The following is a 288,358-nucleotide window of genomic DNA, read 5'->3' as shown; positions in this document are numbered from 1 at the left end:
GGAGGCAGGAAGGGAAGCAGGAAGACAAAGTGGCTTGGTACAGTCCCCTGTGTGCATGCACAGTGAAGTTGTAAGGTGTTATGTACTGAGCTGAATCCTAGAACAATAGAATCCAGAATGCAGCCGTCTGATTGGTCCACAGGAGCCAACCAATCCAGCTCCAGGTGGAAGTGAATCAGCGACCTGATTGGCCTGCAGGAGCAGCCAATCAGGCTTCTGGAGGAGGTGAATCCACAACCTGATTGCCCTACAGGAGCAGCCTGGAATTAGCCAATCACGCGGGGCCCATTGTGTAAATAATGCATATATAGCTAGACGTTTTGGGGAAAGTTTCATTCATTGCTACTATAAGCTGAATAAAGAGCATGAAATTTACACTTGAGTATATTTCATAAGGCTTAACATGTTCTTTATCTCAACTGGGATCAAAGCTCTTGGGGCCAGGAAATGCATTAAAACGCAGAACTGTGTTTCATAAGAAATGACAGGATGGATGCAGAATAGGTATGGATTGTGACTAATGTTGTGTGTGCATCACTTCCCAAACCAGAAGTGGGAGCGCACTGGATGCAGAGTACATGGGACTGGTATACCACTTGGATCTTTCTGGCCCCTTTGATGCCTTTCCGCTCATGTAATTGCTTCAAAAAAAACCCAAACACCTGGGAATGGATGGAATGTGCTTTCGTTCCATTGCATTTTGGAAACGTATGCATGCCTTCCAATATCCTGCTGATAAAAATTGGGGCATTTGACGCCCAAATTCAGGTCACAGAGGCACTCACAACGCCCCCCACCTTGCCAGCCAGGGGCAAAAGCAGCAGGGGGGCTGGATCGGTGACAGGACAGGTTCCCTCTCCCCCGGGCAAAAGCACCAGCCAGGACTCAGCTCCAGGGAAGCCAACTGACTTGCACAAGAGCATGGAACCACAAAATGAGACATTCCAGGATCCAATCAGAAGCCAAGATGGCTTCTGTAATTCTGGGATGTTCCGGTCAAATCAGGCTGGTTGAGGGATAAGACTACGGTACATTAGGTAGGGAGAAGTATCATTTTTTTCTGTTTCTTTAACTCATATATGTTTGTTTGCTGACTATGTGAAAATGATGGTCTGCTGTATTTATAAAGTATTTCCTTCATTAACTCAAGAAATTGATGGTGAAATGCTGTGGTGCTGTTACAAGATGGGAGTCACGCCAATTTGCACCCTGAAGCCATCTAGGTTTCAGAGCTACAATTTCCAGCGCTCATGTTTCAGAGCTACAATCCATCCCTTTGCAGAGGGAACTTTGGAATGTTCGCTCCATGAGGAGAATAGGAATCTCTGAACACCTCTCAGCACCCTTAACAAACCACATCTGCCAGAGTTTCTTGGGGGAAGCCATGACTGTATAAAGTGCCATCATCACAGACTTTAAAATATATGGTGTGAGTGTGGTCCTGTTGGTACAAGGCAGACTGCTAAATTCAAAGGCTCTGCAGTAGTTAAAATCCAAATTGCTCTTAGGAGTCACATCCTCAGATGTTTAACTTTCCACTCCTTCTGCTCCCCATAAAAGCCCATGGCAAAGCTCTCAAGAGGAGCACATCTGGCTCTCACATTGAAAAAACAACAACAATATTTTGGAAGAATACCACATGAAATCGGAATTCTCCTAACCCTAACATAATAAGTGTGCATAATCTAATTAGGTTTCGAACTGGGATCACAGCAAATGGTCCAAAATAGAAATATCGTAAGATTTCAAAAAAGATAATATGGAAAATGTGTATATCATTGCCAGGCTCTGCCTTCCTTCAAATACATGAGGCATAATTGCCACTGATTCTAGGGGAGGCCTCTAGTCCTTTGAGTTAATCGAAGCTAAATGAGGAATACAGCAAAAGCAAATTGCAAATTATGGAAAAAAATTGTTTATCACCAAGAAAGAACTGTTTGGTGCGCAAAGGACCAATTTGGGAGATGGGAAAAAGCCGAAGCCAAAAATGGGGAACATCCTCAGAAGGTTAAGGTTTAAAAAAGGAAGAAAACGATCAAAGAGCCCAATAGTGGAATTGTTCGTGAGATATGAAGAAAAACAAAGAATTTTGCAATTATGTCAGGAATAAATGTCCTGTGGGACCTTTCTGGGGCAAAATAAAAGTCATCTTAGTCATGGGAGAACAGAGCGCGATGAGAAAGTCATCTGCCCTTTCCTTTCACTGTATGGTTTACAAGTTCAGATACAGTTTGTTTGGAACAATGGCACTGCTGCTGTTTATGTACCAACATGTTACAACAGTGGTCTTCAGGAAAAAAAGGATTTTTTCAGGCAAAGAGAATTTTCCAAGGTTAGCAGATAAAAAAAACAAACTAAAATTGAATAGCTAAAGCTGAAAACGAACCAGAGCGATATAAGATGGTTTTCATTCTTTGCTCTTAAAACACGAAGCAGAAAAGGTTGACCAGAAGCAGCAAAGTTCCCTAACTTCACTGAAGTATAATGTTGGTGTCTGTACTGGAGTTGAAAGTGGTTTGTTTTTTAAATATGTAACTGTTCTGTGTATGCTTTATTGCGGTGTGAAATCATTTTGAGGTCATAAAACCCAATATCCAAATAACTGTATTGTACTAGCCATTGGCCATAACAAATCTGAAGCAAAAATATCTACAAACAAAAGGGGTGTCGTGCCACAAATAATAGTCTCTATTTAGGAGATCATAGAGTTGGAGGGGACCCTGAGGATCATCTAGTCTGTCCACTCACATTGCAGGAATTTGCAGCTTTCCCTAACAGGAATTGAACCTGTGACCTTAGTGTTATTAGCACCATGCTTTAACCATCTGAACTCTGTTCCATAGGAAGCAATTAATAAATGAAGTAAATAATAGCAACAACAGCATCTGGGCTATTTCAGAAGTACCAAGAATTGGAAAAACTCCACATTTAAAGGGGGGAAGGTTCACTTTGAGAGTCATTGTTATCTGCGATTGTTGCTGTCATATTAACATGGAGGAACCGAATGATGTTTACAAATTTATCTGGGCAGCCAATTTTCAGAAGGACAGTCCACAGGGCATTACGATTTACCGTGTCGAAAGACTGTCTCAAGGCAAATCTTTAAAAATGTAGTATAAACACTGACAACTGGGAAATACAGTACTGGCCTGTGAGCGCTCCAGTTGGAGAACAGCCTTTATCAAAGGTGTCATGGACTTTGAAAACACTCGAACTCAGGAAGCAAGGGAGAAATGTGCTAAGAGGAAGGCACGCTTGGCAAATCCACACCGTGATCAATTCCCGCCCGGGAACCAATGTCCCCACTGTGGAAGGACGTGTGGATCCAGAATTGGCCTCCACAGTCACTTACGGACTCATTGTTAAAACCGTGTTTATGGAAGACAATCTTACTTGGCTATGAGTGATCGCCAAAGAAAGATTAATAGAGAGACACATGTGGGCAAGCCCTGGGTCTGTCTTTTCCCCACCCACTACAGGTGTTAACCACATCTCCAGCTTACTATTTCTAAAGTTGCATCCAGCTATAAAAGTCACACATGCAAATCTTGTGCAGATCCGTGATTTGGTGACGCATCACTGGCCGCTCTGCATGACACCCGGAAGACGCCCTGTGTCCTCTGCTGCTGGTTTCTGCTTCAGAACACTCAAAGAGGCTCAGAGAGACAAATAGTTTGCATGCTCATTTGAGCACCATCTCCAGCAGGACACTAATCTTGCTTTGTGATACCTTTTGCCTTTGAAATGCTGTTAAGTTTCCAGCCTGTTGATTTGCAAACCCCCACCCCTCTATTAAGGCCTAGACAGAAGGGTAGTAGGAGAGACTGTGCTCTGCTGGTGAGAAAGGAGGAGGATCAAGAAGAGGGCTAGAGAAGACCAGAGACTGGAGTAGAGAGGTGACTAGGGAGAAACTGAAAAAGAGGCAAGGGCATGGGTGTTAAGTGATGGGGAAGGGAATTCTGCCAAGTCTGGCAGGTTGTGCAGGAGTGAGAAAACAGTACCTGCTGAAATGTCTTCTGCTGTTTTACTAGTAAAGGTGCAGATTCTCTACCACGGCCTTCCTCAACCTGCTGCTCTCCAGGCTGATGGAGCAGGGAGCCAGTCCACTGTCCCTCAGAACTTGTGGGGACTATACTTTGTGTGGGGGGGGGGGAATATGCAAGAGCACCATGAGCCCTGGTGGCTGCTTACCTGTGTCTTGGGAGCGGCCGGGACTGGCGGCAGTGGCAGAGGGATGATGAGCGGCATGCGAAAGGGTTCCGGAGAGGGGCTACTTAAAATGGTGGCTGCTCGAGTGCTGCTGCTGCTGCTGGCACCAACAATGCCCAGCCCCCTTCCTCCTCTAGGCAGGGCAGGGGGAAGCCAGGAGGAGGGAGGGAGGAGGAGGAGGTGGCGCCACCGTGTGTGTGAGTGAGAGGGAGGGAGAGGGAAAGAACGCGCACACTGGCGATCCATGCAGCAATTCCCAGACCATCCACGGGCCGGATCCAGAAGGCAATTGGGCCTGATCCGACCCATGAGCCTTAGTTTGCCTACCCATGCTCTAATGGTACTGTATGCCCATCTTTCTTTACAGTTGGTCACCTTAGAAGAAACCCATCGCACCTTGACTGCAGGCATGCAATGTCTTGTTTAAATCAAGAAGGAAAGCACAGTGCTTTCATGTGAGCAGATATATGAGCTGTTTGCCTCGTGATCCTGCTAGTCCTCCTTATGCATCAACATGATGGATTGTGCTTTGGACCAAGTGAAACGACTCTTGTTTTGCTTCCTTAAGATCCTGGCACAGGTCCAAATAGCCCCGGTGGATTTGCCTAAAGCCAGGTTTCCGACAAGAGAAAGCATTCCCAGATAAGCAGTCTGCCTTTGTTTCATTTTAGTTACAGATGAGGAGGCTCAAACACATTCCCCCTTTGACTTATGGACAGTAGATCCTTGGGACAAAGTTTCAAGCTCTGTGCAGCAACAGTTTAATATGGGTCAAAACAAGGCAACACAAATCTGCCACTAGGTACCTCAAAAACGGGATGCAGATTTAGGAAGCTTAAGTAGAATATGTTAAAATTTATTGCCACTGGGAAAAGTCACTGGACTGTAAGCCACAGAGGATAAAACTCCTCTGTTTAATCAGAGAGCTGCTGCTTTAGCATGGAAAACTGAAATACAAGCTCCTCATAAATGTTACCTTATCAATACTTTGCATCTCTAGAGGCAGAAATATAGCATCCTTAACTTCATTGCTCTTTTTCCATTTCACCTTTGATGCTCTTGATGGAGACTCACAATTGTGCTTACCAGGATTGTGGCAGTAATAAGTAAGTGTAAGAAATTTATTAACTGGGTCCGTCAGAGCTTTGTTGTGTGGAACCTGAGAGCACAAGCCTGCTCAGAAATAAACCCCATTATGCTCAGCATGGCTTACTGTTAGGTAAGGAAGTAGGCATAACATTGTGCCTTTAATCACCCAGTTTCTGAAGGCAGACCATTAAAATGTCCTCTCCATTGTAAATTCCTCTCCATTGTAAAGCAAATGCTGGAGAAGCTGGAACCAGACCAATAATGCAGAGCAGCATTCCCCCAATGTGGTGACTTTCAGGGGTTGTTTTTTTTTGGTGGGACAACTGCCATCACCCCTTGCCATTGGCCATGCTGACTGGGACTGGTGGCAGTTGGAATCCAACATCATCTGCAGGGTACCATATTGGAGAAGGCTGATGAAGAACCCTGGCCATTGGTACAAGTCTTTTCCTTTCTTTTCAGGAGCTGGACCCCAACATTATGTAATTTTATGAGATTTCCAGGAGGCTTTTGATGTCATTGTTAAAGAGGAATACATCATGCCACAAGATCATGCCCGAAGCTGTTAGGGCTTTATGTAATAATATGAACACCTTTAATTTAGCTCAGGAGCAAACTGGCAACCAGTGAAAGTCCCTGAGAAGAGGCTCCTCCACCCAAGTCTTATCAATGGCTGCCGAGTCAACCCCTTCTTCCATGAGCAGGTTGTGGATGAGCATTGGTCATATGATGAACTGACCGGGCATTCAGTAACAGCACCACCAGACTGGAAGTCTCCACAAATAAGCTGCTTGTAGTTAAACTTTCAGTGAGTTAAGGACTGGTCTATCCCCTGCATGAGAAGACAGGCTTTGGTGGGTTGAGTGGATAAGACAAATAGTGGGTCCAGTGGTCAAGAAGGCGATTTCTGCACGTGCTGTAGAGGGAAGTGAGTGGCAGATGGGGATTGTCAAACTGGGAAAGTAGCCCATCTAGGAGAAGGAAAACTCTAATCCTAAACCTCCACTGTTTTGCGGCTATACACATTTGCAAGAAAGGCCTCTGGAGTACACCTTAAGGAACAATCCATACTCACTACTTTGTGGGATATTTTTTGGAAGAAGAAAGGTCTAAGGAGTAAATCCTACACAAATCAGGAGTGGAGTCCCTAAGATGGTTGGATGGTGCCTTGCATGCCTTCTTCCAGCAACTCCTGCAGCCAAACTGGTGCCAAATGTATTGCTTTTCTCTCCTTTGGACCAGGAGGTGGGTCTTGTTGCCTGGGCAGCCCAGGACCTCCATACACACTGCAAAATGCGTAGGCAACCATAATATGGTGTGTGTTTTTAGCCCAGCTACAAATGAAAAGCAGCCTTTAAAAGGTTAGAGCAGTGACACCGTACAGACCATAAAAGAGGAAATGAGAACAGCAGCAGACCATCTGAATGAGAAAGAGATCACTGTACAGAGAGATATCGTACAAAGGTGATGACTGGGGATGGCAATCCAGAAATGTTTCCTCCGCTGGCATTATTAAATGAACTAGTGAAAAGGAGTTGCTGCGGAAAGCAAAGCTCACTTCAGCCAGGGTGATTTAAATAAGACTCCTACTGCATCCTACCACTGCCACCTTGTGGACAGTTTTGATACACTGTAAAAAAATTGTTTTAAATATAAAGGTAAAAGGTAAAGGACTCCTGGGCAGTTACGTCCAGTCAAAGGTGACTATGGGGTGCTCATCTCACTTTCAGGCCAAGGGAGCCAGCATCTGTCCACAGACAGCTTTCCGAGTCCTGTGGCCTGTACAACTAAACCACTTCTGGTGCAACGGGACACCGTGCCGGAAACCAGAGCACACGGAAACGCCATTTACCTTCCTGCTGAAGCGGTACCTATTTATCTGCTTTCACTGGTGTGCTTTTCAAACTGCCAGGTTGGCAGAAGTTGGGGCAGAGCAACAGGAGCTCACTCTGTTGCGGGGATTCAAACTGCCAACCTTCTGATTGGCGAGACGAAGAGGTTCAGTGGTTTAGACCACAGCATCACCCACATCACTTTTTGTTTTAAATATAGTGAAGAGCTTGCTAGCTTTGCAAAGTTGCTGCCTCATGGTCTACAGAAGAGTGTATCAATTCAGCTGTGCTGCCCTCCTGTCCAGTTCCTTATAACCAGAATGCAGTTGTGCTACTGGTCATTTTTAGATTGGCTGTAGGGATCTTCCTTTTCACCAATGGCTGGAACTCAAGCTGGTCTGCAAAGGAAGTAAGGAAAGGATATTTCCTTTGTGTAGTTCTGTCCTTTGAAGTTCGGTCACCAGAAATCATGGTGGTGTCAGGTGACTAACAAGTGGGCAGCCAGATCTTGTTCCCTTACCTGCAACTGATTTGGTGCTCTGTGTCCTCATTGACCACAACCTCCCAGTTTTGAGCTTTCAGTCTCTTCTCTAACAGAAGGAAGCACAAAGCAAGTCTGATTAACATCCACTGCCTGAGGTTTTACTGGCTCTCATTGATCTCTGCATTTTTCAGTACGTGAGCTGTTTGCGCTACCTTTTTGTGTGCCCTTTCCTTCTGCTCTTTTCTATCTGTCCTGAACTGCATCCTACTGCTTCTTTCCTTGTATTTTGCTTGGTTGCTCCAGTTCTGACACTGCAGAAAATTATCATACGATTTTCTGGTCTTCAAAAGCTGTGACAGCAACACAAGCCATTGATTCACCACTTTCAATGGGGAAAACGGTTTTATTTCCTTCTCATTCCTGCATGACAAACCACATCTATAAAAATTCCCTCTCCTGCTCCAGAATTAAATGTACAGAACCTCTACTACCCGACAGATTTATGCCGTTTTAAGCAGACGTAGATATTCCCTTGTTAAGGAGCAATCCATACCCTATTCTTCATTTATATATGAAAACTTTATCTATTGGGGGCTGGACTGAATAACCTCTCGGGTACCTTCCAACTGAATGATTCTATGATTGCAAGGTTGCAGATGAACTCTGCTGCAATTTTATAGGAAAAGCTGGCATCTGAAAGCCAGTTTGGCATGAAGTGGTTAAGAGTCCCGACCAGGGTTCAAATCTTCACTCAGCCACAAAGCTCACAAGGAGCCTTTTGGGCCAGTCACAGTTTCTCAGCCTGGCCTACCTCATAGGGTCATTGTGAGAATAGAACCATGTGCCCCAACTTGGAGGAAAGGTGGTATATAAATGTAATAATAAACAAATAGATAATCGAAGGCTTTAAAAAGTGACTTTGCTCTGAGTGCTTGGCCACCACAAGCCAACGATTTCTATGGTGATTTTTTTCTTTTTTCTTTTCACTACTCCTAGTTAAAACCTAAAAAGTTAGAAAGATCATGAGGCCCCACTTTCACTGCCTGTATTCATAGTAAAAAAAAAATCAAGCTCAAATGAGGTTTCTGCCCTTATCTTTGGGTCCTAGGTGAATTTGAGCAACATAGCAAAAACAGAAGCTGTGCTTTTGGGTCCGCAAAATTCCTTTAAGACATCAAGTGGGTGAGGGCAGGGGAAAGTACTTTTGGTTCAAGGTGTTACTTTCAGTCTGCTCCAAAGTTAAACTGGAACATCAGGGCCAAATGCTCAAATGATCTTACCCAGCACATTTTTCCAGAATCTATTGTACCATCTGCTTCTTTGGCCCTCCCAATTTAATAAACTAGCGAGTAGAATTCTGCTAATACTTCACTGTCAATAAATGAAAACTAGGAGTTTGCTAGCAGTAGAAATACTGGTGGGAACTGTTCTAATTTCCCCCTCCATTCTCTCTTGTATTACTTTAATATTAACCTCAGAGTCAGTTCTGTTTTTGAGGACAACAATTTGTTTTGCTGGAATACTGATGAAGTGTATTTCAAAATCACTTTGAAACAGAAGCAGCATCACTTCAACTTTCTAAGAAACTAATCTTAGAACTAGCATTTAAACTTCTTATATAAAAAGTTTTTCTTTTTAAGGACACAGAGAACTACATTAAATTTATTACAAAGTGAGAGGAGGAAAGACTTAAAGACCCATACTGCTTGACTAAACATGTCAAATGTAATATTACCCTTGAAGAAGATTTACTGTTCAAGCAATGTCTGTTCCTTCTTTGTCCATAGCTAGAACTATCATAAAGCGATAAAGTAGGTCAGACTTGCCTTCAATAAACCCAGTCTCCAAACATTAGAGTCAGATATTTCATGCTGCAAAGGGCTAAAGGTACATGGTCTCTGTGTGTGTTAATTTAACTCTCTACCAGCAAAAAATTTAGAGTATAACCTTGCACCAAGTGCTTCTGAGTCACTTCACTCCTTTGGGCTCATTTTCCTTTCCTTGGACAGAACCATCCAGGCAGAAGTAGACTTGCTTATTACTGAACAACTGGGTAGAATATTGCCTGCCTGATTCCCGAAAGATTCATATAAGTGGGAACAGCAACAAAATGTTGCAGCATGGCATGCTTCTATATAGGTTTCTGGACACTGTAGTTCCCACACCATTTCCCCCATCCCATAGCAACAGTCAATCAGCATGGATGTTCTGGGAGCCTTTTTTGGTACTTCTGCAAACATTCCAGCCTGCTGATACCTTCCTCTTTGGCATGGAAAGTGATGTTTTGGCTATATAAGCACTGCAAACACACACTTCTGAACACTGGAAATAGAGGCAATGGTATCCATGCATCCCACGCATATCTGCAAAAAGAAAGGACATCGAGGCTCTTCTTAATCTTTTTAAAACGAGAGAAAGAAAGGAAGAAAGATTCAAAGAAGGACCCCACCAGATTGTCCTTCCATAAGACCACAGTCCTGTCTTGGAAGCCTTTCTTATGTTGTTCGTGTACACGTGTATGCTAATGCAGGGCAGAAGACAGGAGAGGCATCTTAAAATCAAATGTGTAGTGGGGGGGGGGTTTCCTCTGGGAGAGAATGGTAGCCATTCACTTACAGTATATAGAAAATGAGTGTACTCAAAAACTCTTAAGTTGACCCTTGACCCAGGTTGTTTGGGCTTTGCTCCGTTCTTAATCTGGATCTCACTCCATTTACATTGTTCCCTAGAACATGGATCATGATTGGAATACAGTGGTATCTCGGGTTAAGAACTTAATTCGTTCTGGAGGTCCATTCTTAACATGAAACTCTTCTTAACCTGATGTACCTTTTTAGCTCATGGGGCCTCCTGCTGCCGCCGCGCGATTTCTGTTCTCATCCTGAAGCAAAGTTCTTAACCTGAGGTACTATTTCTAGGTTAGCAGAGTCTGTAACCTGAAGCGTCTGTAACCTGAAGCGTCTGTAACCCAAGGTACCACTGTATCGACAAGTACCCTCATCTGTTATGTTTAATTTCTTGGTCATTCCAGAATGTGGCAGTGACAAACCCAGAAAGCTTGAACTATATGTTACGTATATTGTAATGCACATTCTTTCAGCCATGACGAGATCCTCTGAGGAGCAAAGAATGAGTAGATATAGCTAAACATATAAATATGCAATATAAATAACCCCTGTTTAAGTGCAATATTCATATCACCTTTAACTACAATGCAGAGGTAGACATTACAAAATAGGATGAGCCATTTTATAAAAAAGATTTTTGGGTAGCAGATGGCATTTAAGGGATTTTTTTGTTCGTTCCTTTTAATATGCACAAAATGTTTCTCCTTTCTCAATTAATGTCCTTATCACTTGCTTTCATTACGCTTGCAGAGCCACTCATTTGGATGTTCAAAGAAGGACAGACATGTCAAACATTTTCCTGACTGTGGAAAAAAAAGTACCCTATAAAAACCCACCAAAAGGCAAATAAAGAAGTAAAAATGTTACAATAACTGATAATCCTCTAAACAAAGGGATGTTTGGCGAGGAGTTTTAAAATGTGAACGATTCAACCATTGTTTGGAATTCTGTATTGCAAAGTACCCACTATACATCAAAGACCCCTGTCCAATTTTTATGAAGTCAACAGGGCCCATTGTATGTTTATAGTTAGGCGGGAACATATTTAACACCATGATAAATTGGGTTGCATGAGAAGCATAATGGTAGCCAGGGTGGCTGAAGCAAAGCATCTTCCCACTTGCTCATCGATCCTTTCCTATTTCCTTTTTGGACCCATAAAAAAAAAAAAGATCATTCATAACAGCATGTATTAACTCAGACAACCGTTATCTGCTCCTTATAGCAGCTGTGCAAAGCTGCCACAAACATTTGTTGGATTTGGCAGAAATCTGCTCAGGCTGCCATAATAATGCAATTGAAGTATTTCCCCCGTCAGAACATTACCTTTTATGTATAAGCAGAAATGTCTTGCTCCAATAAAACTGCCCACCCCAACAATCTGTGCAGAGAGGGCTAAACAGAGAAGAATGCCTTGACAGGACTGTAATTTCAAGGACACAGGTGCAAGCAAGGTCAACATTTTGGGGTTTTTTGGGGGGGGAACTTTTTAAGATGAAATAGGCACATTTTGCAAATATCATCTCCCACAAAGTGTTTGACTCAAGTCCTAGCCTTTGTATGGGATGGTGTATTCAGTGATGACCAACCAGTTGACTGCGATCAACAGGTAGATCACCAGTGTGTCCGTGGTAGATCATGGGGGCTCCTGGATGACCGTGGGGAAGCAATATCCCCACCTCCTGCCCGCAATGTCCGTCTGATGCTGTGTGTGATAGGCAGCGCTGAACATATTTTCTGGTTAGGTAAAGGTAAAGGGACCCCTGACCATTAGGTCCAGTCGCAGCTGACTCTGGGGTTGTGGCGCTCATCTCGCTTTAGTGGCCGAGGGAGCCGGCATACAGCTGGTCATGTGGCCAGCATGACTAAGTCGCTTCTGGCGAACCAGAGCAGCACATGGAAACGCTGTTTACCTTCTCGCCGGAGCAGTACCTATTTATCTACTTGCACTTGACGTGCTTTCGAACTGCTAGGTTGGCAGGAGCAGGGACCGAGCAACAGGAGCTGACTCCGTCACGGGGTTTCGAACCGCCAACCTTCTGATCGGCAAGTCCTAGGCTCTGTGGTTTAACCCCTTTTAAAAAAGCTCATCAACTTTGGCCAACCCCCCCCCAAAAAAGCTCTGGTCACTCCCCCATAAAAAACTCATTCTCCTCCTCCCTCCAATGACAATGTGTAGATCACTGCCAGATATTGTATGCTGGGAGTACATCACAGTCTCTTGGGAGTTGGACGTGCCTGATATCTGCATTCACCGCTCTTAGGTACAGGTTCAGCTCAGTGAAGGACTTATGCAGATATTGAGTGGTAACCAATTGTGATATTGACGGAAGTCATCTATCAACGGAAGGCACCCATCAGTGGAATGGGAAGGGAGGCAATTTCCCCTCCCCTACGCAGTCTCCCACTTATTCCTAAATCGGGTCTGGAGGATTGGAACAGAGTTTCAGGGTGCTGTGGCAAAAATGGATGCCCTCCGTTTTCTTGATAGTCTTATGCACAACAGGGGAGATCAGTATTTGCAGTTGCCAAACCACATTGTTGATTGCTGTTGTACATATTAATATTTTGCATTAATTGAATGGTATGATAAGATAAAAGACTTTGGGTACCAAAGGCATTTTGTCACCAAGCAGACTGCACTATCTATTGTAGCAGTTACGTTCCAGGATCCCTTGGGATGTTGCAGAAAAAGCTGGAATAAATATATTCAGGCAGCTTCATTCATACGCCTAAAAAGATTGCTGCCCAGGGATCCCTTTGGTTGCTTTTACAGGTGAGCCTATTGTATTTTCAGCTCAGCCATAAAGTTATCGGATGGACAGAGTTCAAGCCATGAAACATTAGTTCTTTAATGTAAAAATGGAACTGCCCCCTGCAGTCTTTTTAACTTTTGTGATCTATCAGGCACCTTCTGGATGGAACAAAGTAAAACGTTTAAAGTTATTCGCTTGTATTTATATATACAATGTATTTATGGGAAAATACAGATACATTATCAAATAAAAATAATCACGTTTTTCAAACGAACGGGATTCCTTTTAACTGAATACCTAGGAAAGCTTTTGTGAAAAGCAAGCAGGAAATAATTTCCATAATGCCTTTTCATGGCAGAAGAAGATAAAAAGGTGGCAGGGGAGAATTCCCTGATCAGAATCCTCCTTTGGCTGACACTGATTTCTTAATTTTTGGAAATCATCTGACATTTTACCATAATTGTTTCCCATCTGCAAGTCTTGTCTATTTACTTGCCAAAAATATCTGTCTGCAGTTAATATTAACAAATGCTTAAACAATTCCTTTTAGAAGTTGTTAGTTATGTACTGGTAACATTTTGTCTCTGCTAAAACCAACTGTTGAGTTCATATCAATTCTATGGTTTATAGGATTGCATTTGATACTCCCAACTTAAATCCAGGGGGTGAAGTTTTAGCTATAAAAACCTACCAAAATTCTATGCATACTCTTGAGCACCTCTCAGCTTTATATATGTCTGCAAAAAAATAAGCTCTTGCCCCTTGGTAATAATGCTTTTTGTGTTTGTGTGTCTTGCTTGCAATGCTGATTTTAGCATGATCTGCTCTGCAAAGAGGCTATCTTTCTATTTCTGTAACTTTCAAAGAAACACAAATGTGCTCCCTTAGAACAGTTTTCTGGAAGGAAGGAAGGAAGGAAGGAAGGAAGGAAGGAAGGAAGGAAGGAAGGAAGGAAGAAAGAAAGAAAGAAAGAAAGAAAGAAAGAAAGAAAGAAAGAAAGAAAGGCAGGCAATCCTTAGTAGTCCGGTCCTACAAAAATGCTTCAGCTACCATTAGGTACAGGGGAGAGATTTGATTCAGTCCTCATTTAAAGGCAATTCACACTTTCTGAAACAATAAGTGAACCAAAACACAGCCATCTTTCACATTTCACACTTTTTCAGCCATGCATTGTGCACATAAAATGCATATATTATTGAAAATATGAATATTACATAAAATGTGCTTTTACAAAATGTGTATATTAGGCAAAATTGCCTTCGAAAGTAAATTGGGAATAATTCACACTAAAATGCTAATGGCATTTCTGTTAAGTATAATTGTTTAATTGTATATTGAAATGGAAAATAACTGTAATATGTCTGTGTATCATGGCATGGAAACTTGTGCGAGATGGACCGGTGGGCTTACTTGTAGAAAGCAGATTCCTGTGTTCCTATTGCGAGGTCAGAAGGCACCTCAATCCCCTTGCAGAACCTTGCAAGTCCATTATGCCGTAATGCTGTGATGTGCAGGGACGGGATGTGAAACACCAGCACTGGGCCAATGGTGCGTCATTGTTAAAAGAGCCTTTTATACCAGGCTTTACTCAAGAACCTGTGAGTCACTGCCTCACTAGAGTGGTTCATTCTGCAAAAAAATGCAAAAGCCGGCCTCTGCATTCCTGCAGAGTGACCATTCAGTGTAGAGCATCTGTCCAGTAGATGTGTTTCTGTCTCCTAGAAGACATCTGAAGGCAGCCCTGTTTAGGGAAGTTTTAAATGTTTGATCACATTATTATTATTATTATTATTATTATTATTATTATTATTATTCTGTTGGGAACCACCCAGAGTGGCTGGGGAAACCCAGCCAGATGGGCGGGGTATAAATAATAATAATATCTTCTTCTTCTTCTTCTTCTTCTTCTTCTTCTTATTATTATTATTATTATTATTAGAGAGGGTAACTACGCTGAATCTTCTGACCCCTGCATTCTTCAGACAGTTCTGCTGCTGGTTCCGCAACAAGCAGGAGACCTTGGGGTCTCAAATTTCCCGTGTGACACTAAAATTTGGTGTGTGTCCCCTGCACCGCCTCTTTAACTAAATAATAGTTGTGGCGTCCGCTGCCCTTCATGCCCACTGTGACCAAACTGATTGTGATTTCCTAAATCTGCCTCTGGTGGCAAGTGTGTACAGGTACAGACACCTCACTCTGTGGGCCTCTCATTTAGCTATTCTCAACTCAGCAAAATCCCCCTGTGTAAGCAGCTCTGAAAACAAAGTATGTGTCTGCCTTTGGGGGGAAATGAATTGCTATAATGGTTGTCTTAATAGCCCCACGGATCTCTGCATCAGTACAAACTGTTAGTAGAGGCATTTGAACCATCACCACCCTGCTAGAGGCAGATGATAGATAAGTAGCAGGCAAGAAGCAAATACCATTCTGCAGGTTTTCTTGCCCAAAGATTCATATGAGAATAAGGAACTAATGACTTCAAGTCAAAAATTGATATATGGGCATTATTTCACACTATTACAGTTCCATCCAAAAGGAATGAAAACAATATTCTGAGCACCAATATTTATAACGCATTGCAGCGTTTTGCTATTTTAACTGCATCAAAGTGGAACAAAAATTCCAATGTGTTTGTAGAATGTCATCACTTAAGAAATAACCCTATGGTTTAATCATGTTCTTTTGCTTCACCAGATTTAGCAGATTATACGACATTTACAGCTGACAGCTGTACTAAAAAGAACATATTTCTCGACACTTTCCTTGTAAAAATAAACTCCAACCGAAACTTTTCATGCTAAAGCAGCTTCATTAAACCACTGATATTTCTGACTTGTCCTTTGGTGGGAAGTGTAACATTTCAGTGCACAGTAGTCGGTGAAGCATCCTACCCATGTATTACCCCCAATCAGTGGCTCCAATCCAAACAAAATGTTAGATGTGAGCAGAGGCTGCAACAACATAAAGATATATTTTGAAAAGCAAGACGAAAGGACACATTATAACCCCCATTGAAATGAACCGGAGCGTCACAAAAGTACTATTGGACCTATGCATGAAACTTGTGAAGACAATGCCACCTACAAGGTCATTGTAGAAGTTATTTTCATGAAATAAATTCAGTTCATAGTTCGGGGTATTTTGTGGGACTTGCGCAGCCAGCAATTGTCCTTTCCTATAAGTATCACTGTGTTCAAAGGGCCATATTCCCAAGTAAGTATACATAAAATTCACACTCATTAAAATGAAGTAATAGTTTCATGCTTATCTTCACTGATTCACAGAGTTCCAAATCTGCAAAACCTCAGTAAACAGCTGTACAGACACAGGCGCAATCCTTTGTCAAAACAGCCTTTGCCAACATCTGCTAATACAGACTTTGCTCCCTTGGCTCCACTGCAGTAATGAAACTCGATCATTAATTTAATAATCAGCTGGCCCTCTCTTTTTATTAGAGCATTTAGTAAGTCAGAGTGCATACATATACATTTCACATAGGAGGCAGTTTCTCAATAAATTAGATGAATCCGTCTGTGCTCAAGAAAACAAATGAGATTTGTTCATCATTAATATTATTTCGGAACAGTTTGACATGCACAAAATTGGCCGGAGCAGATAAAATGTGTGGCCAGCAGAGCTGTAGAGCAGCAGTGTCCTAAATGATTGGGCTTTGATTGGACTAAACCTCTGGATGAAGCTGTACACAGAAGTGAATAAATACACCAGTACAGTCATAGTGATCGACCAGCAGCAGTTGATTTGGTTCAAATGTAAACCTGGGGATTTGACTGAATCTCTTATTGCTTGGTCAGCTTAAAAGAAGCAGGGAATTTTGCAAAGGGTTGTGGATGTATGAAATATCTGGTGCTTCCATTCCACCTGACATATGAAGAATGATGTTTATGGTAACCAAGCTGTTGATTACAGAAACAGTGATAAGAAGCCAGAGTTGGACTCCAACTTCCTTCAATCCAGCCAGCATGACCAACAGTTAGGGATGGTCAAAGTTACAATCTGGCAACATCTGGAGTAACACAGGTTCCGCATCCCTGGTCTATACAGTGGTACCTCTGGATTCGAACGGGTTCCATTCCAGAGCCCTGTTCGCATCCTGAGCTGAACGCAAGCCATGTCTGCGCGTCTTGCAATTCGCCGCTTCTGCACATGCGCATGACATCATTTTGAGCACCTGCGCAAGCAGCGAAACCCGGAAGTAACCCGTTCCATTACTTCCGGGTTGCCGCGGAACGCAACCTGAAAACGCTCAACCTGTAGCTACTTTAACCCGAGGTATGACTGTACAGTGATATACAGAGCAGGAGAAAAACCTTAACATTGCCTAATGGCAAGAGATCCTAAGCTCTTGACAAATACATTTCAGAGGAACTAAGCCCTGAATATGCCATAAAGGCTGCTAGGCTTCTATGTACTCGGTTGCTATTCAAGATGTGAACAGGTTCATCACTAAGCAAGTCTGCATTCGCAAGAAAGAAATTGTGACGTTCTCTCCAAGATAGTATTTCTCAAATATTTTGTGCTCAGAGTCCCCTTCTAGATTTACTCCATTTCACAGCAGGGTATGCAGAGATGAAGCAGGTCACAGAGGAGATATTTTCATAAATCCAAGTTGGCTCATTACGGTAAATCTCTTCATTCAACCCATCTGTGTCTTGGCTTCTGCTTGTGCTGTTCAGGGGTCTAGCCCAGAGTGGGATCTCAAACCAAAACCTCTAGTAGCTAGCCTTTGGTGCCTTATTTCCTGCGCTGTCTGTGTCTTCAAAAGGCAGACCCAGTTAGGTTCTACTGGGAAAGGGTCCTTCAAACTCCAGTGCTGGTCTGAGATCTATCTCTTGATCCAACAGTTTGAGGATGATCAAATGACCTCCAAAACCAATGGAAGGGCCTCAGGCTCCAAGAAGTCCTTCCTTTAGAGCAGTGTTTCCCAACCTTGGGCCTCCAGCTGTTTTTGGACTACAACTCCCATCATCCCTAGCTAGCAAGACCAGTGGTCAGGGATGATGGGAATTGTAGTTCAAAAACAGCTGGAGGCCCAAGGTTGGGAAACACTGCTTTAGAGCTAGTCTGGCAGCCTGAGCACTTTATCACATCTAGGAACTATGACGGGCATTTCTGGTAGTTGACCTCCAGCCTGCCCATGGCAACATCTTCTGCATCTAGCATTAGGTCTTGCTTTCCTGATACCTAATTTCCAGTCTCTTACTTATAAAATTGATATGCCGGCCCATCAAAAATTATTTTCTTGATGGCCCAGGCCCTGACAGAAAGACGCACCTGACTCAGGATGCTGTCCATCACTGGAACTTCTCTATGTTATGCATGTTCCTTCTAGGTATTTTACACATCCCAAAGGGGATGTGTAAAATCCCATCATTTGTGAACAGCTTCAACAGAACAGCTAGATGAATTCCCAACTCCATTTCATAAAGATCAACTTCCCCTCCATTTATGTAAAATGCTTTGGCTGTGAACAAACCATACATTTAAGGAATTCAAACACCAAAGTATCATGGGAGCTCTAGATTACCCTCACAGAGCTACAGTTCCCAGCACCCTTAACAAAGGGTGAAGTTCCCAGGATTCTGAACCACAAATACAGGGGGAAGGATGAGAAAACAACAGGATAGCTATTCCTCTGCTCTCAAACACAGTACGGTCTCTTGATATATTGGCATTCAATGTAGATGAAAGGAATTAAAACCCTGAAAAGCTATTGCAAATACATTCAAGTGAGCAAACATCTTCAGACAGCCTACCGGTATATGGTAAATGAAGGAAGTTCCAGTGAAATAACCTCCGGCAAACTTAGCATTATATTAAAATTGGTTAGCTCAGCACATTAAATTCTGCAATAGGGCAACACCTAGTCACATAATTTCTTAACATAAAAGCAGATGGGGATTCCAATTGGCCAGATAAAAATGATAATGGTGATAGCAAAGGTAATGATCTTGCTGCTTGTAAAATTACTTGGAAATGTAATTTTACAAACCAGATAATTAGGGCCATTCAGAAAGGTGAATCATGTTAAAAAGAAGAGAGAACACTTTCTCACCTTCCCTTTGTCCTTGCATGACCCACTTTCTAATACTTTTTGCATTGAGTACGAAATCCAGAAATATACCCAGTCTGTGGTGTTAATATTACACACAAACTCACCTGTACACAAAGGTCCTACTGCCCTTTCTTGTGTTTGTTTTAAGAAAAGCTGAAGTATTGATTGTCATAATGATTGTCATAAACCTGGCTGGCTGTAAGATGGCTTTCATAGAGGATAAGATACTGGACAGACCTCTGCCTCAGTTGTTGGAAGTAGTATGCCTGTGAATTTCAGCTGCTAGAGATCACAAGTGGGGATATACTAGATGGGACAGAACTCTCATGTTCCTACTTCAGGAGGGGGATATTACCAACCGTGTTCGTTTCCTCCCCCCTCCCCAATCCAGCAAATACAATCTCGCACCTGAAACTCTACAAGGGAAGATGGGCAAAGCCACGTTGGGGTGGGGAATGCAGAAATGACAACGATCCTAGTTATTTATGTCAAGGTGTAGAAATGATATGCTACAAATGTCCTTTCCCACCACCACTTTCTTTCTTTGACTCCTGCAAGTGAGAAAGGAAGCGGTCACCATCTAGCAGCTTTAAGGGGCTCGTTCCCGTGCAAGCTCCCAGACCCGCTGGAACAAGGAGGAACAGGCAGTGGCTTGGAGGGGAAAGCGTTTCCGTCTGGCTAGCATTTCTAACCGTAGCTGAAAATTGAGGCCATGAATGATACAAAACAAGAACAAAACACCTAAATAAAACTTGGCGGGATGGAAACAGCTACTCCTCCTTCCACTTCGCCCTTCTGACTTGGTGCGGGCCTTCCTGCCCCTCCTCCGGTCCCGCCCCGGGGGCGGCTCTCCCCGCCGGGGCAGATCCCGGCCAGCCGTGCCAAGCGCGCAACGCCAGCAAGCGCCGCTGGGCGCCGGCTCTTGTGCTGGACGTGGCACCGGGTGGAGGCGGGCGCTGCTGCTGCGTGCATGGAGCAGAGGCTGGCCGAGTTCCGGGCTGCCCGCCGCGGCACCCGCCACACCGCTCCCTCGGCAAAGCCCCCAGGAAAGGCGGCGGAGGCGGAGAAGGAGCAGGCCCAAGCCCGGCCCCCGCTAACGAGTGAGGTTGGTTAGCTTCGGCCCGAGGCGGCTCCGCCTCCCGAGGCGCGTTGCGGGGAGGGGAAGGCCGCGTTTTCACCCGCTCGGCCTCCGGTAGGCGCGCGTAGGATCGCGCCGCCGCTCTCCTTGTTCTTCTGCCGCTGCAGCTGCTCTCCAGTCAGAGCTGCCGCGTGCGATATTGCAACTCAAGGCGATGCTTATGCTGCGCGGTACCGCTGCACGAGTGTTGTGTGCTCAGTGCTCCAGCACCAAAAACGCCAGGCGAAAGTTGTTAGCCTGGCCGCCTTTCTGACGTACTGATTTCCTGCGTGTACGGGTTCATTCATTCCTGCAGCGCAGGGGGTTGGACTAGATGACCCTAGGGGTCCCTTCCAGCTCTGCTGTTCTAAGGTTATCTCCTTCCTTGTTGGAGCATTCACAAATGAAGCCCCTGCCTTGAGTACTCCAGGAAGAACTTTTAGCACTTGGCTCTGCTCTTCCTATACTGCTTTATTTATCCTCAGAGAGCCTTCTCTCTCTCCCTGGGCTCTACTATTATCTCATACATTTTAATCACTACAGTTTTCTAACCGAGATCCTCAAGGCTTTCTCATCTCCACACCATCCCTGTGAGGTAGGAATAGGATAGGCCAATGATCTTCATGTTTCTTCTGTAGCTTTGTCCTCCCTGGAGCAATGAATGAGTCAGGGCAAGATGCACAGCCAAGCAAGGATTTGAACCCAAGTGTGCCTGGTGGTGATGCTTTCTGTTTTACAGTGCATAATGATCAAAATGTTCATTATGATTGGGAGTGGGCATGTGTGCTCGTGAAACCTTGTTGGGGCGGCAGTGTAACACCATTTGCACCATACCGTGGAGATGTGGTCCAGCGTCCTTTAGGAATTTAACCATCCATCTTTTATTAGGGATGGAGGAAAAGTTTTGTTCTTATGGCAACAATTGCCTTGAAGTTCATCATTTTATCATCTGGTGAGGTGTTCCAAGGGATTGACAGTAGAGTAGTTGGGAGAAACTACATGTTATATAGAGAGTTAAATTGGTAAACTTTGTTAAGAAAAGGAAACAGGAGTAAGGCTGAAGAGTAAGCATTAGAAATAGGGGTTTAAGACAGCATGCAAACAAGCAAAACACCCAAACCCCCTCATCTGCTGAGATTAGTGAGAACGGTGGTTCTCAAAAGGCTGTGGCGTGCCATGCCGGTGTGGCAGGAGAGGGTGGCATGTGTGGCAGGAAGATTCAAGGACAATCAAAGAAAAAATTCAATGTTTCAGTGTAGTATAGATTGGTATTAAAATATTTATTATTATTTGTAGAGTATGGATACTTATCTTTCCAAAATGAGAACAGGAACACAGGCTTTTCCGCTACAGTTCTCCATGACATATTGTGGTGGACAGGGATTTTCAACTCTGACAAATACGAAAGATCAGAAAAGAGAAGGGCTTCTTTGTGTTGGGTAAGGAGATGAGAGTTTTTCTCAAATTAGACTTAATATAAACGAGATTACCCAGCAAAAGCAATCTCATACCTCTCATTGAGTTTGTATAAATACTTAAAGCACATATGTTGTAAGAGTCACATTTATAATAATATTTTGTGAGTGAGTCATGTTCTTATGCAGCTGTATTGTTTTATACTTTCTAGATGTCCCATGATCGTATTATAAAGTAGTTGTGTTCCATGTTATAAATCAAGCGCTGCTAGTTGTTTCTTTTTGTTTTCCAATTTATTTTTATCAATAAAAAAAATGGGTGTGGCACAAATTTTTATTCTGAAAGTTTGGCCCAGAGAAAAGTTTGAGAACCACTGTTCTAATAGTAGGGCTAGAGGGGATGGGCTGAATGGATATTTTAGCTACAACTTACTGAGAATATAGTTTAATGAGCTTTCTGCTCTGGTCCCAAGTTCTTTTTTCAGAATAATTGAGCATGAGTCTATAGACATACCATTATTCATTAGGAATATGGAATGAGATAGGTTTTAGGTTATGCTATGCTTCTAATAGGTTATGTTATATTCTGGATTATGTTATGTTCTAATAGATTATGTCTGAATAGGATGAGAGTGTTGGAGATACGTGCGAATGTGTATGTGAATCCGGTCTCGGGTGTTTGATTTTCGTTGTTGTGTATACTGTGTATATACGGACAATGACAATAAATTTATCTATCTATCTATCTATCTATCTATTTGCTGTTTTATACTTTATAAAAGCTGAATCCCATCTATTCTGGTGTTGCCCATGGTCTTCCTGTTTAGAGATATTCTGCTGAAATTTCAGTTTTCTTTGCCTACCTCAGTACTGGTAGCTAGTGAGCCATGTCTCTGGATAATGATGATGATGATTTTGGGGGGTGGGAGCTAAAAACAATGGTCATCATTATAGGTGTGAAGGGTTGGGAAAAAACTGAGGGAAAACATTTTTCTCCAAAGCCATCCCCCACCTCCAAATTAATAACCCCAAAGGATTATGAAATACTTTATTTTAGAAATATTAACAGAATGTTTAAAATAAGATGGAGCTAGGATACTTCAGTCAGTAGAGCATGAGATTCTTAATCTCAGGGTCATGGGACATAGTGGATAAAAGATTCCTACATTGGGCTAGATGTCCCTCATGCTCCCTTCCAATTCTATAATTTATGATTTAGCCCCCTAAAATGTTTACTAAAACTGTATCAGGAAGACTTTTATGTAAGACTGTGTACAGATCATTACAATTTCTGCACACTGTGACAATTCCTGAGCTGCGCATTGAGAGTACAAGTTGCAAATGCAAGAGCAAGATGCATTTCTGCTTCTAGGAAGGCACTGCCACTGAAACAAGAGGAGGATTCAGTTCCTGCTATTGTGTCCTTTTGATTGTAGGCATAGTTGGTGGATCTGTTTGTTCTCTTGACTAGGCCTCAAAGGACTGGGAGTGGGAGAAAGTGCAGAACACCATAATTTTGTTGCCACCCAGTTCATGCTGCTGCAAATCTGTCAGATCCAAGATTCAAAGGCAGAAATGTAAGTGGTGATAGCACTTCTTCTGTATTTGAGTGGAATACAAAACAAGCAGCACACGTTGGACATGTTGTTGGAAAGGTATTTTCAAATGCTGCAGAGCACAGAACATCTTCAGGTAATTGCATTCTGCGATTCTACCAAGCATATATTTCCTGCAACATGGTGACATGGCCTTTGCCCAGCACAGCCTGACTCCTCTTGCTTCTTACCTGCTTCAGATTGCTCAATCTTTTGCAGTGTGTGAAAAAACTGGTCTTTTTTGGAAATCAATATTCCATCACAAAACTGATCTTAGAAACAATTGTTGTTCTAGTCTTAATTATTTGTCCATTGCATAAATAACCCAGGTGGCTTTTTATTTTATTTTGCAGGAATCCAGTCAAAGGCCAGAAAGGCCCCAAACTGAAGCTGTTACATGCCCTGCACCATGGTGGACCAGTTGCTTTCTTCTGAATGTCACCTTTCTCAAGTTTCTCATCTGGCTTGTCTTACTGGGACTGTTTGTGGAACTAGAGTTTGGTTTGCCTTATTTTGTCCTGTCTATGTTTTACTGGATCTATGTAGGAACCCGCGGCCCTGGAGAAAGACAGACTGGAGAAAGAAGCGCTTATTCTGTCTTTAACCCAGGATGTGAAGCCATCGATGGAACACTTACAGCAGAACAGTTTGAGAGAGAACTACAGTATCGGCCCTTAGCCCAGAGGTAACTAGTGCCTATACCAGTATCACTAGGTCTATCCTCTCCGCTTGAGCAAAATGGGAACTGTTTCCTGTGAGATTTTTCATCTTTAGAAATGTTTACAATATTGTAATTAAAGAGTTGAGCTGTAGTTACTGTTTCTTATACAATAAACAACTAAACACAGGATATTAAAAATACATATTCAGCCTCCCCCCCCCCCAAAAAAGGCTCCTATTCTAGGCTATATGGTTCTCACCACTGAAGCTGTTATTTTCATAGATAACCCTTTCAAATTAAAGCAAAATATCTTGGCCAGCTTTATATTAAAAGATCCAGGAATGCATGTACAAATATGCATATATTTTTAGACCACTGCCAAACATTAATATATACACCTATTCTTTTCCTTGGGGTTTCTCTCCTCACCTAAGTTGAATTTGGAGACCTCACCCAGAAGCAGCTGGAGGGGCAGGAGGACCTTACCTTTCATTGAGCAATAACCTCCAAGTCTGCTTATAACTTCTTTTTAAAATTTGATCCACTCCAGTGTCAAAAGCAGAAGAGCCACATTTGTGGAAAGGATAATGTGAATGTGACAATATATATACATTAGGTTTGCATTTGTACTGTATGTGTGTTTGATTAATGCTCATTGAACTGAAAATTTGGATCTACACCCCACTTTTAACAAAACTCAGCTTGCACAAAAAGTTGAACTCTACTAACACCACCACATACGAAACAGCTGCACTAAATTGGCAGGGGAAAAACAGCAGATATCATTTGCAGAAGTGGTAGAGCTATGTACCATCAGCATACAGATGACATCTCAGCTCAAACTTCCCCATTCCCAGTGCGGGAATTTAAGGCACTTGCCTGGAAGCAAGTGATATTGAACATTCATAGGATTGTGCTTCAAATCACCTCCTAATAGGTCAATAGTAAGGTGTGATTAATAAACTAACAAAATATGAGAATGTGTTACAAAGGCTTGGGAAAGGCAAACAGATTTTACCGGTGTGTTGTATCGGGTGTTGCTTGCAGAAAGCCACAGATTTTACTTTTTGAAAACAAGCAGGTTGACCAGTCTACCAGCTGAGGTACAGTATGTTTTAAATGAATTTAGTACCTTTTAGCAGACAATGTCTAAACACATAGCATACTGTTAAAATGGAATCCATCAGCATGGTCGGAGTGTTAACTCCTGTCCCTCAGAAGAGTAGCTCCACTACTCTAATTCCCCGGGACCCTGGATGTTGGATATGGATGAAGAGAAAATCCCCAGGCCAGATTACCTGTGTGCAGTTCTGCAGACAGATTCCCCACTCCCATACTTGGGGGCCATAGGATAGTGGTGCCATCTGACTCAGTAGAGACTATTAAAGTCTATTTTCAACTCTCTTATTGAATTCATTACTTTTCACTGTTCAAGTGTGTTTGTGTTTACAGTGTCAGGCACCTGATTTGATTCCATAAAGATCAGCATTATCTTGTATTAAGGATACAAGAGATGCTAGGTATGCACATTTTACTTTTTTCAGTTGCTTACTTTTTGAAGATTTATTCAATTCATTTATTGGTATGTGTGGATTCAAGGCCTGATATTTTAAAAATGCATGAAGGGGGGAAAAACTTGATTGATTCTGCCCAAGTAGATCTAAAGTAAACTGAGATACAAATAAATTTATGTCTGACACATCTTGGAAACTATGAAGAGAGAATTACACAGTTAACATCAATTACATTGCTTTTGCAAGACAAGGATGAATTCGCACGTGCACAAAGGAACATAATTCATAATTTGTTACCCATTTTTGTAACATTTAAAAATAAATACATGCAATTATTATTATTTTTTAAAAAGAATCAAAACAGTAAGGATAGAAATATGACATTCACTCATTTTTAATGCTTAATATATATATTCACCATTTTGGTACATTTGCAATACGTGCCTCCACTTAGGTGCCTCACAAGTTGTATTAATTTAACAAGACTTGTGTGCATAACTGTGGAATGAAACTTAAGTAGAATCACAGTGAGTGAGCAGGTTGCTGGTGCGTCTTGGGTTGCTCAAACTGTTTTTGAGCGCTGTATGAAGAGCAGTCTTAAAGCATGCTATGAATTCCAAAGCAAGGGCAGCTTGAACATTGAGGCTCATGCACATTTCCTCTATTCATCGGTACTAGTTTTATTGGGAACGTTATAAACAGGCTGCTGGCAACGAAAGGGCGTTTCTTGTTTCCCAAGGCTGCTTCCACCAGCCCACAGACATTGCTGAAGAGAGGTCTTGAATGCTCTTTTCTGCATCTGCTATCTTCTCCCAAGACTAAACAAGCTTTTAAAAAAGTTGCATATACTGCATCCATCATCACATTACTAGGAACACATTCCAGAAATGAAAAATAGCTGGCCGAAAGAGGAATAGCAATACAATAGAACAAACAAATTTAACAACACCAACACTACATAATCAATACTAAGAGAGGATTGTGTATGGGTGGTTTTTTTTGGCAGCAATTGTTTATTTGCTTAGAGTAAACTGGAAAACATCTTGCCAGTTGCAAAAGGGCTCTTTGAGATTTGGGTGGGCTCTATCCATCTCCTCCCATGGTCAGAATGCTCCTGTAATTCTGCTCCTTGAAAGCCCCATTGAACCAAGCTCTGCCAGTATGGTTTCCATAACCTGTCAAGATGGGTCTGGGCAAGACCAAAATAAGGTGGGGGCCCATGTTTTTTATTTTATTTTATTTTATTTTATTTTATTTTATTTTATTTTATTTTATTTTATTTTATTTTATTTTATTTTATTTAAAAGGTCTTCAAAAGAGGAGAGGTTAAAAATCAAGGGAAACAAAGTGATTTTAAGAACAAGGGAACAGTTAGTGAAAGTTTTTAAAAACCATGAATTTAAACGGCTGCCTAGCCTAGAATTTTGGTGAAAATGAAAGATAAATAAGAGAAGGTTAAATTTACACAACAAGACAAAATTTACTAAGATTTAGAAAATGTCTCTTGGGACACATAATTCAATAACCATGCCTACTGCCTTTTTTCTTCCTGTTTGGTGAAGCATGTGACGTTTCCCATATGACAAGATCTATTATGCTACAGAAATTCCAATGTTGACAAAAGGGCAAATTAAACATGGTGGAGCATGCCACTCATGTGTCTGCTCTCCTCTGATATAACACTGAGCTTGTCTCCCTTCCACATGCTCCCCCAATCTTTGTGTAAATCGGGTGGGGACCTCAGCCAGTGGGGTGAGATGCAACCTTCCAGGACTCTAGTTGGCCCTGGGAACTCTACAGGCGTGGCTTAGACACTGCTAATCTTCTGAAGTCCCATTTTCAAAACAATCTCTAGTAAGAACTGCACAATAAGCATTCACAGATCTCAACCACGCTTGCCTGTAAATAGGCACAACTACCGGTATTTCCTACCAGTGGGGATTGTGTTGGAGTGAATTGTGAAAAGTATAACAGGGGAATGCTTGCAGTTGTCAGCTTTTAAAACCAGGAAAGTGGCTTGAAGGAGGCCAGTGGAGACAGTCTATATGACCGGCTCTATAGACAATTTTAAATTTGTGGCAGCTACAGTTGCTGTGTCTGATGTGTAGGATTTCTGTCAAAGCCAGCCGATTCAACTCCTTAAAAGGGTTTGGTATTCCAGATCACTGAGCACCCCACATCACTGAATTATGCTAGCATACCTACTTGAGTCCAGTGGATTTTGGTAGCCTCAGGTTCTCAAGAAACTAATACGTTGTAGCTCACATCTGGCATGGACAGAATCCTAATATGCTAGTGTAACAGTATAAAAGCATCACTCCAGCAAAGGCGGCGTGTCCAGCATGGCTTAGAGCAGGGGCAGCCAATGTGCTGCTCTTAGAAGTTGTTGGGCTACAATTGCATCCCCCCCCCAACCATTTGTATGCTGGCTGAGGCTGCCGGAAGGTGCAGTCCGCAACATCTGGAAGCTACCGCATTGACTGCCCTGGATTACCACATTGGTGAAGGTTTCTCTACTGTTAGGTGCACACAGTATATACGGATGCAGCTTGCAAGACCAATTATGGCATTACAGTACACAGCCATAGAGATTTCTATGCATGCTCTTCACAACACAGGGACAGTCTCCTGGGCCCACTGCAGAACCTTTCAGATTCTGGTAAATCCAAGGTCCAGTTCAGAATGGCCACAATAGTATCATGCAATATGTTTTTAGAGGAGAGGACAAGTTTCAAATGTACTTCAACTCGGTGCTGCAGTGTACACTATTACTACCAATAAGGTAATTAATATATGATGATCTCTGAAACCAGAGTTTCTCTGTAAGCAATCAAACGTTCTAGGATTGACTGGCAACTTGAATTGGATTTACTGAAAAGGCAAATTGGATTTATATATTTTTAATTCATTCCTGCTGAGCAGTCTACATAATTTTTAAGATTCTAAAGGCTTATTGACAAGCAAGAAATCCGGCTGGCTGTAGCATAGAAGAGTGAGCTGGCCAAAGTGCTGAAAATATAGCTCCTGAATCAGCTTGTTTTTGTTTTCAACATCTAGCATAAAAGAGCCCTGTAGCTATAAGACACTTGAAAAGGAAAGAAAAAGAGCAAGGCATAGAAAAACCTATGCTAAAGTTCAGGACTCCTGTGAACAAATGATTAAAGTTCTAAAATACTAAATTCTACATTTGTGTCTCCATAGATGTTATAAAGGGTATTATTTTCTCCATTTTCCTGTTTATCTGCTTCTATACCTACAGGGGGCAGAGAATAAAACATTGTTCCCTGTCAAATACTCAATTCCAGAAAGCCACTAATTACTTTGGTTCATAGTAATATTTGTGCAGCCTTCTGAAGCAGTAAAGGGCTATGAGAGTGGTAAGACTGGGCATTTTAAAAAACCCACTAATGACAGCAGAAAGGGTGTGCATTCATCACCTGGAAAAGAACCATCATCTGCACATAGATTTAAGTTTCTCCGAGAGAGAAATTACTCTTTAACATGTTTGAGAGCATGCAACCAAAGGCAACATCAAATATCCAGTATTCATATACTTCAATCATGGACGAACCAGCAAAAATTTATCTGAATGGCACAAGAACAATTCAAGCCTTTTCAAATGATGAAATAGTAGGTGGATCCAGTCACCAGTACTATATGCTGTCCCCAAGCAGTGGATGAGTAGAATAGTCCTGCTGGGGTCAGTAGAGGATTGCTCTGCCACACAGAAATTGCCTGTTTATCAGGTTTACTATGCTGCTGTTTTTTACAAAAATGAGGGACAGAATCCAATGCTGCAGAGAATAAATGTACAGCATTCACTATTTTTTTAAAAAGAGGTATGTGAAATCATAAGGGTGTAAAATGGTTATTTGTTAAATAATCTTTCCCATTTTTAATTGTACACATTACTATAAAACGGAGAACACCTCACGCAACAAAAAGTAAACTACGTCTTACTGTGCCATAGGAGTGAAGAGATGAATAACCGTTCATTGCAAATAACGTCACTGGCACTGGCCATTAGGTGTCCACGACACCACATGTGACATTCAGAACTGCAGCGAATATACTATTCTTGCAGTGTGATTAGAGGGGGACACAAAAGTCCCATTTGTGGAAATGCCTGGAACACCCAAGTCAAATGACTGCATATTGGGTGTTTAAGAAAGCTACCACTTGGAAAGGCTTGAAATGCTTCTAGAGATTATGGTGACTGTTTCTTTGTAACCATGCAAAAGTTTAATCTCCCCTTTTTCCCAATGGGAGTTTTTTTCTTGTTTGTAATGATCAGCTGCATCCTTGTAATTTAATCAGTAAAGCTGTCTACCCAGGCTAATAAATGATTACCTTTACGCTTTGTGACAGCATCAACACAGTGTTTATAGGCTTTGGGCACCTGGAGGCCTCTGATATTGAGAAGAAATGCTTTAAGCTTACTTTAAAGAGCATGCCCTTCCCTCAAATGTATTGATTATATTAGGTGCCCGCTTTATTTTGAAAGCTTGTCCAGCTGCCTGCAGCCATGAACGAGGGAGGTTCAAGTCTTCCAAAGGCCTCATGCAATCTGGCTGGCTGGATATTCAAAGGGATTCGATTGTACCTCCTACAGTTCATGTTAGTTGGTCAGACTCCTCTGCACTAGCCTCCACAGAAATCTTAGCTGAATGTAGCCTGGAAAGTGGCAGCATAGACTGTGCTCCCCAGGGTACCTCCGCTGCTTATACTGTTGGCTGGGTACTTGAGAGGCTTCATGTTGCTGTCTCTGCGGACATAAAAGTGCTCTAGTCGCCAGCGCTCCCAGCTTTTCTGAAATTCTGTCCGAACCTTGCATAAGGAAACAAAAAGGCATGAGAGAGAGAAAGGGGAATAATCCAGTTTTGAGCCACTTCTATTGTAGCACTAAGAAAAGATGAAATATCCCATATAATTAAGCACTGGCAAGGTTCTAAAGCCGCCCTTGTTATTGTTTCAAATAATTTCTGTAATTACTTAATCAGTCCTTCATAGGTAGTTTCATAACCAAAATAATAGCAGCACTCTCTCCTTTGTCTATAAATAGATATATGTCTGTGCAACAGTTGGGAACAGTATGCCTTAACTGAACTCCTAGCAGCAACCTGTTGATCTAAAGTTAAGAGGGCACATGGTTCAAATTAGTCTGAATTTCCTGCTTCAACGCCATTTTGAGAATCCAAGATACTCACTGTGACTGACAACAAGTGTATTTCTGCATATAGATAGAGCTAAAGAGCACAATTTATAGAATGTTAATTCAACAGTTTTAAAATCTTGAATAAGACTGAAATTCTAGGCATGCACAGGCTGCAATCCTATCCCTGTTGAACCACACTGACATACTTCTGAATAGACATGGCTAGGATTGTGCTGTTACTTGGGAGTGCCCTTGAAGTGAGAGGGACTGCTGGGTAAAGATGCATAGGACTGGACTGAGGGGGGAATCACCTGGCAAATGCCGTTATGCTGACTTTGAGATCCACAGCAACAAAAAATTAAAAAGGGAAGGATTGGAGTGCTAAGAATACACACACACACACACACACACACACAAAATGTAAGTGAAAGGAGAGTATTTTAAGTTACTACAGTTGGGTGTGGATACAAATTGGAAAAGCCGCAAAAGTAGGCTCACCCCATCTCGTTTTCTCATTTCCCAAAAAAATTTAATGGGGGAAAGCAGCGTTTAAATCCAGTTGTCTCTGCAAGACCAAGTCTAGTGACATGTGAAAGAAACTTAAGACATAAGCAGGCAGCAAAGTTGGTACAACCTGGTCAAATCTATTAGAGATATGTGTTCTTAGGCTATTGATAAGGGGGAAGTAGCATTTATATAAAGCAAATTATTATTTTTGAAAGCTCTTACTAGAGATCCAGTTCTGTAGCATTCCCCACCCCCACCCCATAATGTGCATAATTTGGTTGTCATGGCCACAAATAAGCCTGTAAGCTTGGACAAGGGTATTTATCATGTACTACTCTGGTTTCTCCCCCAGCCCCCAGGAGCTTCCTTGGATGCCCCATAAGCCACTTTCTCAAGTACCTGTGAACCGAAAAGCTTTGAAACTGTACAGTGGTACCTCGAGTTACATATGCTTCAGGTTACAGACGCTTCAGGTTACAGACTCCGCTAACCCAGAAATAGTACCTCGGGTTAAGAACTTTGCTTCAGGATGAGAACAGAAATCGTGCTCTGGCGGCAACAGGAGGCCCCATTAGTTAAAGTGGTGCTTCAGGTTAAGAACAGTTTCAGGTTAAGAACAGACCTCTGGAACAAATTAAGTACTTAACTCGAGGTACCACTGTACTGATTAAGAACAGCTCACCATTAGGCCTTACAGTACTTATCTTAAACTAGAACATCCAAATGCAATGCAATAGAATTGTAGAGTTGGAAGGGACTATGAGGGTCATCTAATTCAACTTCCTGCAATGCAGGTATTTTTTGCCCAACGTGGTACCCAAACCAATGACCCTGAGGTGAAGAGTCTCATGCTCTACCAACTGAGTAACTTTAGGTTCCATCTTTGAACATGGATCTGCACTAATCATCTGTTAAGCAAAATGTGTGGGGTCCAGTTACAAGAGTAAAAAAGGGGGGAAAGGTGGGAACTGTGGATTTAAATAGTTAATTTTTTATTCAGAGCTGCACAATGTGTTCACTAGGATTTGATCCATCACGGTAGCAGCAAAATTAGAAACCGCAGCAAAAGCCACTTATCACATCAGCTAGAATTAGCTTTTTGCACAAAAATAGAGGATACTTAATAAGGAAATACTATGTCCCTCTTGTAAATGGATAATTGTGCAAGCATAAGCCAGCTAATTCATCTCAGTAGCTCTTGTACTGTAGATACTACTATTAAGGGGGTGGGGAATCCATTATGAGGTCTCTTACTGTTTATGATCTTTTCCAAAGGCTAGTCATATTAGCCTGTTGCAGAAAGCAACAGCAAAGAGTCCTGTGGCACATATTAAAGCACGTGGTTCAGATCTTAATCTCCGCATCCCTGGTGGGCCAAATCTGACAGGTGGCTGGTCCCTGAGTCCCTGAAATGAAGTTTCCGAGACCGCCTTTCTGTAAAAGTTCAGGCACAGGGATCTGGCGCCCACTGCGAAGACATGCAAGTTCTATAACACTGCCTTGAAGATATCTCTCTGTTCTGATCAAAATTTCACACAAAATAGAGAAACCAACCCAGATTATCGCCTACTAGGGCTGGGCAATATGTGCCACAGGATAATATGTGCCACAGGATTCTTTGCTGTTTTCAGCATCGTGATACCAGCTAAACATCGTGATATGCCAATATATCATGATGTCTAAAATAAGGATGGAACTATGTAGATGCAAACCGAGTAATGTCCTGGCAACTGCTATTACTTAGGGGTCTAAAACTGATAAATTTTTACTTATCTTTAACATATTGTTACAACTGTTATTTTATAGTTCAGCTAATTTTTAAATTAGTGTGTTTTCTCTAAAATAGGGAGGGAAACTATATAAGGGGAACCAAACACAAAAACACTAGAAAAAAACCCCTTCCTCTTTTTTCCCACTGGTGAGGGTGGGTGGGAAGGGAACGAAGAAAAAGAAAGCAGCCAGCAACACATAAGGAAGTATAGGGTTGTGGGAAGAAATGTGTGTGATAAAGCAAAGGGGTGAGGGGAGAATTGGTAGGGAATTCAAGGGTGAGGAGGAGAAAATGGGGAACATAATGAGGGGAGAGGAGACAGATCTGCACACACAGAGAGAAGAGAAGGGGGAAGAGGCTTATAAAATGGTGACCAAACTATTCAAGCTTTTAAGCTTTTCAGAGTCCTTGTTTTCATTCAAGTAACGTAATCCTTTTAAATTTTATTCTGGCAGGGTCAACAAAATCCAATTTGGCAACAGGATAATAAGGCTGTACAACAAAAATTCCTCCAATCCCGATACATATTTCAAGTTAACAAGCAAAGGGATGTCATCATACAGGTCTTCAACTACAACCCTCAACATATCAGGGCTTTATTATAACTCACCTCTTTATTTACTCAAAAATTAATACAATGGCCTTCTAATTCTCCATACTGCTACTTTGATATATTCATAGAGAACCGCTATCTGAATGCTTTAGTTTCCTGTCAACTAAATTACTTGAAAAACATTCTTTTCCCCCCCCTCTCTCTTTTTGTATGGATTGTAATACTGCAAAATACATGCGTCTTACCTCACTGTTGTTAAAACAGTAGAGAATTGCAACCAGAAGACCCTGCGGGGAAAAATCAGTACAACAACAAATAAAAGTTAGATAATTCATACTCATTCTTGCATTAAACTTCATTAGCCAAACTAGCTAGGAGAGGAAACTATATCTAATCCTGCTACAAGTACTTCTTGAGAAAAGAATGCAAAAGACTTCATCCCTGTAAACTGAGTAATTCCCTGCTGACTCAGGACTTGAAGAAGCAGCTCCTATAATGTGGCACTTAAATTCAATTTATTTGTGCCTATTTCTCCATAAAAGTGATGGAGGAGTCAGTGTGTTGAAATTGGTTAGTGTTGGACTCTGACCTGGGAGACCTGGGTTCAAATCCCTGCTCAGCCATGATCCTCACTAGATGACCTTAGATTGTTGTGGTGATAACTTGGGATGGGAGAACCTTGTGCTCCACAGAGGAAGAGAAGGATATACATGTAATAATAAATACATAAACAGATGCAACAGGACAGTGACTGTTTCAGCATAAAAAAGCAGCAGATACAACAAATAGATCAGGGATCAGCAAACTTTTTCAGCAGGGGGCCGGTTCACTGTCCCTCAGACCTTGTGGGGGGCCGGACTATTTTTTTTTTAAAATGAACGAATTCCTATGCCCCACAAATAACCCAGAGATGCATTTTAAATAAAAGGACACATTCTACTCATGTAAAAACATGCTGATTCCCGAACCGTCTGCAGGCTGGATTGAGAAGGCGACTGGACCGGATCCGGCCGTCAGGCCTTAGTTTGCCTACCCATGAAATAGATGGGCAATCAGGACTTTCACAATTAAAATCCAGATTTATGAGTGATAGCACCAGTAACACCTCTTATGCAGATGGACATCGTCATGCTGATCACTGCTAGTTCAAATAGATTAGCAGGCTCAGGGCTGATAGTTCATTTACCATATGCAAAACTCAGTTCTAATTTTAAGGAAGACCAAATTAATATAGCCCATGTTTGTATTTGTTTTCTTCAGCAAATACAATTCTTCAGCATGCTGTGGCGTAAATACAATTAAGCCTTACAGGCACTGAGTGCCAATGAAAAATGAACTTATAAAAGCTTTCATTTAAATTTGTGTTGATTATTCATTGGGAAATATTTGGCCATATCCAATTCCAGATGGCAGTTCGGATCTGATGTCCTAGATCTCTTTCCCAGTTATTCTGCTAAGTATTAATTGATGCATCTGCATTGAGATGGGTTCTCAATGCAGGGTGCTCAATTGATTTTTATAATTGTGCATCATTTTATTTTCGAAACTGGTCTGTTTTGCTTGAAGCACTGATGATAAATGTTGTTCTGAACGCACAGTTGCTGGGTACTACCTGAAAGGAAGAGGAGGAGAGTTCAAAAAGGAGCTTCACAAAGCGCAATGTTCCTTGGGCATGCTCATCAGTAATATAAGCAAATACAATCTCGTGGGTCCCCAACAGTGGAATCAGAGTTAGCGTAGATTTGGCCAATCTAGAGAATAGAAAGCATAGGAAACTTTAGCAAAAGGGCAGTATCAGAACAGAGAACGAAGTCTTTGGAAGACCCTTATGAACTGGTCCCAGCTCAAACATGTACTTGTTTGGGTTATCTTAAGCAAATCACACCTTTAATATTCTAATGCTCAAATAATAAATAGATGCAGCTTATATTGACTAATGCATATGTTTGTATACTTTTACTTTCCCAGTGTCCCTTTCAGTTTCATGTGTACCATTTATCACCTTCTTTCAAACCCCCTATATTCCTCTCTTAAGCACCATTATATTTCTTGTTCACAAACTTGGGCATTCTTAAGTGTCAGTTTTCCCCCATTTGTAAATAGTGAGTACTTGCTCACCTGGATTGAACTGTTCCCATTAATTAATTATTGGTACAATAACACAATATTAAAAATGTAGAGGTAGTAGCATAAAAACAATAAATGATAAAGCATAGGGAGCCATACACTGCACCCCAGACTATACCATCTGTACTAGGCTCCAGAATTGCCTCCCCTCTGTGGGATCACCATGTGCTGCACGGCTTTTGGACATCAAATGCACTCTAGCTACTAAAAAATATTCTCACAGAGGCCATCAAGTTCTTGGCAATCATTAGGCAAAAGTCCTGCTGAAGGATTTTTATTAGTATTCTATAATGTGTGACATCTTCAAAGCACCATCAACACACCAAACTAACTTTGAGAAAATGAAGAGAACTACTGTGATGGAGTAAGAATATATATTTACTGGACATATGCTCCAAAACCCACAGAAATGGCTAGTGAAACCTTAGTAGTAGTAGTAGTAGTAGTAGTAGTAGTAGTAGTAGTAGTAGTAATTTATTAGTGTCAATATATTTTACTTTACACTTCCGAGAGACCAACGATTAAAAAGAACTGAATGAAAAGGAAGCAGGAGAAACTAGAATTCTTGATTCTGATGTCAGAAAGCAGGCTCTGCATAAACACAATGTTCAAACCTATATGACGTGGGAAGTCAAGGACAAGCTGATACAGCAGGACAGAGATGTCACTGCAGGACCTGTGCTAGGAAAGGATTTGTAACTGCATTACCATGACCCTGTGTGCTGCTGAGGGATGTGCAAAAGAAATAGAACTAGCTACCTGTTCAAGCATCTGACTCAATGTTTACTGTTAAGTAGGGTTGGGAAACTGCCCCTCTGCATCAATGTCTGTATTTCCTTGAGAGGAAAGTGGTCAGGGCCAAAGCATGCGCACACACACATAATGCCTTGCTCAGGTTCTTAAACACACCGCATTCATTCTGATACATACTTTCAGCTTTTGCAGCTTCTGTGCTGTGCACTGAGGAAGGGGCTCCCTTTTATCACCACACAGCATAGAAACGTAGTCATGTTTTCATCCAACAGCAGCTCAGCAGCAGGACTTAGCCGCAGTCCTTTCCTGCAATAATTGTGGAGAGGCAAGTGGGCCAGAGGTTTCCCAACTCTGTCCTTTGTTATGGGTATCGGCTCACATTGCCAGTTTTTCTCTGCATCATTACTCCCCAAACACTTGTATAATTCTTTGTTTTTGTTATTGAATTGAAAAAAGCTGAAGACTTCCTCTTATTTAAAAACAAATAGAAGCTCCCCATATGCAATCAAACTGTGATAGTTTCTGCTCAGTGCCACCTACTAGCTGCAATCTGAAATGATGTCATTTAATCCGTTCCTGCAAGCACTTTCTCCTAAGATAAGCACTGAATAGGTTTGCTGCCAAGATGACTCACCTGCATTTTATGTCAGTTTTGCGCAACAGGTTGGCTTGCAGCTTAGAAATGATAATGCAAATAACCCTGATAAAGATCAGGAAATTTACCTGGATAAAACAAAAAGTAAAGGATTACACGGTGCATCTTTTAAAGCAAACTTCTATTAATTCTAAGACTCTACAGAGGTATCATCTGCCAGGTAGTTCAGCCCTTTTCAGAGTGCCTCACACTCTGAAAAAGCATAAACCACTGACAGACAATTACTTTTAAATTCAAATACCAAGTGTACATTCATGGGGCAAAGTTTTTTGGAAACTAGAAAGATTATTGTTGAGATATACAGACTGCCCTGCTGATTTCCTTTGCCAGGTTCCATCCATCTCTCTATACTTGAAAACATGGTCCTCTGGAAGAAGTCACCTAACCTGCAAACTGCAGGAGCCAAGTATCTGGCCTATGCTACTCAAACTTGAAGAGTAATACATAAAATGAATATTTGTTCACTAAGTTCAAGAAAGAAGGTTGTGCCCACATGATTTGTGTCCTGGAGTAGCTAGTGATCCACAACTAGAGTTCATCTTGTAAACAAAGTAGACGTTACAAATAATGGTTTCATCTGTCCAGTTTCTCTCCCCAGATGTATAAAATTTATAGATGAATTTGTATGAATTTGTAAATGTATTTGTAGCTCACTGCTACAAATTACAGTTTTGTTGGTGTCTTGTGGGGAGTACACTGTTTTTCAGGTATGTTGTTGAGGGAACCAATTTTTTTTTTAAGGAAATCATCAGGATAATCCATGTACCTTGACAGTAATTATTCTAGAGTCAAGATGTAGACGTGGTGTTGGTTAATTTATTGTTGCTTTTAATGATCCTCTGTTTATGATTGCCTTTCACTGTTTTAATTAATGTGCTTGTAAACCGCCCTGAGAGTTCTGCAATAGGGTGGTATACAGATGTAATAAATAGGTTAATTTACACTTGGCAATGTACATTGAAAGGTTTCTTTTAGACCAGTGGTTCCCAACACAGGGGCAATTTGATTTTTAAGGAGGAAATTCAAGAATGAGTTATTAACAGTTAATGGTCTTTTAGGCTTCCTCCATGTGAATAGGTGTTCACTTTTTGAATAATAAGAATTATATGTCATGGGGAGGGGGATCAGGATTTTAGAGATGCTTAGGTGGCGTATGGCCAAAAAAAGGTTGGGAACCACTGTTTTAGACTGTATAGGTAAGCAGCACTAATTATGTATTTGTTGTCAATGCTACTTCAGAGTGCGAAGCATACTTCTTCTGGAGAGTGGAAATTACTGTATGTCTGGTCTGCTTGCAGACCAGTATGGAAACTGTAAAGAAGGTGCCATTTTAAGCTACAAGTGACTTGTTTATGTGATGGACACCAAGGTCAAGAATAAGTAAAGTGTCCCCACAAACTCATCCTCTACAAACATGATAGTTAAAAATCAAGGGCATTACCTACCACATTCTCTACTTCAGTACAAAATACATTTGTTAGTGGAGGTGCACACCAGTCCAATAATATTTCCATCTCTTTCTTTTGTCTCTGGAACACACTAAAATTTCTGCAAAGATTCCTGATCACTCACCCCTATAGCAACAAGGATGGGCACCCTGATGATCAGCCAGTAGTTCATGTTAAGATTCTTGTTCCAGCAGCTAGAGAAGTAGAACAAGACAGGCAGGGGAAAACTTTAGTACATACATGCAATAATTTCCTCATCATCACACGTCTCGGCAGCGTAGATGGAAAACAACAGCAAGTGCTAGCAAACCAGCACGGTACATTGCACAGATGGATGTAACTGCTTGCTTGCCGAAGAGAAAGCTTTAGGCTAATCTGCAACAATCACTGCTAAACTGGGTGCTCCTAAGTCTCTCTTTCTGCTTTCGTATGACAAATTTCTCTACCACAATTTGTCACGAATTATCAGTAAATGATTATGGAAAATTATTTTATTAGAAGTCAGAATACAAGCCATTGTGAATTTTGTTAGTCAATCTCCTCCCACATACTAGAAAGTCTGAGCTTGAAGCTAGCAATGTTTTAACCTCCATTTTAAAATCCTTCTGCCAACTCTTCTTTCTTCACAGTGTGTCATTTTGGTCAGAATTCTAGGTTTGCCACAATTTTCCTGCTCTCAGTTATCGGTTCAAACACCTAGCTTGTTTGGACTTTCAGTGATTACCTTCTCCATCCCATCTGAATTATTTTATGAAGAGGACAGAAAGGAAACAAGCCTATGGCATCCACCAGTTTATTGGTGTAGGCTCCCTCCTCAAAAATAGTCTATTTTTGTTTAGAAATTCTCTGCAGTTAAGAAAAGCCAAGTATGTTCTCCCAGTAACATGCAGAGTGCCTCCTCTTGTTTGAGAAGAATACTTGATAAATTGATCATTTTGTAACTAAGGCATTCAGCAGTACTGAAGACTAGAAATATATGCATTCTCATGATGTGTGTATCTGTGTGTGTGCCCACAGAGGTGTCTTGTATGTAGCAGGGACCCATGGTATTGTAGTGTGCATCCCTCCCTACCCCCTGCAAAATTCCTGGCAGCGAGGTCAGGCCACCCATTGTTAGGCTGGGGTACATGATTTGCCCTTTACTGCAATGGTGTCCCTGAATGCAATGATTTCCTTTTCCACATAAGTTGTGATCCACCTTATATGGAATGGAGTAAAGATATGAACTGCTCCTCAGCCAATGTCAACAAAGCCTGCCTAGCCCCATCCTGTATGGTTTCTTGTTCCCACAAGAGTGTGACAGAACGTTGGCTAGATGGAGAGGTACCAGGGCTCATGAAAACTGACTGATAAAAGGTTAAACCAGTTGTGAGACGTATGGGTTATGCATCATGAATTATCAACCTCACCATGGGCATTACAAACAAACATATATGCACCACGCTACAACAAATGCACAGGCTATGATGTGGGGATGGGATATTATAGCTCCATTGGTGCATCATTTATGTTACCCACTCTGCAAAATACAGAAAGCCTGCTGACATGCATCCAAACACATGAGCTAACAAGTAAACACTCTCAAAGCATGGAAAAAGATGGAGTGGTAGTTTTAGTTCCAGAATGGTCCCCCGAGTTTCAGGTGGTTTTACCGCTTTCCAGTGGACTTTGCATCACAAATTTATTTTTAAATATCAGTTTTTTCCTAGATAACGTTCAATGACGTTTTAGCCACTGGCCACATTCACATGTACAGACCATGGACTACCATGAACAAGCCGAGGGCTAGTGCACACTGCAGAACTGCTCTCCTTTTGCTCTTTCCTATGCTGAGCTGAGAGCAACAAGGTAAAGGTAAAGGTACCCCTGCCCATATGGGCCAGTCTTGCCAGACTCTGGGGTTGTGCGCCCATCTCACTTAAGAGGCCAGGGGCCAGCGCTGTCCGGAGACACTTCCGGGTCACGTGGCCAGCGTGACATCGCTGCTCTGGCGAGCCAGAGCCGCACACGGAAACACCGTTTACCTTCCCGCTGGTAAGCGGTCCCTATTTATCTACTTGCACCCGGAGGTGCTTTCGAACTGCTAGGTTGGCAGGCGCTGGGACCGAGCAGCGGGAGCGCACCCCGCCGCAGGGATTCGAACCCCCGACCTTTCGATCGGCAAGTCCTAGGCGCTGAGGCTTTAACCCACAGCGCCACCTGCGTCCCATGTTTGGGAGAAATGAACCACAACTGCTCCTTTAGACAACATGGTAAACCAAGGTTTTTGCCCACCACTCAAGAAAGGCAGCATCAAAACAGGAGCAATTTATTCACCTGCATTAGCGTAGTACTAGTTCACAGCAAGCCATGGTTTATGGGCTTCTGTAATGTGTGAAAATGGCTACTAAAGCATAGGAAAAGTGTGTTTATGATATTATTACCAGTAGTTCTCTGAGGAAGGACCTGGTCGCAGGAAAGTCACTTCAAGGATACATGTGACCAAGGAACAGCTTTATGGCATATTATTTGGTCCGACTTAAGAATTATTGCTGGATAATAAGTGTGCTGGGGAAAAGGTTTGCTTTCCTCTGAATAGCGTTAGAACAAATTTAAATGTTTTCTGGTATAATGATATAGGTTGAGTAATGGTGCTGGGCATTAAATTCTGTTAGACTTCCTTGTGCATTAATTGGCTTCTTACAGCACACCACAGCTTTAACTGCTTTTAAATGTATACCAATGTGCAATCAAAACATCATTACAGTAAAATTAAAATGCCAGAAAAACAAAAAGTGGTAGGAAAATGTAAGTAACTTATTTGCACACACTGCCTAGTTCCTTTGTACTTTCCGAAGCCTATGTTATTAAATCCCAAAGCTTAATGCAATCATCAGCATCCATTATAAATGCTTCAGTAAGATCTAAATCTAAGTTGAGGAGTCAAAGACAGCAGAGCACAGTTACCACTTCTCAGAGTAGTATTTAGAATTTCACTAGATCACATTCACTCTGGGAAAGACTCATATGTTCAAGGATGCCAACTCTGTTGTTGTTGTTGTTGTTGTTAGCAGCTGCCCATCTGACTGTGTTGTTCCAGTCACTCTGGGCAGCTTCCAACAAAATATTGAAACACAGAAAACCTCAAACGTTAAAAACCTCCCTGTACAGGGCTGTCTTCTTTATTTATATCTTTGTTTGTCAGAGAGGCCAGATTCTCATTGAGGTGGTAAGCTTTTGTCTGGCCTGTACCACTTCCCTGCGGGTAACAACTAAATCTTACTCCATTCAGAAAATTGCCTCTTCATGGAAAACATCAGGGAAAGGAGTTCTTAGCCTAGTTATGTTTTCTATGTACAGGGAATTTCCTATATAGAGGAACATTCAGTTATGCAAAACTTCCACTTGCAGCCTGAAAGGAGACCCTGCAGACACAGGTTTACCATATAAGTGGAGTCTTTATTGAAGATCAAATTACATTTCTGTGCATGCCATGAGGTATACCTTAAGTGTGTGTGTGTGCTGGGAAATATTTGGGATCAAATACACTCATTCGTCTTTTCTAATCCTCAAGTGCTGCAAATCCACAGCAGATCAGAGTGAAAATAAGAGGCTGAACAAGAGCAGCTAAGTCTGCACTTCCTAAATTCCACACTGGACTCTGCCATCATTCTGAGGACTGCTCACTGTTCAGCACAAGCAGTGCAAACATTCCTGGGCCAGATGGTCCTTAGCAAGCAGAATTTCAAATATATTTCATAACTGCATGCATGAGTAAACAAGGGCTTAAGAATGAAATTGCTACACCAGAATTTGGTGGTTTATGATGTTACACCAGTACTGCAGAAAGCTAAGACAGTACTCACATTCTGAATTGGGTATCTTACATGTTGGCCCAACCACTACATGGAAATGTAGTCTCCCTTTTTTTGTTTTTTGTTTTAAATTCAGGCTATTCTATCCCAAAATGAATCATCATAATGGTTCAATGTGATCAGTACCTAAGCAGCAGCCAAAGGGCACCATACAACAGGAATAAGTTTTGCAAGACTGACTAACAACTGAGGCAAGTGAGCAGCCAACATATTACCACAAGGAGGCAAAAAAACAAACACACAAACAAAAAACGCTGGTCACCAGCCAAAGTAACAAGTGAGCAGAACTGGGAAAGGAAAGGATTCCTTTCCAATTTTATTTACATTTGGCCTTGCTTGGTAAAGGCTCATCCACTGAATTGCAACTAAATAAAAGTTCCACCCTTTCTAACAACCTGTTTTATAAAAGCTAACTTGTACCATTTATGTAAAAGAGCTGCCCACTTATGATGGGGTCCGGTCTTTACTGTTTAAAATTATTGATTTTCAGTACCGTACAGACTTAGAACTGTCAGTTACTTTGAACCACTGTGGTCTGGACATTATTCATTTCTTAATATCCCTCCTAAGCAAGGAGTTATTCCAGACACAAATGCAATTTACAATCTGCTGCACATCTACTGTAGCATCACAGAGACAAAGGGTAACTGTTGAGCCTAAGGCACAGAAACCTTGCACTTTATAGAGAAGAAAAGGCACAAGGTTAGTTATTATACCATTTTAGAAATATTTAAACAAGTTTTAGTTTACCCAAATTGCCCATTAGGGCCTGCTGAATGCATCAGACAGTGGGTTTTGTTTAACAGAAATCATAAGCCAGCTTTGAGTAATACAAAAGGCAATCAATTCAACATGAACCTTTCCTGACACATTTTTACATTGCCAAAAAAACTACCGAGTTTGCAGCATGCTTAGAAGCAGGGATTGGACGATGTCTGGTTTTTTAAGGTACTGTATACTGATCATCAGAACAAAAATGGTCCTAGTCAAGGTCTTAGTTTGATCTGGCTTTAGACAAGAGCTTCAGAAAATGCTAGGAATATATTTGACACACACAAAAGTGTTACATGACTTATGAGCCAGGTGTACAATTCACATCCATAAGAACTCTGAGTAATTAACATCTTGTCTGGTGTGCTTTAAAAGTGGGAGAGTTGGCTGAGAAGAAGGGTACATTCTGTGTTAGTTGAACACACCCTCCCTCAGATGGCATGGCACCCAGCGCGGCTGGTAGCATGACTGTCACACGAACATCCAGTCTATTTATACATTCATTTTTCTGAAATTAATGTATTCAGAGTGGGTTCAAAACAGATACAACATTAACAGGTTCATTACAAAAATGAATTATGTAATCAAAACAATTTTAACAGTCAATACAATTTTCAATGCCTAATACTTCATTATACGTACACTCCACAATGACAGCACATTGTTTTAAGTGGGGACACACTCAGTGCAACACTGGAGCTGGTTCTTAAGAGTCATTTCACACTTTTGCATGCACAGGAGATTGCAGTACCAAACACCGTGGAGATATAATTCCTCAAATACTTAGGACTGCAGGCTGGAAAGCCAGGACTGGTCCTTAGCATGTGCGTTGCCCGCTATGCTCATACACTTTATGCCAACTCTTTACAGGTTAATGTGCGAAGTGCCTGTGCCAAACTGTGAACTGGCTATACATAACTAGTACCCAGCTAAAGAAAAAATAATAACCAGCATAAGACATACATGGCTGCTTCCAGTTGTCATGCCTCACCCACCCTGTGGCTCAAAACTCTATGGGGACTTTTGACCTTTGAGTCTAGGAATAAGAGCTGGAGGAGTTGCTAGTTATTACTGCCATTAGTTTACGGGCTACACTACATTAATTGTCCTGTTGGTAAGGTTTATAAAAGGTAAAGGACCCCTGACATTTAAGTCCAGTCGTGAACGACTCTGGGGTTGCGGCGCTCGTCTCGCTGTACTGGCTGAGGGAGCTGACGTTTGTCCGCAGACAGTTTTTCCGGGTCCTATGGCCAGCATGACTAAGCCGCTTCTGACGAAACCAGAGCAGCTCACGGAAATGCCGTTTACCTTCCCGTTGGAGCGGTACCTATTTATCTACTTGCACTTTTTGGCATGCTTTCAAACTGCTAGGTAGGTAGGAGCAGGGACCGAGCAACGGGAGCTCACCCCGTCGTGGGCATTCAAACCACTGACCTTCTGATCAGCAAGCCCTAGGCTCAGTGGTTTAGACCACAGCACCACCCGCCTCCCTTTGGTTTATGCCCACTTAATTTTCTTTGATATGTCTTTAAAGAATTGCTGTTATTATTGTTTTTAAGATATGTATTATTGTTATTATGTTTAGACTGTTTTTTTTTAAGCACAGCTCTGCAGAAAATGTGGTATGTAAATGGACTGTGAATAAGCGGCAGGCAGCCATGAAAGGGTGATTGTGGCAGGGGATTATGGGAGGAAGTAGCCTAGATCAGCACACTAACAACGATTCCAAGACTGGGGCTGCTCCTTGTGCCAGTACAACATTTTGTACCCAAGTTATGAGCATTAATACATGGCTCCATTTAACAAACTACCCCGGAGGGCAATGTCCCTGCCCTATGACTAGGCAGATTAGATGAAAGGGTTGTAAGCAGCTCAGCAGCCTGTCAGGTGTATATGAGGGCTATATCTATGTGACAACTGGGGAATGCAGTATACGTATTAAGATGCATAGCATAAAGAACCATTACTTCCCCCCACACTTATGATCCCTGAGCACAAGAGGGAAAGAAAGGGAACTGAGGAGGAAGAGGAAATAATGATGGAAGGACAAATAGCTCAAAATGGGAGCACTCAGTAGCTAATTCACACACCCAATGAGTAAATTCTCCTAAAACAGAACTGGGAGCCCAAAACATTGGACCACCACCACCAATTACAGAAGAGAGGAAGTGGTACATTTTTTAAAAATGTTATTTTCACATGTTCAGGCTTTTTCTTGGCACTCTAGAAGAACGTGTCAGGAAGTGGGCATCATGGTGGCAAGCTCTGCCCCCGCCCACGTCACTTCTAGGTAAGCATGTTGCGGGTGTGCAAACAACCACAACCACTTTTATGTTGGTTGGCACAGCCTTCCACTCTTAACATTCACTGAGTGCGGCTGTGACATTTGAAAGAGGATTACAAGTAGTAATACCTGCTGCATTTGTTGTTCCAGCATGATTAGTGGGCTGCTGGTGCTGAATGAAAATACCACCTCACTATCACAAACAGTGTGTTTGCCACTGTGGCAGCAACAATCAGACCAGGCTGCCCTACTGCAATCCCTGTTGCCCAGCTGCATGTGTTTGATGAAGAGGTTTATTAAGGCGTGCATAACCTGATGAGGAACTGAATGCTAAATTATGTTTTTTGAAGCTATGTTATTTTCGCTCAAGTTTGAACAGTAAAAGGTAAAAGAACAAGACGTAGATGGTAATGTCTTTTTATTTCTTTTGTGTGATATAGTTTGATGTAACAAGAGGCCACCCACACAGAAAATAGGGGTGTGTATTTATAAACAAGTCTGAATAACTCAAGTAAAGGCAAATAGGAAATCAGACACATATTGAGAACAACATATTTTCATCAGAGGAATGTTGTTTAGAGACATAACACACACAGTTGGAAATTTTTGCCAGCCTCTGGACAGAATATATTACTGGCAGTATCACTGAACATAAGATAGTAAGTAGAGCCCTGCTGGATCAGACAAATAGAACTATCTAGCCCAGTTTCCTATTTCCCACAGTGGCCAGAAAGCTGCTTATGGGAAAACTGTATAGGCAGGACAGCTGGTATTCAGAAGCACGCTGCCTCTAATCTTGGAGGCAGAATAATAATAATAATAATAATAATAATAATAATAATAATAATAATACATTTTTATTTATATCCCGCCCTCCCCGGCCAGAGCCGGGCTCAGGGCGGCTAACACCAGTAAAATTATAATTTAAAAAAATGGATCATTTTCAAGCATCAGAAGGAAAACACTTTTGTATATGGGCATCATTACCAGCAGCCACTGGTAAAGTCTTATTCTGTATTAGAGTAATCTAAGCAAGTAGGCATCACCACATCTTGTAACAAAAGTGTTTTCCTTCTGGTGCCTGAAAATGATCCATTGGAAATATAAGATCCCCAGCTCATGTAACCTTGAGTAAAAACACAACCTTTCCCTTAACAGCCACACCGTTATAGGACACACACTTTCCCCATCATGGAGATTAACTTCAGAATCAAGATTGGTTAACAGATTATGCTTGTCCATAACGGCCACTACTGGAAATTGAAGTTTCGAGACATTCTGACCAGTGTGGTGAGTTATTAGGGGCAGCGAGACGAAGGGGCCAGGATATAGAATAGAATACCTTTCCAAAGACACACGTATTTAATGATGCTGAAAATGGTTGGCCAGCAAATGCTTGTGCTTATTTATTTTTGCCAAAATGTCATCAGAACTCTTCTTTTTTCTTAATGAGATGCTTCTCTAGCATAAAACATGATCTGCTCTAGCCAGGCTGCAACATGAGCAAATGGATAAGATGTCAGTCAATGGAACAGCCACTGCCAAAGCAATCAAGCCAAAGGAAAATGGGCACCTCTCCCTCCCCACAGCAAACATAACCCTCAAAAGCGATCAGCTATGAATCAGAACTGAACCAACCCCACATCTTCATAAAGGTACTTGACAATTCCCCAGGGGATAACAAACAGCATTGGCACACCTGGAAAAAAGAGGGAACAAGATATGCACAGAAAATGAGAAACAAGAAAAAGGAAACAGGAAGGCGACGCAAAGTTTTTTATATAACGCAGAACAACTTTAGTCAAGAAGAGGCTGCAGACAGTAAGTTGAGCCCATTATACTTAAATGAATTAAACACAAACACCCTTTCCTGAAGAAGTTTTCACATTACAAAATCCATAAGGTGGAAGTACTGAATTTAATCTGAAATTTATTCAATAGAACTATGGAATGCCAATGCTAATATTAATACATCGTGGCAGTTTCATTTGATAGCCTGAAGCCCAGATAAATGGCACAGATTGCTAGAAGCTATCTTCACTTCTGGAGTCATTTTTTAAAAAAAAAATAATTAAAACAAGAACAGTAGTAGATTGGACAAGATGATGAGGGCCAGTGAGACCAGTGAACTGCCATCCTTGAAGTTGTTCAGCAGACACCCAACATCTGTTTACCAAGACAGATGAGGAAGAACAGTCCAGCTGCAATATTGAAGATACTCATTGGGTGTCCCACTACAGATCATTTCCAAACCCAGGTGTTTCCTTTAATCTAATGAAACCTATTTAATTACTTTGAATGTTTAATTTCTTGCAAAGCGAAGAAGGTAAATTGCATTAATAAAAGCCTCAAACCGTAACACTGGTTAGATGAGATATGAATGCTCGAAGAAAACAAGCTTTATTTCTTTAGAGCAATCAAATAGCTGAGCGGAGCAATAGCCCCTGTGATTTGCAGAGGGCCTGGATGCCTCAGAAAGACCGTCATATTTTATTGGGTTACCTGGTTTTTGAAACAAGCGATGTATTTTAATACGTACAAATCAGACAAAAACAGTTGCTGCTGCTAAATTTGAACGATTCTGTTCTTGTCAGTAGTTTAAAACACAACCCTGAGATCTGAAAGCAATTTGCATACCTATGAGCTGACAGCCTGTGCTTTGCACTGATATACTGTACACAAAGTTACCAACATCTAATTAGAAGTTATAAATCTGGTCAGGTGTATGCACGCATGTTTTACTGCCAGTACTAGGCAATAAATCCCTTGGGTATATAAAGGTAGAAAGGATGAGACAAGGTGGTCAGGTTGCGCACTGCAGGTCAGATACAGGGATGTGCTTGCTGACTAGGTGGCTATTTGCTACCAAACTGCCATGTTTGCCATAGCCAGAACTCAGGTGCCTAGCAGTTTTGAAGCGAAGCACTGAAAAACAAAGCAGTGATTTCTATATACTCAGGAGACTCCCTAGGTGCATCCAAGTATATCCACCTGCAAGTTAAAAGCAAGAAGTACAATTGTACCTACCTGAATCATAGTTTTCCATTCCCAATGAAAGAATAGCAGAGGAAAATGAGTGTTTTGAATTCTATACTCCTCTGTCCATATAGCTATAAAATGCTCAGGTTCAAGGATGGCAGCTCTAAGCCTGAGACCTCTAGTACTACATGCAGTTGCCTCATGGTAAGCTATAGTCTATTCATCCAGCTATCCTTCTTGTGAGATGAAGCCTTTGGGGGATCAGTGTCCCAATAATGGAATCCCTTCTCCTCTCAGGTACAGCTAGCACCAAATCTATTGAGTGTTCAGTGCCAGCTGAAGACACTCTTATTCATCTAGGCCTTTACAGAAGTCTGCTGAATTGCTTATCTCATTGATTTATGTACGTTGTTTGGGCATCCTGTTTTAATATGTATTTAGTATTGATTTTAATGTAACCTGCTCTGGCAGTGCCTTGAAAATGAAGTGCAGGTAAGAGATATTATAAATAAACAACATATAACATAAGTCCAGTATTATCTACTCTGGCTGGCAGTAGTACCACATGGAAAAATATGAAGGGGGAAAAAATAATTATAAAGATGTGCCCTCTTCCATCTTTTTTATCTAACCCCCCCCTCCACCTGCATCAGGAGCAACAAGAAGAAGAAGAACAACAACAGAACAAGCAGTTTCCTTCTCCCGGTTAGCTAAAGACCCAAACGTGTGCTCCTCAGAAGGGTTTGTTTCACTTACAATTATGCAAAAGATATCATATGCTTCCACCGCTCTCTTATGCAAAGAAAACTTAAACCTGTAAAATTCCTCCTGGAACTTTTCACAGCTTAGAAATGGGGTAAGTGAAATACTATCCCTGCAAAGAGATGGCAGCTGCATATTCCCAATGCAACTAGAATCTTCTTCATTCAGGACTAAGTTTTTCATAGTATTAAAATGTGGTGCAGGCTCCCCAACAGGAGAACAGGTATGTTTTGTTTTCCCAAACTCCTGCTTCACAATCCAAAATCGACTGCCTCAGGCCGTTTAATCCTTCTAAAACTAATTATATGCAATATGTTCTCAGTGCAATTTGTATTGGCATTTGTGATTTATAGCAAAGTCAAAAAAGTTGTTACCGCTCATGTAATTTGATTTTAAAACTCCCTAAGGCTTCCCTGAAAATAGATTTTGCAGTCAGATTGTCTTGTCTTAGTCTTCGGTTACTGCCTGCTTCAGCCTAGATTGAGCCCTCTGACTGACCTTTGGAAGTTAATGCATATTGAAACTACCACTACTTAATCAGCCATTAAGCAGATTCCAGCATTTCCTGCTACTGCCACCTAGATTCAACAGGAGAAGGTAGTTTTTACATCTTAAATGGGATGGTGTGCACGAGACAGCTCTACAGCAATACCTTCACTATGTCTATTTAGAGTCTGAGAGTAGCTGCTACCATTCTCCTGCCAGCCTGAAATACAGCACTCCAAAGGATAGTTTGCAATGAATTCTGCTGTTAAAGCAGCTGCTAATTTGCACAGCTGCAGTTACAGCTTTAAATTAGTTCTGTTTGAACTAATTATATTATAGAAGGGCAAGAAGTCAACTTAGTGAAGTGAGATATAAAAAGAACTGAAATGGTCCGTTTTCTGTATCAAATTTCCAAAAGAAAGCCTTTCAGAAGCCATTCTCAGAAGAATGCCAGAGATAGGACCACTACTTTAGGAAATGAACACCTGCTTGCTTTGTGTGCACTGATATTAATTTTTCTGTTTTAATTAGATAAACTTTATCACAGATCTCTGACAAGGTACCATAGCCTGCAGCTGCAGAATTCCTTGTTATAACATAATCTGATTAAAGTCCTACTGAATTCAAGTGAGTGTTACAGGTAAGTGGAGCTAAGTATGCAACTTTGATCTACACAAACATCTACTATATTCCAAGCTTTGCAACAGACTAATTAATGAAATCTTAATTTCAAGCCCTTTTGGTCCTTAATATTTTCCTGAAATTTGAATGCTCTGTTTCTGCACAGAGTTTCAGACGGTTGCTAGGCAACAACTACTTTCCGTGCTTTCATAAGCAAACCTATAGGCGTAAAAAGGTTAACAATACTCTGTCAAAACTGGTTGATTGTTTGCTACATTTATGGAACTGAACTCTCAAGTATTTTGTAGGGAGCGGAGAGCAGCACTTGCAGGATAAGCAGCTTCAGAATGGTGATGCTTCAGGCTTAGAGATATGTCAAGTAACAGGGAAAACATCATATTAAGTTAAGTACAGATCTATATTTCCTAGTTTCTCTACAGCTCACACTGAGGCTGCATTCAGACAGCAGTTTATTCCTGTTTCCCAAAATTCCCCTAACTGTTATTTTCTGCATGATGTCTGAGCTTTCACACGACATACAAGTCACTTCCAGAAATATAGTGGAAAACAGCACAATTTTTGTGCTCATTTCCATGTTATTTGTTTCCAGGAAAAGTTTGCAAGTAACACAGAAATGAACCCTAAACTTGTGCTATATTCCACTATCTTTCTAGAAGTTGCTTTTACATCTTGTGGAAGCTCAGATATGACATGGAAATCAACACAGAGAAATGGCGGGGAAATGAAATAAACCACCCTGTGAATGCAGCCCGGCAGTGTTTTAGTCAATCTGTGGAATACATATTGCTAACTTCTGCCCCTATTCATATAGGAGAAAGCCAATGGCAATGAAAACTGGAGCCACAACCGAAGAAAGAATGATTCTTTAGTAGGAAACATAGTAGACTCAAATCCTTTCCAAAACACAGTTTACTTTCTGACATCAGATGGAAAAATAGCCGGAACTATTCTCTAGTAGCCCTTGTAAAAAGGGATAATTCAAAAAGCAGCAAACACATATAAGAAAACTTGGTTCCCTACTAAAGAACTGGTAACTAGTGAAGAACAGTGTAGTATGTCCTAATAAAGATGTTAATATTCTATTTGACAAGTTTCTTATAAGAAGAATAAAGTGATAATAGACTGATAGAAAGAGCCCATCTCCCATAATTCCTCTCCTATGACACAAGGCCCTCTTGGCTCACTCCTAGTCAGATTCTATTGTGGTTGCCAACATGCTATAATAGCTCCTTGTCACGAATAAGGGACAGCAGAGAGAATAAATTTACCTCAAAGAGGGGAAGGAATCTTAATTTTCTCATCCTTTCATTTCATTTCTCCTTTTTGAATGGCATGTTCCTTTCTGCCGCTTTAGCTGGATGTAAAAAATGCTACAGAAGATACTCCATTTTTAAAAAAACCTTTCCCCCACATAGTCCAAAGCTCGCCAACATTTGCTCTTGTAACATCAAACAATAGTTTAGCATTACATCTAAACTAGCTCACTTAAATTACATATATCTTATAACTAACTGCTTGAAGTGGTGTTAATTTTGATTTTTATAATCCTGTTAGTTAAAACAACTGGGATCAGATTCACAGTTACAAGGAGATCTCTGATACATTATAAAAAATGTAATTAATGAAATGAATACAATGAAGCGGATGGGCAGAATTGTGCTACAGTTGATGTTTCTATTCTAGAATTTACCTACAAGTTAAAGCTAGGGAACAGTGAAAAGGTTTTGGATTTCGTATGGCATGAAAAGCAACCAAGGAAAACAAAAACTATTCTTATTAGATTCTCTAAAGCAGAAGGTTTATGTTTCCCTGACACTGTAATATTCCCTTATATTATTTTGCCTGCCAAATACATTTTTTTGAACAATGAGATTCTGGAAGAGATCATATATATTGGAGAAATTGAGAAGTTTATTTCAAAACATATATTCTGAGACAATATGGACCAATGCAATAAATTCAGCATTAAGGTTGAAAATAGTATTGTGACTGAAAGCTTTCCAAGGGTCTGAAAAAAGTGGAAATTAAAACAATTAGGTCCAAACACAGCTGCGTTGTCAGGAGTTATGTTTATGAAAGATCTTAAAGGGACAATTTAATTGGAAATGTTGACAGATCAAAAAAGAGTAGTTCCAATAATCCATATTGATTTGTTGAAAGGTGATAAAGTTAGACAATTTAACAATGGATACATATACTCAGAGAATAACCAGGCAGCTGGTGGCTGTCACAGGCTAGAAAAAAATGTCTGCATTGTTAAAAGTAGACTTGGAAACACAAAATGAATCACAGAGAGACTAAAGGGGTTTAGCACAGTGTTAAAATTGAACGGGGAAAACTGCAGCCCCTTTAATGGATAAAAATCTCTGCTTGTCTACCCCTATCTTAGAAGCACACATACGATAGATTTCCATAATCATAGTAGTATTTTCAACCTTGCTACTAATTCCTAACATTATGTTTGCCTATTTCATTGCAGTGCAGACACACACTGTGCTAATGGTTTCAATGAGGTTTCTACAATAGCCATGGTGCCTTTTTCTCAGTAGTTTCAGGCATTCAGAACACATCAGTGTATGTGTGGCATTGAACGTATTTGCTTTAATGTGTATTAATTTGCACTTATTAACACCAAGTTTCATCTACTGCTCTGTTGCCTGGTGTGAGAGAGATTCTTTGAGAACTCTTTGCAGATGAACTGTTCTATGTTGTGCTACAGTAAAGCGTCACCTGGTTCTCCAAGTCAAGTTTCATTCTGTATGCACAGTCTTTCTTTGCCTACACTTTGCTTAAAGTGATGGCTAGCTGGTAAGGTCAGCTGAGAGGTCTCAGAATCTTATAATGAAAATTATCAGTAGCCAAAGACAGCTTCCTAGTAGCTGCAATTTATATGATACCAATGTAACATTATCTTTAAAGAATGAACCTGAGGGGTGGGAGTGCAGCTAAGAAATTATGGTACTGTAATGGTTATTTTATAATAACCATTCTTAAGGAAATCAGCCCTGAGTGCTCACTGGAAGGACAGATCCTGAAGCTGAGGCTCCAATACTTTGGCCATCTCATGAGAAGAGAAGACTCCCTGGAAAAGACCCTGACGTTGGGAAAGATGGAGGGCACAAGGAGAAGGCGATGGCAGAGGACGAGATTGTTGGACAGTTATCTCAAAGCTACCAGCATGAGTTTGACCAAACTGCGGGAGGCAGTAGAAGACAGGAGTGCCTGGCTGCTCTGGTCCATGGGGTCATGAAGAGTCGGACATGACTGAACGACTAAACAACAACAACAGTTATTTGAAGAAAAGGGAAGAAATAATTATAAAAGCTAAAATAAACTGCAAATAGAAATTAAAAATGAGTATGACATATGAAAAACAGACAACTAAGTACTTAGGGACTCAGCTACACTCATCAATTATATCACTATAACTGCATTATAAACATGCAACAGCAGCTGGAGCTATAGAACTGTGATCCATCGCCAATGGGATTTTCTATTAAGAGCTTTTATAATGTGTTCGCCATGGTGGTTTTTTATGTGTATAGATCCAGCACAAGTAAAGGGACAACACAGATCAGCCAGTGGCACCAAGATAAGTGACCAAGGTAATCAAGGTCAAACATAAGTTTGCAGGAATGAAAGAGTCAAAGGCCAATGGCATTTCCATTGGTGTTCTATATAACTGATCACAGAGATACCATGTGTGCAATCTGAGTTGTATTCATACAAAACTATGAAGTTAGAATTTTTTTTGTAGCCACTGCTTTTATTGTTTTGTATAATATTTTAAAGATTTTATTCTTTTAATTTGTGTGAGTTGCTGAGAGAATGTATGTTTACTGGGTAACCATACAAATGTAATTAAATATATACAGTTCTTCAGCACCACAGTGAAATTCTTGGAGGGCAGTAGTTCCAGAATATGTTTCTTTGTACTCTATATATGACACTGCCTTGATGCTGTCACTATATCTATGAAAACAGGAATAATGGAGTAAAAGAGATAAAAAGAGATTGCTTGTAAAGATACTTCAACCAAATTGTGAGTATTAATTAACAATGAGTTAATATTCATAGTAGTTGTACCTGAATTTGCTTGTTTTCCTCATCCTTCCCTATCCTCATTGCCTTTTGTATTGTGCAGTGCATTTTTGTCCATTTTTAAAAGTGAGCACTGTTTTAGGGAAGAATGGAATAAGAAAACAATCCAGCAAAGGGAGATGCAACAAACAGTTCCCCCACAATTTCCATTCTGCTTAATTCATTACACACCTTTGTTAGCTAGAAAACTCACTAACCCTCTAGCTTTGTGAATGGAAACACGTACCCTTACAATCCAGAAGTGATGTAAAGAATTTTGAAGTATGTTTTTCTTAAAACCCACAGACTTTAATTTATGCTGAAAGCAAAAAAAAGCAAAAAAAAAAGCTCAAATCCAAACTGGCATTTATGCAACATAGCCCAGTAAATATGCACATAAAAGCTAATGCCCATCCACCAACTGTTTATTAACATTTAGCTGAAGTATCTTTAAAAACAGTTTGCTGTTTAGCAGTCCAGGTTTTCACAGGCACCAGAAAAAGGACAGTCACTGAGTATGCCTTTTCTCTCCTTGTGGGAAACTATTTCAAATGTGTTTTGAATCAAAATTAAATTGTAGTCTCTGTTCTGGGCTTAAGATTCCTCTTTTCATCTCATTTCTTTAGACTTCATAGTTGTAGAATACTCACCACTAGTACTTTGCAGGAGAACACTGGGAATAGTGCTCTGTTACATTTACCTCCATAGCTACAGAAGGACAGAGCCTGTGTGTACTCTCGGAAAATATTAATGAAGATGTCTCAGTTAAGTAGCCCTAACCAAAGTCATTATTCAGAAATATGCTATTTCACCAATTTTCCTCAATAGGTCCAAGGGTAGAATCCTAACCTCAAGATGCCAAAAAAATCCAAATTCACCATAAGCAAAATTACACAATGCTATTTGAACTAATAAAAATTAAATCTGATTACATATAGAACTCCAGAACTTTACCTAACATTAGCTGAAATGCTAAATATTTGGAAACCATGATTTATGTTCAAGAGACTTCCTGGCCAAGCCTTACTGAATGGAATCCCTGAGTATAGATGTGTAAGAGTTTGTGTTGTATACCGCCCTAAGCTCTATGGGTATAGAGCAGTATACAAATTTAATAAAGAACAAGAACAGTTGCACCATAATAGATTGCCCATGTAACTTTATCCAGCAATTTTCTCAACCGATTTGTCATTTGTTTGTGCAATAATTCTAGAAGTTACCTGCATAACCCAGTCAGGAATATGTCAATGACTGCCCATGCAGAAACATTCTACTTAAATGACAGAATAGGGCAATAATAGGGAATAGGGAAAGCATGGAGCACTTGGATAATAATAAACACTGAGGAAGTGTCTCTAAGAGGCATAAGAAAAATATTTCATTCAATTCCATCCTACTATACTTTGCATAACCTCGAAGTCGCCTCTATTTAAGAATCTGAGAAATAATGGAAGGTTAAGACAACACAATTTCCTGCCACTCTTATCCCTAAAATTTAATAGGATGGCACATCAGTGCTCTGCATTATCTGGAGAGTGAACAAAAGTGCACAACTTAAGCACAAAGTTATGATCACAAGCCATAATGATTAGGCAATGAGCAATAAAACCTTTCGAAGTGACATATGGATTGCTGCTTGTTTAAGCAATTCATTCAGAAAGTAATTTGCATTAGTTAACAAGCTAGGGGAGATAACAGAAAGGGAGACCTAGGACATAATAAATTACTCAGGTAGTTCTGATTAGCACCAGTAGTCGTGTAAGCCAAACCAGAAGAAATCCACCAACACTGTAGAGGAGCTGCACTTCTAAGATCAACCTGCTGGCTATTGTGCAAGGTGAAGACCCACTGGGGTAGTTGCCATAGCAGCAAAAAAACACTGTCACTTTTCATTTTCCCACATACAAAACTCATTCACAAGAATATCTAAAAAACAACAAAGTAAACATCTTGCTCTTCACCTGGTTATAACTGCCCAAGAATGTTCTTTATCTAGTCACTCACTAAAAACTGAGGGAAGGCATGAAGGTGTAAAAAAAAAATCTGATTTTCTATATTAAAAACTAGCCAAGAGTCACTTTTCACACTATAGTACATTAAGTACTTATTACAGTTTTTGTCTATACCCGCTTGTACAATGCAATGTGTGATGCAACTAAACACATCTTAGTATCTATACACACAGTGCATAAATGTGCTGCAAGACAAGAGAGCCAGAGTGTGTGTTTTTCTGTGCTCTCATATGGATTAAATGCATGTATCCGTGTTCTGGAACACAAGCCAGTATTACTAAATCTGCAATGTGTGAATAAGCCTCATGACACATTCAGGGCATGCCTTCAAAGCTGCCTTATACCACTTTAACAACCATAGCTTTCCCCAAACAATCCTAGGACTGTAGTCCATAAGGGTGCTGAGAATTCTTTTGGGGATGCCATGAGTTTAAAAGTGATATAAGAGTGATTTAAATGTATGGTGTTGAGGTGAGTGTAAGTTTGATCTGGGAGTCAGTGCTAGAACTAAAGAAGAGGAACAAAATCTACTGTTTCGTTGAACCAAGTCACAATTCCTTAATCCCACTGCAGCAAACCTCCAAATCTACAAAATAAGTAGAGATAAGAAAGATGCAATTTTTTAAAAATAGCCAATCAAGTTCAGCTATTAGATTCAGGGAAAGAGAGAGAAATTTTTGTATATGGATGTTTTAGGATGGTCTATATCTGTAATATATCTAATAAAGGTTTGGAGAAAGAAAACATTTTTATAGCACTATCATAGTAAGAAAAATTCACAAGAACTCTACTGCTGAACAGAAAAATATGTAACTGGGCATGATTCAACGTCCCATGAAGACAAGGATAATTTCACATTCTCTCTTTTAAAATCATACACAGACCTCCATTTTAATGTGCTGTTCTCAGCTCTCAGAGGAGAACTAGACTGCATTTGCTCAGAGTGCATATTGGATCCCTTCCCGCATTGCAACCATTGTCTTCAAGTATTGCTAAGTTGAGCCTGAAATCAGAAATATTTCAGGCAGCAAGACAGACAGAGCTCTGCTGTATTCCTCATAATGGATTTTTAGGTCTGTCTAGGTTTGGACAGACTATTAATTCCCCCCATTTCCATTTATTCAGATAAATGTCTAAAGTCAGACAATTTTTTTTATAAAGGGTAAAACATTTTGTCAGCTCTCTGCTTTGTAGGATTTTAAATAATTGTACAATTTGTAGGTTGTAAAGTGCCATTAGAACACCCCCGGCAGAATTGCTTTAGACATTTCTATCTATCTGAGCTCTTTATTATTTATATTTATTTATTGGCTTCAACAGAGCACAATATTTTCATCATCAATATATCACTGTGCATTTGGTAGAGCTAGGTGAATAATTTACAACTGATCATTTGTATGAATTTTGAATTTTGCCAATAAGTTCATTTGCCAGAATGTTCAGACCACAAGGTGAACCAGCAGAAGGGCAAAAACTTGCCAAAGCAATTTAGGCATTAAAAATGCAACATATCTGCGAAATACAATTTCAGTGGTATTGGACACCATGTAGGTTAAGCTGTATTAATCTGCTATTGTTGCAACTCAATGCATGCTGGTTCCCCACCCCCCATATATTCTAGACATCTCAACGATACAAAATGTTTGGACAACTATGCTAACTATTCTCGATTACTGAAATGACAATCTACATGATACCACATGACCTAAAGGTAGCATTGTTTTATTATATTTAAAAATCTGGTTCATGAAACTGATTCAGAGATAGTGGCTAATCTACTCACTGCTGCCAGGTTATGCAGAGAATGTAATTGGGCGGTAGGGCAAGAAGCAATACAGCTCCTTTAATTGGTTATTCATGGATGAACTGTTGCAATTATGATTAAATGACCTGACTATAAAAGGATGCATGCTGGATGTAGACTGGACAAGGTAACTGTTAGGTGGATTTGTGGCTGGTTAACTCAGCAAACCCAAAGAGTGCTCACTAATGGTTGCTCGTCATCCTGGAAAAAAGTGACAAGTGGGGTGAAGTACTGAAGGTTCAAGAAATTTGCAGATGACACCAAACTAACACAGGTATAGTTTCATGATCAAGGAAAGTAATAGTACCACACTATTCTGCCTTGGTCGGACCACAACCGGAGTACTGTGTCCAGTTCTGGGTGCCACAGTTTAAGGATACTGACAAGCTGGAACGCGGGAGGAGGGCAACCCAGATGATCAAGGGTCTGGAAACCAAGCCTTATGAGGAACAGTTGAAAGAACTGACTATGTTTAGCCTGGTACAGAGGAGACAGGGGAGATGTGGCAATCATCCTCATATATATAAAGGGCTGTCACATGGAAGATGGAGCAAGCTGGTTTTCTCCTGTTCTGGAGGCTAGGACCTGAACCAATGGATTAAAGTTACAATAAAAGAGATTCCAACTAAACATCAGAAAGAACTTTCTGACAGTAAGAGCTGTTAGACAGTGGACCACACTCCCACAAGAGGTGGTGGATTCTCCTTCCTTGGAGGTTTTTAAGCAGAGGTTGGATGGCTGTCTGTCATTTAGAAGAATTTGGATTTGATATCCCGCTTTATCACTACCCGAAGGAGTCTCAAAGCGGCTAACATTCTCCTTTCCCTTGCTCCCCCACAACAAACACTCTGTGAGGTGAATGAGGCTGAGAGACTTCAGAGAAGTGTGACTGGCCCAAGGTCACCCAGCAGCTGCATGTGGAGGAGCAGAGACGTGAACCCGGTTCCCCAGATTACGAATCTACCACTCTTTACCACTACACCACACTGGCTCTTTACAGGTATGTTCTAGTTGAGATTCCTGCCTTGCAGAGGATTGGTCTAGATGACTAGAGGGTCCCTTCCAACCCACAATTCTATGAAATACATGTATTGAAAAGTGGGCATTACTCATTATATTCTGGAATAGCAAGTTTCAGGAGGCTCTGCTTATGTATGTTGTCTTGCATGCTGCTAAACTGATTTGTGTTTTTTGTTTTGTATACACTGTGGGTGTAGCAAAATATCTAAACATCATGAAACACACAGTTGGATAAGCCAAAGAACTTTAACAACATCCCGTTATTTATACTTTCAAAACCAAACCAAATGAGAACACAAAGAAAAGGGTGCTCTGTAATAAAAGCACTTATAACTACAAAGTCTAAAATGCAATCTAACCTTCTAAGTCTCCAGCCTCTCAAAGCATTCTAAAAAAAGGACAATAGTAAATATAAACATTTCCTCCACTATAATAGGGTTGCCATATTTTGAAGAGCAAAAAAGAGGACGCTATGACGGTCATTCAAAGCAAATAAATGCAATTATTTCATACATATGATTCAGTCAAATACATTTAAAACATTTAAGTAGCCATGCAGAAAATTGGTGTCACAGTATAAACTAGAATCAACACGGTATAAGCTAGAATGATACAAATAAGGAAAATTAGCAGACACTGTCCTTATTTTTCCTAATTAAATCTAGTAGCAAGCAATTGGGTGCTTTATGAAATTATTGATCAGGTTCAGGATGGGGGGGAGAGATATGAAAGAAGCACAGGAAGTCCTGTTTTTTAAGCACTGCCTTCTGTTTTCAGAGCTCTTAGCAAACATTGCTGGCACAACCACAAATGCTAGGGACATTAAAATAAAGCAGCAAGATCATTACCAAAGTTTTGCATTTGTGACTGAGCTCTGTGCTAAGCATCACTATTATAATAATCACATTTCAAGAATTCCAAAGGTTAATGGATAATTTATCACAGAGACTTCATAATAGTTTGACAAGCAGATATTAAGAATGTGCCTGATATATGTGATACATTTCTTGCCTGGTCAGTCCCAGTTTTGCAATGTATATAACTACCAGGCAGATAGCCTTTTCATGGCAAAAGCCACTTGAACTACAATTGGTTGGCAAAATCATAGTGCGGTTAATAGAGATTTGGTTTGCTGGTCTTCATATACTCCCTTGGAAATGAGTATTGTGAAATGCTCAGCTGAGCACTCTCTTCCACAAAGAATCCTATTATTTTTCTCTTTGAAAGTAAAGGCATAGCTAGAGCATGCCACGTACTCTACAAGAAAGGCTATAATTGTGGCCCACTTGAGAGCAGCTTCATCCATGCCCCTTTGCATGCTTCTTAAAAGAAGACCATCCTCACTACTGATGGGTGGTAGAGTAGCAAGCCTAGCAGAAGAAGATCCTAACACAAGTATAAAAACGATGGCTATGTTGTTGTCTTAAAGATGCATCTGAGTTTAGCAGCAAAAAGAGAAAAGAAAGTAGATCAAATGGTTAGTACTTCTTTTACTGCAAAAGACAATGCTACTCCTGCTCCTGCTTCAATTTCATTTATCCTAGAGCACTCAAGCAGAGAAATGCACTTTTTCATTAAAAACGACGGCGGGTGGGTAGGGAGGAGAGACTCACTTACCCCAGCCAACAAAAAGGTAGAGCCGAAAGATTCTCTGCTCAGAAAAAACAGATAATGCTAGCAGCGTATACAAGTACATTCCCTCAACCAACAGCCAATAGTAGTTGGCAATCACACAATACTGCATCATCACAAAGACCAAGCGACAACTAAGTGACTCCTGAAACAGAAGAACAGAGAAATTAGCGAATACAGGATGCATTGTGAAAAACAAGGAAGCAAAAGCAGGAGTGCATGTGACACGACAAATACCAGATTCCCCCAGCCAGTACTTGGCTAGAAATGGCATTTTAAAAAAACCTTCTGAGAGTGTTAATTGTATTTTGAACAAAAGAGAACAAATTCAACAGGAGCATAGCTTTTCCACTACATTCCCCCAGGTATGTGTGTACATATACCTATCTATCTGTCTATGAAAAGCTTATTCAGAGGGTCAGAGGCCCCTGTTAAACATGGCAGGATGGGCTGGTGAGGAAGTCATCTAAAATTAGACAGAGGCACCTTGTTCAAGTGGAAGCCCACCTGTATAAGGGACCTCTGCTCAGTTTGGGCTATTTCCTCTTTTCTCATTGCATGCCCATCCCACACTATCCAAGAGAGTCTCTCCAACTCTTCAGAGAGGCTTTCAGGGAGTGTAGGAGGCAGGCAAGTCCCCTTTGGCAACCTTCCTACTGTTTGAGTCTCTCAGGATCCAAGCCATTTCTCACAGCTACCAATCAGTGTAAAAGCAGGGATGGTCAGTCCTCACAAAATCAGGGAACAGAGACGACTGAATTCCCACTTTTTTGGTTGACACAGTTCAAATATCAAACCAAAGTGTAATTGTTTACCAAGTATAATAATGTGAGAACTGTTCAGGAATCCCAGACCTTCTGCTTTGGGAAAACTCTGGTATCTTTCCCTATGTAGTCTTTGGTTTTTTGAGGTAATATTTCTAGATGTTTGTTGGGATATTGGAATAGTAACTAAAGAGACATAGTTCAACAGACACTTGTCAGAAAAAGAATTGGTTGCTTCCTTCTCATCTAAGGGAAAGAAAATGACAAATAAAATGGAGCAAAGAGGAAAAGTTTTATACAACAAGAGCACCAAGGGAGACTTCAACTGTATCGGAAAAATCATTCACAACTGAAATTGTGACAGTTGGAAGACTAGCACTGAGAGCAAACCTCTAGAAGCGTGCAAATCTAACAAGACAACCCAGGGCACCTTTTCCTTCAAATGAAGATGGAAAGTTAAATACAAATATATTGAGTCACAGGATCACTGATACTAAAGGTGTTTTGGCCTCATCCCCCTACCTGATAAGAGAATAAACTCTCCCACTGCTGTTCCCGAGGGGCTGTCCTATACATCCAAGTTATCACGGAGTCTTTAATGAAGATGGAAATAGCACGGAGGATAAATGAGGTGAAAAGGTTCAAGTGAATGTAGTTCCTGGTGCAGTGAAGATGCCTGAAAAATAATCATGATGTTTAAGTTACTCAAACGTGTAGGCTGTAACAATTGTCAAGCAGGGCAACAAGGGGACTCCGCTCAAAACTGAAGTGGGCAAATGAGTCACTTGGCATATAATTCAGGAAGAGCTGCAGGGATTTCTTCTTATGTTGAAGGCAAAGGAAAACTTATAATGCTTTCACCCCAAAAAGCTCCAAACCACATTTAGACTAAAAAGATGTGTAGAAGTAGAGAACTATTTTGAATTTTTACTAAAGTGGTCACAGGAGAGGGATTTAAAGAACAGAGTTTTTTATACATCTGCAAATCTCTTTAGATAAAGAAATGCATTTCGTGAGGCATGCCTTAGCGTTCTGTGTACTGGGAAAATCTGCAGGGGGCTGTGGCAGAAGCATCGGCTTCCATCAAAAGAAGTTCTGATATTTACTACCTATTGTTTGAAAAGCAAGATAAGCCTCTATACCGATATGCCACTTAAGAACTATATGGACTGTTGTGGGAGCATGATTTCCCCTCTAGGCTCACAATAAGTAACAATGAACATTCATTATGAATCTCAGTCATGCTCTAGGAGAACAGAAATCACAACCTGTCAAAAAGAAAAAAGTTCAACTCAGTAGCTAGAACCCAGTATCAATGTAACAGCAATCCTTTATTCAAGAATCTCAAACATTTCTTCTCCCTTGCCTTTCTGCCACCTAATAACAAACCCCATCTGAAAAGATATGTGCAGTAGAGCAAGGCAGTTTTGTCCCTCCATCGAAATAAAAATGCTCTGTCTATGGTACAAAGCAAAATGTTCCTCCACAATAGTTCAGCCATATCTGAGTTAATAGTAATTTCAGAGTTTACATCTGTTACTATAGCATCAAACTAATACCTCTTCAGGGGAGGGAGCAGGAGAGTTTATGTCTCTCTATTAAGCACAAATATCAGCTGCTTCCAATGTGCAGCACACCAAGAACAAGTGATAGCCCAGTATGGTTCTGACTGATGAAGGCAAAATATTATCACTATTGGTTATAACACAGTGAACTTGGGGACTCTATTCATGCACTGCAGTTTCCCCACTATATGTATGTAATAGTTTACAACAAACTCTTTAAACTCTTCCACCGTTTATGTGAAGCTCACCTTTATGCTGCCTTTGACTTCCCCTTTTATTGCATTTAAAGGTTTGAGGTTTTTGAAATTTTGCAACAGGCACCATTAGTGCACACAAGTACTAGTCAAATGCTATTTACAATTTGGAGTTCATGCCTCTTTGTAGGCATATCAAGGTTACCTGAACCCCAGGAGGATGCCAGTGGCTATGACAAGGGCCGAGAAGGAAAGAGCATATCCAGTGGTGTAGATGGCAGAAAGGAATAGCATGTGGCCTTCTGGTGAGTCCTAAAAGAAGATAACATAAGAACACAATGGAAGGATATAGTTATTGGACGAACCCAGCTTCCCTAAAAGCTTCTAAGATGAGCAGATGGTCAACACAAGGCATAGTTGAGTGAATAAACAGAACCGCAAAGCCAACAATCTTATACAAAAACATAAGTAGTACAGATCACAAACATCAAGTCCAATATATCAGGAATCCCAAAACCATGGGATTTTTTTTGTTCAGGACGATGTGCCCTGGGAGCATTACTTATCCTGAAAGCTTAAAAACTCATTACATGAAAATAATAAAATGAAACTCAAACCCAAATATGGAAGTCTGTTATTGAGCCTAATTTGGCCCTTATATTTTGTATCTTGATACTGGAGTGGTGTTTTGACCCCTGTACAAACAGAGTGCTGCCTCCTCTCTCACAGGAAAGGGGAAATTCTCCAGGACCACATGAGCTGGCGGTATATGAGATATGCCACCCAAATGTCTTGTGAGTGATTTGGATTGTGTGGAAGGGTGTTGCTGTTTTTAAAGGGAAGATTGGTTTGGAAAATGAAAGAAGAATTTGGAACAGAAGGGAGAGCATTAACTACATGTGTCAGCCAACTTTAAATTAATAACCAATGCATGGAGTTAGTTTGAAATTGCAAAGGGCACAAACTTAAGACAGGAGCAGCAGAACTATAGGTGAAATTCATAAGTCACTGGCAGAACTACCATTTATTTTAATGAGCTCTGCCTGGACCAATTGTTAGTCTGTGACCATTCCTCTGAGCTTCAATCTTTCCAGTTGGATTTCTTGCTCAAGGACAGCTACAGCCAAGCCACATGATGACCTTCACCCTACCCAAATCTAAAGATTGTTCTGAGTTCTATTTTTATCTATGGCTATAAACAGTGTGAGAATAAGCTGGTGGGGTTGTCAAAAATTGAAAATAAAAATCAGTATTTACATTTCAGGACACAACACAGTATTCAGGGTTTCTAAATCATTACCCCCCAAAGCACTCTATTTTATGGAAATGAGACAGGTGCCAAACGACCAAGCACTGTCGTTAAGCATCTGTCTTGTTGGCAGCTTTCTACACAACTGTGAAATAATCTTTTAAACAGCCAATGGAGACAAAAAATGTCCCTGCATGTGGTTTGTATTACAGCAATTCAGCTTCTCCGAACATCATCTTCAGCTATGTCACAGGCATTCAAAAGAATGAGAAAATAGATGGGGAAGCAAGCTTGGGGATTTCCTGCATTTTAATTAACCTCACTTCAAACTTGCAGAATTTCTCTCCTGCCCTGTTCTCTATTTGTATTCTTCCCACTTCTGCTGAATAATCGTAACATGGCAATGTAGACCGCGGTCGGTAACATGTGACCCTTAGAATAATTTCATGCTGGCTGGAAGAGCCCAGAGGGAGAGGTGGACAGGAAGGTAGTGGGGGGGGGGGAGAATGAGAGTTTAAACATTTGGAGGGAGGAGGCGGGACAAAAGCCCTTCAGACCTGCAGTAGAAATGGCTTATCTCTCCCCCAGCAGCCCAATGCATGGGGAGAAAGAGAGAAGGGAATGTCAGAAAGTAAGAAAAGTGACCCTTATAATGTTTGTTTCTGACCTCCAGAAGATTATCCCTGAGAGCATGCACTTCACCCCTACAGTAAACAATTGTAGCCAAAAGCTGACATAGAATGATGTCTAAAATGAGCTTGGAAATCACCACTTTCAATCTCAGTTTTGTCGTGGGGGATCACAAGGTGGTTCGAAGAAGAAGACGAAGAAGAGGAGGAGTTTGGATTTGATATCCCGCCTTTCACTCCCTTTAAGGAGTCTCAAAGCAGCTAACATTCTCCTTTCCCTTCCTCCCCCACAACAAACACTCTGTGAGGTGAGTGGGGCTGAGCGACTTCAAAGAAGTGTGACTGGCCCAAGGTCACCCAGCAGCTGCATGTGGAGGAGCGGCGACGCGAACCCGGTTCCCCAGATTACGAGACCACCGCTCTTAACCACTACACCACACTGGCTCTCACTACATCACACTGGCTCTCTCTAAGCAGCCCTCCATCTCTTAACCTCAGCCCAATATAACCTTACCTCACAGAGTTGTTGTGAAGATTAAAGGTAAAGGGTAAAGGGACCCCTGACCATTAGGTCCAGTCGTGGCAGACTCTGGGGTTGCAGCGCTCATCTCGCTTTATTGGCCAAAGGAGCTGGCGTACAGCTTCCGGGTCATGTGGCCAGCATGACTAAGCCACTTCTGGCGAACTAGAGCAGCACACGGAAATGCCGTTTACTTTCCCGCTGGAGCGGTACCTATTTATCTACTTGCACTTTGACGTGCTTTCGAACTGCTAGGTTGGCAGGAGCAGGGACTGAGTAATGGGAGCTCACCCCGTCGCAGGGATTCGAACTGCTGACCTTCTGATCAGCAAGTCCTAGGCTCTGTGGTTTAACCCACAGCGCCACCCACGTCCCTAGTTGTGAAGATTACTGTGCTGCAAACTCTGAAGTGCGATATTTATGTTCAATAGTAATTATGGTAGTCTGACTTCCACTGGACTGCCCCCAACTAATTTCATGTGATGAGGAACATTTACACAGCTTTGTATTCAGCTTTCTAAAGTCTTAAGTTTCCAACAAATTGCTTGCAAGTACTTTGTCTTGTTGCAAAACTTTGTGGGGCAACACAGACTACTTCAGAAACCTCTGAGCATTGAAATCCTTTGGTTTAAGGCAGGAGTCAGCAAACTTTTTCAGCAGGGGGCCGGTCCATTGTTCCTCACACCTTGTGGGGGGCCACACTATATTTTTGTTGGGGGGTGTGAATGAATTCCTATGCCCCACAAATAACCCAGAGATGCATTTTAAATAAAAGTTCACATTCTACTCATGTAAAAACACACTGATTCCTGGACCATCTACGGGCCGGATTTAAAGGCGATTGGGCCGGAACCGGGCCCTGGGCCTTAGTTTGCCTACCCATGGTTTAAGCTGATGCGTGTTCACATAGTTCCTCCTAAAAAGTCCAGGTGGTTATTATAATAGTCTAAGTCAGTACTGCCCAGATGAAGGCAACGTAAATGAAAATACAAAACTGCTAAAAAGATGAGTTTTGCAACCCCCAACCATTTCCCATTGCCTTTCACAAGTATCTTGTAAAGGGAGAAACCACACAAAATTATACCACATTGTCGGTGTATTTTCTTGCTTTCTCCCCCCTATGGTCACACATGCAAGCAATTTCCTTCAACATTTGCAGCTTCTATACTGGTTGCAATAATTAGTATCAGCCCTGATAAACATTGGGACCAAAGAATGCCATGCCCATGCTACTTGTTTCAATTCCACTGAAGTTTTGAAACAATCTGAATTCGAGCAACCAGCAGTGGGTAGCATGCTTTATTACCTAACAGAATACTTACATCTAAAAAATATCACTACCATTAGTACTGCTGTAACAGTCTCTGGGGACAGAGGATGTGGCATACAGGCTAGTGATTATTTCAGCAAAATCTTAGGAACTTACTTCATCAGTAGCCATACACTCAGATATGTTCCTCCACGGAATGGTGGAATTTTCCTCCAGCAGCCACGTGCCCTCCAGTGTGCAGAAGCGGTAAACTTGCCCTATCCAAGATCAGAAAGCACACAATGATGGAAGATGTCATAAAACAAAAGCAAAATCCAACCCATTATTACTGTCAACCAGCAGAAAGCCCTAGCCTGGTATTTCCCTCTGACAGCTTTCAGTAATGTATATTTAACCATAGTACTAACACAGAAGCAGTTCAAGCTGCTTCTAACACATTTTAGGATTTTCATGTTACATATCTGATTATGTACAGAAATGTAACATGAAAACATGGCTTGTTTAGGTAATCTATGGTTTCTTTTAATGGCTCAGTTTGCACAAACATATATATTGGCTTATCAAGCTGAGATATGAACAAGCCTTGTGTCTGTTGTGCCTCATCTCTCCTCCCTTCTTGGAGATTCAAGTGGACTTATTAAGCTGGGTCCTGAACAGATGGGAAACAAAAGCAGACAAGCACTGGTTGTCTGTTATACATGTAGATGATCAAACAATGATACGGTTCTTAACAATGGTTTGTACAAACCATGGATTTGCTTTACATCTGAACCCAGACTCTGACACTTCGAGTTTAATGAATTTTGACACTGTTTTTCTACTAGAAAAGTGAAGCAAGTTCATTATACGTTTCTCAGCAAAGCAGCAAATGACAACTCCATGGATCTGAACTCTGTAACTTGAGAGTTAACCTATTTCCTGAACCACATGGCTTTTCTCTTAGAATAATTTACATCCCACTCGATAGAAATTAGCATTTGGTTGGCATCCATATCAGCAAATAAGTTACAATCTAAATGTTCTCTATGGACAATGAACAAGGCACTCTCAGAAGCCAAGAGGTAACCAAAAGATACTAATGTTTGTTGCTGCCATAGTAAACACAGAAATAATCTCAGATAATTTATTTAAGAAAACTTAAGAGTTTACTTTTTAAAAGTGGCATTACCAGAATTTGAAGTTCATTTATTTTTATTTATAAAAATATTTATATACTGCTATTCATAAAAAATGTTAATGCTTCTCCCAGTTGAAATCTCCCTTTGGCCAGGAATATGCAAGTTTTGCATTCATACAAGCCCAGACATTCCACAGGAGCTTCAGAAATGTGAATCAGTAAATCAAAATGTTTATCTAGATTGACTGAACCACAAATGAAAGGACTCCTTCCATTCATGGAAGGCACTAAGATCCAGCAATGACTCCTCGCTGGAGGAAGAAGTAATCTTCCCCAATTCCCCTGTGCGATTCCTGTGGCCCCCAACCCCTTGGAGAAAAAAAATCACCTCCTCAGGAACTCTGCTAAGTGCAACTCTGGTTCCAGCCAATAATAATTCATTTGATACTATTTTCTATGCTATGATTACATCTTTTTCTATGCTATTTTCTATGCTATGATTAAATCTTTATTTTAAAATATGCATTTCTTTAGCTTGTATTTAAATACATTTTACCTTGTGCAAAACACCTAAAACAATTGTTTTTTTGCTTTAAAAGGAACGTCCTGAATTTCACCAGTCACCAGGGTGTAGGGAGGGGACAGAAACCTCCAGCCAGAATGCCAAACTCATGCTGAGTTGCTTTTGGCATGTCAAAAGTGGCCAGGATTTAACAAGATGGGAGTTATTTAGAACACAGGAATTCAAAATACATGTCTGAATGCTGTATTAGGTTGCAATGGCAAGGATGTGTTTCATAAGGTGCAACAAAGACAAAAAAAGTCACACTCAGTTCATAGAGTTGTACGAAGTGACACAGTGTATACTTGTCTTTGTGAAAGTGCTTTTAAAGGTGAGACAATGTGCTGCACCAGCTTTGTGCTGCTTTGATCAAAACAGCTTTATGTTAATATCCAACTGCCATCACCTTGCTTCTTCATGTGGGATCTTATTTTTCCATAGAAGTTGCCTTGAACTGGGAGAAATCAATAAGCATTTAAAGCTTACACAAAAGAGACCAATATTCTAAAAATGATGCTGTAAAGCTGCACAATTAGGCCAGGGCTTTGATTTATTTCACATTCTGTGTAAGATGCTTTCACACAAAAAGTTAGTTTCTTAGAAGCGATAGCCTTAATAGAGCCTGTTTGCTTGAATTCCATGTCAATTACACCTTATTAGTATTAAATGTTTAAAGATATGGATTGGTGCCCAGAATCCAAACAGTCCCTGTTTGCTGATAAAAGACTGAAAGGGGAGGCCAATAGTTAGAACTGGAGTTAATGTCATCATTTATCTTGTTCTTGGATGAGCTTGTAAATCAAATCAAATACTACATCTGGCAAAACACTTTTAGATATAGGAAATATGTTATCACATGCCAGGAGGCTCACAAATATTTCATTAGCTAGCTCACTTATGCTGGAAATAAAAAAACAAATTAAATGCTTCCCCCTTTAAAACAACCAACCTGATCTGCATTTTACTACAGCTGTGTGTCAGGAATGGTGGAAGATTAGTCACCCAATTGTCCTTTGGAATAAATTGCCACATAATTTATCTTTGAAACAAATTACATCATGTCCTAGCCTATCACATTTTACCCAGACAGGGAAAGACAAGCTGAGGGAGAGGAGGCAGAGAGTAGAGTTTCCCCTCAGTGCACTCTGCACACGTGTTGAGCATCGTAAGTTGTCCCAAATTTAATAACTCTTCTTAATTCTCGACAGGGGAAATGTTCTGGAAAAGGTAACAGTTTTTTTCCAGAAGGCAGTGGTAGATCTGCTGTTTATGAGTAATAGCCAAATTATTTGCTGTGGTAGATTGACTTGCTGCTCCTTGACAGAGTGGTTTGCCCTTTGATGGCAAAAGATAATATATCCTAGCACAAGACTTTGTTCTTTGAACAGTTCCACTCAACCAGCACAACCTAAATTTATCAATCACACAGGCAGCACATCGGCTTTCAGCAACCTTTGTTTCATGGGCAAAGCAAGTTTCTATTCATAAAAACTTGTAGTCTGTCTCCCCATGGAGAACAACAAAAATAGTCTACAACTACCTTTTACTTCCACCCTTAGTTCCCTTTGCACAACGATGGCAGAATAATTTACAAAAAGTCCTCTAAAAATGATCTTGAAAATAATACGAAGCACTTTAGAACACACCTGTACCAATGTGAAAGAAGCCAGCTTCTATAGGTAAATACTAAGCACAGTAGTGTTCATCTCAAATTTCTTCTATAGGCATGGAAAAAGTATTGAAGCTGAACAGTCATTTCTGAGTTAGGTATAATGCACAATGATAATATTCAACGTGGAACTCAGTATCAAACTTTTATTCAAGTGAATCTGACTCCCGTTGTGACACCAGACCTATGCCATGGCATCTCTGTTAGTGCAATATTTCATGGATACAGTATTTTTTCTATTATGGAAATAAACCATTATTTTGTGTTGCTATACTGCTGTGGAACTTCTGCAAAGGTACCATTATACATGCCCCATATACAAGCAGGAAGACATTTCAGAGGTTTCAGTCTGTACCTTGGATTGGATTCCTTTAAATTACGTCACTGCAAATATATTACATTTTAGTGCTATACATACAGGCTGAGAATAAGATGGGGCATTAGCTCCAAAAGATATTGATTCCCATCAGATTTCTAGGGGAACCCCAGCACTTTAGCATTTGGATCTTCACAGACCGCAAGTCACCAGCACCAGTTGTCTACTGTTCTTTTATACTGCCAGATCTGCACACACAGACATGCATCCTTCAATGATATCACATCCATCCAACCAGGTGAGGGAGGAAGAAATGTATGGCCACTTTTGCTTTACTTATGTTTCCAGCTCTTTGGTTCCAATGTAAACATATTGTCCTAGCCTATATTACAAAAGAGAAGACTTGACCAAGAACTAGTCTGCCCATATTAGCAGTCCTCCCCTTCTCCACATCCCAGTCTTTCATCTCTAGAATCACAGGGTTGAAGAGGATCCCAAGATGACACCCAGCCCAACCCAAATCCCTTAACAGTATCTTCCCTTGGATCTCTCTTCTAAAGCAGGATTCCTCAGGGAGGCTTCAACATATCCGGCAACTCCATCTTCTTAACCACCTGTTCCAAAGCATTCAAGTGATATTTTTATCTCTGGAGATTACTATCCAGTTACTGTTTCTACTTATTTCCCATTTTAAAAAATCCAAATAGGGTGGTTGTTGTTGTTTATTAAATTTGTGTTGTTGTTGTTGTTTAGTTGTTTAGTCATGTCCGACTCTTCATGACCCCATGGACCAGAGCACGCCAGGCACTTCTGTCTTCCACTGCCTCCCACGGTATGGTGAAACTCATGTTATTAGCTTCGAGAACACTGTCCAACCATCTCGTCCTCTGTCATCCCCTTCTCCTTGTGCCCTCCATCTTTCCCAACATCAGGGTCTTTTCCAGGGAGTCCTCTCTTCTCGTGAGGTGGCCAAAGTATTGGAGCCTCATCTTCAACATCTGTCCTTCCAGTGAGAACTCAGGGCTGATTTGCAGTTCACAGCCTAGCGACTCTCACCCACCCAGCACATTGTAGGAGAACGCAAGTTCAAAGAAGGCTCTGCATTTGTATTCATTCAATAGGGACTTTCCCCTTGCTTAATTTGACTCCAGGGATGGTGATAATCAAGCTGCTTTCACATATGCAATGCCAGGTTGTTTCTTGCAAAAGCAATTATGCTGATTGAGCACTTGTTCCTGCTCTTCCCTAACTCACTTCAGGTTACTCCAATTGTCAGGAAGCAAAGTAAATTAGCCCCAGAAGTGTAAAATGACTCTGGAAGTAAGCCAGAATCTGCTGTCATTATCTTCAAGGAAAAGCTATAAAAAGTGGGTTCCCTCATAAACATGACGCCATTAAGGATTTTGCTCTCGCTCAAATAAAATTTAAGGTGATGAATAGAAATTCTAAAAGTCAACATTTGGAACATGTTTGGGGGATAAAACTTTTATCTGCAGCACTTTCAAAATAAGTAGTAGGGACCTGTGCCTCTTGGGGACCATTTGGCCTATAACAGAAAAGCTCCCTGGAGGATCATCGTCAATAAAATGCAGGAATGTGAAAGGGTAACAATGCAAATATGAGTCATTGTGCAAAATTAAACAGCCTGTGTGCTTGATGAGAGGCAAATGACTCCATTTCACAAGCTTAGCACTTTGCAACTTAAGACTATTTTGCAGAAATGAAATTATTAATAATTTATAAAGTATTTACATATTTTATGTTCTTTATCTTCTTTGCAACATTTACCTTCTCAGGCAGACTTATATTAGTACCATTTAAAATATGAGAAACATGCTGAGATACTCATCTATGCTGATAATTCAACTCAAGCGTGCCGGGTGCCCAAGCTCCATGCTTCAAACCAAATCTTTACTTTATTTAACATAACACAGAATAATCTGGTTCACCAAACTAAGCACAGCATGCCAGCTATGCATGGCAGACCACTGGGAGCAAAATAAGTCTTCTCGGTCTCTGTCTAACCAAGTCTGCAAGTGTATCGTGGTGGTGATGTCAAGCACCTTAAATGTAATTACATGGAGTTTGGCTCTCAACTCCATCTCCACACTCAGGACATAACATGCAGGAATGTCTAGCTTGTATTGCTTTTAAATGTTTTTCTGTAGTTGTACACTGCCCTGATGTTTTGCAAAAGGATGGTATATATATATAAATAAACAAACTTAATATTGGGGCTTACATAAAAAGAAAAGGTGATGTAGTTCAGTATTCATCTATCCTGTGCCATATAGTAAAGGCTTAGGCAGTAAGTGGGATCAGGGAACCCAATGGCTGTTTCATTTAATTTATTAAAATATATGAAAACCACTGTTCATCAAATAGGTATCAGGCCAATGTACAAAACAAGACCAAAACTGTCATACAGCTGTAAAACTATCAAATCAACTTTAAAATGCAGTGATGCACAACAGGATGGATTTAAAAAATGGGACAGAAGTCTGGGCAAACAGTTTTTTTTGTTTTTTTAACTTGGAACCAAAAAGCTAACAAAGATGGTTTCCTGTTGGGGCACCATAACAGAGAAAGCTCTCTTCCTTGTTGACACATAACATGCAAAAACATATTGCACTTCAAGCAGCAGATCTTAAGACATGGGCAGGTAGGTATACGGGAGACAAGGTATTTGGGCCTTGAAGTTGTTCAGGACACTAAAAGGTTGAAACCAACATCTTCAATTGGGCCTGGAAGCGAACAGGCAGGCAGCACAGCCTCCTAGGGATCAGTGTAAAAAACATCCTATCCAGCCCCACCAGATGTGGCTGCTGTGTTCTGCACTAACTGAAGCTTCTGAGTTGTCTTCAAGCACAGCTCCATGCACAAGGCATGATTGTAACCCAGTTGGGGGGTCCCAGATCATGGACCACTGTGGCCAGGCTATCCTCAACCAGGAGCCGTCATAGCTGGTGAAGCAGCTGAAGATGGGAAGAGTCACTCCAAGTCAAACAAGCCACCTGGGTCTCAATCAAGCTAACTACCTGCTTTCTCAGGTAGAACTCATTGATAACACCACACTCCAAATCCCTGTATCATCTCACCTAGCAGCTTCAAATGTTCAAAAGCAACCCCATCCACCAAAGCTTTCTTTGGAACTAGATAAGTGTGCAACCAGTATATCACCATGTCTCCTTCCCTCAATCCACAATTAATAAGTCCTGTGGACACAGTTCAGAAAAATAATAATAAATGGGTTAGAATCAAAATTATCTTTGTACTGCAGGAATGCTTCATTAAACACCCAGTTGAAACAACTGTGCTACTTGCATCCTGTACATCTAGTAAAGCCTTGACCTGCCATGCATTTTGTTCAGAAGTAAGGCTATAGTTTGAAGCAACACATTCTTGCCCCTGGCTCTTATGACCAAGCCATATGGACACACCGTATCAGTGCTCCTGAGGCATAACTATGCTGCACAAGTCTGCAACAAAACCCTGTGTACTCCAGAGGGCATAAGAAAAACAAATGTGGTTACTGCACCTATAACTCTTGTTTGGAACTTGCGTCCCTGGAAGATTTTCTATTTAAGAGGATTTAGGGCCATTAGACAATAAATATTAGGACCCTGAAGGAGTCATAAAATGTAAAATGGATTACCTTAGCAACTCCAAGCTTTCTTGGTCTACACAGTGTTATTGGCAGCAGGGCTTAAATTATAAAACGGTAACAAAAATGAGATTACATTCCCAGTGACAGTAACAAGAGATAGATACCCTCTCTAAAGGAGAAAGCTCTATTTTCCTGAGGACACGATATTCTTATGCTCCTTTGCAGTTGCAGTGATTCCAATGAATGCCAGAAATCGCCTCAGCATGGTTGAAAAAGGGAAGGTAAATTTACCACTGCATGATTTACCACTGGGCAAGTTTTTTACATTTAGCTCAGGAAACCTCCCCCCCCTAAAAAGACCTGAAAAAGTGAACCCCTGAGTATTCTTCCTACTCACTCGAGGAAGAGCAGAAATGAAAGTATCCTGGATATTGATAAGTTTGGACGTTATCTCTAAGAAATTAAAAGCTGTTTATAGGCTTCATAGAGATATTCATTTTTTAAAAAAGGAGTGGGAGAGCAAGGCAGCTATTATTTAAGTACAAAAGGGGGTTGTAGGGAGAACAAAAGCCTGTGAAAACCAAGCCCCTGAAGAGATGAAAAAGCAAATGATACTCTCACTTGGCTACAATACGGAAAAATAAATTTTCATCTCACTGTCCTCTTCCTAGAGTCTCTGCCAAGCTTGATGTGTCATCTGCCAGCAAAGCTCATTTTTTCGGGGCGGGAGGGGAGGCAGGAGTGTCCTGTAGTTTCTATCTTGGAGTGTGAAGTACATTGAGGGTGAACAAAATCTGTGATTCAGGAGAAACAACGCGAATGTTCTCGTTCACAGCAAATATGAATATGGGCAGTGCAAATAAGGTAAATGCCCACATCGTAAAACTCTCTAAAGCCAAGCGCCCACCAGTGGGCCATGCAAGACAGGATTCGCTCCTGCTGCTAGATGTCTAGGCCCACTAAATTAACCGCCAGTAATAACTACACAGATTTCTGTTCTTTTTAAAAGCAAGTGATCGTGTTGCATGATTACCAATAGTGATAGCTGTAACTAAACTCTAATCTAAGAGAGCTAGAAGAGAGCTCTTCATCTGCATGGACAATGAAAGCTGATGAATACAACACAAAATTGTTCATGACTTTTACCCCTTAAAGAACTGTGAGACACCTGACTAATTTTGACCACAGCTTCTTTGGCCAAATTGACAGTCTTAGTTGGGCTTCACTTGACAAAGGAAAACTCATGTGCTGGGAGCCAAAGTCGACAAAAGTAGCCAGTCCTAACAAAGTATGCATCATGGTAAATTTATTTTTGAAGCCTTTGTTGCACATAGGCAATTAATGGTTTGTTACACATTTTCCGAGTTCAAGCCTTCCTAGGTCTGCATGCCCTCATAAAATTTAGATGCTAATAATCTTGATACGTACTTGACAGAAGTTCAGCTATGAAGCTTTAGTACATGTATTCATTTTTGGCCAGCTCTAATTGGCGAAAATACTTGAAGAGAAGACTCTACAGTTTTTATCTATAAACTGCCTTGAAACCTTGTCAGGAAAAAAGGCAGGGTATTAATTAATTAATTAATTAAATTTAATTTAATTTTAAGGAGTGGCAGAACCATTAGCTCTCTCTTTGCACTATTATTCTACATAAAGGCAGAAATAAGAGAAGTGGTTGGCTTTAGAATTATGCAGCTGCTGCCATCTTGGGCTACACGAAATGGCCTGACTTTCAAAACATGTATAGGAATCTTGAGTAATATTTGGTACTATAGCCCCCACCAAGCAGTGAAGAGCCCCCACCCAAACATTCCTTTATTTTGCTAACTTCAACCAATTCTTATTTACAACAGTTTTAGTAAGAGTTCTGTCTAAAAGGGAATACATTATGCACCCTCACTTAATGAAAAACCTAACCTAGTTTATCTGGTTACAAAATTTCTGGAAAATGATTTAATGTCCAGATTAGCAAAGGAAACTCAAAAAGATTTTTTCCCATATGCTGATTAGGTTTTAGTACATACCGAAGGCTCAAGGAGGAAGACCACTGACCCCATCACATTGCTGCTGTGGTGAGGTTTTGGGAAGTTAAGTTTATTCATTTTTTTATTTATAACAATATTCATATACTGTTATTTATTTATTTTAAAAATCAGAGCATTTACAGTAATTATACATAAAGCTATACAATAAAACTATATAAAAAGTTAAAATCAGAAATAAATTAACTATTATGGAAAGATATATTCTTAATTGTTTGTATAAGTCTGACGGGATACACAAGTTTTCAGCAGGCCTTGAAAAGTTGGGATAGAAGGTGCCTGCTGAATCCCTTGTTGACATTCGTCTGTCTCAGGGGACAATGGAGTGTGCCTTCAGGGGTGAAGTCATACCGCTGCAATTAGCAGCATCAAAGTGACCTCTCTAGGGTACAAGCCTGGGCAGTGTGTATGGAGATCCTGGGCTGCTCAGATGACAAGACTCTTGGCCTCATTGGCGCGGTCCAAAGGAAAGGAAAGCAATGTGTTGGGCACCAGCTTGGCTGCAGGAGTTGCCGGAAGCAGGCATGCAAGGTGCCATCCAACTGTCTTAGGGAATACACTCTGGATTTGTGCAGGGTTTACTCCTTAACCTTTTCTTTTCCCAAAGCTATTATGCAAGGTAGCATAGGTTTAGGATCAGAGTTTTCCTTCTCCTAGATGGGCTACCTTTCTAGGTTGGTGAGTCCCATCTGCCCCCCACTTCTCTCTTGGGACGGCGGCCAGGTAGGAATTTTTCCATTTGGCAGATTGGCCCGGGCCACTTGGTTTTCACCTACCTCTTAGCGATTGCCACAACTTTGTAAGGTTTGGCGGTTAGGCATTGGCTCATTGATTTGTGGGGGAGGGGAGGTCGGCCATCGCCTGCCCCTCCATTGACCAAGGGTATTCTGCTGAAGGAATCTGGGGCCTGGATCCTGTCCGAAGTCCACTTGAGGGGCTAGGGCCATGCCAGGCCTCTGGGAACACCAAGGTGAGCTACAGGCGGGTTCCCCCGATGTAGCTTCCTCTTTTAGTGGTTTACCATTACTGACTTCCTGCAAAGGGGGCAGGAGTCCAATATAGTCCTTTGCCAATACCTAAGCCAATGCTGTAATCAATAAAGTTGTGGCCTAAATTTTTGCCCATTAACCTTAAACCAAAAATCTGTGTCAGTGTGAATTTTTATTCTAACGGGGGCTGGCTTGGGGGCCTTGACACACAATTGGTCTCGTCCACTCAGTCCACAAGAGCATGTGTTCCCATGCAGGGAAAGTCCCTAACTCACTGAGGATTTGAGACCTATCAGCTAGAATCACCTGGTTTAGCTGGCCAGTTAAAGCTGTTTCCTAGGGGGTGGCCACTGTTGCATGCTGATAGCTTCTAGGAGCCACACGTGGGAGCTGAGTACAGGGTGGAGATCAAAGGTGGACAAGCTACCCCAGAAGGAATGTGACGTTTCTCCCACCAGATGTACTACCCCTCTCCTAATACAGAGCCAGTGACACAAAAGACTTGGGTTCTTGTAGTTATCAAATGAGTCTCGCCAACTTGGGGAATGATCATCAATGCTGCTGCAGATTATCTCAGTGGCTGGGCTGGAATATAAGGGTTCAAGCAGTCCCTGAGGTACCCTCTACCTATGTTGTTCAGGGCTTTGTAAATTAAAACACTTGAACCTGACTTGGTAGTGGATGGGCAGCTGGTGCAGATGTTTCAACAATAGTCTCACGTGTTGTCAGCAAGATGCCCCTGATCAGCATTCTGCACCTGCTGGTGTTTATAAACCCAAGGGCAGCCTCACATAGACTGCATTGTAGTAATCCACTTTAAAGTAAAAGTATGACGAGATTAACAACAACAACAACACACACACACACACACACACAAACACACACACAATACTACACATCCATTTATAATGGAGGAGACCAAGGATTGCCACAGCCCATCATCAAGTCTATTGGGACAACAAAGAAAAATGAGGATATACTATAGCAACAGGAATGAGAGGATTATAAAGCTTAATTTGTTTCCAAAGTGGTTTCCAATCCTTTAATGAAAATTTCTGAAGAGATCCAAATGTTAATGTGTTTTAAGTGAAAATTGTATTCTACCCCAGGATAATTCAGCTTTTGCTTATTTGCAAAAGTACATGAAAGATGCAGCACATTCTGGTAATTTACTGAGGTACAGGATTATGGTAAATCTTGGCTCTCTCCTGCAGTGATGATTTTTAGTGCTGTTAGCAGCCAAATGACTGCCACCGAGTCCTAAGTTGGAAAATAAATAGGTTTGCTGAAGGGAAGGCATTTAATCCTGCATGTAGGTTATTAGATAAAGGGGGGAAAGAATTATTGAAAGGAGTTATAGAATGTTTGATGGGCTCTTATATCAATTAATTGGGAAGTCAACAATTTTGCACATTAATACAAGCAAACTGTAAATAATGTATATGTTTATTAATGAATGAGAAACCAATAAAGAGCTTGTAAATTAAATTTTCAGATGACCCTAAGATAACAGTCGCTAGCAACCAAACATAATACAATATGAATACTCATGCAAGAGAGAAAGAGGTATGTCAGAAAAAAGGACTTCAAGAAAGAAATTTCTTTCCCACCCATACTCAGCATAGCGCCCACCCTGCCCCACCCCCCATTTCTACTGAAAGGATCTTTGGAATTAAAACCAACAGTCCTGAACCAGACCATGCATCAATTACCTCTTTGCTCAAGTAACACCAAGTCCCAACATATTTCCCACCCTACATGACCCAGCACCTAAGTGGTAACTACAAAAAGGAGTTGTTGTGTGTGAGTGTGGGTGTGATTAATTAGGTTCATGCAGACCTGCTCTCATGTTTCTGGCTTGCAAGGCCCTATTGCTTGCCACTTATATTTCCATGATCAAGTTGGCTTTACACTGCACATGCTTTTACTGTTATACCACAGTGATGCTTGCACTCATTGTTCAGAGAGAAGTCAGACATAGCTTCTGGGCACATGCAGAGTTCCAGATGAACTTGAGCTTGCCTTTAGCAAATTTTGCACGTTAGTAGCTAAGAGTGTCGAACCACAACCAAGAAGTGCAATATTCAAGTCTCCCCTTGACCATGAGGCTCAGTGGGTGACCTTGGGCTCTCTCTTGGCCCAACCTACCTGTTTTTGAGGATAAGATGGGAAGTGAGAATCATGTCTTCCACCTTGAGTTCCTTAAAGGAGTGGCAGAATATACACGCAACAAACATATAAATAAAATTAGCAGGCTGGTGGGAGAGAAATTGTGTGTACTGGATGTTCTTCAAAGATAGGAAAACATACTTACCTGGGCTAGGTGATGGAAGATACCAAGGGCAGCTCATGTTCACGTAGGTGCCAGGCAGACCATCAGGCCAGCATGCATATTCATCAAATGTCCTGTTGCAGAACTTGCCTTCTACAGATAGAGAATATTTGGAGAGAAATTGGAAGAAAATGAAGAAGCAGCTTTATGAGGTTGCATTGCAAGAGTCCAGGTTGGGAGGATTTAATATTAGATAGGTACCCCCACCCCCCCAAAAAAAGATCTAAATCCATTATATGTGTCTTACACCAATCATCAGCCGCAATGCTTCTACAGCCCTGTTCAGCAACTAAGACTGAAGAGAAACCCAATCCAGAACCGAGTGTTGTAATAATGACAGCCCGTTCCCTAATAACACCCCACAACACATAGACACAAACATTGGGGGGGAAGGAGGTAGGGAAAATAACCATTCTATCTTTACAATTTACTTCTAGCTGCTAGACAGCTACAACTGTAAGTTAATAGCATGACTCAATACAGACTGCACAAACAATTCACAGCATTTGTTAGTGAAGTTCTTGCCATTCTGTTTATTAATTCAATATACTTCTATCCCCTTTATCTTCTATCTTGAAACTCATGGGGTTCCTAGGTGGTCTCCCATCCAGATACTGACCAGACCCAAATCTACTTAGCTTCAGCAAGGCAGCTGTGTCATGTGTCCTCAGCTCGTTTCTTGGGTCCTTGTCGCTTTCCTCATTGAATCCCTGGCATAAGGTGATTGTACTTCACCATCAGCTCCAATTCTACTTGCTAAATGGCTAAGTATGACCTCAGTGGTTCTTCACCTGTCTCAGCTGACCAGCGACTCGGTCTTGAATTGATAAGATTATCACTGTAGCCTATGGAAGAGGAGCAGCTGCCATTGAAGGTATTATCCTGGTACCAGATATCCTGCTTTGTCTGGTTTGCAACACATGTCTCTGGCATTGCATTTGCTAGTTCAATAACTCAACATACCTTATGTATTTTTCTCAATACAAATGATCTGCTGTCATGCTCTTAATTCCACACTATACACACTGACACATTGCTGAAATACTCACACAAAAGCCCACCAATCAGCATTATAGCTTATTCAACACGCTAAAGGCTCAGTTTCAGATTTATTAAACCATCAGCCTAGGAGTGTAGTGTTGGCTGCCTAGCAGAGCAAAGAGAGATTAATACCTTCTTACTATTATTGCTACCAGCGAGTGTCATTCTCTAATGTTACAGGGCAATTCTAAGAAGAAGCAATGGAAAAATCTAATGCTTTGTTATATATGGGGGGGGGGGGGTACAGATCGAGTCTTATCCATTCCAGTGGGTTGGGGCCAGAACATTTTAATGCTGCAGGCTTTCTTTTTCAAATTACTAGGAACCAAATGACCAGAAACCTGAACTTGTTACAGTAGGTTGTGTTTTCATTCAGTTGGTTGGTACAGGTTTTGATACTGTCATACAGTCAAAACAACCCAACATTTTGTGATATGTAAGTGATAAAGCAAGGGCATGATGAAAATAATTTGTAAAATAAAATTTAAAAAACATACAATCAATCTTGCATAATTTGAATCTTAGGCTGCCTCCTCCTGATATGGGCATACACACATTTAAAACAATCCAATACAGCCTTCTTCCATCTGCCTTATTTCATCAAGGATATTATAGTGGAACAGGTACATATTCAGCAAGAGTGTCCCAATCTGGAACCCTTTTCTGATAGACACCTGCCAAGTCCAGTTTTAGAAAGCCTGTTAATACATATTTGTTTTACCAAGTAATTTTAGCTGACTAAATTACTCCTACCACTATGATGCACTGACACTGTATACTTACAGTAATATATATGTTTAATATTTGAACATTTAAACTTTTAATGTAAGCTATCCTAAATGCCTTTAATTAATACAATACCAATATGTGTGTTTTTTAAAATATATATATATAATGTTGTCTTAAAACACAATAATTTCCCTTCTGAATGCAGATAGCAAAAAAGGGGGGACAGCTTACTGAACATTGTAATGTGAGGTAGGGGAATTCCTCCCTTGTACATGGACCAGCACACCCATAATAATTATGGCACACACTGCACTGGAGCACCAGCAGCAAAAGTTACAAGTACATGCCTAGGTGGAGCCACTCCACAATTAGTCTATCAAATATGGGACGGGGGGGGGGGATGCACTTGATGCCCACTATTGTTTTTGTTTCCGACTCCCTCCCACATCCCACACAATATCCCCTAATTTTAATCAGAGTATTGACCCATGTAGCTCAGTACTGTTCATTTAGACCAACAGTGAGTCTCCAAGGTTTCAGAAAGACATCTGTTCCACCACCAGCTGAAGATAACAGGGATGGAACCTTTTGTATGCAAAGCAAGCTCTACCACTAAGCTACAATCCTTCTCTTCTAGCTGGGTGAGGCTCACACTCTATAACTTAGCAAAATTCATTTCCTTCCATCGTTAGGAACTTGGCCCTTCAGGACACTGCAGACCAGGTTGCAGAAACTAATAGGAAAGGGGAGATGATGGAAAACACGTTATGGCCTATAAGAACTGTAGCAGTATGCAGTTAGGATGCTCTTTGGGAGTGCCATTTGTGCTGAGCAGCCTTACCTGCCATAAGAGGGGGTGTTTCATGGAGATACTCCAAACACTGGAGCCGATATTCTTCCCATTTCTGCTTCAGTGAAGGAAAGGAGAGCTGGGATCTCTGGAAGGAAAGAAAATAGCATCTCAGATATGTTGTTAACCAAATCCAATTATTTAGTGATGGGTTTCCTGGGACGCGGGTGGCGCTGTGGGTTAAACCACACAGTCTAGGACTTGCCAATCAGAAGGTCGGTGGTTAGAATCCCCGCGACGGGGTAAGCTCCCATTGCTCGGTCCTAGCTCCTGCCAACCTAGCAGTTTGAAAGCACGTCAAAGTGCAAGTAGATAAATAGGTACCGCTCCGGCAGAAAGGTAAACGGCGTTTCCATGCACTGCTCTGGTTTGCCAGAAGCGGCTTAGTCATGCTGGCCACATGACCCGGAAGCTGTACGCCGGCTCCCTCGGCCAATAAAGCGAGAAGAGCGCCGCAACCCCAGAGTTGGCCATGACTGGACCTAATGGTCAGGGGTCCCTTTACCTTTTCCTGTGTATTAATACATAGTAAACAACTTTACATCATGGGATCAAACTCCCCAAACGAGCAACAGCTCCCAAGCATTAAGAACTAGCATGTAAGGAGACCAACCAGGTGATAGGTATTCACTGAAATATTTTGCATTTTTGCTGTACAGTAAACTACAAGCCCCCTTTTCCTGCTTTTAGAATCAAGATGACACTGGCAACCACTTTAAGCCAATGCCCATACTGGCCTCCCTCATAACAATCCTCAATGCTTTGTTGCTTGACACATTATTTCTTGTTGACATCTGGCAGGATTTATGAGAATTATACATTGTTTTCATCACATAAGGCCTTCAATCTTCTGTAATAAATGAGCTGTCCTTTCAAAATCACACTCTAGCAAGATATGCTTTTTGTGAACCCACAACAATGCCAATACTAACCTGCCCCTCTGACAATGGCACCAGGGCCCTCATCCAAGTTCACTGGTTATCACTAGCCCCAGACGTTGAAGACAACCCCTTCCCCATTGCCAGGCTCCTGCCTACACAGACAGGCAGATACCCCAACACCCCTCCACGCGAAATTAGTGAAGGTGGAGAGGCCTCTGGCTGAGACACTGTGCAGGAGAAGCAGCTTATGCCTCAATGCTTGGGAATTTATTGGGTTATAACTCCATGAAAGGAGAAGCCTGAGTACAAACAGAAGCAAGCCACTGTGTTCATCCATGTACAGCAGTGGTTCCCAATTAGCTAATTACTAAGGACCCCCTATTTTTCAAAAGCCAAGCCATGGACCCCCTACTTTTGAAAATCTTGCTCACTCTGTGGTATTTACCTATGCAAAGCAATTTTTTGAAGAAAATGTGGGGTAGCCCCTAAAAAGATAATGGTTTTAAGTATACTATAAAAAAGACCATTGTCCATCACCAGACAGTAGGAAAAACTTGTCTCCATTTGCTCCACTACAGCTGAATTTAAAAAGCAATTGTGTCCCTAACTTGCAAGTGTTCTGTATGGAGAAGGCTTTTTACATGAGAGAGTATTCAAACATGCTATTCCTTACTTGTAATCTCAGTGGGTACATCTTAGCAAAACTTTGCAGCATATGGTTCTGCTAACCGGGGGACCTTGCACCTTCAAGACATAGGTGAAGGCTTGGTCAGGGCTTGATGAAGTATTGATGAAGAATGAGTAGAAAACAGCTGGAGTTTTGTAATGTTGATAAGAGGAGGAGGAAGAGGAGGAACCTTGAAGAAACCAATAAAATTCTTATTTGCATTGGCAATGAGGAAGGAGCAGGAAAGGGAGAAGGAGGCTCAAGAGGGACCTATACTATTGAAGGTGTGACTAGCCAGATTTGTGCCTAATCTCTATTTAACAGTCTCTAGTAACCCTGGTAGTAGTAGAGGAAACACAGGGTGACAGAACAAACCTTCTCAGTTAGACATTCCTAACATTAAGACACATTCCATGGACTACAGGTTTTTTTTGTCTTGCTCCTACCTCCCCATCCCCCTTTTTCCTTTTGTGTAATGACTTTTAAACTGTGAGCTTGAAGGCAGGGGTTGTCTTTTTAAATTTTAAATTATTGATATGTAAGCTTTTATATCTGAGGAGCAAGGTAAAGAAAATATAAATGTTTAAATAAGTTTGGTAGGTATGAACACATTTTGGCACATTTTGCTGCCTTCTCTTGTACCATCTAAAACAAACGTCCATAAAACTAAATTATGAACTTAAAAATTTACCATCCTTTAAATAACTAATGGCCCATCCAAACCATCTTCAGTAGTCTAGGCTGGATACTTAAGAAGAAGTCATAAAACCATCAGCAGGAACCTAATTTTGCAAAATCTTCCACAAAGCTGCTGAAATGTCTCTTGACCACAGTTGTTGATACAAGTCTATACCCGCAAGCAGAAGGATTAACAGCCCTTGTAGTTTTGTTTTAGCAGTTTGAATTGAAAGTTTGAGGAATACTCTGTCTGCATATCCATATTTTCCTTTTGGCAGGAAAGAGTGGGGAGGATATTTGGTGGAATAAAAATCTGACATTCTTTGTATATAATTACACACATTTGCGTTTGGTTCCAGACATTTGTATTCATATATAAACGTACACCAGGTCCCAAAATCTCAAAGACCTCCATGAAGGCTCAAGCATAATTCTCTAAATTTCATGCCAAAGTGCGTAACATACGCATTCATCTCTTGCTGCCCTCATTCTCTTCCAATACTGCTGTTCTTACTATCAAAACTTATATCAACCTTGTACTTAACTCTTTGTCTGGTAGCAATACATGAGCAGGGGGTGATCAGGATGGCAATGGAGGCACGGATTGCTCCATTCCTTGTTTGCATGATAGAACGTAATTTATTAGTACCCTTCTACAAGGTAGTACCTTTCCTTGTTGCCAGACTCTTAGCATTCTAGTAAATTATTTTTCAAGCTACTAAGGGAAGCTAGTTACAAGAGATTGTGATGGCCACCAACTTGTATGACTTTAAACAAGGATTAGGCAAGTTCATAGAGCAAAAGGCTATACTGTAAATGGCTACTAGTTATGATGGCTAGGTTCTACCACCACTGTCAAAAGCATTTCCAAGGCATACTGATCCATTTCCAAACCATACTGGTTCTGATCTTTCAAGCACTGAACACCTTGCTATGTGGCTAACTTGAGAACTGCCTCCTCCACTCCAAGCTTAATTATTTGATCTTTTTTGGATTCCCTGTTCTGCATTCACTACCAATATGTTATTATGATTTCTTTTGAGAGCATATTGAAAAGGAGGATGTGAATGTAATAAATAGGGACACGCATAGTTGGAATTTTAGGCATGAAGCCCAATCCTATGCACATTTACTCAAAAGCAAGACCCACCATATTCTACATAGTGGAGTATGCTAATAGAAGAAGAAGAAGAGTTTGGATTTGATATCCCGCCTTTCACTCCCCTTCAGGAGTCTCAAAGCGGCTAACATTCTCCTTTCCCTTCCTCCCCCACAACAAACACTCTGTGAGGTGAGTGGGGCTGAGAGACTTCACAGAAGTGTGACTGGCCCAAGGTCACCCAGCAGCTGCATGTGGAGGAGCGGAGATGCGAACCCGGTTCCCCAGATTAGGAGACTACCGCTCTTAACCACTACACCACACTGGCTCCCATAATAAAATGGAAGAATGCAATGATGCACTCAAGCTAGGACTTAAGGAATTAAGAACCATTAAAGCCAAATAATTTGAACATACTGTACTTTTTTTGCTGCGTGGTGTTATATTTTCCAACGCAAGTCAGAAGCAGAGGGGGAAGTCAGGAGAAAAAGCAGCAGTTATTTGAGACACCTAATGGAGAAAAGATGGGGGGGGGGCTGCCCTTCTGTGACAAACAAGCCAATGGCATTATAAACCATTATGTTCAATCACAAATATGCTCTCTGGGAATCATAAAAGGGAATGCAACCAACTTGCCTGCACACAACACACATGTTTATTAACTGCCTTTATTTGTGCAGTTTTTAATGGTAATTACAGCCTTTATCTTGTCGATGCAAAGCTCCCTGGTCTAAATCTAATCCTTGGCAGAATAGCTCCTGCTGGCACCTGTATTTCACCCACAGATCCAACTCAGGAATTAAAATTCAGTAAGTGTAGATTTATATACAAAATTTGTGTGCAGGCTTAGCTTGTCTAGGAATAAAGCACAGCCCTGCTACTCATTAAAGCACCCTGACATGGATGCAACTGCATGAAATCATTTTAGTGTCGGGATATATTTATTTATTTATTTATTTATTTTAATTTAAATGAATTGGTGAAAGTAGTCTTCTACCCAGGGTAGGTGTTTTTAATACCTACTATGGACTACTTGAATTGTGATACTCGAATTTTTATTTTTAAATCCAAATAATTTTCCCAGACACTTTAAAGTATTTTTTATATGCAGGGAACCACACTCAGAGCACTTTGATGTTACTCAAACATGCAGTACCACCATGAACACCACCTGTGGAAACAATGGCATGCAATCCCCTACTAATGTTTAAAAGTCTACCAGATTTCCATTAACTATTATACGAGCTAAAGCGGAAGTACTCATTTCAAATGTACATTGCAGAATGCAATTTTGAGCAACTATCTGCATAGCACTACTCATGCTAAATGAGTAACTCGTAGTAAGTAACCCGTTCTCCTCCCTTTTTTGCTCTCTCATTGGCATTATTGACATCTCATTAATTGAGACCCATTGCACAAAGTGATAAGCTTTGCTAGTTTTTCTCTTTCAAAATACAGTGCTACCTTTAAGAAATAAAATGAAAGCTTATTATCTCCTTAATTTATAAAAGGCAGTTTTAATTTTTTTGTACATTTTTTTCTTTAAAAATACTCCATACAGCAAGTCTGTCCACTTACTAACCAGAATCAGATACCATATTTGTAGCAGTTTTTATACACTATGACAAGGCGGATTTTGTAAAAGTTATTAGCAAACTGTAATAAGAAAATAATCAGACATGTTCTCTTGTAAGAATGTCTAATTTGTGGGATTTGATTTAAATAAAAACATCCTATTCCAGGAAGCCAGACAAATGAAACCCAAAGGGTCCATAATTTATTGGCTTAACCACATGTGCACTTCATATAATGCTTTCAGACACTATACAGATGTTAAAATCCAATGTTTAAACTTTTATATTGAAATATATAAAAGACAAAACATATAATAGACACTAAGCTCACTGTCAGCAAAACTATGGAAGGCCCTGAAAGATTTCTAATAAAGTGCAAACTATTTGCCTAATTTGCTGGCATTCGTTAAGCAGGTTAGATATTGTTAACTTATTTCAATGTAAATTGGGCTTTGAAAGGGATTATGAGTTTGTAGCCAATTAAGTGTGACTCATGGGTAGAGCCATTGAAATTAATGGGCATGGCTTAAGTCCACTGATTTCAGTGGATCTGTTCCAAGTATAACTTAAGTTGGATATAATTCTGTGTTTTATTCTGGTTTTTACTACTGCATGGTAGCCACCCTGTATCTCTGGAGAAATAAGCAGATTACAAAAAAATACAAATCAATCAAATCATTGCATGGAAGATTTTTTTTAAAAAATCTTGCTGCGCTAAGTACATACAAACATCATATTTTAAATACATTTGGCACTGGCAGAGATGTATAATCTGTTAACTCAACCATCTATGAAAGGCTGCTTCACTGGTTATAAAATTTATACAGGGGTAATACCTTGTAGTTTCCTGTCCTCTTCAAATGCAGTGATGGGATATATGCAACCTCAGCCTTCCGCATGCACTGTGGCTTGAAGATTTTGTATATCACATGGCAGGACAGAATTTCAAACAGAGATGTGCTCTCCCAAGCTCACATTCGCAGCATGTTCACACTCCTGTCTTAGCACTGTCTGCACTGGCTTCGTCATTTCCACAGAATGGAAGATGGCAGGATTCCCAAGGACGTGCTCTAAGGGGAACAGGCTTCCAACATCAGGCTTGTGGGCAGACCAACTGTGCGTTACAAAGATGTCTGCAAGCTGGCAACATCAACCACACTGTGTGGGAATCCCTTGCAGTGCCTGGAGACAGTCAGGTTGTGAATTCATAGCAGTGACCAGAGGAGGAATGACCACTGGGCGGAGTGAAGAGAGAAGAAACGCTATGCTGCAAGCAGCACTACTGGATACCTTCATGTGCAACAAAACATGTCTCTTCCATATTGATCTCTACAACCACAGCAGACACTGCAACCTTCCAACAGCTGGACTTCATCCCCCACCCCAAGTGCACTTCTCCATTGTCTCCCAAGACAGACGAATGCCAACAACAGCTCTCATCTCTGTTTGTTAGCCATGATGGTTGTGGCTAGTTGGAGTGCAACAACATCTGGAGGGGCAGAGGTTCCCCGTCTCTTCCACAGAGCATTGTGTACTTTGCAAACATCTAACAGATTTTAACACTCAGTTTCCTGTCATTCTCAGAGGGCATCTCAGTTTGTAACATTCCCATATAGGAGGGTTTCTTGGTGGATCTTATTCAGCAAGGTTTTCTGGAAGTCTTGAAGTGTTAAAGGCTCAACAGCTGTTGAGAGCCTAAACAAATGTTAGGTTAGAAGTTCTGTCTTCTGTTTATTCAATCCTTTTACTCAAACCAGTTTATGATGCTTTTAAACTGACTCAATTTGTGGATTTCCAAAAGGTTTGATGAGGGCTCAGAATGTGTCCTGACTGAAGGAAAAGTAAATGGGGTGGGTGGGGAATTCTAACCAGCCTGAAATATACAGCATCTGCTCATGTAAGCAGAAATGAGACCCAGTCACACTGGTTTCAGGCATCACAATGCTCCCTCGCGATACTGAATAACAGAAGATGTTTTGAATGTGTATTTCGCAAAGATGAGCAAATACAGCAAAATGAAACTATGCAAGCAAGAATAAAAGACGCTGTGTGAGTAGCAGTGGGATGCCATCACAATGCAATGCCATCAAATAGATGAGACAAGTACAAATTCGTTCAAATTGTGCATGGCACACACAACTAACTCATTTTGACAATATAATTAAGTGCAATTAATCTCTGGATAAATTACCCCACTCAACAAAGATCTGAAGCAAGCATCAAATGTACATTTCTTGACTGTAATAATCATTTGACTTTAGATGGCAGCCTGGGTGACAGCCACATGAAGCACACTTGGCTCATTTAAAAACTTTTTTTAAAAAACACACTGTTCCGTATTGAAGAATGGATTTTAAAATTTATTGATACATTGTATGCAGGGAGGTCCTCACAGATCGTGAAGCTGAGGCTCCAGTACTTTGGCCACCTCATGAGAAGAGAAGACTCCCTGGAAAAGACCCTGATGTTGGGAAAGATTGAGGGCACAAGGAGAAGGGGACGACAGAGGACGAGATGGTTGGACGGTGTTCTCGAAGCTACAAACATGAGTCTGACCAAACTGCGGGAGGCAGTGGAAGACAGGAGCGCCTGGCGTGCTCTGGTCCATGGGGTCACGAAGAGTCGGACACGACTAAACGACTAAACAACAACAACATGCAGGGAGGTCAAAGTAAGTTGCATGATTCTATGAATACCTTACCCATTCCCCAAGAAAGATGGAGAAGGGTTTGTTTCTTTTCCAGAGAGTTGCTTCTCCCCTGCTCCTAACACACGTAGAATCAAAGCAAGCCAGGAGGAAGCCAGAACCTGGTTTATTCTTCATTGCAAACCTGGGCTAATGGTTTGTTTCTCTCCAAACAAATCATGAGTAGAAACTAAAGTTTGTTCTTGGGTTACCATTCATGGTTTGTTTGGAGAAAAAGAACATAGGTTCTTTTAAACTATGTTTTAATACTGCGCACGCACACCAAGCCATAATCAAAGCAAGGTCCACAAATGTTTTGGTTGCTTTCTAAAATAAAGTCATCTCAGTGGAAACACTATGTGCTACTGAGCAAGTCAGACAACCATGTTCCCTAAAAAGCTTAGTGAGCTTTTGCAACCACCAAACAACAACTTTGGTGGTCTTAGGCATTCTGAAAGAATCCTTCATTAGAATACTTCCACAGTTTGGACCACTGAATGTATAAAAATAGTCAATGGAAAATCCATTAAGTGTCCTTATCTGTTTGAAAAACCTAGTTCCTGGAGCTCCATCTTGTGGTAAGAATGCAGAGATCCCTTACTCACACCCTGCAAAACACATAAAGAAAAGAAAGGAGCAGCAGGGAGATTACTTTAAGGCAAACAGAGCTCAGCCGGCAATGATAGAATAAAGAACTTCTTCAAGTTGCCAGTAACGATTTCTCCTAAATTTCAGAATTCAAAATACTGTACTGTCAACTCTTATTCTAATCATTAACTTGTGTAGTTTTTATTTCTGAAAGTGCTTCAAAGTTAGATGAAAACTGCAATCCTGGGGGAAAGTATCTACTTATTGGATGACTGGATTATGACATCATCATTCAGCTACGGGGTGTGTGTGGATATATACATATGTTAAGCTGGGTTTCCACTTCTTTTTTGATAGCTTTGCTACCACCTTACGATGATCAAGTTGCAGTCTTTAAGGTGGGAAGAAGATGGGGGCTCTATTGCTGAACTGGACTCACCCTGCATCTTTCTTGCCTTTATTGCTCAATTTGCTGTCAAGATTCAGGCCACGTAAAATATTGACTGGCCACAGCAGACCTTTTGAGAATGAGACAGTTGCAGGGCGTGTTATGGTTCTTGTTCCTCTAACCAACCCATTATTCAACTGAAAGCAGTTATGGAACCAATATTGAAATCTGAGCATTAAGGTTTCTCTCCATTGGGGTGTAATTTAAATCAAGCTGGTAGTAACTGAAACAAATTCGGGAAGGGCTCTTGCTCTCATGAGGTGACCAAGGAATCAGAAGAGCATCAAGTCATGCCACAAACCTTGACAGTAACCAGAACAGACCTATAAAACTATTAGTTCACAACCATTAACAGAAACACATTTAGCATCATGGAATGAGTCCTTAGTTGCCATTAAACAAGGATTGGAAGATCTCAAATTTCTCTAGCTGCTGCAGTTCAATTGGGAGCCACACAAGTCCAAAATTCAAGGGAAGAAGATCATCACCTTTCTACCCAGATAATGGAAAACAAGACACATTTGCTTCACATTGTAGTTGCTGGCACTCTATTAGATTTCAAAGAAAAGTGTTTTCTCAACCTTTATTTCAGAGTAGTTGGGAGATATTGTGGTGGCTAGACTTGTGGCTTGCAAAATATACTTACAAAAAAAGCATAGCCGCAGTTCCACCAGTCAGAGATGGGACCAGATTGTGGGGAAGGGGGGACAATTGGAAATAAAAGATTAAACTAGGAAAACAGGAAATTAGGAGGCTATACACTAGGGACATTAGCTATGCAAATCTTTCCCCCGTAGATTTAGCAAATTGCATCATATATAGAACACCAAACATAACAGCTAAAGTTGGGTGGATTTACCTTACGATTATTTTTGTTCCCATGCCTCAGCCTAGAGCTATGAGACACTTGGGGGCATTATTTTGCTTGCATCTCGTTTCCCCTCCCCACCTCCAGATTCTTCCAGAATTAGTGTGATTAGTTAATCTGTTGATGCACAGCTGTATTTCATGCCTCGGTTCTGTTTTGGAGTCGTGTTTCTTTTAGGATATTTCCTTTAACTGGATGAACCCAGGCACCAAATTAATATTCCCATACTCCCTTCTAATATTGAGCATTTGGCAGATCTCAGTTTGCGTGCGCATATAAATGTACAGGGAAGATGTGGCGGCGGTGTGATCAGACACCAAGGGGAATCGGGCCTGTGATGATGAGAGAGAATGGCAGTTTACTGACCTGCTCCAGCCAAATGTCCTGCTTCCTCCAAAAGAGGTTTATCATAGATTAACTCAACAGCCAACTCCAATAGAACTTATGTTGCTGTCACCAAAGGCGTTTGTTTCAACTTCAAGCCAGGGAGTGGGGTACGGAAAGAGAATGATGACACGCTTGGGCCAAGTGCTCACCAAGGGCACCAAGACACAACAGCAGAAGCTTCTGCATTGGGGACCTCTCAGTCAATGATGGTGGACCCTGTGGTGGCAGGGGTTACGAGAACCTGAGCTTGACATCTACCCAGGCTGTATTACTCACTATGTCAGGCACTCCGGAGCAAGAAGAGAATTTTAACCCACAAAGTATGAGCCTATTGATAGCTAACTTCTATAGGTTGTGATCAGAGGATAAATCCTGAGAGACTGACACAACATAACTCCAGCACTGTCCTATCTTGGTCGTCTCAGTCACTGAGGCAGCTATAGCAAGTGTCATTGTGCCCAAGTCAAGAGCAGTACTAAATCAGATCGTATGTATTTCTCTCCAAAACAGAGTTCTGAATATGCCTGCTTAGGTGCCCCTTCTCTCAGACTGACTGCATATGCATTCAGTGCAAGCCCATGTTCCTAAACAGATAAGGATTGTACAAGCAGAGAAAAAACTAATGTGATCCTGGAATTTGGCTACCTTTTCCAAGATATGCAATGATATTGCTAGCAAGCCACAGGTGTATCTGTATTTATACCCAGTCAGTACCATCAGCCCATCTAGCTTAGTACAGTCTGCACAGGCCAGCAGTAGCTCTACAGGATTTCAGACAGAGGACATTCCCAGTCTTAACTGGAGCTGTTGGGGATTGAACATGGGACCTTCTGCAATGAGGGAAAATCAAGTTCTGTGCTGTGAATAGTTGCTAGATCATTTCCTGTTATTAAGAAAATATTTTTAGTACATAGGATCAGAGGAGATGCAAAACACCTGAAGAATGCCATCCCCAACTTGCTATGCATGGGGTCATGAAGAGTCGGACACGACTAAACAACTAAACAACAACAACTCTGTGGCAGGAGTAGCTCAAACCTCCCAGGGAGTAGAATGAAGAAGGATCCATATTCCAGTTTCGTCAATAAAGAATTATCCACTTCTCTCCTGCAAAACTGGAGAAAGCAGCCACACATATCATACGCAGTCAGTCTGGACAGGGACTACAGAATTTCTCAGCTTTCTATACCTCTCTGTATATAGTTCAAATGACTGCTTTTTGACAAATAAGCTAGATTTTGAGCAGAAGAACAATGTCTAGCAGAAGTGTAACTTTAATGATCTTGTTCAAATAGTGAGAAATTTAAATAATTTGCCATGCATATGCAAAGGAGCTAGCCAGCTGGTAAACCAAGTTCACATTTAAATATGCATTGCTAACTGCTACATATGGATAATTCTAATTAAACCAAGAAGCACAGTTCTGTTCAGAATTTCTGATTCCCAAGATGAACACTGAAAAGTTGACATTTATTTCAACTATTTATTGCCCACTCTTCGTTCTAACAAGCCCAGAGCAGGGTACATAAAAGGAAGACCCAGTATGCACAACATAACACACATATATATCTTATGTGCAACAGCAAAAAGAACTGGAACAATAATGAGCAAATGGGCTACAGGTTGCTTGTGCTAAAAATAAACATAATTTGTTACGGTATCTATCGATAAATCGATACTATTTTCAGTAACCATTCTTAGCAATTCCAGAAGACTGGGGGTTTTTTGGGTAACTTATACCAGCCTTCATTCACAAGGATTAGGAGGAAAAAATGTTGAATCTTAAAACTAATATTAGAGGTTAGGTGTCAACTAAGGGATTGGCTCCATAAGGGACCTGCAACTAATTAGAAACACTGATTTTCCCCCTTGATATCCAAGAGGAAATGGAAAAATGCCGTATTGTGAACTACTGAAATCTCAAGATCTAGATTTTGTAACAAGAGATGTTTACATTTCCTTGGGCTATATGTATGAAAGTTTATCCCTTTCTACAATTATTGTTGTACAAAGCCTGAACTGAACCCACAACAAATATAGGTTATACTTTGTTAAAGTGTGTCAGTCAAGTGTAGCTGGTAAACTTGCAACCTGGGGATTCATAAGGCTGGCACTATAAATGGATAACCTCTGCAAAATCTAAAATTCCTGGCAGATTATTCCAAACAAATATTTTATTTTGAGAAGGTGACATTTCAGTTGCTCTTGTTCAGTACAGATGTTTTAGCAGCATCTTTTAAAAATGTATTTGCAGACGTATTTCTGGTTATGCTAACCATGCAGCAGGTACCCAGAGAGCTAAACTTCACCCAGGACTTTAAAGGATTCCATAAAAGCAAACTGATAAGAGGTCGCAATGCCACCCACTTCATATTTCCTGCCCACACACCTTCTTTGATCCTTTTTAGCCAGCAGCAACAATAGCTTAGTGCAGTTCAGAGAATGTCATTGTTTCAGTACAATGCCAGAGAGCCCAGAAGATTTGCATGTCTGTTGAAGGAGAAAGTGTACCTTTACATTCCACATGTGGAAAGGATCTTTGAGAAGGAGGGAATATATTGCACACTTTGCTCTGGGCATCCCCCAATAGGTTATCTCCTCTTAGGCTTTGGCAAGTGAGAAACATGTTTAAAAACTGGACAGGCGCCAATTTGGAAGTTCAATACTTCTTTTATTTTTACAGCACCATGAATGTGCAATGAAGAGGAGGACAGAGGAGAGGCCCCTGCCTTGCCGAGCTTACAATGTAAAAAAATGGCACAGAGAAAACAAAGGAAGAGGAGGAACGTGGAGGAAGGGAGAAATGGGAAAATGAGTTATCAGTTATACATGACTCTTTTATATACGCACACACTTAGGGCTTGGTTGCAGAGTTAGTTGCCCTCCAAGTGTCCCTATTTTCCAGGGACAGTCCTGGATTTACAGAAGCCATCCCAGTTTCTGATTTGGAATTTACTGCTTTTCCTTAGAACATTCCTATTTTCACCAGAGAAATGTTGGAGGGTATGGAGTTATGTGGCCCCTGAGCCAAGGAGATAAGTAACTATACAAGTTACAAGTTTCTTTAGAAGACATCTGAAGACAGCCCTGTATAGGGAAGTTTTTAAACGTTTAATGTTTTATTATGTTTTTACATATGTTGGAAGCTGCCCAGAGTGGATGGCAACCCAGTCAATATGAAGAAATGTTGGAGGGTATGGCAATAGCGCCCCTTCATGGATCACTGCCTTGTCATGGTGAAGAGGCTTGAATAACTCAGAGAAGCTATGAGCTATGCCGTGCAGGGCCACCCAAGATGGACAGGTCATAGTGGAGAGTTTTGACCAAACGTGATCCACCTAGAGCAGGAACCGGCAAGCCACTCCAGTATACCTGCCAAGAAAACTCCATGGACAAAGACAACAGGCATATAAAAGTTATGACGCTAGCAAATGAGCCCCTCAGGTCGGAAGGCGTCCAACATGCTACTGAGGAAGAGCGGAGTACAAGTAGATTCAGAGCTGATGAAGCGGCTGGGCCAAAGCTCAGTTGCGGATATGCCTGGAAGCGAAAGGAAAGTCCAATGCTGTAAAGAAAAATATTGCATAGGAACCTGGAATGTAAGAACCATGAACATGGGTAAGTTGGAGGTGGTAAAAAATGAGATGGCAAGAATAAATATTGACATCCTGGTCATCAGTGAACTAAAATGGACGGGAAAGGGCGAATTCAGTTCGGACGACCATCATATCTACTACTGTGGGCAAGAATCCCGTAAAAGAAATGGAGTGGCCCTCATAGTCAACAAAAGAGTGGGAAAAGCTGTACTGGGATGCAATCTCAAAAATGATAGAACGATCTCGATACGAATCCAAGGCAGACCTTTTAACATCACAGTAATCCAAGTTTATGCACCAACCACTGGTGCTGAAGAAACTGAAATTGACCAATTCTATGAAGACTTACAACACCTTATAGAAATGACACCAAGGAAGGATGTTCTTCTCATTATAGGTGATTGGAATGCTAAAGTAGGGATTCAAGAGATAAAAGGAACAACTGGCAAGTTTGGTCTTGGAGTTCAAAACGAAGCAGGGCAAAGGCTAATAGAGTTCTGCCAAGAGAACAAGCCGGTCATCACAAACACTCTTTTCCAACAACACAAGAGACGACTCTACACATGGACATCACCAGATGGGCAGCATCGAAATCAGATTGATTATATTCTCTGCAGCCAAAGATGGAGCAGCTCTATACAGTCAGCAAAAACAAGACCTGGAGCTGACTGTGGCTCAGATCATCAGCTTCTTATAGCAAAATTCAAGCTTAAACTGAAGAAAGTAGGAAAAACCACTGGGCCGGTAAGATACAATCTAAGTCAAATCCCTTATGAATACACAGTGGAAGTGGGGAACAGGTTTAAGGATTTAGATTTGGTGGACAGAGTGCCTGAAGAACTATGGATGGAGGCTCGTAACATTATACAGGAGGCAGCAACTAAACCCATCCTAATGAAAAGGAAATGCAAGAAAGCAAAGTGGTTGTCCAACGAGGCCTTACAAATAGCAGGGGAGAGAAGGCAAGCAAAATGTGAAGGAGGAAGTGAAAGATACAGGAAATTGAATGCAGATTTCCAAAAAATAGCAAGGAGAGACAAGAAGGCCTTCTTAAACGAGCAATGCAAAGAAATAGAGGAAAACAACAGAATGGGAAAAACCAGAGATCTGTTCAAGAAAATTGGAGATATGAAAGGAACATTTCATACAAAGATTACCATAATAAAAGACAAAAGTGGAAAGGACCTAACAGAAGCAGAAGACATCAAGAAGAGGTGGCAAGAATACACAGAGGAACAATACCAGAAAGAAATGGATGTTTCGTATACCCCAGGTAGTGTGGTTGCCGACCTTGAGCCAGACATCCTGGAGAGTGAAGTCAAATGGGCCTTAGAAAGCACTGCTAATAACAAGGCCAGTGGAAGTGATGATATTCCAGCTGAACTATTTAAAATTTTAAAAGATGATGCTGTTAAGGTGCTACACTCAATATGCCAGCAAGTTTGGAAAACTCAGCAGTGGCCAGAGGATTGGAGAAGATCAGTCTACATCCCAATCCCAAAGAAGGGCAGTGCCAAAGAATGATCCAACTACCGCACAATTGCACTCATTTCACATGCTAGCAAGGTTATGCTTAAAATTCTACAAGGCAGGCTTAAGCAGTATGTGGACCGAGAACTCCCAGAAGTGCAAGCTGGATTTCGAAGGGGCAGAGGAACCAGAGACCAAATTGCAAACATGCGCTGGATTATGGAGAAAGCTAGAGAGTTCCAGAAAGACATCTACTTCTGCTTCATTGACTATGCAAAAGCCTTTGACTGTGTCGACCACAGCAAACTATGGCAAGTTCTTAAAGAAATGGGAGTGCCTGATCACCTCCTCTGTCTCCTGAGAAATCTCTATGTGGGACAAGAAGCTACAGTTAGAACTGGATATGGAACAACTGATTGGTTCAAAATTGGGAAAGGAGTACGGCAAGGCTGTATATTGTCTCCCTGCTTATTTAACTTATATGCAGAATTCATCATGCGAAAGGCTGGGCTGAATGAATCCCAAGCCAGAATTAAGATCGCCGAAAGAAATACCAACAACCTCAGATATGCAGATGACACAACCTTGATGGCAGAAAGTGAGGAGGAATTAAAGAACCTTTTAATGAGGGTGAAAGAGGATAGCGCAAAATATGGTCTGAAGCTCAACATCAAAAAAACTAAGATCATGGCCACTGGGCCCATCACCTCCTGGCAAATAGAAGGGGAAGAAATGGAGGTAGTGAGAGATTTTACTTTCTTGGGCTCCATGATCACTGCAGATGGTGACAGCAGCCACGAAATTAAAAGACGCCTGCTCCTTGGGAGAAAGGCAATGGCAAACCTAGACAACATCTTAAAAAGCAGAGACATCACCTTGCCAACATAGGTCCGTATTGTAAAAGCCATGGTTTTCCCAGTAGTGATGTATGGAAGTGAGAGCTGGACCATAAAGAAGGCTGATCGCCGAAGAATTTATGCTTTTGAATTATGGTGCTGGAGGAGACTCTTGAGAGTCCCATGGACTGCAAGAAGATCAAACGTATCCATTCTGAAGGAAAACAACCCTGAGTGCTCACTGGAAGGACAGATCCTGAAGCTGAGACTCCAATACTTTGGCCACCTCATGAGAAGAGACTCCCTGGAAAAGACCCTGATGTTGGGAAAGATGGAGGGCACAAGAAGAAGGGGACGACAGAGGATGAGATGGTTAGACAGTGTTCTCGAAGCTACAAACATGAGTCTGACCAAACTGCGGGAGGCAGTAGAAACCAGAAGTGCCTGGCGTGCTCTGGTCCATGGGGTCACGAAGAGTCGGACACGACTAAATGACAACATGGCAATAGCGGGCAGCAAAGTGGCACAGGCAGAGTGGCCAATCAGTGCTGAGCTCCCTGTTGCTCTCCCTTTTGGTCACTGACATTAACAGTACTAGGAAGCCTGGTGTACACCACTACCTTGTCAACCACTACAGCCCATGGGGAATGGGCACAAGGGGACTGAACCAAATTTTTCAATAAAAAGGATGGAGAGAATTCATTATTGCTGTTTTATTTAAAAGTTCACATTCCAATAAAATAAAGCCCCAAAGGAAAATCTCACCACACAGTAAGTAATTCCTATACGCCTTTTTAGATTATTATTTTTTCCTCCATGCCCACTGAACGACCAAGATCTATGGAGAACCAGAGAAATTGCTTGCCTAGAGATAATTAAAGGAGGCATTTAATTGCAGTCTTCAAATACCTGGAGAGATGTCACACAGAAGGACCAGACTTGTTCTCTACTACTCCAGAACAAAAACCAAGTCAATGGGTGGAAATGGAAGGGAAGAAGACTCTTGCTAAACATTAGGAAAAACTCCCAAAGAAAAGCTGTGCAGAAGTAAAAGCAGTCTGCCATTGGAGGTATGCATTTTTAAGCAGATGCTGGATGGGCTGTTGTTGGGTCTGCTGTCCTTGCACCCTGCACTGAGAAAAGGGTTGGACCAAATGACTTCAGAAGTCCCCTCTACCTCTTAAAATTCTATAATACCCTTTGTATAATGATCTGTGTGAATGTGATCATTTGGGCTCATTATAGGTAGAGTATCTAAGAGAGAAGAGGAATGCACTTTTTGTCCTCACCATCAACTTACCAACCCTTCAGGTTTCAAGTCCTCAAAACGCCTACAACAGGTGTGTGGAGGGGGAGGCAAGCCAATGGATGTAATATCCCTGTTCCCTCCATCATTCATTATTCCCATGCATCATCACGAATTTTCACATGTCCCCACTCACTACAAAGAGATGTTCTACGTCGGATCTCCCATGAAGACAATTGTAAGAAAGCTGCCGTAAATCAAGTAAACAACTTATTTCTATTGCTATGAACCTAGTGAACCTGGTAACAAACGGAGACACACTCCAAAGAGGGAGGGAAGAGACTTGCTGATTTTTACTTAAATGGAAAGATTCCCAGAGCAGGGAAAACAATTCTCAACTCTGTAGCCCCTTGTCAAATGACATTAGATTATCCTGCTTTCACTGTTTACTCATTTCAGCCACACCAATATTAAATTGTTAAAAGACTAAGTTAAACAGAGGACACAAGGCAGTAAAAGAATAATCACAAAGCTATTAAACATAATCTCTAGTATATAATTTCATGGCTCTTGCATCTCCTAATGGTAAGTGATTGTGAGTGAGGAATACGATTATGTCTCAAAAGCTGCAGTTCCAGCCGAAGGAAGCTGCTTATTTTGCTTTTAATTAACTATGGCCCAGGGTAACTCCCTTAGAAGCTCATTGTCACAGTGCTCAAGGTTCACTGCTCATTTATCCACTGTATTGATCAGCTCCTGTTAGCCATCCCTCCCATAATTGTTTTTAAGTATAGTGGTGTTACAAACACTCGAAAATAGCCTGGCAATAGATTTCAAAAAGGGTGCTTCAAGGGATAAAACTGCTCATACTAGTAAGGGTGCTTTGATGCATTAGTATAACAAGATAACATAAGAGCTCATCCCCAATATAACAGATGTGTATACTTTGACTTCCCCTCTGATTGTAGAAGAGCACAGCTGATATTTCAACCAACCACTATATACACAGATCCATCCTTATGCTAAAAACTAGTGATGCATTTCGTTAGCTTGCCTGCCAGGGGAAGACAGCTAATCTTACCATCAATCTTAGAGGCTGTCGTTTCTCTCCACAGAAGCACCTCACTGATAAAAAAATATTAATATTTGGATGTACTTGTCCATTTAAGATATTTTGGTTAGACTCTTGCATGCTGGTCTCGTCAAATGCATGGTACCACATTAACTGCCTAGTATTTTTCAATAAACAAACTTTGTAGTAAATAAAATATTTTGCTTTACTATTCCCCCAGGTACCCCTGGTTTATCTCATGGTCATCTGGGCCTCAACACCCTTGCAAGAAGCCAGCAATGCCATAGGCTTTCTATGGACAAATGAATAATCCCACATAAGCAGGCCCTTTATAGGTGGTGCACTGGGGGGGGGGGGGTAATTGCCCCTTGCATCACACCTGGAAAGAGCCACATCCCTGCTTTGAGAGTTTTTTGGTCAAGCAGTTTGTTATTGCTATATTGTTACCAACTTTTAAAAGCAACAGACGGCAAGGAACTGCTGTTGGCTCCAAACACTACTGCTCTCACCAGCTGGGTTGGGCTCCTCCTCTCCCCTTGCAGAGATCCTGAGCTACAACAGCCCTGTGCGGAACTGGAACAAGACAATCTTTCCTGGGGATGGTAGTTATCAACAGGATCCTGTGAGCCGCCTCCCTACTTGCGACAGTGCGAGTGACAAGAAGCCACCAGATCCCATCTTTCTGGCTACATTACTGTCACTTCTACAAAGGCTCAGTCAACAGGATATGTCTCAGGAGGCACCAAGGCATAAGTTTTGAACTGAAAGCAGTTTGTTTCCATCCAAGCCACTGATAATACACTATATATATATATATATATATATAGAGAGAGAGAGAGAGAGAGAGAGAGAGAGAGAGGGAGAGTATTATGTATTTGATACCTGGATTTACTTCTTTTTTTCCTCCATTCCCATCCATTTTTCCTTTTGCACTGACAGGTTATTCTTATCGGATTTCATGCAGCTCTGGAATTGTGGAACTCTTGCATGATTAATCTCAATAGGTGGTTATATTTGTGTTTAGATTCTATACAACTAGATACTTTTATGTTTCCCTTAGTATGAAAATGTGTCTGAAGAGAAAGGAAGGCAGTTACAAATGCTGGAGTAACCTGGGGAAAAACAGAAGCGTAATAGAAGCCTTACCAAAACAGAAGCCTTATCAAAACATTGATTCTACTTCAACCCAGCTTTTCAACTAAATATGAACATTGATGCTTGTGGCCAAACTTCTCAAGTCTTGCATAGATTTTAATTCAAGAGTTTCAATTAAAACTGAACCCTGAATCATTTCACAGCAACCAGCTGCATTACCTAAAACGGCACACCAGTTGTCAATGATACACGTGCACTGAAGAGTCAACTTATCATCTTTGAAAAATAAAAACTACGGAACTTGAATACAGGGCAACTTGTCAGCATGGAAAGCATGTAATTATCAAGTAACTATGCAAGGTTAAAAATCCAGTTAAGCAGTTTCCGGGGGAGGTGGATGAAGACTGGGTGGAGGAGTACCAATCCACAACCATCACTAATAGCTTTTCTCTCAGCTGCATTTTAAAAGTGATAGTGTACTCACTAGAATTTTAACACATTTTTAGTCTGCAGTGTTGTGGATTGCTACTGGGACACACAAACATTTGAGTGTCTACACAGCAGTAGTTACATGAAGTATAATAGCCAAGAAAGAAAGTCTTCATATACTATATAGGAATCTAACAAGCTTCCTGGAATAAGGACTAGGCATTTTGAAGTAAAAAAAAAGGTGTGAAATGTTCAAGGCAGTGCTTTGTGTTTATTAACACAGTGCACACAAGTCCAGCATTGTTCATTGCTCTTCCTGTGGCCAGACTGGGCTTCTATATTCCATGCATTTCTTTGTCACTGTCATCTCACCATTGCAGTTCTTTTCATCCTTACCCTACCAGTCTTCAAACTAATCTGGAATAAAGGCAGTGCGAACAGAATGGTGGAAGGGGATGGAGGGAAGATTTAAAATCTTAGATTTATATATCAGCTGAGCCATTTGGAGTTTTAACTTACAGAGAATTTCATTTCCCAGCTATTTTCAGAGTACAATTGGGTGGAAGGAAAATACAGTAACAATAATATTCTGAAAATTGAAGTACCCATTCAACAGCTAACACAGCCTTGTGAGGGGGATGGAACTTCATTAACCTTACCCTAGCAGCTTTGCATCTCCCACTTCCTACCTAAAAAGGTAAAGGTAAAGGTACCCCTGCCCGTACGGGCCAGTCTTGACAGACTCTGGGGTTGTGCGCCCATCTCACTCAAGAGGCCAGGGGCCAGCGCTGTCCGGAGACACTTCCGGGTCACGTGGCCAGCGTGACATCGCTGCTCTGGCGAGCCAGAGCCGCACATGGAAACGCCGTTTACCTTCCCGCTGGTAAGCGGTCCCTATTTATCTACTTGCACCCGGAGGTGCTTTCAAACTGCTAGGTTGGCAGGCGCTGGGACCGAGCAGCGGGAGCGCACCCCGCCGCAGGGATTCGAACCGCCGACCTTTCGATCGGCAAGTCCTAGGCGCTGAGGCTTTAACCCACAGCGCCACCTGCGTCCCCTTACTTCCTACCTAGTCTTAAGCAAATAGGAATCCATTCACCTCTGCGGAATATCTAGAAAGAACCATAAACACAAATAAAGTGCCCAACTTTCCTGGAAGAAAACTTCCCCCGAGAAATTAGTTCATAGCCTTCCTAACAATGTAACACCCCAAGTAATTTTTTTAACCCATGGCTCATCTTTTGCTTGTCACAGACGGTTATTAATCCAAATATTAAAACATTAAGTATCTGGAGATATTATAAATGGTGATATAGATTACAGAATTAACCATTTATTCCACTGCATTTGTTCATAGCAGAAATCCTTGTGATTGGCAACAAGACAACAAAGCAGCATCCAATTCAAAGTGGCAAATCATTTAATAGTACAACTCAGTGTTTAAAAATCCAGATAAAAATCAACTTTATAAGGGAAGACAGAATAGAAACCTAACACAAATGTCATCAACACTTCATCCTTTGCTCTTTTTACGAAGATATTACATAATACAGAGTTTCCAGGAGAGAGGTGCCTTTTTTCAGCCCAAAGGTGTTGTTCGCTTGTGGGTAAGCACTCCCCATGCCAGTGGCAGGTGGGATCAGAGACAAAAGTGGGTAGGACCATAGGTGAGACATTTATCTTTGTACAGTAAGCTACATTCCAACCACGCCAAGGTCAGAGGTTTCCACCCACCCACAAACTCACTCTCCATCCAGGCAAGCAATAGGCATCACCTTCATCACACTTCAAGGACACATTCCAATCAGGATAAAGAACTTGAGGGGATGCAGAGCAGGTTCAGGGATGTGGGGGCCACAAACCTGTAAGAGCAAGGGAGCCTGTCTCTCCCATAGTTTTAAAAGCTGTACATTGTAGCAGGCAAGATTAACCTTCTTACTGTTCTAAGTTTGATAGAACAACAAATCTTCTGAAAATGACACTCTATGTTTTAGTAGACTATCCCATTGTCAAAATATTCAAGTGAATTGGCAGCAACATAAGCCGCACACATTTATCCATATGCGTATCTGACCATCTTCCTAGGTTCATATGAAAGTCAGCACAATGCAGATAACACCTCTTTAAATTTAGTGGCCTATGCAAAAGCTATTTTGACAAGAAATATTTATGTATCTAGAGTTTTACGGCAGGTTTCTAAAATTAAACACTTTTTATTGCTGCTATGCATTTAATTATATTTGAGCAATCACCATCCTGTTATTTTATGGGACAATTATATAGTAAATAATCATTACAGCATAAACAGCAGTCAACCACTAGGTAAGTCGGTGGGACACATTAAAAATAAAACGGGCCTATTTCTTCTCAGAATGCCGAGCAGCAAGAGGGATGGGGGGGGTGTGGGGAACAATTAAGAGGCAAGCAGTTCACACAAGCAAACGAACAGGAAAGGGAAGGCAAAGAGAACAGGGAACAAATTCTTCCAGATGTGTGGATGGAACACACCTGAAACTGTTTATTAAAACATTCAGTAGCAAGAAGGCAATGACACTAGATGTTATCAGAAGCTTCTGTCCCCTGTACATGTATTGTACCTTGGAAGGGACAAGTTCTACTCTCAATCACTTGATCAACAGGACGCCTTTTAAGAAAATTAGTAAAACTTATTAGCTAGTCAAATTTTTCTCCCACCATATCCCCTAGCTCGGTGTTAATGACAACGATTCATGATTACACATTAAAGCTGTGCAGATTGTGTGCTAAAGAAGAATTATGCTCCAAGGCAACCCAATCTAGTGCCAAGGAGATTCAGTTCCACGATGGCCACATTAATGATGTAAAATGTCTATTCATTTGCCAATATATTTGGGGTAGATGTCATATAAAGGGGAGAGAGAGGCCGTGAAAATTGTAACAGTTGAAATGAGATTTTATTTAACCCCATTGCCCACATGTGATGTTTCTTTCAAAACTGTCCTCTCAACTCATCTTTACAACCACAAGAACCTGAAAGCTTTTTAAAGAGCCAAAATTTGCAGGATGTGGAGTTTTGCCCGTATCCTAATATTGCATAACCATTCATTCACCTTCAGTTTTGCCACTAATAAAACTCTGCAGTGTTCATTAAAAAATAATAATCCCCGTTAACTGTGATCTCAGAATGATTTTTTGATGACTGTAAAAAGCAATGAAATTGCGATGTCCACATTTTGGTGCAGCCATTCTGGCTGCAAAAGAGCACTCGTTTCATTATATATTGCATAAGTCTTTGTTCCCACTGAAGACCTAAAAAGAACATTTCATGCCAGAATTACCATCTCTTCCATCTATACTTTTCCGCTCATTGCTAGGATAACTAGTTCTAAGGAGTACTTCCCTATACAGCTTAGGTCCAGGTTATCTGAAAGACCACATTCCTTCATACAAATCTGCCCAGGCTCTGCAATCTTCAGGGGAGGCTCTTCTCTCAGTCCCACCACCGTCACAGGGATGCTTGGTAGGGACACGGGAGAGGGCCTTCTCAGTAGCTGCTCCCAGACTTTGGAACTCCCTTTCTAGAGAAATTAGATTGGCTTCCTCCTTGCTGACCTTCTGCCAGCAAGTAAAGGCTTTCTAGTTCCAGCAGACGTTTGGGAATTGGCTGCTGTTTTATTGTAATGACTTGTAAGTTTTAAAGCAGATTTTATATATGCATATAGTTCTAATTCTGTCAATGTTTAACTGTGTTTTAATGATTGGTTTTTCCATGGTTTTAGCATTTCTTGAGCTCATGCAGAATTTGGCAGCCAGGTTGCTCCCGAGGACAAGACAGTTTGATATTACACCGATCCTGGACAGACTGTGCTAGCTGCCAATTAGTTTCAGGGCCCAATACAAGGTGCTAGTTTTTAATCTATAAAGCCTTAAAAGGCTCAGGACCGCAATACCTCAAGGACCACCTCTCTCCATATGAACCTACCCAGACTCTGAGAGCATCCACTGAGGCCCTTCTTCGTGTGCCTTCACAAGAGGTCTAGAGGGTGGCAACACAAGAACAGGAGTTTTCTGCAGTGGCTCCCTGCTTGTGGAATGCTCTCCACTTTGAGGTTTGGCTAATGCCTTCATTATATCCATTTTGGTGCCAGGCGAAAATGTTCCTCTTCAAGTAAGTCTTGGGCTGATAAATATCCTATATCTATTTTAATGTGTTGTGGGAGGGGAGTTATTGGTTTGTTTTTGTTCTTATTTTTATTATGTATTTTGTGGGTTTCTTCTATTCTAATTTTATGTTGTGAACCGCCCTGAGATCTATTGGTATATAGCAGTATACAAATTTAAATTAATAATAATTAATTGTAAACTTGAGTCCCATCAGAAAAAAGGGGGAGCTATAAATAAATATATTAGTATTATTAATATTATTGCTCTGACTCAGCTTCAGCATAGTCTGCCACATTTCTAGCTCTAGAAATTGCGGATATTTTTAAAAACACTTATCACCTTTGTATCCAAGCACCACGCAGTTACATAAAACACATGGCAACACATTCTTATCCTATTCCCCGCTTCCTGTGTTCATTGCTTTGAATCTCTCCTACCACCTATTCATAAATTCGTATTAAGGGGGCATTTAAATTAACCACCAATTTTTCACACACACATGATAATCAACACTTTCATCAATTTCACTTGGGGAGGGTGGCAGTAAGTAGAAGTAACATCATTAAAAATCTGACTGAAGTCGTCTAACATGTGAAGAAGAAAAAACAGCAGTCGCTGAAATATCATTTCCAGCTTTGTTCAGGTAATGCAGGGGTCACTGAACAGAGAGTGACTCATCTGATTCCTTTGTTTTTCACATCCTGGCAGCCTTCTAATCTGCTTTTCAGAGCTCAACAGGAGCCAGAGAGTACGTACATACACTTTCATAGCATCTGAAAGATCGCTATGGCTGCTAGCCTGCCATTCATTTGCTGGTTAATCGACCAGGATGGTGGTTGATGTTTCATCAGTGGGAGCAAATGGGAAGCAAGGGTCTACTGATAGCTAAAAATCACTGAGCATTTGTGGCGAGATACCAATCAAATCATAGAGGAAGTGACACCTGTCTAACTGAGCCCAAAACACTTCAGTTTTGCTATTGGAATGGCCAGGGTAGGGAGAGAGAATGATTGAAGGTAGGAGAGCTCCAAGCTGGAACTGGTGATAAAGCTTTTGGGTTAGAATATGCAAGTTGCTTTCTGGGGATGTTGCATTTGCTTAGTGGTGCCTGTTCCCTTCCACTATGATCTGACTAATTCTCCTATCTTCTCTCTCCTCCAAAGGAAACTAAACCCAGAACCTGGAATTTCTTCTGGTTCAGGAAGCAGAGAGCATTTAATACAAACAAAAGTATGCAGACCCTACATACCATAGGAACCAGCTCTTAAGGGCCATGGGGGCTTCGGCCCCCACAAAGTCAATCGGCAGTCCCATGCAAATGGTGTGTGTGTGTGTGCGCGCGCGCACACTGTGTCATGTGATGGATTATGTGGGGCAGGACTTACCGTATTTTTTGCTCTATAAGACGCTTTTTCCCTCCTAAAAAGTAAGCGGAAATGTGTGTGCGTCTTATGGAGTGAAAGCAGGCTGCACAGCTATTCCAGAAGCCAGAACAGCAAGAGGGATCGCTGCTTTCACTGTGCAGCGATCCCTTTTGCTGTTCTGGCTTCTGAGATTCAGAATATTTTTTTTCTTGTTTTCCTCCTCCAAAAACTAGGTGCGTCTTGTGGTCTGGTGCATCTTATAGAGCGAAAAATACAGTACCTGGACCCCTACAATATTTTATTCAAGTTGGCACCCCTCCTACATACAGAAGTCAATAACATGTATTCAGACCTACACCAAACCTTTGTGGACATGCTGGATAATTTCCCCCTCCATTTCTTACTTCTTAATTGCCTGATCCATTCTTCAGTATGTAAAAACAAACATAAAACCAATACCAAATTCAGTCCCATGGATTTAGTTTAAAATGTTTCTGAAAGGCTCCCAAGCTACAATACAATCACAACAATCCATCAAAAGGGGAAGGTTTGCCAGAAAAGAATTTGATGGTCTTCAGCTGGGGTATTGGGACCTGCTACCAGGTCACAGCCTGATCTATGGTGGGTTGTAGAAGCAGCATGACCCTCATAAAAATGTAAGGTAAAAGAAAAAGAAATTGGTTCCCAAATGGTTTAAAAGGTGCACCCCAGGTGGGAAAATGGTGAAGACTACTTATATAAGTCAAGTTCAGCATGTACATTTTACAGTACTTTTAAAACAAAGGCAAGAATCAATCTGAGATCTAAAACTAAGAGTTTATCGATGTGGAAGGCTAGGTAAGAAATAGCTATAGCTGAAGTACTCCACCCTCTTGGGCAGAGACTGCAGGGAAGTCCTGTCCTTACTGTATCTACTCTGTAGTAAGCCCCCAGTTCAATGGGATGTACTCCAAGGGAAGTGGGCAAAGGATAGCAGCCTAAACAAAACTGCACAACTAAATGAATTGCACCACTACAGAATGAAATGAAAATTTTGAAGGGAAAGTGAAATTGCGGAACAAGAGTCCACGTTAGACAAGCCTTCTGAGGAATGTAAAAGTCAAATCTCCATATATTAAAAAACTTTCAACAGAAAAGAAAAAGTGCTTAATAAAGTAGGAAGCTTTTAATTTTGGAGCAACAGCAAGGCCATGTCTTCTTTGCTCTATTTATAACAATATCATGGCTAATATTGTTGACAGATGTCTCTTCCTTACGGGAATATTCTGCATGTCACACCACATAGTGCATTACACACATTTCTTTTATGAGATGAATGTATTTCAAAACAGTATTTCAACAATTGGCATGCTTCTCTGTTAGGAAAACAACATATATAACAAGCCACAAATCTATCAAAAGTGTATTGCTGTACTTTGGCTGAATGATGCTAACCTTGCTATCATCCCCAGCACCTGCAGTCCAGTTTTATTCAAGCCTCATAATGAAAGAGGCCTGTATTTAGGCAGCACTATCAACTCACTATCAACAACACTATCAACTCTTAAAAAGCAGAGACATCACCTTGCCAACAAAGGTCCGTATAGTTAAAGCTATGGTTTTCCCAGTACAGTGATACCACGGGTTACATAAGCTTCAGGTTACATACGCTTCAGGTCACAGACTCCGCTAACCGAGAAATAGTGCTTCAGGTTAAGAACTTTGCTTCAGGATAAGAACAGAAATCGGGCTCCGGCTGCACAGCAGCAGCAGGAGGCCCCATTAACTAAAGTGGTGCTTCAGGTTAAGAACAGTTTCAGGTTAAGAACAGACCTCAGGAACAAATTAAGTACTTAACCCGAGGTACCACTGTAGTGATATATGGAAGTGAGAGCTGGACCATAAAGAAGGCTGATAGCCAAAGAATTGATGCTTTTGAATTATGGTGCTAGAGGAAACTCTTGAGAGCCCCATGGACTGCAAGAAGATCAAACCTATCCATTCTTAAGGAAATCAGCCCTGAGTGCTCACTGGAAGGACAGATCCTGAAGCTGAGGCTCCAATACTTTGGCCACCTCATGAGAAGAGAAGACTCCCTGGAAAAGACCCTGATGTTGGGAAAGATGGAGGGCATAAGGAGAAGGGGATGACAGAGGACGAAATGTTCTCGAAGCTACCAACATGAGTTTGACCAAACTGTGAGAGGCAGTGGAAGACAGGAGGGCCTGTTGTGCTCTGGTCCATGGAGTCACAAAGAGTCAGACACGACTAAATAACTAAACAACAACAATCAACTCAATGGAATTTTTATTCAGGGGTGGGTGGGTGCGGGTGTCAGAGAGCGAGAGAGAGCATCTACTTCATTTAAATTGAATCATGTACTGATTATTTACCCCCCCCCCTTGAGCAAAACAGGAAGGAGGCTGGGGGACAAAACTAGAATTAGTTGGCTCTGTCTGTCATTGGCTCCAATTCCACCTACAGTTGACCTCCCCTCCTAATGCCCTACCAATCCCCAACTGGCACCAGCCACCACTGGACAACCCTTAAATAATACACACACATACAAACACAAATCCAGGCTTGTTATCTGGTGCAGAACAGCATAAATACCTTCCCCTTCAATAAGACAGCCTAAGCTCGCTTCACAGACCCCCAAGTGCATTTAGAAGTGAAAATAAAATCCATCGTCAGACACAGAGAAGTTCAGTTCTGAGAACAATTGTGGCCTTGTTAGATTCTCTTCCAAGTAGCAAAAACACTCTGTAGCCATTCACACCCCCTTCAGTTCAAGGTTGGACACTGTTTTTCATAAAAGGACAATAAAATAACACATAAGGGAGTGAGAACAATGAAAACATTGGGACTTTATAAGGGATGCACTAGTCTGGGGCAGCCCTAGCACTCCTAATTAGGCTGTAGGGAATTAAAACTCTAAAGTCCCTGCACATCTCTCTTTAGAAAACCATTACATTGCCCAATTTCATTTAAGTTCTGTGCTGCTAACTGTTCAATTTGTTATCCGTTATAGAAAAGGGGAGGAAAAGAGCAAGAGTGGGAGAGTTTCTGACATACACTACAACAAAGTTTGCGAGAAATAAGAGTGGAAAGGGAGCGACAACAAAGTGGAAGCGTTCATGGGGATATACTACAAAACCTCAGAGAAATCAAGACCTAGAAGCAGTAACAAGAGGGGGAAACATAGGCATAGAAGATGAACAAGCAGCAATGAAATTCAATCAGCAGCATTAAAGTGGAAATCTGAACAACGGTTGATTAATGGGCTGTTGTACTAAGAGCAATAGAAGCAAGGATCCCATCAACAATATGTAGCAAGAGCATGTAGGCTCTCTATGCTAACATCAAATGCCATTCTCATCTACATTTGGCATCTTACATGTTGCACAGGCTCACCAGGCCAAGCAATGAAGATGCAAGGACCCAGTGACCTCTAATAGCTGCAGAGACTACAAAAGCCACCAGTCAAGAAATTGTGCCCAGGCTTGGTAGCAAACAGTTGCCCCAAAGCACATGTGCAGTGCCTTTCACTTTCCTCTAAGCAAGTAAAGCCTACTCTGCCTGCCCATACAGAGTGAAGGAGGAGCACTTATGAGACAAGCAGACACTGCTCCTCTGCAAGTCTGACTCCAAGTACATATCTTTAGAAATTGGACACTGCTCACACCTCTCTAGATAGCATTCCATACATTAGCTAGAGATCACAGACCCTGGTTCCTAAAACTCACTCCTAATTTTTCCCAGTTCCCATCCCACAACTCTTCACAATTAAAATGCCACTATCTGTAGATTTCCAACACTGCTGCAATAGGTAGGGTCTTCATTCTGTATATCCAACTCTTCAGAACATATGGCTTTGTTTGTGCCAGAGCGCAGTCTGTGAGAAATCGGTTTTTAGCAGAAGGCTACAAAAAAGTTAGTAACCTTTCCTACCATGGAATAAATTTATTCCAACCCAATTTAGCTGCTGTGATGCAATTTCCCACCTGACCTCTTCTGCAGCTTCTACTAGATAGCCAATTCTATGGTGTGCCTAACCCCATTTCACATGCCAAAGCATACATAGGAATAGGCAGGAAGTTTCACAATGAGTTATATTCTCCTGCCACCCGTAAGCATTCTTATTTTCCTACTTGCCAGGGTACAAAGCATCCATGCCATTGGTGGGCTTGCAAGTGATTTTGTAGAAAGACTGGCAATAGCCTCCTTCCAGCTACCAGCGGTAAGAGTGAGCACCCATCACAGGGGGCATGAGTAAGAGCCAGTCCTCACTCAGTTAGAGACTGAACAGTTCAGACACAGAGATTCAGGATCGGAAGGGAGGACACCAGATAGGAGCATGCCTTGCCAAGACCCCATGAAAGAATCACCTTGGTGCAACAACAGCCACTTAAGACTGGTTAAAGCAGGAACAGATCCCAGCCCCCAACATCCCTGACCTTTTGCCATGCTGGCTAAGGCCAATGTGAATACAACTTCTGAAGGGCTACAAGTTTCCCATATGGGCTGAAGATGGAAAGATATAGCCATTAGAGTTTTGCAGGATGGACGGACACACAGCTGTGAGTTTTTGAAGGGTGAATAAGACTGACCAAGTAGGACACTGGTGAAATCATCTTGGTGGACAGTTGTCCTCTCTGGGAATCTGAGGCAGAAAAAGCAGTTGTGTTATCTGCACTCTGCGTGTGTATTTATAAACAGAAATAAACAATCACTACCAAGTCTCCAGTGCTCACTCTCATCTTGGGATGGAAATCTGTCCAATATGCTTCTCTCAGTTTCTCATTTTTCCAGTTTTGTGTTCTGTTCACTTTTCTGTATCAGTCATCATCTTCTTACTTTAAGTCCTCATGTAAATCCTTAGTTTGTAAGTCCTAATGCAAGCCCTTAGTTTGCATTTCTCTTCATACACATTCTTGTTTACAATCTTATCTGATGTAGACATTTGTGCAAGCTATTTTCCTTAAAGGTATGCATCTTTTTGTTATTCTCCTGAATAAATGCACCTTTACAACACATTTTCACCTAAAACACATTTTGGGGGGCTTCAGAACCAAATTGCACAATTTGAAGAATGCAGATATTGAAGAACAGCTGCACTTTGGCTTGCATACCATTTTGAAAAGTGTTCAGGCAGGTTCATGTTCAAATGCAATTTGAGCTAAATTTATTCTGCATCTAAAAGGAAACTAAACGCTGCAGCATCAACCTCTGAATTTTCACACAGTGAGGAGAGGTTGAAGTTAGCAATGCAGAAGGCCTTCCTATATGCTTCACCAGGCAGATTTTAAAAGCAAGTCATAAGAGCAACTTAAGAAAAAACGAAGCTTAGACGCAAGAAAATAAGTTTTACTTTTGTGAAAGGGGAGTGCTTGGAAAACGAACAACAACTTCAATAAATCATATTTCAGTGGGTACACAGTAGCAGAGATACAGAAAGCTTCTCTATACAGAGCAGATAGTTGCCAATGAAGAAGGCAGCCACCACAGGGAGCCATTTAGAGGGGGCATTGTGCTGCTATTTGTGCAGACATGACCATCCCTGTGTCTGATCCGTCTTGCAGTCAATCATTCTAGCATTCTATACTTTTGCTCTCTGCAAACTCCCAAATCTCTTCATTGTTGGCTTTCACTGTGTAAGAGTGAAATAAGATGTTTCCTTTGCAGAAGCAAAAACCTTACTTTCTGAAAGGCATTAAGCTAGATCTCAATTGTTTGAGGAATTTAAGCTTCTAGTGCTAACGTATTTGGCAATGCTGGTTTAGCATTTTGGTCCATGACATTGCACAACCTTAACTTGTGTTGTGCTTTAAATCGTGCCACTATCAATATGTCTAGGTTAAATCACCTAACATAATTTATACACTTTCTTGAGCTTACAGGAAATGCATTCACGGCCTGGAATCTGATGCAACTAATGGGCTGTTTATTACCGTAATCCACAGCCCACAGCAACAGTAGCAATACCTAAAGTATGAAACCAAATGGCATTGTACACCTTACTACTGCATAATAAGCAAATGCTCTTCACAACTATTACATCTTGCATTTGAGCTGCCACAGATAAATACCAAGTGATATTGCTGGTGGTTCCCTCATTGCCCATTACTGCAGCTCTTGTGTTAAACATGTGAATAAGAATTCAGTCCTCAAAAAAAACCAATGCAATTGTGATGTCCTCATTTTGGTGCAATCATTCTGGCTGCAAACAGCACTCATTTCATTATATATTGTATAAGTCTTTGTTCCCACTGAAGACCTAAAAAGAACATTTCATGCCAGAATTACCATCTCTTCCATCTATACTTTTCCTCTCATTGCTAGGATAACTAGTTCTAAGGAGTACTTCCCTATACAACCTATGTCCAGGCTATCTGAAAGACCACATTCCCTCATACAAATCTGCCCAGGCTCTGCAATCTTCAGGGGAGGCTCTTCTCTCAGTCCCACCACCGTCACAGGGATGCTTGGTAGGGACACGGGAGAGGGTCTTCTCAGTGGCTGCTCCCAGACTTTGGAACTCCCTTCCAAGAGAAATTAGAAAGGCTCCCTTCTTCTTGTCCTTCCGCTGGCAGGACAACAAAAAGCCTGTTCTTATTCCAACAGGCTTTGGGGAACTGATTGTTACTAATGAAATAGTTGGTGCTGTGATGTTTTTATTGTAATGATCATTAGGTTTTAATAGATCTTATATACATAATGCACGCACACACAAACATAGTTTAATTGCTTTTTAATGATTGCTTCCCAGTGTTTCAACAATACAGGTGCAGCAGCACCGAATGTTTTTCTAGGAACATGTCTCAAGACATACAGAAAACATCTGGTACTGTTTGCACCTTTTCCTGGGCGCAACTGCTCATATGAGCTGATAAGGGCTCCACTCACAAGTTTATGCTTGAGAGAGGTCAATACCTTACTAAAGCGGTACTAACTTCCTTTGAACATCTGTCCAGATATTATGCAGAATGCTGCAGAGAGTCAGCTAAATTAGCAGCAGTATATATATATCTACATGGTGTTGCACTCATTACTAATTAGATCAGATTGTCCTGTTAAACTGGCTGTTAGGCTAACTGGCTAAAATAGCTTTCTAACACAAAGGGATTTCGACTAGCAAAACTATTAACTGTAAGAACAGATGAAACAATCTGCTGCCCCAACTTTTTTTTTTTAACATACTTCAGAGAAGGAGAACTATAAGATCACTAAACAAAGGAGAAAGGCTGACATTCAAATATATATATATATGTTTTTGCCAAAATCCAGAAAATTGTGTGTTGAAGTATCCTGCTCACCTCCAACAATTATTTCTAGTTTTATACAAATAAAACTCTTGAGATGTCAGGTCATCTGACAGTTCCAGGTGGGAAGAAACAAGCAAGGAAAGACATAAATCCAACAAGACTTTAGCAAAGTGCCATTAACTTAGTTTCAGTTACAACAGGGAGATCTCATGCAACGGATTCTGGCTGCAGATTTGTGATTGCTTGATGAGCTTCCATTAATTTGTTTTTTATTTAACCTTTCAAAACAAGTAGTTTCTCAAGGCAACTTAACAGTTACTATCTTAGCTGTAAGATATGAAACCAATATCTAAAAATGTACCACTTAAACCAGCATAAACCATTCCTGAGCAGACCAATGAAATCATACTGAAATTTAAAACAGAGCAACAACTGTTTAAAAATCTAACTTGCTTCAACAAGAAGCAAATTAAAACAAATATCTTTAGAAGCAACCAGAGAGAGAGAGAGCAAAACTTTTATATCCTACAGTACTTTTCTTTTTTGAACCCAGAGCAGCCTTGGATTGGGACTCTGAGCTCAACTGGGGGCTTTCCCTCAGTTTATCCTTCCTCCTGTGGCCCCTTTTTCTACTCAAGAGTTGTCCCCTTCCACAAGCTGCTTCTCTTCACAGTGCAAAAGATGCAGCCTCGAGACAGGAGGAACAGGAAATGGTCATGCTTCAAAACTGATCCATTTATTACAGCTTTCACCAACTTGAATCAGGATGATGTATATATTAGCACGCATTTCAGAATACAAGGAAAGCAACCATGCATAACTCTCACTCTTGTCAACAGGAATTAACTAGTTGCTATTCACTGGCAAGAACTGAAGAAACGTATGTCTCCGATGGGAGGCAGCAATTGTACAGGGCCATTTATAAATGCCTCTGAAAGAAAGACACCTCTCCATTATTTGTTAGCAAACATCCATTGCTTTGGCAGAAGGAGCATTTATGTCTTGGTTTCCTTTCCCTAAGAACTGGGAAATTACAAGGAGAATTTCTGCATGTTCGGTTTCCTTGAAGTTGAGTGTTATTATTACTATATTATAATCTGTTTACAAACTTTCCTGCTTAGAAAGAACAAGGAAACTGCAAGTACAACCAACATCCTATGTCTTTCAGTCAATTGCACAGTGGTTGTGAGCACTCCAAATCTGGCAACAAGCAAAGAGATAAAATGACAGCTACCAAACATGCTTACTTTGAGCAAATGTGTGTAGACTAAGGAGTCTCAGCAACCAAAATAAAGGAAAAGAACTGTAACCTTCTGAGCCGAAGTGGACTGTGCATTTATGCAATTTCCCCACTCAAAAGTTTACACTTTTAAACACTTAAATTACACCGGCCTGCCTTATCCGATGAATAAAAAACACAGGGTGGAGACAGTCACAGCTCTTACTTGCTACCTCTCCTTGATATGTGATTGCATTTTAGTGTCTGAAAGAGCCCTGTGATAAACTTTAATTTACCAGTGCACCAGTTTGTGGGGAATACGCCATTTGAAGCTCATGTATACTTTTTTTTTAGCAAAGATGTCATTCTTTCATCTGAAATGGGACTCCTGGAAAAATAAGGATCACAGAGATAACAGCAGTTTGACCTACAATGAAGATGGTATTGATTTTGCCTAAAAGGGGAATACAGTCAACAAATGGTTGGTAAATGACTGACAAAACCTGTTAAAGTGAGAAACAGGGACACAAGTTATAGTCCAAAGATGATAAAAGGGAGAGCAGACAAGTAAAACATGAAACTGTTAAATAAGGAAAATTATGAAAGTATTCAACCACCATAACTGAAGAGACATGCTGTCAAATACCTGAAATTCTTGATATATAACAGGGGGATAAATTAGTAGTATGCCATAAATCTCAATTTCTCTTGGGAGAAGACTAGGCACAATGTAATAAAGGTGTTGTGCCATTTTTGACATTTAGGATTTGACAAGCAAACGACATAGCACCTTCATGTTCAAGAGCAACCAAGCGAGTAAAGCAGTGAATACTTAATTTTCCCTTAGGAGATATTGGCAGTCTTATTCTCTACTTAAAATTTAAGAAAACATTTGCCCAAGCTGAAATTTGCGCAACATTATCATGAGACCACTACTCAATGGTGTGCGTATTTCCATTTGCAGATAAATTTCCACTACTGGTGTTCAAAAGGAGATTTGCATTTAAATACTTTGATGGCAATCTGGAGGGTAAGAGAGAAACCAATGGCTGCCAGTTACAAGAAAGGAGATTCAGACTAAACATCAGAAAGGTCTTTCTAAGAGCTGTTCAACAGTGGAATGGACTCCCTGGGCAGGTGGTAGGCTCTCCTTCATTGGAGATTTTTAAGTGGAGATTGGATAGTCATCTTTCATGGATGCTTTAGTTGAGATCCCTGCATTACATGGGGTTAGACTAGATAACCCTCAGGGTCCCTTCCAGCTCTACAATTCTGTGATACTATAAATGCTTACATGCCACTTAAATCAAATAGCAGTGGGCATGATTACAACTTTACTTAATATAAGAAAGCATAACGGTTTAAAGTGGTACTGACAATATGTGAAACTTCCTGCAGAGTTTTACTCTTTAGTACAGATGTAATTTATTAAAAGTTCAAGCTAAAATTTTTTGAATGACTTCTATCAGACAATGGGAAGAAGCAAGTTATCATGTTAAAACACAAGAGAAAGCGTGCATGAGAGAGAGCTCACCCACTGACTCAAAGCTAAGATCCTTCCTTACTGGTGAAAGATACACGTTTTCTCCTCTCAGCAATTTAAAGAGTTGCCCTAATCTTTTATTTATTTATTTTGTCAACCGATAAAGAGTTGCCCTAATCTATAGAGTGCAGCAAATATATGAATTCTCCACCCTTCTATACTGATTTCTCCACTTTGAAACGACCGCTCCACTTTCACATTCATTCAGAGGACAGCATGAATAAACTGTCCAAAAATGCATATAAAAATATTCACAGTATACAATGGACTACAGCTAGAGAAGGGACTACAGACAGAGATACATTATGTTCCAGGAATACAATGTTCAGTATCAATTTTTGTGTAGCTATTGTGAGGACTTCACAACTGAATGAATCTTGAACAGAATGGATCTTTAAAGTGATATAATTTACATTTATTTTAATTCTTCAATGGCACGATCCAATCAGGAATGAAAAAGAGTTAATAGCATGGTCAAGTCACCTCAACGCATAAAATACAGTTAATACACAAGTTGTCCACGTCAAGAAGTCTAGAGCTTCTCTTCATTTCCTCCCAGTTTATTCAAGATACCTTGCATAACACTGATTGAATGGGTTAATTATTGGAACAGCAGAAATATCTATGAGGAGCTCCCCAGAGACAACAGAGCACAATAAATGCAGTTAAGTGAGAACATTTCAAGTTGAGCAGTACATGAATGCGAATAAAGTACAGCATTAAACCAACAGATGTTTGACGTATATTACTTTGTTAGAAACATTTAAGGAACTTTAAACAGAAATGGAAAAGCAAGCAGCATAGATGGATGGGTTTCTTGAAATTTTCCAATAATTTTGCCAATAAAGCTATAAACCAATGCACACCTACCTGAGAGAAGTCCCACTGAATAACCATGTATAGAATTGAACTTAAACATATGGCTTAGAGAACCAGAAAACCTTGATGTGGGCAACTACCTGATCAACAGCATCTTTTGAGGTATGTATTTTCCGTGGTTAGTTGCTACAGGAATAAGCATGACCTTTATTCAGTCTTGCATGCATTATGGAGTTTTCGAACAAGCTTTCTCTTCATTCTCACAGGGTACCATCCAGCCCAATGTTATCATTTTATAAGTCTTACTAAATTCAACTTTAAATTGCTCGATTTTGCTGGAATTGTGTTAGTGGAGTACAAGTTATCATATTCTTTGCTTTTTAAACCCTATGTTGGGTATCTTTAAAAAATGGAAATAGCGACTTGTGGCAAATATTTAAAGGATATTTTTGTAATAACCTTCCCTTCTTTAATGTGCAGCTCCCTTTTGAAGAATCGTGTTATTAACTCTAACATATTGAAAACTTTTTATTACAACATTAAGAGGCTACTACTATTTGGTAAAACTTTTGTTTAAAAAAAATGTTTGCAGCCCCATTGGGACTGATCCCTCATTTTTGCAGTATAGTAATATACTGCAGGTGACAGAATGAGGGCACATTAATAGAAACCAGAAGACACTGCACAAGTCTAACTCAGGGCAAAGCCACCTGGTCAAGAGAAGAAATGCAGAGAGGCTTGGTTATAAAACTGCACCAAGAGCTCACGTAATTCTAAAGAAGAAAGTGCCTCTTTCAAGTCTGTCTGTTGAGCAGCTCCTTGGGTTGCCTACAGCAAAAACAGTATCTGCCTAAGCCTATCTTCCCTCATCCTCAATGAGGCCTTGTCACAGAAGCTTGCATCTTCAGATTGCTCTCTTAAGCAAATGGGACAAAGATATGAGTTTTTGCTTTTCGTTCTGCATCTTCTCATTCTGTTCAATCCTTACTGTTGAAATGGCCTCATTCTGTCACCTGCACTACTGTGGTGGCGGCAGCCTCCTTCTCCATCCTTTATCTGCTCATTTTGTAATTCTGTTTCGTTCAGTCTTGGACCCATGGAATACTAATGAAGGATCCATTGAAGTATGCAAGAGTGTGTCATTCTTCTTCCACTACCCCAATGACACCATTCCTGCCATATCCCCTCTAATACTCAGAGTCTCACTTCCTCTTCATAAAGCAAACCCATTTCACAGGCAATTATTGTGCTTGGCCTCAAGGGCCAGATACCTCCTGACAAGCAAGGATGGCCTTGGAACTTACTAGGTCAGAAGATATTCCAGAAAGCAGGACAATGACTAACCATTTATTAAATTATACCTTTTATTTGTTTTTAATAAACCTTTGTTGTTTTGCAATGGTTAGACTAGGACCAAGGAGACCAAAGTTAAAACCCCATTCAGCCACGAAACACACTAGATGATCATGGGTTAGTCAGTGTCAGTCAACATTATCTACCTCCATGGTTATGTTGAAGAGAAAATAAAGGGGAGAGGAGCCAACTATGCTGTTGTGAGTTCCTTGGCAGAAAGACAGAATATAAATGTAGTAAATATATAAATGGTACCGCTACATTGAAAGACCCCCAAAAGGTTTTTTTTAAGCCTAAATACTGAAGGTACGGAATCACAAAATAATATTTATCCTATCCCAAGTACTCTTTCTATATTAATGGCAAAACTAATAAAGGAAAATTATGTATTTTGCTGATACTCTCTCCCATTCTTTAAAGTCATGTATTTCAACTAGCAATTCAGTCTTGGCTTCATGCACTGCCTGTTAATGCTTTGAATAAACTCACACTGCAGCATAAACTTAACATTCTATTTACGGGGGACATTATCTTCAGACCAGCTAACTGAACTTCATGATACTTTACTGCCCATACTTTTGAAAAAACAATCCCTCAGGATCTTTTCCAGCACACCTAGTTTGAAAGCTCTTTCTGGATGCTGTGTCAACCAAGAGGATTGGCAATAATTTGCTAACAGCTACAGTATACCCTGTTTTTTGCTCTATAAGACTCACTTTTTGCTCTATAAGACTCACTAAGGGGAAATGTGTGTGCGTCTTACGGAGCAAATGCAGGCTGTGCAGCTATCCCAGAAGGCAGAACAGCAAGAGGGATTGCTGCTTTTGCTGCGCTTTTGCTGTTCTGGCTTCTGGGATTCGGAATATTTTTGTTTTGTTTTCCTTCTCCAAAAATTAGGTGCGTCTTATGGTCTGGTGCATCTTATAGAGCGAAAACTACGGTAACTAAGACAAATAAGGAGGTTTATTCCATTATTGCAAAACTATCTTGTTCTCTTTCCTAGCATTTTCTATGGGATGCATGTTTTTTTTAAAAAAAAAAAAAAGTCTGACCACATAATCTACCATTTCTTTTTGATCAACACTTACAATAGGTGCCAAATTCTACTGGCAAAGAGGCACATGATGCTCATACACAAGTGTCAAAATGTCCAGAATGTCTGTAGTTGAATCAAACCTACTTCTAGGTAAATGAAGGTAAACCATGATTCTTTTAAGAAGTTTAAATTTATGTGAAGTTGCTGAGACCACAAAAGATTCTTGGCCTGTATGCACACTTCCTTGGAGGAGAATCCCATTCCATCTTTCTCATGAGCAAAAACATCCATTAGCTACACAAAGCTTAGCATTTTTAGGTATTTATTTTCAGGTCCGTAAAAATATTTAAAGTCACAAAGGTAAGAAATTTTACCCTTTTAAAGAAAAGAAAAAGCACCCACAAATTCATAAGCATTTTATACAGACTTTGCATGTACTTAAGATATATTCAGCATCACACCTTCCCAGTTCTGAGAATGCTGAAACCCAGCACTGAGACTGGTACGGATAAGGTAACAATGCACAAATAAGGCCATTCAACACCTTTTTGAAAGCCCTATAGTTTATTCTCCACTAGCAAACAACACAGTCCCAAACAATATACATGGGTACTTATCTAAAATCCCTGGTAGAGGACAAGGATCCTTAGATCACATTAAGGGTAGCAAAATTCTGTGCAGTTGCCATAAAACTTAGGAAACAAGCTATGCTATCATAATGATTAAGGCCCTAAATGATAATTTTAGGTTATATGACAGTGACTAAGTTTTAATGTATGTATTTTTAAACTGTTGCTATATCTGTATTGCCCCTGTTATACCTAATTGCAAATTCAAATGTATCCCTATCATGTTTTATGACTTCCTTGATATTGTATGTGGGCTGGAACTGGTCTGTGACCGAAGTAATAAAAATTCATTCAATTCATTCATACAGTATATGGGTACTGTATACCCCAATGCAGATGCTGCTTGAGTAGCCTATATACAAACTGAAGCTGTCTTTGCAAGTTCACTTAATTCCAACCAAGTCCCTGACACAGCCCGATTTATGGCCAGCTAATCTGAGCATCCCACCCTCAATAGTCTTCTCAAAGTAATGCCACACACAACAGCAGACACCAAGAGGCAGAGTTGTGCTTGTAAGGCTGTAGGAAACAGTTCCAGAGTGAACTATAGCAGAAATGCTTCAGCTGGGATCAAGTGGCTTTTGTTTAGGAGCGCCTGACACCCAGAGAAATCAGTCCGCCGGTACTCTAGGAGAAGTCGGGCCCCCTTTTCATCCCTGTGCCAGGCATGGGTCTATTATATTGTCAAGATTTTGAGATGAGCGCGTCTTTGACCAGTGGAACACTCAGTTTCTGAATGCTGCTTTGCGATACCGGTTGCAAACAGCCAATTGGTAAGCAATGATTTAGAAAAAGAAACAAAAAAACTGTGTAGATCGTATAAACTTTTGATGGTGGTTGCAACCTCGCCAGCTTCATAACGGAACTCCCCCAGCAACCCACCTATTGCTCAGATATATGCAGCATAGCCCGGCTGCCCTTGGCCTGCGGAAGGAGGAAAGCGGCGGAAGGGAGAATGGTTAACTGCCAAGAAATCCAACTACGTCGAGCTCCTCTGCCCTCGCAGACCGAACTGCCTGAAGACAAGGGAGTTGTCCGAGAAAGTGGCTCAAAAGATGACGCTTCCTGATTTTGCTAGCTGGGGGTGGGAGCGAGAGGGATCGACGCCGGCAGCCCTAGCGCTGTGTCTCGGGGCAAATGGTGCTTCTCCCCCCCGCCCCCACACACAGACACTTCTTCCTCTCGCACTCGCTCGGGGCCAGTGGCGTAGCGTGGGGGGTGCAGGGGAGGCCAGCCGCACCGGGCGCAACATCTGGGGGTTAGGGGGGCGCAAATCCACGGGTTAGGGGGCGCAAATTACTTGCCTTGCCCCGGGTGCTGACAACCCACGCTACGCCACTGCTCGGGGCAAGACCGCGGAGGGAAAGCCGAGCAAAGACAAGCAAACCCCGTCGAGTAGTAGTAGTAGTAGTAGTAGTAGTAGCAGCCAAGCTGCAACCCGGCCAAGCGCCCTCGGTTATAGCGCTCAGCCCCTCCTCGCCTTCGCCCCGCGCCCTCCTCCCCGACACGACTCACCCGCCTCGAGGGAGTCGCTCCGCCGGTGACTAAGAGCAAAGCCAGAGTGAAGCTTTTCCAGGGAGCAGCCGGCGCCGACGACGGAGGCATGTCTCTGCCGCCGGAGTTGCCCCAAGAAGCGCAAGCCCCGGCAGCCGCCTCGGCCAGAGCAAGCGCAGAGGCAGGCAGGGGCGAGAGGCCACCTCAGGCGCGCGACGAGGAGAGCGCGAGAGCGCCCAGCGGCGGAGTTGGAGTGAAGTTTGGCGCGCGGGCTTGGCGGCATTTGTAAGCTGGGCGAGGGGGCCGCCTCGGCGCGGAGCTCAGCCCCCGCGCGCGCCTCGCCAGCCAATCGCGTCCAGACGCAGGACGCGCCCCCAGCCGGAGTTCGGACGGCCAGGAAATGCGGCACAGCCGCGAGGCGCCCCCTGCGCGGCTGCCCTGGCGGGCAAACGCCTCACAAGCGCGCGTCCCTCGCCGCCACGTGATCGCAGACGCTGCCCCGGGCTTGTTACTTCGCGCTACCCGTCCTTTTCCCGCGGGGTGGATCATCGTGCCATGGCTACCCCTTGGGCACCGAAAACAAGGTGTTTCCCCGCCGCTGGCTTTTCGCCTCGGAAAAAGCTTTCCATCTGCTCGTTGGTTCTCGAGATCGCGGAGACCCGGGAGGAAGTGCGACCTTGGGACCCACGTGCCCCGTTTTGGGTTGTACTTTTAGGCGCGATTGGAAAGAGTGCAGCCTTGCTGGGAAGCAGGGTCCGTTTCTCCTGCTAATCTGACAGTGCCGCTTGGGTCACACGGTCAACCGCTGCCTGCTTCTTCTGAGTAGACCTACAGAGGATTGCCACTACTGTATAAGGGATCTGGAGCAAACGTCTCACAAGCCACAAACAAAAGTTGCTTTCCATATGAGGAATATTTGGGAGTAAGGGGAACATGGTAAAGGTGCGTAAATACGATGCGGAGAAAATAGAGTAACATTTCTCCTTCGTTATGTTAGAGCTTGGGGCCTTCCAGGGGAGCTGGTGAAGTTTCAGGACAGATAGAAATACAGGTTAAGTACTTAATTCGTTCCAGAGGTCTGTACTTAACCTGAAACTTTTCTTAACCTGAATCACCACTTTAGCTAATGGGGCCTTCTGCTGCTGCCACACCGCCGGAGCACAAGTTTTTGTTCTCATCCTGAAGCAAAGTTCTTAACCTGCAGCACTATTTTTGGGTTAGCAGAGTCTGTAACCTGAAGCGTATGTAACCTGAAGCATATGTAACCTGAGGTACCACTGTACTTCTTCACACAGCATTGTTAAAACCGTGGCATTTGCTCCCATAAGATGTTGGCCACCAACTTGGGTGGTTTTCAGAGGGGCTTAGACAGATTCATGGAAGATAGTCACTATAGCTAGCGTAACATGTTCACTGTTGCATGCAAGGCTTTTTTTGGTAGGCTTTCCATAGTCATCTGATCATTAGATCCACGATCCTGGATCAGGATCATTAGATTGGCCTTTGGCTCAATCTAATGGCTCTTATATGTTTATATTGTTCAAAACTCAGGGGTGGAGTTAGGTGCATCAGGAATGGTTTTGAAAAAAGGATATACTGTAAAGGGGTTTCTGGTTTAAAGCAAAAACAGAAAACAAAGTAGAGCCCAAAAGTCTGAAGTCTACCCACCCCATGTCTGCTCTCCTGGATATAGAAATGGTGGGGACTGAAACTCAGTTAGATAATTTTAGATGCTGGACTTAATGTTCTTATGCACACCCATTCCTTTAGGTGGTAATGTGTATTACTTCACTTTAAAATGTGCCTCCTCATTCTGTTCACAGGTCCCAAAGATCGAGGTAAACAGGTGCATGTTGAGTTGATGACTGCATTGTTGCGCAGTTGTCCTAGGCAGGGAGTTCCATAAATGAGCTGTTGCAACAGACAAGGCCCTAAGCAACTCTCATGCATCACCCAAAGGTCCTAAGCAACTCTCATGCATCACCCTAAGCAACTCTCATGCATCACCCACAAAAAACCTCAGCAAATCTCAATGGTTGAACTGCCACACATGAATTATAGCTATGGAATGTCCATTTTTACTTCTTTAAAAAATGGATCCACTCATCAGGATGCTTAGTTTGAACTCATGGAGCTTTTCACCATATAAATCACTGCAGTGTCTGCTATTAAATGGACTTCAGTCATCAAACTATCTTTCAGTGAAAAACAGCAAACACAACATATTAAATATTTTTAAATATAAAATGCTTACATGTGCATTTTTTATCATCCACGTGCATATTATATTATATTTTAATGTAAGTATACTACTTAGGGATTTTTAAGTATTATATGGTTAATCTTTTACATTTTTTTAAGTTTTATGTTATTTATGCACTGTGACTTGCTGCTATTTTTATTGATTTTAGTTAGTAATTACTGTAATCGTTAAGAGTGAAGTCCTGCTTAATTGTTATTTGATGATATTGAGAGTTAATTTTATTGTGTGTTATTATATTCTAATGGGTTATTGAATTTTATTTGACATAAGTTGTCTATTTGAAAGTTATGTTTTTGTTATGACTTTTGTATTGAATCAGATTATTATAAGGTGTGTGATCTTTCAACACCCTAGTGGTCCCAGGCCCTAAAGAAGTTAGATTGGCTTCAACCAGAGCCAGGGCCTTTTCAACTCTGGCTCCGGCCTGGTGGAACGCTCTGCCTCATGAGACCAGGGCCCTGCAGGATCTGATTTCTTTCCGCAGGGCCTGTAAGACAGAGTTGTTCCGCCTGGCCTTTGGCTTGGAGCCAATTTGATTCCCTCCCTCTCTCTCTCTTTCCCCCCCCCCTTTCTTTTCCTTCTCCTCCTGCGATGAGGCTACATTTTAATATTTTAATGTTCCATTATTTTAATGTATTTTATTTTTGTTTTTAAGTTGTAACCATTCATCTTGTTTTTATTATTGCTTGTAAGCCGCTCTGAGCCCGGCCTTGGCTGGGGAGGGCGGGGTATAAATAAAAAATTATTATTATATTATTATTATTATGTATATTTTGTTGTTGTAAACTGCCTTGTGTATAATAATATAGAAAGGCGATATACAAATTAAAAGTGAAATGAAATGAAAAGTTGTTTAGAAATGCTTTTATATAACTATATATGTGCCATATATCTCTGTGGCAAAGAGTGTTTTCTACAGATAACTGCCCCTAGGGAAGCAGGATTAGCTTCTTGCCCCAACCACAGCGACAAATGTCACCATCATACATAATGTGTGAAACAGCTCTCAGCAGAGACTTCCTGACACTTTTTAAGAACAGTCTCCTAAGTCTGCAAAAGTAAAATATCAAGTAATTGTTTGCAGAATGCATTCACCATTAAATATCAACAAAACCTGACTTTTTTTTGCACGGAGAGAAAACAGACAATTATATTGTTTTGTTTGTTGAGATGTGTATCTGAAAGGGATGGAACAAGTTGACATACAATGATGATAATGCAGCCTATCCAGAATATTGCATTGAATCAACTCAATTAAATTAGTTTGACCCTTACATCAGTTCTGATGGGAGTATTCAAATCTAAAGCACAGCATGGAAACATAATATTCGGGTTCTTTACTGCAACCTTGTATGTGTCATTTCAGTTGAAACAAGTGGTGATAAAATTGACATATTTGTTTAACAATGAATATATCAACTTTAGAATAACCATGTTCAGGGTTCACTGGAACCTTGGGGACTGAGAGCTCCAATGGTGTGTCCTGTCTGCAGTTTCCCTAGGTCCCTCAGTACCATTACTGGAGGTTGAATAGGAAGCAAAGGAGTTGGTGTTCTGGTAGCTGTTATGGCACTGAGTGTGGGCAGTTGAGAGTAGAGAAGTAGGGAACATGTTCTCTGTTCCAAATTTTCCCCCCTGCGCTCCCTGGGCTATTTTAAATGTGTGCTTCCTGCTCATTTGGGGATGGAGGGGCATGTCATCTAGAAGTACATCTTAGATCAGGGTTTTCTAACTTGTGGCCCTCCTGATATTGGACTCCCAGCTTCCACCAGCCCCAGCCAAGGGGGCCAATGAGCCTGATTCCAAATCCCAACTTGCCTGCAAACTTCACTTAGTGGTCTTGGGCTGATCACATTCTTGCAGCCTAACATCTCTCACAGGTTGTAGGGAGGAACCAGCTATGCTACTTTGGAGAAGAGGTGGGATATAATATAGTAGATAAACACTACCAGATGATTTCAACTCAGAGGTAAGTCCCATTGAGTTCAACGAGGCTTCCTGCTAGAACTGCTCTGCAGCCTAACAGTCTGCCTACCTGGCTATTACTCATTGGGACCTTAAAACATCTCCATGAGTTGGCAAGGTACAGAGGTTGTCAAAGGTCAGAAATGACACATTCCCCTTTCTAGAGAGAGGTAGGCAGACGCTGTACACCAACAGGCATTATTAAATAATACAAGGTCAGCTTCGGCACATTTTGTAAAGTGATACAGGCTGTGATAGAGAATTAAGTGCATAGCAAGAGTGAAGAATATTGCAAGATGCTTGTCTCCTAAACATGTCGGTATAGTCAGGACTTATTTAAGGAAGTACCAACAATGGTGAAAACTTCAGAAGCAGGGCACATATCAGGAAAAGGCACCACATAAGGTGCACTGTAGAACAATGTGCAACATTTTTAGTGGCAAACGGTTAAAATGTTGACCATCCTGGCTGAGTGCATTTTTAGCACTTCAGGAGGTGCTTTAGATTGGGGAAATAGCAAGGGAAAGGAGGAATTAACCCCCATTTCATGGCCCCAAGACTCCCAATAAAATCCACAGCCCTCCCCAGCTGCATGTCGCTACAAATAAAATTGCTGGGAGATCCGATCATGGACCCGACTGTAAAATGTCTGGTTTAGTCCACACTGTGGCTGCTGCTCTCTTTATCTGAAATGAATATAATGTAATGTGAACTGCTGGTTTTTCCTCCCATGAGCCTCGGTATCTGAAAACTGTTTATGGTACAGAAGTATATTATTATTATTTATTATACATATTCCACTTGTCCTTCAGGAAGTGTGGAGCAAGTGGGACTTCCACACAGGTTAAAGAGCGCTGCTTAGCTTTAACAGAGTAGTAGAATCATGCAATCTTCTGGCTATTCTCTGGGGCAATGTGGTTTAAGTTAATCAAAAGCACATTTAGAAAGATCAAATAGAAATGCTACACTTTAATTATAGCTATCAAATAGCCATTATCTAATAGCAGAAAACAGGCTCAAGTCAGTTATTCTTAATGACCAGAATAACACAGGGCACTTCTCTGTGGATGCAAGGAGAACATCGAGCAATTTAGCAAATTGTGGGAGGCATTGATGAAAGGCATTTCAGCTGTGGTGGGAGTATGTTTTCGGTTTCTCTTAACTTCATCAATTGACCAATGTGTCATTGCTGAAAAGCTTAATTCCGCTTCCCACATCAGAGGCAGTGTAAGGATAAGAACAACTTAACTGCAGAGATTCGGTCAGTGTGCTTATTCTTAAATATATTGCCTTTGATGTAGAAAGTTAACTAAAGAGTGCCCAAGTGCTAACTGAGCACAATCCAGCAGAAGTTAAACATTTTAACCTTCCATTGATTTTTAACTCCCATTGAATCTTAAAAGCATGTGCTTAATTGTCTACTATTTAAGTCAATGGGACTTTGACTGGATGCTGCTCGCTGAAATTCGAAAAAAGAGAGGTGTTCTAGTCCTAATTTATTTTAAGAAGTATTATCCAATATGTTGAGATAGCAGCAATATTTTCCTCCTTGAGCAGATTATTGGATTAATTCAGGATTCCCGTGATTTATGGCAAGAAGAAGCCATTGCTCTGACTATTAACTGACAAGGGAGAAGTTACTTCCTTTCACTGAGAAACAACTGGCAAAGCAGTTTCTAGAAAAAGATGTTTCTGAAACAAAGCAACTAATTTACAGGTTAAATATTCTAAAGTCTAAGATAACTTTGCTTGATAAATAATGCCATATTTAATTCTGATATAGTGGTACCTCAGGTTAAGTATTTAATTCATTCCAAAGATCCGTACTTAACCTGAAACTGTTCTTAACCTGAAGCACCACTTTAGCTAATGGGGCCTCTTGCTGCTGCTGCACCGCCGGAGCACAATTTCTGTTCTCATCCTGAAGCAAAGTTCTTAACCCGAGATACTATTTCTGGGTTAGCGGAGTCTGTAACCTGAAGCGTATGTAACCTGAGGTACCACTGTACTAATTTTGCCATCATAGTGAATCTGATAATCGGGACAACCATTTACTATGTTCAGATATTTATCCAGAGCTTCGTAAATCATGGTTTATGGAACCACAGATGAACTCTCCTCCGATTTTCTCTTTCATCCCCCAATCATTGTACTGGCTTCAGTGTGGCGGCCCTAGCTTGCATGAAACCACAGTTCCCCATGCTGTCCAACTTGGGAAACTCTGTATCAATGTCAGTTAGTAAGACAGGATTAGAAGCCAGGATCAGATCAGAGAGAGACCCAGTCCTGACTAATCTAGTTTGTTAAACAACATTATGGATGTTATGGGGAGCTCTGGTTTGATGTAAGCCGGGATCTGCACACCAAAGCTAGTACATGCTGAAAGGAGGGGAAGAGGTATCTGAGGGAAGAGTGTGCAACCATGGTGCTGGTTTATGCATAAGGGAGTAAAGCAGCCTTATACAGTGGTACCTCGGGTTGCAGACACTTCATGTTACAGACTCCGCTAACCCAGAAATAGTACCTTGGGTTAAGAACTTTGCTTCAGGATGAGAACAGAAATCACGTGGCGGCGGCAGCGGGAGGCCCCGTTAGCTAAAGTGGTACCTCAGGTTAAGAACAGTTTCAGGTTAAGAATGGACCTCTGGAACGAATTAAGTTTTTAACCCGAAGTACCACTGTATTTAACACCTCTTAGTAGCAATAGGCAACTATCTAGTTCAGTGTGTTGTTGTTGTTGTTTAGTCGTTTAGTCGTGTCTGACTCTTCGTGACCCCATGGACCAGAGCACGCCAGGCACTCCTGTCTTCCACTGCCTCCCGCAGTTTGGTCAGACTCATGTTTGTAGCTTCGAGAACACTGTCCAACCATCCCGTCCTCTGTCGTCCCCTTCTCCTTGTGCCCTCAATCTTTCCCAACATCAGGGTCTTTTCCAGGGAGTCTTCTCTTCTCATGAGGTCGTCATAACCTTTATATGCCTGTTGTCTTTGTCCATGGAGTTTTCTTGGCAGCGATACTGGAGTGGCTTGCCAGTTCCTGCTCCAGGTGGATCACATTTGGTCAAAACTCTCCACTATGACCTGTCCATCTTGGGTGGCCCTGCACAGCATAGCTCATAGCTTCTCTGAGTTATTCAAGCCCCTTTGCCACGGCAAGGCAGTGATCCATGAAGGGGCTAGTTCAGTGTAGTCTACATTAACTGGCAGTGGCCATCTAGGTTTTTGGGCAGGGGCTTCCCCCAGCCTTGCCTAGAGATGCAAGGGATTGAATATGGGACCTTCTGTATGCACAGCAGGTGCTCTACCACTGAGCTATGGGCCTCCATAAAATAAGGCCCCAAATTGTTCATTTAAAATAAGGAACTGTCTTATAGCAGTTCAGACTATTTGACCATCTAGCCCAGTATTATTGATGCACACACAGAGACTGGAGATCCCAGGAATTGAAACTAAGACTTGCTACATGGAGGAGGGCTGGATCTCTATCCCTACTTTACCAGTATGCTTGGTTTCTGTGCAGGCTGTGGAGGAAGGGAATCCCATCCCTCACTTCTGTCCCTCCCCTACCAGCATTTTTGCTAAAAGACAATGTTTTCCACTAGCCTTCATAGAGGCCAAGATCCTGCATTTCCATCCTGCTGCAAAAAAAAAAAAAAAAATTCTCCTCTCTGCAGCCAGCATGGAATCACAGGCTCATAAAAAAACACATTTGTAGGCTTATTTACACGGTTGAAGTAAAGCCCTATTTATTTTGCTGTTCCTTTTCCATTTTATTTTACCTGATAATTTTGGAGCTTTGGCATTGCCATTGCTTTTGTCTGCTGTTTCTATTGATTTTGGAATTATTGTGCATAATTTTAAATTAAGCGTTGTGCACCACATTGTTATTTGTGAACCACTTAGAAAAATTCTTGGTGCAATATGGTAAACATACATCCTTTCCCTCATTTTTTTAAATGCAACATTTATGTCAGCCCGTAGTTTTGCAGTCATCCATGTTTCTGGTTAGAGCAGAGTTTAAAAGGGTTGGACCCAGGTATTGCGGCAAAAGCTTTCCAGAAAGTGACGTGACACTTTCTATGTGACCTATCAAATACAAAGAAGTTGCACATTTACCTTGCTTTACTCAAGTAGAAAATGCCATAAATAACTCCTGCATCTGTGACTTGCAGAACCTTGTGAAAACCTCCAAGGAGATTATACCAGATGACTTTTTACTATAGGGAAATCTGTACTCCACTTTTAAGAGCAGCTTTAAATTGAGTTTTGGGAAGGTGTTGCCCAGAACAACATCAGAAAGGACAGCCAAGGGTCTTGATAAATTACAATTCTTTGGGGCTCCAAGGGGTACTTGATTTGCTGTTGATAAGTGGGGGGAAACCTCTTAGGATACTTAAAATCTGACATTTGTAGCAGTAGCAGATAGATGTGTTTAAGTTCATTTCTTACAGAGACAATTGGAAACAGAAACAGAGGAGCCCCCTGAGCTCACTAAATGCTATTGCACCTGGTTTAGAAACCAAGACTTATGAGCCACGGAGCACATTACTTCAAGCTGGGGGCAGGGGGGAACCATTTAGAGATCTGAAATCTGTATATCAGAAATGAAGTCAGAACATTTTTCCTTTATGGCCAGGTGATGTTTGCCTGGCAGCAGTAATAATTCAGTGCTCTACAAAAACAAGTAGAGACTGCAACAAAATGTTCAGGGTTCCAGCCAGCCATGCCCTGTTCCAGGATACTGCATTCCAAGCACACATCTCCCATGCAACAATCTTGCTCGTTCCTCAGTGGGTTGTTTTGGTGGTTCTTTCCTCTCCCCCCCCCTTATTTTTAAAAGTGTGTACTTCAGCGAGCATTGAGGAGTCCCCTAAGCTTGCATATTTCTCCTTGTGTGTAGATGGTGCTGTTTTAGAAATATAATGCTTCACACTCAGGAGAATCCTGTTTGCATGATAATATCTCAGTACTTATCTCAGTAAGAAATATATACTGTTCCCATTTCCTAAAGTCCATAGCAAGTCAGCTCATATTCACTCTCACAAGCTTCTCCTACAACGTACTGAGCAATTCTAACAGGAGGGAGGGGATTCCTTGGGGAAGGACTGGACTCCATTGGTAGAGCATCCCATCTGCCTTGCATGCAGAAGGTCCCTGGTTAAAACCCTTGTGTCTCAAGGTAGGGATGGGGAAGAACCCTGCCTGAAACCCTGGAGAGCCACTGCCAGTCAGTGTGGACAATACTGAGCTGGGTGTTCCAATGATCTGACTCTGTATAAGGCTGTTACCTATCCAGTGCCAGACCCAAAGCCCCAAATGTTCATGGCAGCCTGGCTGGAAGGTAAGAAGAGTCTGTGCTTTTGGAATTTTTTTCGTCTGGGGGTCCCCACCCACCCTCCCATTGATTCCAATGGGTGGGAAATTACCAGGCCACCTCCAGAACTGGCATAGTTTAGGGCCATTTTGGGGCAGCAGGATATCTGAAAAAGGGAAGTCTTAGAAACCTGTGGATTTATGTCCTCTTCTAATATGTTCCTAACATCCATCTAATTCAGTAGTGTCTACATCAACTTGCAGCAGTCCTCCGGGATGTCAGACAAGGGGGCTTTTCTATCTCCCCTACCAGGCACCCATCCTGTGAAGATTCCCTGTATCTTTTCCAGTGTTCAACATTAAAGAGCAGTTTCTTTGCATGACGAGCCTAAACCTCAGAGCATAGTGACACGTTACCTGGTTGGCTGTTTCACAACTTTGCATAACCACATCTGATATAGTTTGGTTAGATTCCAGAGGGGGGTTGGATATTACTTCTGCCTGTCAGGCTGCTTTTATATATTAAAGGTGAACCGCAAGTATATTGAAAGACGTACCAGCTGCAATTGGCTTCCCGTGGAGTAAGCATCCTACTTACTGCTTGTTTCTTTGACTGAAGTGAACAGGTGCTTGAATGCAATGACAATCAGCCACTTGACTTGCAAACCCTGGCGGCATAGTCAATGATTTCTTCTGCCCTAGGACTCTGAGAGGTGAATTCTGAACAAACTCTGCATTAGGATTAATAATAAATGTCTCATCTTACCTGGTCACTTAATGATTATTACAGTATTTAAACTCTGTGTCCTCACAGTGCTGTGAACAAAATCCTTTTTTTTTTCTTTTTTACTAACCAGAAGAGAGAAATCATTATTGATCTCAGAATGAATAAGAACTCTCTCCACACACACCCCAATAAATATGTGACTCTTGGCTTTAGATTAGGCTGTGTTTGGTTCTATATTTACTGGAACTTAAAATACACACACACAGTTTGTATCACCAAACCAACTTCAAAGCAAACTCAAAGGATCCAAATGACAAATGAATAGCATTTACCTACAAGTATTTATAACTGGCAAGCATTCTGGTATCTGAAAGTTCTTCCAGGGTTAGAATGAAATGTTTCTTGTTGACTATCAAAGGTATGCACAATACTTTTGCTGGGCCAAGTACTGTTAGCGTTTGATCTCCAGTAAGCACATCTGAAAGTAGTGGCAGAGAGGGTGGGGGCAGTCCCTGAGAAGGAAATCTCCCCAATCAAATATATTGCAATATCAACCATTATCCTGTTTATGTTGACTGTGATGAATAGCTCACTTAAGCCACCGTTTCTTTAACTTCATTTTATTTAATTCCATTGTCTTTAATGCTGCAAAAATTTGCTTAAAAAGAAGCATGTTGGTGTAAGTGGTTTGTCTTTTTCAGAGAAAAAAAACGATTAACAATTTGTATTATGGGAACGATTTATATCCATTCAACAGTTTCTGATAGGCAGTCTGATTCACAAAAAAGTCAAAATAGGGTACCTGGATTTGTGCCAGTTTAGTTCCACTGATCTTCCCAATGTGTGGGCTCCTAAATCTAAATATAACATAATTCTTTTGTTAACTAGGCTAATATGTTCCACTAACAATAAAAAAGTAAGTGGAAAGCTGGGGAAATCAAAACACAAAACTAGATTTTTCTTTTTGGCAAGAGAAAAATTTAATATAGTTGACAAAAGTCAGAATACCAAAGCATAACTGTACAAGGTAGAATTGTTGGAAATTAACTATTCTGGGGGAAGAGAATAGTTAATAATGGAAAAAAGTCAATTTGTGTGCCCCTTTAATAATAAAGTTTAAATGATTGATATATCTTATTTTGGTGTATTTGTCAAAATTAAAGGATGAAGCTTTATTTGACATCACACAGGAGGGCTACTCCTCTCAGTATCCAGTGATCTGGAGAGACAGTTGTCCTTAGGTAGATTGCAGTAATATAGGTCAAATCGGTTCTCCTTGGCTTCTTGTAGATGGGGCAAACATAGAGTTTAGGGTCTCTTGGGCCAGTTGTATTAATCGCAAATATATGCACAACAGGAAGCACAGTGAAAAGAATCTTCGCCGTTGATTCAGTGAGTTTATTATTACGTCTATCCCATCCAGCTCCATCCAAGTACAATCCATAAATATATACCCCTTCCTGTGTGAAAGGAATTTGATGTTTATTATGCATAGAAAAGTGTCTGCTTTTAAAATTACAACATGACTGTTTGACTTAACCTATTCAATATAAGATGTGGCATAATTAGCAAAGTTTGAAATCATAATAAAAAATTGATCCACAAAGTTCCTGAAATTGCACTAAATGGGAATGAAAAATGTTAAGATATTGAGCTCACCAAAAAGACAAAATAACTAACTGTTTTAAGGCACAACAGCAGGTAGGTCTTATAGCAGGAGTCCTGGACTGCTATGTGGAAGGGCAAACAGCTCCTCACTTTTTTCTTTTTCTTTTTAAACCCTCTATGGTCTTCTGGAAGTCTTATCTGGTGTGGAGGAGGGAATTTTTCCCAACTCCAAATAACAGATTAAATATAGCTACTGTGCCTCCATTGTCTGAAGGCAACATGAGGCCACCACCTTGTTGATGCCAAACAGCTCTGGGTCTGGCTAGTGCCCGAACCACCTGTATGTTGCCTTGGATTCCATGGTGAGGGGAAGACAATATATAATTTTTAAAGAAAATAAATAAATAAAACACTTGAGTGTGATAATTAATATAACAATTATGGAATAATACACCTAGAAAATAAATTGCACTCAGGGCAATGTTTCTTCACCTTTTAACCTATCAGGTGTATCAGGATTCTATAATATGATCAATATCAAAGAGTTATATCAGGTTGGCCAACATGGTGCTCACCAGATGCTTTGGAGTAAAACTTCCATCCATTTCAGCCAATGTAACCAATGGTCTGGGAGTTGTAGTACAAAACATGGTGGCTACCCTTGCTTTTTTTACAGGCACAAGCAATAGTGTAGTAAAATGTAAGGATCACAATGAATAGTTTTACCACTTCATTACCATATAACACAGTTGTGTATTTCATAAGAATAGGTGACCAGGAATTCCACTGTGAGTTCATGAAATTCCATGCAAGTGGGTACAGAATAATCTAACCCCCCATTTCACCAAACCCATTTGGTTTCAGTGCTAGTCAAGGAAGAAGAAAAGTCTATTTCTCCATAACCATTGCAGAAATGCAGCAGGCTGGTTGGTGGAGGGAGGATAAATTACTCTGTTCTTATGTCTGTCTATTTAGCAGATGGCATTTTAAAAACCTAGCCTCTTAAGAGGCTAAAAGTCTAGGTTTCCATGCTTGCTATGGAAAAGGCTGCTTTTAGGCTCTCATCAAGCCAGAAGAGAGAGAGAGAGAGAGAGAGAGAGAGAGAGAGAGAGAGAGAGAGAAATTAGCAATCCTGTTTGTCATCCTGTTTGTGCAGGGACTTCCACTTGCACAGTGCTTCTGGGTTTCCCCAAACCCTTCAGAGCAGACTGTTGAGGAGGAGAGGGAGGGAAGTTCCAGTGCACAAATGGAAGTCCTTGAGCAAGCTGAATTATTTCATTGGATGCAACTCCTATGAGTAAGTTCTGAAATTAATGCCAAAATATAAATACATCACACATACAGGAGGGGCTGTTGTGATTTCTTCTCTAGCTTGTTTCAGCACTTCATTGTGGATAGTTACTGTATCCAAAGCCCATCCTTTATGTGCTCGAGTCACTTCCTGCCTCATAGCTGTTAGGAAACCTTCAAAGTGGATGAAAAAACAAGGCAAGTTAAATACAACATTTTCTGTTATCTGTCTTCAGGCTGCAGTGCTTTATGGTTAAAGCATTCATGGTGTAAAAAAGCACACTAAAACTCTCAGCAGCAAATTACCAACAAAAGATATGGCATAAATACAGTAAGAAGAAATGAGAAAAGCAAGAACAGTGGAACTATAGGCTACAACTATTGTTATTTATTAGTGAATTAATAGTAACAACATCTAGTGGCTACAGCGAATATTAAGGATTTGAAAAACCAGAAACTGTAATCAAAAGAAGCTGCATATTGGCCTTACTGGGACTGGAAAGTATTATGGGCTTTGGAGGCCAAGAAGCACTGCTGCATTTTATATCTAAAGAACCAAAATGCTTTCGAAATTTAAATCATTTGTTGCCAAACAAATATTCTCTGAAGGTTTTATCTGTTCTTTGAAGCTAATCAGTTTTGTTTAGAAATTACACAGTGGCATTCATCAGTCTACCTCGGTACAAGATAGTCATTAAACCACAGAAAATGGCAGATTGTTTTATTTTACTGTTCTTTCTTCACAGTCTTACACCTTTACTTATTTCTTTCGCCCTTACTTTTCTGAAAATGTCTAACAGTTCAATCCTATAAATGTCTGTTAAAAATTTAAGTCCCATTAACTTCCTTCCTGGTAAGTGGCTATAGAATTGTAGTCTAAATGCCCCTTGGTAAATAGAAACTGGTTGCCAAGATAGTATGGGAAAATAAATAGGCATGCAACCAACCATGCAAGCCCATGATGAAATGTTGTCTTGCTAATAGGGTATATGCCAAAAATGGAGAAATACTTGACAAGAATGTATGCATGTTGATTTTCATCCATCTGAGAGACTACATTACTTGCTAGAATGTACAATAAATTCTATTTTGGTTCCAGAAAATTAAATACTACAGTGGAGGTCATACAGGGGAAATGTTTACAATTTGCAATTTTGGAAGAACTTGCATCTATGTCCTATGGGACACCACAGTCTTTTGGATAATATAATAATTGGAAATGCTACTTTTGCATCAATTTGACAGAAGCTATGAGCAGTTATTATACTTTACATACATATTAGAAATGTAAATTTTCTTTGAAGAATTGAAAAAAGCCTCTGAATGTATTTGATCCCTTCCCCCACCCTCTGAGAATCTCACTACAACAGAGTAAATTAAACTGTAGCTAAATGAAGGATAATATACAGTTAATTTTACCCTTCTAATTCTTACCCTGAGGATTAAAGAATCCAGTCATCCAAAATACAGGAGGCCTCCCTTCAAATATCCAGATGCGAAACTGATTGTTTCTCTCTAGAAGTTCAGTAAACCAGAAGCCAAGTGTGGAAGAATCCCAAGATACACGTTTCCAAAGTTTAGGAATCCGAGCATCATACATGTTATCAAGCGCATCTCTTAAATTCTGAAGAAATTAAAAACAAAAAATTAGTGGCCCTGATATGAGATGCATTAGATTTAAAATGAGTAGTCTTACATAATGACGGACTAGGTTACCTCACTCATAATAATAGTTCCTTCTATGGCGAGCTTAAGGTCACTTAGACTGGTTCGAACTATTTTGATAACCTTTTGCATTCGGTCAATTTCTTGACGAAGAAAAATATTCATAGAATTAAGATGTCCCATTTTTATTAAGCGGGCTTTCACCTAAATAGGAAGTTAAGAGAAAGTAATCCAGTCAATAAAGCGTTTAGAGTAACAGTAGGAAAATAATTATATTTTGCACTGTTTCTGTTTATGATTTGTGGGGCTGGGTCTAGGCGAGTGGCCAACATAACCAAGGCATCTTATTCTTCACAAATCATCTCACTCCCATCTGAGACCAACACAGGTTTTGCATTCCCCACAGCTCTCATACGAATGAGAGACCAGTCTCCTGTTACAGTACGGCATCCACAACAAGTGGTGTGAGCTGACACAGCCCCACTGATGGCTTCTGCTTTGATAGTACTTTGATGACTGGGTCCAGCTTCTGGTCCACCATCACCAGCTGGGCATTTCAACAATTACTGAGAAGCAGCAGGATCTCTCCATAGAAAAAAAACCCTGAGACATATCTATTGAGCATAATAGGGAGTGATATCCCACAGAATAAGAAGAAAATAATTTTTTTTATATGCCACAGTTGCCGCCAAAATAGTTCTAGCCAGCAAATGGAAAGACACGACAGTACCCTCTAAACAAGAATGGCTTTATAAACTAAGTGAATACGGAGAGTTGGCAAAAGTAACAGCAATTATAAGATCTCAAACAAATCAAAATTTAAAATCAGAATGGAAATGCTTTGAAGAATACATGGAAAAATGCTGCTCTTAAAAGAGTATGTTAATATGCATAGAATGAATGTGCAAAGTGGATGTGTGAATATAAATATAGAGTTAGCAAGTATAGCTTAAGTATGTAAGTATGTAAAGTAAAGGTGAAAATTAAATCAGAAATTGTTGTAAGAGATGAAGATGAAGATTTTTAGAAATGCAATGAAATAATTACCGGTAAATTAAAAATTAAGGAAGCCGAGCCGTGGTGGAGGTGTTACCATAAAGCAGCAATGCTGCAGCAAGCAAAGGCTCTAGCAGCTCAGTCAGCTGCAGGTGGCTGCAAAGCCAAACAGGATGTTTGTGACTGTTGCCATGGGAACAAAGGGGCAGTCCATTCTGTACTGAGCACCGGATGTTAGCTCAGTGTGTGTGTCATATGACCCGTACTGGAAGTACATGGGAGGAGTTCATTCTTACTGCTGTTGAGTGCAGACATGTTTCTCTGTACTGATGTAAGAGACAGAAATAAAGGATGTAAATAGATTTCTGTCTGCTTCTTTCCCCTCCCTGGGGGACACCAAAGGGGAGAGAGAAGAAACGGTGTGTTCTTCTCACACAAATGGGAAGAATCGCCGAGACCTCGCCTGCTTATCTGCCGAGAGTAGCAGCGGGAAGGTCGACAAGGAATATCTGCCGGTGCCTACGCTGTGGCACATTCCTCTGACCCAGGCAGAATTCCAACAGGAGGGAGGTCACGGGGGTGGGTAAGGTGTCTTGTTTTAGTTTGTATAGGTAGCATATGTGTTTCTATGTGTATTTGTGGTATCTGTATGTCTTTGTTCATGTATTCCCCCCCTCAATAAAATATGAAAAAATAAAATTTAAAAAACAATTATTGAGAAGCATGTTGTGTATGTTACTTGCAGATTAACGTCCACATGGAATGTATGCAGATGCATTTTACTGAGTGGTACCTGTAGTTCACCTCTCCCAGTATGCACTGCCTTGATATGACTCTCCAAGGGCCGAGACAGAGGTCCTCCTAAACTGCTACTTACAGTTTCTTTTACCAAAATGCCAGGGATTGGACCTGGGATCTTCTTCATGCAGAGCATGTGCCCTAACACTGAGCTGTGACCTCTCGCTCTGTACATTACAGAGAGATGCATAAGACTCAAACGTGGCTTAAGCTCACAAAGTTTCCCCTTTGGATGCCACACTGGAAGTGCAAAAAAGGTGCATTATACGAATCCATGGGTAGGCAAACTAAGGCCCACGGGCCGGATCCCGCCCTAGGAGGAGTTCTTGGAAGATGAAAATTAAGGAGGGACGGGGGTGAGAAAAACTAAGAGGGTAGATAGTGAATAAGGGACAGAGACAAAGTGTACAGGAAGAGGAGTGGTCCAGTACAAAGATGTAAAGTAACCATAGGAAAATACCAACTCAGACAGCACACACACAAAAGCAACATACATGTAGTGTAGAGCCAAGTGGGTTGAGGCACCAGCAGCTTTGGGCCCATTGGGTCAAAGCCCCTTAGATCCAACTAGGGACTGACCCCGTGGGGAAAAATACAAGAGGCACACACCCCTGGCACAACCTGTGCCCTGATTGGTGAGCCAACAGGGCGTGTGATGTGGCAGCAGATCTGCCACATGGCACTCTCCCCCACTTACGATTGCTCTACCCCAACATTTTAAAAAAGAGCAATGTTTTGTCACATTAGCTTTGAACTCTCCAGTGTTTATAAGAGACAAAACCTCCTCCTCCGCCCCTCACCATTACCCCATGATGAGTCAAGTTCAGAAAACACTTCTATATAGTCACCATTTACTTCAATGGAGACTGCCCAGGGAGCAGTGCTTCAGGGATTGCACCCTAAATCAGTAGACTTTATGATCATCTGAGCTCTGATATATAAAGGGAATGACTATCTAGTTAGTGGAGAGAATACAATTATTGCATTCTTACATTTTATGTAAGATTCGTAGGCTATTCATTGCGGACAATGAGTATACCCATTAAATTCTGAGAAATAATTACTGTGCCTCTGAAGTTGTGGTATCCCATATACTTAAGAAACAAATCCTTTATGGGTTTTTTAAGGAAGGGGAAATTACAACTTTAATATCATCATTACTCTTTCGTATTTCTTCTGGATTAATCTTGTAACTTGTTTTTTGCATTGCCCTTGAAGAACCCATTGGATTTTTCAATAAGTGGCACAGATGGGCCAATGTTTGCAGCATCTTGACTATAAAAAGAGAAAATTATTCACTAATATGTACAGTTGTTTGAAGTTACTATAATCTGGGGATACACGTGACTTTTGATGTGATATATATAGAATCAAGGGAGCAATTCTCATTGGAAATTGATTAGCTAATAATTTTTCCTTAAGGTACAGCCATTAGATACACATCCAGCCAAATTCCTCTTCTAGCATCATAAAGGGACCTTTATGTTCCCTTTATGTAACCTTAGAGGATTCACAATAACAGAATACCTAGGAGTAAGCTGAAACAGGTATGTGTATTTTACAAACAAACCTCTTACCCCAGTTTTAGTTATTGAACTGGGGGGTGTAAAACAGAAGAAAAGGTTTGTTCAGAGTAAAAGCATTGTCCTCACTCTAATTTGGCTTCATGATATCATCATGCAGCCAAATCTGGCAGGCCATGTGATGACATAACTGTTCCCTTAATGGCTAGACTCACCTTAGAAAGATGCCCCCTTTTTAAAGAAAAATGGCACCCAAACTACAAACTGGGGAATACAGCAACTGAGAGCAGGACAGGTTCCCTTTTACTTCTAGTGTGTAAAAGCTCAGCACAGCTGTAAGAATATTATCACAGCTCTATATATCTTACTTTTTAACAGAAGAGGTCTTTCAGGATCATGGCTGAAGCACAAAATTCATTAGTTGCTTTGACTGAAATCTTTGGGAATCAGCCAGCAGCTGCTGCCTGTTAAAAGAGTAGTCTCTTGGAACTACTGTTCCGCCTAAGATGCTGCAAGATTCAGGAATCTATCATAGTACCTACTCACACTCAAGTCACAAGCAATACTCAAAGCAATTTATTTTAACTTAAATCTTAAGTTCTAATCTAATGGAAACGTTTCAGAACTTCAAAGCTGAGGTTATGAGTGTCTATCCCCTAAACTAGATAGGGGTGTGTGTGGGTGTGGGTGTATGCTCCGATTCAGGATGTAGCTGCCAGAGTGATCACTTCAGCTGGCACTTCAACTGTCAAGAACTCACAAATGCTTCTCTACTGACCAAGAAAAAGAGGAAAAGGCCAGGTCCTGTTGTTTATACCAGGTCCAATAAACTCATAGGTTTAATACATTGCAGGAGTCAATGATGCTCAGCCCTGTCCTCCTCTGAGAGTAGGGCTTCAAGGAAAAACCCACAATCCCAGGCAGCTAATTAGGACGGACCCCAGCCTGGTTCTATCCCTGGAGAACAACACCATGTTTAACTCCAAATCCTTCATCAGGTATCCATTGATTTGTCTGATGAACTGTAGGCAACTATTTGTTGTGGGTGTTTAGCTTAAATATATATTTTGGGATGTTATCAAGTGTTCTAACCATTGGGCACTGGGTCTGCTGAAACATAAACAGATCTAGATCTAATAACCTGATTACTGTGACATTAAACCAGTCTGCCTAGGGACGTGGGTGGCGCTGTGGGTCAAACCACAGAACTTAGGACTTGCTGATCAGAAGGTCGGCGCTTCGAATGCCCCGCGACAGGGTGAACTCCCATTGCTCGGTCCCTGCTCCTGCCCACCTAGCAGTTCGAAAGCACGCAGTGCAAGTAGATAAATAGGTACCGCTCCGGTGGGAAGGTAAACGGAGTTTCCGTGTGCTGCTCTGGTTCACCAGAAGCGGCTTAGTCATGCTGGCCACATGACCTGGAAGCTGTACGCCAGTTCCCTCAGCCAATAAAGCGAGATGAGCGCCGCAACCCCAGAGTCGGCCACGACTGGACCTAATGGTCAGGGGTCCCCTTTACCTTAAACCAGTCTGCCAGCTGGTGTGTAATGGGAAACTATGATTTGTTTAAACTAGGACTAGAAGAGCTTGTGAAGGAGGAGTAGTATGTGGACACTGTTCTCAGCTTACTAAACCCAGCATTATCGCGACAAGATCATTATGTCTAAACTGGGCCATTATGTCTTATTAAAGTACAACCTTTACATGATAGAAAATCCCAGAAAATATCTACTTTTTTTCTTTCTGTCTAGAAAAGGCAGATGTTTTTCCTGGATTTTCTATCATGTAAAGGTTATACTTTAAGAAGTTCCACACTTAGCAGTTTTTCCTAGGTATGGCTTATATCAACTCACAAGCTACCCATTCCACTTAAAAGTCCTTTGTTCCGGTTTGGCAGAGCTCTGCCTTTCCATCATGGCCTTATGCTTGTGGTTTGCAACTTACCTTTCCCTTAGTGTCAACAGCTGCTAGGATGTTTAGTGCACCCACTGCGTGCATGTGTGCTTGGTATTGTTCACAACCACAGATGCCGATTTCTAGACCACCCAGAAGCTGCATCAGTCTCAAGAGCCCTGCCTCAAAGAAATTAGTATTCCCATGTCTGCAATTCTCTTGTAGAATTTAAAATCAGTCACCTCATGTGCTATGTAATCGGGAGGCAGCTTCTCAAGCATATCTTCAGCTAATCGATACACGATAGCTTCTCGGGTTTCCCCTACTCCACCTCCACTTTCCTTTGGCTGAATATTGGTAATGGTGTTCAGGACATCAGATGCTGTGCTACTTTGATACCTAAGAGGAATTTTCAATAATATGCAGCAGAATATTAGTTTCGTTGCTAGGAAATGGACACATGAAATTTGCACTTTGCAGTTCTTTGTTAAGAGTATTTTACTTTTGCAACTATTTTTGATAACAAATTTCTTTTCTCTCAATATCTGCAGTAAGAGAACCTGTTCTTTCTTCTTGCGTAAACTTCCTCAATTTGAGCATAAAAGAAGAGGGAAGGGAAGGCATTGTGACTCCAAAGGCTCATACAACAATGTCTGAGTGCAACTAGGAATAGCTGTTCTCTGGCAATCCACAATACTCTACTCTACTCTACTCTACTCTACTCTACTCTACTCTACTCTACAATGCTAAAAAGACTCAGTTTTATTTACAAGGAAAAGAACCAATGAATTTCATGTACATTTCAGAAAGGCAAAGAAACAATGCCAAGCTGCCTCTTGCAGGGATCTTTCAGGAAATTCATCCCTGAAAGCTTCTGTGCATTCCCAGAGCAGCAACACACCAACTAAAATGCCACTTTGCAGCTTCTTCGGGGAGAAAATGCCAAAACTGTTTGATGGGTAGTTTAAATGAGATGCCAATGGTGAGTGATAATCCCAGCCTATAAAGCAATATACAAACAAATACATCTGCTGCATTGATAGCTTCATTAGCATTTCGAGCGATATAGTGGCACCTCCACATGTTCAGAGCTCAAGAGAACAGTGCTTGACATGCTATTACACAGGCAACTTATACTTCTTAGCCCTGAGTTGTGGGTTCAAGCCCTAGATTGGGCTAAAGATCCCTGCATTGCACGGGTTTGGACTACATGATCCTTGGGCTCCCTTCTAACTCTGATTCTATGATTCAAGCTCTTTTACACCTCAGGGCTGCTTCTCACATTACTTTTGAAAGACATGGATATAATTACAGGAGGCATGCTTACACCTGAATAATAATGAAATGTCAAAACGATAATACGTGTTGTAATATAATACAAAATGTCAAAGCCATAGCTCTTTAGGCATGAATCTTCAGATATGGGCACTCCACCTGAGAATTCACTTCTGCCTTTCTGAGGTAACTTAAGGACTAGACTCTGTCCTCTACAGTAAAACTTTTGAAACCCAAAAGTAAATATCACTTTTAATAACTGAGTGTTCAAAACTTGTTAATAATGCCATTGAAATGTTTGACCAGATTTTAACAATCGCAGAAATGCTAAGTGTGAGCGTATTGGCCAAAAGCATAATTCACGACTGAATCATAGGAATAACAGAAAAAACTAATAAAATATTATGATGACTAATTACATCCTGTAGCAGATGTGCAGTATTTGAAGCAGAAAATAACAAACAACCTGCCAGGTATTTAAGGATGAAAAGTGACTAAATAAAAGATAACATTCAAAATGCAGTTATCAGGTAAGATTGAAATTCCATCATTAAATTCAAAAAACTTCATGAGAACTAACGAAGTAATATCATTTTTTGCAATCTGTTTGATCCAAGTTCATCTTGTGTAATTGTCAACTAAATTATTTAGTACAATTGAGTGGGAACAAGTGTGTTGCTAGAAGTGTTAGAGCATATGGGAAAGCTCTCTGTTCATAGGATAATCACATTTTGAAAATTGTTAAAAGTAACGTTTAACCTGGAAAGTGTTAAGTTGGGGTAATATCCAGTTATGATGTTCCACTTGTACAAATGGGATTTTCCCTTAATTCCCTCCCACAGACCAGCATGATGCTGGATTGTTCCCTTCATCTTGAAAAAATCCAGAAAGGCTCTCTTAAATATTCTGGTATATGTAAATACTGTAGATTTCCAGTATACTTCTTTACTTAGAATATATTTTTTAAAGTGATTAAAGAAAAACTTGAAGAATTTCCATCTTTGCTAAAAACCCACTTACGTAATGTCTGCATTAGGATGAAGACCAAATACTTCTGGGCTGTCCATTGATGGGAGAGTTGAAATATATTCATGATACTGATCCAGAGTTTTGCACACTGGTATTTTATAACCAGTGTAAAAACAGAATGTATTCTCAAACATCTTCTCACTGAACCAGACCTGAACAAAAATTGGGGGGGGGGGTGGAGTTGAAATTTAAGTTTGTTAAGAATTAAGAGCTGGATTGTTGAAAATGGGGTACACAAGGACAGAAAGCAGAAGCCATCAAATGTTGGCAAAGTGCTCCTCTACTGATCCAGAGGAGCTCACAGAGTGAAGAATGTTGGTTGTTGTGTGCCCAGGCGCAGTCCCCCACCTCCTGGGAGCCAGCCCTCAATTAAACAAAACAAAACCCAGACAATATATTTTGGGATAAAAAATTGGCCATAACTTTATTGAATTCCAGGTGTGGGAAACCTTGGCTTAGGTATCCGTCTCCGCCCAATCTTGGGATCTGAGGCATGGCAGGGTCAGTCAGGAATATGGGAACACTACAAAGTGTGTGTTTACACAGCTGGCCCCCTTTCTACATTGCAGAGAGAAGTTCTTAGTGCACTTGTGGACAGAGACTCCCCTCAATACCCCTTTAATGGGGGCCCTGATATTGCTGCCGCAGAAGGGGTGAGTCACCAAGCCACCCCTTTGTTGATTGGTGGACGAAAGGATTCTGCCCAAGGCCTAAAACCACCAAAGTTGTGACAATTGCTACAGGGAAGGCAAAGCCTGCAGAGCAGGGGAAATTATTCCCCAGCTCTGAAAGACAGCAACCATCATCCGACCATAGCAACGCCCATGAACCTGGAAGGAGAAAGCTTAGCCTGTAATGAAGGAAGCAATTAGAGTGAGGGCTGGGCGAGTGATGCTCCAAGGGCCGACTGCATGGCCAGCACCGGCTCCTGCCCCTTTTAAGTAACAGTAGCGAACTAGAGTGAAGCCTTAGCAGGCGCGATCCACTCCCTGAGGCTCCTCCCCCTTGGTTGCTGCCGATTGGCTGGTTTGAACTGGCCCCTTGGGTGGGGAAAAACAGTGTTGCCGTGCCAACCACTGGTGTGGTGTGGCCTGGGGATGATGGCAGGCCCCACACCAGGCTGCAAACCCCACCCACCGCCAGGAACCGGTGAGCAGGCATTTCAGTACCATGGAGAGTCCCAAGTGAGCAATTTGCTCCTACAAGGGTTGGGTTAAAGGGCCTTAAAGGGCCACCCCTTTGGCATCAAATCAGGCACCTCTTCTTTTTTTGGATGGCCTCTTACCTCGTGTTCTCCATACACACTTGTATTGGTGAAGTACTGTGAAAGACACATGGTTCCTCAGGCCCAGAGGGTCATGCACCAGTTGTATGGGTTCTAATGCTGCGGCATCTAGTTTCAACGAGGTCCTGCCTGCCACCCTCAGGTTCAATTGCCCTCTGGTTACCAGCATTAGACTCAAAAAGCCAGGAATCTGCTCTGGCTACTTTGATGGTCACTGCTGGACTCTGAGGTCATGACTGCACAATCCTACTGATGTACACCAACCAGCATCCCAAAACCTACTCATTAAATGCATAGGATATTAGCTTGTTATATGAATAACCAAAAGCCTACTGCTTTAAAAACAAAACATATCAATGGCTTTAATACATTGATTTTATAAGAAATACAAAATCATAGATTTGAAAGGCCTTTCTTTCCAGATGATTGACTATATGCCATGAGGGTCCTATTACATTGTCAGTACATTTTTAACAACATTCTATAGTATATTTCAATTGAAAGTGAATCATTGTTCATTTGGAAGCCTTTTTTGCTTATTGTTAAGAATCTTTCATCACATTTCCTTACCCTTGCAAAGCAATTAAGAAGACGCTTATCATAATCATCGGTGACCCTGCCTCCATACTGTACTTCTCCAATCATGTATCGGACTGTGCTCCAGGATATTCCCTAGAGACAAAAACAAGCAACCTGTAACTCTGACTTTTGACCCAAGGATAACAACTGAGAACCTCAAATATAACTAAGGTTCTGCAGAAAACAAATAAAAATAAAGACCATCTTGCGATTTTGACTTAAGATTGTGAAAATCTGTTTTTAGCTCTGATCATCCCACATAACTGAAAATCAATAGGGAAGAGGCAATTTGCCACATTTCTCATATTCCATTCAAAAGCCTCATTTGTCAACATGGCTGTAAACTATTAACTGCATGCACTACAAATGCATTGTGTCCCACAGTGAATGCATTGCTACCCAAAAGTACAGACTGCAGCCACTTGTTCTTTTATAAGCAATAATAACTGTGGGTATGATCCCATTCCTTTATGGATGCAGCTATGCACACAAAGCAATTGACATTTCCCTCTCTCCCTGGCTGCTGCAGGTATATGACATGTGCACACCACACTGCATGGACCATTACTTCCAACAGAAGGCCCAAGTGTACTTCCCATATAGTCATCTAGCGATCCCTCTCCTCTGCCCGGGGTCTTGGTCTGCAAACTACACTGAGTGTGAGACCCTGGGAAGAGAGGGAGGAATGAATTTCTATATGGGAGCTACACACATGCCTCCTGGTTCTCAGTAATAGTTGCCAAGTTACAATGCATGCTAAGGTACATGTCATTGCAGGTGGGAAAGGGGTTAAAAGAAGGCTCAGCTGAAGGCAGTTCAGTTCATCACCCACAGGAAGATGGATGAAGCCCAATGTTTCAAACTTAGAATGCTGTTCATAACTGAGGAAAATGTAAGCGCACTATTAATTAAAGATCATGTAATGGCTGCTAGTATTAGTAAAGCATGTCCACATTTGTTTGCTGCTTCATAATCTGCTATATGACCAAGGCCGTTCCTCTTCACTTTAAACTTCTGCTAAGAAAGGCTTCACACTTTCAAGAGAAGCTATGTTGCAAATGGTTTGCAGGATCTCTCTGGGCCACACAAGCACTTATTTGAGAGACTAGGGGCTGAGTGAATGGGTAGGTGGGTAATCTGAGTCACTGAAAAAACTGGGGCTCTAATGCTTGTCTCTTTTTTGAGCTTAAGATAAAGTGACCATAATCATCCTCAGCATATACAAAGTAGAAACAACATTGCAGTATAGGGACACTCACTTTTTTAATGTCACATTCGTCCAAATGATTCTGTATAAACTGAACACTGGCTGTGAAGTCTGCTGAGTTGAATTCATAAGGAATATTCCAGCCCAAAGGGCCAAATTTGCGTCTTTCCTGAAATAAGACAATAGAAACCAAGGAGTGTGATTTCAGTATTTATTAATGTTGTTTGTTTCGCTTATTATTGCTTTTCGTTTAACAACTTCTATTGCTGACAATTCAGGGCAATACCATTTTCTGATCAAATATATTAGAATTGACAGAATATTGATCGAAAATGAACAAATGTTTCTCGATATGAATTATGCACCTACTGCAGCTCAAGATACACCAGGAAATCATTGCAAGAATCTCACAATACAATGTACTCTTAACAACCCAGAATGTAATACAGTGACCGTTACCGATCCCATTTAGCCACAGCATGGTCACTTTGAGTCATCTTAATTGGCAATTTCCATTCAAAAAATACAGGAAATACAGGAGATACAGGAAAGCTGCATTATCATATTCTTTAACTAATTTTTGTGCTCAAAGGATAATTCTTCAGGTATTGCCGTGGTTTGTCAAATATATATATATATATATATATATATATATATATATATATATATATATATATTTGCTTTCGTAGATTTTCACGGGTACAGGAATGCAGGTTTTGGTGTCCTCGGGTGTCTTCCCGTGTAAAAGTTGGGGTGTCTAGGCGACGTTTCGACGAGGTCTCACTCGTCATCTTCAGGCTGGTGCTTTCGGCTTCTTGTTACTGGAACAGAGCGGGATCTCAATGTTTGAGTTCCTATAAATACTGTAGAGGGGGTGTGGTGTCTAGCCTCCAATGTTCTGGGCAGAGAGGAAGTTCCCAGGCTAGTGTGCCTTTTCTTCTTTTGTTCCTTAATTACTTGAGAGATACCTTGAGTGATTTCTTGAGTGATATCCTGAGTACCACTTAGGTGGGTCATTAGGTGTGGATTAGTTGCTAAAGTCTTTGTGTCTTGACCTCTTGAACTTTGTGAAGAGTTTTCCTGAGAAGATGGCTGTATTGCACTTAGTTGTGCTTTGGCTTGGCTTCGTGTATAGGGGCGAGCTGTGGTTTTGTGGCTTGTGTCAGCCAGATCTGTGTAGGGATTGCAGGGGGGTGCAGCATCCGGAGGTGCCACCATGGATTGGCTACTGGATGGTGTCAGTAATTCATCTGTGGAGAGGGTCTGGGTTTGGGTCTGGTGTGGTTGATTGGTGTTGGCGTTCTGTGTGCCTCTGGATCTGGTGTCAGTTTTTGTGGGGAGGGCTAATTTCCAGATGTCTGGCAAGCGGGATGTGTCGTCACGCTTGTTCATGTTGTGAGGGTGTTTCTCTATCTCGATGGCTTCCATGATTATTCTCTTGTGGTGATGTTCCGTGTTAAAGAGCAATTTGGAATCTGCAAAATTAATTTCGTGTCCTGTTTCTTTCATGTGTTGGAAAAGAGAGGAAGTTTTTTCTTCTTTTTTGACGGCATTCTTGTGTTCTGCGATACGTGCATTTATTCGTCTGTTTGTTTGTCCAATGTACGTGGCTGGGCAGACTTTGCAGGGTATTTCATAGATCCCTTGGTTTTCCAACTGGATTTTATCCTTGGGGTTTCTGAGGATATTGGCTATTTTTTGGTTGGTGCAAAAGGCTGTTTTGATATTGTGTTTATGGAGGATTTTGCTAATTTTATCTGTAGTGCCCTTGATATAAGGAAGGAGGGCCATGCCATTGTTTTCTTCTGTGTCTTGGTTTTTGGGGGGTGTTTCCTTTTGGATTAGCTTCGTAATCCTGTTTTGCTGGTATCCATTGGCAATTAACACATTTGAGAGATTCTGTAACTCAGTTGTCAAGTGGTCTTTGTCAGCCAGGCGTTTGGTTCTGGAGATGAGAGTCTTGGCTACGGAGTTTATTTGTGCAGGGTGGTGGTGTGATTGTGCATGTAAGTAGCGGTTGGTGTGTGTTTTTTTCTGGTAGATAGTGTGTCCTAGGGAGCCATCAGGTTTTTTGTAGATTAGGACGTCAAGGAAGGGAAGTTGGTTGTTGGCTTCTATTTCCATAGTGAATTGTATTTTGGGGTGTAAGTTGTTGAGATGTGTGAGGAAGCTATCCAGTTTTTCCTTCCCGTGTGGCCAAATTACAATTATATCAAGGGCACTACAGATTACAATTATATCAAGGGCACTACAGATAAAATTAGCAAAATCCTCCATAAACACAATATCAAAACAGCCTTTTGCACCAACCAAAAAATAGCCAATATCCTCAGAAACCCCAAGGATAAAATCCAGTTGGAAAACCAAGGGATCTATGAAATACCCTGCAAAGTCTGCCCAGCCACGTACATTGGACAAACAAACAGACGAATAAATGCACGTATCGCAGAACACAAGAATGCCGTCAAAAAAGAAGAAAAAACTTCCTCTCTTTTCCAACACATGAAAGAAACAGGACACGAAATTAATTTTGCAGATTCCAAATTGCTCTTTAACACGGAACATCACCACAAGAGAATAATCATGGAAGCCATCGAGATAGAGAAACACCCTCACAACATGAACAAGCGTGACGACACATCCCGCTTGCCAGACATCTGGAAATTAGCCCTCCCCACAAAAACTGACACCAGATCCAGAGGCACACAGAACGCCAACACCAATCAACCACACCAGACCCAAACCCAGACCCTCTCCACAGATGAATTACTGACACCATCCAGTAGCCAATCCATGGTGGCACCTCCGGATGCTGCACCCCCCTGCAATCCCTACACAGATCTGGCTGACACAAGCCACAAAACCACAGCTCGCCCCTATACACGAAGCCAAGCCAAAGCACAACTAAGTGCAATACAGCCATCTTCTCAGGAAAACTCTTCACAAAGTTCAAGAGGTCAAGACACAAAGACTTTAGCAACTAATCCACACCTAATGACCCACCTAAGTGGTACTCAGGATATCACTCAAGAAATCACTCAAGGTATCTCTCAAGTAATTAAGGAACAAAAGAAGAAAAGGCACACTAGCCTGGGAACTTCCTCTCTGCCCAGAACATTGGAGGCTAGACACCACACCCCCTCTACAGTATTTATAGGAACTCAAACATTGAGATCCCGCTCTGTTCCAGTAACAAGAAGCCGAAAGCACCAGCCTGAAGATGACGAGTGAGACCTCGTCGAAACGTCGCCTAGACACCCCAACTTTTACACGGGAAGACACCCGAGGACACCAAAACCTATATATATATATATATATATACGAAAGCAAATATATATATATATATATATATATATGCAGGTATTGGTGTCCCCGGGTGTCTTCCCGTGTAAAAGTTGGGGTGTCTAGGCGACGTTTCGACGAGGTCTCACTCGTCATCTTCAGGCTGGTGCTTTCGGCTTCTTGTTACTGGAACAGAGCGGGATCTCAATGTTTGAGTTCCTATAAATACTGTAGAGGGGGTGTGGTGTCTAGCCTCCAATGTTCTGGGCAGAGAGGAAGTTCCCAGGCTAGTGTGCCTTTTCTTCTTTTGTTCCTTAATTACTTGAGAGATACCTTGAGTGATTTCTTGAGTGATATCCTGAGTACCACTTAGGTGGGTCATTAGGTGTGGATTAGTTGCTAAAGTCTTTGTGTCTTGACCTCTTGAACTTTGTGAAGAGTTTTCCTGAGAAGATGGTTGTATTGCACTTAGTTGTGCTTTGGCTTGGCTTCGTGTATAGGGGCGAGCTGTGGTTTTGTGGCTTGTGTCAGCCAGATCTGTGTAGGGATTGCAGGGGGGTGCAGCATCCGGAGGTGCCACCATGGATTGGCTACTGGATGGTGTCAGTAATTCATCTGTGGAGAGGGTCTGGGTTTGGGTCTGGTGTGGTTGATTGGTGTTGGCGTTCTGTGTGCCTCTGGATCTGGTGTCAGTTTTTGTGGGGAGGGCTAATTTCCAGATGTCTGGCAAGCGGGATGTGTCGTCACGCTTGTTCATGTTGTGAGGGTGTTTCTCTATCTCGATGGCTTCCATGATTATTCTCTTGTGGTGATGTTCCGTGTTAAAGAGCAATTTGGAATCTGCAAAATATATATATATATATATATATATATATATATATATATATAGTTACCCTCTGAGGCCAAAAATGAAACATTTGAAGCAGAAGGATGGGTGTGCAGCATCAGGCCTTTATTGTGCATTATAAATATTGAGCTCACATACAGCAATAGGTTATTCTTCAGGCATCCCAGTGGAAAGATCCTGTTAGGCATAAATGAAAAGAAAGTATGTTTGTAATACCTGTACAGTGGAGTGTAGGAAAGCCACGGTGTAAAGAAGGGGTTTCCACATGGGCATGTTGCTGACATCAAGCAAGTCCTGATTTATACCAGAAAATGTTCTTTTCAAACCTGCTCGCATACCTTGTGGTGGTTCATTTGTGAATTTTATAGAAGTCTGACATATATAAAAAGGAAAAAAAAAATTATTTCATTTGACCTCAAAAGCAGCACGCCTAAAAATCACACCGTTTTCAAAGCTAAAGTTCAGACATAAACAAAAGCCAAACACAACTTTGGTTCTAGTGTGTAGTCTTAAAAATGAGAGACATGTGACTGAACAGCTTCCCACTGGATGAAACACACATGCTTCCTGTATCCACACGTTCTTCCTTATTCCATTGTTTATCTGATTCCATTAGGTATGAATTTACAACACCCCCCCAAAAAAACTCTAAGATCCTTGTTACTAGTCCAGTATAACAATGAGCTATAAGCTACTAAAAATGTTTCTAGATTCAGGTAGGTAGCCATGTTGGTCTGACGCAGTCGAAATATATAAAAATAAAAATGTCCAGTAAGAAGAAGTGTGCATGCACACAAAAGCTTATACTAAGGACAAACTTAGTTGGTCTCTAAGGTGTTACTGGATATTTTTTTATTATTCTTATATATTTCTACTAAAAATGTAATACCCTTCAGCAGCCAATGATCAACGATGAGGGCAGTGAGGTGTCTCATTTATGAGTCAGGGAGCAGCAGCTGCCAGTAACAGCATTATGGAACTATGCAGGTGAGGATTTGATTGACATTTTGGATTGGAGAAGATTGGAAGCCCCTTGTAAAATTCATTATAAATAACCCAAATAACTGACATCCACTAGGTAGGATATACATATATAAGTAATTTTAAAATCATTAAAAGAACAAACCATAACACCAAAGACAGTGACAACTGGACAATGGCATGGCAGCCTGGAAAAAACAGCAAGCTGATGGCAGAATAATCTCTGCTTTAGGGCCCTGTTGAGTCTATAAGAGAGGAAACTCTTGAATAGGTAAAGATTCTCTTCTTGCGTCAACCATAACCTAAAGTCTCTCATATGACTGAAAAGTTTTTAACCTTTACCACAGTTTAAAATTCAGTGCAAGCAATATTTCTCCTTCCCACTTTCAGTTTTGCCACATGAATTATCTTAACAGTTCATCTAAATCCCCTTGAATATACTAGGGCTAACCTGAAGCAAAGTAATTGGAAACTTCTCATGTGGTTCAGTGGTTATCCATACTCGGAAGCTATCATCAGGGATATCAGCACTAATCATTGTTTCCAAAAGTTCTTCCATGAACTCCAGACCCAGATGGCAGTTCTGAAGTAACACCCAGCCACCCTGTACCAAACAAACAAACACAATTAAATAATCTGCTAAACATCAAGCCAACTGCAATTTACTAACAACAACAACTACAGATGGAAGGTTTCACTAGCTACTTGTTTTCATTTATATCTCCTTGATATTGAGGTTTGGGGTTTCTGTGTTTTAATAATAATAATAATAATAATAATAATAATAATAATAATAATAATAAAAATATGGATTTGCATTAAAATGAAACAACTACTGTAGGTTCCAATGAGTAAGTAAAGTAGTACTGCCATCTTGTGGTAGTTATAAAAATTATAGCAGGGCAATTTCTGCTGGTTTTGGTGAACAGGAGATACCTTGTAATAATAATAGTCATCAACATTTATTAAAAGAACCCCCCCTGCTTTCCCCTTCAGAATAAGGGTTTTGTTTAGGCTCAGCAAGCTCTAAGATTCCCAAAACTTCTATCAATCACTGAGGGGTTCTGGTGAGCTCTTTGTTTTAGCAGGGTTCAACTTTTTCAGACCCAGAATACACCTTTGATACAAACATGCATTTGGGGACCCATTTCTTACTTTTTAAAAACAATATATATTTGTATGGTGGTAGTGCTGCTATTGTGACCCACTTCAGATCATGTTGCACCATGGAACAGGGTCCCAACCCACCACTGAAGGCCAAAGGGTTTCTGTCAGGGAAAATGATGGGGTATAAACAAACGATGATGATGATTTATTCCTCCAGGAGAGAGTCCAGGGCTTCTCTCATCATAGGACACCAACACTTATTAAGTATGAGGTACATATGCCCCTTTTTAGCCACACTACGCCTCATAATTCTGTTTCTCTATTCAGAGTTCATTTCACCTCTCTTGTTAGTTAAGCACATTTTCCTTTTGCCTTGCAATCAGTGCCCTCTTCAGAGTTGAGTTACGGCTCTGGTGTGCTACAGACTTTAGCCTTCAAGGTCACCTGCACTTAGCTGTGCATTGACTCTGTCTCTCTTGCTCTGTTTCCCTTGGCTAAAATGCCTCCCGCCAATACACACACACATACACCAGTGAGGGAGGACAGAACATGTTCACACCCGCTCTGCTGGCACCCCCCAACACCAGCAAAGAAAAGTTTCGACTCAGATTTAGCAAATATGCCACCTCTTCTTTTTAATCTGAAGTCATACTAACATTCCAGGCCTATAGACATTGCCTTGGAAGCAAGTCTCATTGAAAAGTACAGCAAAAGTTATTTTCCAAAAATACCCATGCTTCACATATTATAATAACTGCAGTTAAGTTCTGTTAAAATCAATGGGGCTTCCAAATAAGTCTGTTAGAAATTTAAGGTAACCAGTTTAATACGGGAATTACAGCTATTCCTCAATACCACACTTGAGTGAATTTAATAGTGACAGACCAGAACAGCCAAAATCCTATCCATCTTTTACAGTGCATTTCTTCACTGACCATGTCCCAGCCAGAATGACAAAACAGTGAGGTAAAGAGCGGGTATGGTAACTAAGCAAAGGGGGTCAGGACAGACTACTCTACCCCTCTTTATATATATAGGCATTGATTATATATATATCTATATATATATATCTATATAAAATCTCAATGGGTAGAGATAGATAGATAGATAGAGATAGACAGATATGCCCAGGCTCCTAAGTAAAGAAGCTCAGTACATAATACTAGCAGGCAGTGCTTTTTTTCTGAGGGGAAGCAGGAGGTTGTGGTTCCCCTCCCCTTTAAGGGTATTCCACTAAAGGAATCTGGAGGTTGTGGTTCCTGTCCGAAGCCTGGGTGGAGATTAGGGCCATGGCACATCAACAGGGCCATGTACATCAACAGGGCTCTCCCTACTGGTGGTTAACCAACCCTTGTGAGACTACCTGCATGGCGGGTAGGAGTCAGATATAGTTGGTTTGGGTCCAATGCCTAAGCCAATGCCACTCACATTCTGTAACCAATAAAGTTGTGGCCTTTATTAGCCCATTAACCTAAAATACTGGTGTCCACATGTTTTATGCATCAAATGGGGGGGGGGGGGCTTGACACTCAGCAGAATGTTGCACTTAGACAGCCCTTTGGTGTGATCCAGCAGGATTCCTTTTCTGTTCTTACTTAGAAATCAGCCCCATTAAGATGGATAAAATGATGCCTAGATAAGTGGGTACAGTGGTACCTCAGGTTACAAATGCTTCAGGTTACAGATGTTTCAAGTTACAGACTCCTCTAACCCGGAAGTAGTACCTCAGGTTAAGAACTTTACTTCAGGATGAGAACAGAAATCATGCAGCAGTAGCAGGAGGCCCCATCAGCTAAAGTGGTACCTCAGGTTAAGAATGGACCTCCAGAACAAATTAAGCTCTTAACCAGAGGTACCACTATATCAGATTGCAACCTCACTCTTTTAAATGCAATTATTTTATTTTATTTTATTTTATTTAAATGCATTTTATTTTATTTTTATTTTAAACAAAGTAATAAATAAATAATAAATAAATAAAAATTAAAATGGGCACTCCACCCTTGAGACCGTTCCGTTATAACTATCCAACCTCCCAAATTTCAACACCTTTTGCAATGGTTTGACCCCTTTCCATTTTAATAGTACAAATTCTACAAATACCTTCTATATCTCCTCAAAATCATTTCTCCTGCATATTCCCCATCTTACCTTAATAGCACATGTTAATTTATCATTAATAGCTATATGCCACACCTCTTTATACAATTTTTTTAATGGAAGTACAAAACCTGAGTCAGGGGGTGGGTGGAATCTTTAAAAAACTCAAGCAAAGGGATGAGATTTTTTAAAAAAATGTTAAGATTGTATACATACCTGTGACATTGATGTCTGAATTAGCTTGCGTGCATGAACTTCTTGTCCTTGTCCCATAGAAATAGCTCTGTTTTCTACAACAAGTGAAATGGTAGAATGATAATAAGATTACATAAATTTTGTACTTTTGGTTGTAGGCAAGTTTTCAAAAAGCGTGGAAGCAATTAAAAAAAAATTTTTTTTTTGCTAATTTGGCTTTTCAATTCCATGCTTTAACTAATTAAAGAATCCTGTGCATATTGTATTTATTTAGCATATATACAGCATTGTATCTTTGTAAGACTTCACTGAATGTTGGCCTTTTATATTATTCATGTTTGTGCTCCCTTCCCTTTGCTACGAATCAATTAACTCAGTTAATTTAGTATATCACTTTGCTGCATGCATGAAGGTCTTTTGATGCCAATGAGAATTAAGTTAAGGAATAAAGGTAAAGGTAAAGGGACCTCTGACAGTTAAGTCCAGTTGCAGACGACTCTGGGGTTGCAGCGCTCACCTCGCTTTACAGGCCACAGACAGTTTTTCCAGGTCATGTGGCCAGCATGACTAATCCACTTCTGGCGAACCAGAGCAGTGCATGGAAACGCCGTTTACCTTCCTGCCAGTACCTATTTATCTACTCACACTTTTGGGCATGTTTTCAAACTGCTAGGTTGACAGGAGCTGGGACCGAGCAACGGGAGCTCACCCGTCATGGGGATTTGAACTGCCGACCTTCTGATCGGCAAGCCCAAGAGGCTCAGTGGTTTAGACCACAGCGCCACCCGCGTCCCTTAAGGAATAAAGCCAGAAGTAATTTCTGACTCTTTCAAGAAGTTATCCTCTGTGGTAATTAGCACTGGTGATAGTTGTGATGGCAGCAAATGTCCACGTGCATAAGCTGTAATAACAGAAAGGCAGCAAACTTTTTATCTGTCAAGAGCTGCATTCCCTTAAGCGTAATGTGTTGAGGGGCTAAATGCTGACAGTGGGTAAAACCATAGCTTGTGGCAGACAGGGTTGCCTCCTTTCCTCGTTTTCTACCACCCCCTTCTCTCCCTTGCTCCCTCTTTCCTCCTACCCAGTGAGCTACTAAATAGAGGAAGGACAGATCACTCTTCCAAGAGGCCTGAACTGGCCACTTACAGCAATATTCTCTCCCCCACCCCACTCTCCATTTCTCTACACATTTTAATTGCCCCCTGCTGTCCTGCCCTCCACTTCTTCTTCCAAGCTCCTCCCATCACATGAAATAAGGCCGAGTTCCACATGAAACTTGGTGGCACATTACCCACCCTATCCTAGATCAAGAAAGAGCCATTTATTACAGAATTAGTGAAAGCTCATCTAACAGTAGCCTCAAGTGCCTGAAAATCTGAAGCTCTTTCTAGCCCTGCCTTCTGTAACAACTGGCTTTTTATTAATGGACACCTCCTGCTTGAACAATTGAATACAACCCTCATCATAAAGTTGCTGAAATTTTTCCAGGATTGTTGATGAGAGGGCCACTGCAAATTCAGTGAATTATTACAAAAACCAAATTTACCAAAGTGTTTTCCCCCCCTAAAAAATCAAATTCTATCTTGAAGAATAAAATATTATATTTATACCCAGTTTAAGTTTCCTGGCCAATGCATCAATCTGGATAGTTGGATCAGATCCCATTGATAAAAAACAGATGAGCGGGGTTCGCTTATCACTTTCCTCCCAAGTTTTCTCTAAGTTTAAAATGACTGGCTCTGTATACTTTTCATTCAATGAATCTGCAATGTACTTCCTGGCTTGAGAAAGTGTGCGATCTGGACACCATGACCTAGGAAAGAACATGTTTGGTGAGGCTCAAATTGAGTGTCAGTTTCATCTATGTATCATTTTTTTCTGAGGGAAATGCAGCAAAGCGATTAACACACAGCATTCTTAGAAGAATACTAGCAAAACAAGCAATGCTGAAATTGCATGATCCTCACCTGATAAGCAAAAGTTTACGAAAAGTATCTAGAGAGTCACTGTATCCATCGGGAATTGTTTCTTCCTCTGGAGCCTCCTTGTCAAACCAATTCTTCCACCCCTTCTCATTACGACAGATCTAATGTACCAAATGCAATAGACAAACATAGTTTTCCCATTAAAGTACACTCATGACAATTTTAGAAAGTTACACTTCAGTCAAAGTCATATTTCATAGAATCATAGAACTGTAGAATTGGAAGGGACTTTTGGGGTCATCTAGTCCAGCCCCCTGCAATGCAGAAATCTCAGCTACAGGATCCATGACAGATGGCCATTCAACCGCTAGTTTAAAAGCTCCAAGGAAGGCGAGTCAACCACTTTCTGAGTAAGTCTGTTCCACTGCCTAACAGCTCTTACTGCCAGAAAGTTCTTCCTGATGTTGAGCCAGACTCTTCTTTCTTCTAACTTGAAGCCATTGGCTCGTGCCTAATCTCTGGAGCAGGAGAAAAAAAGATTGCAGCATCTTCTATGTGACAGCCCTTCATATATTTGAAGAGGGCTATCATATCTCCTCTCAGTCTTCTTTTCCATGCTAAATATACCCAACTCCTTCAACTGTTCCTAATAAGGCTTGGTTTCAAGACCCTTGATAATCTTGGTCAGCCTCCTCTGCACATGTTCCAGCTTGTCAACATGTGGCACCCAGAACTGGACACTGTACTCCAAGAGTGACTGACCAAGGCAGAATTGATCACCGAAGAATTGATGCTTTTGAATTATGGTGCTGGAGGAGACTCTTGAGAGTCCCATGGACTGCAAGAAGATCAAACCTATCCATTCTGAAGGAAAACAACCCTGAGTGCTCACTGGAAGGACAGATCCTGAAGCTGAGGCTCCAATACTTTGGCCGCCTCATGAGAAGAGAAGACTCCCTGGAAAAGACCCTGATGTTGGGAAAGATTGAGGGCACAAGGAGAAGGGGATGACAGAGGATGAGATGGTTGGACAGTGTTCTTGAAGCTAATAACATGAGTTTGACCAAACTGCCGGAGGCAGTGGAAGACGAGTGCCTGGCGTGCTCTGGTTCATGGGGTCACGAAGAGTCGGACACAACTAAAAACTAAACAATAAAGTCACTTCCCTTGATCATGAAACTATACTTGTGTTAGTTTGATGTCATCTGCAAATTTCTTGAACATCCCTTTGGTACCATCATTCAAGTCATTTATAAAGATAAAGAGCACTATACTTCCGTTGATGCTGCCTAAAATAGCATTAGCCTTTTTTGCTGCTGCATCATAGAATTGTTGTTGTTGTTGAAGGAGCAGTGCAGTTCTTACTTAATAAAAATGGTGCAGACAGTCTGAAAAGTTAGTATAACTGCAGAATATGCGCATCATCACCATGGCTGGAAAGTAACTAATGGGATCCTCTAGTTAACCCCTGTGTCCTCAGACCTAACTATCCTGCAACAATGTAGTAAATCAAGGTGGGGACCCAGTCACATGCCAGTTCCGTCTTTTGCTCTCCTGCCATCATTTCCAGCCACCTGCTCACAAGGTACTAGCAGAACTGCCAGTTGCTTTGCCCCAAAAACTCAGCCCCAGCACAGGCTGTTGTCACAGCAGCACACTTCACCTTCCCACTGCATGCAGTGCAACACACATCTAGTCAGGTGCAACACCAATAGGAAAAACATAGAAAAAACGGTGGGTAGAGAGGAGGTGCACAGGACGAGCTTCTACCAAAGTGCAACTAAAGCAATGAAGCCCAGGGACTGCCCTGTGCAGTCCCCTGCCCTCAAGGAAAGGCTCTTTGGTGTAGCTGTGTGCCCCCAGCCTGTTTTCCAGCTGCACCCAGAGCTTGGTGGACCTTTGCTTCAAATCCCACCGTCCCCGTTTCACTGCTTCAGGATTGGAGGGGATGGGGGAGGAAAAAGAAATGAGGGGTGCAGAAGATGAGCCCTGAGATATTTTTCCCCCCTGACATAGGAGGTGAGGGCTTACTGAGCAGCTCTGACTGCTGCTTAGAGAAGGAGGCTTAGCAGACCGACCCAGAAAGCTCAGGTCATGTTAGGTAGAACATGTTATTGAGGGCTGGGATGTGTAAACATATAGGCGCACAGGAAACTGCCTTGTACCAAGTCAGACTATTGGTTCATCAAAGTCAGTATTAGATGGACTATTGGTCCATCTAAGTCAGTATTGCTCACTGGAAGGACAGATCATGAAGCTGAGGCTCCAATATTTTGGCCACCTCATGAGAAGAGAAGACTCCCTGGAAAAGACCCTCATGTTGGGAAAGATGGAGGGCACAAGAAGAAGGGGACGACAGAGGACGAGATGGTTGGACAGTGTTCTCGAAGCTACAAACATGAGTCTGACCAAACTGCGACTAAACGACTAAACAACAACAAGTCAGTATTGCCTACAACTGACTGGCAGTGACACTTCAAGGCAGTGGACATTCCCAGCCCAACCCAGAGATGTCAGAATCTGGGACCTGCTCTGCCACTGAGCCAAGGCTATTCTCTTGAGGGAAAAAGATAGCATGTCATTAGGGTACGAAACTAAGCAATATTGGAATTAATGGCCACGTCTCAATTCTCTAAGGCAAAAGGATACAATGTCTGTGGGAAACAATATACGGAACAGAAAGGAAGACAAGTGAGCCCACCTGGTTCATAATTTCAGAAAATTGCGGTAGTTTACTCAGTTCTACCAGATTCAACCATGTCATATCAAGAATCCAACGGAATGGTTTGGGAGGACAAGCTTTTAGGTCCAGTGCTGCACCCCCTGATTAAAAACAATCATCACCATTATTATTACAGAGTACATACCGGTACATGTTATGCTTAATATTATTAAATTTGAATTTTAGACAATCAGAAAAATGGCAGTCTCTATCCCACCAAATAACAGAGGAAGCAAACACAGTCCACAGGTACGTTTTGCACGAGTTTCTGTAGACAAACTTGTTGTGTAAGCTCTCTGGAGAAATGTGTCTTACTACCAGGGTTGGCCCACCCATGAGGCAAGGTGAAGAAGGATCCACAGGGGCAGCAGATTCAAATGTATATCTTTATTCCTTGCTTGTTCTTGATGTAGATCTTCACTCACTCCTTCCTGGGTGGGGAGGGGGCACCCTTTTGTGGTTCACCTCAGGTAACAAAGTGTATTGGTCTGGCCCTGGTTAGTACCATGCAGCTCTCCTGGATATTTATCTCCATTTGATATGACTGAAAACCCATGAACATATAATCTGGTGAGTAAACCCCATTGACCCCCATGGAATTGACCTCTGAATAAATATGTTTAACAAACACTGCATGGCACAACTGGGATCATGGCACAACTACAGAACTTCATAGGACTTACTTCTGGGTGAGGACAATAGTCTGAGTGATGTTGTGAGGTTGTTCAGACATCAATATGCATGGATTCATACCTTCTAAGCATGAATAATATGAAGGTGTTGTCAGTGTGCAATGCAGCATTTACAAGGATGCTAAAGGATTATCTGGTGATGTAGGTAGTTTCATTTTTTTCACCTGCTGATGTGTTGTTGTGCTATTGACTGAGCATAGGATTGTGAGTATGCTATTATGTCAGTGTTAACCTTGATATAGTGACCACCAGGATCATAAGATCACCCTGCCTGGAAACAGTTTCAAAATGCCTTTCCGGTAAAATATTACAACATTATTTCTCTAAAACCAATGCTTTTTGTATTATATCTAAAAGCATGTAGGATGAATGCCTAAAATATGTCATTATCCTCGTTATTAATAATACAGAATCAGTTTTTTGCAGTTATTATAGCCTCATTGTTTGCTACAAACTTTTAATTGCCCTTATTTCATAGCCTTATACCTGATTAGCATTTTAATTCATTCTCCTTGCATCTATGACATCTATGATGGTAATGTATTATGGGTAATTTTACATTTTTGTATGACACATATACTTTCCTTTATGTGAATAACTTCCTTTTAGAGAGGTTTTTCCATGACTAATACAAAATAAGAGCCAAGACTAATTCGTACAGTGTCACAGACAATACTCCATCAGCAGCATTGCCTTCTTTAATATTTAGAATTCATATAAAGCTTTTATGTTTCAAAAACAGTTGGTGCATTACATGATTAATTGGCCAGAAGTCCTTCTGAAGAGTTCCCATAAGAACAATAGCAGACAGGCCTTCTTTGTGATCAATCAAAGCATGCCCTGACCACATTTTAGTCATCAGAAACTGTAGCTCCCATTCAAAGCCATGGTCTTAATCAGGGACAACCAAAATGGTGCCCTCTGCATGTTGGATTACAACTTGCATTATCCATTGCTAGCCATGCCAGCTGTGGCTGGTGTGTGTTGTAGTCCAAAAACACCTGGAAGCACCATGTTGGCTAACTCTAGTCTAAACAAAGCACAGTTCCCCAAGTTTGGAAGTTACCAGGAACTGTAGTTAGTTTAAAACTAGAAGCTTTCTCATCCTCACAAAGGGCAAAAGAGGAGGGAGACATTTCACAAACCCATGGCTTGCCACAACTTGTATTCATAGCAGGAAACAATTGTTTACAACTACAAATGAACTTGTATACCATGAGCTAAGAGACACATACATTTTAGGCTGCATTTCCGTTTCCGGTTACACACAATTAATGCCCATTTACTACAGTAGAATTAACCGGCACATCAGTCTTTAGGCAGTCTTGCATCCTTAATAAGGTTTAAAAGCCCGCTCTGTCCCCATGAATGTGTTTGAATAAAATTGATGTTCTAAAAAAATTTAATAATCAGTGTGGATATGCATAAGGATGGCTTACGTAAATGATGGATATGCAGGGCAGGAAAGGTACCAACAAGTGCACAAGGTCACCAGCATGGCTAATGAGCATTCTCAAGAAGGCTGTTATTCCAGGACAACGAGCTCCCAATTCCTCTGATGTGGATTGGGGGCTGGGGTGGGGTATGGAAGGTCTGTGCTGCTGCTGAGATCTGTGTGGGCTCACAAGTCACAGCTGTGCTGTAACTGACCCAAGCAAAGCTTTTTACAGAGCACAAAGCAAAGTATCAGAAGTGAATGAAGTGCTTCCTTCAGGCAGTGAGTGAGTGACAGCTCCAGGATGCTGAGTGGAAAGTTCCAGACTAAACAATGCTCCAACTGTGTGCATTTGCCCTCTTCCTACTGTCACTCAGCTTAGCTGGAGGGGAGCACTTCTACCCCCCACCCCGAAGAAATGGAGCCTGGGGGGCTTTGCATAGGCGTCTGGGGGGCCACTGTGAGAACAGAGTATGGGAGTAGATGGGTCTTTGGACTGATCCTGCGGGGCTCTTATATTCTTAAATTCCTGTTTACCCATTCCAATGGCTTTAGGCAGTTGCCCACTCTTGTTTAGTGTTCCATACAGGGTTGCTTTCAGTATAATATGCAAACATGTATCCCATTACAAGCTTTTGTAACAAGGTAGAAATAATTCAGAAGTAGTAATTACCTTTAATTAGTGCTTGGAACTCCTTTGGCTTGATTTGACCCCTCTGCAGATCAATTTTTAATGTCAGAAGCAGCGTAAAGAGAAATTTATGGTTTTCATATAAACCTCTAACAGAGTATGTGAAAGTTTCATATGTCAAAAACTCAATAATATTTGTGATCCTTTTCTGTGGAATAGGGGACTTATCAGATCTAAGGCATAAAAGCAAAGCAACAAAGTAAGCAAACAGATTCACGCCAATAAGCTCAAAGCGGCTCACATCAACTGCACAAAAGTTTACACAATAAAATATAGCAGCATTTCAAGTAAATTCCCTAAAAGAAAAAGTAATATACAAAAGGTACAATATTTAATATACAAAAGAGGGATTCAAATATTAATAGACCAAACATCTCATATTAATAAATATATACAATGAATTGTTTCTGCTTGTGTTTGTGCAAAGACTTCCACTTGTTCAGTATAACATCCCCTCTGCCTCCTCTGCTCATGCACACATACCCAATTGCTCCAAAGGGTTGGAGGAATCCCTAGAACAGACATGGGCAGGAGCACTGGGGGAGGAGAGGAAAATCCATTAAGCAGTCAAAAGCACTTGCCTGAACAAGACAACTACACTGGATGCAATTCTAAGGTGAAAGAATCTACTAATAACTCACATTAAGGCCTAAGAATAGAAATACAAAAATATGTTATGCGTTTTGGGAGGGGTTAGGCTGAATGCACGGACCCTCTTCTAATTCTTGGAATAGCCAAGCTAGCTTCCTGGTGAGATGATGAGGAACAAAGGCTCTGTGAAAATGGCAAATGCTTAGGGCCCCTTTCTCCAACTCACGGCAGAGTTGAAAGAAGAGAGTTTTGAGTGATGTGAGCTAGAAGCAAAGCCAATAGCTGGAGAGTGTCAGAGCAAAGTTTGATTTCTGTTTGAATCCAAGGCTGTAGCTATGGAAGACGTAAGGCCCTCTTGGGGGTGTTAATGCTATGAACCCCTCCATGATGGGCTCAGGTTGTGTGTGTATATTTGTGTAAAAAACCCATACATCTTTAAAACACCTCAGTCTCTACTGTACCTCATTCAAAAGGAAACAGGAACCTAGGGTAAGTGCCTGAAACCCCTGGATTCTTGCAGAGCTTGGATATTGGGGTGACATGCAACATTTATAATCTAAATAGCAGCAAAAAGCAGTACAGCTAAGCAAAATGAAATGTTGCTCTGAGCAACAACCCCAAAGTCATTCAGGACTTGGCCCAACTAGAATTGGGTGAAAATAAGCCTGAAGCAGAGGGGATGGATTGGGAAAAGATACAGGCATCTGCAGAAATAACACGGTATTCTTACCTGGCCATGGACTGATCAAATAGTTTTAAGAACTGAGCTAATGAGGTTTGGTACATTGTATTGACCATGCTCATTTCTGTGATAAGAAAATAAAGAATGCTTCCTCGTGTAGCAGCTGGACGATATTCCTCTTGTGCCGTGTTAATTTTTTTCTCAGTTTCTCCTGCAACTTCCAGCTTTTCAGATACCTCTGTAGCAGTTTGTTTAGTTGTCCTCAAAACACCAATTAAAGATTCGTCATCCACCAAAGACCCTAAAGGGCACCAGAGGAGATGTTTGGTAACGGTGCTTTTTAATTTCCTGTACAGAATTCAGAACTCAATATGGAAATAAAATCAACCAGTTCCTCTATCAGAAAAACATAATTTAATTAGTATAAAGAATGCAGGCCAAGCAGTTAAAGCAAAGTGGTTCTTTGCATTCTAAATGAGCCAAATAAGGGTTGCCCAGGCCTTATGCTGGTTGCTTCTCCTACAGCATGCTATGTATCTTTCTGTAGGCAGCCTAACAACTAATTATGATGAAGGAAGAACACTTCATACCAAAAGCTGGGGTCTCTTTTTATTCCAGTGGAGAGACAGCATGTAAGTGGAGGAAACTAGTAAGAAACAATTAGCATGAACAGCATTACCACAAGGCTTTTTGGGGCAAAGGCTGGAGCCTCAGCAGGGCCTATTATTGCTGATGATGGGGGGCTGCTTTAAAAAAAATCCTGACACTGAGAGGACCACAGGGAAGCAGCTGCTGCTGCTGCTGCTGCCACTTGCAGTGAGCTACCACCTGAATTCCCTCAAAATACTCACTGTCCCTGCATCCAACATACCCCCATTATGGATGGATGCTAGGTTGGAGCCAATTAGGGGTGATTTAAATGGTTGCCTGCTGCAGGCAACAACACCCACCCAATGCTCCTCTCTGTCGCTGGCCCTGTTGCTGCTTCTTCTCTGTCATATGCCCCGTAGAAGGAAAATAGATTGAGGTAGATCTTGCCAATTTCCCTGCCTTTGAACACTACATGGCAGTGTTTCTCATCTGCTGTCCATGGAGAAGGAACATAGGAAGCTGCCTTATACTGAGTAAGACGATTGGTCCATCAAGCCCAGCACTGGCCACACTGACGGGTTCAGACACTCTTCTAGCCCTGCCTGAAAATTCTGGAGATTGACCTTCTACACGCTAAGCAGATGCTCTGTCACGGCGGTCCTTTCCCAAAAGAGAAAGGAGGGTCCATTGCCTCCTCTGTTTTAGCCACAAAGAACCTCAACCACTAATCTGCTTCATCTCAATCAGAGGAGTGTGATCTATCCATTTCAGACAGAAGCTTCTGCTCTGTAGTTGTTTATCTTTTCACCTTGCACATCCAGTACTTCACATTAATATGGTAGGAAGGACATAGGTAAAGGTAAAGGGACCCCTGACCATAAGAAGAAGAGTTTGGATTTGATATCTTGCTTTTTCACTACCTGAAACGAGTCTCAAAGTGGCTAACATTCTCCTTTCCCTTCCTCCCCTACAACAAACACTCTGTGAGGTGACTGGGGCTGAGAGACTTCAGAGAAGTGTGACTAGCCCAAGGTCACCTAGCAGCTGCATATGGAGGAGCGGGGAAGCGAACCCAGTTCACCAGATTACAAGTCCACCGCTCTTAAGCACTACACCACACTGGCTCTCACACATAAGGTCCAGTGGCGGGAGACTCTGGAGTTGTGGCGCTCATCTTGCTTTACTGGCTGAGGGAGCTGGCGTTTGTCCGCAGACAGCTTCCGGGTCATGTGGCCAGCATGACTAAGCTACTTCCGGTGAACCAGAGGAGCACATGGAAATGCCCTTTACCTTTCCGACACAGCGGTACCTATTTATCTACTTGCACTTCATGCTTTTGAACTGCTAGGTGGGCAGGAGCTGGGACCGAACAATGGGAGTTCACCCCGTCGCAGGGATTCAAACCGCTGACTTTCTGATCGGCAAGCCGTAGAAGAAGAAGAAGAAGAAGAAGAGTTTGGATTTGATATCCCGCCTTTCACTCCCCTTCAGGAGTCTCAAAGCGGCTAACAACCTCCTTTCCCTTCCTCCCTCACAACAAACACTCTGTGAGGTGAGTGGGGCTGAGAGACTTCACAGAAGTGTGACTGGCCCAAGGTCACCCAGCAGCTGCATGTGGAGGAGCGGAGACACGAACCCGGTTCCCCAGATTATGTGACTGCCGCTCTTAACCACTACACCACACTGGCTCTGTGTTTAACTGTGGTTTAACCTACAGCGCCACCCGCATCCCAGGAAGGACATACTCGAATGCATAAGGATGTCTGAGAGGTTTGTCTAATGAATTAGGTGTAGTACTCGCAAAGAGCACACAGCATTGCAGAAGTAAACCTATTTCTCTGGACTGGACTGGACTGGACTGGACTGGACTGGACTAGACTGGAGCGGCTCAAATGATTGGATGCTCCTCTGTACAAATAAATAAACAAATAAACCTCTGCAGATAGAAATGAGATGCCAAGACATCCTATATGCAGGGGTTATTTATTTATTTATTGTATGAAGGATTCAAGTATGCCCCCTATCTGCAGGCTGAAGTAGTGCAGTCCAGGTACAAACTTTCAACTGCATTTACTTCAGGTAGAATTAGACCTTTTAATATGGTAAACCAGAGACGCGTGTCCCTATCCTTAATGGAAGCAGACCAATGCCAACCTTAATAAATACGAAATGAATATAAGTTGATACACTACCTTTAGTTGCAGTTAATTTATAAAGCAGGTTGTCTTCAAGTTCTTTCATCTTCCGTTTATTGTATGTTACATCTTCCATGAGTTTAATTCTCTCTGCTTCCAGTTCCTTTGTTAAATATCAAGACAAACTGTCTAAACATTTTTAGCATTGTGTTATGATGCAATTGCCCCAATCATAATCTGTTAGCGCTTGCACATTTATGTTTTTTATAATTTAAAAGAGACTGCTGTATTATTATATTTACACTAAGGATAAGGAATTTGTTCAGTTGATTTTTCTTCTCCCAAGTTTCCTTCTTTCCAAAATTCATCCCCATCCACTCCAGCCACCACCTCAAATCACCATGACTTGCTAGCGGGGTTTAGACCAGCATTTCAGAATTAGAAGATCAAGCATCAGTAAAGCATTATAGTTTCATTGTTTTGTTAGTGCATGAGGTCATTGTTGGTGATCTTACCTGTTTCTCTGTAAGAATTACTCTCTTCAATAACTGATTTTCAAGCCCTTTCATTGTAACAGTAAAATCGATTACTGATGATTTGGCATTAATCTCAGGAGTGAAGGCAGGATTAGGCAACTTTGTAGTGATATAAAGTTTAAATGTATTCATGACATCTACTTCCTTATCTCCAACTTTCACCTAAACAACAATTCAATATAACAATAACAGATATTGCATTCTAATCTCACATATAATTATTGAGAAAGATCATTCAGGAGGATGTGCACACATCACAATTGTTCATTTACAATTAAATTTGCTTAATCTGCATCTGTGCTACAAATAATTATTAATATTCTATGTGGCTGTAAAATCTGGTTTCTGTCCTTTTCCTCAGTTTTTCATTACATCATAATGTGGGTCCCCACCCCTAATTTATCATCACAGAGTCCTGCAGCAATTACACAAATCAAGAAAAACAATGGTATTAGAATGGTAATATGACTGTTTATGGTGCATTTTAAATTTCTTCTCATAATCTTCAGGTTGAACTCTTCCAGTACCCATAAAGTGGGAAGCAGAGATGAGGAAGGAGCTTCTGGTATGAAGATGAAACTTGGCTGCAGCTGCAATTTTGTACCTATCACTGGTGATCAGAAAACTGGTAGGCACCATCATAGATTTGTTCAGGCCAAATCAAGCCACTAGACTATATAAAAATGAATCAAGTTGTCTCAGTGTTGAATTTAGGGTGGTGTCAGAGGTTCCCCCACACAAGGTACCAAGCTGAGGGAGCACAAAGTTGAGAAGATCCATAACTGAGAAGATTCATTTTGGGGTGCCTAGCATTTCTAAGACCCTCCCTGTTTGAACTACTACTTAGGGTGAAAGAGAAGGGGCTCCATGACTACCCTTAAAAAAATATGCTCCAGCCTTAGCTGAGAATATACGCACCCAAAAATATTGTTAAGCAGGCAGAGTGAGAAGGCCATTTGCAGTCTTTCAGGGACCACTGCCCAGTTTTACTCCTTTTACTGCCCCAGTTTTACTCAGCCATCTTGATTTTGATGACATTCACAAGTGCAAATATGTAGTGGGAATGTGTGTTTTAGTTATTTAGTTATTTATTAGATTTATACTTTGTACTAAGCATTGATCTCATGCGGTGTTAATGAAGTGTTATGGGGGGTGCTACCTGCTAAGCACCTGAGAGGCAGGTAGGGGAGAATAAGAACTTTGCCCCCATAGACTGACAAAAACACAACAAAACCGCTTGTCAAGCAGACCTCTGACCAATCTACCCCTAAGATTCTGAGTTAGAGAAGAAACTGGTCACATGATCAAGAGGGTTTCCCCCTATTTGGCCACAGGATTTATTTCATTTGTTTGCTCAGAACAGATGCGATTAAACATTTATCACACTTTTAAATAAAATTTATTACAGTCACAGCTCTTTTATAAAGGTAACTAACCTTGAAAGAGGTTCCTGATTTAATGAAGTTCTTTTCTAATATATTATCAAGTGCAGGATCTAATTCTTCACTTATATCCTCAATTAAAAGTGGTCTCCCCAGAGAGAGGGCGTCCTCTAGGTGGGTGCGGAAATATTTATGATTCAGAGTGGTCACCTTAGAAATGGAAACAGTTTATTCTTACAAGAAAGATACTTGGCAAGGCACCTTCTTGTTACAGTATTATTCTTAGAACACCTTAACCTCTCTGCAATCCTATTCCTACTTACCTGAGCCTAAGTCTCATTGTACTCCGTGGGGTTTACATCTGAGTAGACATGATCAATGGGACTTTGATGTCCCATTCCACTAGCAGACCTCATTCCACATGCTCAGAAAGTTAAGTGCCTCCCATAGTGTGCAAATTATTTTAGAAGTTTACTATGCTTTCTATGGCAGGCCACTGAGGAAGAGAGATTTCAGCCTATAAAACCGTGACTGGGATAGGATTTGAATGCAGCAGCTTCTTTTCCTGAGGTTTTGGCTGAGTGACTTGCACTTCAGACACTTCAAACCACTGAAAGAACTGATAAATATATGTGAAAAGGGGAGGGGAGTGCCCTGGAAGGGTATGAATACAATTGCTTTTCTTATATACAGTGGTACCTCAGGTTAAGAACTTAATTCGTTCCGGAGGTCCATTCTTAACTTGAAACTGTTCCTAACCTGAAGCAGCACTTTAGCTAATAGGGCCTCCCCCTGCCGCCGCGCCACCGGAGCACAATTTCTGTTCTCATCCTGAAGCAAAGTTCTTAACCTGAGGTACTATTTCTGGGTTAGCGAAGCCTGTAACCTGAAGCGTCTGTAACCTGAGGTAGCACTGTACAGCACTTTTTAAAAAAGAAACGGAAAAAGGTGCAGGTACTTACCATGAAGCTGTAGCAGTAAGTGCCACATTTTAAACATTGGGGGCGGTACTGCATACCCTTGAGTACCCCCCCCCAAAGCACTGCTTAAATATGATATGAGTGAGAATGTCTAGAAGACACTAAAGAAGTGGTGCATAAGAGTTCCAGGCAAACTCATGACCACCAAATAACGTGCGGGTGCCTCAGTTGATAAACTGAAAGGGTGCAGAGCAGTATACTCTGTTCAAGAGTTTATATTATGGATGCCGGATTTGTGCGAAGATTTAAACACTACGGTATTCATAATTACTGAAAATATGTTTCCAGGAAGGGGGGGGAAGACACCCTTTCCTTTAAAACTTTGCAACACTTACTTGTAAGTCATTTTCCTTTTCTTTATGTTTAATCCATGTTTTCCCTTGCGTCTGCGGGTCTATCAAGAGTGGGTATCTTGTTGCTTTAGTGACAATTATGCCATTTTGAACTGAGAGCTCATCTCCTGGAAGGCCTTGTAGGTTCCATTCGCTAATCTGGGCAACAAGAAAAAAGTCACCACTTCCATAACCAATAATGAATTGACGTTGTTCAGAGATATATTGAATCCTGTGCATGTGCACTCAAAAGTAAGTTCCCTTGAGTTCAAGTGAGACATCCTCTCAGGTTAGTGGGTACAGAATTGTAGATATAATTTATTAATTTAAAAAACGGTTCTACTGTGCGATGCAGCTATAGTCATATTGGTCACATCATATAAGCAAAGTATATAAGGTTGGTTGGTTGGTTTATCTCCCGCCCTACACCATAAGGTCCCAGGGTGAGTTACAACATTAAAAACAATTTAAAACAACCAAGTTTGGTCAGCTTTAATCTTAACAACTTATAAGATAATGGTCTATACTGAGTTCTGCTTCAAGTCCAAAAATATTCTGTTAAGCAATGCTGGATGCTACAGGTTCCTGGAGGTTTTGAACACTGCCCCTATTGCTTCCATCTCTGAAACAACTTTTTTATTTGTATTAATATCCCTCCTTTGTAGGCGAAGAAATTTCACTCAAGGTACCCTACCATATCCTCAAATAAAACTAAATGAAGCAAAATCTAAAGTAGGGTTGCCATATTTCAAAAAGTGAGATTTTATTTGTGGCAAAATGTTGCCAAAATTCCGCCAGACATATGGCAGCCCTGTCTAAAGGAATAATAATATAACGGTAAGACTAATGAGTTCTAGTTGCTGAAGTTCTGGAACACTACCTACCCAACTATGCACATTTGAGGCTTTTTACTTAAGGTGGGGAAGTGAATAAAGGGGGGGGGGAGAAACACGATAGAAGCATTATGAAATTATGCATGATGTGGAAAAGGTGGGTAGGGGGCTGTTTTTCTCCCTCACTCGTAACACTAGTACACATGGACATCCAGTGATGCTGACCATTTGGAGATTCAGGACAGACAAAGGAAAGTATGTATTCACGCAGCACATCGTTAAATTATGGAATTTGGTCCCTCAAGAAGAAGCAGTGACAGTAGTGATACTAAAGCTTATGCCAAAAGCTCCTGCCTTTAAGATGCTACAGTAGCTTGTGTTCTTTTATCTATTCAAGCTGTTGGTGCACGTGCGTTTACTTATTTTTTTGAAGATTAAATTTATAGTATATCATAACTGGCGATGTACTGAGTAAATTATATGTTGCAAGGCCAGAGATGTTTTATTACGCAAAGACATCCTCTGCCATATCCATGATTGCAGCAGGTAAAAGAACAAAACCAAAAAAACCAACAACCACACCTGCAATATTGGAATGGCCTCTATGTACCCACATTTTCCCATTTCAGACAAAAATCTATCAATGAGGTAGTGTACACAAGTATCCAGTCACATGAAACCACCCAATTTTTTCAATATCTTAACTGTTCCGAGGTCCACGATGGAATAAAATAAAATAAAATAAAATAAAAACCCTTTGTATAGCTTATGTGACACACCGAACACTTTCCTTTTATAACAGAGACAAAAGTAACAGGAGTTAATTGAATCTTTATTTTATGTAAAGAAATCACTTCTCCACTTAAAAATTTTTAGTTGGATCTCTGTGAAAGAGGTCATATGTGTCCCTTTATGTGTATGTTGTCTCATAACTTTTCTAATAGTTACTATAAAAACATAATTATATTATTTCAGTAATATCAACAGATAGTACTTAACGCAATGGAACTCTTACAATAACTGAATTAAAAATGGTTCCTGCTCCAAGGTTTGCCCCGCCTAAAGTTGCTGTTTGCTAGAACTGTTTCCCCCTTGGTTCCTGCTGCCATTATAGTACAGCATAGCACACAAATTTTCTAGAACATGATGAATGAAAAAGCATTGTTCAGACTAGCTAAAAATGCAAATGGTTTGATTCTACCTCATAAACAGTAAATAGGGATAAATGTAGAGCTACAAACATTTACAGAATGCAAGACCTACCGTAGGAGGATCCACCAACATTGAAATGAGGTTCAAATTTTCAGTAAAAGGGATTTTCCTGACTTTCATTTCTGTCTCCCATAAATCTTTAAGCAAAAGATTCCTGAATATCTGGTTGAAAGGGCCACAATAGGAAAGAAAACCTGTGCAGAGTAAAACATCTCCCACAAGTCTAGAAAAATACAGAATCTCCATTAGTATTCTTTCAGATTTCATTTTTTAAAAAACAACATGGTACAGGCTTCTTAGAAAAATAAATAAAACAAGAACACCATTAGACACCATTTAAATAATTATAGCAGGATTGAAGGGGGGAATAAAGTGAGTTTGATGTCTATTTTATGTTTAAGTATTAAACTGGGAAGTAGATGGATATTTCAAAACCCTCACAACTGGCTATTTAACTGGATGAGGATTCCACTAGCACTCAGTACAGTGGTATCGCTAGTTACGAACTTAATTTGTTCCGGAGGTCCATTCTTAACCCGAAACTGTTCTTAACTAGGAGGCGTGTTTTCGCTAATGGGTCCTCTTGCTGCCGCTGCGCTGCAGACACACAATTTCCGTTCTCATCCTGGGGCAAAGTTCGCAGCTCGAGGTAACTCTTCCAGGTTAGCGGAGTCTGTAACCTGAAACGTTTGTAACCTGAGGCATTTTTGACTCAAGGTACCACTGTACTTGCTTCAGTGAACTAATTCACTGGACACTGGAACAGCACTATTCCTTATACAACTATAGGGATCAGCGGCACTGATATGTTGAGTAAGAAGCGAAGCTAAACGACTGTAAGGGAGACAATTGTGCAAGGTCTAATCTGCTTATGTATCCAGTCACCCCACCCCACCCCCACTAAAAAGGAAGAGGGAAAGAAGAAAATCATATCTAGTCTAGATATTAAATATTGATCAATTCAGTTCACTTGAAGTTGAAATTAGCGCTTTTAGATTAATTGTGGAATAACATTAAGTCCCACAGATTTCACTGGGGTGTGATACAACTGGCTGCCTACTGATATGTGCCCAGTAGTATTTTTCAATGAATTTCGATCCTTTATTTGTCCTACACAATACCTGTTTATCTGGGCTCGGAACTCTTTACTTTGCTGGGTCCATCTAATTTTCTCTCCACTCAAGCCATCTATAAGCGCAGAAGCTGCCTGCATCTTTCTCCTACACATTTCTGCATCATTCAAGAGGTCCTAAAATTAGGAAATGTTGTGTCACATTATACTTTTCAAAATGACCGTCATGATAGCTATGCTGCTCTAGGACAAATTATGAACATATATCTTGAAAATAGATGACATGGTGTTATCAAGGTCATTTATGGCATAATAGCTGCTAGGTTTTGATGGGAGATAGAATAAAATTGCAGCATTTGTAAGGGAGTCGCTGAAAAGAAACCATAGCAACTACTGTTTTCCGCAGGCAGCAATAAGCTCAGGAACCTCAGCGAGCAGGGACACCAGGCCCCATCAGGTGGTGGATTTTCCCATTTCTTTTAGGTCAAAATAATTGCCAGTAATCATCCCCGCAATGTCAGTCTCAACCGGTTAATCCAACCCTGGTGCAACTGAGTAACACAATAGCACAGTCAGATGAAAAGAGGAAACAGAGTCTGGTGTACTCTTGTCGCTTTACACCTTTAAGTTTCAGATACACATTAAACAGGAGGAAAGCCAAGCTCCCTTGAGTCCCATCAGGGAAAGGTTGGGGTATAAATAAATATCTAATAAGAAGTATAATATCATAAGCCATTGTATATTTTTATCCATGAGAATTGCATTCAAGAACCATCTTGTAAACACATATAGAGTGTGCGCCACCCCCCAATCTCTGCCAAGTGGGGCACAAAATTCCAGGGGGTTCTGGGTGATCATCCAGGGTCGTGTTTCTGTTTACAATCAACATGTGACAGAGGCTGTAGTGCCTTTGAGAAATATGGTTTAAATACACATATATACACCTGAGTTTAGATGAAGGGGGTGCAGATCTTGCAGCACTGTCACCTCAAGAGCATCTTGTTCTTCATAGCAGCCCAGCCATCCTAAGCACCATCCCTTTGTTCCTGCTTCCCAGCCAGCTCTAATGATTGTTGTCCTTCATCACCCAGCAAGTGTTCTCCCTACTTCCTTCCTTGTTCCCAGGAAACTCCTGCTCCAAATAACTCCATCCACCTGATACCCAGCAGTGGAGGGAGGGGGAGGCGGAAGGAGTGGGGCGCACCAGGTGGCACTTACCTTCGGGATGGCATGCTGGACCCCAAGGTGCAGCACCCTCCAGCCCCATGTCAGATGCCTCCCCCTCAGCCACCCTCCAGCAGTAGGGCGCCTGGGGGGAATATGGCCGCTTGGCCCCACACTGCGCCCTGCCCCTGGATGCCCCACCTTATGGGGAGGCACCCACACAGCTGCAGGTGTCCCTGGGCTCCTGATGCCACTGCTGCTACCTCAATACTAGTTTTTTAAAAGGCCCATTTTCCCCAGTGAGCATAGCCTGCCCCCTGTAATCTTGGCAGCCTCCTGCTTTCTTGCCTAATGCGGAATGTCTCACCTTTTGTCAGGCTAATGACTCTGCTATACCTGGTCTTTGTTCTTGCATGGCAGCTACCTAAGCCCAGCTCCTGAGGAAGCTGGCTTGACTTCAAAACCCACATTTACGCTGTGATTATGTAAGTGAAATAATTGTAAGATACAAGTTACCTGTGCAACTAAGCAGCGTAATACAACCTTTCACAACCCGGAGAACATCCAGATGCTTTGGACTACAACTCCCATCAGCCCCCATCAACCCCAGCTACTGAGGCATAGGAGTTGTAGTCCAAAACATCAGGATAGTACCAAGCTGGGAAAGGCTGGTGTAATATCTATCTATCTATCTATCTATCTAGCTATCTATCTATCTATCTGTCTATCTATCAACTGCATTTCTGCCTATTAGGGTCAAAAACTGTAGTCTCTCCTGCATACTATTAAATAGGCCCACAAGCAACATTTCAGTACCACACCCATGTCAGAAAGAAGTTCAAGATAAGGCAGTGGCCAGCTAGGAAATCAGCATCATAAATTATCTTGTTGGTGAAGCAGCATTTTCTCTTGTTTTACCATCTTTTCCTTCATAGCTGCATCAAACTTTGCTTGCACTTTATCCAGTTCTGCTTGCTTCTCATCTAATAATTGTTGAGCCATTGCTAATTCGGCATTTGCTACTTTCAAACGCCCTTCTTGTTTTGCCAGGTTCGCCTGAAAATGAAAAATGAACGAAGCGGCAATGTTTCCAGAAATTCTTTTTGTCTTCTATAACTACATCTAAGGTTTTTGTTGCTGTTTTTTTAGCTATGAAAAACAGACAGACAAAACACTAAGACTAACTAGATGAAGCAGCTGTCTAAAGGAAAATTGTCCAAAGAGGGATTCAGTCTGAAGAAATACTCGTCTGAATTGTCTGTCCCTGGCATAGAGGAACTAATATGAACTCATTGCGACAGGAAAAGATCTATAACCAGATATTCTGCTTTTTGCTTTGTTTGAATAGTAAATGGCTGTATTTGCTGGTCTGAATATTTTTTTGAGTATTTCCTCACAGGACCTTGTGGCTATTATTATTATTATTATTATTATTATTATTATTATTATTATTCACCTTCCCTATAGATTTCTCAAGTTGATGTACAAAATATAATAAAAACAGCCAAAAAAAACCAGCTCAGAAGAACAGCAAATGAATTAAATCATATACACGCTACATAGTAGACAATCATGGCAGAAACCTATTCATTCAGCTGGGAAGGCTTGTCAGAACAAAAATGTCTTATTTATTTCATTTCATAAAATTTATATACCGCTTAATTGTAAAAACCCTCAGAGATGGTTACTAAAAAACAATAAAACAATAAAATGATCAATAAAAAAGTTAACAACAATAATTTAAACCATTAAAAAAATAAGATCAACAATAAAATAATTGTTGCAGATACATCAACATTCTAAATATCTGGGTAGGCTTGTCTAAATTTAGCAGGCACCAAAAAGAATACAGTGAAGGGCTTACGTTTTCCCCAGAAAGTACAGTTAGTGGTTTTGCATCTCGTATCTCAACAGGAATGCTGTTCCACAAAACAGAGACAGCCACAGTAAAAACCCTGCTTTGAGTTACAGAAGCAATCCACTCTTGTGGGCAGGTGAAAAGCACTGCATGATACTGTCAATCAAATCTGGATTGTTTTCAGTGTGTGATGTTGCATTGTGTTTTTACTACTTTTTGTTTGGAGCCGCCCAAAGTGGCACGGGCAACCCAGTCAGATGGGTGGCATATACTGGTAAATATATTTGTATTAGTATTAGTATTATTGCTGTATCATCTTCAGAAAGATGTTTTAATTGTGTTCCTTGCAATATTGTATAGTTCAAGGCTTCAAACTGTAAAATGTAACTATTGTTCAATTTTTAAAAATAATTTGTCAACAAATTCAACTAAAACAAAATTAAAGGTAGATTTGGAGTTTCCCAAACAAACGCAACATCTGCCAGAATTTCAAGGGAAGTTTAAACATGATTTAAAGATTATGAAGAGGAGGGAGGGACATGTTTCTAGTCCCATTACACCCAACACTGCAGAAATAGACAAAAGAGACTCTGCATGGTTTCTTTCGCGTCTCAATAAATGGAAACGCACTTCAAATCAAATCCTGCCATTTACCTTAAGAGGCAGTACTTCTCTGTTTATGCCATAAAATGTTGCCATGGCCTGTGTCCAAGAAAGCAGCCCTGCCACATTACCACAGACTTTTTTACCATTCTCAAAAGTATAATCTTCCATTTGAAAATACGGCTGTAGCAATTCTACTGTCTCTTCATTAATAGAATCTTTAGCAAACTGCTGGAGACTCTGCAGAAATGGTCCACTCATTAGCTGAAAATAAACAAACAACACCTGTAAAGCACTTTCTGCTATCACTGTCCCAATTGTAATTATCCCTTGTATATTTGTATTTCTTCTTTAATTTCCTAGTTTCTAAATTCTACCAAAGTGGCAGAATGAAGCTAATGACCGGTTGTTTACTGTAACTGTTTTAGGTTTGGAGAGTCTGTGACCCTCCAGATTTTGGGCAGCAGCTTCCATCCTTCTAAGCCATTGGTCATACTGACTGGGGCTGATGGGAGTTAAGAGTTCCAACAGCACGTGGAGGGCCAAATGTTATCCATCTTTGTCTTAAGAGTTGTGTTTATTGGACAACTTTTATGCAGTGGTCAGAAACTCTGATGAATTTAACAAATGGATGGGACATTTCTAATAGATATTTCCTGGCCACCTCAGATAACCTGCTTAATCAACTTCAGGTCCTTTATTGTATGTTGCTCTATATGAGATTCTGGAGAACAGCATAACGCTCTTATGTTCATAAAAATATAAGAACATAAGAACAAACCTGTGGATCATGCCAATGGCTCATTCTAGTCCGTCATCCTTTTCTCCTAGTGCCCAAGCAGCTCATTAGGAGAAGCCCACAAGCAAGAGAACTGACCGCCCCCTTGCAGTTTCCAAGCAAGATCAGACTATCACCAAACGTCTCCTTTTAATAACTGTTGTTGTTGTCAATATAATTTATAAGCTGTAATCGATTTCAAGAAGAAATACCAAGGTGGAATTGCATGTAATGCTCCTTTCAGGTGGTAGGCAGAGGTGATGTCATGTCTAAGCGCAGCACATCTTACACTCATAGGAGAATTGGGAGCTCCCTTTTGTGGAAATAGAAATGCCTTCGGCTTAAATCAGGGTGCCACTAGATCCAAGCCGTTGATTCTCCCACCCCCAGTATTGAAAGCATTTGGGAATGGGATTTACTTTCAGTGACTCGCTCCAAGATGGTTTCAAACAAGGCCTTTCTGGATCCATGGTAACTGAATCTATTTTCTTTTGGAATAGCAACAGACAGCAATCCATGATTCTCATGATAAGATGAGGTGGCTTGGCAAGCTTTCGAACCGTTGCGATATCTGCCGGTTTGATAGTCTGCAAAGGGAAAATTAAATTCATTTATTGTTTGGGCCAAATTTTATAAGGACCCAGGGGAAACATAGTACCCTGAATTTAACATCACATTTCTCTAAGCAATAGACAAAATGAGGAATAATGGGACACTCAGCTTCCAAAAGGGACATCGGAAATTTAACTGAAGCACAGTTTTACCAGACTGGAGAAAGCCATAGTCAGCACAGACTTACAAACTACAGTATATTTTCTAAAACTGCCATAGATGGTGCATAGAGCATCTGAGATAAGGCAAGGTATTCAGCAATGAAAGAAATAATAATTAGGAAACAATGTAGAACAACCCAAATAGCACAAATAAAAGACTACTTCAAGCCCTGTTAATGTTTAACAACTTTTCTAGCTTTGCACCTCCACTTTCAAAGATAGGTACTTTGCAGCACAGGCAGGCAGACAATGGTACATTATCTATATTGCACAATTCATGTATGATTGGTTTCTTCATTTATAGTGGCTTCAAGAGAACTGTGAATATTCTATTACAATGTCACTCACATTCAAAGCAGCTTCAGCTTCTTCTAATGCTGGTCTAGCTGCCTCCAGCTTTGCCTCTGCTATTACTTTCTCTGAATCAATTTCATCTACAATCTTCTGTGCTTTGTCTTTTACACCTTGAACTTCATTTTTCACTTTAGCTGATGCCTCAGCACTTACTGTCACTTCTGCTAGCACCTATTATAAAATTTAAAAACATGCAGCAGGGTCATCCAGTTTGGAAGTTTGCAGTGGAAGAGAGCTAGCAATGGTGAACTAAAGGTTTTACTTCCCCAAGCTCTTCATGAGCCACATTCACATGATCCAGCTCATAAGGGGCCTATCCCCACCTAGCCTCCCAGGGTTGGGTGGGTGGATCTGGCCCTTACACATTTAATTAATGTGTTGACATCTATGATGCCAAGCATTGGTAGCTTAGAATAAGGGCAATTATTCCTGTATTGCATATGGGCGATCCTAGCCAATCAGGAATCATGCAGCAAGTACAATATCAGTGAGGGCAAACAAAACTTATTAAAAGCATTTTCCCTACATAGTTGGTGAGCTGTAAGGGAAAGGTGAGGAGGTGACTTTGGTGAGTGGTAGGGTGATGGTAGCTATGGTTTTCCCAGTAGTGATGTATGGAAGTGAGAGCTGGACCATAAAGAAGGCTGATCGCCGAAGAATTGATGCTTTTGAATTATGGTGTTGGAGGAGACTCTTGAGAGTCCCATGGACTGCAAGAAGATCAAACCTATCCATTCTTAAGGAATTCAGCCCTGAGCGCTCACTGGAAGGACGGATCCTGAAGCTGAGGCTTCAATACTTTGGCCACCTCATGAGAAGAGAAGACTCCCTGGAAAAGACCCTGATGTTGGGGAAGATGGAGGGCACAAGGAGAAGGGGATGACAGAGGACAAGATGGTTGGACAGTGTTCTTGAAGCTACTAACATGAGTTTGACCAAACTGTGGGAGGCAGTGGAAGACAGGAGTGCCTGCCGTGCTCTGGTCCATGGGGTCACGAAGAGTCGGACATGACTAAATGACTAAACAACAACAACAGGGTGGTGTGGGTAATGGGGTCGGAAAGCAAAGCAAGCAGGGGCAACATATAATTAACTCAGCACTCCAGCAATGGGACAAGGATAGTGTTGCTATATACAAGATAGATTTCTCCTTTTCAAAACATTGATGGGGGGGGGAGGGGGACAAAATCAGTGAACTCAGTCACTTTCCTTTATAAAATACTGTATTCTGGTATAAAACTTACTTTATCTGCTTTTACAGATGCCAGAGCCAGTTCCTTCTCTTTCACTGCCAACTCCTGAGAGAGTTTAGCAACAGATTCACTAGCTTCCATCAGCTTAGAAAGACCTACAAAAGGCATCAAAATTCAGAATAATTAAAAGTTATTTAAGATGAGCAATAGTCAATGTTAATAGAGTCATTGAAATCAATGAATTTACTCTGAGTATGAGTTAGTTGGCTAGCACCCACATTATATGCAATGTTAATTTCACCTGTCCTTATAGACAAATTGGCATTTCTATACAAAAAAGAAAAAAAGCTATGTCCTGGCAAAATCTGGTTCTAAGTTTGGTTTGTCAAAGAGAAAATAGTTTCTAGATTGAGAGGACTGAGAGAGAAGAGATGGTTGGCAGGGGCAATGAGCTGGAGTAATCTTATCTTACCTATGTGCATCCGCTCAGCTTGTTCATTAATGTTGGCTAGCTTTTCAGCATAAACATCTTTGTAGCCATTAATGAAAGAGAGGTAAGACTTGGGAGTGACATGAGCTCTTCTTCGGTATCTGGAACACGCAATGGGGATTGGATCAAATACTCATGTTATCATCAGATACCATCCTAAACCCATGTTCATCTTCACTAGTACAATTATGTCAATGACAAAAGCCACAGATTTCACTTTCAGCTGTAATCGTAATGCATGTTAATGAGCTGCAGTTGTGAAAATTGATTTCAAGATATAACGACTTTGAAATAAATAACTGCTCATCTCCCTGAAACCCAAGCAACCATTTTAGATATAATCTCCTGTTATATCTAGGTATAGGGGCAATTCGATTCTAAGCTTATCTGTTTTCTCAAACAAGTGTTAAATATTTATTAAGAGGAATCCAAAGTTTAATGTAATTGAAAATGGGGGGGGGGGGGAGTTACTTAAATTTTCATATAAAAGTACAAAATATTGCATCTTTCATACAACAGTTATAACTGAGCAACCGAATTCATAGCTGGTTTAACTAATTTTGTTTTTTTGTTTTTTAAAAAATACATTAGATGTATATAAAATAATCTATAAAAATACATATTCCAGTGCCAAATGTTATCATTAAATAATTACTGCATATGTTTCAAACGCTACCTTTGGAAATAATTATCGCAGCTTTCTGAAACTAGATCATGAAAGATGCCCATAGTTTCCACAACTTGGGCTTTAACTTCAGGAGAACAGACAATGTTAAACTCTGACAGGAAATAATGTGACACAGCAACAAGGGCTTCCTTAGGCCACTGAGTAAACCAGTCCATGGTGCAGCCAGATATAAGGCCAGGAAATTTCAAAGAACGCGCACGGAACTTTTCACCAACCTACCAAGAATAACAAAAAATATATATTATTGTAATAATTAATTTTATCAGTCATATGCACAACTAAATGCAGAGGCTGAGATCTGGAATTTTAAAAGTATTTCCGCATCTGGGGAGGGGGGAGTAAATATATACGAAAAATACTCATATGTTCTTTTATAAGTTTGATATTATTATTCTAATACATTTCTGTGTTTTTTCCTTTTTTCTTTTCTTTGCATCACTTTATTTCTTTATAATTGAAACTTTTCAATAAAAAAAGGGGGGGGACCATTTTTGCATCTAAGGTCTCATATCTTTGTTATTCTAAAGCACCAAAGCTGCAGCAAGCAAAGGCTCTAGCAGCTCAGTCAGCTGCTTGTGGCTGCAAAGCCAAACAGGATGTTTGTGACTGTTGCCATGGAAACAAAGGGGCAGTCCATTCTCCTTATTGAGCACAGGATGTGAGCTCAGTGTGTGTCATATGACCTGTACAGGATGTACATGGGTGGAGTTGGAGTTTCTCTCTGTTTGTTGAAGAGAGCAGACATCTTTTACTGTATGACTGCTAAAGACAGGAATAAAAGCATGTAGTTACATTTCTGTCTGTGTCTGATTCCCCTCCCTGGGGATATGCAGGGAGGAGGAGAAGCAGGAGATGCAGTGGTGTGTTTTTCTCACAGCCTGAGGAAAATCGCCAGAACGGACCTCGTGTGTTTTTCCTGCCGGGAGTCACCGGAGGGAGGTCAAAGGAATTCAGCCGGTGCCTGGACAGATAGGCACATACCTCTGACCGGGCCAGAATTCCAACAGTGGTAGCAGATGCCGGTTGCTGGTTTCTTCGATCCATGGGAGTCTGCATCAAGGAGTAGCAGAGCTACTGTATTCATCGCTCCATGGAGGCCTGAAGTGAGAGGCTAATCCTTCTGCAGCTAGAAGCTGACCAGACGAAGCCAAAAAGCCAAGCTACGGAGCCCAGGTATGAGGTTTTCGGGCTTAGAAGAGTGAATGCAGATTGATTCATTCTCTGCTTCAAGGGAGCAGCGTTTTTGAAAAACAGCTCCGAGAGAGAAGAAGCCTGCATTCCAGACATTCTTGTGGTTTTTCCTGTCCAAGGAAAGGAATGCAGATGCTTAGCAACGCAGGCCAGTTTCAAGATAAGGGCTGTACAGTCAGGCTGTGCCTCAGAGAGGCAAAAACAAGTTTGTTATGACTTAGGCCCAAACGAACTGTTGGAAGGGACTTTCCAAGTGGCCAGTGTTATAGCTGCCAGGTGCACAAGAGTGTAAACAAGCCAGCTATTGGATTTTAGAGGCTTGTGTTTGAGAGTTAATGCAAGGACTCAAAATGGATGCCAAGAAGGGGGGAGGCCTGCCTTCTCCAACCCTCCTGACCAGTGACAATTATGCATCTTGGTCTATTAAGATGAAGGCCTTGATGCAGAATCAGAGACTGTTTGGGGTGAGAACCCCATCCCTGCAGCACCAACGCGTGCTTGGGAGTCACAGGATGTGAAGGCCAGAACTGCTATAATTCTGTGCGTGTCAGACTCGCAGCTTATCCATATACAAGATTTACAGCACGCGAAAGATGTTTGGGACACGCTGAGAAGGACACATCAGAGAGATGCAGGTTCTTCAGCGTTGCTGTATTTTGAGAAGCTGACCAACCTGAGGCTTGCGCCTGATGGAGATGTTCAAGCGCACCTGACAGAAATGAAATTTCTGCGTCAACAGATGGTGGAACGCAATTTCCGTCTGGATAAGGAAGTGTTTTGCTTCATGGTGATCAATAGCCTGAATCGGACTTACAAAACAGTTGCCAGTCAGATGGGGTCCCTCCCAGCGCAAGATCTAACGTCGGACAGGGTCTTTGCCGTGGTTCTGAACGAACAGGACAGACTTGCTGCCCTGGAAGTCAAGGACAGGGGGAGACAAGAACGGAGTTCTGACACCCCCACTGCTGTAGCTACTGGAGGAGACGCCGTAGCTTTGAACGTTGTCCGATGTTACAATTGTGGGCAAACTGGGCATCTTCAGCGGTACTGCAAGAAGCCACGTCAGAACAAAGGAGCCAAAGGAAGCTCCACAAAGTCTGAGGCGTCAGGCAGAGGTCATGCCAAGTCACAGGCGAAGCCTGCAAAGGCTTTGATGTCGAAAGGAACCAAGCCAGAGGTGGAGAACGCTTTTGTCATTGATACGGGGTGCACATTTCACATGACACCACGTAGGGATTTGTTTTCGTCGTTTAAGAAGCAAAGCTTCGTTGTACAACAAGCCAACGGTCAAGAGCTAGAAGCCACCGGAATTGGAACTGTGTATCTTGAAAGTCTGAACTTGACTATAAACAATGTTTATTTGGTTCCAGATTTGAAGTACAATCTGCTCAGCGTTTCGCAGATTGCCAAGAAGGGACTAAAACTGTCCTATGATGATCAGAACTGCGAGATCTACAAAGATGGAGAGTTGTATCTTTCTGCCAAAGAGAAAGATGGACTATATTTGTTGACTTTTGATCAAAGTGATTACATGGAATGTAATTCTTGTGATTCTAACATGATCTCTTTTGCAGGTGTAGCCAAGAAGGACGTCAAGCAGGTCACCTCGAGGGTTGACAGGGCATTTCAGCGGGTGTATGCTGATGTGATTGGTCCTTTAGCACCATCTAGAGGCAATGCAAAGTATTACCTAATTTGTGTTGATTCTTTCACAGGTTTTGTCTGGATTTATCTTTTGGAGAGACCGAAAGAAGCCTTAGAAAGGTTTAAAGAGTTTTGTGACAAGGTTAAAAATGTGCATGATGCTGACATAGATTGTCTTTGCACAGATGAGAAGCCAATTTTTCTTTTACAGGATTTCCAGAGGTTCCTGAAGAAGAAAGAGATAAGACACAAAATTGCAGCTTCCGAAGAAGCTTGGAAGAGATGTGTCTGTGTTAGGGTGAACAAAGAATTGCAAAAGGGAATGGAAGTGCAATTGCTTAGTTCACATCTGCCACATGAGTACTGGGCTGAGTCGCTAACGTCATTTTGTTATACGTGGTTGAGAAAGTTTTCAAAAGAGTTGGGAAGTTCTCCTTTTGAGAAACTGTTCCATAGAAAACCTTCTGTTGCCCATTTCAAGGTTTTTGGGTCTCATGTGAGGACAGAAGCTCCGGGTGGAGTAAAGAATGCCAGAGGCATTTTTGTGGGTTATGAAAAGGGTCTCTACAGAGTAATTTTGTCTGCATCTGGTCAGGTGATTCTCACAAAATTCCTAGAGAGTGCTCCTGAACAGGAGCGAGTGATTGTTCACACATTTCCCACAGGTGATGATGATTCTGATGATGATGATGATGATGAAGTTGATTTTATTGAGTTCAGTAGTACTGATGATGACAGCGATAGCTCAGACAGCTCAGTTGTCACAGTCATTGAGAGGAAATCTCACACAATGACTAGACCCTCAGAAGAGGAGGATGAACCACTGATTAAGCTTAGTACTGGTTCTCCAGAGAGTCCAAAGGCTGAACCAGAAAGCAGAGAAGAGCAGCACCTCTTACGTAGGTCTGAGAGAGCAACGAAGGGTGTACCACCCAAGAGGTATTCAAAAGAGTTTGCCAACCAAGCTATTGCATGTGTTGCTGTTGTAAACAACAAAGGTCAGATTGAAGCTGTGTCTGAGTCAGAGACAAAGGCACAACAGAGAGTTGCTAACCAAGGTAATGCAGAAGCACTCATTCCTTGGAAGTCACACAACCAGAGAGGTACATTGGTGAAACCAGTGGCGGGTAGTTCCAAGGGTGGAACTGAAACAACAGGGGAATGTTATAAGTATAACAACTGTTTGTTTTCTTCTCTGGATGACGCTTTGCTTGCAGCACGCATTGATACTTTAGGGGGAGTATGTTATTCTAAAGCACCAAAGCTGCAGCAAGCAAAGGCTCTAGCAGCTCAGTCAGCTGCTTGTGGCTGCAAAGCCAAACAGGATGTTTGTGACTGTTGCCATGGAAACAAAGGGGCAGTCCATTCTCCTTATTGAGCACAGGATGTGAGCTCAGTGTGTGTCATATGACCTGTACAGGATGTACATGGGTGGAGTTGGAGTTTCTCTCTGTTTGTTGAAGAGAGCAGACATCTTTTACTGTATGACTGCTAAAGACAGGAATAAAAGCATGTAGTTACATTTCTGTCTGTGTTTGATTCCCCTCCCTGGGGATATGCAGGGAGGAGGAGAAGCAGGAGATGCAGTGGTGTGTTTTTCTCACAGCCTGAGGAAAATTGCCGGAACGGACCTCGTGTGTTTTTCCTGCCGGGAGTCGTCGGAGGGAGGTCAAAGGAATTCAGCCGGTGCCTGGACAGATAGGCACATACCTCTGACCGGGCCAGAATTCCAACAATCTTAAGCTGCAAGCCATTTCATAACTACTTTCCCTTCCCTACAGGGTAGTATGGAGCCTTCCTCGTCACCAACTTCAAAATTAACATACATAGGATATAGCTGCCTGTTCCAGTTTTGTAGACTACATACAGAAATGGAATTGTTAGTAGAACAATTACCATGAGCTAGACTGCTGAGCCAAACTTGCAGGATTTGTCTATAAAGAGCATGTTTGCCATAAAAATATTATTTTTCACATTTAAATACATAATCTTGAATGGGGGAGGAATTATCATAAACAAATATGTCCAAGGAAGGTAGATATGATTTTTAAAGAAAACTCACTGGAGAAAAGCAGAGAACAACATGAAGATTTTTCTTCGATCTTGATATAAAATATTCATAAAGATTATCAAAAGTTGGAGGAACTCGGGGTAGTTCTTTTTTCATTACAGATATCAATCCTTGGGTTATTTCATCCATTTCATCCCGAGCAAATAAATTGGAGATCTTAGCAGAGCAGAGCCAAGGAAAAATGAAAATTCAGTTATGTATTTATAATGCAGTTTTATAAACTACATATCTATGTTTCCTTTCCAAAACTGTCTAATAGTTAAGTCTTTAGCTATGCAGGCCAAAGACTATCTTCTTTCCTTACTTGAAGAGATGTACTCTAATCCAATGGACCATGTTTAGAGCAGCTGGGACCATGAATGTGGAGCCTTTGTTTGGCAAGCAAGGGTGCGCAGGGGACAGGGGACAGAATCTAACCCCCTGCTCCTTCTCCAGAGCAACTGATTGTAGGATTTTAGCTCTTTTTTAAAGGGCTTTGTGCACATAAATCTGGTTGTTGGGTCAAAGATAGGACCTGTGCATACAGTGCTTGAAATTCCACAGAGTTCTCACTCCAACAAAAATAATAACATTTTCACAACTTTTATATAATCCATGGGAAACATGCAAGAATATAGACCCCAAGAAATACAGCGGCCAAGATTCTGAACGTCTGTGGCTAGTTACTTGCCCACCCCATAAATTACTAAGAAAATCAACGGTGAACAAAATAATTATTTCATTTAAAGTTTATCCCTGAAAACTAGTTGTGGGTTCAGCCCACTTCCCAAAAGTCTCTTTGCTCCTGCCTCCTCAAGGGACATGGGCTGATGCCCAGCCCAGTACCTGAATGATCCCAGAAATAAATTAATAATTTCATTTAAAATTGATCCCTGAATTGTAACTTTATTTTTAAAAATAATTTTCAAGATTTACATCTCTGCTAGCAGTAGCTCATGTGGGACCCCCCAGGTGTTGACTTCCAGCATCCCTGACTATCAGCCTGATCGTGCTGGTTGGAGTTGATGGGAGTTGCAGTCAAACCTACCCTGAACTTTTGAAATAGAAGGACAAGCAAATCATCTAACAGTCATCATAGCAACACAGCTGTAAAAGCCTCTGAAATGCTAACCTCTCCAGAAGAAAGCAGGTTATTAAGAAATTCCAGAAATGCTTCATCTTTTATTTCGTTATCTGTGAAAATAAATGTTATTCCTTTTCCTTCCGCACCAGCAACTCTGTATAAAAGCTTTAGATCATCTGTCAGATTGCTCACATTGTATGATCTAGGAAGCAAAAATGAAAAGGACAGAAAGCTTAACATGCAGTACTGATTCATCACCTACTAACTTCAGAAAAGTAGGCTACATCCCTGAAGCCAGCAGGGAGGGGAGCAAGAGCTAACTGAGCAAAGACTGCCCCTTTTAGGAGAGGCATCCTCGTGTAAATATATTGCATAGTGAGCATGCTACTTCTTAAAAATGCATTTTAAGCACACATTTCAAAATGAAGCAAGCAGCAAAACAACTTAAACCGCTTTAAGAAATCAAAAATACCACCTGTCAGGACTGCCTCTAGGTCCCAGCTCACAGAGGACCAACGCCCGGTTGATGTAATGTACAAAAGTCTTTATTGAAGTTTAGTTTCCATTTCAAACCCCAGAGCGTGCAGCCCTACGTCTAGACTCTAGATCGGCGAAGTCCCCTCTGAGTCACTATCCCTTCCGCACCAGTTCAAGATCCTAGCCCGGCTCCACCTCCTGCGCTGTTCCTTCCTCCTCTGGGTCCTTCTGCCCCCTGGGGTTTCCTCCTTCCTGGACTCTTCTGATGCTGACCCCCCTGAGTCTTGCCCTTCCTTCCGGCGGGCTTTAGGACCTGGCTCCCTATCCGGGCTCCCTGCTGTGCCGCTCGCCTGTACATTTGAACTTGGCGTGCGCGCCCAGCCGGTAACCTTCCTCCTGACCGTTTCCCCGCTCTCCGATGTGGGCGTGGTCAAACCTGACTCATCTCCTCTCGCTGGTGGTGAGAACACTGGTCCCGATTCCTGGGACTCCCCCTCCCTACTGCGCTCTGGTGGGGAAGCTGGTCCTGATTTCCAACTGCTGCTCAGGGAGTCCCCGCTGGCCCCTTCCTCCTGGGGTTTTCCCCCTGGAGCCCCCCTTGCCCTGGCCATCGGCGCTCCCTTCTGTGAATCTTCCGATTTGCTGGAGAGGCTCGTGGAATGACTCTGGCCACTGTCACTGCCTCCACCCCACTCGGATTCCTCCTCCTCACTCTCCATTTGCTCCCCCTCCTGTGTCTCTGCTCCTGAACCCCTGACACCACCTTTCACAAGACCCTTAAATTACCAGTTTGTGTTCCCCCATGTTTCTTAATTAACCCAGATTTGTCAGGCTGTCACCTCATTCGCTAGTGACAAATAGGAGTGGCCATTTCAAGGTGTGCAATTTAGCTTCAACAACCCTCAAAACGACTAGTAACTGCAGCAGTGAACCTGTGGTCAGGGATGATGGGACTTGTATTCCCAAAACATCTGGAAGCCCAAGTTTGGCCATGCCTGTCATAGACCATAGGATCAGTGACATCATGTACACATGAATATGCCAAGCTATCTTTATGATGGCCATCTAGCCATGAATCTCATCTTCTATCTTCTCATATAATGGTGTATATATACAAACAGTAGCTTCTAATTATATAGGGAAAACAGCACATCATCAACCACTTATCTGAAATGTATTTTTTCTCACCGTGTTAAAGTTATCTGAAATATTTTATATCCAGCTATAAAAGAGGCTAGCCTGGAAAGACTCTGTTTTCCGGAACCACCAACTCCTACAAGTAAAGCATTCCCACATGCTGTACGAATTATTCGTGAAATCTGCATTACAAAAAAAAGGGGAGGGAGATTATCTACTTAATTCGTTATGCAAAGTCAACAAAGTTAAATAATTATCCAAAAATATTTTTGTAATAAGCTTTTATAAAAGAGCCATTGAATGGTGCATAGTTTAATAAATCTTCCCAATATTCTAGATTCCCTACCCCTCTCCACCAATTCCATAGACGCTACTTATACAAGGGCAGCATATTTTAATATGGCATGTAATTTTGGCAAAAAATATATATCCAATGACAACAGAATTCTCTCTTATATGATGCTCCTGGGGGGTGTTTGTTTTTTTTTTATAAAAAAAGGAGCATCAATTGCATTTTTGAGGTAATCAGCCATTGTCCTTCTTTAAATACCACCTCCTTCAAAGGTTAAGCTTTCATCTTCAAGGCTTTTCCAGTTACAGAATGCCCTTTTCCAGAGCAGTACTAGCTGAGCACAACTTTGTTTTCTTTTCAGTTCCTTGCAAAAACTCCCCCCCCATTCACCTAGACTTTTGAAAACTGTTTTACTACCTTTAAACTATCTGACTATAAAATTATTCTTCTATCTGTTGCTTGTTTTATTTGTGTTGCTTGTTGTTTACTTGTTGCTTTCAAGTTTTGAAAAATGTCTCGAGACACTGATAAAAGGAAGTTCATAATGTTTTGATAAAATAAGGGCGCGGCCCTAACCCTAGACTCACTGGGATGAGCAAGTTAGGATGTGGTGGATCCCCAACTCACCTGGCTGGTTTCTGGCTTAAGACCCAACTCGGTTACATGTATGCTGACCCAAATCCCTCATCCCAGCTCACTTGGGGCTTAGACAGTTGAGCTGAACTTGGTGGCTCTTAAGCCATGAATGAAGGGCACTCCAGGGGAATAGCATGGACAAGACCAAAAATGGGGATTTAGACTGAATCCTAAACCCATTCAGCTCAGTCACATGAGTTGGCAACCTGGTGTAAGTTACGCAGGCAAAAGGATGGTGTAACACAAATTGGATTTTAAAAGTTTGTTTCTCCACTGCCAGCAGTAGTTCCGTTCCTGAATGGAGTTTGGATCTGCTGTAGCTATATGCTATGTGCTGTTTGCTATAAGCTGACTTAATCTAAAATGGCATAATTTTTGCTGGCTCCCCATATTTAGAATTGCTTCCTAAGGGAGCAGTCTTATGCCCCACTGCTGAAAAGGAAGGTCCTCCATTAGTGTAACGAGAGACCTTCCTGGTGTTACGGCAAAATGCTCCAATGCTGCTCCACCAGTGACGGGTCCAGAAATGGGAATTTTGGCAGCCATGGATCTGAAGTTTTCTATACCCTCCCCACTGCCATTCTCCCAGCATGACCTAGCTGTGGAGTAGTAAATTCCTTCTCACTGGAGTGAGTCAATGGAAGGAGTGGGACAGGCTAAAAGGGAAAAATAAAGCCACCATTCCTATCTTTTTTCCTGGCTGTGAGCTGGTAGTTGCTCTGTCATGACTCCCCCTCCCCCCACCAGTGCAGGAAATGAAATGAAGATTATAACTTTAAATAAGCATTCAGACCTTAACAAGATGTGTTATAGCATCTTTGAAAAACACCAAATCCAGGAATCCACCTCTGACAGCTTCGTTATACTGCTTCTGATAGTACTGCAGTTTGTCAGATAAGAAGTCAAGGGATGGAATCTAAAAAAGAAGAAAATAAGGATAGCTTTTCCCCCTAAAAAAATAGTTTCAATAAATTAATGCAGAAGCATTTTTAAAAATATGAATAAAAGAAAATCATATGTCTTTGGAAAATGTCCTTAAGGGTTTACCAGATTATTTACTTATTTATTCTGTTCACAGATCATATCCTAGAAATGATATAATATCAGCTTATTTTTCTCAGGATAGGATTTGTCAAAAACAAATTTCAGGGAGGTGTAGGTATATGTATTCCCCAGGACTGACTTAACTCGTGGGCAGTTCCGTATCTGAGAAGTGTTTATGTTGTTTATTCCACTAATGGCGGGCTATTTAGCCCAAGCAGTAGCTGCATATAACAGTGGATTGCCTCTAGATTTAGTTTTCTACTTCTTTTGTATGATCATTTCTAATACACACACAAATGGGTTTGGCAACTGCTCCTGCAGACAACTGCTGCAATAGGTTCCTATAACTTCCTATAGCCATAGGTTCCTATAACTTCCTATAGCCATACTTATGAAAATACTGTTTATTAATTGTGTTAATCAAACACAAATGAATATGAAAAGCTACCAGTCACCCTCAAACTTGTGATCTGTTTTTGATGTGGCTCCCAGTGCCTTGCCTATCCTGATCTACAATATTCTGCTATCTACCATACAGAGCATCAGTTTTACTCAATTTATTTAATAAAAAAATTCCTTCCAGTAGCACCTTAGAGACCAACTAAGTTTGCTATAGGTATGAGCTTTCGTGTGCATGCAAAAAAAGCTCATACCAATAACAAACTTAGTTGGTCTCTAAGATGCTACTGGAAGGATTTTTCTTTATTTTGTTTAGGCTACGGCAGACCAACATGGCTACCTACATCAATTTATTTAGTTTGACTTATACCCTACTTTTCAACAAGAGTATTTAAAGCAGCTAAAAACCTGTTATGAAATGCAACAAAAACACCCAGAACCACATGCTACAAAATGAAACAACCAGCCTCACAGGGAAGGAGCTAGCATGCTCCCGTATTCTTCCCCACAGGGCAACTGTTGTTAGTCGGTTTAAGTGGGCAGGTGGGCAATTGTCTGACTGGAGCAGCCCCTGACGTTGTCTTTGCCTGTGTCCCACAACGTCTTCTTCATTTCAGCAGGGCAGTTGGTGTCTGTTGGCCCTATGTGGGTGCAGGAGGAAAAAGTCTGAGTGCAGGAAGCCCTGGTGTTGCCCCTGCCTGCCTTCCTCACCCGTGTTGCATTCCATTACAGGCAAATAAAAAAAGCAGCATAATACGTCTTTCTCATCCCCACCCCACCCCCTGATTCATCCAGTTGTAACTCTGAATTTCCTCTAGCAATAATCCACAATATTACCAACATTTGGGATTATTTATAGTCAAGAGTATGGAACATTTTTCAGCCCAAAGGCTGCATTCCCTCATGCATTCCAAAGGCATTCAGTCCAAGTACATTCATATAGCTAAAGCACTCCAGGAGAGCACATAGCAGGGCCAGTAAGTGAGGGGCATGGTTTGTGGACAGTCTTTGGGGATAGAGAGGCTTGGAGGCATGCATTTGATCCTGGGGCCTGTTGGTCCTTGTATAGGTATCCATTACAGATCTGAGCATGCTATTGTTGGAACCCAATAAAGGAGGGGTTTGGAATTAAGTAAATAAATACCAATTCATAAATTTTGGGTGCTTCAAACACAAAATCTTCAGGCTCTTCACCAGTTGGCTCAGGCATATCCCGTAAAAAATCAACAAGATACGGTTCTTCTTCAATTATTGGTACCAGTTCTGAATCTACATGTTCTTCAATAACTCTAGAAAAGTTTCTTTCAAACCATGCTTCATCTTCTTCACAAACAAATCTAGAAGACACAATTCAGGTACAATGAATAGAAAGTTTCGCTGTAGAAGATGGCTAAAGATTTATGTGGGTGTGGGTGTCCCTCAGCTGTGAATTAGATCTACTATATATTTTGGGAAACTGTTTCTCCGTTCGTCCTCTATCGGTTCAGCAGCCTCTTGAGATAGTGTCACCAAACTCAGCACAAGGGTTCCCAAGGTGGGGGTGAAAGGCTTCACCACTGCTTGGGTGCCAGGAGCCATTTTGAATCAAGATGGCTGAACACAATGTCACACTGGCACGACTTCATCTCAGTGTTTGAAATTGTTCAATAAATAATATAATGATCATACCTGTCAGCAATTACTCTCGTGCATTCATGTTTAAATAGCGACAGGAGAGTCCTGAGGTCCGTACATTCTTCTGATTTTATAGTTAACATTCCTTGCCAAATTCTGGAAAGATCTCTCAGATTGAAGATGTAATGAAATTTGGATGGTGTGGGCAACATTTTCACCTAAAGCAAAAGCATATGAACAGGCATAAAAAAATAAAACAGGGCCTGCACTGAGGTCTACAGGTTTGGTTTGTTTTTTAAATGGCAAACCTCATAAGGGCAGTAAAGAGACTTTATTTCACTGTATTATGGACCTCACATTTCCTTCCATTACCTCATGGTGGCATACATGGTTCCCCCACCTAATTTTATCCTTGCAACAATCCTGAGGTAGGTTAGGCTGAAAGTTGTTGATTGGCCCAAGGTCACTCTGAGCTTCACGGCTGAGTGGGGATTTGAACCCTAGTCTCCAAGGTCTTTGTACAACACTATAACCACTACACCACAATGGGTCTCCAACTACCAACCATCAATGAGCCAGAGGCACTTGGAATCTTGAGCTGTGACAGGATCTAGTGGAGTTCTCCTCACCTCTGCATTCACAGGATAAATGATACCTGGAGCATAGATCCTTCTGGCAGGGAGTAGGAAATGAAGCCAGCAATAAACACTATGAACATGCACTTGTTTATGTAACAGAAAGGACCATTTGTGTCCCTCCATGTGCTGTTCGACTTCAGCATTCACCAGCCCTAGCCAGCATGGCCAATAGCTGGGGATGATGTGAGCTGGAATCCAGCAACACCTAGAAAGTGATATGTTTTTCATGCATTTGGGCAAATCTGAAGCTTCCTTTGAGTGATTCCATGCAGAGTGTGGGACAACTTCTTCATGAGTTTCAGACAACTAAGAAGTTCAAAGCAGCCCTACAACACTCACACTAAAAACAAACAAAATAAGAGAGTGGCTTGAGTGGAAACTGCCTGCCTCTTTGATGGTGGCTGATGGGAATTTTGAGGTCAAAAATTCCAATTCAATATGCAAATTCTAGTTTTGCAACCACAATTTCCCATTAAAATGTGATCAGAAGAAATAACTAAATATTAGCTCCAGGCTGTATGCTATTTTCAGCATTGATTCCTGCATCGCAGAGGGTTGAACTACATGACTCTTGGGGTCCCTTCTAACTCTACAATTCTATGATCTGCTCATCTAGAACTAAGAATGGATGCACGGGTAGTTTCTTCCCCAGTCAACTCCATTCCTTCCAACCATGGAAACCTTACAGAACCTATACACTACAGGCAATATATGAGCAGATTTTAATCCTGTGTTAAACCCATAAATAGGGAGTATTTTTCAAATAATTATGTTCATCTTTACCTTAGTCCACTGCCACAAGATTCTGCCTGCTGACACTAATTTTGGTATCATTTCACATACTTCAGGCTTGAAATGTCTACATGAATGAAAGTATCCACAGCCAATTATCCCTGAAAAATAATGGTATATTGATAACCTTAACATGACTCCAAAATTATATATTCTCATGAAGGGCTGAACGCTAAACATACATCTCCAGGAACAATCTTCAGCCGTACTTAACTTTAGACAAGTCAATAGCTACTGTTTTGATGCAAGAGAAATCAAAGAGAAGTCAAGCATTTCATAAAACAGAAATTTAATAAAAAATTAATGGAAAAAAATAGTTTGAGGTGCCACGCTAGATGCTGCTTGCCTTTCAAATGTTTTTGATTTTTGACTGCCTTCTTGTATGTGTTTATATTTCCCATTACGTATCAGACAGGCGCCATCTTGAATGTTGTATCAGTGCCTGTTGAAGACCTTCTGTCTTTCAATGTAACTTTTAAGTGTTTATTCCAGTCTTTATCTGTGTTGGACTTGAAACAGTCTTTTTATATGAAACTGATGAACAGATGGGCAATGAAAGCGGATCATGCCAGCCCTTAAGCCTGCCAAGAGAGTTATCCTATACTTCGAGGCTTGGAGGATGAGCTCTTGCCCCCATCCACTACTTTGTGGTCTGACGATCTCACTGCCCTGACTACTTTTGAGCATAAATCTCACAATCACAGATCTCATTTTGATACCTATTTGAACAAACAGACATATGTAGAAATTGTTTGTATACATGAAATTAGATAGATAGCTTTGAGCTGTTTCATAAGAAGCACCAAGTAGAAATGAATGAATATTAAAATAGATTTTATGTTGTGAACAGTGCTTCTATCTTGAAGGAAGAACGTAGCATAAAACCTATATAACAAATAAATAAGTTAATACTTTTCTGCTTGCCTAGGCATTCAAATGATTTTATACAGAATGGCCTTAACTGTAGTTTTATGTCACGTCTGTAATACTTGGTGGTTGTTTTTTTAAGTCATTGTTTTTTAGAATTTCTGTTGCTTCAAGAAAGAGAGAAAGGAATTTACATTCCATACAGCGGCAACCTAGACAATTAATATAAAACGAATTCAATTTGAAAGTACTAGAAAAACATATACCAAAGATTTTGTCTATGGATGCATTGGTTGGCAGAGTGCAGTTAAAAACCGTAAACTGCCTTTTTAAGCGCTGTGGGATATCATTTCGACCGCCTCCTGGGTGAATCATTGCTGCTATTAACTGCACATAAACAATCGTAGTAAAGTCTCCAGGTTTATCCAAACTGTACATTCCTTCCATTTCCATCATCTGTCTCACTATTTCATTTGTTACCTATGGAATTAATAGAAGAAATGTTAACCGTTCATTGAAAACAAAATACCAGAGATACACCCTTGCTAATTTAGCCAAATAATTTGTTACTTTATTCTAGGCATAGGGTAAAGTATTAAATATGCTACACTTGACAATGTCTATGCTTTTGTCCTATTTAAATCAATAAAATTTACATGGTACTTAAATTTCTGTTGGATGAATCAGGCCATGTCGCATCTGAGGTGGTCAGTGTTAGCAAAAAATGCTAACAGTTCATATGCATTAAGGCAACCTAGGTTGATTCAGTCCCAAAACTGCACCTGCACCTGATTGGATCCAGATGTGATGGGCAGTCAGGGTTCATTTGTCCTTTGCTGGTATCTAGCCCTTTAAGTTGGCCCTAATCCACACTACCAGGCACCAACCTCTGAATCAGTACAGTGGTACCTCTGGTTATGAACCTAATTCATTCTGAAGGTCCGTTCTTAACCTGAAACGTTCTTAACATGAGGTACCACTTTAGCTAATGGCACCTCCTGCTGCCACCCTGCCACTGGCGTGATTTCTGTCCTCATCCTGAGGTAAAGTTCTTAACCCGAGGTACTACTTCCGGGTTAGCGGAGTCTGTAACCTGAAGTGTTTGTAACCCGAGGTACCACTGTAGATTCAAATTACAAAAAAGGCAATTGCAACCATCATTAGAAATAACTTTATGACTGTCGCCAGGAGGCTCCACATGTGAAGAAGAAGGGTGGACATTCTCCATCAGCTTTCTGATGGTGGAGAAGGAGCCCAGTTGCTGTGACTTAGGAAGAATGAAGGGAGGGGAGACAGGGAGGGTATAAAAAGCCTCAGACAGAAGGACAAAACCCAGTGAAGACTCAGGGAACAGGCTGGGCAAGCTGGATGCCTAACAGAGGCTCTTCTACAGAGATTGGGGAGATATGGTCCTTGCTTCCCTGTGGGCAGCCTTCTGTAGGCTGTTTCCCTAAACCCCATTTGGTATGACTGAACAGGGAGTACCAACAGCTGCTAGTCTCCCCCTCTAACCCACCCACCCCTGCTCCTTTGGGGAGGCATAGGAGCCCTGGATTTAAGCCTGCCCAAGGCTCTGAAGTTCAATACTCTTCCTGAGGCAGCTCTGGGCTTTGGGGAGACTGTTCCTGGGGTTTGGGGCTTCCTCCTGGGGATACTGAGCTAGGTTGACTTGGGCACTCTGAAGAGCTACCATTTCCCCCCCCCTTTTTTTTTTTACCCCTATGCCATGGAGGGCATGGAACATGCATCCTTTGATGTGCCCTTTCCCCAAGGTCACAGTACACCAGGCTTTTACTGACAACATTACAGAGTGAAACAGTACTTAACGATATTACTATGCACAATTTTGTAACTCTACCTGATCTCCCCATTCGTTAATAATTGGCATGTTAATATCATCAATGAATATTGTCATTTTTCTGCCGTTTGGCGGTCCATAGGTACTTCCCATCCGTTTGTCCACATAACTTTCTATTGTCCTCTTAACAATTAAAGAACACAAAAAGAGGGGGAAATATGTGAGTAAGCGCCAAAGTAGTTTACAAATCCTTGTTTGTTTGTTTTTTTAAAAAAACATTCTTAAAATGTGTTTTCCAATTTATGTAAGTTCTCAGATAAGTTCTCAAATAACTTGGGAGCATGAATATTGTTGGAACTTGGTGTTAAAAACAGAGAACAAGATCAGGGTTTGCATTCATTCATTCATTCATTCATTCATTCTTATCCATTTTCCCCTCCCCTCAAAACCTGGGCTAAAGGCAGCTACACTTAAGATTATTGCAAAGCATTTTAAATATTTCTGCAAGCACATCATGTAGAACTGATTATCAAACCTACAGCTTACCTGAAACATTCCAGGTTCTGTTGCTGAGGAAAAGTTTAAACATTTTGATAAATGTTCTTCAGGATCATACTTTTTTAAATAACCTTTAATCATTACAGTCTTTGCTGTTCCTTGTTCACCAATAAGCAACACTGCCTGCAACAATGTTATGACAATTTATTATCAGGCTTGTATAATAAAGCTAATTCACTGCACAAAAATGGTTTGAAACAGAAATTTTAATATAATTATGTTAGTTTTCTTTCTAATCTACTATTTACTTTCACATTCTATTCAGGCTTCAGCCCTTACCAAAATATAAATGGCAAAAATCAATACATTTTTATGGGAAAGAAAAGGGGAAGGAAGGACACCACAATCCCTTTGCTCATTGCTAACTCCCTTTTGAAACAATAATTGCTAACCATCATTCAGTTAGGATTGGATCTGGGCATTTTCAATTGAGAGCTGTGACTGCTTAAATTTTATTTATTTATTGTTGCTGCTGCCAAAATTGGGGGTGGTGTTAAGTGGGGGGGGGACTGCTTGAGGGGAGGGCAAATCTGCACACCAAACCGATTAGCCACCCCTGCCCTATAAATCATTGTTTGGAGTTAGACCTATATTGAGCAAAAGGCCACATATTCAAAAGGGGCTTCCCAGTCCCCTCCTCCCTACTGCAAACCCCAGAATAGCCACTGCTGAAGCATGAGATGGGTCACCGGGGCTGCATTAGGGCATTTTTTTTTAATCAAACAGAAGCACATTTTCTGTGTCTACAATAGTCTGTGTTGTTGCTGTTAATCATAAACACAAAAGGACATATATATAATAAGGTAGTTTGGGCATAAAAAGACATTACCTACTCACATTTTGCAAAGAAAATATGCACTTACTTTGTGTTGTTTTGCTATGGTATCCATTAAAAACTGGGTTCTGACATTGTCAACATTTGGAACCAGAATAGATGCATATTCAGGAACACTGTCTGTTGGATAAACATATTCCTGAACTTTTTTATTCCAGTGATCCCAGTCACCTAAAAGTAGCAAAATAATGGTGAAAGAGTTCTAATTATTTCACTTCTTTTACCAGCAACTCCACAGTACTTCCTAGGGGATTTCCTAGGGGATGACACAGAACCCATTGGACCTATTCTACATGGGATCAAAAGCCTCGGTGAATTAAAAGAAGCCAATATCTTTTCTCATACTATTATGCTCAGTCACATGAATCTCCAGAGTGTTATCACACAGGTGATTTTGAGTCACTGGTGGATTCAGAATAAAGTTCATTTGCTCTGTAGTGATCACTGTAAGGAAGAATGGCAAGAAATAAAAGAAAAGCTTTATACTCCCTAATTCTGCTTCTTTTAGGAAAGAAGTCTTAACAATCAAAACTCAGCCATTAGCGAGCTGAGCTCATCCATCGAACACTAGAGCCCTATTCAGGCATTCAGGATTACTTACATAATTGCATGCACACAAGCAAGAGAGCAGGTTTATACTGCTAATCTCCCCCTGTCCCCATTCCAGCACATAATCTTGCCTTCTTTACAGCCCTTTGTGAGTTAGAAGGCCAAGGTCTGAAGTAGGGCTGGCATGCAGAGGAATCTGCAAGCTTCTGTCAAAATTCTGTTATGTTTCAGAGAGGAGAAAGAATTTTGGAAGAGTCGAAACTCAGAGCACTAACAGTATCAGTAGCCACCATTTTATTTATTTACTGATTTCAGTTGTGTTTTGGGGAAATCAAAATGACTTTCCCCTGTTGCTGCCACCTCTCACTGATGCAGAGGAGTTCTGTTCCTGGTCCCCGCACACATCAGCAGAGTGCATATAAGCTCACCCCACCCTCTTCCAGGTCCAAAAGGACCTGCGCGTCGGCAGTCATACGCCTGTACAGAACCACCATCTCACCTAGACTGTATTTCAGTTCATTAGTTCTCATTCATTATTACATATTCATTATGGCCAAATATAAATGCCTTTCTTTGGAATCTTAGCAACATGCTGGAAAGAACATCTCCAGTACTGGAGGTTTGTGCACTTAATTATTAAAGCGCATTGCACTGCTTTTTCACTTACCATAATCAGCAACGTAGTACTCATACATTGTCTCTGAAGCACCTTTAGGAATTTGTGGCAAATCTATTTTGCTTTCATGGCTTCTTAAAAAGGCTTCCAGCTTTTCCCTGCTTTCCAGTTCTAAGAGGGAACCTAAACTCCACATCAGGCCAAAGACAAATAATTTGTGAAGATGTGCCAAGCATGCAATACCACCTTCTTCCTTTGATGGTATCAAGCCTTCCAAAAGATTGATGGACTGGAAATATTTTTAGAAGGAAGAAAATGTTACACAATGTTTAACTTTCTTAATCAAACTTAAATACAAATTTCACTTAAATTTCACTTCATCTCTGAGAAAAACTGCAATTTTATATTCCTTGTTTCTTAATGTTTTCAAAAGATTGTCAGGAAGCAAGATTTTTATGCTTATTTCTTTAGAGGAAATCATGCACTGCTGTATGAACAACTGAGACAACAGTAACTATATACCTGCATGATATAGTTACACTCTAGAAGCTCCATTTTTGGACCAAGGTTTAATTTCATGTATGTATATGCGTCTTCAAACACTTTATCATATAAACCTAGCAGCACATCAGCTTCTTGTGTAGTACGAGTCTTTAGCCAACCCTGTAAAAAAGTCAGAAAAACAAGTTTAAATTTTTTAAAAAACCCACACTATTTAAAAGAAAAAGAAAAAGTGATCATCCCTGCAAAAGTGTACCTGCAATATTGGTCTCCAGCTTAGTGCAGAAGAACTGATATACACCATGCCCATTCTAGAAACTGTAGCAGGAGATGCATTTTCAATATTGTGAACTTCAAAGAGCAACTTGCAAGTAGGAGACATTGGAATTCGATCACCATTTGCTAAAGTGAGAGTCTTATTATCATCTAGCACTGAATTCAGATTCTCAATCCAAATTGCATCTACTGGGCCATCTAAAACCAGAAAAATATTCTCACCTGGAAACAAAGAGATATGGCTGAAATATGGAGGTTAACATTGAATAACAACAACGACAACAATTACAGGGATGGTGCTTGTTGTTAAGATATTGAGGAGCATCAAAATGTGATTATCTCACCTGCTAGCTGAAATGACAAAGCTCAGCAAAGGCTACACCATTGAGAGTGTTCCAATTGTGAGTTCCAGTTCTTAATTTAAGGCTGCACTGCACATCTTTAAGCACTATAGAAATCAATGTGTCTCAAGCCTTAAATTGGAATAAATTTGCAGCACTGTCTCCATGAAATTTCACTAGACCTTTTTTTAAGAGTAAGGGTAGTATTCAATGATGTAATTCCATTAGGATTTCAGTTTTCACAGTGGAACCTCTCCTCTACTTATGCACACCCTCCCCCCCACTGTCTCAAAATCTGCTCTGGTGGGCAGGGAAAATTTTCAGAACAGAATTACGGGACATGCAGAAAGAGAAGAGAGGGAGGGAATTCCATTGCACAGCCAGAACTCCTTGTGCTCCTTTTCAGCGCTATGCTGAGAGATGATAATCAAGTTCCCATATGCACTATATAGAACACACTATAGCCAGCATACCCTTTTTAGCCTTAAGCGTTTTTCTCCACAGTGTGGAAAAGATTCCATCTGTCCAGTCATTTGTTGCTGTATCCAGTTTACCAAACATCTGAGGCGCAGTGATAGCTTTTGGGTTCATACGCATTTCTCTGTGAGGATATCCACACTCTGTCATTGCCCTCATCAGCATAGTTATAACAGTTGTTTTCCCAGATCCACTTGGCCCAAGTGTCATCAACCCATGGCGTACTTTGGAAGTTTCATACAACTAAAACAGGGAGGGAGAAAAAAGTGTGGCCAAACCACAAATAACTATTAGGATTATCTGTGTTGTTATTGAGCTTGTTTTCCTAAGGACGTCCTCCTGAGCATGTCCCCAGTGCAAAGCAGGGAGGGAATGGGTACGTTTACCCGGGACTAGGCAAGGCAAGTGCCATGAGAAAAACAATTAAGGTTAAATCTAGCTAGTGCTTGAGGACATTTATACAAACTTAATTCTCTGTATCTGTATGTGGTGTATCTAGATCTTACAAGAGATTTTAAGATTTTCTGAAGTCAATTAGAAACTGCATTGGTAGAGAACAAGGAATATTTTGAACCATGAGCTGTTGGCTTAGGCACCAGGCACTCTTCCAGAACAGAGAGAGAGAGAGAGAGAGAGAGAGAGAGAGAGAGAGATGTTATTGCCATCAGATAACAGGCAGTATATGTCAATACCATGAAAAATATGAAAGGTTCCCTGTGGAACGCCCTCCCTTCAGATGTCAAGGAGACAAAGAACTACACAACATTTAGAAGACATCTGAAGGCAGCCCTATCGGAAAGTTTTTTAATGTTTGATGTTTTATTATGTTTTTATATATGCTGTACCAGAGCTGCCCAGAGTAGCTAGGGAAATCACTAGGGTGAGGGTATAATAATCATTATCATCACTGCTTCTGGATAATAATGCACAACTATATGCACACCGCAAGTTACATAATGTGATACTTGGGTTGTTATTGGAGGCGAGGAGGGATCCTCTGAGACAGCTCGAATGTGGAAAATGTGATTTAGAGCAAAAATTCACATCTGTAGGTTCTGCAGTTTAAGTTTACGAGGTATACTGTAATACCTGGACAAGCTTAAGATTCCAAGGTGGATGGTTAATCAGTCCTGCCTCTTCAACCTGATTTGCAACGGCTGCCTGAAGGTCAACATATGTATTGCTGTCCAATACCAACCCCGGAAAGAGATCGTTTATAAGACTAAGAAAAAGGGGTTCATCTTCATCTACCTGGAAAAACAAACAAATAAAGAAAACACAATATTTTATGGATTTGTAGAGATGGTCACTGATCCAGTTAAAATTAGTCATGCCTCCCAATGAAAGAAAGAAGACTTGCAATGGTTATGAAAAACTTGTTGTTGTTGTCCTTTAGTCATTTAGTCATGTCCGACTCTTCGTGATCCCATGGACCAGAGCACGCCAGACACTCCTGTCTTCCACTGCCTCCCGCAGTTTGGTCAGACTCATGTTTGTAGCTTTGAGAACACTGTCCAACCATCTCGTCCTCTGTCGTCCCCTTCTCCTTGTGCCCTCCATCTTTCCCAACATCAGGGTCTTTTCCAGGGAGTCTTCTCTTCTCATGAGGTGGCCAAAGTATTGGAGCCTCAGCTTCACGATCTGTCCTTCCAGTGAGCACTCAGGGCTGATTTCCTTAAGAATGGAGAGGTTTGATCTTCTTGCAGTCCATGGGACTCTCAAGAGTCTCCTCCAGCACCATAATTCAAAAGCATCAATTCTTCGGCGATCAGCCTTCTTTATGGTACAGCTCTCACTTCCATACATCACTACTGGGAAAACCATGGCTTTAACTATATGGACCTTTATTGGCAAGGTGTGAAAAACTACTTCCACTGAATTCAGTGGGTTTTAAGCATTTTTAAGTTACTTTAGGTAAAAGAAATAAAGCAGTAGAGTTTCACTCTTAATGATGTAAGACACACAGGAACCTGCCTTATACTGAGTAAGGCCCCTGGTCCATCTAGCTGAGTATGGTCTACACTGACTGGCAGCAGCTCACCAGGATTTCAGACAGGGCTCTCTCCCAGCCCTGCCTGGAGAAGATGCTGGGGACAAAACCTGGAACTTTATTCATGCACAGCAGATGCTCTGCCACTGAGCTACAGCTCTCCTCCCGAATTAGTCTTTTTTATTTGACTGCTTACAAAATTCAAAAGCCTATTTAAATAACAGAGTGAGTATAATCTGTGTTCACGAAAGTGCTTATAGAAAAGTGTTTGTGTGTTTCTGTTCTTTTATTTGTAAACTCAATTCTGTCTAGTAGCTGTACAGAGTGGAGTGCTTTATACTCAATGAATGTGCACCATGCCTAAAGATTTAAAATTAGTTTTAGAACATGAGGAATATTTGAAACACATCTGAAACAGCAGCAATAAGAGAAAAATACATGGCCACATTGTAAAGTATCCTCTGAAAACCTTAAATGGATGGGTTCTTACAAGTTTAGAGAGGTTCATGTCCCTTAGTCCTCTCATGACAGTACTCATTTCGCTGTCGTCGGGCCTTGCCCTCTTCTGAGATCCAAGAGTCCTCAACACTGAAAGGATATTTCTCAAGCCAAAGTCATAGTGAACCTAAAAACGAAAGCGACAAATGCTACAAATAGTAACATGGCCAGAACAGTGTGCTGAGCCGTAATATTTCTAAAATGCAAAAACTCAAAATCCTAACCAGAGAAATTAAGAGAATGTACCAGAGCACTTTAATGTAATATACTGCATTGGATGTTCATTGAGAAAAGACAAATTTTGTATGTAAAAGGTATATAAAACAAAAGCAAGAGCAACATCTTGTGGTGAAAAGGGGCAACCAAACACTTTGAGGAAGGTCCCCACCAGGGCACGCTCTGAGGAAACCTGGGGAGGTTCTGGGCACTTCTGAGGCCAGAGGCAGTGACACAGCTGACAATATGGAATATTGCTTTTCATCCCTGAACATAAGAGTCCAGAGATAATGTGGAGTGCGATGGTCACTCAAATGGTTACCTACTGTATGGTTTATCAAAGAGCAAATACTTTACAATATCCTGAAGGCATAAAACTTGATCACTATAATATCACATATGCTAATCGTGTCAGGGTATAATCCTGTGGTGGGTCCAGGAAGTCTGGGCACGAAGAATGTCAGCCATCACAGACCAGCTCTGGTCAGAGAAGTGGCATCCAGCAAATAAGTCCCTTTGCAGAAATAGGCCACGGCAGTTAATAAAATACGCTATGGCCCCTACAAAGGTGTTTAGGTCAGGATAACAAGTAAGAATTCTGGGGAACGAAGAGGTCCTGTTTCACTACTCTTTGTTAGCTATGTACCACTCATTGGTCTACAGCTATTGCACTATGTTGGTGATGCAATATTACCTGCTTGGTAAGCTGCTCTTCACAAAGCTTATACAGAACAAAGAATTTCTGAGCCAGTATGACATTCTCAATAAAGCCACAGCTTGCAAGTTTCACTCTCATGATTATCTGGAAAAAACCAGCAAATTATTAAGAATTTTATTAATATTAGAATATTTTAAATAACAGAAAGAACAAAGAGGAATGCATTTTTTTATTTTGTAAAGGTATGCAGCTGAGAGATATGTTGCCTAGGAGTGAGAAATAGTACCTGTCTATCTGGAACCATCATTGCAACAGTTCTGAATTGGATTTTTAGGTTTTCTGGAAGCTCCTGGCGTCCAGCATACCCAGGATTCTGCAAATAAACACAAAATTTAGGGTAATTTTGTTCAGAGTATTTGGCACATGTCTCAACTTATGTGCACAATTGTGATTTAGGGCAGTGTTTTTCAACTTTTTTTGGGCAAAGGCACACTTGTTTCATGAAAAAAATCACGAGGCACACCACCATTAGAAAATGTTTAAAAATTTAACTCTGTGCCTATATTGACTATATATAAAGTAATTCTCTTGAATAGGAATCAAATAAACACAAAGAAAGTATTTTATAATTACTTTATTATGAAATAGTAAGTAAACAGAAATATGAAAAATTATAAAATACTTTATTTTTAAATCTTTCTAAATTTTTCAATTTTTCCCATGGCACACCAGGCAACATCTCGCGGCACACTAGTGTGCCGCGGAACAGTGGTTGAAAAACACTGATTTAGGGTATGCATCTATATTCTCTTTGAATTCAATTATTTATTATCAAGATTTGCGTCTTGCCCTTCACCCTAAGATCACAAGGAAAATTACCACAGGAGAAGAACAAATTATAAACCAAACATGGAATATAAATATAAATTTGAGATAGCTATAGCTATAGCTATAGCTATAGCTATATGTGGCTTTTTTCAGCTGGAACTCACTAGAACTCAGTTCTGGCACCTCTCAGGTGGGCACCATTGCCATTACAAGAGAAAGAGGGAGACATTCATGGTGAGTTCCGGCACCCCTTTTTCTAGAAAAATAGTGCATGCTCTCTCTCTCTCTCTCTCTCCTCACAGAGAGAGGAATATATATACGCAGAGGTATATATATTCCTCATCTCCCTTCCTGCTTTCTATAACATCTTAACTGACAAAGAGTTCAGGAGAACTCAAACGTTTCCCACAATTTCATGATATTTCTGTTTATCCTAATTAAGGTATTATAAATTTAATGTTTTCAAATATATTGCTCTGTTAGACAAAGTAATTAACCACAAAGGTAATTTATTTTCAAGTATATTGCAAAACAAAGATATGATTGATTTTCTCTCATCAATAAATTAAAAATGTGTACTTAACGTAATAAATTTACCATTGTCAGAAAAATTCCAAACTCTGGGTTTAAATCTACAACATCTCCATCGGAAAATATGAACTGTTTTTTCCTTTCTTTTCTTGCTGTCAAAATGATATAAATTTGTTGAGCTGCTACTGACAACACCGGTAATTCAATTCTGTTAAATTCATCAAAGCATCCCCAGGAGCCAGACTGTGCAAGTCCTAAAAGACGAAGATGATTTTATTTTTTCCCCCTGATTATATCCTTTCTGTGGTTAAATTTTTTATTCTTCTATGTTGCCTGGGCAAGATCTCTCTTCCAGAGCTATATGCAGAGAAGAAACCTCAAAAGACTGCTTCTGGGTATGTACTGATGTGGTAGAAAAGTGATGGCAAACCATCTGCTGGCGTCACCCACTGTCAGCATGTATTTGGAAGGCCATTTGTATGGTGTCTGCAAGCAGCAGTGCTTGCTCAAACATATGGTTTAAAATGTTAACTTTCCCCAATATATACATACATCTGTCAAAGACGCGAATGGGAAGAAAAGAGTGTGTGCACTCACCAAGAGCGTATCATACTATTAAGTCACAACTGAACATATCAGACGACACAGCGATTCTTCAAACAGCTCTTGTTTATTCACAGGCCAGAACAGAACTGAACTGAAGGGTTCAGTCAGCCTGCTTATATAGAGCTCCAGTACAATGTAATTGTAACAATTTTCTAAAACTATCCAATCACTGAACGTCACTTTCGATCCCTTATTTGCATAACTATCTACAGTATCCCCCTGCTGGCCCAGGGTGAGAACTTCAGTACATAACACAAACCAGTTCCTACAACTTTCCTGGGCAGCTGCAGTATTCATAAGGAAAGTTTTAAGAAAATTAATGGTTTCTCAGGCCCAAAGCTTTGTAAATGTGATGTCAGAATACCAGTGGTATTCAGAGAGCCAGTGTGGTGTAGTGGTTAAGAGCGGTAGACTCCTAATCTGGGGAACCGGGTTCGCGTCTCCGCTCCTCCACATGCAGCTGCTGGGTGACCTTGGGCCAGTCACACTTCCTTGAAGTCTCTCAGCCCCACTCACCTCACAGAGTGTTTGTTGTGGGGGAGGAAGGGAAAGGAGAATGTTAGCCGCTTTGAGACTCCTTAAAGGGAGTGAAAGGCGGGATATCAAATCCAAACTCTTCTTCTTCTTCTTCTTCTTCTTCTTCACATCCCGACTACTCAATTCAGCATTTATTTTGCATGCACAATTGCTACAGCCCTCATACAAAAGTCTTTTTAGGCATCTCAGTGTTGGGGCCGTAACATTTAGATTGGCCCTGTACTTCCCCAGAAATCCATAGTGTGTACGCCAGCCTTTGTCAACCTGGCATTCCCCAGATGTTCTGGACCACATCCTGCATTGGCTAGAGCCAGCATGGCTGTGCTGGCTGTGGCTGATTAGAATCGTCTCATGGGAGATAGAGATTAAACCTGCATGAATCTTACCTTGTGCAATCTTATACATGCCTGTTCAGAAGTAAATCCCATTGAATTCAAAGGGGTTTACTCCCAGAGAAGTGTGCATTGGATTGCAGTCCTAGGCATTGGATCTTTGAATCAGTAAATCTTCACTTCTAATCCAATATGAAACGCTTTCTTGTACATGCTACAGCTGTAGAATTTGTTTTTCTTAACTTTTGCATGGCAATGTAATCTTCCTTCTCTTATCTTTTAAACACAAGTATCAAAGCTAAGACCATTTTAAAAAATGAATTACTCCTTATGAAAAAAATTAGGACAGTACCTTTCTAATTATGAAACAAGTAACCGTTTATTACCATTACAATTTGCTGTAGTACAGTATACTATAGTGCAAATATATTTTGATTTCATATTACATTCAGCTTGCATCTTACAAACTGTTATTACATTTCTTAACTCAGTCTTCCATAAAAACTATTATTCTATCTTGCAATTTCCCCTTATCAGATATTGGCAGGCCAATCCTGCACATGTTTACTCAAGAGTAAGTCCCACTAAATTCAATTGGGCTTGCTCCCACGTAAATTCTTGAATTGAATCTCTTTCCCTTGATTCCTCTTTGCTGTAAACTCCACAGGGCAGGAACCTTGCAGCTCCATCAACGTCTACTCGAGAATAACCACTGAGTTCAATGAGACTTACTCTCATATAAGTGGGTAGAAGGGACGAAGGTGGCGCTGTGGGTTAAAGCCTCAGCACCTAGGACTTGCCGTTCGAAAGGTTGGCGGTTCGAATCCCTGCGGCGGGGTGCACTCCCACTGCTCGGTCCCAGCGCCTGCCAACCTAGCAGTTCGAAAGCACCTCCGGGTGCAAGTAGATAAATAGGGACCGCTTACCAGCGGGAAGGTAAACGGCGTTTCCGTGTGCAGCTCTGGCTCGCCAGAGCAGTGATGTCACGCTGGCCACGTGACCTGGAAGTGTCTCCGGACAGCGCTGGCCCCTGGCCTCTTGAGTGAGATGGGCGCACAACCCCAGAGTCTGTCAAGACTGGCCCGTACGGGCAGGGGTACCTTTACCTTTAAGTGGGTAGAGGAATTGAATATTGTTCTTATTTTCCAATTTAAGAATTTTAAAAACACACAGGTTCCAGTGATAAAGATTGGTATGCACTTAACTCCAGATGTTGCTGAACTATGTATTTTGCCGTTTTATATTCTGATATTATAATAATAATAATAATAATAATAATAATAATAATAATAATAATAATAATAATTTATTTGTACCCCGCCCATCTGGCTGGGTTTCCCCAGCCACTCTGGGTGGTTTCCAACAAAAACCAAAAATACACTAAAATGTCACACATTAAAAACTTCAATGCCTTCAGATGTCTTTGACATCTGATGGGAGGGCGTTCCACAGGGCGGGTGCCACTACCGAGAAGGCTCTCCGCCTGGTTCCATGTAGCTTTGCTTCTCACAATGAGGGAACCACCAGAAGGGCCCTCGCGCTGGACCTCAGCGTCCAGGCAAAATGGTGGGGGTATACTAAGCAGAGGCCATTTAGGGCTTTAAAGGTCAACACCAACACTTTGAATTGTGCTCTGAAACGTACTGGGATTTTATCCTGTGAACTGCCCTAAGACCTGCAGGTATAGGGTGGTATATAAATTAAATAAATAAATCAACTACAGCTCCCACAATTGCTGATCATTGGCCATATTGGCTGAGGCTCAAGGGGGTGCAGAATAGGGAAGCAGTTTCAGAAGCAGGGTTGGGAGGGTGAAAAGAGGGCTTAGAAGTTGCACAGGGTAGAAAGGAGAAGGTCTAAGGAGTTTCCATGGGGTGGCGAGTGAAGGCTTGGTGAGCAGCATGAGCAGGGGGCAGAATCCCCCTTGTGTCAGCATAACTATGGCTCCCTAACAATTTTTCCATACACTGGCTTAGGCAGATACTGTGACAGATACTAACTACAGTATTTGATGAGCCTATATCGAACACCAGTGGTGCACTGAACGCTGTTAATTCCATTACTCCTTTTCAATATGTCCAACAAGCCAGGCCTTACCTTTGAAAATACGGCCCAGTCCTCTGAAATCCATTTGATCTGAGCAGTTAAATACGACTACGTATTTCCCCAAAGCTTTCCCCATGTCTTTCGTTGTTTCTGTTTTGCCAGTACCAGCAGGTCCTGCTGGAGCTCCTCCCATGTTCATTCCCAAAGCCTGAGCTAAAGTAATATAGCACCTGTAAATGTAAATCCAGATCACTACAGTATGGAATAAGGATGCGTACAAATACAATGCAATTGAACCTCACTCTACATGTTGAACTCAGGTAACACACAAGCCCCCATTCAGTAGCGGTGGCAAAAGGATCAGGTAGCCACTATGGAGCTCAAAGATTCTCAGACTCTGCAAGTCTATGATAGGTCCCTTGCAGTAGGAGGGAGGGGAGATGGTCAGAGAAATGCAAGAGCACTGCTCTGCCCTTACTTCCACACTGCTGGCAAGAGGCTGGCAGAGTTTTGGATGTGGTAGTTCAACTGCCTTCAGTTCTCCCTCGCCTAGACCATTTAGGATTGTTATCATTATTAAATTATAGATAATATGTAATGGATCCACTCTTCTTACCTGTCTGTTAATGGTGTTATAACCAGCCGATCTGTGCATCCCAGAAATTCATTTTGATAAACAAAATCAACATCCGTAATTGACACCAATGTTTGATCGAGATCTTCCTTAAAATAAAATCTGGACTGCTTCAACCATTCAAAATCAGTCACTGATTTTATATGCATTTTAACCTTTAAAAAGAAACATTAATTATATCATAACAGCACAGAAGTATAATTCACTCGGTAAATTAAAAAGTTACTCTATTAAAATTTTCCCCGCTGCTATTTTCTTTCCTAATACTCATTTCTAGTAACTAAGAGCATTTTTTTGTTCTGATTTTTTTTGTCACCATACCTTTTCTACTTTTCTTGCTTTAGTATACTGATTAATTTTGTTGTTTTCATTCTCTATTCCTCTCCCAGCCAAGGCCTTAATGACTTGCTGGGCAGCACTTCTTCAATTAAGTACTTGCCAGCCACCATTAGAAGTTTACGGCAGCTTTGGGCTAAATATGTACAGGTTTAACCATCCTGTGGTGGAGGTTTAAGAAACAGTGCATGTTAACTGCTTACATCTAACCATGGCCCAATTACTCTTCAGAGGAGAAAAATCTAAGGTAACTCTAGCAACTGTTGGAGATGGTGATTCTCTCACACAATCCCAGCCAGGCTAAACAGTGATACTGGATACATAGCAAAACTTAGTAAGTTAGATATTAACTACATTAAAGATCTCAGATAACATTTATACTTTACCAAATCATCAAATATATCACGCTGATGCACATGAATAGTAATGAGGGTTTCAAACTTCACTCTGTCAAACTTCGTGAGATCATGAGTTGTCTGGCCAATAAGTGTATTCAGAATATCCAGAAATTTCTGATTTGTTACTGACATTATTTTCCTATCATCTTTTGCATTGGTTAATGCTTCTTCAGATTCGTGTGTCCACAGCATCTGAATTCCCAGCAACCCTACCTATAATAAATTTAACAAATAAAATATGTGCGTGAATATTTATAGTTCATTCCAATTTATAACTAATAGACCACCAGCTCATACTTTTAAACTATAATTTAGGGTGATTAACTAGAACGATTAATGAATGCGGTTTTGATATGGATTTTCCTTTGGAGGCAGGAAGTAAATCAGGAAGTTTCAAGGGTCCTCTTCTCTATCATCATTTTCACATACATTCAGTGAAGTCCATAAGCAACCTTGTAAATTCCTTTACCATATTGCCATAGTGAAGAACAGAGATAATTAATAATATTTTCTTTAGAAACCGTCAAAGGTAAAACAGTCAGGGTTGTTGTTCTTTATGTCACTAGTATGACTCTTCCCTGAAGGTAAGAAACAGGAGGAAGCACATCTGAAAGCTTATCATGAAGCTTCAAGTGAGAAGGAACTTTGACTTCTGGAATACTCACTAAAAACAGCCTACAATAACACTGTAAAAACTAAGAATGACAGTGGCAAATACGACAATGGACATGGCCAGCAAATTCCAGCTACCCTTCCATCCCCAGTAATATGGGGACTTGTCACCCACAAATAAATGGGTGACAACTTCATAGTGAGCATTATTGCTACTTCATTGGGTATCAAGGCTCATGGAAAAACATTTGTCTTCCTGGGCCCTGATCTTGAAAAAAACAAGCTCTGTTCAGGGATCCTTTACCTACCTTTTTACATACTAGTAGTTGGAATATTTGAAAAGAACCAGGTTTACATCTGTACTTTGCACTGAGGTTTACAGCGTGACCTCGGACCAGTCACCCTTCCTTAGCCTAACCTGCCTCCCAAAGTTTTTGTGGGAATAGAACGAGTGGGGTGAGGAGAGAACCATGTAAATGCAATGCAATGCAATGAATGAATGAATAAACAAATAAAAAAAAATTATGCTGCTATTCAGAAAATTGAACTTGACGGCCCTCCATAAAGCAGCAGATCACAGCATAGGACTGTGGACTCACAGCCGCTCTCTATTCTGTCTTCTCTAAAAACTACCATTTAGCTATAAAATAAATAAAGCAACCACTATCAACATCTTTTCCGATCGTTCATTACACCTGTTGAATCTCATACAAGATATGTCCCTCAACAAGTACACCACAGCCGTTAGCAGAGACAAATAATATTGTGCACACACAAGTTAATGTTAAGCAATCATAAATACCATTGATATCAAAAGGAACCTTAAAGTGGGTAGATGTGCCTATTACTTATGACTACTGTATTTATTCTCACAAATGGCTAAGTCTCAATCCAGAAAAATATGTGCATATCGACAGGCTTTTTCATTTTGTCTTTCAGCATGCAAACCTAGCCTTTTCACCTCAGGCCTTCATAGCTGGATCTTACCTGCTTTTCAGACTTCTCACCTGTGCTGGAAAATGATAAAGGAAATTCAGTAGTTGGTACCCTGGATCACTAATCTGATAAAAGGCTGCCCGAATAACACAGTGTAATGAAGACTGTTGCATTTTCAGTAGATCCATCAGCCAGAGCTCTACAGGTCCTTTTGCATTTACTGGGGTGTCCAACTGAAAAATTAAAAGTAGTGTATTAATTATTCAAAATGGGGTTTACAGTCTCTTTAGTTTGATTGAGAAAGGAGACAATGTACTAACTGGTGAATACCAGAAGTTTGTTCATTTCTGCTCAGGAATAAGGTAGGCAAATCAAACTGGATGCCTCAAAATTCTGCAAAGCTAAGCAAGTTCTGGTATGCTTTCAGACTGGATGGGGGACAGCATGCTGAGATTCCTGCATTGCAGGGGGTTGGAATAGATGACCCTCAGGATCCCTTCCAACTCTACAATTCTATGATTCCATGATCCAAATAGTCCCAATTCTTCCATTTTTGGATGTCTAAAAAAATTACTGGTAAACTAAAGCAATTTTCTCAACAACAAATATATAAGAAAGGAAAGAGAAGAGTTCAAATGGGGTACAATGAGACCATAAGAAAAGACTGTTGGTCTTATTTTAAATGTGTTTCTTAATGGAAACTAGAATACCACCAAGTGAGATTGTGTTCATCGTGTTACTTGAGGCAGGAAAAAATGTTTACTTAAGACAGAACATTGAGAAAGAAGAATTATCTGATGGGTTGGAGTTCAATGAGCTTATTTTGACAAGATTGTTTAACGAAGTTTATTTTTTTGCAATTGTTATGCAAGGCATCCTTTGACTTCAGATATACCCAGCACAACCTAAACAGCCAGTTCCTTGTGTCATGGAGCTGCTGTCCTGACAGTTTCAAAACGCTATTCAAACCTCACAGAAAGACCTGATCGCAGGGGTGGCCATTGTGGGGTGGAATTAATTCATTTTCAGTGTACTGAACTGTGTCATACAAGTTGATATTTTAATTTCAAAACAAGTACGGTTTCCCTTGTTCCTGTCTTCACGGCTGGATAAAAAATGATGTGAATTTGGGGGATTGCATCAAACATTCAGGAGTGATACACTGCTCACCCTAAGATCCTACACACAAAGTTACCTGGGAGTAAAATGCATTAAACACAGAACAAACTCATCTAAGACTAGAATTCACAGGTACACACACAGAAAAGCTAACATGATTGTGCTCTTCCTACTGCTGAGGGCTCCATTCTGGTCTGTCTACTTCATCTAATGAACAAGAATCTACTTCATAAAACATGGTTTACTGAGGAACAAAAGAACTAGAGTACTGTTATAATTTTAAACAGTTGCTGTACATATGATAAAATATGTCAAAGAGCACTGCTTGCTGCTACTTCATGGGCTTGTAGCTCATACATTCCAAAGCTTCACACTGTATAGTAAAAATGTTATTGTTAAAAGTTAGTTAATGTATAAAGACTAACTCCATACTACCCCATCCACAGTCATCAAAAGCTAGCCAAATATTTTATATCTCAAAAACATTTTTATCATCGTATTCAGGCTTTGGCAAGTCTAAGGGGTGGGTGGGATTGTTTATAGTTAATATATTCTAATTAGAGGACAGTCCTCTTACATCCTTCTGCACAAAGAAATAACATTTTATTTTTAACTGAGCCAAATTTCTAGGATGGTAAGCAAGGAAAGATTAATTATAAAATTCAGAATCATACTGAATTATATTTTTAAAATGCAAATATTACAGGAATTTTTTCTCCTTCTCTTGATATGACTGCCATTATGCGATCATAATCCTTTGGATGAAATTCCACTTCATTTATGTTGTCCGATAAACCAGGCAAATGTGGCTGAAAGAAAAATAAAATCCATGAATGCATGTAGTATTCTAGCCAGGACATTTTCACAAATTAGCTTATTTTTGTAAATGAGCACAATTTCTGAATTAAAGAGAAGAGCAAATGATGTTGATGGCCAGATCCCAAAATGGATTTCTTCCCACCATCGGAATTTACTCCTTGGTAAACAGCTGCGTTCAGCCAAAGGTTATTTGAATTTATAGGAGAGTTTCCAATAGGAAGTGACAAGAGGGAGCCATGCTGGAGTGATGAGAGCATAGTAGTTAATGTGCAAGAATTCTGGAATTCACCCTAAGTCTGGCTATAACAAGAGCCTCTATTTTCCAAGATATGTTGAACCATTTCAATGAAACTAGCATAAATCATGCTTACAGTCACTGACTCCTTTGCACTGCAGTTTTAAAGGTACATGAAGTACACAAAATCAGAGCTGTTTCAAATTTGTTCTGCATCCAGTAAATACTATTTTTCCATATATATGTTGGAACCTACCTGAATAGTGTGTGAATCACTAGCTTGTCCAAGTATTTCCAGAAGAGCAGGGTCAGAGATAAAAAAGAATCTGGGAAACAGCAATCTTTTCTTTTCCAAATATCTTTAATAAGAAAAGAGATTTATTTAAGAAAAGGTTTTCCCCTCCATTTTTTGAAGTGCAATTACTTGGGAGTTTCAAATAAATGTAGGTAATATCAATCCAAGATGTAAATTTGCCAGTGGGGCAGAGCTACTATGCTAGCTTTCAGGTAGGTGAGTGTTTACCAGGAGGGAGAGAGAAGGGATGAAGCAGCAGAGGGGTGGGCAAGGTGCAAATGCACCAGCAGAGCCAATCCAGTGTTTCTGTTGCACTGTGGTGACCTCTCCACCACCTCCCCATTCGGGTAAGCGAGCCAGCTAAAAGGTAAAGGTAAAGGGACCCCTGACCATTAGGTCCAGTCGTGACCGACTCTGGGGTTGTGGCGCTCATCTCGCTTTACTGGCCGAGGGAGCTGGCGTACAGCTTCCGGGTCATGTGGCCAGCATGAATAACCGCTTCTGGCGAACCAGAGCAGCGCACAGAAACGCCGTTTACCTTCCCGCCAGAGCGGTACCTATTTATCTACTTGTACTTTGACGTGCTTTCAAACTGCTAGGTTGGCAGGAGCAGGGACTGTTCAACAGGAGCTCACCCCGTGGTCTGGATTCGAACTGCTGACCTTCTGATCAGCCAGTCCTAGGCTCTGTGGTTGAACCCACAGCGCCACCCGCGTCCCCACCTACCAGGTAGCAAACTGCTTCTGATCAATTCTATGCAAAGGATGCATAGCAACAAATCTCAGGATTGCATGCTGAGTTTCCAGTACCCACAAAAGCTTATGCCATAATCAAAGTTTTAATATTTAAGATGCCACAAAACTCCTCATTGGCTTGGCTTGCAGCAGAGTTAACATGGCGACTCCTTTGGAAATGCTCATGCCCATCTGTGGACAGCTTCAGAAGCCTAAGACCTCCACAGGTTGAACCTGGAAATGTTTCTGGAGCTACTGCTGGTTTTTATTAATTTCCTGGGTCAAAGTTGCTTTGCTGCTCTTCTTGCTCTGCTCCTCTGCATTATAACAAGCTTCTGCCCTTTCTGGCCATTATATCCACTTTCCTTTATCTGTGCAACTTACGGGCATTCAGATTATAGGCCCAGCTTATGCTTCTAGCTCTTGCCTATTCCCAATTCTTTTCTTGCCTTAGGAAGCCTTTCCTCATGATCTTGCTAGTAGTAACACTATCTGTTTCCTTTCACAACCACCTGACTTGATAACTTCTTCTGGATTTCTGAACTCTGCAATCCTGGTTTTGCCCTCCCCATGCTAAGGGGGCCCTCTCATTGCAAGCACATGACAGTTGCAGTGCCAGGCAATACAATGGGGTGGCAACAATCTTTGCTCTCCAGGAGTCCATAGAAAGCACACAACAAACAGGTGCAGATGAGAGTTTGAGATGGCAGCAGGGTTTCTCATACCACAGGCACAACACCCTAAAGGCCTTGGGAGTTTGCCTGTTCCCCATTTCTGGTAAGAAGATGTAGTAAGTAAGTGATGGAAGAGGGATTTATGATGCAACTGCGCCAAAGCTGCTCTGTCCCTCACATCCAATGCTACTTTAGCTTTTGCATATTGTGGTACATGCTAATGGATGATAAATCAGTGTTCACTGATATTTATTTTCAGCCTGCATAAACAATAATATTGAGACTCATTCAGGGCCATTTGTAGTTTCAGGGGTTTTTGTGTTTTTTACTATTTATTCCCACACACATCCTTTTAAAAATACCCATCCCAGCTACTGCCTAGTGCCCAACATCACCTAAGGTCATCCTTGACCTTAATTGGAGAGCTAAAGATCAAAATTCCTCCAGCTTCTCCCAATTCCTAAAATTCTGGTACTAGAAAATTAAAAGTATAAAAAGTGAAGCATGGGTGTATAGAAGTCTAGATTTATGGGAAGATCTACTATAAACAGAAGAAAATATTCCTGCTTTTTACCTACCAATATTATCTGTACTTTGAGCCATAACTTAGCTTTGGCAATTGACTGTCTGGAGTGAATTAATAAAAATATGCAAAGTGATTTTTATATTATTATTATTCTTATTTTTTTTTTACCAAACTAAAAACTATATCAAAGACCATAAGCAAATTTACATATATGGGCCTAAACTCATAAATCTGCACTGAGCATGCCAGCTGCACATGCTACAAATCAATCCCCTAAAATCTCTTAATAACTTCCCAAAACACCATTCCCAGAACTCTCCCCTTAATACCAAACACGAAATGACACTAAAAATTAAGAAGCATGCAATGTTAATTAAAACCATAAAAAGTTAATTAAGATGGACTATTACTTTGACCTAAATTAAAAGGATCAGATTTTTTTCAAAAAGTTTGTAAACTTTGTACCCTGTCAATGACTTCTGGCACACTTCCAACTGCTCGTGTAAATGCGGTAAAAGTTGCCCCATAGTCTCGTCTCCAACACAACAGTTAACTACATTGGGGTTTTCATGAGCTCGCTGCATTATTTTTATCCATGATTTGTCAATGTTTTGAAAACGTTTTGCTTCCTAAACAGAGTAAATGTAATGGAAACATGAATGAATATTATGTCATTCTAAAGTGCAAACTACTGCTACGCAGCTACATTTCAAGATCAATATTTACATAACTGAACCATGATAGAGTTACCTGAGGTAACTGCTTGGCAATATCTCCACCGACAAAAACAGCTTCAAGATAAACCCAGAGGTTTTGCACAATCAACCATTCTTCAATTATATCGCTGGAGGTACTAAGTTTGAACACCCAGTTCTGAATCTCTTTTTTAAAAGGTGCATTGTATCTGAGAATAGGAGGCAAGAAAATAGCAGCATGAAATTCACAATATTATTGTTACTATATTCTTTTAACAACTCCCCCCCCCGACTTAAAATATCTCTATTTGGTAGTGCCTTTGTGTAGACAACCCTTTTTTCTCTTCCCTCTTCTCTGCTCCTCGAGTTTTGGAGCTAACTGTGGTTCAGCTTTACAATTGTGAAGGTGTTGCGGCCTTGTTCACACGTAATGCTAAGCCAAACTGTGACTTGGCGTGAATGAGCAAGCATGCTGGTGCACAGTGAGAAAATCAAGACTGCTTGGCTCTTCCCCTGCTGCTGCCATGATACTGAGAACTAAGCCATGGTTTGGCTTAGTATTATGTCTGAACCAAGGTTCATGGTTTGCTTCCCTCAAACCACAAACAGAAAGCCAAGCACAAACCTTGATGCAACTTGTGATTTACCTGGAGTGAGGCAAACCATGAGCTATTATTTGGACATAACGCTAAGCCAGATCGCAGCTTAGCTCCCACTATTAGCTGAAGGAGGGGAGGAGCGAAGCATCTATGATTTTCTCAGTATGTGCCAGCATGCTTGCTCATTCATGCTAAGCCATTGTTTGGCTTCATGTAACCTGTGAACCAGGACTATGGCGAACTCTTGTTAGGCCCAAACCACAGGATGCAACCATACTTGGAAGTAGGTTTTTGTAACTGTGGTTTAGACTACCTTAGTGATAGTGTTGGTGCAGATGTAATACTAAGAGTTTGCTCCAAAACTGAAAGAGAGAAGGGGAGGACACTTACACAAGAGGGGACAAAGAGGGAGGGGTGTGCACATTTGCAAGCTTCTCCTAATCGCCTAACTGTGATAAGGTAACTGGGCACTGTTACATTTGCACCAAGCTGGTATAGGTGGCTGCAGCATCCTACTGCCCTGGCCATTGCTTAGGGTGGATAGCAGAAGAGCACCTTGTCTGGCCTCAGAGAGCACAGCTCCAATTCTATGGCCAAAATTACTCAGGTACCATGAACATACTCGCCTGGGTATGGTGCCAGTTGTCTTGGTTAAATAGGGCAAAGGGTACTCTCTCTCTTCTGTCCTACTCAGCCACAGTTGGAGAGAAGTGAGAGATCCCTGGACTTTTTGTTAATATTGTTTATTATGCCTTTAAATATTTATGACTTGTAAGGTGCCTTGGAAAAAAATATATATCCTGAGTTGTAAGAATGAGACAAAAATGTTAATAAAAGCATTCTACAAAATCTGTGAAACTACCTGTTACTCATCAAAGAGCCCAGGATCATTAAGCTGTCCTCCATCAGTGTAATAATTTCAGCAGATTCTGTTCCCTTGAGAAGTAGCTCTCCTCTTCCTTTGAATGCTGAAAAACTCAAGACCTGATTTGCCCAACTGTCAATTACTTGAGCTAGCTTAGCTTCAATATCCTTTTCTTTTATAGCAGATATACAGATATCCTGCAAAGAAAGAAAGATCCTTAAATTAATTTTTAAAAATACCGATAAGCCAACTGAGGAGTCTCAATAACCTTACTTGTGCCCATGTTTAGGTATACCTCTTTTGTGCACTGACACAAACATTGCTGCACATGAGCAAAGAAAGGCATACCTTCTAGGCCAGGGGTTCCCAATTGGTGATCCATGGACCCCAGTGGGTCCTTGTAACCCACCCAGGGGGTCTGTGGTGCCATTCACATAACAAAAACTACCATAGAGCTATTAAAATTTTCAGAAGTAGAGGATCTATGGCTTGGCCTATGAAAAACAGGTGGTCCACAATACTTAGCTAATTGGGAATGACTCTTCTAGAGCATGCTCACTGACTGTCAAACTGCACCTTAGTCTGGCATTCTCTTTCAATATAAAAATGCAACTGTATGGAAGACTACCTCAATGTCATCTTTATGCTTGAGAAGCGGTGCTTCCATGATATTCCGAAGGCAAAAGGAATCTGATTCCACATCAAATGGATGCCCAGTTGTATCAGAAATCCGGTTCCAGTGTCTTAGTTTCATTGCTTTATTAGTCATCATTTCCAACAGTGGGCAGGACTCACTGAAATCATCTATTCTTTTCTTAAGATCTAAAAATGCTTGCCAGTCTTTGAGCCCCTTAGGTAGTTTGCGGCACCTTTCATTGAAAGAGATTGAACATTTTACTATTTTAAACCTAAAATGTGCAAATACCTTAACAGAAACAAAACAATAAGCTCATTTTTGAAGAAGAAAAACTTCTAAAAGCTTTCCTAAAAACAAATGTATTTGCATCGTAGAGGATTTCATGCCTGGGATCAGACAGATTGAAAGAGCAAGTTCTCTAAAACTGGAACCACAGCTTAGACGGCCTTGCTGTGACTACCTGCTGATGTTGCTTCCCAGGTGTTAGGAATCTTAGGCAGGACTGATCCTGCTTATTTTAAGAGATGCAAAGGCTCATACCACTAAGGTATGCTAGACAATTCCACCAGAAATGGAAATGGGAGCAGAAATTGTCACTACAGTATTTGTATATTCGCCCGAGGTCAATAACAGAACTTGCGCAAGCAAATTCTGGGTTTTACTAGTATTTTAATTCCCCAAACATTACATAAATAACCATGTCATTTTCTGCATTTTTCTGACATTTGTATTACGCTGAAATGCATCCAAATTACTCACATAATTAATTATGTAGTTAATTACATTAGTTTCAGCCATAGGCAACAGGGAAAGGAATGGCACAGGTTTTAGCAGAAGATAAAATGTACATAGTGTGGTAGGTGGTTTGCAAATCATGTAGAAAGTAAGCTCACCTGTTTTGAAACTCCAGAAGTTCAGCATTAATTTTTTCAATATCTACATCTCCCCAGAGAATTTCATAATACCCACTGATATTATTCATCACAGTATCGTACAACCCATACAGCTTTTGAAGCAAACTTAGCTCCTTCCTGCAAAAAAAACATTGTGATGGAGCCACTAGCATACCTTCTGTTGTAAAAGTGGGACACAGGTGGCGCTGTGGTCTAAACCACTGAGTCTCTTGGGCTTGCCAATTGGAAGGTCGTGGTTCGAATCCCCGCAACAGAGTGAGCTTCTGTTGCTCTGTCCCAGCTCCTGCCAACCTAGCTGTTTGAAAGCACACCAGTGCAAGTAGATAAATAGGTACTGCTGTGGCAAGTAGGTAAATGGTGTTTCTGTGCACTCTGGTTTCTGTCACAGGGTTCCGTTGTGCCAGCAGTGGTTTAATCATGCTGGCAACATGACCCAGAAAGCTGTCTGCGGACAAACGCTGGCTTCCTTGGCCTGAAAGCGAGATGAGCGCTGCAACCCCATAGTTGCCTTTGACTGGACTTAACTATCCAAAGGTCCTTTACCTTTTATCTTTACTTTGTAAAAGTACAGCTGATTTGATCTGAACTGTGATCAAAACAGTGGTTCCCAATGTGTGGGGCATGGCCCCCTGGAGAGGCACAGATTTATCCCAAGGGGTTCACTGATTGGGGTGGGGAGAGACTTTAGCCTCCAAGACTTGGGATTTTTTTCCCATGAGGCAACTGAGCATCAGGGTGCTGAATTCCAAAAACACTGAGGAGAAGAGAGAAGACAGCTGTGCTGGTACACACATACACCTGCTGCCACATTCACGGGAATGTAGATTCCAAGATGCTTATACTAAAAGTCTTCCAGCCTGCTGCCCAACTTCATTCTGTTAATATCTTACACAACTGCGGTTTCAGTTCCAAATCTAAGCAAAAGCTTTCTACAGCTGATTTTAACTGCTCATCTCTTAACACCCCTTCTGCCTCATCACTCCCATGACTCACTTTTGATTCTGCAGAACAAACATCACATGCAAGACACATCTCATAGCTGTCCCTCCTTCTTTACTTCCTCCTGTGATTCTTCACATTATAGCAAGTTTTCAGAGGAGCTGAGTTCCGAAGATTATATATAGTGTCCCCAGTGTACAAATACAATATTGTGCAAATGTCTCTCCCATCATTAAAGCCTTCCTACAATGCTTAACTTATTCTGGCAGGTGGAACAATTTTCCACAGTTACCTGATTTTATGTAAAACTTCATAGTCCGTGACAGGCAATCCAAATAGCTGCTCACCAGATGAATAAGTAATAAATTTCCTCCAGAGCTCATCAAAATTGGCCTAATAAATAACAGAAATTAACAAAGGATTTAGATTATATAACACAAACATAGCGATCCTTTACTACATGCATATCCAAGACTAGTCCCTTGGGCTTCGTTCTCATATGAGAAGTCTGGGGATTAGATCAGGCATAACATAATGTTCATGATGCACTTTGTACGCATGAATGTATTACTTGCAGATCTCTGTGAATGCCAATTACACAGGGCCAGTTCACTCTGGCATGCTAATCATTTGATGGCTGAAGCAATGTTTTTCAATGAAGTTGGTTCCTGCACTCAATAGCTATGAGTTGTCAAGTATGGAGTAATCAGGTGGCGAGAAATCAACTACTATATATATATGCAATGTTTATGTTAACTAGGCCACCAGCACTTTCTTAGATTGGTTTGGATACTGCAGTCATGTGATATCTTCTTATCAGAAATGCTTCATGTAATCAGCATTTAGATTTATTATATTTTAAAATGTTTCTAGCCCGCTTTTCTGTTTAAAAAGTCAATGTCCGCAGTGGCTCACAAATTAAAAGAAAGCATGAAAGAAAACAACAACAACAACAACAATAATAATAATAACAATAACAATAACAATAATAACAACAATAATAATAATAAAGCCAAAATATCAGCTAGAGATTAGCTACAGAAAAACACAGCAAGAGAAAACGTAACAACTAATCTTCCCCTTGTCTTAACACAAAGCTTTGTGAGGAGAAAGATGTGAGAGGAGATGGAGAGGGAGTTCTGAAGCTTGTATGCATTGGCTGAAAAGATGCTGTCACCATATCACCTCCCCAACCTTTGAGAGCAGGCCATAGGGGATGCAGAACCTGCCTCAGATTAAGACCTAAAAGAGTGGCGGACAGCTCAGAGTGGAAGAAGTACTCCTTAAAATACCCTACTCCCAAGTAATTTAGGTTTTAGGTCCTAATACCAGAACTGCAGGTTGGGCCTGGAGCCCATGTAGTCAGCACAAACGACCTTGGTTCCCTACAGTACAGTCACATGCACAAAGTCCTACAAAACAACTTGGGGGAAACAGGGAATTCGAAGTCTGCTGGTATAATATGTGGCAAATACATACATGTGAAAAGGCTTGGTGAATCAATTTGATCATTAGCTATAACACAGAAAGGGTTGGCAATGTCGCAGGGATCTCATTGCCCGTATCACGACTGTTTACTAGGAGCGGGAGGGGGAGGGTCAGCATGGTGCAAATGCAATGGTGAGAGCACAGGATTGACTCCTCCAGTGCATTTGCATCGCGGCTACCTCACCCTCTACCTGCGAGTAAGCTGCAGTAATGTGGGTGACAAGTCAGACAAGCATCACTACTCTACCAACTACTGCTGCCATAAGTAAACAATGTCTGAATTTACAAATAGAAGAAGAAGAAGAGTTTGGATTTGATATCCCGCCTTTCACTCCCTTTAAGGAGTCTCAAAGCGGCTAACATTCTCCTTTCCCTTCCTCCCCCACAACAAACACTCTGTGAGGTGAGTGGGGCTGAGAGACTTCAAAGAAGTGTGACTGGCCCAAGGTCACCCAGCAGCTGCATGTGGAGGAGCGGAGACGCGAACCCGGTTCCCTAGATTACAAGACTACCGCTCTTAACCACTACACCACACTGGTGTATGTAGAAAGGGGCGGCGGCTGCACACTGCACTCACATTCTGATAGTAGGCTACCTTGTACTGTTTGATGAGCTCTTCTTATCTTTCACAGAGTCAAACAGCTACACAAGATTTAGGGCAGCCATTTGACTCTCACAGGGCCATATAAAAGGTTAGTCTCAAGGTTATCATAATGAGAATCAAAACAGCAAGAAATACGATGCCATAGGCCCCGATAAATGAAAAGTAGAAAATGTTTACAGATTAAAAACTTTTATGGGACTAAAGCTCAGATATAATGCAACACTTCAATAAAAACAATTTGGTGTATAACTAGTTAGAATGAAGCAAACCATCATGCAAAAATTGTTTTGGCTCCCCTTGTTTCAGAGTGGGTGCCTATAATACCTCATGCTTTAGGTAGGCCCCCAAAAGGATTCAACCTTTCTTTTAAAAATATATTTCCAAAGACAAAGCAAAATGTGTGATGCAGTTACTGGAGAGTGTGAGTCTAAAACTGGGACTGAGACTGAGGGGAATAACTTGCATCAACAAAAGGTAGGGGGAAAACACAGGCGCGTTCTAGAGAAGTCAGTTTACTTCCTTCAGTTTGTCTTTCCCGTCTTTGACCACAAGGCGAAGCAAAATCCCTGGCTAATGATGCCAGAAGCGGCTTAGTCATTCTGGCCACATGACCCGGAAGCTGTGCGCCGGCTCCCTCGGCCAATAAAGTGAGATGAGCGCCGCAACCCCAGAGTCAGCCACGACTGGACCTAATGGTCAGGGGTCCCTTTACCTTTACTTTACCAATGGGAGAAGGTGAGATATAAATGTAATTGATTAATTAAGGTGCTCTGGGAGGTTTTTTGGCTGAAGGCAGGTAGAAATGCTCTAAATAAATAACCCATAAGTGAAGGCAAAATATTCTAGGGCACTACTGAGAACTGTACTGAATAAGGTGCCCACCAGTGTCAATGTTCTGAAGAGTTTAACAAATCAAAAAGAAGGGTTGCTGAATCATCCATTAAGGCCTACCCAAATACCACACCACTCAGTTTAACATCTTAAACATTCTTACCTGAAATATCTGCAATCTGTTGCTAGCTTCTTGAGGTGGTGTATTTGGAACCATGGGTCCCTCCTGTAATAGGCAAAATGTAGCCAATAATTAATATATATTTAAAAAATAACTCTGAATCCTATGCCCCATTCTCATATCCACTCAACAGACATAGATATCACAAGGACTAGATGAATTTCATGTTATACATAGGAATGCATGTGGAATTTGATTTCCATAAATTCCAATGCAAACTGGTCTGATTATCTCCCATAACAGAATGCAACTATCTTTCAGATTTTGCACTTCTCTGAATTTTGGCGCCACACTTGGGTAAAATAAATACTTCAATACATTAAAAATAAATAGCTGTAAAATAAAATAAACTTAGAGATGCACATGTTGCGATAAAATATACATTTAAATCCGTATTTTTGGAATTTATTTATATCCCAATATGATTTTAATGCATTTTTAAAAAAAGAAACACCTGCAGATGAATGTAGCAAAAGGAGAGAAGTTTATTAATTTATTAATAAAGGAATGCAAAACTGATATAGGCTGCAAACAGACTGACCTGTCCATCATATGTTATAGGCCTTCATGTATTAGACTGCCTATAATACATATTCTAAAACAGAACAGCAGAATTGTTTTTGACTGGATATTATAATTTCTGCTAAAACCATATATGACCTAAATTTAATTTTTTCAAACCACTTGCTTTTTCTTAATCATAGTGCTTTGCTTTGCTCAACACAAGCCAAATTAGATGAGACAGTTTACATATGTATAGTGTGAGATATATATGTATGTGTGTTCTCTGCAAACTGTTCAAATAAATTACCATTTCATATGCTGTTTCATAGCTCGACACATCCTCACGGAAAACCTCAACAGCCTCCAGTAGCTGGCTCTTAAACTTGGGCTGCACTTGAATCAGCTCATCTTGAACACTGGCCTGCAATATAAATGGATGTTCAAAAACTCCAAGAAAGTAGCACCCGTACAGTTTCAACTTTATCTATTCAAATGTGGATGGGCTGCCCTCCAACTCTAGGACTCAGACAGCAAATGTCAGTATGACGTAGAAATAAACTGGTTTACAAGTTGCCTCTTCGGAAGGATTCCAAAATATATGGAGCAGAAGAATTACACAGAACTAAAAAACAACCAGGTCTGTATTTTGTAGAAAGAAGATTTTGAGAGCATCATGGGCCAAAAGCAGCTTAGTCAGTGGAGTGCACTGATGGAACCCAGCTGGTTCCCCCACCATTGTGTCCATCCCACACTGTCTTCCCTATTACCTCTTCCCTCCCCAGAAGTGGCAGTGACCAGGCAGTTGGAAAGCAAATGTCTACCATGCTGGGTAAGTACTACTGTCATGGGTGTATGGATGAGGAGCAAAAGTTCAAGTTCAAGTGAAAAGTCCTGGAAGATCATAAAGGGAAGGGATATGCATCTTGCAGCCATGAGCCAGAAGAGGTAACTTGGTTTGGAAAGAAATGTGAAACACGGCTATTAGAATCATAGAATTGTAGACTTTGAAGGAGCCACAAGGGTCTTAGAACAAACAATTGAGGAACACAAATCTCCAGTCCAGAAGCACCATAGAGATCCATAAACCAGGATTGTTGATCTTGGAGCACAGGCCAGATGACCTTATACACTCTAAGCTGATACTAATGAACTTTTATGAACTGCCATTAATTAATTCTCACATAATGGTGTATGTTTCATATACTTACGGCTTTGCTTTGCAGCTTTATGAAAGAGTACCGTAATGTATCAACTCCTTCTGATTCCTCTTTTGTCACTTCAACTTCAAATCTATTTAAAATTGTATAAGCTTCCTAAAAAGAAAAAAAAGAACAGGATGCCTCACAATTCATATTGTCAAAAAAGTAATGTCAACCCCAGCTCTTAAAAAAATAAAAACTTACTTCAATGGGCCCCATAGTCATATCCATTTCTATTTCCTTGTCTCGTATATGAGCCAGAGCTTCCATAGCAAATCTGACATCATCTAAATCTCGAATTGGTCGAGATAGTTTTTTCAAATATTCTGCTATAAATGTTATCATGTCTTGCATTTTCTTCTTGTACTCCTCATTTAAATAGCGACAGAGTAACATTTTCCATGCTTTAGCTTCAATTGAGAGCGCCAATTTCATTGGTCCTATGGAAAAATTACAGTCTCTAGATCATACTGTACACAGAAAGCAACTACCTTTTTGCATGTCACACATTGAAAGGAAATTGCACAAACAAGTTTAAAACAAAACAGCCTAGTCAGCAAAATTACAACCTTTAGGCTGTGACCCCAAAATTTTAGCAAGTAGTTTTGCATGCCAAAGGGACTTTGGATTTGTATTTCCTAACCAACAGCTTTCAGAGGAGTCTCTTCAAAATGAAGGCTGTGCATCCTTCAGGCATGGGTCTATACGATGCAACAGAATCTCAAATCGTTGCTAGATGATCAAAACCCTGCTTCTTTAGATTTTGGTTATAGTTAGTAAAATAATATATGTTATTACATCTTCATGCTTTAGTCTCCCTTTGATCTCCTTAACAGAGCCCCCTGATGTCAAGTATCTAATTGGAGTTATGTAACAATTAGAGCCAATAAATTTAGTCATGGGGGGAGGGGATGTTTCCACTGTGTAACTATTTCCTATAACAGGGAATCAAGAGGAGACCTAGCAGTGCACAGAGGTTATCCATCACACATTCCAAGAATGTGCAAAGCGGCACATAGGGCTGCCTGTGCTGGCCCTGCCCTCCTCTGCCTTCAGACATTGGACAGACAGTGTGAAGAGAAAACCTAAGCACGTTCAGCTAATTGTGCATAGACTCTTCCATCCTCAACTGGAGGTCTCAGTCGCATGGAGCTGTCAGGGCTGCTCAAGGCTCCCCAGCCTCTCCATATGTTCACAGAGCACAGTTCACAGATAATAACTTCTGAACTGGACTTTAGAGATGAGTGGGTTATTTCCTAACATAATATGGTTGGTTACTGGGCTATGGCATGATCTTTGTCAGCCTAATAATTGTAGTTCAAAGTAAAATTTCCACAAATGCCCGATTTGTGTTGCTATAACAAAATTTCAACTCAGTGCTATTACTGTAAAAAAAGTATTAGGGCATTTCTCTAGGATAGACAAAAGACAATCTGAAGACCTAGAAACAACAGAAAAGGGTCAATTCAAGATTGCAAGATCAACTTGCAATTGATACAACTATTCCAAACACTGCTCAGAAAAGCAAATAACTTGTTGCCCCCAAAGTGACAATTTATTTTCCTGCACATTGCACATAAAGAAAATGGTTTTCATACCTGTATTCAGTTCAATGGGGCCAACAGAAATTGTAGGTTTTAAATCTTCTATCTCTTGTTCAAAGGTAGCGTAATGAAGAATCTCTGACCTGATCTCAGTCAGAGATGGGTTACTGGCTAAAAATTGCTGTAAGCAGTTGGAACGGATTATTAACATGAATTATTTTATTCTGTTAAAACAGTATTCAGTAGTGTAGTGTTACTTCAAAGGCTACATAGGGAGTGTGGCACATCCATATAGCAGCTACATCAGAGCTGCAAATAGCAGCTTGCCCAGGACATATTGCACTGGCCTGCATTGAATCCCCCACTCCAAATCCTGCTCTCCATGGATGCTGCCACCTACCAACTACCAGAATAACCCAGGAGCCTATTCCACCCGCTTAAAGTCAAGATTCACAGTGGGAACAGCCCTGCACTTCAGTTTTCAGCCCACAAATACAATACAGCACTTATGTTCAGCTCCTCAAGCAAACTTTTTTCCTTCTGCTTTCTGGTAAAAACTGTGAATGTTGTTATATGAATAGGGTAGGATTTGAGGGGATTCATGTGAGTGCAGGTCATCTGCACCCAGGGGACACTGACACTTAAGAGACCCTATGCACTAGCTTTTGAACCATGAACCAAGTTGAGTAAAAAGAAATGTAGTGCTTAAAATCACAACAAAGGCTCAGAATTCAGTTTACCTGAACTTTCGCATCCCTGTCTTCTGTCCACAGAGCTTTATATTTTTGAAAGTCTTGCAGCGCTTCACTAGCTGCTTTCCGTACAGAGTTTACCGATGAGGACAGAAGCACAACTAACTTGGAAATATCTTTGTGTTCTGCCACTCCTGGATAGAAATTTCTCAACTTTCTTGCAGGATATGTCTCTTCTGGTGTTTCTGAGAAATATGGTTAACAACATAAATTCTGTAGCCTCTCTTTACACTCCCCTTCCATATATCAAAGCAGAGCAAAAACGTAAACAGCAGAAATCTACACTAATGAATATGTATTTCTTATTGAGCATAATCCATTAAAAAAAATTCACTGAGATTTAACAAGTTTTTCATTTTTTTTTTATTTAATAGACCGGGTTACTACTTTACATTTCCTGGATTGTGCTCTCAGAATCTATTATACTTACTTATGTATTTCTGAGAAATAAAGACTACTTGTGTTTTTTGTTAATCCCTCTTTATCTGGAATATATATCCTTTGCCTACTAATCAACGATATCAAGGGGGCTTGCAATATGGTCAATGTACAATAAGGATGACAGAGGACCTGAATATATTTGTTTAGGATAATGGTCCAAATACCCTCTCTTTAGATATACACTTTTCCCTTCTTCCCTCGCTGGCTGGCAAGCAGGCCCGTAAAAACAAGGGTTTTGGCCACACGAAAACACAGCAAATGTAAGTTGCGCTAGCCAACTCTCTAAGGTATGTTCGGGTTCATGGGGCAAAAAGCAGCACCATAGCCAGAGGATGCACAAAGTCCCCTCAGAACACACCCTTTCTGCTCTCCCTGGTTCCGCAACCCAAGAGGTGGTATCTAGTTGGCCTTGCTCATTGCTGGGGTCAGACTTTTTAAAAATTAAAGTGGCAGGAAGCTAAAGTCTCAGTTGCTAATGGTGCCACTGCTCTTTTGCCATGGTGCTACTGGGTTGTTTTCGGGGGTCATTTGGGTCCTCTGGCCTGTGCAGGATCCTCTGGGGTGCACAGGATCCTAGACCTGAGAATCAGAAGTTGAACAAGTAATACATAAGAGGGGGTGTTTTATCCACAACACCATGCACATGTCACTTAAAAATTGGGCATTTCACAGTATAAATGCCCAGCTGGAAGTAGGCTGGGTTAAGTGTAGCTTTAAAGCAGTGTTTCCCAACCTTGTGCCTCCAGATGTTTTTGGCCTACAACTCCCATCATCCCTGACCACTGGTCTTGCTAGCTAGGGATGATGGGAGTTGTAGGCCAAAAACATCTGGAGGCACAAGGTTGGGAAACACTGCTTTAAAGAACAGTTTTGAAATTTTGGAAGCAATGGCACTTTTTAATGGAAAAGAGGAGCAGAGGCTACTAACTTACTTTCTTCTTTTCTCGCTTTCCCGCCTATTAAGCTGGGTGATGCAACAACATTGCTTTCCAGGGTGGTACTGGATCTTGGCGGGTGGTGCAGCTGTCCCCAGTGTGCCACCCCACGGCTTACATCCAGTGTCAACTGAATCATGCGGTTGATGGCTTGCTGGATATCATCCAAACTAGGCACCATTACCTATGTAGAACACATAAATGCTTTCCATTAAACACAATGTCTTAAACCCAAATGTAACTCTCTTAAACCCAAACACAGTTTGGCAAGCATTTGCCATCAGCAGCCCATAAGCTTGTGAGTTCTCAGCAAGAAGCTCTGGGTATTCTCATTTTAAAAATTTAAAAATTTAAAATCATCTCTAGATTTTGTATGTGAGTTGTACACTACTTCATCCAAATCTTCAAGAAATCTATTGAACAGCACTGCAAAAGTTAAGATAATCAGAAGAAATTAAGGAGCTCGCCTTCTTGATTGCATAAATCACTTACAACATTTGGAATAGCTAAGTGTACTTCAGCTTTTAGAAATGTAATAACATCTTCGGGTTTAGTAGTTGCTGTCTGAGGTAAATAGGGTGGCCGTCCAAATGAGCTGGAGCTGAAAAAGAAACAGGAAATATTTTATTGATATGCCACTGCAAAATGCTGAAATGGGGAGGGGGTCAGGAAGAGAACAGAACAGAGGACACACCAAGAGGGTTCTATGGGGCAGCAAGGGAGAGGTTGAAGAGAGGAAGGGGGAACATCCAGCTCTTCCAAGACAGGGAAAGTCTGGTCAATTGCTGTGTTTGTTTTCTTATGCCAGTGGCAAAAAAGTAGTAGCATTTTGAGAATTGTGAAGGAATAGGACTGAGTCTTGTGGGGAAAGAAAATCCACTTCAAGATTTGAGAAGACAACCTGTTCAGTTCAGTTCAGTTCAATTTATTGTGTTTAGTGAGCAGCCATTACAACCTGTGTAGAATTTTCTTCACCACACAAAGCCTCTTTTACCACGTAGGTAAAGGTAAAGGGACCCCTGACCATTAAGTCCAGTCGTGGCTGACTCTGGGGTTGCGGCGCTCATCTCGCTTTATTGGCCGAGGGAGCCGGCGTACAGCTTCCGGGTCATGTGGCCAGCATGACTAAGCCACTTCTGGCAAACCAGAGCAGTGCACGGAAATGCCGTTTACCTTCCCGAAGGAGTGGTACCTATTTATCTACCTGCACTTTGACATGCTTTTGAACTGCTAGGTTGGCAGGAGGTGGGACCGAGCAACAGGAGCACACCCCGTTGCGGGGATTCGAACTGCCGACCTTCTGATCGGCAAGTCCTAGGCTCTGTGCTTTAACCCACAGCGCCACCCGCGTCCCAACTTTTACCACGTACCTTGAAACAAATATTCGCTTTTTAAGGGCATCCAAGGATAATCGAGTAGCTTTCTGTAGGCTGTCCAGCAACTGATGACTAAAATATGCAACTACTTCTTTGCATTCCTACAATTAAGAAAAATGTGTTCCTGTTAAATATATCCCAGAAAACAGCCAACACTTTATCTCTCTTCTCTTTTTTTCTTCAAACCAATAGATCAGTTATCTAGTTATTACTGAGTTGGTCACAGGGGATTTGACTTAGAATCTTCTTACGTCCAGTAAAGCACCAGACCAGGAAACTCACACCTTGATCCTTCTTCATGGTACAGATCCTGCTTTGCCCTTCTACCTGCCCCAAACCCTGGGACTACTGAACTTGCCCTTGCTTGACCTCAGTGAGGGGCATTCCCATAGTTCAGGACAAAAGACTGCAATCCCACTCTCACTTCCAAGTACCCCCAAAAGAATGGAGAGAGGAGGAAAAGCTAAATAACATTTGAAAATTGTCTGTACAACTTGTGTAACAGCTTTGCAAATAATTTTCTGTTCAGTTTCAGTAATGTGCGTCCTGCACTATATATCCGGTTACTCATTTGCAATGGAATACCTTTTTAAACTCATCTTCCTTCTCACTGTCCTCAGCGTCTTCACTACTAAGGATACCTGAAGACGCAGAGGTCTTCTCGTCTGATGAACTTCCAAATGCTACATGCTTCCCTTCTATTGAAAATAAGATACAAAATAAATTTAATATAGTTCACTCAACTGACAGTCCTGTGCAGAAGTTCATACCAAACACTGTACATACGATGAAAGGGAAAGGATTACTGTCAGCTATTCATGCACTAAGACCTACTTTTTCCATAAGATTTTGCATACGTAAAGCACAATACATATAGGCCTCATCCCTGCAACCAATACATTACAAAATTGAGGTTAATAGGTCATGTAGGTCGAGCCTTTGCACAGTGGGCCCTATGTATATAAACCCCTCCACAAATGTTAATTCAATCATATAAAGGTCAGACAAAAACTGGGTAGGAACAACATGGGAGGCAGGCAGGCCACATTCACCCCAATGCTTCATCAGGTGAATAGCAGACATGGTTCACACTCAGCCCCACTTTGTGCATCACTGCAGCTGAGCCAGCCCTTGGCACCAAACATTATCCCAAAGTAATGGATCCGATTTGCCAATTTCCCTTACCTATACTGCTCTAATATTCCAGAGACCGTTCACCTTGGAGACCTTCTGCATAAATGGGTACAGTCTACCCTGAGATTTATACCGTCACTGGATGCTATTGGAATGGCAATAAAGTTGCACACCACAACAATCTTCACAGCTGTGCAAGATTCCAGGGGTTACAGTTGCTTACTTGGGGTTCATGTTTAACTTTGGAAATAAGGCACAGCTGAGACTGTAGTGTCTTTACAATATATGGTTTATTTACACACATCTATATAACCTGAGCCTACTGTGGTGGGTTTCAAGGCGTTACACTCAAAGAGAGTCTTGTTTCCTCCGTAAGCACAGCCCTGAATTCAAAAAGAAATCCACCATGGTTCTCTGAACCTCTGCAGCTGGCAATATTTTGCATGCTGCCTCTTCCCTCCAGCCCAGCAAAACTCTAAAACTCTACTTCAGAAGTTTTGTCTTTCTAACAATTATGAGTTGAGTGAGGGGCCCCTCTCATTTGCCTTCTGGCACAGAGCCACTCCCTTTGTCACAGCTATCAAGTCATCTTTAGTGGCCATTACAAGGCTGGCTCCTGGCTTGTATTTTTAACATGCTAAAGTCAGTGTATTACACCCAGGAATTAGAAGCGGGGTCCAGGCACCCCACAAACCTATAACAATACTTTGCAAGGCTCAAGCCCCTCTCTCAGAACAAAACCATTCCAGGCAACCTGCCCTTCAGAAAGAATAGAGAACTCTCCCAGTGGCTCCTGCTGATTTTGATTACTGAACCAATCAGTCTTCAAGTTGTCTACCCAGTGCACATATTCTGTTACCAGAGATCTTAAATTCTTCTCTGCCTGTACTAGAAGCAATGTCACTTCTGACTGCAGTGCATGAGATTTCATACCCCAATGAATGATATGTGCTTTGTGGTGGCATAGTCCAGTCTTATAATCACATATGAAGCTTCATCCATGGTACAGAGTGCTACAATGCCAGTCTTGCCACCTAAAGATCTAACCGATTTAAGCTTTGACTTATGACAGACTCCATGCACCCTGTACCATCGGTTCTTGGCAGCACGCACTGCAGTCTCCAGACTTGTGTCTAGCAAGGCACCCAGGTATTTTACACGATGTGTTGGTACCACCTGACTCTCTGTTGCATTCATGAAAAACCCATAGTCCTCCGGTCTCAATACACCAAATGAAGGAATGATGATGACCAGATCATGATGTTGTCCAGGTAAGGGTACAGATGTATCCCTACCTGCTGTGGATAAGCCATAACAGTCACCATGATCTTTGTGAAGACCCCAGTGCCCACTTGAGAACAGCTGGTCTCAAGATCAGGCACTGAATAGGAAGAAGTGTACTGAGGATTGTATTGCAAAATGCCTATTTGAGCTCCAGCCTGGATAAAGAAGCAGGCTCCTAACAGATCACAAATCTACCAGTCACTGCTGGTGTGATGAACCAGGAAGGCAGGCAGGCAGGCTGAATAGGGTGGGGTGGCAGAAAGATGTAATGAGGAACAATAACAATAGTGTACAGGATATTGGCAGAGCAAGGGAGTGCAAGGGATGGAAGCTCCTGTGGAACATGCCCCAGAAATGATATCTGTTTTTTAAATATTATTTTTTATATTTGTATCACTACTTTTACAATACTGTTCTGCTGTTTTTATGTAGTATTTTTGTATACTGCATAGAGATTTTTAAATTTGGAGCAGTTTAGAAATGCTTTTGAATAAATAAATGAATGTCACATTTGAAGCATTAAAAAAACAACCTTCTTATAATCATTGATAGTAAGGAATCTTATATATTCATCTAATCTTGGACAAAGAACACACACACCTCACAGAAAATGGGAAAATAAAATGTGCATGAATAATGTAACTACTTGGTTTTTTTTGAACATTTCACACAGGGATATAAAAAAATACCTTGTGCTTGAAATTTTTTCACAGATGGTTTTTTAGTACGCTTAACTTCATAAATATGCTCAAATATAGATATCAGTTCTTGCACAGCATCTTCTATGTGCCTGCTTCTGTTGTTCAATATTTCAGCCCATTCCTTGGTGCATACCTGTTCATGATATACAGGAAGAATGTTTACAATACTGGGGGGGGGGGGGTCAGAACACTTGACCAAGGTTGAAATTCCATTAGTTAATACCAATAATATATCACAAATGAAAACTTATTTTGAAATGTATTTAATTACGGTACTTATTGTTACAAAATGTGACACATTTTAACTTTGATTTACACATATCACTTCTGAAGATTCAAAAGCAATAATCTTATATTTACCACTACCAGTATTTTAATATTATCAAAATTTGAAGTGCTTTAAACCAGAACAAATCATCTGGCCTTAAAGTTTCAACAATCAGTCTTATTAGATATTCTTCCAAAAATATCTTATAAGGACTGAGTTCCTATGGCAACTGTGAAGGTTTCCCAGCTTATAGGAAGCTACTCAGTTGCTGAACCCGATACGAAGATCAATCCTAGACAACCAAGACAAGACATTTGTTACTTCACTCAGGTAATATGTCAAACACACACCTAAGACAGATTTTGCCATAATTTTACTTCTTAAACCTGAAGTTTCCAAACTATAGGAACATGGTTCCAAGGCAAATTAGCAGCCCAGGTGAATGGACAAGTTTGATATTGCTGTGGATGCCAACAAAATCCTACAAGTCTTCCCTCTTCTCTGCCTTAACAGGTATCTCATGTTGTAATATACAGTTATTGACTCACACTTGCATGCCTAAAAGGGTTAGCCTGAGACCTGAGATCACTTTGCCAGTGTGGGTGTGGCTTAGTTCAAGGGAAGCAGAGTGACAGCATCCAGCTCATCTGTCTCTCCCCAGAAACCAGTGTAGTTTACTTTTTTCATTCAAATCCAGCTCATGCAACCATGTAGCTTGAACCAAGTGACAAGGTACCCAAAGGGTTGGAATAACCCTGAGAGTTTTGGCACAAAGCTACCCAAGAGCCTCAATACACCAGCAACCAATTTTTATTGAAATTTATTAAGAATAAAAAATAAAGGAAGAGGACAAATGGAAGGTGCAAAATGTTGTTTCAAGAAAATAACAACAAGAATCTTTTAGTTCAAGTCTATATAACTGATAGCTACTGAGGAACAGGATTCTGGTCTCCTCATGTATAAAGTAGTAGCCCTGATGGTCAGGTGAGGTGAGAGGCAAAGGAGGGTATGAGAACTAATCAGTAATGTTGCATGCTCACACACATAATCAATCAAAGTGACAAATAAAAATGTCTATTTAGAAATATATTTGTTCCATTAATTTTTTTTAAATTGTGATCACCTCATTGCGTGCAAGTAAATCCTCCACTTTTGTTGGACTTTCTGGTAGTATAAGTAATAGGGTATTTGCCATATCTTTCATTGTTAAATCAATCTGCATTTCACTTAAGTCATTAATCTGTTAAAAAAAAAAAGGTAGTTAATAACATGCCAATGTCTTTCAAGGGTTTCCACAACAGTATTATTTCAGGAATCCCATAGATTTTGATTTTGAAGGGCAAAAACCTAACTCACCCCAAAACAGCAATGAAGTTAAAGTACAAGGGCTGTAATTCAAATCCACACAACTAGTTCCACATGCCCACAGGATTTGAACCCCCACCCGCGCTTTGCCCTTGTCTTCACATGCATGGGAAGTCCCTAACTCACTAAGGGTTTGAGACCCATTGGCTACCCTCACCTGGTTTAGCTGGCCAGTCAAAGCCATTCCTGGGCTTTGGTCGCAGTCGCATGCTGATAGCTTCTAGAAGCCACAGGTGAGAGCTGAGTGCAGGGTTGGGACCAAAGGTGGACAAACTACCCCAGAAGGAACACAATGTGTCCCATACCAGAGGTACTACTCTTCCCCTAACACTCCATACATCCCAAGCTGATGGTGCAATATTAGCAATAAAACAACAACAAAAATCTGTTGAACACATGTTCAAAATCAGGTTTACCTTCTTCAAAAGCTGATTAAACATTTTTATGACTTCATCAACTTCTTGGAAGAAGCTATCTAAAGTCAAAGATGACCAGGTTAAAATGGTAAGCCCTTGCCTCAGCACAGATTCTACCTACAGAAAGTAGGAAAAAAGAGAAAGACAGGAAAAATAGGCATTTATTGTGAATGCTATAGCATATAACTAATCGTAATTGTCAGAGCTGCCCTAGGTCCCAGCTCACAAAGGACCAACGCCAGTTCTCGTTATATACAAAAGTCTTTATTGTAGTTCAGTTTCGATTTCAAAGCCGCGGCGCGCAGCTCTACGTCTTGAACTCTAGACCGCTGAAGCTCCATCTGAATCTCCTCCCCCAAGGCACCAGTTTAAGACTCTAGCCCTGCTCCAACTCTTCCTCTGCTCCTTCCTCCTCTGGGTCCGCCTGTCCCCTGGGGTCTTGTCCTTTCTGGACTCTTCTGACGCTGACTCCCCTGAGTCTTCCCCCTGCCTCCGGCGGGCCTTAGGACCTGGTTCCCCATCCGGGTTTTCTGCTGTGCCGCGCGCCTGTACATTTGAACTTGGCGCCCATGCCCAGCCGGCAACCTTCCTCCTGACCGTTACACTGCTCCTTTCACTGCTTCCCCCTTCGGGGGGGCTAGCTGGGCCTGACCTCCCCTCCGTTCCCTCACTCTCCAACAGAGGCGTGGTCAGCCCTGACTCATCTTCTCCCCCTGCTGGAGGAGACGCTGGCCCTGAAGCATGAGACTCTTCCCCCCCACTACGCTCTGGTGGGGGAGCTGGCCCTGATCTCTCGCTGCTGCTTTGGGAGTCCCCGCTGGCCCCTTGCTTCTGGTGCGTCCCCCCTGGGACCCCCCTTGCCCTGGCCATCGGCGCCCCCTTCTGGGAATCTTCTGATTCGCTGGAGAAGCTCATGGAATCTCTCGGGCCACTGTCATACTCCCCTACGCTGCCTTCCGATTCTTCCCCTTCGCTCTCCATTTCCTCTCTCCCCTGTGCCTCTGCTCCTGAGCCCCTGACAGTAATGATAGTCAAGTATTTCACTAAGGGTCAGTAACATTTTTAAGCCTTTCTTTATAGATTATACTGTGTAAAGTTAAATATAATAATCATAAACATTTTCTCCAATCCTAATAAATTTATTCTTAAGCTCACAAACATGGAATCATCTTTAGTTTCTCTATTCTCTCCTTTTATCTAATTCTACAATATCTATATATATTTTTCAAATCAAAATCTGCAACAGATCCCCTGTGGATTGGTATAAAGTCCTGGATTTGTACAGTATCAATGCCACCTTTGTAGAACTCAGCAGAGGAGGATAGGTCAAAATGAGAAGAAATGGGCTCTACCTACTGCTGCCCTATCTGCCTTCTATGCTACCAGCCACAACTCACCTTCTTCATTTTGGGTGCCATCAAATTGACAAAGACAGTCGGTACTTCTTGACACAAATTTTCATAGCAGTGTAGAATATTCTGAGATTTAAAACAAATATTCAATAGCTTAATGAATTTTAACAGAATTTACAATGTGACTGTGCAGTAGAATATCCCAAAGCCCCCAGCCACATTTTGGAAGAGTTAGAAGGTACTTCAAAGAGACATTTGGTTCAACTTTCTGCCGATACAGCAAATCCTGATATGTCTCATCCTCTGCTTAAAAACCTCTAATAAATAATTATCTGCTACTGTCCGTGGCTGCCTGTTGCACTATTGAACAACATGTATGTCCTGTTAGGAAGTTCTTCCTAATGTTCCTGTGTATGCTATTTGAAAGCACAAGCCATTCAAAGAAAAAGAAAAAAGGTGAGGATTTACTGAGTGCCATGTGCTTGGTGGCTTCACTGACAGGAGTATCACAAGTATTAAGAAAGATATTTCTCCTCAGACAAAGAGCTCTGACCTCTGATCTCCTCGAGAAACCTTGATGATTCAAAGAATCTGCAAATAGGACATTTTACACTTTCTCACTTAAAACTTCAAACATGAAGCTTTTCTCCCCATAGCCAGTATTCCACCACAGAACCACACATAAGATTAAGAATTGGGCAGGTGTTCTCTGTATGACACATTTCAGTCAGCTTTGCCCTATTGGCTTAGAGTCAAAATAGACATGACAGACAACCAGGCTCTATCTTTAATTTTTAAAGTCTCTCTATAGTCACCCCCCCAAAAAAACCAGCTATGATTTTTAAGAGACAAAGAGGTACATTCACACATCTAAATCATCATGCCTATTTTTCCATTATCTATGCCAATTGTGTTTATTAGTTGAAAACATAAAGAAACTGATTCAGAAATAGATTTCAGAACAGTAGTCATACAGCCATGTATACCTTGACTCTGGAACATTTCCTGCCTTGGGCATTAGGCGGCACTGATTGCCAACCTACCCACCTACCTGAAGGCCTGACACCCAAGGAAAACAGGCTGACATGATGCCAAAATCCAACCAAAATTGCACATTATTTAGAAAAGACTATATATCATCATCGTTTACCTACCTCCAAGCTTAATTTGTTTGCCTTAACATGGCTTTCAATCTTAACTATCCTCTTTGCCTCTTCAGGCACATCTAGTCCCATTTTTATCATGCATTTTGTCTCTCGGACAATCTCTAAAATCTTGGGGTCAAAATTAACCAAAAGCTTTCCAGTTTCAGGATGACGAACCAAGAGTGTAACCTGCAATGCTGAAATTAAATTGGGGTTTGGGGAAGACATCATACAGTTTTACGTCCATTTTTCTATCGCATAAAGTCATGATGTTGCCAAGAGCCAAGCTGGCAAGTTAAGTGATACAATCTTGCTATGTATTAGTTTTGTAAGGATAAAGTCTTCATGCGGCAGTTCGCGTGGTCGCCTATGCAGTGTGGGGGAAGCCAGTGAGTGGGCAAATGGGCAGGTGGTTCAGCAGAGCAAGTGAGCAGGCAGGCAGTGTAAGTGGCCCCCACAAGCCTTCATTATTTATTATTATTTATTCAACTTATACCCGGAGGTCTGAGGGCGGTTCACAACAAGACCACAACATATAACATCAAACCAAAAGCAGTAATCCAATAACCCCCAAAAAGCCACATTCTAAAAGGGTGTTGGATGTCAGTAAGATCAATCAAAGGCCTGGTTAAAAAGGAACATTTTTGCCTGGCGCCTAAAGGTGTATAATGAAGGCTCCTGGCGAACTTCCCTGGGGAGAGCATTCCACAGACGGGGAGCCACTGCAGAGAAGGCCCATTTTTGTATTGCCACCCTCTGTACCTCTCAAGGAGGAGGCACACAAAGGAGGGCCTCAGAAGATAATCTTAGGGACCAAGTAGGTTCATATGGGAAGAGGCGGTCCTTCATGCTCCCCACACTGCTGTTGCACGTGCTACCACCACAAAGAGAGGAAGTCTTGCCCCCCTTTGTCCACCACCCACCATAGCAAGAAGGAAGCGTGGAGTTCTTCTGCTGGTGGCAGTGCAAGGCAGAGGGGGCTGAAGACTTTCTCCTCTTCGTTCCCCTCTCCCCTGGGAGTGGCTGCACCAGTCTTGGGACTGGGGCAAGCTGTGTGGGGATGATGGAGGAGCAGTCTGAGGTGAGCTGTGAGGGATTATGGATTCGCAATGGGGTGGGGGTGGGGATAGTGGGTAGGTAGGGGTAGCGACAGGCCGGATGGGGATTAAAGGAACTGTGAGGGGATGGGGAGTACACAGGGCTGGTGAGCAATGCCAACAGGGTGGGAGGAATATTTAGTAATATTCATTGCAGCTCAAGCAACATACCATACTGTAGCTGTGAAATTTCCTTCATCCAAGCTGTGTGAAAGAGCACCTCAAACTCCACCAATACATAGGAAATTCTATTGAATAATCGAACGACTGCTTTACCTTCTGCGCTTGCCAAGATATCTGAATTTTTCTGTTGAAATATTGAAATACATAATAAAAAGGTAAGTGAATGAAATACAGTGTCCTTTAATTAAAAATAAAATTAATGAAGAAGGTATCTGTTTCGCCCCCAGACATACTGTATGATCTTGCATAATGTGATAAAAAAAGGCTTTCAATATTACACATATGCTGTTAATGCGCACCAGTGCTCCTTCAGTGTAATTACAGACAGCATCATAATTCAGCTTTTATATGCCTCGGCCCAAAGTCAAATAAATACATGAAGGAGAAACACATAAGCAGTCTGGGGTTTGTTCACTTTCTCTCCAGCAGTTCCCGCTGCTGAATAGATAAGCAACTTTTACAACACATAGTAGTTTATCTCTTTTGACAGTTCGGAAATGCTGGAGGGAAAGCTAATGAAACCTTGGGCTGTGTTTGTGGCTCAATCCTGCACTTGCATAGAACATCTTTTTGGATCCTGGCCAAAAAGGTATAAAGAAAACTATTACATGATAGTTTTTTATTGATAATTTCCAACTCAGGTGTTTTGAGTTCCTACTAGTTTTGAAGTTAACTGGACCCTTCTACAAATAAGACAGTGATGTCTGCATTCCTAGAGAACTTCCCCTCTTCCCAGCCAGGTACACAGTAGTATATAAATATGTAAACTGAAAGGAAAGGAAAAGAAAGGAAAAAGCTCAAACAGTCCAGTGAGAACTGAGCATCTTCAGGCGTCTCCAGGTGTCAGGGATCCAGGACCTAACTACTCATTACATTAAATGTTTACCACGCATAGATATTAAGCATGGGCTGTAGTTTTATTCTGAACTGCAATGCACAGCCAGGCATAATCCATTCCTTTCCCAGCTGTAATACAGAGGAAAATTACACCTCACATGGCAACTAGCCTTATAAAAACAGCTCCTGTTGGCGGTAACAGGAGTTCTCTTTCTAAAGCAATCGCCACAAAGGATTTTTGACATGATCACAGGCAGAAAGAATTAACACACACACCCTTCCCTATATGATTTCTTGATGAAAACTTAAAATGAAAGTTTCTAAACCACAGATGCTGCACTCTACACACCTAAAGCAACATGTAGTTAGGCTCTCCACTGGAAAAGGAAAATGGAAAATGAAGAGGGGGTAAGAGTGAATATGCCCGTAACACATGGTAGCTAATAATTATTTTTGCCCAAGCATCACAGGGGCTGCATACCAATGGTTGGTGTGGCCAAATGTGGGCATTGCCACCCCACTCTTTCACTTTCACTTTCACATGCACATACACAACATACATCCATTCAGATCAACCGAGGGGTTGTTTTTTTTGCTCCTTACTGCTCTTCAAATGATCAGTGTGATGACCAGGGAGGGAGTATTTTTCATGTGCATCAAGCCACTGACTTATCTGCTCACCCCAGGGCAGTATCTGCATTAACACACCTCCCCCCCCCAAAAAAAATGGTGAGGTGTTGTGGAGCCAGAAAAAGTTGTCTTGGGGAGCGGAGCTGAGGGTTATATACTCCTGCTCTAATCATTTCTTATATCCTGGATAGATGGGATACTTCTTGAGGAATAAAGATGAACATTCCTGTTAGGGGATGATGTTATAAAGCCTCTTCTCCTTCCGGAGGGGAGGGGTTCTGACCGGGAGCCGATTCCCACATCATGCAGGGGCCATTCTACCCCCTGCCCTGCCATCACCGCTGGTGCGCCATGCCTCCCAGCTGGGCACCCAATTTGGAGACACTGTGGGGGCATGGTCCAGCCACTCAAATGCGGCCGTGCCAGCTCTCCCCGCCATTGCTCTGCCAATTTTCGTGAGTCACCCACCCACCACTCCCTTTAGAACAAACCTTCTCACTTGACCTTGCTATGGACCTCTGGTTGGTCGCACTGGTTGCCCAGGGGGCCTGGTAGGAGTTTTTTCCAATTAGCAAATTGGCACCGGCCTCTTGGTTTTTTTCGCCTACCTCGTAGCAATCGTCACAACTTCCGTGGTATTTGGCGGTTAGGCACTGGAATGTGTTGTTGGTGTATGGAAGGGCAAGGTGTGGCCCTTAAAGGAATCCGGCGGTTGTGGATCCTGTCCGATGCCCTGCGTGGCGGGGGGCCATGGCACGACCCTCGGTGACATCAGGGGAGAGCTTATAGTTGTATTTGCATCAACAGGCTCCCCCTCCTGGTGGTTAACCCCTCCTCAGACTCACCCCTCTACGAGTGGGTGGAGTCTGATGTTCCGTGGTCCAATGCCTAAGCCAATACCTTCTCACATGCTGTAATCAATAAAGTTGTGGCCTTTTCTTGCCCATTTACCTAATATACTGTGTCCTCGTGTCTTTATTCCCCAAGCGGGGATCGGGTCCTCAAATCACAATGTCATGTCATACAGTTGTTTTTTTAAATTAAAAAAAATTCTCTTGAGATACCTGATACCTTTATCTCTGCAGCAAAATAACGACAGCTTCTTTGGGTTTTCTAGACACACAGAGAAATTTTAAAGTGACAGCAACCTGGCATTTAGGGCTACGTACGGCTAACAAGAATCAAACAACTGTGGAAATATGCACTAGATACTAGTGAGTTGGGATGTTTCTTTCAATATTGCTTTCAAACTCAGCAAAACAGCTCCACCTGCAGACTCTTCTACATCATTCCACACTCAGCAGCACTTCCTGGAAGATCTGAAGTAAGGTGATATTAACAAGCAGTATTCTTGCCAGTGGACCACAGAGAGGCGAGACAATGTAATTGAGCTGCTGGCTGTGGTTTACAGATTATGTCACTTTCAGGTGGGTGATAATCGGAAACTTACATAAAAATAGTTGATTGGCTCACTGATACGCCTGAACAGCTGCCTCACCCACAATATCTTTCCTGCTACAGGGGGCATGTTTCGAGCCAGGGGGGGATCCTCCTTTTGAGCCTGATAAAGCTGCAATAAAGCAAATGTCAAATTTAAAACATGCCTTCTGCTAATACTTTATATCAGGGCTGGGAAACCTGCAGCACTCCAGGTGCTGTTGGATCCCAATCCCCTTCAACCTGCCAATGGTCAGGGATGGCAGGAATTGCAGTCCAGTAACATCTGGAGGGCCACAGGTTCTCCATTCCTTGCTTTAGCTATGAGACATACCTCTGTAACTATTTGGAACTGACAATATCCTATCAAGGCAGCTTACAAAAATAATATAGCAAATTACAAAATACAATGAAATACAACTGAAACTTTCACTGCTAAAACGTATTTTAAAAGCAGCAAAACAAAACTAGCAATACGTCATTTTAAAAAGCTTTTAGCTGGAACAGAAAGTTCAATACATTTTCAACTGCTGAAGTTGAAAAATCTAAAAGCAACAATCTAAAAAAGTCAAAGTTTTCTTAATAAAAGAGCTCAGCCAAATCTGGAAAAAAATTAGATTTTTGATGCCCTTTTAAAAGTTAGCACTATCGTGGCCAGCTGCACATCCTTTCAGTGCAAGTTCCATAAACAATGGCCATCACTAGAAAGGGATTGTTTCTAGTTTTTGCCAATCTGACTACAATGGCAGACCATGAGCAGGTTTGTGTTCCTGTAGGCAGAACTTCCAATACCCCATCCTGAAACCATTTAAGACTGATTAATCTATAATCCAGCATTTCCAAAGATAATATAAAAATTAGTCTGTAATGCTACCAAAAAATATAGATATACAAATAGTGTTTCTCTGCTTCTCCTGTTGTATTAAGTATTTTAGATCTTTCATTGTTATGGCTATAGGTCAGCTAAAAAAAAATTAGCTGATTTATCATCAGCTTTTAAACTTATGTTTAAGTTTTAGTAAAAGGAACTGTTTATTGTTACAGGGGATGGCCATATTTAATGTTAGTAGCTCACCGCATGGTGGGGCAAGGTGCCAGCAAGGTCAGTGAGATGCAAACGCACCAGCTTAGCTAATCTGCTGCTCCTGCTAGTACGTTTACACCTTGCTGCCCTCCCCCTCCTGGTAAGTAGCAGTCACTCACCTACCAGGAGGTCAAGTAAATGCCTCACCATGCCATCCATCCACTACTATTAATATTTTTGTCTTTTTTATCTATAAGCAATTTTTTGAATGTATCTCCACTTTAACTGTCATAAAGGCCGTCTTCCTATTACAATTCCACACCAGAACCATACACCCTCAAAACAACAACAACAACAACAACACCCCAGGGAATACTAAGTCACACTCCGGCTGTTAACATTTTCCCCCATCAAATAAAATTATTCTCTACAACTAAAACTGATTAAATTAAGAAGTAAAGGTGGCTCAAGGTACTCTACTCAAGGTAAATGCACTAAGACTCCAATCCAAAACACATTTACTTGACAGCGGTAGCAACTGGCAGGACAGGGAAACTTTGCTTACCTGGCTTCCCAATGTGAAAAGGAGGTGCACAGTGGCATGGTACATGTGCAGCCGTGGAGCCAGTCTGATGCTCCTACCACTGTCACTGCACCATGCCAGCTGCCCTGCTCTGCTGGCCACTTGTAAAAGGTAAAGGTAAAGGACCCCTGGATGGTTAAGTCCAGTCAAAGGCGACTATGGGGTTGCAGTGCTCATCTTGCTTTCAAGCCAAGGGAGCCAGTATTTGTCCACAGACAGCTTTCCGGGTCATGTGGCCAGAATGACTAAACCACTTCTGGCGCAAGGGGACACCATGATGAGTGCCAGAGCGCACCTTCCCACCCACCGCAGTGGTACCTGTTCATCTACTTGCACTGGCATGCTTTCAAACTGCTAGGTTGGCAGGAGCTGGGACAGAGCAACAGGAGCTCACCCCGTCACAGGGATTCAAACTGCCGACCTTTCAATCAGCAAGAGGCTCAGTGGTGTAGACCACAGCACCAGTCGCATCCCGCTGGCCACTTGTAACATTTCCCAAGGACCTGAATGGGTCTTGCTTTTGATTAGGCATGCTAAGGATTGCATCATAAGTACCTTTTTAGTTGCCTCAAGCTCTGCAACGTAATGCTGAAGAATACGCCCGATTGTGTGTGCGATTTCATGCTGAAGGCATGGCATATTCAGCTTCTGAAACCTAAAGAGATTAAACAGTCAACAGTCTCCGCTGAAAGGTTAGTCAACCTACTATTAGGTTACTGTTAACACCATAGTTCTGTATGTTGTGGCTGCAATGAATGAAGAAAACCACTTCTGTGTATTATTTAGATGCATGTGTATCCTGAACTTGTATATAAATTTCCCAGGCTGCCTAACCACTTAAGTCTACAGCATCATGGAAGTTATGCTGTGTGAGAAAGAGACGAGGAAGAAAGAATTATTATTATTATTACATAAAATGTGCTGCCCTCTCCAACCTATCTAGTCACCCATGATTAGCAGAGGGGAACCATTTCTTCCTCGTCTATTATTATTATTATTATTATTATTATTATTATTATTATATTTAATAATGGCTGGGTTTTCCCAGCCACTCTGGCCGGCTTCCAACAAAGATTAAAAATACATAGTAATTCTGTGCGCTGTGGCCAAAGTGTTAAAATGGCATTTGCTGCACGTCTGTGAAGGGAAAAGTCACATCACCAAATCTGAAATGAAGATAAGCCAGGGAGCCATAGCTAATTGTGACTGCCCAGCATGTGCCCTCAAAGCATTTGGAGGTGTGCATTTCCCTTTTGAGCTTTACCTGGTCACCACAGCAAAACGCATTGTTATCACCAGTTTAGCTGCAATGTGAAGCAGCTTCCACTACATGGCTATCCATCCAGTGGAAGCACTTTCCTCACGTTAAAGATGTTCACCCTACAGTGACATTATTCTCCAGTAAGCCAATTATTATCTGATAATTGTCCTGGAGCCTTCTTAGTAAATTTAAGCCACAAGAATATAATCTGCTTTGCTTCAGATGGTGGTAACTGTGCTACAAAGGAAATGAGAAGTAAACTGGCACGTGACACCTTTTCTTTTATAGCTCAACTGTATTTTAGAGAAGAGGGAATGTATTGTTTGAAAGATGTGCAAGAGAAACAGCATGATCTTACTAGAATTGCATATGCTTAACTATCACCCAACTGTGCAGTCTGGACTGCACTGTGTGTTTGAAAAAGCCTGCTAGTTCCTCTAATTTAAAGTATTTCCTAAGCATGTTTGCCATACCTTTGAAGGAGCTGGAGAGCATGTTGTGAAGACAAGATTCGTCCAAAACAACCAGCCATAAATGTCTGTATCTGGACCTAAATAAAAAAATGAAACATTTAATGGCAGCAATTGAGGCTGGAATCCCACTTATCTGTGAGTAAGCCCACTGAAGACAGCTGGAGTTACTCCTAAGTACAGTAGATGTTTAGGACTGCAGGCTAAATAATTAGCTGTGGGTTTTCTATAACAAGAGGCAAAATAATTAGTATTTGTTTCCTTTATTTATGCGTAAGATTTCTCACCCACCATAACGTCTCAGGGCAGGTTACAGCAATATAACCATACAATCTTAAACAAGTAAAACAATTCCAAACAAAAGCAGTGCAGAACAGATTAAACAAAACAGAAGAGCTGGATAAAGTGGGTGCCCTCTGCGCCAATACACAGGGCACCCAAACAGGGATTTGGGAGGAGGAAGGGAGTCAGTTGCTACAGTCAGGGGCACCCCTCCATATTTTCAGGCAAAAATTATGCTTTAGGGGGGAAAGCCCCCCAAACCAGAAAAGCATGGCTGGCTCTTTGAGAGGACCACTCCAATTTAGGAAGTAAGGATACACTGGAATTTATAAATGTATATAACTGACAGAATCTTAATTAAATATGAAAAGTGTATGGGTGATATCCAACATTACTCATACTCCAGTAAGATGCCAAGTAGATCCGGTGAAATAAATGGACTTAAGTTAATTTATCAGATTCAATTCTCTCACTATGACTTAAATCTCAAAAACACCAACAGTTTCTATCACTTAATCAGTAGTTATGTTACTTACCTCTAAATTTTCAATTTTTGTCATGAAATCTGCGAAATCCACATCAAACTCTGTTTTCCGTGGGTCAAGAATATCGTATTTTTTCTTTTGAACGCTTTGGTAGATGTTTTTGAACTTAATTGCCATAATATCAATTCCTTCAATGGTGGACATACTCAGCGCAGAAAAGGTTTGAACTATGGTTATCATCTCTGTAATCTAAAAAAGGGGGGTTGTTTTCACTATAAAGATAATGGACTCCTGCAATTTTTATTTTTATGATTTATTAAATTTTTGTACTGCCCTTCATCCAAAGATACCAGTGTAGCTCACAAGATAAAAATACAGGATAGAAGAACAAAATAAGTAGTGAAAACAAAAACAAAACAAAGTAATACCCCTCCATCCCACAAATATATTTAAAAGGCTGTAGAATATTCATAAGTCAAAGGCTTGGTAGGATTACCATGTCACAAATACTAGGTTAGAACTCATCTCACTGACATGAAGTTTTCTCTTTGAAGGGATTTCCACACAACCCACAACCACAGTCTAAAGTATTACAACTCTGATATCATTTTACCACCCCAGTGTGTGTTTGGCCCAAACTACGGGTGGCACTGTGGGTAAAACCTCAGCGCCTAGGACTTGCCACTCACATGGTCGGCAGTTCGAATCCCCGCGGCGTGGTGAGCTCCCATCGTTCGGTCCCAGCTCCTGCCCACCTAGCAGTTCGAAAGCACCCTTAAGTGCAAGTAGATAAATAGGTACCGCTTTATAGCGGGAAGGTAAACAGCGTTTCCATGTGCTGCTCTGGTGCTGGTTCGCCAGAGCAGCTTCGTCACGCTGGCCACGTGACCCGGAAGTGTCTGCAGACAGCGCTGGGTCCCGGCCTCTAGAGTGAGATGAGCGCACAACCCTAGAGTCTGTCAAGACTGGCCCGTACGGGCAGGGGTACCTTTACCTTTACTTTACAGTTGGACAAAATGTACCTGAAAGAACTGGGAGCATTGGTTTTAACTCTAGATTGTGACAACAGAAGGTAGTTCCCAACCCTCAAAGAAGATAACCACCAACACCTTAATGAACTCCTCGACTTATGTTAATGTGATCCTTTATGTAATAGGCTGAAATCTATTATATTTAAATACATGGTGTTTTATTCTTAAAACAGGTTTTTGAAGCACACGTACCTTTTCTAGCCTTTTGCAGAAAGCTTCAAATTTGCCAAAAATATACATCTCAGAGACTTCGAATGTCTTCTCCCCTGAAGTCTCCAAAATTTGTTTTCTTGTTTTATGAAAACTCTTCTGATACTCTTTAAACAGAAAAATACAGTCCTAAGAACAAATAGATAGCAATTAGTACCAGCAAGCAAGCAAGAAAGGTTTATTAGGCAGGCTGCCTACAGCTATAAGCTGTCTCTTTAGCCCTCTGCGTGGGCAGGACAGAAATTCAATAAATCAATTCAATATTCCAATTATTGCAAGAAAAAAATCCTACCATTTACAGTTGTTTTTCCTGTGTACATGGCACTACCCAATTAGAATTTGTCTTTGCATTTTTATATGCAAAATTAATATTTCATATAGCATTAATGGTTGTCATCTACTGAAATGTGAAGAGACCTAAATTTATTTTTGCTCACGTGGGCAAGCAGTGGGAGTTTTGTGGAGAAAGTTTTCTTAGCTTATATGATGAGTGTTCTTCCCTCTCCTGCCCTGACTGCTGAACGTTTCTCGCTAATTAAGGGGAAATGATGACAAAAGCTTCCTATTTTGTAACAATTCAAAATTAATTTATTTTCATTTCCTAGTGTAAAAACCAAACCACAGAGTGCTGTACTGAGGCAAATCCCCTGAGACCTAATTAGGAAGCAAAATCTGCTAAGATAGAGCAATTAGAATTTTTCAAATATAAAAGGAGCATGTAAATTATTATACTATACATATTGGACTAATAGATGTAATGAGAATACACTATAGTAGCTTATTGAGAATGAAAACCAGAGTCTTACTGCACAACAAAAATACAATCATTATAATATATGTACACACACACACACTTTCAGAAAAACATCTGCAGGGAGCAGTTGTAAAGCCTACTGAAATCATGCACTGTTGCCACACAAACCTGAATTTTCTTAATTACTATAGGAGTATCCTGTTCCCATACACGATTAAAACCTCCATCAGTAATATATGCCTTACATGCTGTTACCATTTGATTTGTAACCTATCATACAAAAAGACAGAGAAAACATTATGTCAGAATTGTTAGAACAGAAGGAAAAATATATACTGTATGCAGTGCTATTTTTCTAGAAGAAGAAGTGCTGGAACTTAACATGAATGCTTCCCTTGTTCTCTTATCATGGCAATGGCAACCACCTGAGAGGGGCCGGAACTGAATTCCGGTGAGTTCCGGCTGAAAAAAAGTCCTGACTACATACTATCTGTCTATGACAGTGGTTCTCAAGGGGTGCAGTGTGCCATACTGGTGTGGCAGGAAAGGATGTCAAGTGTGACGAGAAGATCCAAGGGCAATCAAAGAAACATTTTAACATTTCAGTGCAATGTAGTATCAAAATAATATTTTTTATTTACAGAATATGGAACGCTGGCTAATCCTCTACAGTTCTCCATGACATATTGTTGTGAACAGGGATTTTCAACTCTGACTCAATATGAAAGATCAGAAAAGAGAAAGGCTGCTTTGTGCTGATGAGGAGAGGAGAGTTTGCCTCAAATTGGACCTAATATAAATGAGCTTTCCCGGCAAAAGCAAGCTCCCACCTCTCAGTGCATTTGTGTACATACTTATATAATAGGCTTGGTTATCATTATATACTGAGAATAATACTTGTTATTTTGAGAATAATACATTATTACAATAAACATGCTATTGTTTTATCCTTTCTGGATGCCCCACAATCATATTATGAAGTAGCTGCATTCTGTGTTATAAATCAAGCACTGCTAGGAGTTGTTTCTTTTTGTTTCCCAAGGTATTTCTTATGACTAAAAAATTAGGTGTGGCACAAGCAATTTTTTTATTCTGAAGGGAAATTGCATGAGCCATCTTCTGTGGAAAGATCAGCCATGGAAGAGACCCCATGTTATGGAGGGAAAGGACAAGGATGAAGTGTAACTACTTCCCCCATCAACATATGAGACACATTTACTCTCTTCCACCTGCAGCTTTTCTCCCATGCATCTCTATTCCCCTCTCTTCCCTGACTTCTGTGCCGTCTTCCTGAGACACACACTCTCTCTCTCCCTCTCCCTCTCCTCCATGAAACATGTGCTGTAAATGGAAAGATCTGACTTACCACAACCATAATGCAATATAAGGAAGTTCAGCACCGAGGAGGAGGGAGAATGAGCAAGCAAGCGGACAACTGGCCAAGAGGGTTTGGCAGTTAGCTCAGTCGGCTAGAGTGTGTGGGATTACTTTACGTAAAGCACCTGATTCTCTCATTTTGCATTCTGGGGGGAAATCTGCTCCTTTAAATTTAAATACACATCTCCACCTACTTTTATAAACAGTGACGTCATTCTCTCAGAAGTGTTATAGTATCTTGAAACACTATGAATCATTCGGATAGCGTTAATCAAGTTCTGTATTCCGTGGGCCATCGAAACCTGAAACAAACATTTTGTAGAATTAGATAAATTCATGATGTGAGACAAGATGCTTTAAACTGCCAGCTGGGGTGATGAAAAGCAGGAAATGGGTGTCTCTCTTGTGAACGGGCTAAATAACTGAATAGAGAAGTACTGGAGAGCTCTGTGTGTATCCTCTGCATGTGCAATGTGTACTGCTGGACTCGGTTCCTCCCTCCTGCCATCACCTCTGACGCTCTATCCCACAGACCTTCATGTTTCAGGATAATGGCCACTGCCCCATTTACAGAAAGGTTGTGTTCAGATGCACCACCTCAAATGCACCAACAAAGCTAATTTGGCACACAGGCACCACACTGACCTTTCCACTGCTTCATTCCTCTCCCTCCTAGTAAACAACAGCAGCCTGCTTGCCAGGAAGATGGCGTAGTTGCTCCGCTCCACCCAGCAAGCTGCTTTTGTCATGTGCTGGTGCATGCAGTTTGTGCATCCCTGTTTTGCTCCTACCTTCCTCTAGTGTTTGTGGGTTTATTTCTCCCAAACAAATCACAACCAAGAAGCAAGAACAACCCTAGGTTCAGGTTGTGATTTGTTTGCAATGAAATAAAACTTGTGGTTCAGACAGCATGCTAAGGCAATCGCTGACTGTGGTTTGTTTCCCTTCTGGAGGAAGAGAGGAACCGAAGCAGGAGAACTCAGTCTGTGTGCACCAGCACAAACTGATTTGCTTCACCATGGTTTATGACGTAGGGTTACATCTGAATGGAGCCCAGGATAGTATTCAACAACTCAGGGAAGCAACTATTTCTCAATGTTAACAGCACTGCCCTCACTCAAAATGTGACACTGACTCTTCAGATATGAAATCATAGGATTATATTCGGAAGAAAACCAAAAACTCATCACCATGTTCCATTGGGGCAGCTCAAGTGTAGTCACAGGGTTGTATGGGCTGGTAATCAGAGAAACTTCATGGCTGACAGGTGTGTAGTAAAATGTGAAGTAGGAAAGCAACTTTTGAATAATAATAATGATCATTAATGGAGGCAAGGGGAGAGTTCTGAATGGCCATTAAAGCTTAATAAAATACACCTTATTTACCTGCTTATTTGTCACCTTTCACCTCTTAAAGCAGTAATTTCATTCTCAGTTGGGGAAATCAGCTTCAACCCCTACCACTAAAATTAACTGATTGAGTTTCTTGCTACAGTTGTCTGCTAGTGCCCTTCAGTCATACCATAGTGGTGGGCCATTTTCTCACCTTTGCATAGAACATGACTGAAAGCACCATGCAGATAATAAGAAAAGGCATGATAGAAAGCAGCGTGTTTATATTTTGCAGTATCCTCCCATCTTGGAGAGCTCGCAGGAAAGGTTGAACTTGGACAGCCTTGGTATCTGTGTGCAGCTGCCACTGAATTATCAGTGGTAGCATCCACCAAGGCAGTGAAATAATCTCAGGCCTTGAACTGAGTCTGCCCACCCAGGCTGCCCACTGCATCCTGCTGGACATAAGGTGTAAAAAGGGTTTCATCTTCCAATTCAACTTTGATGCATTCCTGTATCCTGTATATACTCAGAGTCGAGAGTGGATTTCATGCTCTTTATTCAGCTCATAGTGGTGAGGAGGAATGGAAGTTCCCCAGAATGTCTGCTTTATATACATTATTTAAACAATTGGCCCCACGTGATTGGCTAATTCTGGGATTCTCCTGTAGGCCAATCAGGTTGCGGATTCACTTCCACCTGGAGCTGAATTGGGTGGCTCCCGTGGACCAATCAGACTGCTGCATTCTGAATCCTATTGTTCTAGGACCAATCAGACTGCTGCATTTTGGATCCTATTCAACTCAGTACATAACACTTTGGCTGTTCTTTGATCCTGACCTCTGGCTTGCTCTTTGGCACACGTGAGGAAGCTTATCCCACTGGTGGGCAGGATCCTCCTCCAACCTCCATAGGCCACTTTGACAGGTGACAGAACCACCTGCATGTCAATCACCTGATACCACAATGATGTCAAGTGAAGCCTTTTCCCTTACCAGCTTGGAATCAAAGTGTGTGGGCAAAAGGCTCAGGGGTTTGCAGGCGCTGCCAATCAGCTGACCTGTGTGTGAATCCCAACTTCAGAAAAGAGCTTCCTTTGCTTGGGTCACTTGAAACCAAACCACATACACAAAGGCGAAGAGGTTTGCAGGTACCACCCATCAGCTTTTCAGTGCTGCCTGCAAAGCCCACTTTTGGCTTTACCTGCCCCACACCTGATGTTAGATATGATGCCTGGTGTAGGCCAGGGGAGCAGAGCCTGGGGAAATGACCTTGTGGCCTGTTCTTTGGTTTTGCTTCCAGGTTTGTCCTTCCCCTCCTGTTATCTTTAGTCCCACCTCCTGGTTTGCCCTTCAGTCAGGACTTGTTCTTTGGACAATACCTCTTCTGGCTTCATCCCTTGACTCTGACAACACACATGCACCCCACCCCCACCTAGCTCCCAGTTCATCTCAAACTGCTGCCTACAGCTTAGCGATTGCAAACCTTTCCATTCTACACCGGCACCAAGCCTTTCTAAGTTGTGTTGCTATATTTTGTTTGGATAGCTAGCCCTAAAGGTTACTTTGTGGTTACAAAATACAGTCTGGGTGGTATTTAAATATGCTCAATTTTATATGTACTGCTTTTTGACACACATCCTAAAGCCATTCATTACATGCAAGTCTAATGAGAAAAGTAACATTATATGAATTTTAAAAACCAGTACTTACTAAATCATAGTTATAAAGTGGCTGGCAAACTTTTTCAAGGGTGTACAAATACCTCACATTATCTTTTGATTCATTTGCTGTATCTGTTATTCTGGCATCCAATTCTCTCCACAGCTAGAGTAAAAAATTATGGAACAGGTTAGTGTAACAACATAAAATGTGAAAAATTCACAAAGTAGAAATTGAATTACATTTAAACCACATGGACAAAATATACTCTGAAAACCTTCCCCCCCCCCCCATACATGCTAGTTAACAACATTTTCTCCTATAAATTATTTTCTAGAATTTATCTCATGCCAATAGAAGCTGCTTTAACACAGTAGATAGAAAGCTGGACTCTGGGAGAGTCTTATGTTTGTCATAGCTATGTACACATTAACATTTACTCTGACTCCAGTGCTCCTACTGCTAGTTTATGAATTTGTGTACACATGGCGTTAGCCACAATTCAAGGGTTTTCTGTAGTTTCTTGTGAAATGCTGCTGTTTAATGTGTTTTCCTCCATGCCAGCTTCTCTCTGACTTGAGAACTGTAGACTTGTTGGATTCATAGGAAAGCCCAGGTGTGTACATCTGAGATTCCTACCTTTCCTTCCAGGGCATGGGAATGGTGGGAGAGGTCTTACATACCTAGCATCGTTGTGCAAAAGCAGCCCCTCCCCTCTCCCTCTCCCCATGAGTAAGTCCCACATCACATGGAATAAAACTATGCCTACCAATCCTGTATAGAGGTCACATTGTAAATTATCATGCCGGTTGGTATAATCACTCTGCTGTACATTAATGCAATAAACATAACAGATTTTTAAAATTGTAGCTAAATGGTGGCAAAGGAACCTTTTGCATCTATGTTCCTATGAAGGGTTATAATAGTAGTTACAGAACTAAACCAGGCAGTGGCAGTTACTCTGAATTAATTAAATTGGTTTGATAAAATATAGTCCTACATATGTGGCATACCTGGCCTTCGAGATGCATATTTTAGGACTCATCCTATTTTTGTGATTGCCAATTGTTCTAAACTGTTTTTAATGCTATGCTGCATTTTAAATTATTCTAACCCACCCTAGGACCTTAGAGTGAAAGATGGGTGTAATAATAATAATAACAACAACAACAATAATAGCTGTGACAAAGGGATGCCACAGACACAGTGTCATTAAACAAAATTTATAACACACACACATACATTTTAAAGCAATGAAATAATTTCTTATTAAAGAATAAATTAGAATTACCTTTATTATTTTGGAGCGTGCAACATTTAGGACATTTATGACAGCCTTGCAATTTTGTCCTTTGATCTGTTCAATAATAAAATTAAACTTAGCAGACATACGCTTCCAGTGTTCTAGTTCGGTCAGAGGACCCGAGTCATCAGCTTCCTTTCTCATCTGTTCGCTCTCAATCAAAACCTGAAATGAAAGAGTGTTACGTATACAGAAAGAGCTTATCACTTGGTCATAAATTTCACATTCTACATAGCCATTATAAGCCCTGTCAATATTCCATTTCCTTCAACAAAAACATAAGGGCTGGTCACGGATGCTGATGGGTGCAAACTGGATGAAATTCAGCTTTTCTAATTTAACTTGCACTTTGTTTTCCTTACTCCTGTCCCCCCCCCCCACCAATAGTCTTTATTTATGGATTTTCATTATGGATTTATGGATTTTCATTAGTAAATATAACTAAACTGTCATACTCATTCACACCTGCTGATATCGAGATAACTTAATTCAAATGCAGCTTATTGTGGACACTATGCTGCTCTACATACGTAATATTGTACTCAACAAAATTCTAGCCCATATCCCCCTCCCACTCCCCCCAATTTAATATGGATTTACTGTTTCCACTGATTATTTATTTATTTATTGGATTTCCCACACAAACAGTAGATCCAGATTAAATAATGAGGCAGCGTTTTGATGAAGACAATGTCAGGTCGATGCTGCCGCAAAAACCTGCATGCATGTGCAAACAATACTCTGCAACCAATGTGCTTCCCATTGCTGTTCTATCCTGTTATTTCCTATGAAATGTGTTTTGATGCATTTTCCTGCAAGCCGGCTCCTATCCAAATTAGGAAAAAGCGGGCAATGTGTGCACAGCCTAAGTCCACAAGAAAATGCCAAATGGAAATGGCAATAGCTGGCAATCCAAAAAAAAGTTTGGGGTGCAAAGGGGAACCAGCCATGTTCAAAACACTTTTTCCCCCAAGTTACAACATTTTCAAGAATGAAACATGCAAGTCACGTTAAAAATGAACAGCAATCTGTGTCTTTGGCTGTGGGAGCTGCCAAAGCAAGTTCCAGCCAATTAATTATTCTATTTTATTTTAAACATTTCCAGGCTTCCCTTCCCTTTTTAGGCTGCCCTTCAGTAAAACAATCACAACAATGTAAAATAGAATAAGAAGCACAGCAATATAAAAATACAATATATGATTTCTAAACGATGTTTTGTTTCTATACATTCTATGTATAGAATGTAGCCATTGAATTTCACATCGCCTTGCAGTTTTTCCAAGTAAATGTAATACACATATAAACATGGCATTTACAGTGCTCCATAGATACTGGAGAATTCCTTGTTCTTTGTAGCTAAAATACAAAAAGAAACTTACTTGCTCAATTTGCTTATACCATATCATAAGCACTTCCTCTAATTGATGAACTGTATCAGGATTAGCAGCTGCTGCTGTCACTTGCTCAAAAGATTGGAATTTACTGAAGTCAATATAATCTATTTTTTTCAGCTGTACTGTCCCTTCAATGCTCACTCTTGCACCTAAAATAAATAACAGAGAATGTTGTGGGCCCAGACGTATTGAAGTCATGGGCAGCAGGGGTGAGGAGTGGTGAAGTTGCAAGAAACACAAGGCAACAAACTGGAATATAAACAGGCCACAACTTCATTGATTACAGATGTCAGTAGCTTTTGGCGCAGGCGTTGGGTGTGTATCCTGAATCAATCAACCCATCTGCTTGTTGATTATTTGGCAGGGTTAAGGATCATCTTATGATGTACATCAAATTGGGGCAAATCCCGCCCCCAAGATCACCATTTTGGGGGTGCTATGGTCCATCAGCTCTCATCTGGGTGTCTGGACAGAAGCACACACCCACAAATACCCATCCCTTTGATGGGATACCCTGACTCCTTGGATGTCATATGACAAAGATATTTGAGAGCAGAAGCAGTAAAGGAGTCTAGAAATGTTGTGAAATGCTGAAAAGCTGCCGAATCATTTGGGCATGCTGAATCACTGTGACTCCTCTTGAGGATGACTCATTCTCTGTATAAATATTGTATCTGCTTGCAGGCAGACTCAGGTGGTGGGGGTGGAGCCTGTGCTCTGTGGAGCCTGTGCTCAGTGGTGGAGACTGTTGGTGCGTCATGCCTCTGTGTGACTCAGTAACTCTGTGTATGCTCTGAAGCTACAGTCATACCTTGTGTTACGTCAGCTTCATGTTACGTTCTTTCAGGTTACGTCCCGTGGCGACCCAGAAGTACTGGGAAGGGTTACCTCCGGGTTTTGCTGCTCACGCATGCACAGAAGCGCAAAATGACGTCACAAGCATGCGCAAAAGTGGCACATCGCAACCCGCGCGTGCGCAGATGCGCCACTGTGGGTTGCACTCTTTTCATGTTGTGAACGGGCCTCCGGAACGGATCCTGTTCGCCACCAGAGGTACCACTGTAGTTTAATCTTCTGTTCACTATGCTGTTATTTGCAAACAAGTTTATTTTAACTCAGTAAAGCTTTTATTCTTTTGCTGAAGAAGACTGTGTTATCAATTTATGCTGCAAGACATTGGACGGGGGGGGGGGGACAGAAGCTCCCGACCCCCTGTCCACCTAGACTGAGGATCCAACTCAACATAGATAATGTACTCAGACTCTACCATTTGATCTATAAAAAGTGTTCCATTTCAAGAGAAGACCTATATGCATTTTGCATACGAGTTAAGCAAGTGTCCTCTCTGCCCTTGAGTGGTAGCAGGTAGCTGTTCCTCACAAACCTCAGTAGAAAATTCCACCTGCAGGAAACAAAAATGTATGGAGCAGGGGGCCCAGAGGTGTTCTGAAGATGAGAGGGCAGAAGAGAGCCCAAAATTCAATTAAACATAAAACTTATTTTTCTAATGCAACAATAATTTTCCTAGCCTTGCATTACTCAGAGAGAAAAAATAGTTTCACAGTGTGAAACAGTCACATTGCTGTGCCGAGTTAGGCTCCAGTGTTTTCTGGGTTGTGCTATCAAAAGATGCACTTCACCGAAATGTCACAGCACTTAGGAGCTATAGTGCATGACATTAATGTACATTATAAGTCCAAATGGCTTCTTACAGCAGAGAATTCAACCATGACAATATTTTTATATGAAAGCTAAGATACTGTGTGCCTGTGGTTTTCCTTATCAAAGCAGAACATATTTTGATAAATATTTAATAAATCTATAGTCACATAATTTTATGATAACTTTGTAAGAGTCTATCTTCTTTGATTAATATAATAGTCTATCAAAAATGACATACAAAATATGTGTTATGTCTTCCTTCATGAGATTTGTGTTATTTTTATTTGCTATATTATGATTCATGCTGCTTTGATGAGACACAGATTCTTTGATGTTAAGAGGTACCTTTCATCACTGCTATCTACAGCTTACTAGATTTTAGCCCCATCCCTGCATGCCAGGACGACCAACCTGTCAAACACCTGCTATCATTATGATGTCAGATGGTGGCCAGATGACTTGCCCCATCCACCTGTAAGAGGCCCTTGTGCTGTGATTCCCAAGCACCAAACAACCAGCTGGTTGATAGGCGCATGAGAATCGCAGTGCTAGGGAATTTGGCAGAATTCTGTTTTAAAGATACAGTATAGCGTGTGTGCATCCCCATGCCTGGCAGGATTCTCTCACTGCCAAACAAGGTGTGCAGACTAAAGGCACATCTTTGGGTGCTTTAGCTGAGATCCTGGCATTGCAGGGGGTTGGACTAGATGGGCCTTGTGGTCCCTTCCAACCTACAATGCTATGATTCTACGAAAGGCCACAGTCTCTGAACTTGCTTTCACAGGGCTTTGTTGAACTGGACTGATCCTTAGAGTCAGCTGTCTTGAGTACTTGGTTAAGTGTTGGGACTTGTTTTACAGTGTAAGAAACACATCCCAGAAACATGCCTCTGGTGGTAATACAAGAGGTACTTTGTTAGGACCTGCAGGCTCCTGTAGCCTGAATCAGACATTATCTTCTTGGAAGAGGAAAGGAAGAACCCCAAAGTACAGTCCTCAGTACATGCTGGGACCAGGGGGAGTTGGCTCACCAGTTCACCAGGACACCCACCCTTAGACCTCACTGAGTCCAGAGACTCAGGCTGAAAGCCCATGGTTGATGAGAATAAGACATACAGTGCTAAAGCCTGGGTGTTCGAGACAGACAAAGAGGCACACGGTGTCTTAGGAGGTATTTGTTTCAAAACCTAACAAAACTATATCCCCACCCTGATTTGACATAGGTAATCCTCATGAACAAAGGATCTAGAGATGCACAGTTGCTCTGTGGACATTGCCATTTAGTTGCTGGGCAGCACTGGACTTAGTTGTATGCGGGTGGGGTAAGGAGTTTCCTGCTGCTGTTCTGTTTTTGTCAGAGACTGACAATACAGTTCTCGTCTAAATCCCTGTCTAGTGTGTTCTGTGGGCATTCCATGACACCTTCTCATTTCGCTCTCTCAACAAGTGAACTTTCACTTGTTAAATGAGTAAGCATGCACAGATTCGTCATGCACCGCATGAATTAGGAGAGAATCCCTCTTATAAACACACAAATGGCATAATATTTCAAAATCAAACGTCTGAGATTAATTGAGTTCATTCCTTTCTCACAGTAGGTCTTACCATCCAAAAATGCCATATATCTGTTCAGCGTCTCAGTAAAAGCCTGTTTTTCAAACTCTCCCTGCTTGGTTTGATTCAGAGCGCCCCAATTATTTGTGGCCAGGACAGATGGCAGAAAAAGATTTGCGAGGATATTCTTGATCCCAAGCAGGAGCCCTTCACTTCCTTCCAGTACTGAAAAGTATATGTCCTTGAAAATCGAGCATTAAAATAGGTATTAGAAGTCAAAAGCACAAAAATCAGTTATGCAACAATCTTTGAGGGCTCTAAAATTAATAATCCTCTCTCACCTGTCACCCAAGGTGTTGAGAGGAAAACTCCCTCCTTCCATCGTATCCTCTTGCCCAGCCTTAACCAAAAGGGACCTAAAACTGGGTCTCCACAGAGAAATGTATTTCACCCTCCCAGAAGTCCCTACCATTTATGGAACCTCTCCCGACCCGCCACTGCCCTTGCCTATCTGATAGATGTGCTGCAAATGATGGTGGTGAGAATACCTCATGCATAGTTTTGACATTCACGGCAGTGTCATTCCTGGCACGTACAAAAAATAAACACAGCCCTTTGAATTTGTCTGGAGATTCGTGTACGTACAACTTCATCATTTTGGTTCCTTTCAGCACACCTGGAATTGTTCTACCACACTCTGAAAACAAAAAAGCACCTCTTTAACAACCATTATGTCTCACTTTTATCTGAAAAATGCTATCAGCTGCAATGATGCATAAAGTGATCTAGTTATTGCCGTGAGCCCATCCTATGCTGCAGTAACGTTTGATAATTTATTGCAATGTATGCAGCATAGATTTGTTTGGTTTCTTGTGTGGTTTCTTGTGATGTGGAAACCAAGACAAAAAGATTTTGGTACCATGCAAGAATGCCAGTAAAGATGGTCAATTGGGCTCCTGGTTCCACAACTTGGGCACTGCAAATGAAAAGGCTCATCCTTTGCCCAGCCAACCAGAGGCGAGGCAAAGGCCACTAATTATGAAAGCTCTAAGTGGACAATTTTACAAGGGAGGAGGTGGTCTTTCAAGTATAGCACTAAACCTACATTTTAGGGCATTATGGGTAATAACCAGCACTTGAATTGTTATCAACTGTATTTTTTTTATTAATAATGATAGACAGGTTCCTGGTTAGGCAGACTGTAGAAGTAAAAAGAAACATGGCAGCCTTTTATATTAGAAATCCAGGGATTAATTTTGGATGTCATACTAGCTAAAAGAGCCAATTGAAGCCAAATTGTGTAGTACTACTACCTAACGGCTGGAGGTGATATCAAAACTCAGTATTTTACAGCCTCTTTGCTTATACCATGGCCTCATGATTTACAGAATTGTATTACTTGATCCAGTGTGACGAAAAGAACTTCTCAATTTCACCTGAGATGGAAGGTTAAATAAAATAATTGCTAACATTTACCAAGACCAGGAGCTTCACCCTCCTGATAAATGAACTTCAGTGTTCTGCTTCCTCCTTTGACCAAAAAACTGTCAAATGCTTGTAACTGTTGAAATGGAAAAAGGTGGTTCAAAGTTAACATCTTGCCAAAACGCTGAATTATTTTTATTTAAAAGAAAGCAACCTTGCTTAGTAAGAGATTACATAGTGAGTTACCAAACATTTTCATCAACACTGAAAGAAAAATGCAAGCTGTCTTTGTCTTTTTCAGAGGTATTTCCACCAGCCATAACTACTTTGCCGTATATGTGGTTTTCTTCTTACTTTGATTGTGTAAACAAAACAAACCTTTAAGGCATATCCAATTAAGACTGTGTATATTGCATGCATTGAAAGCAAAGTGAATGCACATCTGCCCCCCCAAAAAAAAGAATCCTGGGAACAGTAGTTTGCTAAGGGTGCTGAGAATTGGAGCTCTGTGTTGGGTTAACTTCCCAGCATTCTCTTTTGGGTGAAGGGGCAGCTTTCAATGTATGGTATACACACAGCCTAAGTCATCGCAGAGTAGATTCCTTGAAATCTATAGTCTTAAGTTAAAACCATTGGTGTCAACTGGTCTAATTTTGAGCATGACTAACACTGTATATCACCTCTTATTCTAATTTTATTCCACATTTAATCATTTCCAGAAGTGTGGGCAGATCCTGATTTATAGGGCAATCTTTACCCCCAATGCTGTTAGCTGGAGGAACTAGGCTGGCAATGCAACCATCTCTCCACTGGCCCCTGTCAATGGATAGATGCACGGCTAGTGTGGCCTCAGCTCTGCTCAAGTGGGTTGTTATGTACTGAACAATAGGATCCAAAAGGCAGCAGTCTGATTGGTCCTAGAACAATAGGATTCAGAATGCAGCAGTCTGATTGGTCCTAGAACAATGCAGCAATATGATTGGTTGGCAGGAACCACCCAATCATGCTCCAGATAGAAGTGAATCCACAACCTGATTGGCTTACAGTAGAATTCCAGAATTAGCCAATCATGTGCAGCCCATTGTGTAAATAATGTATATAAAGCAGATACTTTGAGGGGACTTTCATTCATTCCTCCTCACCACTATGAGCTGAATAAAGAGCATGAAATCACTTTGCGACTCTGAGTATATTTCACTGGCGACGAAGGTGGGATCCTGCTGAGCTGACTGCCACACACAGCACCGCAGCACCGCCACCTGTCGCACCGCTGCCTCGCACCGTGTATCCAGGCTTCAGCTCCGGGACCCAAGGAACTCAGAATGGCAACCGACAGCAGCTTCTCGCTGTTCAACCCAGCATCTGGAGACTGGGAAGCATACGCCTCCCGTTTCACCTTCCTCCTAGAAGCCAAAGGGATCACCGATGAAGAAGACGCCAAGAAGAGGGCAATATTCTTCAGCGTCTGCGGAGAGGAGACGTTTGAAATCGCCCGGGCTCTCCTTGCACCTGAAGACGTCGCTACTGTTCCATACAAAACAATAATGGAACAGCTGAAGGGGTGCTTTTCGCCACAGCCCTCAGTGGTGGCTCGTCGAAATGCCTTCTACGCAAAGCGGCAAGCCCCTGGGGAAACCATAACCGGGTTTGTGACCTCTCTCCGCCAAGCTGCCCGGTTCTGCAACTTCTCAGAGCTGGAGAACATGCTTCGTGACCGCCTCGTTGGTGGCCTGAAGGATGAGAAGCTGCAACGACGCCTCTACGCTAAGAAGCACCTAACGTTCCAGGTCGCTCTGGAGGAGGCCCTGGCAACAGAAGCTGCCGTGAGGTCGACGCAAGAGGCACGGCTGAGCCAGCCGTCCCAACCGAGGGTCCACCACGAAGACCTCACCAACGACTCAGGATCCGACAGGGAGGAGGTGCACCGAGTACAGCAGCACACTCAAGCAGCCCACATACCACAGCTGCCTCGACGAGAAGGAGGGAACTGCGCAAGCTGTGGAGAAAGTCACGAGAGGAGGACCTGCCGTTTCCGCAACACAGAGTGCATGCAGTGCAGAAAATTGGGACACATCGCCCGGGTGTGTCGGGCTCGGCCCACCCGACACCAGGCATCAGATGACCCATCCAAGAGCCCCAGGTTCCAGGGCCCAACGCACCAAGGCAACTCTACGGAGCTCACGGACTTCCAGGTATACCAGTTGCCCCACCCCAACGTAGAGAAAATTTATGTAGAGGTACGGATAGAGGGGGCCCTATGCCGCATGGAGCTTGACACGGGTTCAACTCTATCCATAATCTCGGCAAGGACCTTAAGGAAACTGTGCCCTACTGGGGGTCCCAAACTCAGGCCGGCCCCATTCACCCTCCGGGACTTCCAGAAACGTAAGGTCCCCACAATGGGGGTGGGGACCTTCAGGGTGCAATACAGAGGGTGGACGCGGCAACTGGACTTGCTTGTGGTCAAGGGCCCCTACATTAGCTTACTGGGATTGGCATGGTTTGGACCACTGGGGCTAGCCATCACCGGGGTGAACCACATGAGCTTACAAGTGGACGTGGACGCCATATGCAAGGAATTTCCGGGGGTTTTCGATGGGAAATTGGGACAGTATACGCCCCCCCCCATTGCTCTACAGCTTGACCCTGCACTACGACCGGTCAGGCTCAAGGCCCGCCGGGTCCCGTTCGCCCTGAAACCCCGTATAGATGAGGAATTGGACCGACTCGTGGAGCAAGGAGTGCTGGAGCCGGTGCCTAATGCCCCCTGGGAAACCCCAATTGTCACACCCGTCAAGCCTAATGGTTCGGTCCGCATCTGCGCAGACTACAAATGTACCATAAACAAGGCCCTCACGGCCCATGCATACCCAGTGCCAGTGGTCAGCCATGTCCTTGCCACCCTGGCTGGGTCGAAAATTTTTGGCAAGCTGGACTTGGCCCAAGCATTTCAACAGCTGCCAGTAGATGAGGCTACAGCAGAGGCACAGACGATTGTGACACACAGAGGAGCGTTCAGGGTAAAGCGGCTGCAATTCGGGGTCAGCGTGGCACCAGGCATATTCCAGAATCTAATGGACTCTCTCCTTAAAGGGATTCCTGGTGTCACCCCCTTCTTCGATGATGTGTTGATTGCCGGGCCCACACCCGAGGAGTTTGAGGACCGCCTCCGCACCGTTCTGCACCGTTTCCAGACGGCGGGTCTCAAGGTGAAGCGGGGAAAATGTCTACTAGGAGTGCCTCAGGTGGACTTTCTGGGATTTATGGTGGATGCAGAAGGGGTCCACCCAACTGGGGACAAGGTACGGGCCATTTGTGATGCCCCAGCACCCAAGAACAAGACTGAACTTCAGGCCTTCTTGGGACTATTGAACTTTTACCATTCCTTCCTTCCCCACAAGGCGGCGGTAGCGGAGCCCCTACACAGACTCCTGGACAAGCGGGCTCCTTGGGTGTGGGGCCAGCGCCAGGAGGCCGCATTCCAGGCAGTCAAGGACTTGCTTGTCTCAAACTCGGTCTTGGCACACTTCTACGAGAGGCTGCCAGTTGTGCTAGCATGCGACGCCTCACCCTATGGCATTGGCGCTGTCCTGGGACACCAACTCCCGGATGGAAGAGAGGTACCGGTGGCATACTTTTCCCAGACACTCAACGAAACCGAGCAGAACTACTCGCAAATCGACAAGGAGGGTCTGGCAATCGTGAAGGGAGTAAAAAAATTCCATGATTTCTTGTACGGGCGGCCCTTCACTGTGGTGACTGACCACAAGCCGTTGCTGGGCTTGTTTGCCCCCGAAAAGCAGACCCCTCAAGTGCTGTCTCCTCGCGTCCTCAGGTGGTCAATTTTCCTTGCCAGCTACCAGTATGCACTGATTCACCGCCCTGGGAAGGCGATGGGCCATGCGGACGCCCTCAGCAGGCTACCACTACTGGAAACAGGCCCCGACCCAGCACCTGCACAAGAGGTTATGAGCCTGGAGCTGCTTCCCGACCGCCCCATTCAGGCACAAGAAGTTGCACACCATTCCAAGAAAGATAGGGTCATCTCCCGGGTCCTGGACTGGGTGTGGAGGGGATGGCCCAGCAGCAGCCCCGGGCCACAATTCGCCGGCTACACAACCCGCAAACATGAACTGTCGGCCCACAAGGGGTGCCTGTTATGGGGAAGCAGGGTCGTTGTTCCCCAGCCCCTCCGCAAAAGGGTCCTCACAGCCCTACACGAGACACACCCAGGGGTAGTAAGAATGAAAGCCCTTGCCAGGAGTTACGTGTGGTGGCCGGGGATCGATGGAGAGATAGAGGCCTGGGTCAAACACTGCCAGGCCTGCCAAGAATCCCGCCCAGATCCCCCAAGGGCCCCAGTCCAGTCCTGGGAGTCCGCCTGAGCACCATGGTCACGCCTGCATGTGGACTTCGCTGGCCCCTTTCAGGGGAAAACATTTTTCATAGTGGTGGACTCCTACACCAAATGGCTGGAAGTCACACTGGTACCGTCCACTTCTACGTCCGCAGCCATCCGGGTACTACGCAGGCTGTTTGCAACCCACGGGCTCCCTGACACTCTCGTCTCAGACAACGGGACTGCATTTACGTCAGGAGAATTCCAAACCTTCACAGCGCAGAACGCCATCCGCCACATCCGTTCGGCGCCATTCCACCCAGCCACCAATGGCCAAGCAGAACGCATGGTGCGGACCACCAAGGATACCCTTTGCCGCATGACGCAAGGGGATTGGGAGTACCGCCTTGCCACATTCCTTCTAGCACAGCACAGCACCCCCAGCTCAACGACTGGCCGGAGCCCCGCTGAACTACTAATGGGTCGGCGCCTTGCAATCAGACTGGACCGCCTTCACCCCGATAGAGCTCAGGATGAGGTAGGGGTGGGGGAAGGCAGGAACCCCCGGACCTTCGAGGCCCAGGACCCAGTGTACGCAAAGAATTTTGGGGCAGGCCCTTCATGGGTACCCGCCACAGTCACCAGGGTCACTGGCCCCGTGTCGTACGAGGTGCTAACAGATGGGGGGCAATGCTGGCGCCGCCACTGCGACCAGATACGGCGACGATTCCCGGGAGAAAACCAGGAGGAGGAGGACAGGTCAAGGGAGTCCCAAGGGAACAGTGGGGCAGTGAGGCCCATAGAGCAGCAGGGGCAAGCAGGAGAGGCAGAATCAGTAAATACAGAGAGGACCCGTGAGGCCGAAAGGACACCAGAACCAGAACTACGACTGAGCGAGGAGGTTGCACCAGACCAAACAGCCCCATCACAGCCAGCATCCTTGGAACACGAGCCAGAACCTGAACCCCGGACCAGGGAACACCCCAGGCCGCAACGCACACGTAGGCCACCGGCGTACCTTGAGGACTATGAATGCGACCTCCCGGGCAGGACTGGAACTTAGAGGGGAGGGGTGTTATGTACTGAACAATAGGATCCAAAAGGCAGCAGTCTGATTGGTCCTAGAACAATAGGATTCAGAATGCAGCAGTCTGATTGGTCCTAGAACAATGCAGCAATATGATTGGTTGGCAGGAACCACACAATCATGCTCCAGATAGAAGTGAATCCACAACCTGATTGGCTTACAGTAGAATTCCAGAATTAGCCAATCATGTGCAGCCCATTGTGTAAATAATGTATATAAAGCAGATACTTTGAGGGGACTTTCATTCATTCCTCCTCACCACTATGAGCTGAATAAAGAGCATGAAATCACTTTGCGACTCTGAGTATATTTCATGGGTAGTGGCTTGTGGAACGGCCACCAAACTGAGTGCTTTTTGACAGTGCGCTGATGACTTTGAATCCCCAGAAGGGTCTAGTCCCCAGGATCTCCAGTTATGCTAGCCTGGTGTTGAAGTAAGTTAAAGTGGGACAGGCGGTCAAAATACCATCCCACCTTCCACCCAGGCAACAAAACAATTGGAAGATTCCAGCATGGATTCACTAAAATCAGTAGACTTCAGTTAACATGAAGGTTTGTTTTCCCTCTCTCTCACAATGTTAAATTAACACATGAAGTATAACTGCATCACGACACTGGCTGTTTAATGGTTAATGATCTCTAAGAGAGAATTTCCCTTTTTCTCTGTTCCCCTTTTCTTTTTGCCTACTCTTCTCACAGCTACCAATCCCACCACATGCATACACACCACACAGACATGTAAGGGACAAAGTTGAGACCTCTGTACTCTGTCCCCAAACACTTCAGGAAGAGCATCGCAAGAGCCTCTCTCTTATGATAACAGTTCAGAAGCCCTGCTCCTCAATTTAGTGAACGTTGCGAGTCACTAAAATTGACCATACACTTGAGCTCTTGGGACTATCCTAAATTCTTCTGAGCTGCATCCTCTGTGCAATTTGCAACCAACGGGAAATCTGACCTGGAAGAAGCATGGGTCTCCTATTGGTACTGTGTGGTGGTTGTCATGAATCTGATGCTAATAAGCTTGTATAAACTTAAGACAGTGGTTTCATCCAGTGTGCCATGGCACCCTGGGGTGCCTTGAATGATGGTCAGGGGTGCTGTGGGCAACTCTGGCCTCTAACCCTCTTTCATTCCCTCCTCTGATGCCCTTTCACATCTCTGCCTCCCAAAGGTTTGCACAGCTATTTGTTGCAGCAGCCCTGGCTACAAGCTCCCCAGGCGAATAATGCCTCTGGGGCTGGCCAAGGGGTGCTTCCCAGGCCCCTGTGGAGCGGTGGGAGGAGGCACCTCTCTTTGGGGCAGGGGGGGCAGCTCAGAGAAGTGGGAGAGCAGCTGCAGTTGCCCAGAGCACTCCCAAGGAGAGGGGGGAGAGAGAGGAGGCTGAGGGAACACCCCACAAGCGAGTATGTTCGAAAAAGGGTGAGAGGCTGCCAGCTCTACATGCAAGGGGTGACACTACTGGACTCCTGAGTCCCACAGGGGTGCCGCAGAAAGAGTGTAGTTGGTCAAGGGAGCCATGGACCCCCAAAGGTTGAAAACTTCTGGCTTAAGAGATGAATGTGTTGACATTAAGAGGATTGAAGATTTAGTGAGCAAGGCTTAAAAAAATTATTAACTGTAAAAGCAACATCTGTAAAGCAAACTCACTGTTGGGCCGTCTAAAATTAGCTCTTCCACAGTTACGACGTCTAGTCCAAGTCTGTCTGACAGAATTTCAAATATATATTTATATGCGGCATTAACTTTCATTTTGCGGCCTTCCCTGGCTTCTTTAAATCGTGCCTAATGGAAAGAAAATGTGTTAAGAAATACTGCAATTCTGACTTCTTTTTCCTGTGAAACCTTTGTTTCCTAGGTCCCATAACCATACTGCAATTACACCTTAGTATGTGTAATTATAATAATCACAACTCCCCCCCCCCCCCCGTCGTGCTGGCTCCATTCCCCTCCACCTTCCTCAGTTGTCTCTCTTGCATACTTTTCTGTACTGTATTGTCAACCCATCTGGGTAGTGCTGTATAAATAAACAAACAAACAAACAAATAAATAGCATATTTAAAACTTTTCCCTAAACTGATTCTATCTAATACAGCGTGGGGGGCTATATTGCCCTCTGGAAAGCCTCTTGAGGGCCACATGTCAGTGGTGGTTAGGGATATAAGTGACAGGGGGTGGCTCAACAAATGTAAATTGTACCTTTCTACAGTAAGCTAGTTTCCATGCACACTCACACACCCTTCTGTATCCTTCCAGGCAAGCAAGAGGCATTGTGGGAGCTCAGGCACGTTACAGCCAAGCAGAAACATTTAGGGTGCAAATTTAACGTGGATTGGTAACAGCTCTGAGAGCCAGACAAAGAGGACTGGAAGGCCGCATTCAGTCTGAGGTCCTCCCCACCACCTGCTCTACTGCTACACTTTCATTTTTGTGTACCTGAGAATTTCTCCATTACTCTATCTCTGAAACAATAAAAATAAAAGAACAATGGTTGAGAGCCTGAAACTACATTATGGTTGCGGAAGGGCAAACTCTCGGCACAATCTGGAATGGGTTTGGCTAATATGAGATCAACTACAACAACTCCCCGCCAGTTCAAAACATGCCAAAAAAACTCCATTGCCAATTAAAGACAAAACAGCTGAGAAGCGGAGGCGGCAGAAGCCGACGGGATAATGCTGTTGTGTATTGAGTCAAAGGATTTTATATCTGCATTATTATTGTCTGTATTTGCATTAGGGTAAAGTAACTGCCTTTTGGTTCCAGAGGGTACAGCTACTATTGGTTCATTTAAGCTGCTGTATTTGGATCCTCTGTCTTATTGGTTGCCTCCAAAAGGCAGGACTGTGATTGCCTGATATTGTTCCCTCCAAAATGTATCCTTTCTAGCTTGTTCCCTGTCCCTATAAATGTAGCTCTCCCCTCCTCAGTCTTCAGTCTTGTTTGCTTTAATAAAGAAGTGTTACTAGAGAACTGTCTCCAGCATATTATGTCAAGAGAGCTGAAATCACAAACCCCACGTCACAACAAATGCTCTGCCTAGTTGAGGCTTTGAAGGGATCTGGAGGATCTGCCCTGAAACGTTACTAGTTTTAAGTCAGTTTCTATTCTCTGTAGTAATGCATGGATTGGGTAACACACTTGAACTACCTGCTGTTTATATCCTTTCCACCATAAAGACTTTTGAGTGCCAAAAGTTGTGCCTAGTTAGTATATTGGACAGGAAAATATCAACTGAGTACAGTGGATGCTCGGGTTGCGAACGTGATCCATGCGGGAGGCACGTTCGCAACCCACAGTGTTTGCAACCCACAGGGCATGTGCGGGCTGCGATTCAGCGTTTCTGCGCACGTGCAAAGCGTGATTTAGCGCTTCTGTGCATGTGTGACCACCAAAACCCGGAAGTAATCCGTTCTGGTACTTCCAGGTTTCGGCGGTCCATAACCCGAAAAAACGCAACCTGAAGCATCTGTAACCTGAGGTATGACAGTATAACGCATCATCTCACTAATACATGCCTAAATTTAAGTGGAAGGGCTTGTAAAACACACACACACACCCCAAACTCTGACACACAAACCTGTTTTTCCTTTAGAGTTTCCTGCAGAGACTGAACCCCACTGGTGCTCCGGCGGAATTTAGATGTCCTACGGCTTGCGGCGTCTCCCGGCCCACGGCCAGGGGGTCTAGGTCGACTACGTTCAGAAACTTCTTTTGGTTCTTCCTCTGCAGTTTCTCTGGCTCCGTCCTCCGCAGCTTCTCTAGCTGCGTCCTCGGCAGCTTCTCTAGCTCCTTCCTCTGTTGGACCAGGTTCAGAGTCTGCAGCCTCTGGTCCCCCAGGGCCGCCGAGTTCAGCATCTGCTGGGGGGCCTGCGTCAGGATCTGGGGGAGGCTGAGCATCCTCTGGACCAGGAGCAGCATCCATGTCCGTGGGTGCCTCTGGTTCAGGAGCAGGCTCTTGTGGTGCAGCAGCAGGCTCTGGAGCAGCGCCCTCACCAGCACCTGGAGCTTCTGGTGTCTCCTCCATTTCAAATGCTAGTGTGCAAACAACATCTGTGTCTATATGATAAAACAAAAATTAGAACATCAGTCACCACAAGGCTTGGGTTAGGCACTGGAACAACCTCCTAAGAGGAGTTCATCTCCACAAGGTGCCAAAGATTGCACTGACTGAAGTGTTAAGACAAATTGCTAGAGGACAAGAACAAGCAGAGACATTTTCAACAGATGATCAGAAATAAAAAATAAATAAAATTGAATTCCTTTTTTGACTGGAAGGCAGACAATAAAATCATTTCAAAACATTTACTGTGTTGGCCTGAATATAAGCTGCACACGCAAATAAGCCGAACCTTTAAAATTCGGGGGGGGGGGGGGGGGAGAGACAACACGTGGCAGTGACCGAGTGGTCTGAGCAAAAAAATGTGGCCCTAGAGGACCTGCACAGTGCACTGGGAAATGATGGGGGGGGGCTGCTGAAGGCGCCTCGACTCTTCTCCGAAGTGACAACCCTACACAGTGCAGCTGGGGGGAGATTTGCATAGGGCGGCAGTAGCAGCCTGCCTGGGCACTCTTAACCCACCAGTGGCTGCCCCCCCATACCGTGTGGCCTCCCTCTCCCTAACAGCTGTGGGGGCCTGGTGGGTAAGAAGAGACATTCTACCCGGGGGGGGGCAGCTCGCCTCATGCTGCGCCAGGCTTTTTGTAAGGTCACAAATATAAGCCACACTTTAATTTTTCACGGTCAGAATTTGGAGGAAAAAATATGACATATTCGGGCCAATAGGGTATTACAGCACATGATACTGCCTCTTTCTTTTTTTAAAAAAATATAATTTTTTTTATTAAACACTTTCAACATACCAAATTATCAATCCAAATAATCAGTTACGTTATTTTTCTCCTTCCCCCCATCCCTCCTTCTCCCCCCTGCCAAGGACGTCCCTCAGCTCCCCTCTCTTATTTCTTCGTACATATTGTTCTCTGCATGTTATTAATTGTACATATCCTTGCCTTATTTGTCATGTGTTCAACTAATAAATTTGTGGATGTTTATTCAAAACCTGCCAAGGAGTCCAAGTCATTTTGTTGCCTTTTAAAATAATTTGTAAAAAGTTCCCATTCTTCCTTGAAGTCACGATTGTCCTTGTCACGCAAGGACAAGGACAATAAATTATGTCAATTTAGCCATTCCGCATAGCTCATCAGTTTTTCTTGCCACTCTTCTTTCATTGGGGTTTCCTCATTCTTCCATCCTTGTGCTAAGACTATTGCCAATACTGCCTCTTTCGCCAGACCACTGAGACAGGGTTTCATTATACTGTACAGAGGGCAGCAGGTCTTCCTCTATAGGCTTCCTCCTCTAAAACAAGACACGAGATGTCAAGTATTCCCCTCTCTCCCAACACAAGAATGTCTCTGACTTACCTTGTTCAAAAAGATTAATGAACCACTAAGACAGTCACAGTGAATTCATCCACTGAGATCAGAGCAGTTTCTCTCTCCTCTTCAGAACAAAATGAAACCCAGGACTAGTGGGTGGAAGAATTCATAAAAAGCCGACTCACACAGCTAATGCAGTTTAAACAGGCTTCCAAGAACCCACCTGGGACTATATGTGGAAGGACACATTACATTCTAAGGTGTGCATGAACCACACTGGCAGTTGGGCACAGAACCTGCCCACTCAATAATGGGATGGAATCATGATGCAAGCCCAACTGTAATGTTGTATGGTTGCTTCCAGAATACCTGTTTATGGAGTGTTCATCTTGATCTGTTCGCACAACATCTGTGTGGATGCTATACAACATTGCTGTCAACTGGCAGTTGTTCCACATTTCCCCACCATTACTTTTCTTACCATGAAATGTCTTACTTTAAAAAAACAAACACACCACAAACGGTTTATTGCACAGAAGTGCAGCAGTGCTGTTGCTATTTATCATAAGGTACCCACTTTATTGCACAAATGATACATACAAGCATCTACTCAGATGGGGGAGAGATCCACACAAAAGTGTTGCTGACAGCTTGGAAGCAAACTATACAATCTCCATTGCTAGGCAAATACCTTTCATTGTGGCAGCCGAGGTGTACAAAAGCAGAATGTGCATCTAGCCTCTCAGGTACGGTAAATTCAGTGCACATGAAGACACACTGCAATACTCTAGATTCTGATCAGAAAGAACTAGGCTACCCAGGGCCAGTTGTATAAAGATTTGTGCTATTACTGCACCAACATTTTGCTTTGCTAAATAGCGGCAGCTGACTACCATTTGCTTATATACTTGAAAGGAAGTAAATGAGTGCACTTGACATCTCTGGGGTAGGCAATGCTAAACATGCTTCTTGCTTATCTCAGTCATTCAACTCATAAAAAATCTCTGAGTTAGATTTTACAGTATTTGCAAAGTTCTGTTTCAGCTTTTGTTTCTGTTAATTAGTCTCTCTCTCTCCCTCCCCCCTCCCTCCCTCCCTCTCTCCTATTTTATGGACACAGGGGTGCTGTGTACAAGGAGCAGGTCCACTTTAGGCCTGAATCAAAGTCTGCTTTCACAAAGCTGTGATGATCCTTCTACTGCTAAGGCTGAACAAACCAGATCCATCTCCATCTCTGTTGTATATTCTTTGTGAGCGAATGAGCAGAATGACACATTTTATTTTAAATGATGCACCAAAGATATGCACCATCTAGAGGTTGGGCTGCCTCTCGTGATATCATTGCCAAACTCAGCATGAATGTTCCCAGGAGGCAAGTGGGGGTCTATGTCAATGTTTGGATGCCTGGTGCCATTTTGAAACAAGATGGCAGATCAAAACGTGACTTTTGCATGAATTCATCTGTTTCTTGGCAAAGGGTTGGCTGCCTCTAAATATATTGCTGCCAAACTCAGCATGAGAATTCCCAATGTGTATGTGAGGGTGGGGGTGGTCTTTGCCAGGCACCATTTTGATTGTGACTTTCCCTATTTTTGGTGTAAGTTTGGCTGTCTTTCAATATATTGTCACCAACTTGACATGAAGATTCCCAAGGTGGAGGTGGCACTCTTCATTAACATTTGGACATCGTGTGCCATTTTGATCCATTTAAAAATCACAATGTTTTGGGATTTCTAAGCTTCCTGAGCAGTTCTGGGTACTCTTTTAGTGATATCATAATACTGTAATGATATTAATCTTTCTCAGTGCCAGAGTTTTCCACTAGGACCCTAAAACCAATTTCCCAAGTAACTGTTAATTTAGAGCACAAAACCATACTTTGCACATTGTGCTCATTAGCATTTAACAGTTCAATTATACACGTGTGTTTAGGATCATAGGCTACATCTCATTCTGTTCCTTGGTCACCTACAATTCCCCAAGTTTCCATAAAAAAGGGATTATGAAAGTGCTGTGAGAGCGGTTGCTCCGGTAAGGCAATAGGGCTACAGAATTCTTTAGGAAGTTTATCAGGTGATACCACAGTGCTTTAAAAGTACGACATGCGCGCGTGGCCCATGTCTTTCCAACAAGCTGCTGTTGCGTTGCCCAGCCTAACTCCACCACCACTCCCAACCAAAGACAACGCTTGCTACACATAGATTTGGGTCGTTCTCTGACCCTCTATGTGAACCTAGCCAAGGACTATCTCCTTGACCTTCTTCTTCATGGAGAAAAATGTCTCACACTGTCACAAATGAAAGAGGCTGTTAGCTTTGTTTCCCCATCTTAGAATATTTGTGCTGCAAATGGGCTGCCTATAAGCTTCTAAAGTAAGAGGTAAAAGAATGGGCATCCCTGAAAGGATTTTGACAGTATTGCTGAGGATAAACCAAATGAGGATCAGTAGCTGGTCGTGCCTTTTAAAGTTATCCTGCTTTTTCTACATTCTAGGCTTATCACAGATGATGTCTCCATTACTAGATAACTGCAAACACATGCATTCTCCATGAGAATCAGTAGCACAAGCTTTTGAACACTTGCTTTTTAAAAGAAATAGTGCGTAAAGAAGGTATCATGGTTTTAAGTTTTATATACATACTGATTTTTTATTAGTGAAGTACAACAAAAGTGTGGCCTGAAATTCTGGAGGTTGACTTCCTTCCAGTATAGCAGCTTAAATTCCACAGTAAAACTGAAGCACTTTTCTTATCTTGATGCTCTTTTTCTGTCAAAACGTGTTTTTTTTTACTTTGGGACATTACCACCACACTTGAGGTGGTACGCAGCCTGTGGAAAAAGTCAGAAGTTTACATCAAAGACAGGAGCTAACATAAGCCCACATCACTCAGAAAGTAAAGAGGTAGAAGTTCTACAACAAAATAAACAAGCTCAGCACATTAAATGGAATGAAGTTGGTTGCATAGCATGGCAGGAGAGTTCTCTGACTTTCTTCTCGAATGCATTAGAAACTTGGCATTGACTTGAAAATGGTTACCAAGATTGTAAAATATTGTGCCTATAGTGCTTTCAGTGTCCGGGTGGAATTTTTTAGCTAACCATTTTTTATGATCTGAATTAACATTTACTGCTTCCGCGTCCCTGAAAAGGGAACAGTGTCGCAATCTGCGAAGGACGGGATTAAAAATCACCTGCTTTGCTGGGGATTCTGGGAGTTGTAGGAACAGAGATTTCGTCCTAGGGAAGCGGCGCTGCTATAGGCGGAAGGGATTGCATGACGCGAGGTGCCCTAATTTGCATGACTGTTCACTATTGGCCAGAGATTCAGGGAACCTCGTTCTCCCTGTCGCGACAGCTAGACGCTTGTAGGGTTTAAGATCCACTCCGGGAAGCAGTTCGTCTCCAGAGCCTCAACATGTCCGAGCAAGGGGAGCCCGTCGGCCTCACCGATGAAGCCGCCTTCAGTGTCTGCTCCGACCCTCATCCCAGCACGAAGGTAAAGCGAGGAGATGATTTTTAATGTGTGCATATATAAAATGGAGGGAGGGTTGCTTTTTGTAGGGGGCGCAGAATTGCAAAGCGTTGGGAAGTTGCATTAACTCCTTGCAAGGGGATCTCTCCCTCTCCCTTTGCAAGCGGCGTGCAAAAGAGACGGGCTCGGTTCTCTTTTCGGGCTTGGAGATACAGAGCCGAGGCAGGGCCCGCCAGCGATCGCCTTTCACCCGAATATTTGCGTGGCTGAACTTTAGCGCAGTGACCCGAAGGATCATATATCTCCCGGCATGCTTGAGCTCGCCGGCTATCGCGGTTTAGAGTCTCTGTGCGATCTGTTCTTGGTGCGGAGCTGTAGTCTTTCCTGGGAGAGTATATAGCGAGATCCTTTAACCTACGTTTGTCTTGCTTTAGCTGTTCGCCCAGGCCTATGCATTTCCATTTACTTGGAAATGCCCTACTAAGTAAAGCATTGTTCGCAGGGCTACTACACACGCTTTCCTGAGAAATAAGCCTCGTTGAGTTTGTGTAGGATTTCGGCATAACTCGTGTAAGGTTGTGGCCTGGCTTGGGCTGCAATCCAGTGCACACCTAACCCATTCAACACAGTAGGACCGTTGAGAGAACCTGCTTGGAAATGTACTGCTAGTGGCTTTAAAATATAATTTCTTGCAATGCTTTTGCATGCATAGAAATAATCTGGAATAAAGACACTGTACTTCAGGCATAGGCAGACTCGGCCCTCCAGATGTTTTGGGACTACAACTCCCATGATCCCTAGCTAACAGGACCTGTAGTCAGGGATGATGGGAATTGTAGTCCCAAAGCATCTGGAGGGCCGAGTTTGCCTATGCCTGCTCTACTTTAACCCCAAACAAAGCATTTTGCTCAGTCCCATTTGTTTCTGTGTCAGACTAGGACACAGAGTTTGACTGTTATTGCACAGTCATATGTATTTTAGAAACCATTCTGGAACTGTTGCATCTGCAACCCCAGTTTAAAATACAGGCAATTCCCAATTTACACAGGGGTTAGGTTTCAAGGCAAGTGTGTGTGTGTATAATTTATTTTCAATTTAAAAAAATCCAATATATGCCACATTGTATCAATACCAGATTACCCCACACATTTCTCATTAACATTAAAAAATAATCAAGAAGAACACATTTTTACACACACACCCCAAATCCCCAGACTTCCCTCCACCCCCTCTTCTGGTTCTTTAAATAAACCAAATCATCTTACATTCCAGATCCCTTTACCCAGTTTTCCAACTACTAAACAATTAAACTTGTGGTGTACATCACAGATGTTTTAAACATTCAGACCATTTTATACATTACACAGCTATGTTTTCGTGTTATTTCCCTTTCTAATTATCCTTACTGTTGCTTTTTGCAAGCATTTAATCCATGTCTGCTGCTGTCCCAATTTATTTACAACCGCTGGCCCCGAAATAAAAACCATTTTCCAGACTGTTATCCATTCTTTTTTTCCTACTTTGGCATATCTCCTCTGAAAAAGGCTTCCCATTAGGACAATTCCCCATTTTAGCCCTTCTTCCTTCCAAATTTCTCTCTGTCTCCACAGTTGTGATTTCACCCAAATTTCTCTAACTATTTGCTGTCTGTACTCATATTTAAAGCTCCTTAAAGTCTCAGTTGTGTTTATTGAGCCAACTTCAAGCTTCTTCCTTCTTTTATTCTTCCCAACAGGAAATCTTATAATCCTCAGCAAAGCTCTTCATATACCATAGATTCCGGCGTATAAGACGACTTTTTAACCCCGGAGAAGAGGGTTATACGCCGGATATGGGCGGTGCGGAGCAGAGCCCACCCACTGCTGTTTCGGAAGCAGCAGCAATGGGCAGCGGGCTCCGCGCTGCGCGGCTTTCTCCCAGCACAGAGCTGCCCAGCGTATTAGGCGACTGGGCTTATAAGACGAACCCCCAAATTGCAGCTGCCAATTAGGGGGGGTCGTCTAATAGGCTCAGTCGCCTAATATGCCGGAATCTACGGTATCTTAATCCAAGTCTCTTCTGCTGAGTTCCTCAACACAGTACAAAATTAAATTCCCAATTTTATAATCCATTAGTGATAATAATGCAATTATGATAGAGTTCAATTGTTAAGAACTTTCCTTTCCACAACCATAAACGAAAGGTTTGAGACAGTGGTGTTAGGGCTCCCTGACTCTCCCAGGAGTCCGGCACCACCTTCCCTTTTCTGCCTCTCAACACAGCATCGTAGCCACTTTTAAAATCTCCTGATATTGGCAATCAGTAAAGAATGGGTTTTGGTGGCTCATCAACAGACACTGGCCACAAGTTTTTAATAAAACAAGTTCTCTTACTTGCAGCTTTTCACCATGTAACGTAATTTATCCAGAAATCGAAGGGTGGACCTCCTGTTTAAACCCTTCTTGTATCGCCAAATCTAGTCTAATTTAATCCAATCTGATTGACACTCTGCACACCTTTGGAGGCGCCTTGCCATGGCTCACTCACCTCTAACCTCTGTGGGCTCGGGTCTGTCAGACCCGCGCTCCCTATTCTGTCGGCAGGAAGCCGGAAGTGAAATTGTGTATATTTGAAACACCACTGGAAAAGCTTGCAAATGCCCTCTAACCCTATGGAAACCCTTTAAAAACCTTTTGAAAAGACAGTAACACTTGCCAGACATCACAATCTCTTCCTTCAAACCACCTTGCTCAAAATTATTCAAAAACCAAATTAATCAATTTGAGATGACTTCCCGTGTACTGGGTTTCAGGTTACAAAGTTCTTATTTCTTTCTGCTTTCATAATCTTAATTAATCCAGTAACAACAGTTCCGGTCTTAATCCTTTGTTGACAGCCACTGGTTTCTTGACTTTCATTCAGAGTTACATATTTAATAACTTTTATTTCTGCAAGCGGAATTTGTATCCAATAAATTTCATGTGTGAGATGTTAATTCCATTTGCTTCTTCATTTTCCCTGCTGTAATCCGATCATAAAAGGCATCTATGCGTCTACATTTTCACTTTTTCTCCTCCTCTCAGATGTTGTTATTTCCACTGCATCACTGCGCCATCTTAGTTTGTCTGAGCGAAGGTCTGTTCTTGCCACAACTCTTAACTACTTCCAAGTGGTGTACGAACTCAATTCTTGGATGTGGGCTATACATAACACTTTTGTTTCCTCGTAATTCCTAATAACAGTTTCAGTTAGTTCTGAATTAGTGAACATGTTTCTCCTTAGAATTGGATAAAATAAGGGTGTGCCATTTATGCTGCTGAAATCTCATAAATCCATTTCCCCATTTCTTTATATAATTTATTTTCTGAATGGTCTGAATTTATTTCAGAGAGAGTTTAAAATAGAGACTTTGATGTTCAAATCAAATGTTTGTGTTCCTCCGCCACCTCCACAAAGATCTCAGCTGAGTGGTGATGTTTTTGCCACTGGCAGTAGTAAGTGCAGAGCCTCAAAGCAGGGTGTTTTGGGAACAGGGCACTGGCAGCGTTGGATTTAAAACATTGTGGATCCTCTGAGAGGCCTAGTACTTCAGGCCTCTCAGTAATGCCAGCCTGGAGCTGTTGCAGTGAAATGGTAAGAAAAGCCATCCCTTTCTGCCCTTGCTTGCCAAGGTGGCCGTGTTTGGGATTTGGCAAAGACTCTACTGCCCTGCTCCTCCCCCCCCCCCCCCAAGTTTTGCTTGCAATGTAACAAAACAGTCTTATGTCTACTCACTCACAAATGAGTCTTGCTCTAGGCAGTGAGGCTTACTCTTTAATAAGTATGTTTAGGATTGTAGCCTTTCACTTTAACTACATAATTTGTTCATCTGGCACTATTCACAGAACTGTAATAATCTTGAAGGCATTAACTGTATAGTTTCTGTACACTTTTTGTATGTTTTGTATGTGGAGCTCGAATTAACAAAATCATTCAAGTAAAAGCTACATTCCAGTGTTGAATGCCGTTCATGGTTGACAACAATTTAACAAGTTATATATTTCTGTAGGATTTTCTGCTACAACAGACGATGCTCAGGGTAAAAGATCCCAAAAAGTCTCTGGAGTTTTATACTAAGGTTCTCGGAATGACGTAAGTACCAACTGATTTTTTTTGGCTGGCTCTTTTTTTTCTCATTAGCGTCTCACAATCGTCTGTTCTAAACTGCAAGCCTGCCAGTCCTGTAAAGATACGAGATTGGAGACATAATTGCATGACCTGCTTTTAGCATGGCTTAAGATGCAACAAATTTGAACAAGAATGTTTCTAAATATTTCATCTTGGTGATACAGAGCTTAACAGTGGGACATAAAAGTTCTGCCTCTCCTAGAACTGTGAAGTGATCCACACCATGGTGAACAAACTGCTCATCTACCTGCCCCACCAACTGGTAGAAACTGGTCAGAGATTAGAGCTTGGTAATGTTGCCTGTGAAACAGCATTCCTGAGTAGAAGTTACATGCCCTGGTGATTCTGAGTTCTCTCCACACCATGGAAATCTGTTTGCTGCTAGAGGGAGGAATGGGAGGTTGGAGAGGCCCTGTACTCTAGATCAGTGTTGGAAATTAGCCATGAGCCAGGCATACAGTTTGGGTCCAATTATGCCCATGTGGTGATCTCTGGATGCCAAGGTGGCAACTGATGAAAGCAAAATGTCACTTAGAGAAGGATCTGAAATCTTTTCTTTGATGCCTGAATTTGTTTTATTCTGGGTTGTATCTCTGATGTTTTAATGTGTTGTAAACGGCTTTGAGATTTGTTCTTTAAAATATAAAATGGTACAGTGGACGCTCGGGTTGCGAACGTGATCTGTGTGGGATGCACGTTCGCAACCTGCAGCGTTCGAAACCCGTGTCTGTGCATGCACGGGTTGCAATTCGGCACTTCTGCGCATGTGCAAAGCGCAATTTAGTGTTTCTGCACATGCACGACTGCCGAAACCCGGAAGTAACCTGTTCCGGTACTTCCGGGTTTCGGCGGTCCGTAACCCGAAAAAACGCAACCTGAAGCGGCTGTAACCCGAGGTATGACTATATAGAAATGAAATGAATAATAGCAATAACAATAACAAAACTTTCTGAATAAAAAAAGGCACCTAGACATGGAGCCTCAGCGGTGGTTGGTTTGGATTGCTGTCCAAGTAAGCATGCCGAAAAAACACGCTGTGCACTTTTTAAAATTAAAAGGCAAACAGCCCCAACTATTTGTTTGCGTCTTCTTGCCTATGGCATACATATGGGACATAGTACTGTATTGTCCCATAAATGGTAGTGCTGAGAGTATCATGTTCTGCATTTCTGGCAGTCTTGTTATAACTATGAAGAACAGCAGCAAATGTTGACTTTCTAGACTACAGTAATTGAGTATGTTAGTCTTCTGCAGTAAAAACACCAAATTACCTTGTGGCGCTATAAAAATAGATTATTGTCTAAGTTTTCTTTTGATCTATCTCTGAAGTGGATTCTTGTCTGCAAAAGCTTGAATCATCATAAATTTGTTACCCTTTAAGGTGCCACAAGGCTTATATTTTCTAAATGTTCATAACTTTTTTGACATGAACATGAGAACTTGATAACACACTCACCAAAGACATTCTAAGTTTTGTAATCTCTGCTTTTCTCACATAAATTTAATTTCAAGATGTTTCTCTTCTAGCCTACTCAACAAGTTTGACTTCCCTGCTATGAAGTTCTCTCTCTACTTCTTGGCTTACGAAGATAAAAATGATATTCCAAAAGATAAAAAAGAGGGAATTGCGTGGACTCTGTCTAGAAAGGGCGTATTAGAACTGACACAGTGAGTGTTAAAACTGTGTTCTCTAAATCATGTTTTTTCCTTGTATTTTGATTATTCTGCTGATTATTAATATAGTTGAAGCAGTGTTTGACTTTCTTGTGAGCAGAGTGCCTTTCTTACACACCAGCTAGCTTTAGGTGTTCACCTAAACCCTCCTGCACATTCAAACTGGAGTGGACTGTCCCAGATTACGCATGAAATGCAGAAGTAGCAGCTACAGAATGAAAATTACTCCTAGCAAATGTTTAGTTTGCAAAGTTTAAAATGTGGCAAGAGGTACAGAATTGTTTGTGACAGCAAAGAAGTTGTCAAAACAAAATAAAAAAATTCCTTCCAGTAGCACCTTAAAGACCAACTAAGTTAGTTCTAGGTATGAGCTTTCGTGTGCATGCACACTTCTTCAGATACACTGAAACAGAAGTCACCAGACCTTTCTATATAGTGAGAAGGTGGGGAGGGGTATTACTCAGAAGGGTGGTGGGAATGGGTGATTGGCAGATAGCTGTGATGAGCCTGTTGACGACTCTTAACGACTGCAATAGGTCTAACAGGAAAAAGCAAGGGGTGAGAAGGTGAAAAATGGCTTTGTCATGTATAATGAGATAAGAATCCAATGTCTTTGTTCAAACCAGGTCTCTCCATGGTTTTAAGTTTGGTGATAAGTTGCAATTCAGCAGCTTCTCTTTCTTATAGACTGGAGGTGCTTTAAGGTGCTACTGGAAGGATTTTTTTTATTTTGTTTTGACTATGGCAGACCAACACGGCTACCTATCTGTAACAAAGAAGTTGTGTTCATTATACCAACTCTGCTTCTCAAAGCATATGCTTGTCACTTAACACTGAAATAAAATGCACATATTTGGCATATGTTGCAAATCATAACAAAATCTATTTTGGTGCTTGTCAGTATGTCACCATATGATGCTAGTGTGAAAATGAAAGCATATCCAGAATGTTTTGACTAAAATGTTAGGCATCAGTAGATGTTAAGAATAAATCCTAATATATTCTTGTCACTTAACTACAACAAAACTCCCCCTCAAATGTCTAGTACAGTGTACATGGCTGGAAGCAGAGCACTGATTAAATAATAGACCGAACTTTGCCTGCGCCTTCCCTTATTTCGGTGCTAGGACAAGCTTGTTTGTCGCTCTCTGAAATTGCATTTGAGACTTTTTGATTTGGTGTGCTTTTTTGTGATTAATGAAGGGGCAGCACTAGAGAGTGGGAGCAATGCCTGAGATTGTCCTTTCTGTTTCACTACTATCGCCCCCATCTACACTATGCGTTTGAAGCAGTAGCCTGGAATCTGTAGTTTGTAGTGGATGCTGAGAGTTATTAGGAGACACCTATTCCCCTCACAGAGCTACAGTTCCCTGAGTGGTTTAAACAGTCAGTCTTTCTTCCCAGGGGAACTTTGGGAACCTCAAAACATGGTTCCGCACAAGAAAATGGTCAGTTGAGCTACATTGCTTCTGTCAGGCCAGTTTCTGACAAAAAGTTTACAACATTTGCCAGCTCTTTTTCAAGTTATGAAAAAAGATCCTGTTTGTCCTCCAAATTCCTTCTAGGTTCTTATGGGTTTTTTTCACACACCTATCCTGAATTCCATTCCATTATACTTCATAGTGTTTTTTTTGTCTCATTTCCCCCCACATCTGCTCTAGCATTTCTATGATGCAACTGGTTTTTGATGCTGAGTCTTCCATCTTCTTGGCCTTAGTTTGCTTTGAGCAAAACATAATTACAAATATAAAATGGTTCTAATATTTGTCAATGAAGTGAAAAGACTTCCTTCAATAAAATGGCTTTTTCAAGTGAATAATGTTATATTAATATCATCTTAATCCATGACTTAATATTTTGTTTAATATTGTTTCTAGTAACTTGGAAAGGTTCATCATTTTATCTGTTCATGTTGTATACCCCTGATGGCTGGGTCTCTTCTCCTCACAAGCACTGTTAAATGTTCTCTTTTGCTATTGTTATAACTGTGTTTATCACCATGCATTCTTATTTTTGTTCTTATTCTCTTTCCCTCCCTACCCCCCACATCCCTCTTCTTCTTTTCTAGTAACTGGGGCACTGAAAATGATGAGAGTCAGGCTTACCACAATGGCAATTCAGATCCCCGAGGATTCGGTATGTTGTAAAGCAGGGGTGGTTAGCCTTTTTAGGATCAAGGGCTGCATTGACCCATGGTCAGTCTCTTGCGGCCAAAGTGTAAAAGTGGGCATGGTCAATTAAAAAGGATACATTCTGCAGGGTGGGGTTGGGGATCTTGGAAATCACCAGAACAATTTGGAATCACAATAGGGTACCAGCAAAAATGGTAAGCAAAACTAAATAAATTATTATTATTATAATTTTAAATGACAAGTGGGCGGGGGGGGGTCTTTGAAGGTCACAAAAAGAGATTTTAGTATTACAATGGGTAACCTAAGGGAGTAGTCGGTAATTTTAAAAAACACTTTTTAAATTGGGAACATTTGCCTCAGGGTAAAAAGCCTCTTGGGGGAGGGGCAGATGCAGGCCGTGGTAAGTCACCCCTGTTGTAAAGAAAGCTGATGTGGGTAATGCTCACATTTCTTTTTCTTCCCGTGAATTTCAACAAAACCTATCTTAACTAGTAGATGCCAAGAACATAGGTGTAATCCAATTCCAGAGTTTTCACCAGGTTTTATAGACTTAAAGCTAACTGGGGTAATTGAACTTATAAAGGCAGAATAACTGGATTCATAATTACTTCAGAGAATTTGGCACAAAATCTTGAGAACAATTTCTACATCTTGAGGAAGCAACAGCAGTTAAGGGTGTGTCTTGAATAAATGTGTGGATCTGGTGTACACGTTATTCTGCATCTTTCTCTTTCTGACTCACAGCTCTTTAGTAAGTGTTCCTCTAGGGAGGAAAAGAGTGCCATTTTCCTGTAGGTGCTCCAACTCCGATGGCAGTGACTCATAAACTGCAGACAATAGTGCTTTATTTCAGTTAAAGTTGGCTTTTCAGTTGTGTGTGCCTTGTTGCCCTTACCCTGTCCCCCGGTGCCCCACCAGTTTGGTTTGTCATGGGTGTTATTCCTGTCACATCATAGAGCTAGCCACAGTTGGTGAGCCTGTTTTAATGGAAAGGTGACATAAAGCCAACTTAGATGGCTTCAGAAAGGGATGGGGAGCCTGTGACCAGGTGTTGTTGGGACTATGACTTTCATCATCCCTCACTGTTGGACATGCTGACTGGGACTGATGGGAAGGCCACTAGTCCTGATGGGTATATGCTACCTCCAGGATCAGCAGCATGCATCTAAATATCTGTTGCTGTGGTCCAACTGTGTGAGAAGGATGTGGCATGTGATGATGTGGGATTCCCCATAGGCTTCACAGCTCATTGGCCACGGGGGGGGGGGGCAGACAGATGCTGTGCAAGATAGGCATTGGGTCTAATTTAGCAGGGATCACTCTTAAGCAAATGTTTGATGAACAAACTATGAAATCCTCTCCCCCACACAAAAACTATCAACCATTTAAAAGAAGAACTGAGGATGGCTAGCTTCTGCATTCTGTTTTCCTGTTGTTGGGTCTGGAAGCATATTTTCACACAACATACCGCTGTGTAAGAGGTCAGATATCAACAAGCGCTTCACAGTGATTGTCACTGTGTACTCTGATGTAGCTCGGATTATGCATGCAATACCATCCCCAGAGAACCGTAACATACATTTATGCTATGGTATAAATTAACTCTGTAATATTAAGTACACTTTCTACATTGTAACAAAAAAACTGATTTGCAATTGAGTTAAGAAAAGAAGGTTTTATTCACATTTCTATTAAAAACATCATTGCCTTTGGTTACTTTGTTGTTTTTCAGGTCATATTGGAATTGCTGTTCCTGATGTAAATGCAGCTTGTAAAAGATTTGAGGAGCTGGGAGTGAAATTTGTCAAAAAACCAGACGATGGTAAGTCTTCGGTGTAAATAGTGGCTCTCAAATTGTAAGTTGGCTCATGTTTGTTTACTTGTTTGCTTGCTAAACTAGTTTTAGAGGCTTGAAACATGAATTTGTTGAGGACTTCTATTAAAGCTTATAAACTATATTTCTCTTTTGTAGGTAAAATGAAAGGACTTGCTTTTATCCAGGATCCTGATGGCTACTGGATTGAAATCCTGAATCCGAACCATATGATAAATATAATCCCGATTGGAAATACTGCGTAGTGATCTTGCCATCAAGAGACCGAAAATTCTTAACAATGTCCTCCTGATTTAACAAAAGGTTGTTCTAGTCATTCGCCAAATGATAAACAAATGGGAATAAACAGTATTCTCTTTCCCCTTGCTATGTCTGCAAAGGTAGGAGATGGGAAGCTTCCATTTCTAGCTTGTGGTGAGCTATACTTTTGACAATGCAGAAAGCTATGGTTTGCCACCCACAAACTTGGAAGTGTAAGCTTCTAATATCTTTTCCCAATGCACGAACAAATGCAAGGAGGATGCATATGAATGAGGCTTAGCACTGCTTATTTTCATAAGAAAAGGCTATGGTTTGTGCTGACTGTATTTAAGAACCCACACGGTGGTGTGCACTTCCAAATGTACAACAGATAAACTGTGATTTTGAGCTGCTTATCTTTTGTCTTTGATCTGTACATTTCACAAGTTCTTTCCTGTCTGCACAGAGCAGCAGCATTTTGAGATGTATCAACAGTCATAACTGGTTTATCAGTGGTTTGTGAATTCAGATGTAATGGCAGACAATAATTAGTGCAAACCATGACTGAGCTTCACACAAGTTCAAACATTTTTTTAAAGAAAATCCCATAGTTTGCCATACTGCTTGAATGTAGCCAGTATGTTCTGGAATTAGTTACTTGGTTTATCCTGCACAGAAATCATAATTGTAACCTTTTCGTAGCTGGCCACATTTTGTAGTATAATATGGCCAGATTCTTATTCTTAGTTAATTTTTAGTTTTGGTATGCAATATGGCTGCAGTTGGATTATTTAAACATGCTGGCAAAATACAAGACTGTTTAGATCTTTCATGTTTTATGAACTGGAAGCAAATACTGAAGTCTTGTTCCTTTTCTCTTTGATGGTGGCAAAGCTGCATTTGTTGAGGATTTTTATCATGACCCCTTCATGGGTGTATAAGACTACTTCAGCTGCAGTTACTAGTGATTAAGGCCCATTGAACTCGTGAGATATGCTTCTGAGTAAGACATATATAGAATTGCCATGTTAGTCTGCATTGTTCCTGAATCCAGTTGTTGCTTTGTGCCTTGAACCCAAGTGCACAAGTTACTATGAATGAAATGGCAGTGTGCAGTTAAAGATGAACAGACAAGTACTACACTTACGGTATGAATGCTAGTTACAAGTGCTTGAAGTGGGGTAGGATGCCATCCCACTTTTCAGGCAGACATAATTCACTTTGGCTTAGCCATCCCATTTTGTTCCTCTCCCACTTCATGCACTGCTGTATATCACACCCACAGTTGCCCTTCAGGAGCTAGGTGGCATGATACGTATTTTCTTCTTAATATCAATTTTGTCTTGGTATACAGTAGCTCTAACATAAACTAAAGCCTAGATATCTGAAATGTTAATGTACCACCTGTTGTGCTCTTTACCTGTCTTCAGTGGGTTTCTAGTTGTTTCCAAGCTCTCCCAAGGTTTACAAAACTGACACATGAACTAGTTGGTCTTCATCAGTGTTTAATTTGTATTGACACATTTAGACTATGCAATCCACACTTTGCCGAATAGCCCTGACTCAACTGTCTTTGTTAATTGGGGCATTGTTAGCAGCACTTTAGATCTCCTTTTGGGATTAACCAGCCTTGAGTGCAGTGTTGACATCAAATAATAATAATAAAAATATTTTCAAGATAAAAACTCTGTGCGTCCTTCTTTTGTCAGAACACATGGAAGAATATGTAAATGAGGAACAAAGTGCCCTGCACCATTCTTCTCTTCCCCCCCAAAAAACCTCTTCTTTTGGCACCCTCCCATGCAACTCTTCAGAATACTCTGCTTGCCTGAGAGGAAAGGAACAACTGTAATGACTGTGAACAGAATTGCTGGCAGGGCTGAGTTTGTCTGGGTCACTTCACATAGGACAGAAGGAAGCTGCCTTATACAAGCAGCTCTTGGTTAGCACAGAACTGGTTGTTGAGATAGTCCTGGAAGTTGAGGTAGCCTAGGGGTGGGGTTGCTGTTCAGGGCAGAGCTGTGCCTGGTTCAGGAGCTTGAGGAGGAACACATTGGCCAGGGCAGTGCTTCTCAGTTTGTCACATGTTTATTGTTTCTTGGCTAAGTTAAGCTTCATGATTCTTTGAAAACTTATTTGGAGTTGAATATTTCGGTGACAGTTCAAGGTAATGTATATAAGCAACCTTCTTACTGGCATCTTTAATAATGTCTTTTAATCTATAATACATAATTGAAAAGTTCGCTACTTCTCGCCAGCATAATTTCAAAGCCCCATAGGGGGTGTATAAACACATTAAAAA

General features: G+C 41.5%; 4 protein-coding genes across 6 annotated transcripts; 2 read left to right on the top strand and 2 right to left on the bottom strand.

The window, feature by feature from the left end:
• Positions 1-19,927: 19,927 nt before the first annotated feature.
• On the top strand, positions 19,928-33,537 carry SAYSD1 (SAYSVFN motif domain containing 1). Its single transcript, XM_083732831.1, has 3 exons — positions 19,928-20,175; positions 23,551-23,882; positions 33,261-33,537. Exons 1-3 carry the CDS (start codon positions 20,041-20,043, stop codon positions 33,436-33,438), a joined length of 645 nt encoding a protein of 214 aa, XP_083588957.1. The 5' UTR covers positions 19,928-20,040; the 3' UTR covers positions 33,439-33,537.
• GLP1R (glucagon like peptide 1 receptor) lies at positions 25,662-123,154 on the bottom strand. 2 transcript variants are annotated; one of them, XM_083732580.1, is made up of 13 exons: positions 122,598-123,154; positions 82,104-82,200; positions 79,475-79,585; positions 67,015-67,115; positions 63,396-63,502; positions 61,954-62,107; positions 60,653-60,812; positions 46,889-46,949; positions 38,466-38,535; positions 36,873-36,961; positions 34,971-35,109; positions 33,604-33,645; positions 25,662-30,199 (listed from the first exon to the last, which is right to left on the bottom strand). In XM_083732580.1, the coding sequence occupies exons 1-13, from the start codon at positions 122,685-122,687 to the stop codon at positions 30,032-30,034; spliced, it is 1,389 nt and encodes a 462-aa protein (XP_083588706.1). In that variant the 5' UTR covers positions 122,688-123,154; the 3' UTR covers positions 25,662-30,031. The 2 variants fall into 2 exon arrangements, with proteins under 2 accessions (XP_083588706.1, XP_083588707.1); XM_083732581.1 differs by lacking the exons at positions 79,475-79,585; positions 82,104-82,200; positions 122,598-123,154 and adding an exon at positions 73,621-73,713.
• Positions 123,155-133,798: 10,644 nt separating this feature from the next.
• Positions 133,799-272,849, bottom strand: DNAH8 (dynein axonemal heavy chain 8). 2 transcript variants are annotated; one of them, XM_083731920.1, is made up of 93 exons: positions 272,604-272,849; positions 270,757-271,235; positions 268,827-268,961; positions 261,802-261,886; positions 260,874-261,022; positions 260,377-260,566; positions 257,096-257,259; positions 255,705-255,881; positions 254,465-254,578; positions 251,616-251,723; positions 250,213-250,314; positions 249,273-249,419; positions 248,101-248,298; positions 247,286-247,362; positions 246,107-246,206; positions 243,958-244,077; positions 241,029-241,164; positions 239,770-239,957; positions 238,661-238,741; positions 237,264-237,380; positions 236,606-236,722; positions 235,203-235,347; positions 232,681-232,793; positions 232,090-232,196; positions 231,212-231,320; positions 230,717-230,903; positions 229,332-229,528; positions 228,646-228,772; positions 227,252-227,487; positions 227,057-227,161; positions 226,156-226,269; positions 225,327-225,389; positions 222,533-222,633; positions 221,281-221,418; positions 220,379-220,619; positions 219,748-219,947; positions 218,342-218,495; positions 218,057-218,220; positions 215,619-215,721; positions 215,013-215,117; positions 213,261-213,422; positions 211,630-211,854; positions 210,890-211,062; positions 210,325-210,503; positions 206,819-207,006; positions 205,680-205,766; positions 205,430-205,537; positions 204,512-204,646; positions 203,121-203,282; positions 202,028-202,274; positions 201,194-201,435; positions 200,959-201,099; positions 200,488-200,725; positions 199,300-199,442; positions 198,425-198,559; positions 197,939-198,061; positions 196,347-196,560; positions 195,205-195,314; positions 193,838-194,001; positions 193,314-193,506; positions 191,520-191,642; positions 189,850-189,980; positions 188,233-188,386; positions 187,113-187,277; positions 182,204-182,430; positions 181,510-181,628; positions 181,089-181,192; positions 179,839-180,015; positions 179,137-179,304; positions 177,991-178,203; positions 176,397-176,534; positions 174,364-174,491; positions 173,294-173,465; positions 171,201-171,356; positions 169,940-170,095; positions 168,483-168,665; positions 168,025-168,130; positions 165,290-165,542; positions 163,951-164,141; positions 161,130-161,251; positions 158,471-158,589; positions 158,114-158,316; positions 156,525-156,598; positions 153,553-153,705; positions 152,337-152,492; positions 148,044-148,160; positions 146,776-146,877; positions 144,912-145,072; positions 142,859-143,015; positions 137,458-137,610; positions 137,176-137,365; positions 135,794-135,915; positions 133,799-134,303 (listed from the first exon to the last, which is right to left on the bottom strand). In XM_083731920.1, exons 2-93 carry the CDS (start codon positions 271,201-271,203, stop codon positions 134,016-134,018), a joined length of 14,211 nt encoding a protein of 4,736 aa, XP_083588046.1. In that variant the 5' UTR covers positions 271,204-271,235; positions 272,604-272,849; the 3' UTR covers positions 133,799-134,015. The 2 variants fall into 2 exon arrangements, with proteins under 2 accessions (XP_083588046.1, XP_083588047.1); XM_083731921.1 differs by having other exon boundaries at positions 272,190-272,606.
• A 3,066-nt stretch (positions 272,850-275,915) lies between these two features.
• On the top strand, positions 275,916-287,741 carry GLO1 (glyoxalase I). The gene is made up of 6 exons (XM_083732842.1): positions 275,916-276,054; positions 280,058-280,140; positions 281,704-281,844; positions 283,919-283,986; positions 285,715-285,804; positions 285,955-287,741. Exons 1-6 carry the CDS (start codon positions 275,974-275,976, stop codon positions 286,059-286,061), a joined length of 570 nt encoding a protein of 189 aa, XP_083588968.1. The 5' UTR covers positions 275,916-275,973; the 3' UTR covers positions 286,062-287,741.
• The last annotated feature ends 617 nt before the right edge of the window (positions 287,742-288,358 follow it).

The sequence above is a fragment of the Podarcis gaigeae genome (genome assembly GCF_964106915.1).
Source record: "Podarcis gaigeae genome assembly, chromosome: 3".
Taxonomy (NCBI): Eukaryota; Metazoa; Chordata; class Lepidosauria; order Squamata; family Lacertidae; genus Podarcis; species Podarcis gaigeae.
Note: the sequence above shows the minus strand (reverse complement) of the source record. Positions and strands in the feature narration are given on the sequence as shown.

Coding starts and splice junctions, on each gene's coding strand:
- SAYSD1 (XM_083732831.1), top strand. CDS start 20,041: ATGGAGCAGAGGCTGGCCGAGTTCCGGGCTGCCCGCCGCGGCACCCGC. Junction 20,176..23,550: donor GGCCCCCGCTAACGAGTGAG/GTTGGTTAGCTT, acceptor TTTATTTTGCAG/GAATCCAGTCAAAGGCCAGA. Junction 23,883..33,260: donor TATCGGCCCTTAGCCCAGAG/GTAACTAGTGCC, acceptor TTATTCTGGCAG/GGTCAACAAAATCCAATTTG.
- GLP1R (XM_083732580.1), bottom strand. CDS start 122,687: ATGCCTCCGTCGTCGGCGCCGGCTGCTCCCTGGAAAAGCTTCACTCTG. Junction 82,201..122,597: donor GAGCGACTCCCTCGAGGCGG/GTGAGTCGTGTC, acceptor CTTTCCTTCCAG/AGATCCCAGCTCTCCTTTCC. Junction 35,110..36,872: donor AAAACTGACATAAAATGCAG/GTGAGTCATCTT, acceptor TCTATTCTCTAG/ATTGGCCAAATCTACGCTAA.
- DNAH8 (XM_083731920.1), bottom strand. CDS start 271,203: ATGGAGGAGACACCAGAAGCTCCAGGTGCTGGTGAGGGCGCTGCTCCA. Junction 261,023..261,801: donor GGGTGAAGCTCCTGGTCTTG/GTAAATGTTAGC, acceptor TTTTGTTTTCAG/AGTGTGGTAGAACAATTCCA. Junction 200,726..200,958: donor AGTGTAACTATATCATGCAG/GTATATAGTTAC, acceptor AAATATTTCCAG/TCCATCAATCTTTTGGAAGG.
- GLO1 (XM_083732842.1), top strand. CDS start 275,974: ATGTCCGAGCAAGGGGAGCCCGTCGGCCTCACCGATGAAGCCGCCTTC. Junction 281,845..283,918: donor GGCGTATTAGAACTGACACA/GTGAGTGTTAAA, acceptor CTTCTTTTCTAG/TAACTGGGGCACTGAAAATG. Junction 283,987..285,714: donor TTCAGATCCCCGAGGATTCG/GTATGTTGTAAA, acceptor GTTGTTTTTCAG/GTCATATTGGAATTGCTGTT.